The sequence below is a fragment of the Taudactylus pleione genome, unplaced genomic scaffold (assembly GCF_031769625.1).
Source record: "Taudactylus pleione unplaced genomic scaffold, aTauple2 ptg000199l, whole genome shotgun sequence".
NCBI lineage: Eukaryota > Metazoa > Chordata > Amphibia > Anura > Myobatrachidae > Taudactylus > Taudactylus pleione.
In genome coordinates, this window is record NW_028284601.1 from 11,620,692 (window position 1) to 11,892,351 (window position 271,660).

The 271,660-nt window shown below is 40.4% G+C and overlaps 4 protein-coding genes across 4 annotated transcripts; 1 reads left to right on the forward strand and 3 right to left on the reverse strand.

Annotated features, from left to right (window-relative positions):
* Positions 1–7,567: 7,567 nt before the first annotated feature.
* Positions 7,568–83,120, reverse strand: LOC148518799 (cytochrome P450 2G1-like). Its single transcript, XM_088477127.1, has 9 exons — positions 82,938–83,120; positions 78,998–79,160; positions 49,100–49,252; positions 45,696–45,856; positions 41,432–41,608; positions 26,441–26,582; positions 18,168–18,355; positions 15,176–15,317; positions 7,568–7,749 (listed from the first exon to the last, which is right to left on the reverse strand). The coding sequence occupies exons 1-9, from the start codon at positions 83,118–83,120 to the stop codon at positions 7,568–7,570; spliced, it is 1,491 nt and encodes a 496-aa protein (XP_088333253.1).
* Positions 83,121–101,698: 18,578 nt separating this feature from the next.
* Positions 101,699–156,328, reverse strand: LOC148518800 (cytochrome P450 2G1-like). The gene is made up of 9 exons (XM_088477111.1): positions 156,079–156,328; positions 150,823–150,985; positions 142,856–143,008; positions 132,969–133,129; positions 124,498–124,674; positions 117,391–117,532; positions 108,533–108,720; positions 104,382–104,523; positions 101,699–102,963 (listed from the first exon to the last, which is right to left on the reverse strand). The coding sequence occupies exons 1-9, from the start codon at positions 156,256–156,258 to the stop codon at positions 102,782–102,784; spliced, it is 1,488 nt and encodes a 495-aa protein (XP_088333237.1). The 5' UTR covers positions 156,259–156,328; the 3' UTR covers positions 101,699–102,781.
* A 45,872-nt stretch (positions 156,329–202,200) lies between these two features.
* Positions 202,201–241,430, reverse strand: LOC148518801 (cytochrome P450 2G1-like). The gene is made up of 9 exons (XM_088477131.1): positions 241,251–241,430; positions 233,954–234,116; positions 232,624–232,776; positions 222,553–222,713; positions 219,652–219,828; positions 216,793–216,934; positions 216,013–216,200; positions 204,295–204,436; positions 202,201–202,382 (listed from the first exon to the last, which is right to left on the reverse strand). Exons 1-9 carry the CDS (start codon positions 241,428–241,430, stop codon positions 202,201–202,203), a joined length of 1,488 nt encoding a protein of 495 aa, XP_088333257.1.
* Positions 241,431–255,222: 13,792 nt separating this feature from the next.
* On the forward strand, positions 255,223–263,123 carry LOC148518802 (cytochrome P450 2B1-like). The gene is made up of 7 exons (XM_088477128.1): positions 255,223–255,313; positions 256,617–256,777; positions 258,629–258,805; positions 258,921–259,062; positions 260,421–260,608; positions 260,885–261,026; positions 262,942–263,123. The coding sequence occupies exons 1-7, from the start codon at positions 255,238–255,240 to the stop codon at positions 263,121–263,123; spliced, it is 1,068 nt and encodes a 355-aa protein (XP_088333254.1). The 5' UTR covers positions 255,223–255,237.
* The last annotated feature ends 8,537 nt before the right edge of the window (positions 263,124–271,660 follow it).

The window sequence follows — 271,660 nt, forward strand, 5'->3', positions numbered from 1 at the left end:
TTTCAGAAACCAATAACAATATCTTCTGTAACATCGCAGGGACAGCATATTACCGCAACCACTGTCCCTGCAAAAAATATTGCTGAATAGCAGCAATAACTTTTAACAATTGATAGAAAATCGTGACAATGTTGCCCGATAATATTCTGGGCAACATTGTCATTGTTGCTGAATAGAGCCCATTCTATTAAATGGGCTTGAAAGCCTCATTCTAGGAGTCATCCATTGTCTGCAACTTTCACCAAGACCGCATTGCACCACAAAGCTACATACCTCTCCTTATCCCTGTGCATACTTTTAAAGCCCTACAGCAGCTTGCTACTAAATTTATCTAGTCAGCCTGGAAAACAAGAATCCAGATGTATCCTTAGCATAATTCTGTTCAGGAGAGCGACTTGGTGCTCCTAAGTTTATTAAATATTATAGGGCCCTTCTAATTTTCTAACATGTATTTATTGCATTTGCCACATACACAGTAGGATATAGATGCTAACCAATATTCTCTTTTGTTATTTTTAACAAAAAGTTAGCACACATGCAGGGGCAGGCCCAGGGTATTTTCTAAGTAGCCAGAAACTCCCTTGATCGGACAAGTTTTTTTTTTCAAAGATAGAGACAGCTGTGTCTCTGTGTCCATGCAAATCACAGTCTCAATGGGAGATTGGCCGCCAGTCTCCTCTATGCCTTGGGTGTGTTTAATGTATATTTATGAATGTATGTATGTTTGTATGTGCAGAGCCAGGCACAGGCATTCTAAGCAAATGCCTAGGGTGACTGGAATACCTAGAGGCATCCAGGGCTCTGTTGCTGCCCCCCCTCCATGAAGCTGCCTGTAATGCAGTAGTCAGGAATATTTTCTTTCCCGCTATGCAATGCCTCGTGGAGCCTGGAGGGAACACAGGAGGACTGGAGGCTGGAATGACAGGGGGCTGGAGGGGACACAGGGGGTTGAAGGCTGGAATGATGGGGCTGGAGGGGACAGAGTCTGGAATGATGGGGCTGGAGTCTGGAGTGATGGGCTGGAGGGGAGACAGAGGGCTGGAGGCTGGAATGACAAGGGCTGGAGGCTGGAATAGAAAGGGGCTGGAGGGGACACAGGGGGCTGAAGGCTGGAATGATGGAGAGGAAAGAGGGGGCTGGGATAATGGCTGGAGGCTGAAATGACAAGACTGGAGAGACCACAGAGGGCTGGAGGGGACACAGGTGGCTGAAGGATCGAATGAGGGGGATGGGGCTGCAGAGGGTAAAGGTTGGAATGACAGGGGTCTGGGGGCTGGAGGATATATATATATATATATATACTATATATATATATATATACACATACACTGTATATATAGTTTAACTGCATGTCACCACAGTCTCTCCCCCTCCCCCTCCCCCCTTGCTCTGCTCTACCTCTCTTCTGGCTAATCCCACCTTCTCTCTGCTGTCCTTCTCCTCCACCCCATCCATCACAGCCATGTTCTGACCACCACCCCATCATGGCTCCATCTCAACACCCCCTTTCACCAAACCACTCCTATACTTACCCTGGTGGCCAGTTGTCCTCTCCAAAGGCTGTCCCATCTCTCTCACAGGTGGAGCCATTGGGGCTTGCACATTGAGGAGACATTACACAGTTATTTTGTGTGTATGTATATATATATATATATATATATATATACCAGTAAGAACAAACAGGCGTCACTCCCAGACTGCTGTACAAAACGAGTGTATTTATAGATCGATGTTTCGGGGCCTTTCACCCCTTCATCAGGACAGGGTGAAAGGCCCCGAAACGTCGATCTATTAATACACTCGTTTGTACAGCAGTCTGGGAGTGACGCCTGTTTGTTCTTACTGGAGTATGTATGGATCTCTGCTACCATAGAGCAAGGCACCCCAGCCAGTTATAGTTGGTGTCAGCTGCCAGTAGAGTGCCGGTTCATGTATATGTGCGATATATATATATATATATATATATATATATATATACACACATATATGTATATTTTTATAGATATGTATGTGTGTGTTATAGCTGACTCAGTGTCAGACTGGGACATGCAGGGCCCATCAGGGGAATACAGTGGTAGGGGCCCATGCTTAAAAGGGTGCAGTCATCCACCAGAGGGGGTGTGGCCAGCCACCACAGATGCTTGGCTAACCAATGGGCAAATCTTGGTGTAGTTTCTATAGAAGAGAACCAAGCACCCATGCTGATCAGTGTTCCTGGTAACTGACCATCTAATAGAGTAACAATCTATAATTTGAGGACTGGAACCTGACACCTAGAGGAGGGGTGGGCCCACAGGCAGATTTCCCCTGTGGACCACTCCAACCCTGACCCCACTGCTGTGAAGATTGATGATGAAAATGCTATAACCAAGACTATATTATACTCAATATCCTGCTCATTGTCAGTGACATCGCTCCTCGGACCTGCATGCAGGTCTGATGGGCGACATCGTTAGCAAGGGCTATGCTGCTGAATGCAGTATGGCCACCACCGTAACACCATCACTATGTCACTGCGGGCATTGGCAAGTGTGTATGCACTTGCTGATGCCAGCACCCTATCAGGTCCCGTCGCTAACAAGCTCGGTACACACTTGACATCGTTTAGTGTGTACCGGCCATAAAATTGGTGGTAGGATTATTTGCTCGGGGGCACCAGTCCAAATTTTGCCTAGGGCACCAAATTTGCTAGGGTCGGCTCTGTGTATGTGTGTGCGAGCAAACAATATATATTATTGTTATACTGTACAGTATATACATAAGCTATCTATCATCTATCTATCATAGCACATACAGTGGCACTCATTGGACTTATCACACAGGAAATAAAGTGACTTCAGGTCATTGTTCTTCAGGTTTATTTAGCAATGCAGGCCACTCTTAAACATCTATGAGAAAAAAATTATTGATCAAGTGCCTCCTTTGTGTAGGGGAGGTGATCGGGGCAAATTGTTACTCGCCCCAAAAAGGATCAATGAATCCCTTGGTCTTCGATGCTTTTTATAAGCACATTACATATTCATCTTGCCATTTGTATTGGAGTTTCAATGAATTCTCCTATATGATACATGTATTTTCTATTTGTACCACCAGATGTGTATTAGTCATTTTAAACTATACCCTATGTGTAATAATGCCTAGAATCTAATGTATCTTATTTATTAATTAAATACACATACAGATGTGCCCAGTTACATCTTTGCCGCTTGGGCAGAAAATCGCGGCACACATGGCGCGACCCCAAAGGATTGCATGGTGCAATCACAGTGCACGCCATAGCGTACTATAGTGTATGAAGCCGCGGGTAATTGCATGGCGCGATGCGTGTGCATGTTTGTAGCATGTTCAGCAATTATGTAACAGGGCAAAGCTGTATGATGGTCAATATAATAGGTTCAATGTAAGAGACATAAGTTGGCCTTAACTGTCCAAGTTTAGTATTGATTTTTATTACTGTATGTATTCTTATATTCTACTTGTAATTATACTTTGTAACCATGGTGATGCACGCACTGGGTGTGATGTCATAGAACCACACAAACTGTCTTGATATTCTATGACAGAAAGATATTTCAAGGAACGAATGGTTGCACACAGATTAGCCATTAGGGTATCAATGAACACTGGTGTTAGTGAACAACCTGTAGCTCGCTATTATGCTAGTGCTCTTCATTCTCAGTTAGCATTAAAATATTGTATGATTGACCATATCCTCCCTTCCATTAGAGGTGGCAATAAGTCATTGAAGTTACTGAAATGTGAGTCCAGATGGATACATCATCTATGTACATTGGCCCATAGTGGCCTCATTGAGCAGAATGGTCTACAGGTGTGTCCTCACTTGACTTTGCTACAGTTGCGTCAAACAGCCCCTCTTGGCACGCCTAGCCTCGTGAGACTGATGGCACCAATGCTCCAAGTGCTACCCTCCCCCTGTGTCTGAAAGGGAGAGAGGCAGGGGCAGAGACAGACCCTGGGAGAGGATTGAGCCCAAGGACAGACCAAGATGAGAAGCTGAAGACAAGAACCACCTGCTGTTAGAGTCCACTGTGGTTGTGAGGAGTGCTCAGTGCCCAGCTGTATGTAATCTGCCTGGGAGCAGAGTTCTGACTGCAGCTGCTGAGCAGGCACAAGAAACTGAACCAAGTGGCGTGATCAGGATCAGGTCTGTTAAGTCCTACATGCAGCCCCTACATCTCAGAAAGGCACCCCAACCCTTACATATATACAGTAGCTAATTTCATACTGTAGCTAAGCTTATATGCTAGTGTCATCACTGCAATGGAAGGTGTTACATTTAAAGTGCACCAAACTTTACACTGACAGAGGGTGCTGTTTTAAATTTTCACCTGCAACCCACCTCTACTTTGTAAATAAAGCCCTCTGTATCAATTTGTACTAATATATAATTAAAAAATGCTTTTAAATTGTTTTATCAGTGATACCTTGACTTTAGAAGACTGTATGCCATCTTTCTGGATACATCCTCCTTTGATGGAGATTGTGTGGTTGTAAAGGCACATTCCATTGTGTGGTGGTGGTGTTGTCCCAAACTAATTTTTCTAGGCAAAAATGCACCCTCTGATTGAGACTGTAACCAGGACATGAGTTTTAGACACCCTATGCCCTTGTCAGGATCTGCGGTTAAGCAGATCATGTTGTTTGCAGTTTCCAGCCTGAGGCACTGTATTAATTACTGCCTGTCTGTGTGCAGTGTCAGGTGCATGCTAATTGTTTCTCATATCTGTGCACAGCACAAGTGCATTGTTAAGGAAAGCTGGCTCTGGTTGGGCCCTGTGTCTGTTAAATTCCAGCCAGCCCTTCACTCCATGCCGGTGATAGAGTTTTTCATACATCCGGTTTCCAGTCTCTTGTCAGTCAAGTTTCTGAGCCAGTAAAACTGTGTTTTGTTGGTGCCATTTATTCCATCCAGGTGGCTCCACCTGCATCTCATCCACAGATGCTGCTTATACCATCTAGGCAGCACAGTGCGTTCCTACCTCAGAAGCATCTGTTGCCACCGGCTTGTGTTAACACGGCTGCACCAGTTGCAATTTAGCACTCCAGGTGTGCAATCTAGCACACCACCACCAGTGTCATCCTGGCAGCACTGGTAGCTACTCTGCGTTCCAGGTGCGCAATTTAGTACATTGATGCCAGTGTCATCTTGGCGGCACTGGCAGCAGCCCATGTTCTTGTTGTTGCATACCTCACCTGAGTCTCATCAGCCCAAAAGCTACAATGGCCCTGGGGCCCCAGGTCACTATCAGCCCCCAAGGCTGTTCCAACAGCCCAATGGCTGCTCCACATCATCAGTCCCTTGGCCACGACTATAAAGGCAACCATCAGCCCTCAAGGCTGCTCCTATAGCCCACTGGCTGCATCAAATCCTTAACCCTTGGAAATGACTAGTACTATACATTCCAGCCCTCAAGGCTGTCATCTGTTGGCTCTACATTTATACAGCCCTAATATCCTTATACTCCTAAACAAATACAAAAATGTTTCACACACCTACAAATGACCACTTCTGTAAATGTGACATTGTCTTGTATCAGAAAAATCCAGAGCCTTCCTTGTTTTTATAAACTATCAGTAGAATTTGACAAGATTATAATTTGGAATACATCTTAGTGTTCAAAATAATGATTCTAGTAGACTAAATAAATTGTGGGGCTCGTGGATGGACATTTATACCACTCCTCACCCTCTTCAAGAGTAAACTCTGAGACCCGCTCATACAGATGTGTTCTCATAAACAAAACTTTTTTTCTCAACCTGTCTTTTGCACGTTTAGCTTGAATTATTTTGCAGGTACAATTTAGCATCCTGGAGGATATTTAGGGGATACTCCCCTTTCTGATTTTCTGTTTAGTATGACCCCTTCTTTTCATGCACCTGAAGAGTATTGCCAAATTGATTTCAGCAGCTTCCATTTTATGTTTGCTGTTTTGAGAGGCATGAATGATCCAGCATTTGGAGGGCATGCTGGCTCTTGTAGTGCTAATTGGAGTTCTCAGGGGTGACTCCCAGGTAAGCTGGCTCTCAATTTGGATGTATTTCTGTATGGGCTGATAACACAGGAATATGTGGTCATACATATTCCTTCAGCAATTCACGAATATATGCATATTTATGTTCATTTATTTTCGCTATATTGCAATGCAGAATATATAGAAATGTTTAAGATAAGATTCAGAATTAGTATATTTGTGTGAGATGCAGCTGGGTCACATTTGTCAAATGGTCTCAGGCCTGGAGAGGATTAAGGCCTACCCTCCCCTCTCCAAAGTAAATAGATGGGTCCCAGCTGCATTAGTCATTTTGTTTAATGTTTGATCTAAAGGCATCTTAAATGATGTATTAATAAGTATATAGAAATTAGTGTTTATTTCTATGCAGGTGTGATTAACTGCCGAGATATACGGTATATAAGTTAGAACTGATAAAGCTGCCATCTTGTTTAGTGGTTAGCAATAAGAATTGTAAGCCGTTTTGTTCTAGCAGTAGGAATCATGGGTTTAAAATCTATGTCAGCTTTCAGCATGTGCAGAACAGCAGACAACAAGTTTCAGACTTTATAAATAAAAAGAGGGCTAATCAAGATAGCCTTGGCCTACAAGAAGCTACAGGGGAACAGAACAAGAAGATAACATTATATTATGGTTAGGATGTATAACCAATTAGTGCCTAGCACATATGAATATTAAATAAATTAATATTCACCATTTTGGATGTATTAGAGATATGGACGAGTTATAGTTAAAAAAACTCCCCAGAGAGAGAGGGAGGGGGGGAGCAGTCGGGGAACACTTGGAGGAAGGAGGAGGGGGAACACAACGAGGGTCTGCAGGGTGCCGTTGCCATACGTATGCATGAAATTGGCTGGTATGCTGCACTGGGTGTCACAAAATTATTTTATAAGTATTCCTTACTACTGCTGCTAATATAACCGAAGTGTTTATGTTGTAATTCTGCATTGGCAAAAAGCATGTATAATTATGCTGTCTTTAAATAAAAGCATTGTCATTTATTTTAGAATTTGTATTGGTGTGAATTATTTCAGTTCTTCTTATAACAAGTAAGGTTTATAAATAAATCAGAATACACAGCGTTATCAGTGCCTTTAGCATGAGGCCTTACAACAGACAATTACATGGCCCAGAGTGGGCACTATTATCATCTAGTGTAGGAACTGCCGGTATCAGAGAAGCTGTGAAGTGAGCTGGCAGCTTACCATGTACTTATAAATGCAGGCAACAAATATCTCTGAATTTCTATTACCATATAGTTTTCATGAATTGTTTGAAGGTACAATTTAGTGTGCAGGAGGATATTTAGGGGATACTCCCCTTTCTGTATTTCTGTTTAGTATGATCCCTCCTTTTCATGCACCTGAAGAGTATTGCCAGATTGATTTGAGCAGCTTCAATTTTGTTTGAGTACTACACAAACACACATGCATGTACAGTAAATATACTTTAAGTGTATAATTGATTAGAAGTGCAGCAAAAAAAATACAACTCAAACATAAGTTGGGATAAATGTTCTGAGACCATTCTACTAGTTAACGAGGAATAAAGACAATTTTGTAAGGTTTTGGAAAGTTCCCTAGTCCAGATACATTTGGTGTAGTATCCAGTTCTTCCAGTGGAACAGAGGACTTCAAGTTAAAATTTTGCAGGATGGTGATAAGGAAGAGGAATAGTTCCATTCGTACTAATGACTCTCCGAGGCAAATTCTCTTTCCTAAGAAGTGTGAGGACATGATATTAAATGGTCAGAAAGTGTCTCAATAATACAATAAGAATTTATCATAAATCTGGAAGTGAGAGCTCTAAAGCTGTGTAAACACCGACAGATATAACTGGAGCCCGTCGGCCAGTATGTACTATCAATATGTCTGAACAACGTCATTTACAGACATATCGTGTTGACTATGCCATACAGCCAATGGCAGATATATCAGTCGATCGGGCAGTGAGTATGGTCAGTCTGCTGACCGCCAGTACACATGCAGCAGAAGCTGCGAGGAGGGGGTGGGACAAGCCCCCCAGCCAGTGGGACCCACAGCCAGAAGCAGATGATGGTAGTTCAGTGTGTATTAATGACCATCATCTGCAGATCATTCGATCTGCATATACAGTATATCTGTGTAGTGTGTACCCACCTTAAGCTAACACTAATTGATTTCATAATAAAGCAAAGCGAAAATATCAATAAAATATATCAAATAAAATCACAAATTACAAGTTCCCAGTTATATAAAGTAATATAAATGTGAGAAATTTTGGGGTATATTACCAATTTTGCATTTAAGTGCTATTATTTTCACTGCCTGTGTTTTAAATCAGGTTGTGCTTGAGGAGGCTGTAATGCATCAATCCACTGGATAAGTGCCATCAGGCACAGCATTATCTGGGACTGGTCTTGTTCCTTTTGTCAATTCTGGGGAGGAGATAATAGAGAAGCTCTTTTGGCAATGGTTTACCATAGGGGTGTGCACCGGCCACTTTTCGTGTTTTGTGTTTTGGTTTTGGATCTGGATCTTTCTTCGTGTTTTGGATCTGGATTGGTTTTGCCAAAACCACCCTTCCGTGTTTTGGGTTCTGGGTTTTGTGTTTTGGATCTGTATTTTTTTGAAAAAAAGCATAAAAACAGCTAAAATCACAGAATTTGTAGGTTTTTCTGCTCCTATGCTATTATTAACCTCAATAACCTTAATTTCCACTCATTTCCAGTCTATTCTGAATACCTCACACCTCACAATAGTGTTTTTATGTCCAAAAGGTTGCACCGAGGTAGCTGGATGACTATGCTAAGCGACACGAGTGGGCGGCACAAACACGTGACCCATCTAGGCGTGAAACTGCAGTGGCAGAAAGGATGGCATTGAAAAACTAGGCCCCAAACTGTACATAATGCAAAGAAAAAAAAGAGGTGCAAGATGGAATTGTCCTTGGGCCCTCCCACCCACCCTTATGTTGTATAAACAGGACATGCACACTTTAACAAACCAATCATTTCAGCGCCAGGGTCTGCCACACAACTGTGGCTGAAATGATTGGTTCGTTTGGGCCCCCACAAAACAAGCTGGCAATTAATCTGTCCCTGCACAAACTGGCTCTACGGAGGCAAGAAGTCGTCCTCATCCTCCTCATCCACAGATTCCTCACCCTCTTCAGTGTTATGTACATCCTCATCCTCACAGAGTATTAATTCGTCCCTGCTGGAACCACAGGTCCCTCTGTACGTTCTGGAGGCTGGTCTCCCTGGAAGAGTTGATCATTCATTTTATGAACATCATCTTCTCCACATTTTGTGGAAGCAACCTCCTACGCCTTTCGCTAACAAGGTTCCCGGCTGCACTAAACACTCTTTCGGAGTACACACTGGAGGGGGGGCAACTCAGGTAAAATAGAGCCAGTTTGTACAGGGACCTCCAAATTGCTTCTTTTTCCTGCCAGTACAGGTACGGACTGTCTGACATGCCTACTTGGATGCTGTCACCGATGTAATCCTTTAACAGACAGACGCACGCTTGTCGCTGCTGCTTTGAGGATGCAAGTGTGGCTACATCGCATACAAGTCACAAACACATTAAAAAAAATTTTTTGATTTTTTTGGAGCACTTTGAGAGTTACAACACCCTTTAACAGACAGACGCACGCTTGTCGCTGCTGCTTTGAGGACGCAAGTGCGGCTACAGCCCACACAATTCACAAAGACAGAAAAAAAAAGAACAATATTTTAATTGTTTGTGTAGCACACTTTGAGGGTGTCACCACCCTTTAACAGACAGACGCACGCTTGTCGCTGCTGCTTTAAGGATGCAGGTGCGGCTACAGCCCACACATTTCACAAAGACCGAAAAAAAAAGAACAATATTTTAATTGTTTGTGTAGCACACTGTGAGGGTGTCACCACCCTTTAACAGACAGACGCACGCTTGTCGCTGCTGCTTTAAGGATGCAGGTGCGGCTACAGCCCACACAATTCACAAAGACAGAAAAAAGAATATTTTTATTGTTTGTGTAGCACACTTTGAGGGTGTCACCACCCTTTAACAGACAGACGCACGCTTGTCGCTGCTGCTTTGAGGATGCAAGTGTGGCTACATCGCACACAAGTCACAAACACATTAAAAAAAATTTTTTGATTTTTTGGAGCACTTTGAGAGTTACAACACCCTTTAACAGACAGACGCACGCTTGTCGCTGCTGCTTTGAGGATGCAAGTGCGGCTACAGCCCACACAATTCACAAAGACAGAAAAAAAAAGAACAATATTTTAATTGTTTGTGTAGCACACTATGAGGGTGTCACCACCCTTTAACAGACAGACGCACGCTTGTCGCTGCTGCTTTAAGGATGCAGGTGCGGCTACAGCCCACACATTTCACAAAGACCGAAAAAAAAAGAACAATATTTTAATTGTTTGTGTAGCACACTGTGAGGGTGTCACCACCCTTTAACAGACAGACGCACGCTTGTCGCTGCTGCTTTAAGGATGCAGGTGCGGCTACAGCCCACACAATTCACAAAGACAGAAAAAAGAATATTTTTATTGTTTGTGTAGCACACTTTGAGGGTGTCACCACCCTTTAACAGACAGACGCACGCTTGTCGCTGCTGCTTTGAGGATGCAAGTGTGGCTACATCGCACACAAGTCACAAACACATTAAAAAAATTTTTTTGATTTTTTGGAGCACTTTGAGAGTTACAACACCCTTTAACAGACAGACGCACGCTTGTCGCTGCTGCTTTGAGGATGCAAGTGCGGCTACAGCCCACACAATTCACAAAGACAGAAAAAAAAAGAACAATATTTTAATTGTTTGTGTAGCACACTTTGAGGGTGTCACCACCCTTTAACAGACAGACGCACGCTTGTCGCTGCTGCTTTAAGGATGCAGGTGCGGCTACAGCCCACACATTTCACAAAGACAGAAAAAAAAAGAACAATATTTTAATTGTTTGTGTAGCACACTTTGAGGGTGTCACCACCCTTTAACAGACAGACGCACGCTTGTCGCTGCTGCTTTGAGGATGCAGGTGGAATCTAGACGGGATTTGGAACCGAGGACACACTACCTCCATCAATTGTCTAAATCCCACTGCACTAATGTCGGATACCGGACGCACGTCTAACACCAACATAGCAGTCAAGGCCTCAGTTATACGTTTTGCTTCAGGATGACTGCTGTCGTACTTCATCCTCATCGCTAGGGACTGTTGGAGGGTCAATTGTTTAGTAAAAGTAGTGATGTTCCTACTTCCTCTCTGGGATGATGAACAACTCCCAGCAGCAGCAACAGCACTAGTAGGAAGTGGTTCTTGATCTTTCCCTATTTTATTTTTATCAGAGAAAGTTTGGTCCTCCATTTATGTTATATTGATATATATACGTGCGGCTAAAGCGCACACAAACACAGAAAATATTTTTTTATTTTTGCTGGAGAGTAGTGCACTTTGTGGGTTGCACCACCCTTTAAGAAATGAGCCAGCCGGCTCTTTACTTATGGGACACAGGCGCACGCTTGGCGCTGCTCCTTTGTTGATGCACGTGCAGCCACAGTGCACACAAGTCACAAACACAGAAAATATATATTTTTTTGGTTTGGAGTGTACTTTGGGGGTTACAGAACCCTTTAACGGTCAAGCCAGCCGGCCCTTTACTTATGACACAGGCGCACGCTTGGCACTACTTTGTTGATGCACGTGCGGCTACTGCGCACACAATTCACAAACACAGAAAATAATTTTTTTTTTGGTTTGGACTGGAGTGTACTTTCGGGGGTTACAGCACCCTTTAACGGTCAAGCCAGCCGGCCCTTTACTTATGACACAGGCGCACACTTGGCACTACTTTGTTGATGCACGTGCGGCTACTGCGCACACAATTCACAAACACAGAAAATAATTTTTTTTTTGGTTTGGACTGGAGTGTACTTTCGGGGGTTACAGCACCCTTTAACGGTCAAGCCAGGCGGCCCTTTACTTATGACACAGGCGCACACTTGGCACTACTTTGTTGATGCACGTGCGGCTACTGCGCACACAATTCACAAACACAGAAAATAATTTTTTTTCGGTTTGGACTGGAGTGTACTTTGGGGGTTACAGCACCCTTTAACGGTCAAGCCAGCCGGCCCTTTACTTATGACACAGGCGCACGCTTGGCACTACTTTGTTGATGCACGTGCGGCTACTGCGCACACAATTCACAAACACAGAAAATAATTTTTTTTTTGGTTTGGACTGGAGTGTACTTTCGGGGGTTACAGCACCCTTTAATGGTCAAGCCAGCCGGCCCTTTACTTATGACACAGGCGCACGCTTGGCACTACTTTGTTGATGCACGTGCGGCTACTGCGCACACAATTCACAAACACAGAAAATTAATTTTTTTTTGGTTTGGACTGGAGTGTACTTTGGGGGTTACAGCACCCTTTAACGGTCAAGCCAGCTGGCCCTTTACTTATGACACAGGCGCACGCTTGGCACTACTTTGTTGATGCACATGCGGCTACTGCGCACACAATTCACAAACACAGAAAATAATTTTTTTTTTGGTTTGGACTGGAGTGTACTTTGGGGGTTACAGCACCCTTTAACGGTCAAGCCAGCCGGCCCTTTACTTATGACACAGGCGCACGCTTGGCACTACTTTGTTGATGCACGTGCGGCTACTGCGCACACAATTCACAAACACAGAAAATAATTTTTTTTTTGGTTTGGACTGGAGTGTACTTTTGGGGGTTACAGCACCCTTAATGGTCAAGCCAGCCGGCCCTTTACTTATGACACAGGCGCACGCTTGGCACTACTTTGTTGATGCACGTGCGGCTACTGCGCACACAATTCACAAACACAGAAAATAATTTTTTTTTTGGTTTGGACTGGAGTGTACTTTCGGGGGTTACAGCACCCTTAACGGTCAAGCCAGCCGGCCCTTTACTTATGACACAGGCGCACGCTTGGCACTACTTTGTTGATGCACGTGCGGCTACTGCGCACACAATTCACAAACACAGAAAATAATTTTTTTTTTGGTTTGGACTGGAGTGTACTTTCGGGGGTTACAGCACCCTTAACGGTCAAGCCAGCCGGCCCTTTACTTATGACACAGGCGCACGCTTGGCACTACTTTGTTGATGCACGTGCGGCTACTGCGCACACAATTCACAAACACAGAAAATATTTTTTTTTTGGTTTGGACTGGAGTGTACTTTTGGGGGTTACAGCACCCTTTAATGGTCAAGCCAGCCGGCCCTTTACTTATGACACAGGCGCACGCTTGGCACTACTTTGTTGATGCACGTGTGGCTACTGCGCACACAATTCACAAACACAGAAAATATATTATTTTTTTAGCACTTGGGGGGAGCACCCCTGTTGGACAGAGCACCCCCTGGACAACACTACAGCACCTCTTTAGGACTGGGACACTGCACAGGACTTTGGAGTGGACACAGCCCCTATGGAGAACTGACTGCACAACACAGTCCAGCCAGCCCCTATGGACTTTGAAGTAGTGGACACAGCCCCTATTAACAACAGCAGCACAGCACAACACAGCCAGCCCCTATGGACTTTGAAGTAGTGGACAACAGCAGCACTACACTACACTACACTACACAGCCCTAACTCCCACCCTCCCTCTTCACTGTCCACAGCCGAGTGAGAAAATGGCGCCGACGTGGGTACCTTATATAGGATCCAAAACCCGCGAGACTCGGAAGGCGGGATGATGACGTTTTGCCTCGATTTCAGATCCGAGTCAGGCGGGAAAAGTCGAGCCTGATTCGGATCGGACTCGGATCGGGGGGGCTCGGGGGGGTTCGGATTTCAGAAATCCGAACCCGCTCACCCCTAGTTTACCAGCGGCATCAATGTTTTTATGGCCAGACTATACTGTACTCTCAAGGATAGTCTGGATGCTGACAGGTACTTTTGGAATTGACTAATATCCACAACAAAGGTGCAAAGTCTAACATGCCACAGGTTTTTACCTGGAACTCCCTTAAAAAAATTTGGGTGGTGCTCCTCTGTCTGAGTTCCCTAGTACGAAGCTGGTAGGCACTAGATTGGAGGCTGTACCAGACGCTGGAGACATGCAGGAACATAGTCTTCCTTTATAGTGCGAAGATTGAAATTTCCCATTGAAATGTAACACAGGTCAGTGTGTATGCTTCTATGGGAGCCACAGATCAAAGCTGTAACTAGACTTTTTGGTGCCCTGTACCAGAGAGAGCATTGGTGCCCCCCTTTCATTTTTTAAATAGGGGCATAAGATAGTGCACCTGAAAAAGGGCCATGGCCTCATAGGGAAGGGCCAGGTAAGAGATAGGGGAGGCCAGGAGATGCTGGGGATGAAAGTAGAGGAAGCTACAAGTGAGAATGATAATAAAAGGAAAATTGACAGGCTCTGCGGTGCCCTGTGCCATGGCACTGGTCGCACTACCCTAGTTACGGCCCTGCCACAGATGCCTGCACTACATGGTGGAGGAGACCAGCATGGAGGATTGACTAGCTGCCTCCATGTCACCACAGCTGGTACTGTCAGACACCCAGCAGCAACAGGTACGTGCCAGCCCAAGGAGACCAGCATCAACGGAGCTAGTAGGTGAGATCTTATAATGTGTAGCTAGTTGTAGGGTGCATTTAGGATTGAATTTTGGAAATCCTGCATTAGCATGTGTACAGATAAAACTACAGTTCATTGGACTGCAGCTTCAGCTAGTGTGTCTGACAACCAACCACACACTAGCAAAGGTGCCTGCAGTCACCCTTCCCATCACCTATTCCATCTACAACGCTTTTTCCTACTGGCACCCTAATAGGAGCACTTGATGGCATCCTAATGAAATTTTTTAGCACTGCTGCAGCCCACTGTCCTACACTCTCTTTCTCCACTCTCCTAAGTGAAATAACACCCAATCATGGGGGAGGGACTCTTCTATGCAATCCAAAACACAAATAAATTACATTGTGCCCTGGTCTGAGATCCACACTTTGCAGAATAACCAGAGTATTGACTCTATTCCACTTGTTACCCCCAAGTTCGGGTATGTTCAGTGTTTACGGGAAACAGAACCGCACATCTCTAATTTTTAATACAGGAAATATATCTGAAATTGACATATATTTTATATAAATATAAGGTGTATACCTGCACCTAGAGGCATGAAGGCATTATTCTTCTGAAACTCTCCATTCTCATTGAGAAAATTGGCAGGGTTGAATTCTGTAGGGTACTTAAAACAGGTCGGATCTTTCAGCACAGATGTCAGTATTGGGAAAACATCGGTATCCTGGAAACATGAGAAATTCCATTGTGAGAGTGCAATAACAATACTTTCACATTTCTAACTGATAAGTGTCTTTTTTCACTTGCTCCATTGCCAATCTATTGCTTAAATTAAGTGATTGTATGTTTTGTTATAATGTATTTTTATTACAAGTGCACTACTGGTTACAGCATGCCGTGGATACTGACACATGATAATTTCAATAGTTCTTTAAGTACTGTACCATGATACTGTGAAAGTAATGTATATGCTGGCATTTGTAGTCTATATATTGTTTTCAAAGCAAGACTGTTTTCTATAGACTTGATCCACCATAGACAATATGTTCTATGCGGCTTGATCCCTTGATCCCATTCCTCTGTTCCCTCTTTACTGATGCTTGTTCTGTCCCGCCCATCTCTTCAATTGGTCTTTCACTTCAGGCTCTGTTCCCTCTTTTCTAAAACACACCCTTGCCTCCCTTATCCTTAAGAAACCCTTATTGTAATCTTACTGTCCCTATCTACTGACTTAGCCCTTTCCTCTGCTTTGCCAACTAATGGCATCTGTAACTCTATCCTATTATAGTTCATCTTTTAGCTCAGCAACCACTATTTTTCAGTATGTAGCTCTGACTACACTTCCCCCTTCCTCCTTCTACCTTTAGAGATACCACAAGGGTCCATTCTATGCTCCTTCTCTCCTCCCTCTATGCCTCCTCCCTTGAAAATCTTAGCTCTATTGGCATCCACTACCATATGATGACAAATCTAAAGTACTTCTCCTCTCTCCTACTGCCTCAGTGTCATCCTCAAAACCTGTACTTTTTTCACTCTCCACATACAACACATCTCTTCTCCTCTCACCATCCATCTCTAACTGTTTTTTTGCCATTTAATACTGGATGTCTAAGCATATCCTGAAGTCTTCTGCCGTAGTGTCATCATCAACTCCTCTTTCTACTTCACTCTTCACATTCAGGCCATCTCCCAATTCTTCTGATTTCACCTCACAACCATCTCCAGAACTGTCATCCCTGTTGCCACCAAAACCCCTAACCATGCACTAATCATTTCCTACTTGGACTAATGTAACCTCCTACACTTTGGTATCCCACTTACTCACCTCTACCCATTTCAGTTTATACTAAACTTTCTTGTTCATCTCATTTTCCTCTCCTGTAATTTGACATCTATCTATCCCTCTACAACCTGTTTCACTAGTTCCTGGACTCTCTCAAAATTCAGTTAAAACTTCTCACTCTCACATTGAAAGTCTTAAACCATTCCTGCACTCCTTATATCCATCCTGATCTAATTGCATACTCCCTCCTGTTCTCTCCACTCCTCTTCTGACTGCTACCTTACCATGGTCACTTCCTCTCATACTCAACTACAATATTTTTCTTATTGCGCTTCCTCCTCTAAAACTCACTCTCTTACCTAGGCAGCTTCAATACAAGCCTCCCCAGTATCACATTTGACCTAACATACAGTTACTATGAAAGCTTTTCAGCCCTGTTCATAACTTGCCAGTCATCACCTTTACTTCTCTACCATGTATCCTATTAAAGCTTATATCACTTGTTGTCTACAGTACTTCAGTTTCTCTGCCTCTGTTTACTTACCAATACTGTGTCTTGGGTACATGTTCACAATGAGTATTGGATTTACTCCACACAACTCACCTCTGCATGCTCCTTAAAACTACTGAAGAGTGAGTTCCTCTACTCTTCCCAGTGTTATTTGTCTTACCAAATCTGCAGTGTTATAATAATGTACTTATGCTTTGTACTTTAAGAAACTTGGTCAGTGCTCAAACTTTTTATGTTACAAATAAAAAGCCCCCCCCAAAAATACAATACAGTCACTGTATAGCATTTAGTACTGAACGCACATACTATAGCACCAGCTTCTGTGAATGGCATAATTTATCATCCCTGGAAGGAATGTAGTTATGAGACCGGTGGCCACATGGCCACCGGTCTCCAACCAGACACTTTAATCCCAGCAAGGGATTTAATATAAGCATTGAAATACCAATGCCTATGTTAATCCCAATGTCGGAACTCTGAGAGGACGCCAGACTGATCATCCTCTGCCGGGGGTGAGTATACACTTAGCTGGGGATGGAGGGGGTAAGATTTAGGGACCCCTGGGAGGATATAGGGTTAGGCACCCACCAGGGAAGGTTAGGGTTAGGCTAGGGGAATTGGGGTTAGGTTTAGGCACTAGGCGGGGAGGTTAAGGTTAGGCACCCCCCCAGCAGGATTAGGTTTAGCCACTAACGGGGGGAAGTTAGGGTTAGGCACTAGGGGAGGAGGTTAGGGTTAGGCGCCCCTAAGGAAAGGTTAGTGTTAGGGGGGGAGAGGGGTAGAGATAGTATACTTACCCATGGGGCTGCCGGCATTGGGATTTGAACCACTGAGCTGATGTCCGGTGGTCATTCAAGCTGATTTAAATACCAGCATTTGTAAAAGACAGATATTTTAATTGAATATGCTATAATGACATCAAGAGCGCCTGGCACACTTCAGGGTCTATAAATATCTGGCATCATAATTTTTGAAATTGCTAGATCAATGAGTTTCTTGAATCAGTGTCTAACATTTCTCTATTAGAATTACAATGTAGCGTACTGTACCAGACATTGGCGTTATTCATGACTTCTGCTCTGCTGAGTTACAATACAGTTGCCCATAATTATCAAAGCTTAGAGAGAGATATGAAGTGGAGAGAGGTTAAGTATCAGGTGGCTGAGACCTAGGGGGGTCATGAAAGTTTTGCTATGGCCCCCTAGGTCTAGTCATGCCCCTGTCTCTTGGTGGATAAGATGGACTTATGAATATATATATATATATATATATATATATACCTTTGGTAATGTGTATCCTTTTAGCTTCACATCTTTTATGGTTTTCCTTGGTAAACCCAATGGAATTAGGTCGATGAATCTTTGCATTTCATAGATCATTGCTTCTGAATAAGGCATAATGTTCCGGTCTTGCATGGTTGGGATGCGATGTCGGCCAATTACTTGGTCAATTTCGTCATGCACTTTAGCTTGAGGATAGGAAAAATATAAAAGAAAAAATCAGGATAATATTCAAAATTGTAGCAAAGATGCTGTTGTAAAAGCTGCCTGTTTGTGCCACCGTGTTAGAATGTCACTATAACGTCAAAGAAGCTCTATGAAACCTTAATAAAACCTTAATAAAATACAAAGTTCATTGTTCTGTTGATTTTAAACAATGAAACAATAAATCCTCTCAAAAATGCAAGGGTGCTCTGTAAAATTTGTATTGTACCATGATATGTCTGACATTGCATTTATTTAGAATAAAGAAATATTCTATAAAATGTAGAAACTAGATTCCATAAGATATTTTGTTCAAATAAAAAAACATGTTTTCCCTTTAGTCGAGCTACTATATTAAACATGACTTTTTGTTGTACAGAATCTCATAGCTGACAGCAGCAGAATACAAAATGCTTTTTACATGTTTAGCACATTCTGTATATGGATTGTATCCAGGGGCGTATCTATAATGGGTGCAGGGTGTGCAGGGTACACGGGCCCCTGGGTCCAGAGGGGCCACACACATCACACCCTGCACCCATAGTATTACTTACCTCTCCAGAGTCCCAAGTCGGCGATGGGGTTCGGCACTATAAAATGACAGGAAAACGGCCACGTGTATGTCATTATATATAGCAGCCTCTGCAGCTGCTCAGGAGGTCATCACATGAGCAGTGTCAGGTGCTCAGGCAAGTGACAGTTAGAGACAGGTGGTAGTTACCCAGGGGAGAGCTGAGGTAATTGTCCTGGGGGCAGAGCAGAGCTGTGAAGGGGCGGATTGAGGACAGCTCTTTTGTAGACTTACATGAGGAGAAGGATCTTGGTCTGGACAGCTCTCCTGTCAGGGTGTGTTGCAGTGCTGTTTCGGGGATGGAGTTACAGCAGGACCAGAGGTGTGCCAGGCTTTGGGTAGAGAGACTGGGCCAATACAGAAACCATCCAGAGAGACTGTTCATCAGTGCAGCACAGCATAGTACAGCTGTGAATAGGACAGGCTATTTTTGGCACTGAGAAATGCCCTGTTGGAGCCAGACCAAGAGTGATGAGCCTAGCAGTGGAACAGCAAAAGCCCTAAGGTAACCAAGGTAGCTCCATTAGCCTTCCATAGCTTGCCGGCCCACTCACTTCTGACCTAGCACCAATTGCATAGGTAGTGGTGGGGGGAACAGCCATCCTCTTATATCAGAACCAGCACCAGTCCCAGCTGCTGACCTGCTATTATACAGACATTGAAGTAAAGGAGGGAACTAAAGCTTTATACCTCTATATTATGTATTAGGTAGACAGCCAGCATTACAGCAGCAATACTGAGAACTACAATATGGCTTCTTTAAATATGAGTGACCCCAGATAGAGGAGAGTGAAGTAGCTATATAAATGCTGCATACTGACTTTACACAAAGCTGACTCATTATAGGAGAGAGGTAATCTAGAAACCTATTGCTGCTAGCAGGCCAAGTACTGGGCTTTGCAACTTGGTAGCCAGTAATTATATTGGAACTGGACAGCTGATATACAATAGTATCACGGATTGGGGTCTTAGCACCCCATACAGACTGAAAAATGTATTTCCATGTTCAAAACTTCTCAGAGACAATTCCCTGTAATTGTCTGATGCACCTGTGTGCTCACCTAGTCAGCCAGGCCAATGACAATTCACCACTCCCTATATAATCCAACCCTTGGATTCAACCCATTGCCTAAACAATTTCTGCCTTCCAAGTATAGTACTTGGCTCCAGGTCTCACTCCTTGTGTCCTGTTGTCTTGTCTCCAGTGAATTCTATTGTTACAGTGTGGGCTACTCTGCTATCCAGTGCTGCTCTCTGAGAGCCGTTACCTGCATTCCAACTGCTGGTGTGCATCATCGTCATCTGCCAGCACTGCAGCTTCCACATTGCATACAGATTTACCCTCCTGCTTACCGAGCTGATGTGTGCATCTGAGGATCATCTTGTCTGCTGCTGTGTATCACCACTTGTACCATCTCTGTATATCCTGCTCTATGCTGGTGTTGCTGGATACTACTATTAGGAGAGTACTCTGTTAACTCCATGCTCTGTGGTTCACTTCAGGTTAAATGGCTATTCTATTGTCTGACCTTGTATTGGTTTTCTTGTGCTGTGTGCTATTGGGCTGGTTCTGAGTAGGGTGTAGTTTTGAGGGCTAGAGTTCAGTGTGCAGAATATGGTCTGTACATTGAGGTGTCCTATAAGCTGTATAACCTAATCTGACTCTAAGTACCTGAGTTCCTCATTGGTTTCCAGTTCTTAGCCCAAAGGTCCCCACAAGCCTTTATGTGGCTCTGGGCTAGGGGCTGCCCAGAGGATCTGGACTGTTAACTCTGGTTCTACTTCTGTAGCCGTGCATTTGACCAGTCCATGGTTCCAACATAGTTACTAGTGTGCCTATTCTCCTATGTAGAATCATGAGTCAGTATCATCAAGCTTCCACATTTCCTGTGCACTACAGTCCTACTCAAGGGTCCCAGGCTGGATCTGCAGAATACTAAAACCATAACAAGTAGTACTGTATCTCAAGTAAGATCCCTAGAATGAGTTGCAGTACTTCTATAAAAAAAAGAGACAGTAATTCCTCCATACAACCAAATCTTAGCTTCCTTACTACTGTGACAGTTAGTCAGCTATTATCCATTCAGGATTCACTGCAATAATAATAGAAAAAAAACATGTGCACCAACAAGGTTAACCTAATTCATGGCCTGAGAAACTTCTAATTGCAGCCAGGGTTTTATATTGCAGTACAAATAAGATAAATTGGGTTATTCTTGATTAAGTTTGTATTGTGGTAAAATAATGTAAGTTGTGTTATTTATTCTTGAAATTACATGTTATTGTCTTATTTGGTAAATAACACCTTGCAAGAGCGTTTTTAGGAAATTCTAAGTGAAGTTGTGCAGTTCTGCAAAACTGTTAAATTAAGCAGTGAATTTAAATATGATAGCTAATCATTTACTGTAAAAGGAGTTCCAGAAAAAAAAACCTACTTTGGAAATCCTGCAAAGAGGTGTTCCTGAAAAATAAAGTTATTTACTATTTATGTCATTTGTGTTCAATATATGTGTGAAATGTGCTGACATGTGGAAAGCAGTAGTTTTCTAATGGCAACATTTAAGTTTAGCTTATTTAGATAAGGGGGAATACCTAAGCATTATAAATGCAGATAATAGGGTTTACCATAGATGAGATACACATATAAGGTCATACTCGCCTACATATTTTTACTCCCCTGGAGAAGCCCGGGGAGAAGAAGCAGGTGGGCGGTGATAGGGAGGACAGGGCTGGACTTTTTGCATATTTAAGCCCCGCCAACCCCATGGTAAATTGCTGTGACATATTTACAGCCAGCTGCATAAATATTGGGACATTGACAGAATTTTCATATTTTGGCCTCTATTCACCACCACAATGGCTTTGAAATGAAACAAACAAGATGTGCTTTAACTGCAGACTTTCAGATTTAATTTGAGGGTAATTACATCCAAATCAGGTGAACGGTGTAGGAATTTCAACGGTTTCTATATGTGCCTCCCACTTTTTAAGGGGCCAAAAGTAATGGGACAAACTAAACAATCCTAAATCTAACTTTCACTTTTTAATACTTTGATGCAAATCCTTTGCAGGCAATTACAGCCTGAAGTCTGGAATGCATAGACATCACCAGACGTTGGGTTTCATCCCTGGTGATGCTCTGCCAGGCCTCTACTGCAAATGTCTTCAGTTCCTGCTTGTTCTTGGGGCATTTTCCCTTCAGTTTTGTCTTCATCAAGTGAAATGCATGCTCAATCGGATTTAGGTCAGGGGATTGAATTGGCCATTGCACAACAATCCACTTTTTAGCCTTAAAAAACTCTTTGGTTGCTTTTGCAGTATGCTTCGGGTCATTGTCCATCTGCAATGTGAATCGCTGTCCAATGAGTTCTGAAGCATTTGACTGAATATGAGCATATAATATTGCCCAAAACACTTCAGAATTCATTCTGCTGCTTTTGTCAGCAGTCACATCATCAATAAATACAAGGGAACCAGTTCCATTGGCAGCCATACATGCCCATTTCCATGACACTACCACCACCATGCTTCAATGATGAGGTGATATGTTTTGGATCATGAGCAGTTCCTTTCCTACTCCATACTCTTCTCTTCCCATCACTCTGGAACAAGTTGATCTTTGTCTCATCTATCCATAGGATGTTGTTCCAGAACTGTAATTGCTTTTTTAGATGTTGTTGGGCAAACTCTAATCTGGTCTTCCTGTTTTTGAGGCTCACCAATGGTTTACATCTTGTGGTGAACCCTCTATATTCAATCTTGTGAAGTCTTCTCTTGATTGTTGACTTTGATACATATACAAAGTATAAAGTACAGGTCCGCACAAGTTCATTATAATTTTAAAATAATGATTATCAATATGCAGTATTCAATAGATACATAGAAAAACCACCATTTAGGTCTATCCCAACTGTCAAATTCATTGGATGACTCCAGGTTGGTGGTGCACCCACACAGTTTGTGTAAGACACATAAAAGGGGGTTTAGAGATATTTCTATTTAGAGAGCATAGAAGTATATCCAAAAAAAGACAAAAAAAAAGCCTAGGGTGGGGCACCCTTGAGAAAAACAATATAAGTAATATAAACAATCTGAAAGTGATATGATGAAATAAATTAAAACTTAACATTTATTCTTACCTAAAATAAGACTCTCTCCTAGTAGTAATTACAATGTATTGCAAATAACAAATGACACAATAAACACCCACAAAGGGTGTGTGAGAGAGATGAAAAGAGTAATTGTTAACCAGGATCAAAAAACAATTAATAAAAACCTTATATATGATGCAATCAATGGTTGCAAAGACAATTGATATGTAATATATATATATATATATGTTGTAATCACTGTCAATACACAGGAAGAATTAACTTAATGTGAGTAGATATTCAAGTTAATGAGCAACCATATGCATATAATCTTAATAAGGTAATATGGGCGAATATATAAGAAGGACCTCAAATCTCTAGTTCTCAAATGAAAGTTCACAGAGAAACTAGACAGACCACCTTAAAGATTTAAGTACAATTGTAATGATTCAATACATCTTAATATGGGAACCTAGATAAGTGTAAGTACCCTCAATTGGGTGCAGCCTGGTGAGCTAGTTTTAACAAAATCAAAAATACAGGTAAGATAATGTAGTTGAGAAAACCCGTTCAATAGTTCTTATTCATCATATAGGACAAATGACACATATAACCACCTTTTTAAACAGTGCTAGGGTTCTAAATGTGGTTTTTATGACATATACCACGTCGAGATAATATGGGGTAAATAAAAATTACACCCAAGTTATAGGCACAATAAAGGTGAGTAATTATAAAGTCTCAATAAACATATTGAGTCAGCATACAAATGAAGAGTCTCTGTCACCTGATTAAAGAATAGGGTTAGTGAAATCACATAAGGTCCCAGCAATGACTTTACTAGTTTAGGTGTACTGTATCGTAATTCTGCATTCATTTATATTTGACATAAAAAAAATCACAGTCAAAATTGGTTATTATATGAGGATATCAAATGCCTAAACCAGAGATGGTAATGAAAAAAGTAAGATCTGGAATAAATGGATGCAGCGTCACTTCTGCTATCCCTCTCTGGATCAAATAGGGAATGAGAGAGTGACAGCAGCGTATATGCCAGATGAAACAACAGACAGCGCTTCTGCTGTCTGAGAAAATAGCTGCGTCTCTCCCCTGATACCAATTGGCATTGCAGGGGGAGTCAAGCGCTAGGGACTTAGATGAGAGAGCACTTATAGAGCGATAGAAAGATACCTGTAGGTAAAGTCTTATTCCTGTAGGGCTGCAATGAGGTGCGCATGAGGTCCTTGCTGCTATGAGCACTTGAACGGACGCGCGTTTCGCCGGGAAGGCTTGGTCACCTGATCACCAGGAAATGATACGGCTTACTGCTAGATAAGGAGCTGATGTCCAATCAGCAAGCATAATATGAGCATAGGCTATGAGCTAGCCAATCAATCTCTGCCCATGTACTCAAACACTCGCTCGCATATTATGCTTGCTTTTAAATCCAAGTTCCGAACTAACTGCAGAACCGATCCGGGACTCTGTTTATCTCAGAACCCCTAAATTTGGTGTATATCAGTTATCTGGGAACCAAACCTGCAAATTTCTAGTTAATGGACACCTTTTCTGAGTGAGAAGGAAGAGCAATAGGGGAACATGTGGGTCGAGATCTGAGGAAGAAGATATTAGCGATATAAAGGAGAGAGACCTGTGAGTATCCTGATAGTTCAGTGGTAGCTTGTTGCTACATATGCAGATTCAAGGCTCTTGGGCTATGCCAATGCCTTTGAAATCTTCAGTGTACAGTTTGTGCCACCGTATGAAGATATCAATGAAAGATGGGTATACTAGCAGAAAGTGGGGTGCTGCAGCAGGAAATAAAATACTATACATGGGACTCTATGGCATTAATACACCTCTGGTCTAGGTGTATGGAAATGTTAAGGCATAGTGCAGTCTTGCAGGTGCAACTCCAATTTAAATGTCCAAGCAGGCCGCAGACCGAAAGAGCAGTCAGAATCCTGGTTAAGGCAGGTGGCAGACTGTAAGCAGGTTCAGAATCAGGAAACAAGGCCAAGGCAAGCAGCTGATGTGAGCGTACTTCCTATCATTTGGGAGGAAGGAACCAGAAAGTCATATATGTACCTTTGTGCCACGCTCCCATTTTGTATTAAATCAGGGACATGACTGCACATCACTCCCACAGCAATCACCGAGCTACTTGGCTGCCCCCAGCCTCTCTTGGCACTGAGTAGACGCCGCACACATGTGTGCAGTATCCAATCACCGTTCCTCTGCAAGAAAATCTATATAAAGAATATTTTTATAGGTAAACAAATAAATCATTTATAATGTCAGTTTCTTAAATTTAGAATTTTTATTTCAAATGTTTTAAATGGATATTGAGTTTTCTAACAATTCCACAATTTCTATTAATTAATATTATGCCATTTTATTGCTAGTTTCATGAGGACCCCAGGAGTGACCAAAATTTGCTGAATACCAAACCGGTTCATGCAGGATCAAATCCCAAATCTTGTTAAACACATTTGTCATTGAGAATCCGAAAAAAATGATATATATACAGTATGTATATATATATATATATATATATATATATATATTTTTTTTTTTTTTTAATAGAAATTCTAAGAACCCATTTTAGTATAAATAAATTCCAGTGTTGCTTGCAGCGTTCAGGAGCATTAATTTTAAGTAAAAACACTATAGGATATTATGGAAATGGAAGTATATTTTCACAGAAACAAGGGATTATTATTAGAGATGTGAGAGTTTGTTTTATTCGGTTCTTATCGGTAAAATTTCAGATTAGTTCAGATGTCTTTTATTGGCAATCCAAAACATGTAACAGCCGGATAAGCCAATATGATGCCGTTTTTGAGATCTGAACATATCCGATTAAAACCGAACTGCACATCTCTAATTATTACTGCTTTTTCACATGTATTAAAGGACAGTCCATGCAGAAATCAGGATTTCTCCAGTGGCGCCTTTGGTTTCTCAGTAATGCCAACACCATAGCTGGCTTACTAAGCTGAGCTTTTTGTTGCTTGTCTTAATACACACAGCAAATAAAAATTGCCTAGTGCTTAGTTACAGGTCCTGCTGTCATTCCAGGACATCCTTTTCACATGCACAGAGATCTTCCATTTCTTTGTGAAAGCGCACAATGGCCACACAGGAGCCAATACGTATCACATCAGCATAGTGATATGAGATCACCAGAGACATTACAGTAGGTACAGTAACATGTCTCAGTTGATTCTCTTATTAATACACTGTTGCCCAAAGACATCCTGCATCACTGCACCTGTGTGCTCGAGTCATACAAAGTAAACATAATTGATCTGCAGTAAAATTATTTAACGGTTTTGAAATAAAAGACCTAGTGTTCAATGTGATGATGCTTACCATAAAAGATAAAGGAATTTATTGCCTCTTACCAAGGACATCAGGGTATTTCAGAAGAACTAAGAGCGAATAGGTCAGAGTTGTGCTGACAGTCTCCACCCCAGCAAAGAAGATCTGTAATGTGTTTGCCAGTAAATTCTTCATGTTAAATTCACTGTGTGGGTTAACTTTCTCCTGATGAAGTAAAGAGAATGCACTGATAAATTTCATTGATGCAATGAAAAGACTCTGTTAACGTTATTAATGAAACTGTCCGTGTCCATAAACACTTTAAATATATACTATATGTCCATGGTGTATCCTTGAGAAACAAACAACCCCTCCAATTTACGTCATAGGCATCAACAATAGAACTTCAACACATACATACTATTACTCCATATAATTGCTTCCTGTAATGATTATTATTACTTCTCCTAACCTCATCATTATACATTCTCTTTCTCTGTCTGTGAATAACTTTAAGCTAGAAGACAAATGACCTACCCATGTTTTGCATCTCTCCCAGTGAGACTGGATTTTTGTCTCATATTAACAAATATAGGGCCTGATTCAGTATGCATTGCAACTGTGATTCCGCGCACAGTCTCACTGCGATGATATGATAATCCACTGAGATCACTATGACCTCACAGCACGACATAAGGATGCCCACCTTACCTACGTCCGTAATACTTAGCAAGACTGCGAAACCACCAGTAACATCGAGAACTAATGGAGCCTCATACACACACTTGTACAAGGTCAGACCTTACTCAGAAATTGGTAAGCTTCCTGTATGCAGTGAGAGTTCAGGTTGTGTATGGCATTGCAGTGGATAATTTATGCAACTGCATTCAAACGCACTGGCATGTCTTTGTTTTGCAGACCCCCCCCCTACAGTCGCCATCCACAAATGGTACTTCCTGTCAATCACTCTGCGATGGGTCTATGTAGTCACTGTGATCGCAGTCCCAATCGCAGTGGATGGTTTGCGCATGGGCACTGTGATGCATAAGCATGCACAGGACACCACAATTGGCCAATTGCATTTGTAATCACAGTTGCGATCCTTACTGAATCAGGCTCATAGTTCAGCTGTCTCCCTGAACAGTTTCACAGTGAAACTGAACACTGCCGAGGCTGACTCAGCAGTGCTAGTGCACACAAAGCCCTGGCATCCGGCAGAAAGACACAGACAGGGGTGGAGGGATCCAAAAGGATCCCTCTTTGCAATCTGGAACCTCTTCCCATAGGGAAGGAGCTGGGAGTGCAATGTGTGCAGGAGTGAACACCATCTGAAGATGACGAATGCTCCCACAGTCAAGCTCTGAAAATATTGTGTTTTTGGAGCTTGATGAACTGAGGTCCCCATACCATACTTGCCTACCCTCCCGATTTGGTCGGGAGCCTACCGAAAATCGGGTACCGCTCCCGACCTCCCGGGAAGGCAAGCAATTGTCCCGGCTGCCACCCACCCCTCCTATCTCCCCCGCAATATCCCCTGCAACCCCTGGTGACACGATTCACATAATTTTGGCCCTGCCCCCTGCTTCACAATGCCTATTTCATCGGCATTGTGTAGTGGGGGCAGGGCTAAACTGACGTGATCGTGTGACCCCGCCCCCACCATGCCCACAAGTGCTGTCACCCACCCAGCCACTCCACCTTGTCCCGGCCACGCCCGCCCCCGTCCTGCCAATCTGGCTGCTCCCTCCTGGAAGGAGCAACCAGAAAGTCGGCAGGTATGTCCCATACTAGTGTACAGGGACTAGGGATGTGCGCCGGACCATTTTTCCCAGATTTGGATTTGGTTCTAATTCATCGTCCGGCTTTGGATTTGGATTTGGATTTGCCAAACTGCGGTGACTGGCTTTGGATTTGGAGTTTTTTACAAAAATTTACAAAAAAAGCTATAATCACATAAATTGGTCTTTTTTTTTCTTCCTACAGTATTATTAACCTCAATAACATTAATTTCCAGTAAATTAAGAACACCTCACAGCTTATAATATTGTTTTCAACATTATTTGCCAAAGGTTGCAGTGAGCTGACTGGTTACTAAGCGACATAGCAGCGGCACAATGACACAGACACCACAGAATAAAGCACATCTATGAAACACTGCCACATAGCAGTGGCAGAAATGAAAACTAGTGCACCCACCCAGTGGGGTACGGCCAGCAGAATCAGAGTACTTGTTTTCAAAGTAGGCTATGGCCCAAGGAGTCACAGTGCACAATCTTATTCACATTACACCACACATAGTGCCCCTGATTCACATTACACCATAAAGTAGTGTCTCTTATTTATGTTACGACACACAGTAGTGCCCCTTTTACACAATGCCCACAGTAGTGCTCCTTTTACACAATGCCCACAGTAGTATGCCCCCCAGTAGTATGCCCCCCCAGTAGCAGGCCCTCCCAGTAGTATGGCCCCCCAGTAGTATGGCCCCCCAAGTATTATGGCCCCCCAGTAGTATGGCCCCCCCAGTAGTATGGCCCCCCAAGTAGTATGCCCCCCATTAGAAGGCCCCCCAGTAGCAGGCCCCCAGTATTATGGCCCCAGTATTATGCCCCCCAGTAGTATGCACCCCAAGTAAGTGACCCCCCCCAGTAGCAGGCTCCCCAGTAGTATGACCCCCCCAGTAGCAGCCCCCCTGTAGCAGGCCTCCCCCAGTAGTATGCCCCCCCAGTAGCAGGCCCTCCAGTAGTATGGCCCCCAGTATTATGCCCCCCAGTAGCAGGCCCCCACAGCAGTATGGCCCCCCCAGTAGTGTGCCCCCCCAGTAGTATGCCCCCCCAAGTAGCAGACCCCCCAAGTAGTATGACCCCCTGTAGCTGTGCCCCACAGTAGCGCCCAACGGCCCTTACACACATAAAAAAAATAAAAAACTTACCTGAATTCCCGCTGTATCCACGCGCCGAGGAGGGAGCCGGAAAATGTAGCTCATGAGTGAGCTCAGCCGGCTCCCTCTGTGCAGCAGCCAATGAGAGTCTGTGTGACTCTCATTGGCTGCTGTAACAAACACACAGCTGCCACTGGCGGCTGTGTGTTTGTGTCTGTGTAGGGCAGACCGCTATCACAGCGTTCTGCCCTACACTCGAGGAGCCCTGATGTCGGATTCTCTCGAGAGAATCTGACATCAGACGGCCGCCGTTTGGCCCCAAACGGGGATCCGAGTCAGGCGGGGAACACCCGAACAGAGTTCGTGTGGACTCGGATCCCCTATGTTTGGAGCGGTTCAGATTCCACAGAATCCGAATCACTCACCTCTAATAGGGACAAAGGGCCATATCGTGAGAGAAAGGTAAGCAGGAGATATCTGTGATATCTCATGCATTACCTTTTTACCTTTTTGATGAATGGCCCCAAAACTTAATTTGTACAATAGCAGGTGAAAATGTAAATTTTCCCTTGCTTTTGTATGTTGAAATTAAGTGATATTGAATAGATCTCCAGAACATTATAATTGCTGATCAGCTGATACTGGTCATGTAGGATTTTGGATTGTGTTATAATACAATAACAAGTCTTATTTCTTCATCAGCTTTATGTATATAGTTTGGTGCCTTCATTTAAGCTTTCATCACACACTTTGAAGATTTGCTTAGAATCTGTATTTATTGTTTAAAGTGGAATGACCGTTTTTGAGCTCCTAATTTTCTCTGCAATGTGCATCTTTTTAATGTAAAATTAGTAACTGCTTCACATTAAATAAAACAACTGGGAGTGACAAAACTACATTGCTAGATAATACTGATCGATTTGATGTGCGACATTTGTACATCTGTGTGCGATTATGAGACCTGAGCATGTGCAGGATGTGTACTGCAAATGTGCAGGTCTCCCAAGTGGCAGAAAATGAAAGAAAAGTACAGTATGCTACTAGTCCCAGAAATGCACAGTCACTCCAAATGTCTCTTGTCATTTGGCATAGATGCTAGGTGTATGCGGATACATTTCAAAAATCTTCCTATTACTTCGCACCCTTTATGCCCTAAAACACCTTCCAAGACTCTTAGGGCCAAATGTAATAGGTAGTCTGTTTTAGTAACAGTACAAACTCGCACTTTCTCGCACTTTTAAAAAGTGTGAGTTTGTACTGAAACTCGCAAATTCAATAGCCTGCAAACTTTTCAGCTTGAGGCTACTGCATTTGCGAGTTTAGGCGAGTTTAGGACTATGTAAACTGACACCTTTTAATGCGAGTAGCATTAAAAGGTGCGAGTTTTAGAAAAGCCATCACAGATCAGTAAGATCCGTGAAGGCTTCTGTTTGTGTTTAAAAAAAAACTTGCACCCCCTCCCCAAAATCATAACTATCCCCGGGCTTTATAAAGCCTGTTCTGGTTCTAAAAATACAGGGGCCAAAATGCATAGGGGGGCCCCTGTATATTAAGAACCAGCACAGGACTTTGTTGAGCTGGTCCTGGTTCTTGAAAATCAGGGGATAAAACGAGTAGGGGTCCCCTGAAAGTTACAAAACCAGCACCGAACTCTTTCTAGCGGGGGGATAATGCCGCAGCCAGGGAAAACCTTTCACCGGTTTCCCCGGCTAAAGCATTATCCCTGACCGCTAGTCAGTCCAGGCTGGGGATACCTGGGGAGTTGGGTACCCCCCCAATAAAGGGGTACCCCTCTCCAGGGCACCCCAGGCCTAGACTGAAAGCCTGGGGCTATCCCCAGCACCCTATGCCCATGGGTGCCGGGTTGATAGTGTAAAGTGTAAAAATAAAGTTTCCATATTGTCTTTAGTTGTAGAACCACAAGTACCAGCAAGCCTTCCCTGTATACTGGTATTTGGAGAACCACAAATACCAGCATACGGGGCATTACGGGCCCGCTGGCACTTGTAGTTCCACAACTAAAGAAATACGTAAATAAACAAACATACGCCGTGAAAGTATAATTTTAATAAAACATACATGCACACTCACACATACTCACCTGAAAAAAAACAAAAACAAACTCATCTCTCCTATGCGTAGATCACGTCCACTTCTCCAAGTAGGCAATCCAGGGGTTAAAATAAAAAAATGCAAAAAACACGATCCATGCCGGACATTGTATCATTGATGTAACCACAAGATTAACCTCAATTAATCTTGCAGCTACGATGTAGCGGTTCCCACCATAGACTTCAATGGGGATTTCTCACCATAGAAGTCTATGGGAGACACAGGCTGGCCGCATTCAGCTAATCAGGGAGCTGCTCTGACGGAGATGCTCCATGATTGGCTGGCGGCCCCTTCACTGACGGGGCACACGTGTGCCCCGGTCATTTACACGGAGCAAAGGTATGTGTACACACATACCTTTGCTCAGTCCGGCATGGATCGTGTTTTTTGCGTTTTTTTTATTTTAACCCCTGGATTGCCAGTGGATGTGATCGACGCATAGGAAAGGTGAGTATGGATTTTTTTTTTCAGGTACACCCCTATGGATTACTTCTGATACTAGGTGAGTATGTGTGAGTGTGCATGTATGTTTTGTTAAAATTATACTTTCACGGTGTATGTTTATTTATTTACGTATTTCTTTAGTTGTGGAACTACAAGTGCCAGCGGGCCCGTAATGCCCCGCATGCTGGTATTTGTGGTTCTCCAAATACCAGCATGCAGGGGAGGCTTGCTGCTACTTGTGGTTCTACAACTAAAGTCAATATGGAAACATTATTTTTACACTTTACACTAACACTATCAACCCGGCACCCATGGGCATAGGGTGCCGGGGATAGCCCCGGGCTATCAGTCTAGGCCTGGGGTGCCCTGGAGACTCCCCAGGGATCCCCGGCCTGGACTGACTAGTGGACAGGGATAATGCTTTGGCTGGGGAAACCGGTTAAAGGTTTTCCCTGCCTGTGGCATTATCCCCCCACTAGACAGAGTTCGGTGTTGGTTCTGGAATTTTCAGGGGACCCCTACTTGTTTTGTCCCCTGATTTTCCAGAACCAGGACCAGCTCAACAAAGCCCTGTGCTGGTTCTTAATATACAGGGGCCTCCTACGCATTTTGCCCCCTGTATTTTTAGAACCAGAACAGGCTTTATAAAGCCCGGGGCTGGTTATGCTTTTGGGGAGGGGGTGCACGTAATTTTTTAAAATTTAAAAACATTTTGCATAAGTACACACAGAAACATGTACATATCTCATGGATATGTGCATGTTTCTGTGTTATCTGACCTGCTCAGGATGTACTCGCTAGCCTGAAGCAGGTCTATTATTTGGGGACTTTTGGTAATCTTTTTTTTGCGAGTCTGAAACAGACACTCTATTACACTGGGCGAGTTGATTGTTTTCAATGTGAAAACATCTGGATGCGAGTTTGAGAATGGAGAGTTTTAGTAACTCTGAAATATGCGAGTTTTAGTGAACAGACACCCTATTACATTGGAGAGTTGTGAAAAATTGCGAGTTTAGCACCAAACTCGCAATTTACCAAAACAGACACCCTATTACAATTGGCCCTTAGTAACTGCTCCCCTTACTTGCTTAAACCTCCCATCTCTCTATAATGTCTCAAAAAATATTAATTTAGCCATCTATAAAGACTAATTTTACCATCAATATTATCATTCTTGCATTAATAATTTTATTTTGTTATGATGAGAACCATATAGGGTTAAGATAAGCCCATTAAACATATATATGTTTCTTCTTAGATCCTTACTCTAGGTTACTGTACATTATACAATAGTTGCTGACTAGTTTTTTTTCTATTTACTTTTTTGACATTGCTATTGTTATGAGCATCATTATAGCTGTAGGGACTTAATTTACTCTACAGCATAGAAGTTTTTTTGCATATTTTTTATTAATATTCCCATATTATATTAAACTGATCTACTGTGTAAATATTTCTATTTAATATTAACATTAAAATCAAGGAGGAACTAACTTGTTATAAAATTGAGGAGCACCTTTCTCCACATGTGGTAATGTAGATTGTCTTTCAAAATAGAGCATCTTTGTAAGAATTAATTTAACTGTCCCTAAAAGAGGGACAGATTTGAAAATCCAATTAATTAGTATTACTATTTTTGCAATGGTAACCACTACAGTAATAAACGGTATTAAATGCTTTGTGCCATTAAGGATTGTCAATTACTAAAAATTGCACCTAAAAAGGCTAAAGGATCTAAATGGAGATTAAGTGAAAAAGTGTTAATAAGGAATAAGAGCACCTTATTCTAGAGACGTCTGATCTTATAACAGACCCAAATGTTATGAAAAAATATAGCGGTAGGAGCTCTCCATTTCTAAAATGCCCTGGTTCATCAGGTACTATATGCATACATTGGCCTTGCAAAATATATGCTCTATGACAAGTGTGAAGGTGCACTTCCTGTAGTGATGCTGAGGGAAGATATTTTAATGGAAGGTCCATATTGTACAACTGTTCAACAGCAGGAAACGTGTGGAAAATCTAAATTCCAGTGGGAATGTGTAGTCGACCATAGCGTATCTAAAGCTACAGCTAAAGATCACAACATAAATATTTAGTTTTATAAGAAATAGACTTTACCAAAGTTAATAAAGCCAGTAGTGTGTCATTACCTGAGAATAAAAATACAGGGGGAAATAATGATTGGTTAAAACATTGGATCTGTAGATATATAAAATTATTTGGTGGGAAACTTCTTGGAGCTGTTGGAATGAGAGGAGAGTTCCACCCAGGTCAAAAAACATCCTCCATAGCTACAGTAGAATACCTTTCTCCTTCCAGCAAGAAAAATATACATTAGTCATAGCAGGTGTGCAATAATGATTCCCACAGATTAGGATATATTTTGAGGATGTAGAATCACTGGAGAATATTTTATTAATCTGGGGCTGCGATCAATAGGTATAACCAAATAAGATATTGTACTTAGCTGAGGATACCTCCTAACCCTAACCCTCCTTTAGGGTGCTTAACCCTAACCTCCACCCATGTGCCTAACCCTAATCCCCCCTCTAAGTACCTAAACCTACCCCCCTTCTCTGCCACCTAAACCTAAGTCCCCTGGGGGTGCCTAACCCTAACCTCCCCCTGGGGTGCCTAACCCAAATCCCCCCTTCCCCTAGTCTGACCCTAACCTCCTGGGTGGGTGCCTAACCCTAAGTCCCCACCAGGAGCCCTAAACCTAACCCTCCCCCCCATGGCTGTCCGCGCTTGGCACCCAACATCCCTTCAATCGGGATGCTGGGCGCCGGTCTCCTGGCATCAGTAAAATGACAGGCGTCTAGATTTAGATGCCTGTCATTTAACCCTCGCTTGGATTAAGCAGTCGGGAAGCCGGCGGTTGGCATTGCATCCGCCCGCTTCCTGAACGTATACCATAGAAGAGCTCCTAATGAGTAGGGTAGAACTAAGGCTTCTTCTAGCAGTATGTTTGTTTAGCATGAGTGAGATAACAACCAATCAGATATACTGAATATCTAAAGAATACCGCTTGAGTGAAAGTTTGTATTTCCGGAATTGCAAGGACTCCTTTATTTCATTGAAGGCAGAAGTTTACTATGGAAATATGAGATCTTTTCCCCAAACAAAAAAATGTAGAAAAAAAGCGAGGTACTGGTAACATTTGTATAATATAAGATCATTTTTGGGAAAATAATACTTTTTAGAGCAGTCGCTTGATTCAGTAAAAACAAAGGAAAATGCTGCCAGCAATCTACATTTTTAGCAATTTTAGATAACAAAAGGAGAAAAATTAACCTTATAAATATAAATATCTTCATGATTAGGGGGTATAAGTACTCCTAAATATTTTAAAAGAGAACTCAAAGAATTGTAGAAGATAGAAGGAACAGGGCACAGTTTGAAAAATGAAATCATTAATCCTATATCCTGAGAAGGATTGATTGCAAAATGGCTGGTATAGAGACTGCAGTGTTAGATACAAAAATAAGCATATTATCAGCAAAGAATGCTATTTTATTGTTTCCATCGAGCCCACTGAAATAGCAGAGATATCAGAAAGGGCATGCAGCGCTATTGCAAAGGGCTCAATCGCGATAGCAAATAAAAGAGGGGATAATAGGCATCCTCAACATGTCCTACAAATAGCAAAGGGGTCAGAAAAACACCAGTTACATAAAACTTCAGAATAAGGGTTTATATACAGTGCTTGTAACATTTTTATAAAGTCTGCTGAAAAGCCAAACTGGGAAAGAACCTCATAAAAATGTTCCCGTGTCACAAGGTTGAAAGCCTTTTTGCCATCTAAGCAAATAATAGATTAGAATTAGAGTTATTGCAGCCCCACAGTGATTAAGCCACAGACAGGACTTTTCAACAGGTAGAGTGACAACTCCAAATAAATTCTGTTTGGTCAGTATGTAAAAGATGAGGAAGGACTAGTCTAAGGCAATTTGCTAAAATTTGTGTCAATATCTTGTAGTATATGTTTAACAAGGATATGGGGAGATATGAATCTGGGAGTTCTGGATTTCTACCAGGTTTTTGGAGGAACCTAAGAAGGGCTGAACTGAAATATTGGGGAATAGCACATTTTTCAATAATATGATTAAAAACACCTAGTAGGGAATCTACAATTCTATCAGTGAGAATTTTGTACATATCACCTATAAAGCCATCAGGGCCCAGGGCTTTTGATTTCAAGCTTTAATAGCAAACCAGAGTTCTTCTATTGTTATGGGGGCATAGAGGGGTTCAACCAAAGTAGTATCTAGTTGGCATAGGTAAAAATGTACCAAAAATTAGACTTAGCTATAGCATCGATGAATGGATAAGAGTATACGGATTTATACAAATTACTAAGGACCTCAGTAAGATGTGCACTGGAGGTACAGTAGCAGCAGGCCACTTTGAATTATGTAAATGTGGCATGTATTGCCAGTGAACAAAATACATCCATCAATCTGGAACTTGTGAAGAACATGTATCAGCAAAGCCATTTTTTCCACAGCATCTTCATCTAAATATGCAGCTGCATCTGGAGCATTCATGAAATCTTTTAATGAGTCCTCCTCATATAGTCCTAGTCTTGTCGGGAAAGAAGAGCAAAGTTTAGCTTATCCTTAACAAGACAGGAGCTCCTTGCATATTCTCGTAAACTGGGAAAGATAATCCTGGAATTTGAAGAGCTTAAGCCAATTCACTGGAGATCACATATCTTCTTTTAAGCAGACCACATAGCTTCCTTATGGAGAAAATTTAAACAGCAAGAAATCATAAGAATTAAGAGAGTCACAGGATTTCTGAGGTCCCAACTGATGTACATGCCCTATCATCAGATCTGTGCAAGCATCTCAAATATGTAAAAGCTCAGGCAAGGTGGTAGTAATACAATGGTGTAATTGGGCCCCTTTTACAGATTCTGGGAGTTCCACTAGATTTAGATCTTTCTAGTGGAGTGATTCTCCAGATCATCTAATTTAGACCAGATGTGGTATTGGGACTTCTGGAGCTTGGTTGTATGTGATTTAAGTAAGGACACATTCTGAAACATATCACTCATTCTTTGCTCCACAAACTATACTGTGGTCGAAATTTGGTGTATCTGCCCCTTTAAATCAGTAACTGCCTGAGTAAGGGAAGCTGCCTTTGCAGCAAACATAGGCTCAGTGGTTTCATTGATGAACTTAACCATCTCTCCATATTTCAGAGGAAGTGGAGTTCCTGGTGTGTCTACAGCAAGTGGATATGACAGAGTGTTGGGTGTTGTAGGAGGTGGCAGATCTGCAGCATTGGCTGTGTTTTCTAGAGCCGCGATCATGTTGGAAAGCTGCCGCTGGTGCTCAGCTTTCAGCCTCTGAGCTTTGGAAGGCATGTGATAGATTAAAAATCTCTCTGTGCAGTGGGAGAAGGGCAACAGGCAGCCAGGCAGATAAGTGCAGCAGGTAAACAAGGGCCGGGAAGGACCGTGAAAGTAAATTTAGCCAAGCAGGCAATGGAGCTCAGAGCTCATGTGGCTGTCTCCATGGCCATCAGAAGCGGAAGTCTGGAAGTAGGAGCTTTTTAAATATTTTATACAGTATGTATTACTAATGTTTAACTGCATTTTTATTTCTTCATCATGCTAATCCCTTTCCAGTATAACAACTCTCCTCTCCTTTTTATATTTGGGTTTAATACTATTTTTTTCTTTGCCCATAGTATTTCTAGACCATCTGGCTAAAACTTTCAGCAACATAATAATTAATCCTTGATTTTGTAAGTTTTTGTAAATCAGGTATTTTTATTGGAAAATTTTGAATATACAAGCAAAGACAAACTGACCAAGAGGTTTATAGGCCACCTACCTTACCTTTTGTAATGGGGTGGGACAACCCTCTGCACATAGCAAGTAGAAACAGCAAAGGGGTAAATATTATACTAGTCTAATAAAGCAGTGACAAATGTGCATCCCCACACTCCAGCACAAGCACCAAATCTCTCATCTACACCAACTGTGCAGCCTGATAATAAAATCTAATATCATGTAGTGTCAATCGACCCTATTGCTTATGGCCAGCTTTAATCTGAGCCACCCTAGATATCCAAGTGCCCAGAAGAAATACCTTAAAGGTGTCCCATATCAGTTGGGTTTAGCCACACAAGAATTGCCTGCAAGGAAGCCATCTCAAGCAACCAACAATTTGGAAGCGACTTCCATATTTGTCAGCCAAAAGGGATTAAGTCTCCAGAAGGAAGCTCTGCTTGGGAAGCATATATCAAAGTACTAACAGAAGGGACTGATCTGAAACAACAATACACTTTAGTTTATTATATATATATATGATCCTTATCATTGCCGTTTACTTCTCCTCTTTACCACTGTAGTGTTTTTCAAATATTCTGAAATTTTTCACTCCACAGAGTGTTAATTCTTTCTGCATGTCTTACACATCCCTATGTACATTCTCCCTTCCTTCCTTCCTTCTATAATGTTATTTTGGTATTTGTTGATTTTCAAGAGTGTCTTTGTTCTCATCATTAGGCATGTGATGAGTAATATGGGAAAAATGTATGTGTGTGTTATTTTTGTTTGAAAGGAAGGAGTGGGTAGAAAAAAAAAGGCAGTAAAGTGGTTATAAACAATACGCTCAAGGAGTTTGGTGGCAAAAGGGAGGTGAGAAATGAGGCGGTAGTTGGAGAGAGTATTAGGCATGCTTGAATGCAGAAGATACAGTGCCTGATGAGAGGGAGATATAGAGGAGGTGGCCAAGATGGGAACAGGCAGAAGGAGAGGGAAAGTGGGTGAGGCAGGAGGGAAGAGGGTCAAAGGGGTTGGTGGAAGAGAAGAAAGACTATATGAGGGCCATGACTTCCTCTTCAGATATGGGATAAAGATTCCGAGTTGGAAAGATGGATGTGGGGCTCTGGTCAGGGAAAGGAACGGGTGGATTTCTGAGGTTCTGGTGGGAAGTAATGTTGATCTATGGAGTCAATTTTACATGTAAAGTAGGTGGCAAAGTCAAGGGGAGCGAGTGAGGAGGAAGGTGAGGAGGGGGCGGGCAGAGTAGGGAGTTGAAAGTGGCAGAGAGGTACTGGGGGTTTGAGGACTGGTAGAAGATGAAGTTCTTGAAATATGACTGTTAAAGAGGTAAAGGGCAACACTGTAGAATGAGAGCATAAATTTGAAATGGAGGAAGTCTGCCTTAGAGCATGATTTCCTCCATCATCACTCAGCGGTTTGTGAAAACTTTTGCAGGTATCTGGTGCATTTGAAATGCCAGGGTTGAGGTGTGGATCTGCTAGGGTGAGTTGTGATTGCTGGAACAACAGGGTAGGAGAAAGAGAATAGTAAAGAGGAGTGAGTCAAGTAGGGAGGATAAGGAAACCATATCTACAACATCAATGTTACACTTAGTAAAAATGGCCTTAGGAATCAGAAGTGGAGTAGGAGAGAGGGAAAAGTTAAATGAGAGAAGGTTATGGGCAGAGAGGGAGATGGGAAATTGGAGTAATCAGAAATATCACAATGGTGACTGAAGACCAGATCAAGTGAGTGCCTACTCACATGGGATAGTGAGGAGGTCCATTGGAAGAGACCAAACAAAGATGCGAGGGTAAGGATTTTAGAGACAGAAGGTTATGTGGCGATTGCAGTACTGAAGTCACCTAAAATAATGGAGGGAAGATCTGAGGAAAAGTAAGGGATCCTGGAAGCACAGTTGTCAAGACACTTAGAAGGAGGGCCAAGTGGATGATAAATGACATCTATTCATAGCTGTTTGGAAGATTCACATAGTACATATGCCCCTTAGCATAAATTCAAGTTTAAAACTGAAGAAATTGTATGCCCTTCAAGAAGTCAATCAGTTCACTCGGCCAGAGTTTCAATAAAGGTTGTCCTTTCAGAATCCTCTTTTGTCTCTAATATTTGTACTAGTCATTGGCCATGGTAATTGGACTTCAAGGACATCTTTTTTGGGCCAAAATATATAAAACCTCTTTGCTAATGATGTTCTGCATACCATGACATCTTCTTGCTCATCTATGCATACTGTACCTATTTAACATTTTTTTAGTGACACATGTTGAGGTAGAACATCAATTTTCCCAAAACAGAAATTCTTCTTTTACATTTCCACCTCTCTATACTCAAGCTCCTTAAAAATAAAATACCTTGATGTTTACAGTACTTGCGCTTATGATATTCTTTATAATGAGAATTGTCCTCCTTTTATACAGTATGTTACATTGAACTGAAGTTGATTTATATCTTCTAGACATTTTCTATTCAAGTGCTCAGATTCTCCTTCACTCAATTGCGTAAGTTGTTTCTCAAATTAGTTTGGAAAAACAAGTCCACTAGAACTAGTAATGTATAAACTCAGTGGTCGAAGTGGGGCGGTATACGGCGGTATGACATACCGCCACTTCCCGACCCCACTTCATTTTAGCCGCAGAAAAGAATGCACCAGCGCTGGGATGCAGAATGGCATCCCAGTGCTGGAACAGCGGCGGAAATGTGTAGAGATGTGTCCCGCAGGGGACACATCTCGATCGGCGGCAGCAGACACGCTGGCATGTAGCCGGGACAAAGCATCCAGTCCTGGCTACAGTCAGCACACACTGGCCACCAGCCAATCACAGGGCTCGCGGCAGCCAGCCAATCACAGGGCTCGTGGCCGCCAGCCAATGAGAAGCTGCCAAGTGGCAGCTTCTCTTTAGCTCGCACAACTGCACCAGCAATGTGGGCCCTGGTACTCCTGAGTCCTGGCAGCTCCATTCCAGCAGCGCACTGAGCGCAGGACAGAGGTAAGTAGTGAGGGGGAATAGAGAGAGGGGAGGATATGAGAGGGAATAGAGAGAGGGGCAGACAGAGGGAGGCAGGCAGTTAGTATTATAGGGGGTGACAGAGAGGGAATTAGTGAGAAGGGCAGGGTGTGAGAGAGGGGAGCAGGCAGGGAGAGTGGGGGGGTGAGACGTACAATGGGGTGATATGGAAGCAGGGGCCCAAGGGGAGGGGGGGAGAGATTCATTTGCCATACCCCAACCTCTTAATTCCCACTTTGAGCACTGTCTAAACTTGTGACTTACCATCTTCATTGGAGCTAGAGGCTTCCCAGATATCCATATTTATTACCTAAAATACCATCTAAGCTAGACAGTAGCCTGTTTTGCTAATAAACTTTGTTCTAAGACATTTATTCTAGAACTCTCTTTGGCTGCAGTTGCTGCTTCTCAGACAGAAAAATACATGTATTATACAATCAATAAATATTTTTCCTAGTTTTCTCAGGGTATGAGAGAGCTGTCTAAAGTTTTAGATATGAGAATTTGCACTGGGAGCAACAGCAGCAGTGGTCTGGCTTTGGTTATAAAGGTCATTTAAATATCTACAGATTAGAATTTTGGGATAATAGAAATTGTACACCTGAAGAAACTACCTTTTTATTTACTTTCAGCTGTATAACTGTTCATATGACACCATGCACTGCTTCCAAATATGGTTCTCCTAATACTATACAACATCCTCATAATTCCTCCCAGTATTGCTTGCGATAGTCATAGTATACTTCCTTTCTAAAACTGATCTATTCTCTTTATATAATTCCATAAAATCTATCTTGGAGATGTCCTTATGGACACATTTACACTTTACCTTTTCCATTTTAATGAGGAAAGCGTCAACATAATCTCTCGGGTTTTCAGGATCCAAAGTTTTCAAGTTAATTTGGACTCTGGTTTCTACATACTGATTGAGCTTCTTTAGTAGATGATATATGTTGTGGTGATGCCCAGGAATAATTCTCATCAGCACCGGAAACATATCATACATCTGGAGATGGAAATGAATGATGCAACATAAAAACCATATGTACTGTAGGACATTTATGACAATTTTTTTTGTCAAGGATAAAAATCATTAAGAAAGTTTTGAAACATTGATCAGAATAATGGCTTGATAGAATAAACACAAGTTTAATGAATAAAAATATATTAAAAAAAGGTATATTAATGCCAATTGCGCCATAAGGATGCAACAAAATAAGCTGTGGATGGTGCTCCCTAAAGTCTGTCGAAGCTGGATAAATGGCTGAGACAAGATTAGTATACAATTGAATTGCAGCGACGCCATCTTGAGACTGGCCGCAATACTCCATCTTGGAAATGAGATCGCAAGATGCCATTTTGTGAATGGCCGCCAAAGCGCCATTTTAGGTAAACTCACACATAAGTACATATGGCGATATTACTATTAACACCATGCGATTGCATCTTTCACCATTTCTCATATACACATTAATACGCACAATTGCGCTGTTAACTAGTCACATATTAGCAAATGCATCTGTTTATTAGCTAAATGCGCACGCATCTGTCCCAAGTTAACTAGCGTCTTTATATCAAACCCCGCATACTCATACATTATATACTCACATAAAAGGTTTAATAAGCTTTAAGGTATAAGATTTAAGTTTGTTCATTTAGTGTAAACGCTGTGAAATAAAGATTATTTAGTAATCAGGGTTTTATACATGATAAATAAGCGGTGTTTGGTATTGTACTGATGCGTACTCTTTCAGCAGAATTCCGGTATTATTGGTGTGGAGATCGCATCATGCATTCTCAACTTATGGACCGCAGAGACTTCAAGCAACAAAATGTATATTATATGAGCAACTGTTAGGATGTTGCATGGGGCGGGAAGCCAGAGACCCCCAGTTGTTGGAGGTTGGGTTGTGTTTATTTGAACCAGCGTTTTAAACACTCTGTAACAGATGCATCCATCATGGGAACCAATGGCATCAGCAACAAACGTCTCTATTGTTCTGTCTATTCCTGGGGGGTATAAATATGTGTGCTCCAACGCTGGGATTTTAGTCTTCGTGCTGAATGCTGATTGATGAGGGGTTTCTTGCTGATGCCTAACAACTGGTCCGGAAGCACTGTGTATGTATACTGTACTTGGGTCTGTATAATTCCTTTGTGCTGAATTGTGTCTGGATCAATAGCGTGTAACTCACTGTACTTTTACTTGAATAATACTTTGTGCTTTGGAACCACATGTTCTAAGTCTGGAGTCTCTATTTACTGTATGACTGCGTACGCAAATTAGTGTCATCCTTAGAGGTTTATAGGTAGGATATTAGAAGGTATAGGCAGGGGTATAGTGAGGTTCTAATCCAGTATCGTTAAGTCAGATATTGGATTTCATGAAATTAGAGAAAAGAAGACTCTTTCAGCCTTATTGAAGGATGTAGGCCAACCCAATGGTTAGCGCACATCTCCAATTGTTGGAGGACTGCGCATGCACAGGAGGTGTACTGCGCATGTGCAGCCCTCCATCTGCAAGTATGCTTATAGTGTATCCCAGTCTCAGCCTGACTGACAGGCTGCAGCATTTGGGGAGGGGCAGAGCAGTGGCATTTATGGCCAACGTTTCCAGAAATAGGGGTGTGATGCCCTTGCTTTCTGGGAGGGAAGAGGCCAGGATCTGCAACTGTGGATTAGCTCAAGCTGAGTAAGTCTCAGCTTAAGAAGCCTAGCCAAAGGGGCAACCACGGGTGCAGTGGAATGGTTTTGCCGGCACTTGGAGAGGACATCTCTAACTACCAAAATCCAGAAACCCCCATGCTTTTAAACGGGACACGGGTCGGACAACCTGGATTACCTGTTTACAGCACTGCAGGGTGATACAGGTCATTCCAGTGTTAAACTCATCAAGCTATCTAGGTTGGATTGCCAAGTCACTCGACCCAGGAAAGCTGGGTGTTGGACTTACATATATAATATGAGTGATAGTTTATCATAAGAGTAAATTGGAGCATTACACTACAGAGGAATTAGAATAAATATTATTCCTCCAGAAATATGCATGAATAAGGTCCACCAATAACCAAAAGATATTTTAAACTGAATATTATTATTTCACAAACAAGATTAGAGTATCCAAAGAATTCCTCTCATGTGGAATGTACAGTATTGACCGAAAGTTCCAAGCGTATTGCAAAAGGGGGAAATAATGTAAAAATATTTCAACTAAGTGGATGTTACATTATTTCCCCCTTTTGCAATATGCTTGGAACTTTCGGTCAATACATTCCACATTAGATGATTTCTTTGTATCGTCTATTTGTGTCATTGGAACATTTAATATTATATTTTTTCCTGCATAGGAAGTGTTGTGTTTTTATCAAGATGTTTAACTCTATCTTTATATGAGCATATTGCTTATTTTTAATTAGATTTAAAATAATACTGGGACCTACACATTCATGTTATTGTATATTACAGGTTTAATAAAGTGAACATTTTTTACCTTATTTGTGTGCACACATATTGCGATTGCTATAGCGCAGTTCTTTTCTTTTAGGATGGGGATTACTCAGATAAAAGAAACATCATTCTCGGAAACGTTGATTAATAAAACTCCTGAGGTCTAAACCCTCAGCTTACTTATACCCCTTTCACACTACGGGCAATAACCCGGATTATTGCACATGAACACGTGGCAACTTTGGTTACTGTGCAGTTTTAAAGGGCAGGTTTGGAACATACCGGGTCGAGTGACCCAGTAGTTCAACCCTGGTCACAGGGCCGGCTCCAGTGGTGGGAGCACGTTGTGCTGGCCCTTGAGAAGGCACCCTTACATCACGCACCCAAATTTGGGGGTGTGGCCTAATTACCATAGGCCATGCCCCCTATGTGATGTTATTTGGAGGCGTGTCTGCATGGCACGCCGCCAAATAACATCAGGCTGGGGGTTAAGCCCAGCACTCCGTCACTGGCTGGGCTTCCCCCAGCCCTCTCCCATCAGTGAATGGCTGCCGCGCGCATGCGCGTGGCATCCATTCACACTCTGGGGGTCCGGCACCTGTGCCGCTGTGTGGCAGGGGACCCCAGCCTCCCGATTTGACCACCCGTGGGCCAGAGTGGAACATTACTGTCCCGCTGAACTCAGGATGCTGGGGAGGGGTGCGCCCTCTACGGGTGGCACCCCTGTGCAACCGCACTGGTCAAACACCCTTAGAGCCGGCCCTGCCTGGTCATGAGAAGGGTTAAATTCTTATTCCTGCTCATGATGCAGTGTGAACGTGTACCCTGGGTCGATGCAACCCATGTCCCGTTCTCTGCATAGGAATAGCTGGTGCTTGGAGATGATCTCATCTCCTAGCACTGGCTCACCACATGATGCCCATGACATCATCGATCCAGCATTAGAGCCGAGTCAGGTTGCCAGTCTAACAGGGGTATCAACAAGGTTGCATCCGGGATGGGTGCATGAACATAATCCCGAGTGCGACCCAGCAGTCAGATGTAAAAGTAGTATTAGATTATACTTATAACCCACCCATCATTAACAAAGGCTGGCAAAGCATTAAGTTTGACCTCCTTCAGGCTTAGAAAGTCTTTTGTCAATCTAATAACAGCACTCACCCAAGGTCAGGAAATGGGAAGGATTTGCACCAACTCAACATTCATGGAATTACGTTTTGTTCTTTATTAAAAATAGTGATTTCTTGGCAATATGACCCAACAACATTGTTTTAGTCTTTTATATACAGTATCCATGAAAAAAGAACATAAAGCAGTTCTGAAGCATCATATTGATAACATGGTCTTGGGTTTATTAATTCTTTGAGTACCACTGCTGCACACTAGTTTTATATACATATATAATCCTCAGAGTGAATAGAAGGTGGCACTCAAAGATTCAGTCAGCAAGTTCAAGTATGATCCAAAAGTTTAATAGTTCTTTCAGAATCTTTAAATAGTTCTTTAGAGCAGAATTTTTGGCCAGGAAACTGGAGCAAAATCATTGGGTTCTTAACTTCTTACCCAGATTTTGCTATAGGGTCTGGCAATGCTTTTTGCATTCCTGCTTTAATATATGTACTATGTTAAAATAATGAAATGGTTACCTGTCCCCAGGCCGAGCTCATAGTCACAAATGCTTCATTTATACAAGATAAAACAGTATCTATGTCCTCGTCCTCATATTTATGATGATTTCCAAACATGATGGAGAAAATAATATTACAAACAGCTTTGCTGAAAATGTGTCGAGGATCAACGGATGATTCTGGAAGGTATGAAAGAAATGTTTTAATCTTCCCTTATTAACAGTTACTGTAAAAAAATAATATTAATCCTGCTAATTAGTTTTATGACCAATTGCAGCATTAACACAGTAGACAGCTTTTTTTTTAAACAAACAGTGAAGAACAATAAAGGCACACATCCATTTGCCGATATTACTGAGCGTGCACTTTGTCGTAAACGACCAGCAATGCGCGCTCCCGCTGGTCGTTTCCAACATAAATCATTGGACGAAAATGCTGTACAACCTGAAGGCAACGTCAGGTTACACAGCATAGGGGATTATTGATGTGCCTACAGTGAATGACTGATCGTTCAGTGTAGGCACAGCACAGACTATCAAACGACTGCACGATTTCAATGTCATAATCGTGCAGTCAGATTGAAGTCGGTTAGTGGATGTGTGCCTTGACTGTAAAGAAAATTGTAACCTGTTGATCCATATAAAACTGTACTGAAATCTCCTTGTCAATGTAAATGAAAGAGGAAGCAATTCAAAAGGGGTCTTTGTTATGGGAGATTTGATCTTATCATATATGGTTTTCCTGCTAAAGGTTTGCACAAATGGAGGGATGTGTAGGAAAGACCTTGATTGCTCCTTGCTAAGTGTGTAATGGATTTACAAATAGTGTACCACTGAAGTTCCGACACAAGTATTCATTCTATGGGTAACTTTAAATCGATGTTACCTCTGAAGTCCTATCAAAAAAACTGGATGGTGTACACCAGAATAATTAAATTTATCCAAGTGGGTTTATTTTTAATATAACTTTTTCTTATAGTACACATGTGTTACTTAGGTTCACACACACACACACATATATATATATATATATATATATATATATATATATATGTATATTTTTTTTTTTCCAAACTGCTTGCACTGTAGCTCTTGATGCTGGCGTACTAAGGGCCTAATTCATTACCTCACACAAATGCGTATGCAATAGCGATTATGCACCCAGTGCAACTGCGATAGTATGCTAACACTCTGCTGTTGCTATTCCCTCGCAGCACTACTCAAGGACACTCACTTTACTTAACACACATCCATAATGTTTAGCAAAACCATCGGTACAATAGAATACCATTGCAGCCTCGCGCACACTTACACAAGCCCTGACCTTACACAGAAATTGCTAACAACACGCACACGCTATGAGACCTCAGACTGCGCAGGCCATCGCAGTGGATAATTTATGCATGCCACTGCAACAGTGTTGAAATGCACTGGCAAGCCTGCATTCGCCCAACCAACCCCCCATCACCACCCACAAAGGCACTGTCAATCTGTCTGCCATGGGTCTGCATAGTCACAGTCCCAATCTCAATAGCAAGTTTGCTCACGGTGATGCATACGCAGAACGCAACAATCAGCTGATTAAGTGCGTAATCGCAGTTGCGTACGGTAGTGAATCAGGCCCTAAGTCAGTAAATAGTTTTCGGTAGAGTTTCATATTGTAAGCTTAGGCACATTGGGGACATTTAAGAAACAGTTTTACTTATTATCTATTTATAAAATCAGTAAGATATTATCCAGCATTGTAAATTGATGCAATCTTGATGCAAACAATTACATAAAAGAATGTAAAGATGTAACAATTCCCAAATAAGCTTACAATCTAAGATGTGTAGGATATACTTGATACAAAGTATTGTAAATATAATTGTAGCTGTTGGTGCAAATACATATCCATGGATATAAGCAATGAGCTAGTTGTAGGCTCTGCGGAGTTAGTGATTATTCAGTAAGTACAGTAATAGTTTCTGGCTATGAGCAGATGATTACAGGCACAGTGTTAGGAATTGATCTGTAATTACCACACTCAAGAGCAAAAAACTAGTTCCTGGCTAAGGACAGTTGATAATTACATGTATAGCACTAGTTTCTGGCTGTCTGCAATCAGTTAGAAGCATTGTGCTAGTTCCTGGTTCTGGACAGATGGTTATTACAGGTGATCTCCTGGCACTTTATGGGTAATTGTATAAAAGGGAGGTTTCGCACATCACCCAGATGTTCAAATAATTTTCTTAACAGTACTAGTAAAATAACAAAAATGTTCTAACAATGTTTTACCTATGCTATGATTACTTGTTGTGTTTTGTACTCAAGATTGTAAACTTTGTTTTTTTGAGAATTATTTACAGTGAAAATTTAAGGTGCAATTTTGCACATAGGCAACAATATGGGGAACTGCAGGGAGGATGCTTAAATGATTGGATGGCTTTAAAGATTGGGGGGGTGGTATTAATTTAATCCATGTTAAATAAAGTTGGCTAGTAAGAAATGCAGGCAGCATTTTTCCTGCATACAAAACACAAAAAAGAAAATTGCAATAATGGTTTCATTATGTCCCCTCCCCCTTTTCTTTTGTTCTGGTGGAGAAACCAATAAACTCTTAGGTCTTTAAAATGTTTTAGTTAACTAAAATTATACTCCAAACATTTCTGGTGCATTATAATTTCCCCTTCAGGGAATAAAAGGAAGGGCTTAGAAACTACCATAGAACAGAACTGGGAAAAATAAGCAGGATAGTCATTTAACCACTTAACCGACGATTTTTTTTCCCACAAAAAGCGCTCAAAATTTATCAGGGTTTTTTATGAGTGAAATAGGTGAGAAACGCCCATTTTAACTTATCCAAAATGGTTTCATAAAAATATATATATATATATATATATATATATATATATATATATATATACATATACATATATTTTTTTTTTTTTCTATTTGTTAAAAGAAAAGTCGTTTTTTAAAATAACTGAACATCAGAACCAACATCGGAACATCAGAAACACCGCAAAGTTCAATTTGAGACCAGATACCAGAACCAGGTATGTCAGGGGCTTGAGATGGGAGGTTAACTTACTTTTCCCCAGCAGCTGCTCAGTTGTGCAGGCGCTGGGTAGGGGTCCTGCTTTGTTGACCGACAACACAGCAGACAGAGGGGGAGAGGGTGCTGGCAAGCAGAGGGCCCGGAAGCTCCCTCTGAGAGCATCAGCTGTTGGAAGATTCTCTTGTTTATCTGACTGGATGAAATTTTACGTCCAGTTCGGATAAAGAACTGCCTGGTGTGGTCAGAAAATTACAACCATGCCGGGCAAGTGGTTAAATACAGTACACTACATGCTCTGAAACAAGTTCCACCATATAGCCTAAATAATTTTATCCAAATTTTTTTACACTTCTAACTTCTGATTGTATGTCTTCTGTACTAACCTTGAGTTTTCTTCAGCTCTGCCACCAGGCAATGAGTCTCTTCCTGAATGCGATCTTCAGTACTCCTTTTCCCAAGGCCCAAATCACGCAAAACGGGCATAGAGAACCGACGGAGCTCTCTCCACCTCTTCATGTTGGTGGTAAAAGCCAGACCTGTGAACACCAAAATAGATTCAATGATATCTTCATAGCTGTGAGATCTGTAAATGATAGTTTTAAAATTTAACTTTCTTGCAAACATTTGGGGAATGCAGTCCTTCAGTGGAGTCCTCAGGATAAACTTTAACTCCATCCTTTCCAGATTTTTTATTTTATAGGGAATATTGTAACTTGTATTCCTAAACATTCATCACTGGGGTCATTTACAGTGGAATAGGGAGGCTCGACACAACACAATAGCATTTTTCATTGTACATCTTGCTTTGATGACTTTGTAGCAGTAGTACTGCTTTGGATGACACGTTTATTGGAACACATTGGAATGTCTGATATGCAGGAATATTTAGTTGGACATGCTCAGCAAGAAAACAAACAGTTCTGTCTGTACTGTTATGATATTTCAGTGAAAGGTGTAGAACTCACAATAACATGAAAGTGCTCCTTTCTTTGTGAACATGCTGAGTGACCAGGAGAGTGTTTAGCCTCATTGCCAGTGTTAGTTCTGCACATTGGAGGCTACTTGTTCTTGTCACTTTGGCTTTTACTCTTAACAACATTCAGGGCAGGCAGCACAAAATTGCTGTTAACTTTTATGGATTCCTCTCTCTGTTTCTAACCCATGATTGTAGCTAGTTTTACCTTGATTAACTCCACAGAGCAGGATGTACAATTATTATTGCTATAAACTGATAAGCAGATTGGTTCTACGTGACAACTGGATACCAACAAGATTCTGTTTTCAGATCTGAACATAACCAAACAGCTCATCTCTTCTATAAATTGAGCGAAATAGTATTTATTTTACTGTTACTGAACTTCCTGCTAGAGGACATATTTGGTTACATTCTTAGATATGACTATGTAATGTATTATGTGCATATACGTGGCAATTCTGGTTGCCTTTAGCCATTGGAGTTCCTATGCAAATACCTGCCCAAATTCTTAGCCATATGCATCTATGTGCCAAAACCATATCCAGCCATGAAAGAATTAATCGTCACTAATAATGGCACTTACATCTATAGATGTGTCCTGCTACATCCTTGCTCATAACTTGGCATTCTGGCTTCCCTGCCATGGCATATCAATACACGTTATGACAGATATGCGCGTTGTGACGTGGCATAATGTATGCCGTGAAAGACTACAAGTCATGCAGTACACAGTTTAACCGCTGGGTGGTGCATGCTCAGTGCATGAATACTGCAGTACTGAATACAATACTGTAGCAGTGGATGGTATACACTTATAAGGTTTATTACTGTTGGTATATGGAACCCGCCAGACTGAATAGGATATTCCATTCTACGTCTCCACTTTGTTGGAGAGGTTGTGGAAAGACAGGAACCTTCATTCATATCTGGTGGTCCAACCCAAAGATTATAGTTTTCTGGGATTCAGTGGCAGCCCCAATGAGTAGGTTGATTAACCAAATAATTACCAGAGATTTGTGGTCTTTTCTTCTGGGGCTTCCTATTGCATCTTTAGATAAACTATCAGATAAGCTAGTCTCCCAGATTCTTAATGCAGCTAGATGCCTAACAGCTTCTCATTGGAAGCATCCTGACCCTCCTTCCCTACAAGCCTTTATCAACAAAATATGGCATATAGCTCCCCCCCCTTCCTCCCCCCCTCTATTTGATTTGATATTCTGTATATCTATTGTTTCATAATTTAGCAGAAGATTATTATTACTAATGTATACTGACTGTAACTAAACCGTCTTTTATTGTTATATGTTTGTAACTAAACCGTCTTTTATTGTTATATGTTATTTGTATGTTAATGTGTATTTATTTACTCATCATACTTTTTATTAATCTGAAGTTCTTAGAAAACTCTTAAAAAAAATTTAATTAAAAAAAAAATTAAAGATAAGGTCAAAAACTGCAACTAAATGTGGGCACTTTAGTATTTTTTCAATCATTTTCTCATTTCAGTCACAGTTAAATGCCTACAACTATTATTCTTTAAACAAATGGTAGTTATCTCTAAACTCTCTTATCCTTAACTTTCTTCACTGTTCTCAACCAACAGGTCATGTGGGCTCCAGAGAGACTCTCTCCCCCCAAAAATCTTACCCTCTCTTTTCTTAATCTACTGAACTCATTGTACAAAATTTTATAAAATGAATTACAGGAACTAACATGTCTGTAAGATCACTTTGCTGTAGTTACTGCTCTTTATTGTGATAGGTTTCATACTTATTATTCTGTTCTATAATTATTTTACTGTGAATTGTGTTAGTATGCTTACAATTTACATTGTTATAATATTTTAAAAATATTCTGGTTATTTAAAATCTACAATTCATTGATGGATGACCATTACACAAATGGGAAGAGTAGCCTCAAAAAATAGATCACGAGGATTCCATTTTTAATAAGGAATACATGATAACAAACCCCAGCATTTCTTAACATTATGGTACAAGAAGATAGCACCGGGTACTAATGAAACAATGGCAGAACATACAGTAGAATATAAAATGATAGTTTTATTACAAATATAGCCAACAAAACACATTTCTTAAAATGGCACAAATGAAACAGACTAGCAGTGCAGCAACATAGTTAGCAGTTTAATAAACAGATACAGGTAGGCAAAGGTCAACATTTTTAATATATTTGTAGATAAATATGGCATATGATGCAAATGAAAATGAGTAGCAAAACAGAATGACAGTATACTTAAAGATAGAAATTGGCAAAGTCAGCATTCCTTAATAAGAATTCAAAAAGATGCTGCTGGGCACAAATTAAACAGTCACAGAACAGCGATATGAGAATTTGCAGAACATCTTATGGGGTTCACCTTGACATGGTGGATGGGAAAACATTTGTGGGCAAACATGTACTAAGAACCTCACTTATACTCCATGTTAATTGTAGAATTTTTCAGGATTATTTTGATCATATGGTTCTTATTACAGTACCTAGAGTGTGCGCCTGCATTCTATATCACCTGCATTGTACTACAAGTCTCAGCATGGCAGCACCACTTATGTTTAAAATTAGGGTGTGCAGTCCAAGCCCCCTTCCCTTTCCACTATATATGTGTATATATTGTACAATTGAAGGCTGATACTCCATCTGTTTGGTATTTGCACCCCACCCATCTACCCTTAGGTGTTTTTAATCATCAGCCCAGGTTCTTACATTTCTGTCTACATATTAGAATGGACACTATTATAGGTATATCCTGGATAAATGACAATGTGTTAGTATTAGAGATGTTAGGGACCCATCTTATGGGGTTCACCTTGACATGGAGGATGGGGAAACATTTTTGGCCAAACATGTACTAAGAACCTCACTAATATTCCATTTTAATTGTAGAGTTTCATTGGATTATTTTGATTATTATTGTTCTTAGTACCAAGAGTGTGCACATGCATTCTACATCCCCTGCATTGCACTACAAGTCTCAGCACCTCTTATTAGTTTTCAAATTAGCATGTGCAGTACAAGCTCCATCCCCCTTTCCAATTTTCAGAAAATGCAATACCTTGGCAGGTACTAGCCTTTAAAATGGGCATTCTGTTTTTATCGGTGTCACTACTAGTAAAAAATATTCCCATAATGAGACTTTTCTTGCCATTGAGTGTGGTGCATGTAATCTTGAATATTTGTAAGAATTAATCACAGTGATATTATTATCAGTATGCTTTACTTTGACTAGATCTTAACTAGTAAACTTCTGCCAGCACTAGTAATAAAATGCTCCTGTTTAAATGTATCCACAACAATAGCAATACAGCTGTGTACTTCAGGCACTCAACAATGAGACAATTACAATATTCTCTTTTTTAACTGACACCATACTAGGTGATAGCACATTGAGGTGGAAAAGGTGGAAATGGTTTTACTTTGAAATTCAGCCACCAGCACACATTACTGTATTGTAGTATTATTTGATTTCTTAGAGCAGAAGAAAGGTAACATTCTAATGTATAAGAGCTACAGTAGAAAATGACAGATGTAACTTCCAGCATCAAAATGAGAGCTGCCAATTCCAGAGGGATAACACTTGCTACCAGAAAAAAAAATCCGTCAAACAATCTAAATACTGCACTGTGCTAAATCAGGGGATGGGCATCAGTACAGCGGTACCTTTGAGCTAGAGCCTTGGCCTTGATCTGTGTAAGATAACTGTGAATACTCCTCTCTTCATCTTCTTCACACATTTGAAGCCATTACTATTGGAAATACTACATCAAACTCCATTTTCTACCTACATGTTTTGAAAACTCTCCACCTTATTTTTATATTTAAATCACTGTACTTAGTATTACTTGCAGCTACCTTTTCTTCTCTGACTCGAGTCAAGACACATGTCTATTTCCCAAGTCAGTGTTTTCCATTTCATGTTCTATTATTTGGGTGTATTCCAGTACCTGCTGCTAGGCTGTCTAAGGTGTGGGTCTGTAGATTGAGATGTGATTACTTCCCACATTAGGCTCACTCCCAGGTTCAAGTGGTGACATGCTTACAGTTGAGTCTTTATTACTTTGTAGATTATAATCACCTGATCCCATGCCAATTACAGTTATACTTGTTATTGTGAGGTGATAATTTTGTTGCTAATGTTTATTCTGATCAATTAATTATATTATATTAATACAGAGTGTTTTGCAATTGTAGGGCGGAGAGCCAGACACTCACTTTTACAGTGATCTTGGGACAGCTGCAGATCTGTACAGAGATGTCCAAATCTCTGCCAGGGTTAATATAATATGCATACAATGTTGGGGGAGAGCTGCGCCATTTGACCAGATGTGAATATACTGATAGCTAAAGAGAATAATTGTGTGTGTGTGAGTAAGATTAATGGTTATGAGTGAATCAGAGTCCGAGCTCGGGTCCTTCAGCCAGTTCCAGATCTGGCGTGTGTTTTGGATTACATATAGAGTATTTCCAGGACCATAATGGGCTCAATAGTCTGGTGCTGGTTACATTTTTGGAGTGGAGCCCATGCCATTTAAAAAAATTAATAAACTCAACTATAGCACATAGAAGTCTACACAGATCAGTGTGATCTGTGCAGTGCTTCTGCTGAACAACCAGCTCCCAGGCAGTTCTACACATTTTAGTCCAATAAGATTGAACACGCACTTGGAGACACGATTCCATACACCATAGGAAACCACAATTCAGTCAAATATGATTCTTGGTAAATTTGTGAGTTTGCTTAAGAAAAACTAACTCATGCCCCAGAGATGCCGTACATGTTTATTCATGGTGTCTGTCCATGATTAAACACAGACGGCATTCCTGGGGCATGAGTTAGTTTCCGTCCATGTTTAATCACGGACAGACATGATTCTTAGTATATAGCCCTGCGGAATCAGTAGTAATAAGAGCAGGAATATATAAAAGTGTAAAAATGTTTGATCATGTCTGGAAAGGCAGAAATGGTACAAAACAAACCACCATGGGTCATAAACACAATACTGTAATGAGTGCACAGCAAATGGGTACACAACAAACAGGTATCTGAATGTACTGTAGGATTAGTGAACAGCACTAGGCCTGGCAGATGATTCACACAGTTTAATTCTCTAGTAGACTAACTCATGCTTAGATACTGTGTCTTATAGAGCACACAAGCCTACTCAGTTTATCTGAGGAAGGGAAAGTTATTTCAAAGTGTCTAAAGATGTAACCCCTTCCTCATATATCGAAGACCATGATGCCAAAATAAGCAGATGCAGTTAAAATCGATGGCCGGGATGCTGTCTGTTGAAATCCCTACCCGGGATCTAACATAGGCAACTAAATCCTGATGACAGACCACAGACCAATGCCGGGAACCCGACTGATGGCATCCTCAAAGGTAAGCCGGGGTGCCCTTAGTTGTTAGTCGTGAGAAGGGGTTTAGCTTTAGGCACAACAGGGGGGTTAGAGAAAAGCTTTAGGGGGGTTAGGGTTAGGCACCACTAGGGGAGGTTAGGGACTAAGCAGAGAAGGTTAGGTTCAGGTACTAACAGGGAGGGGGGGAGTTAGGGTGCTCAGTGGGATGGGTTAGGATTAGGGTGCAAGAAGGGAGGGTTAGCGGGAGAAGGTTAACATACTTACCCGACCCCTGTCGGGATTCCCAGCATCGGGATGCCGCTGTTGGCATTTTGACAGCAGGCATCCCGAATTCTGGGATTTCATACCCAACCCCAAAATAAGACATCATCAAGTTCAGCATGGGCAGAATTAGTTTGGTTGTGTCCCCAGAATGAGTGTTTGGGACAGCGCTATGCACTAATTGTATGACACTAATCAAAGCTCCAAATATTATACGTTAAATGAAACATATTATGATACTAGCCTAAATCTAAAATATTACCAAGCCCTGTTTACAATGGTAAATCTGGCACAGAAGTCAGGAGAGTCTTGATCCAGATCTGTAAAATTTTAGCAACAATTTTTATTATAAAGAAATACATTTTCAAGGATTATGAATAGGGTTAAGAATTTAATCTTGTGACAGGTTAGTAACAGTCTCAGATGAGGCTAAAAGAAGGATATAAATACCAGAATCAAATTGATAATTTAGTCAGTGCTTATCGTATATGTCACATATGTCATACAGAGGAGGTCTATAAACATCACCTAGTAGTTAAAATAAGGCATATTTTTCCATTAACAAATATCAAGATCTTTGTTTTATAAAGATAGCCAAGTATTTTTTGCATGCCTGAACAATTGTGAAATGTTTTAATTTATAACTGACGAAAACTGTTATAAGTACTTCAATCATGAATATTGTATAAATGGCACTGGAACACTGGCCAAAACGCACAGTTTATTTACTGTGGATCCCTTATTTTAGTAAGGCCAAATCAATATTGACTTGTTTTCATGACATTTCATTGTTCTTGAAAACATACTTTATGTTCTACAATCTTTTTCATGTAAGAGACAGAAGGTTTGCATCTCTTGCTTATCTTTTAACCAAAACTTTCTTAAATAATAACACATTAGATATCAGCATGTTTTTCATGGCACCCCTTGGGCCAAATGTTTCTTCATTTAATATATTTTGAGAAATTTTCAAAAAGTAAATTGATTACGTGTTGCCCTTAGGTTCGGTCATGTGGTGTTGGACATATTGGTTGGACATATTTTATGATTGGCAGCCACCAGCTCTGGCTTGGTCAATTACACAAACCATAAATAACATAATTTGCTCCTAGATCACAACTGGTGATACCCCTGCAAGTGCCCCGTATCACAACAGGATGGGAGGACAAAAATAGAGCCTGCTCTGCTCAGCCACTGCAGCATGTGGAGGCTTTCTGTCTGCTTGCTGTGCTGACATCTTTCTTGTGCTGGTCTTGATAAAGACCCTTCGGGGCCAAAACATTGACTGATTATGATGATTTCTGCATGAACACAATATCTTCACCTAATTCTGTAATGGTGAGTGCCCTAATTTGGTTGCATAATCAATTACCTGGAGAGATTATATATATATATATATATATATATATATATATATATCCTCCATGCAAGCTCTCGGCACTCTGGCTAAGTAAAAATATAATAAAGTCCTGGGTGTCATCTCAAATAGAATATCCAATATAAAACAAGTGTGATGCAACCGGCACTCTCAGTGTAAAAGTGAAATCAATTAGAGGGTTCCAGTCCTCTGTAGCAGTTCAATGTTTCAAATTTAATACAAATTTTTCATCAGGAACAACATACATAAAACAAATCTTACCTTAAATACCAGTGGTATATCCTCCACCATGACTAATCACTGCTTCCTCGTGTCCGGACTGCAATGCTGACGTCATGCCCTGCGCCGTGCCTCAGCGGGTCTGACAGCCGACGCCGGATCCAAGATTGCCGGGCAACCCTGGCTCTAAGCAGATAACTGTGCCAGAAAATAATTCAAAACACAATGAAACAAATCCATATATAGCCATAAAGACGTTTAAAGAAAACAATTTAATGATAGACTTTCATTCAGACCAAAAGGTCTGACGGTGTTCAAGTCATGTATCCAGCGAGCTTCTCTTTGTAATAACTTTCTGGCACGATCACTTCCTTTTAGATCAGGAGGAATATGGTCAATCATCTTGTATTTCAGTTATGTCCACATTCTCTAAAATGCCTTGCCACAGGTTGTTCGGTAATTCTACTTTCTAATGCCATAAGTATGGTACTCATATGAAGTGCATTTCTTTCCTTGAATTGTCTGATAGTTTTGCCTATATAGTACAATTCACATTAGCAGTTGATGTAATATATGACAAATTGACTGCTGCATGTGAGTCTTTGCTTAATTTGCAGACTTTTTCCAGTATGTGGATGAAGAAAGCTGTCACCCGTCTCCAAATAGGTACAGGTGGTACAACCTAAACACTTAAAATTACCATTTTTTTTACTTAAAAAGTGTGTAGGTTTTTCTTTACCCATTTGAGTCACAGCCATACTCACAACCATGTCAAGCATATTACGACCCGGTTTATGACAAGGCAATAATTTAGAATTCCTTAATAGCGGTTGAGATTCTTCCATATTGATTATGGGCCAAAAACGCTTTGCTGTTCTTTTTACATTGTCGCTCGCTGTGGAGTTCTCATTCATCCAAATCATGGTATTATCTAAACTCTTCAGTGGCATGGTTTTGTTTAACATGCTTTCCCTTGTAATCGTCATAGCTTTATCCCTTGCTTGTTTTAATGACTCTCTTGGGTACCCCCTTGTCAAAAATGTATTATAAATAATGTCCATTTGTTTCTTTTCATTATCCAAGTCAGAACAAATGCGGCGGACTCTGAGAAATTGCGAGTAAGGCAAGCCTTTTTTTAGGGAACCAGGATGACAGCTAGATGCTAATAATAAATTGTTGGCATCCGTTGGGTTTTGATACACCAAAGTCTTGAGTTTGTCCAATGTAATTTACACATCCATAAAATTTATTTATTTTTGATTTATTTCATAAGTGCATTTAATATTTGCATCGCTGGATTTCACATCTGCCATCATCTATTGAAATTCCTCCTTAGTACCGCTCCACAATATAAACACATCATCTGTATAGCGGGCATAAAAAATTATTTTAGTGGCATGTTGTTGTTTCTCAAAAAACAAGCCCTTCTCCACCTTAAACATGAAAGCATTTTCATAAGCGGGGGCCATGCAAGAACCCATTGTGCAGCCCAATGTTTGTATGTAGAATTCTCCATTAAAGAGGAAATAAATCCTAGTCAAAACTTTTTCTAAAAGTTCCAAGAAAAAAGGTAATTTAGTACCCCTATATTCAATATTGTCCTCAAGGAGGTCCCTCATGGCTTCCAAACCCCAATCATGGGGTATATTGGTGTATAGGTTGACTATGTCTGCTGTACATAGCCATATATCTGTGGGAAGAGTATTAAATGACTGCAATTTGTTAAAGAACATTGTGGTATCTCTCAGGTATTTGTTTTCCATTTGTATGACCGGCTGTAGATAATGATCAAGACATTTGGATACATCATAAAAGAGGGAATTTCTGGCCAAGATTATGGGCCATCACGGAAGTTTTTTAGTGTCCTTATGCAGCTTTGGGATCAAGTAGAACACCGGTACAGTAGGAGATTCCATCAATAATCAGGTAGCAACCTGTTTGGTAACTATTTTGCTTTCCACTGCTGACTGTAAAATGTTTTCCAATTCCATTAGAAAACATGAGGTAGGATCTGTGTCTAACTTACTGTAGACATTAATGTCGGCCAGTTGGTTATTCGCTTCAGTGACATAATCTTTAAGATCCAGGATGACGATACCGCCCCCCTTATTGGCTGGGCGGATTACTATATCATATATAGATATTGGAAGAAAAATAGGAATCAACTACAAAGTGAGTGCACTCAAACCCTCTTTTACAATTAAATTATAATAATTTTATTAGACATCATTTAAAAAAAAAAATAAAAAAAAATTATTCAGTATTATAATTTTTATTTTTATTTTATATAGTATTACAACGAGCAATCGGGTATTAGTATATTATTTTAATGCCAATATGTGGCTAATATATTTAATTAAGTAATTAACATCATTATGCCCATAATTAGGGCTTTTGAGCGAAATATTAAAACCACAAAGAAGAAAAATACATAGAGTGAAAGATAGAAATTTATATGTGAAAGATTATATAGACATAATCAATAAATTGATTAAAAACAAGGTCATGTGCTGTCCTTATTTGTAATTATGAGATGTATGGCTGTGTGCGATGTAGTCCTGTGGATAGTATAATTAATTCAAGATATCTATATATTAAGCATGCAGTTCAAACATCAGGAAAGTATCTTCTTAACATGTGTTGGAAGGATTACAATGTTGCATACATTATGTTGTAAGAATAGTTACATTTAGCATAGAAACAAATGTTACTACTCGTGTTCAGTAAGGGAGAAAAGCTGTTTGTATTCTTGCAGGTTACAGCTGCTGTTTATATAGCATGTATTTATCATTAATTAACCCAACAACATTTATAGCTTTACTCATACTCCATGTGAGACTGTATATGTTTGAATGGGTTAATGCTCCTATCTCAGAAACAGCTTGTGTCAAGCTTGCTTTGACAGTGTTGGAGCCGTAAGATCTTTACTACAGACCTTTAATGTAATAGTGTAGATCTAAGCCGTACTAGCCTTAAATCAACTGGTGACAGATTAATATTCACCTAAAACTAATTATGGCCATTCATCAAGTTTCTCCGTATACAGGGCAATGGTATGCCGCTCTGCTTAATCCCCGTTTGTCTTATCCGACAGTCTTACTATAAATTAGGGATGTGCAGGCTCGGATAGGTTCGAGTTTGCACGTGGAGTTCGGATTTTTCCCTCCAAAAAAACGGAACTCAGAACGAGGCAAAACGTCATCTTACATGGACGAACATCATCATTCCTGGACAAAAGACCAGGAATGATGATGTTCGTCCATGTAAGATGACGTTTTGCCTCGTTCTGAGTTCCGTTTTTTTGGAGGGAAAAATCCGAACTCCACGTGCAAACTCGAACCTATCCGAGCCTGCACATCCCTACTATAAATCATGCCCTTTTCTTTCACAATCACTGACACCCTTGTTGTAATTATTTGGTCTCTGCTAATAGATATGCAGCGTGAGTCTAATACTGGGAACAGTATTACTAGACTCCCTACTGCACTGTATAGGGTTTCTCCGTGGGACACATGTACAGCCGCACCATCACTGAGTAGTATTATTCAATAACAAGTACACTCACATAGGTGAATATACACTGTCTAGTAAGACCAAACACATGCGTTTCCTTTCATTCAATTCTCCTTAGTGCAGTGCCGGCATCAGCGTGACTAACACACGGAGTTTGGCTATATCATACACATAAATATTTATATCAGGACAATTTTCTTCAATATATAAACGGATGTCATTTCCAAGTTAAGTCACACAACAGCTAGATTCATATACATAGTATGTTTAACAGGACAGCACACGGCAATCGCCAATGCGCATTTCGCTTTGATAGCTTTCTCAAGGCATATAGAGCCGTCGCCCGCCAGGTTGAATATTTAAATAGCACTTCCAGTCCAATCACAAGGAAGGATAGAAGCCTCCAATAGGTATTAGTGTTACATAGGGTATATTCCTTATTTCTCTTCCTATAGGTCCCTCTTTCTCTTATGAGGATATTCTAATGTTATCCATGTATTCATTCTATTAAAATTAATAATCAATATAGATATATATATATATTATGGTTATAATATTAAAGAAATCACGGGCATAATTCTAATGTTTTAGTTCATTATTATGTCATCTTGTTAATATAAATTATTAGTATATATACACTCTATTTACATTTAACTCTAAATTTTGTTTATACATATAAATCTTGATACCATATATTTCTATATATATATTTTGATTAAAATTAGAGCATATTTAGTTCAAATTAATATTTAGTAACTAAATGGAGTATGAGTAAAGCTATAAATGTTGTTGGGTTAATTAATGATAAATACATACTATATAAACAGCAGCTGTAACCTGCAGGAATACAAACAGCTTTTCTCCCTTACTGAACACGAGTAGTAACATTTGTTTCTATGCTAAATGTAACTATTGTTACAACATAATGAATGCAACATTGTAATCCTTCCAACACATGTTAAGAAGATACTTTCCTGATGTTTGAACTGCATGCTTAATATATAGATATCTTGAATTAATTATACTATCTACAGGACTACATCGCACACAGCCATACATCTCATAATTACAAATAAGGACAGCACATGACCTTGTTTTTAATCAATTTATTGATTATGTCTATATAATCTTTCACATATAAATTTCTATCTTTCACTCTATGTATTTTTCTTCTTTGTGGTTTTAATATTTCGCTCAAAAGCCCTAATTATGGGCATAATGATGTTAATTACTTAATTAAATATATTAGCCACATATTGGCATTAAAATAATATACTAATACCCAATTGCTCGTTGTAATACTATATAAAATAAAAATAAAAATTATAATACTGAATAATTTTTTTTTAAATGATGTCTAATTAAATGATTATAATTTAATTGTAAAAGAGGGTTTGAGTGCACTCAATTTGTAGTTGATTCCTATTTTTCTTCCAATATCTATATATGTCCATTTTTGAATCAATGGGTAGCACCTGATAATTTGGAGCAAGCACATGTTGACATAATTCTGAATGGCATGACCAGCTTAAAATACCACCCCTCATAGATTTATCAATACTTTACCTGGTGCGGGTTCTCTTTGAAAATTTGTTACAATGGATTACTATATCATCATACGTAGAAAATGCTTTCAGAGCTCCGCATTCTTTGGGACTTAAATTGTTTGTGAAGTTTTGTTCAATATCATCATTATTCTCCACACTGTTGTTCAGAATTTTGGTATAAATTTTAATGGCATGATTTGAGGAGATAGGATCAAACAAAGTTTTTGATTTAATGGGGCCTTTTTCAGATGCTGTGAAGTTTGCTAAAACAGACTCCTGGTCCCCAAAGTATTCTTTGAGGCGTAATTGTCTATTAAAACGGCATAAATCAATTTTACTATGTAATTTATTATGCCTATTAGTGGGGACAAAACTTAGTTATTTTTTAAGGACTTGCTCCTCTTCCTCCATCAAAACACTGGATGAGAGGTTGTAAATCAGTTCTTCTTTTTTGCCCTCTGACCTCCTCTGCCTCTGACATTGTCCTCCTCTCCTGTTACATGTTCTTTTGTACAATCTTTTTTTGCCTGTGTTATAACCCCTAAAGGGGGATGTTGAGTTGTTGTTCGTGAGCGCGTACTGACACATTGTATCTCGCTGTTTGAAGAGTGTGCTCTGCTTGAGGTTTTGGTTTCTAACAGGAACCATTTTCCCCTTCTAAAGTGTGGGGCTTATCTATTACTGGTTTGAGTGTTATATACCCTTAAACCTTAATCAAATTGCAGTAATTCATTACTCTTCCCAACAGATATATGTCTATGTATGGCAGACATAGTCAGCCTATATACCAATATACCCCATGATAGAGGTTAGGTAGCCATGAGGGACCTCCTAGATGACAATATTGAATATAGGGGTCCTAAATTACCTTTTTTTCTTGGAACTTTTGGAAAAAGTATTGACTAGGAATTATTTCCTCTTTAATGGAGAATTCTACATACAAACATCGGGCTGTGCAATGGGTTCTTGCGTGGCCCCTCCTTACATGAATTCTTTCATGTGTAAGGTGGAGAAGGGCTTGTTTATTGAGAAACAACAATATGCCACTAAAATAATTTTTTATAGCAAATTATTTTTATTAAATAAAAGTATCAAGTCATTACAGGCAGAATAAAAAAAAGAAAAACAAACCATTTCCGAAATGATAACACAATATAAACCTGCAAAATAAGGTTTCGATCAGATCCAAAAAATTCAAAATTTCCTGATAACAATAAAGAAATCCTTTCTAATCAAAATAAAAATATTACACAGCAAAATATTTGTTAGAAACTATAACATTTTAGGGGAAAGACAAGACAATTATGTAAAAAGGGGAGGGGAAAATATAAAATACAAAGAGAAAAAAATACAAAGAAAGAAAGAAAAAGGAGGAATATAGAAGAGAAGAGAAAAAAGAAAGTTGCTGCATGGTTGGAGTGTAGATCAAAATGAGGCTACTACAACTTTTAAGGTGTATATTGGCTCCCCTAGGTCACATATGGCCTAGGTAGGAGATAGATAAAACTTACACAGGTGTAGGTTGGCTACAGAGAATGGCTCTATAGGACACAGAGTCCTTAAAGTCCATCCAGCGAGATCAGGTAACCCTAAAGGGTTCGTAATTGCCATCAGTGGAGGTCACCAAATCATCCATTTCCATATATAAATCTATTCTCATGAACCAATCAGCAACCATGGGAGGAGAGGAGGAGCACCACCTCACCGGGATAACAGTCTTTGCCGCATTATTCAAGTGACATAATAAAGACTTTTTGTACCTCGAGGGGGTCCCAAATGACAGCTGGAATAACCAAAACTGTGGAAACTGGTTCACCAAGGATTATGTCTGAGAGGCAAATCACTTCTGACTAAAAGGGCCGGAGAAGTGGGCAATGCCACCAGATATGAAAAGGGTTACCCGGGCATTCGAGGAGTGCCAACATATATTGGGCACCCCAATCCCCATTTTAGAGAGAGTATCTGGGCACTTGTACCATCTCGAGATGAGCTTGTACTGAGTCTCCACAACAGAGGTACTCTTGGAGCTAGCGTGTGCTGATACAAATATTTTTCTCCATTGAGTTTCATCTAGACTGGAACCAAGTTCAAGATTCCATTGTTCAGTAAAGCTGGGGAGGGATATGCCAGAATCTGAGGAGAGAGAGCTGTCGAGAAAGGAAATGAGTTGGGCTTGCGCATAGCCGCTCAAAAGGAGTATAAACCCTATTCGGAGTCTGGGGTGTTCCCATGGACTGTAAGAAGTTACGGACCTGAAAATAGTGCCAGTATTCATTTACCTGCAGCTTCCATCAATCACATACCTCTGCAAAAGATAGTACGCTACCATTACAAAACAACTGTCCTACCCTAAAAAGGCCTGCTCTCAACCAAGAATGGAAGGCAATATGATCTATCCCCGGGGGGAAACTATCATTATAGAGGAATGATGTTAGAGGGGAATTAGGAGCAAATAGCAATGGGGATCTTCTCATGTTCCTCCAACAGGAGAGCATAGGACAAATAGTGGGGTGTATATTAGTAAGGAGGACAGGAAGCCATGGAGCTATTGACAGGGGGATCTCAAGTACTTGTTGTTCTATACTTATCCATTGTTTAAGGGAGTCAGATCTAGTCCATTCTAAAATGTGGTGTAGGAGGCATGCTTGATGGTATCTATTAATATTTGGAAGGCAGATGCCACCTCTATCCTTGTGATGGAACATAAGATCTCATTTCAAACGGGGTCTACTTCCCTTCCAGATGAAATCTCTAATTACAGTTTGGACGTCTAGTATCCACTTAGGTGATAGTTTGATCGGGAGAGTTTGTAGGAGGTATAGAATCCTAGGTAAGAAGTTCATCTTTAGCACACCTAGTCTTCCAAACCCCAAAAAAGGTTTGGTTTTCCATATCTGCAAATCCGAATGGAGTTTGGCTAGTAGGGGGACAAAATTAGATTCAAAAAGATGTGTAAGGTTTCTAGTTAGGGTAACACCAAGATATTTTAAGTGGGTTGTATGCCAGGCAAAGGGGAATGATGATTTGAGACCAGCTACCATCTGGGAAGGGGCAGTAATGTTTAAAGCAACAGATTTCGAGTAGTTAATTTTAAAGTTAGAAAGGTCCCCAAAGATCTTAAACTCCTCTAATAAATTTGGAAGTGAAACTATAGGGTTCGTAATTGTGGCCAATAAATCATCAGCAAATAGAGCAAATTTATATTCCTCCCTGCCCACCCTGAAACCCGATATATCTAAATTTGAGCGTATGGATCATGCCAGGGCCTCCATACATAGTACAAAAATCAGGGGAGACAAAGGGAATCACTGTCTGGTTTCATTTGCTATGGGGAATGAGTTTAAGAGGGAACCGTTAATTCTGATTCTCGCAGATGGAGACCTATATAAGGCAAGGATACGTTGCAGGCAAACAGGACCTAATTCCATTTGCCTCAAAACCCCTGACATAAAGTCCCAATCAACATGATCGAACACCTCAGCGTCGGTAGACAACAGAATAGATGGGGTATCCATCGAAGGATGACATGGTGGATAAGCGCTATAAGTTTGGAGGTGTTATCTCTGACCTCGCGACCTGAGACAAACCCCACCTGTTTGCTATGAATGAGAGAAGGTAGGGAATATTTGAATCTATTTTTGAGAAGCTTCACAAATAGTTTGAAGTCAACATTAAGAAGGGAAATTGGTCGATAGCTGGGGCAGAGGGAGGGGTCCTTTCCATCTTTAGGAATTACTGTGATATGGGCTTCATAGATTGTTTAGAAAAAGGCAAATCATCTGAAATATTTTTAAATGCTTTTAGAAGCAGGGGGGCTAGTTTGCCCCGGAAGGCTTTATAGTAATTAATAGTAAAGCCATCAGGGCCAGGGCTCTTACCAGAAGGGGAGGTTTTGATAACTTCCTCTAGTTCCAGTAAAGTGAAGTGTGTCTCTACACTGTCATCTCTGACCAGGATGTCGAGTTTAGGAAAACTGTCTTTAGAAAGATAAGTTTCGATAGCTCGGTGTTTCCCGTTGGCATCGGTGAAGGCTGCGGAGGCTGGTAAGTTATAAAGTGAAGAGTAGTACAAGCAGAAGGCTTCCGTAATTGTGTTGGTATCACGGAGGGTCTGACCTCCTACGTCCTTGACAGAGGAGACAAACAAATGCATTATTTGGGTTCTGAGAGCATGTGCCAACATTTTCCCAGGTTTATTACCCCAGTGGAAATAGCGGCTCCTAAACTTCCTGAAGGAGTATCTAACTTTTTCTAGTAAACGTTTATTTAGGGCAGAGTGAGTTTGAGTTAGTTCTGTAAAAACATCAGGGGACAGGGAGGATTTATGAACAGATTCCAAATTAAGAATTTTTTGCAAAAGGGAGTCTATTTAGCTGAGACATTGTTTCTTTAGAAAAGAGCCTAATTGGATGCATTTTCCCCTCAGAACAGATTTATGCGCCTCCCATATGGTAATATTAGAGGTATCAGGCTTATCATTACAGTCAATATAAACATCTAGTGCTTCTAAAAGCTGTGCTCTACAATAATCATCTGTCAACAATGATTCATTAAAACACCATGATCTAAAGATAGGGCTAGAGGAAGTGAGAGAAAGATCAACACTCATAGGGGCATGATCTGACCATATAGTTACACCAATCGAGGCAGCCTGGACCAGATGGAGGTGGCAATGGCCAATAAGTATATAGTCAATTCTAGAGTAGGAATGGTGACAGCTGGAATAGTGGGAGTAGTCCCTGTCAGAGGGGTGATACAATCTCCAGATATTGGACAGCTGGCGGGCATGCAACAGGCACCTTACCTTTCTCAGCGATCGATATGGGACGCAGAAGGAACCAGTTGAAGTATCTTGAGAGGGGTCAAGGGCCCAGTTGAAATCGCCCCCAACTATCAGAGTTCCCTGCTGAAGCTGGTCCAAACTGTCAAGAACCCTCTCGAGGAAGAAAGGTTGATCATGGTTAGGGGCGTAAATGTTGAAAAAGGTAAAAAGATGGTTGAAGATGGAATATTTGAACAATAAACTCCTCCTCTCCTCCAGGCAGTGTACTTCCGGATTCACAATTGGCAATTGTCTAGCAAACAAAATGGCGACACCTTTAGATTTAGACAAGGAAAAATTTCAATAAAATGCAGTAGGATACCAGTGATTACTGAGCTTCATAGGAGTAGAAGAGTGGCGGAAGTGGGTTTGGGTTTCCTGTACAAGAACCACATCCGTACCTTCAGAATGAAAGGATCGAAGGGCTTGGGCTCGTTTCTCGGGGACATTCAATCCTCTCGCATTAATAGATACTATACGAAATGGAGCAGCCATGAGAGAGGAGAACTAGAACCTAGATTGTGCATCAGAAGGCAGTTAAATTGAAACAGCAGAAACACTAATAGCAGCAAAAAAGAAAAAGTAAAAAAAGAAGAATGAAAGAAAAGAAAAAAAGAGAGAGAAAAAAGGGGGAAACATGACAAAAGGGGGAAATGTAATAGCAAGAATATAAATCAATCACATCATAAACAATAATGTGGTAAGATTTAGCACCGGACAAAAAGAGAACCACCAGGGCTCCCATGTCACGGGAAAAAAATTAGCAGGAGGGGGCACACAGGGGTGTAGTAACCCTAACATCCTAAATGAACAAGAGGGAAAAATATACAATGAAAGAAAACATTATATGAAAATAGAGACATCCATAACATAACATTTTCCAGAAAAAAGGAAAATATAAGGAAGGAAAACCAATTCCAAACAGTGAAACTCGAATACACGGATAGAAGAGAACACCTCAAAAGATAACCATGTAAATACGGTCTCAGACATAAACAGACCTCAACTATGATATTTGTATACATATAAAATTGATTTCAAAATTAGAAATACAATAATGAACAGGTAGAGCTGAATGATATGATTATCTGGCTTCAGGTGGGATCTGTGTCAGTAGTAGATTCATTTCTTTTTGGTTTCTTCTGTTGCTTCTGTATTGTATACCATTGATCTCTCTTAGGCCGACCTTGAGTGGTCGGAGATGGTGACAGAAAGGCTTGCCAATCCGAAAGAGCAACAGGATGTAGGCCAAAAGATGAACAGAAGTCTGGAAAATGTAAAGGTGTTTGGAGAGATACAAGCTTGCCAGCATGAGATACTTGGATAGAAAAAGGAAAACCCCATCTGTATTTGAGATCATGTTTGCGGAGGGATTCTATTAAAGCTTCACTAATCAACGTTGTTGAAGGGTACGCCAGGAAAGGTCTGGAGATATCTGCAGATTTGTTCCATTAAATTCCACTCCTTCCAGTATACTGACTTTGTGAAGTATATCCTCTTTTGTTTAAAATAATGGAGTCTACACATAACATCTCTCGGGTATTCAGATGCCAGGCATCTAGAGCATAATGCTCTAGGTGACCGGTCAAATTTGATGGATTCATTGGGGTCCTGCTCGAGTAACTCTCCAAAAATTTTGTTCAAGGCATTGATCAGGCCAGAGGGTGGGACACCTCTGACCCATATATTGTTTCTGCACCCTCTGTTATCAAGGTCATTGAGTTGCATGGAAGAGGACTGCTGGGAGACCAAGGTGTGAATTTGGGACAGTTGGTCATGTACTGCATCCTTTTCCTCTTCGAGGGTCACTACTCGGGATCCAAGCTGTTTGACGTCTTCATGTACTATGGAAATCTGGGATTGGCATGAGTCCTGAATTCTTGACTCTAGAGCCTGAATGTCCTGTTTGGAGGGAAGCGACCTGACATGGGTCAGGACTTCTGTAATTTTGCCCCGTAGTTGTGACACCTGAACTTGAAAGTCACTGTGTGAGGGGGATTGAGCCATATTAGTCGGAGTTGATGTGGTCGAATCCAAAGCCCATGTAGAAGAGTCGGCAGATTGGGAAATAGAAAGATATGAGCGGAGATTTGTTTGAGATGGTTTAGGGCGTGGTGTCCTGGGATCCTTTTTCTGTGTATCTTTTTTTGGTTTTCCCATTAGGAAGAGACGGAGATGGATATTGCACGTTAGTATATCATCATGAATGAGTGGATGGTAAGGGTCTCATTCCCCTGAGGATATGGTTACATAGCAAGCATGGAGCAGATGCTGAGAGTTAGCAGTTTACATAGTGAAGTTCTTCCTCTTCATCAGCAGGGGAGCCAGATCCACCGAGATGGAAATATAAGCCTTATAATTCAATAACTGTGGATAGGAACAAAAGGCTAATTAGTAATCATTTCTGTACATAGGACCATAAGTTCTTGGGAGAGTGATACTGAAATGACCAGGTATACAAACAGTGTGGAGTGGGACCAAGTGTGGATTGCTGTATCTTGGCCAGTACAGGGTTAAATTTGTGATGCTTGAAGCAGGGTCACCCACTGTGTATCAGGTCACCATGCCTGCTGATAAGAAACAGGCCACCAGGTCACGTGAGGTTCCTCTCACAGGGGACCACAGTCATCTAAAGGGTCCTCTCTCCAGGTATGGGTGTCCTTTGCTGAGTCTCCCCTCCATATGTGCGTGTAGGGCGAGAGGTCAGGGCCACACCACACTACCAGAAGGGAGCGGACCTAAAATAATTTTTTATACCCTCTATATAAACGATGTGTTTATATTGTGGAGTGGTACCAAGGAGGAATTTCAAGAGATGATGGCAGATGTGAATTGGAGTGATGCAAATATTAAATTCACTTATGAAATAAATCAAAAAGAAATACATTTTCTGGATGTGTTAATTACATCGGACAGAGGCAAACTCAAGACTTCAGTGTATCAAAAACCAACAGATGCCAACATCCTGGTTCCCTGAAAAAAGGCTTGCCTTACTCGCAATTTCCCAGAGTCTACCGCATTTATTCTGACTTGGATAATGAAAAGAAACAAATGTACACTATTTATAATACATTTTTGACAAGGGGGTACCCAAGAGAGTCATTAAAACAAGCAAGGGATAAAGCTATGACGATTACAAGGGAAAGCATGTTAAAAAAACATGCCGCAGAAGAGTTTAGATAATACCATGATTTGGATGAATGAGTACTCCACATTGAGTGCCAACCTAAAAAGAACAGCAAAGCATTTTTGGCCCATAACCAATATGGAAGAATCTCTATCGCTATTAAGGAATTCTAAATTGTTGCCTTGTTATAAATGGGGTCGTAATATGCGTGACATGGTTGTTCTCACGGATGTGACTAAAATGGGTAAAGAAAAACCTACACACTTTTAAGTAAAAAAAATGGTTATTTTAAATGTTTAGGCTTTACCACCTGTACCTATTTGGTGACGGGTGACAGTTTTCTTCATCCACATACTTGAAAAAGGTGCGGATTAAACATAGACTCACATGCAGCAGTCAAATTTGTCATATATTACATCAAATGGTTATGTGGCTTGTACTATATAGGCAAACCTATCAGACAATTCAAGGAAAGAATGGCACTTCATAGGCGTGCCATACGTATGGCATTAGAAGGTATAATACCCAACCGCCTGTGGCAAGGCATTTTAGAGAATGTGGACATAACCTGTCATCCCTGAAATACAAGATGATTGACCATATTCTTCCTGATCTAAAAGGAAGTGATTGTGCCAGAAAGTGATTACAAAGAGAAGCTTGCTAGATAAATGACTTGAACACCGTCAGACCTTTTGATCTGAATGAAAGTCTATCATGAAATTGTTTTAATTAAAAGTCTTTATGGCTACAGTATATATGGATTTGTAACTAGCTTTCTGTGGAACACATTTGAACTTGTATTGTTTCATGAGATTGCTCCGTTACTTGTGCTCATTATGCTAGTATACATATGCCTTATTTGTGGATGTCCTAATTGGATATAATATTCTTTTGTGGTTTGTAGGCTCATACTTAGAGTATTTTTTTGTATCACCTGTAGCTGATATTATCTTGTATTGCCCTTGATGTTTTAACAGGACCGGGTGTTTCATTGTGTTTTGTATTATTTTCTTTCACAGTTATCTGCTTAGGGCCAGGGTTGCCTTACAACCTTGGATCTGACATCTGCCATCAGACCCGCTGAGACACAGTGCAGGGCATGACATCAGCATTGCAGTCCAGACACGAGGAAGCAGTGATTAGTCATGGTGGAGAGTTTAGCACTGGTATTTAAGGTAAGATTTGTTTCATGTATGTTGTTCCTGATGAAAAATTTGTATCAAATTTGAAACGCCGAACTGCTACAGAGGACTGGGACCATCTAATTGATTTAACTTTTTCACTGAGAGTGCCGCTCGCATCACATTTATTATGTATATATATATATATATATATACTGTATATACAGGCACAGTAATAGGCACAGTAATTAGACATGCAGGTGTAAGTAAATGACCCAGCACCAAAGTGCTAGTGTTTAGTCTGCTGCGGTAGAGCACAACCACAGTCTGCTATGCTCCTTAGCACGGTTAGTTCATAAAAGTCCCTGGAACTAATGAGACTCCGGCCTACTCACTGGCCACTATTTGGCATCAATGCTCAGAGCACCAGGTGGATGAGGGTTTTAAACTGTCATCCAGTGAGGATTTCAAGCTGGACCTGTGCATCCGAGAAAACCCAGAGTTCCAAATTTCCACTGCCGCTGCAGGCTGCACAAGATTTGCTTCAGTCTTCCAGTATTTAGAATGTGATATATATATATATATATATATATATAAATATATATATGTATATGTATATATATATATATATATATGTATATATACACTGGTGGCCAAAATTTCGGACACACGAGGAATGTGAATGTTTTTCAAATTTGAACGCTTTTGAAAATGGTTTCACTTCACACAGTGCAATGATTAATATATCAAATGAAAGGAAATTTAATGCTGAATTCAACACAATAAACAGAGGTCAAATACTTGCTAGATAAGGAAAGTTATGCTACTTTCAGTCAGACAAAGAAGCACAGATGCGTGAGATTCATGAAGCGGATTGTAGTGACAGCTACTACTAGCCAATTGGAATCGTCATTCTGAGGACCAATCAGCTATCATTTATGAGCAGGTGCAAGGTCATGTTCAGAGGTGGAAAAGGTCAGTTTGGATGTTTCATTTTGCAGAATAAAGTTGGTTACTGAAGTGCAATTATGGTTGGATGTTTGTGTGTATTGTTTAGTGCTATTGACAGTGTAAAAAATAAATACAACAATGTCGTCCAGGCAAAGTGGTGACTGGTCACCAAGGAAGAGGATCCAGGATTGTGGTTTTACGTGAAATGGTCTTTCGTATGCAGCAATTGCGGGAGAAGTTGGTGGGAATGTGATAACATCAGGAGTACGAAAGTTTTGTTTACGCTATCAGGAAAAACAATCTATACAAAACAAAGAAGGAAAAGGCCTGAAAAAGTGCACAACAGCTGTTGATGATACGAGAATAAAATTAATTTGTGTCAGGGACAGATGGATGTCATCTACGGCAATTAGCAGTGAACTGAGTGCACCTGGTGTTTTTGTCAGTGCAAGATGGGTATGGAGAAGACTACCGGAGGTTGGCCTAAAAGGTAGGATTCCCCATAAAAAGCCATTGCTGACTTAAAGCAGTGGCAGAAATGAATACAGTGGGCAAAAGAATACATTGCATGGACAGAAGGTCAGTGGAAACAAGTGATATGGAGTGGCGAAACTAAGATATTGATATTTGGTTGTGATGGGGGAAAATATGTGAGACGTCACATCGGAGAAGAGGTACATCCAGATTGCATTCTAGTGACAACAAAGAATCCTACAAGTGTTATGATCTGGGCATGTATGACAGCAGATGCTGTAGGCCGCCTTTATGTCATATATAGCACACTGAACAGCAGAAAGTACATTGATACCATCCTACAACCAAAGCTTCTACCTTCTATCAGGGATCTTTGTCCAGATAATGCCCCATTTTTTCCCATCAGGATTCAGTTCCCTGCCACACTGCATGGATATGCCAAGAGTGGTTCACGGAGAATGACATACAGGTGCTGGGATGGCCAGGAAACAGACCAGACCTGAACCCCTTATAACATTTGTGGTTCCGTTTGAAAAAACTGGTACATCTGAGGCATCCATCCAATAAAATACAATTAATTGAGGCTATAATTTTCTCAGGGCACCACATAATAAAGTAAGAAGAGCTCCAAACATTGGTTGGCTCAATGCCACGTCGCTGTGCTGCTGTCTTGAAAAATAAAGGATACCCAACGAAATACTAATAGGAGAGTAACATCATAAGTACACAGGGATTTTCACCCTAAGTGTTGTTTTCACTGCATAACTTCCCTTGTACTGTAAATATTTGACCTCTGTCTATTGTGTTGAATTCAGCATAAAATTTCCTTTCATTTGATATATGAATCATTGCACTGTATGAAGTGTAACAGTTTTTATAAGCATTCGAAGTTGAAAAACATTCAAATTTCAAAAAGTGTCCGCAATTTTGGCCACCACTGTGTATATATATATATATATATATATATATATATATAGTATATTACTATATTCTTTCCAGGGGCCCTGGAAAGTTGCTGTACCGGGAGCCCAAAGTTTTCTCTTATTTAGGCTGCCTGTCTTTAGAAGTTTGACATTTCTTTTGCCTGTTCATGAGCCAGCTGTCAGGGTTTTCTCAGGTCATGGCTTCTGCTGAGTAAAAATCTCTCTGGCAATCTCCACCAGTGATTCAGCAGCTGACCTTGCTGAACTCAGATAAAAATGTAATGAAACATTAACCCCTCTCTGCTTAGAAATCTGCCTAATGACAGTGGTGTAATAAGTCTACCAATATAGAATAAGGCTGGGCTTAATTCTTGTACATACCAGATTATGTGGGGTATTTATCAAAGCTTGGAAATAGATACAATTGTGAGAGATAGACTACTAATCAATTGGCTTCTAACTTACTGTTATTTTTTTTCAAACACAACCTGTAAAATGTAAGAAGCTGATTGGTTGGTGCGGTCTCACTCACAATTTTATCTCTCATCAAAGTTTGATAAATTCCCCTCCTATTATATTTCTGCAACTGTTTACACATTGTGTTGATAACATACACAAATAAAACAATAGTGCAGACTGTGGTGTTCTCAGTGGAAATCTACATAAGACTGGTCGCAGCTGCCACAAAGATGAATGTGTATATTTCTTCTAAACAGTATAAAAGTGGCTGTACTTTCAAATCATACACCAAAAAAATAAATAAAAGTATGAATAAATTGTACTTATTAAAAAGACATTTGCATAATCAAAATGACAAACATTAAATATTTCACATATACATAAAAATTATAAAAATATCTGTATAGTGATGATATTCTATATTGCATGATTTAAGTAAAGAAAAAACAAAAATCTTTATCCATATATAACTGATCCACTTTCCTGATGGTAAGCTGGGAGAAGATAAAGTGTATGGGCTGGGCTGCACATCCTAATATTCAACATGATAATAGGTGCTACCATGCTGAGACCTGTAATTCTACAGCAGAAAAGAAGGGGGAGAGAAGAAGGTGCGCACTATAAGCACTAAGAATTCTAATGATCAAAAACAGTGTATAATAAACTGGGACTAGCACTCCTCCTACCTGCCCCAGGTGATTTTAATTGGTATGAGTCCTTGCATTATTATAGATTTTTTGATCACTAGAATTCTTAGTGCTTATAGTGTGCACCTGCTTCTCTCGCCCCTTCTTTTCTTCTATAGAACTACAGGTCTCAGCATGGTAGCACCCTGTCACGACTCTAGGGAAATTGACCTGCTGTGATGGAACAGGCTCTGCTGGCAGGGATATTGGCAGCAGGAACTGAGTAGGTCTAAGATATGTCTTCCTCATAGGATGGCACCAGGCTTAGGTAATCAGAACACAGGATAAGTAGACAAAGGCAGACTGTAGTAATGCAGGAACTAGGAACATGATGATAAAAGTAGAGCAGGGAACTTTGTTTGACCACAATATGATAGAAGATTTTTAGTAATAGGAAGTCTGAACCTCATACACAGGAGCGTAAGCAAAACTAAGAGCTGTATCCGGAAGGATGAGGAAAGGAGTACTAGAGGCTTGGTAATGACTGAAGACTTAGAACAAACTATTGAGTAGGACTCAGTGAAATAGTAACAAAAGTACTTGAGTAGTCTGCTGAGCTGTGGTCAGTAGCATTGGCTTAGGAGCTTGCTTGAGAGTAGAGAGCCAAGCTCAGTGTAACACGATAGCAACAGTTCTCCAGGTTAGGACAAACATAGATCCAACAGGAGCCAAAAAACTGAACTATAGTAGATGTTGCACAGACACTGACTGAGACTCCAGGAAGGGTTTATGTACCCAGTGTCTGCTGCTGGTACCTGAGAGCAAAGAAGGATTGGCCAATGCAGAATCATCTTACCAAGCCAAGATGGCTGTGCCCATGGTCCGGAGAAGCCAGTATGGACAGAATGAAAAAGTGTCATGCCATGAAGAAAACATCAGGTGAATGGAGAGTGGCCAGCGGGTAGCAATTGGGCTGAGCGATACCTTCCTATCAGTGCTAGAAAGTTCTGTGCAGTGGATGGCACTTTCAACTGTGGGAAGGGCGGACACATAGAGCAGTAAACCAGGACTTGGTTAGCCAGAGTGTGACTGTCCGGACCCTCCACTGTGATCCAAGAGCCTGGTTCCTGACACAACTATTATCATGTTTAATATTAGGATGTGCAGCCCAGACCCTCCTTTTTCCTGTGTGTGTATTTTTGGATACATTTTTAAGGCAAAACACCTTCTCTTGGACTGGTACTCCTCCTACCTGCCCCAGGTGATTTATTGTCTTGCATTGCAATATACACATCTAATGGACCCTATGAAAGGTAAGTCCTAGATAAATGAATTAGGGGTCTATTTACTAAGCAGTGTTAGGAGACAGAGTGAATAGTGATAAGAAAGTGATAAGGTTCCAGCCAATCAGCTCCCAACTGTCATCTCACAGGCTGTGTTTGAAAAATTACAGTTGGGAGCTGTTTGGCTGGCACCTTATCACTTTCTTATCACTTTTCACTCTGTCTCCTAACAGTGCTTAGTAAATAGACCCCTTAGTGTGTTAGTATTAGATGTTAGGGACCCACCTTTATAAGATTTGCCGTGACATGGCAGGTGGCCAAACATGTACTAAGAAACCTTGTTAATTGTTGCTGTTTATTATAAATGTTTCAATCATTAGAATTCTTAGTGCTTATAGTGTGCACCTCTCTCCCCCCATTCTTTTCTGCTGCAGAAGATAAAGTGTGACAAATGATTGCAATAGTTACTATCCTCACAAGATGAAATGTCCAGGTTGTACTCTGTGTAAATTCCACACTCTTAGATATATTATAATCATGGAAATGGTTAAGTAAGATGCATATTGAATAGGCTAAATTCAAACTAATGTCCTGTTCTGAAGAATGGTTATGATATGTAATACCTGGAGCGGGTATTCCGATACAGCTGTAAAATTAAATGCTGCAGGTAGTATTGATGTTGTCCTCTCAGCTGTTATATAGTTTCTGGCAACTAGAGTACCTGAATGTAATGATGCTGCCGCTGTTCACCTGGAAGTGATAGGCGGCACTGGAGTTTAGGCAGTGTTTTAGAAGTTCTCCATTGCTGCATGGTGGCTAAATCAAACTCAGCTGTTCCTGTGAAAAGCCAGGAACACCAGTGGGTGGCAGCCAGTAAAATGTAGAGAACAGAACCCAGCAGGGATAGTGAATGTATAATAGATGAATTAAAGTATAGCTAAATGCATTTCCATGCTCAAAGGCACCTTTGTCAGGAGCAGAATGATATTTTTAATATTTATTCTACATGACTGTACTGCATTTATTGTAAATCTCAACATACAGAATGTTGACATTCTGGGGTACATTTACTAAAGTGAGAGTTTCTAGAAGTGGAGATGTTGCCCATAGCAACCAATCAGATTCTAGCTATTATCTTCTAGAAGGTGCTAGTTACATGTTAAGTAGAATCTGATTGGTTGCTATGGGCAACATCTCTACCTCTAAAAATGGGCATAAATGCTAAGCTGACTGTGGACATTCAATGTTGATTTTCTAGCACTGTAGCCAAAATGCCAATATCAACATTGTGAAGGACGATATTTCACATGTCGACATAACATCCATGTCCACATTCAGAATTTTGAATTGTTATACCACGCCCCCCCACCATCATTACCCCTTCCATCCGGTACAAAATGCTTGCCCATGAACCTCCAACCTAATAACTTTTTCAGTTAATTGTGTAAATTAAATGTTTGATAAATAAAACAAACATACGGATAATCAATTATTTTATTCCACACAGGGATCTGCAATAGTTAATAAAATGGGAAGTTTGGTAGCAGATAATTTTGTAATGTGTGAAAGAAGGTCAAGTTGGAGTGTCTTCGTATTCATCTCGCACTACTGTATGTAGCATTAATATTCTTGTATCTGTCTGCATTTCCAATTTAGCAACATATTTACAAGACCAAATTATGAAAATCTGGTTCTTCCAAACTTATGTTCAACAGCCAAATTAAATATAAAGGGTTTTTTTGTCTTACAATGTGCCAGATGTGTTCATCTGGTTATCCCATCTTATTATTATTATGTGTCTGGATGGATTTTAATCTTTCAGGAAAATTGTAGGTCGACGCATTGACTGAAAATAACCAAAAGGACCAAACAGTTCTGTGACCAGACTAACTGTATAGACAACTGTTAACCTCAAGAAAGGTGCACTAATCACACCTGGCCTCGGTGTCCATGTCAGGGTAGCATACACAACTCCAATAGAAAAGACAGGCACTCAGATGCATGATACATGATCCAAAAAATACGTGTATTATTAACTTCAAAGTTTGGAGGCACCAGCCCCTTCGTCTGGACACACTTTAATACAGAAAAAATGCAATGTAAACTTGCCGCAAGTCATATCCAGCCGCGTGCAGCAGACGTCAATGAGAGACACACTTCTGGGTCCAGACTGCCTGCGTTGCCAAGCAACCCCTTAGCTTGCAGTTCAACAGGAAAAGGCTCAGAGTGCCTGTCTTTTCTATTGGTACACATATATATATATATATATATATATATCACCCATACATACATACACACATACATACACTAGGTTTGGGCACTTGGGGGGGTTAGGGTTAGGCACTTGGGGGGAGGTTAGGGTGAAGCAACCCTAAGGGAGGGCTAGGGTGTATAATTAGGTTAGTGAATACTTACCTTTTGACGATCAGGATTTTCACCCCTGACGGGCTGCCGCTGTCAGGATTTGAACCGCCGGCCATGCGGCCGGCAGTAGTACCTACTACACCCCTCATAACAGATAGAAATGGAAAATTCCTTCTTGAACAACTTTTAATATGTTCAAAAGCATTGAAATAATTATTACTTGACATTAAAAATCTTGTACTCACATGCTTCCAATCTACAATCCCATTTAGTATCTGGCAACTCTCCACTCCAACCATAATTCTTGAATTACCTGGCTCCAAGTATAAAACTTCCTGCACTGTGGGTGTTACTTTCACCTTGACTCACTGCACCCCTTTATCCCCCTACCCCCCTACACAATTTTGGCTATTATCTCCAATACCATGACCTCCTCAAACTCTCTTTTCCTCTCTTTTTTTTCTTTTAGATTTCCTTCCCCTAAAATAAGACAATACATTTTTTTGGTTCATACCTCTCTTTATTGTGAATAAAAAATTTTTGTATATGTTTGTTAAAAAATTACAAAATTGAAAACATAGGTCAACAAACTTTGTTGCTAGATATACTCAAGAGGAATCCGCACTACACCATGGACTTTCTCCTCATTTGTTGCCCTGATGGAAAAAGTCTCCAAAAGAACATTCAGATTTATTCTCGTAACTCAACCTATTGATACCCGACAGTCTTTGTGATTATAATCCTTGTAATTATTCTCAATTTATTTTCCCACTTTTATATCTGATACTTCTCGTATATATCCTCAGGATATTTTTCTCAATAAAAAAATATTGGTATAAATAAAATAATAATTACTCACCATAGTTCTTGTAGAAAGGCTGCAAGTATGGCAATTCCCCCCGATTTAGATAATCATCTCCATTGTCTAAATAGATTTCCTTCACAAATTTGTATCCAGTGACCACCACAACTGGACGGGAGCCAAGATAAATGGTAAACACATCCCCATATTTCTCCATAAGCTGAATGAAATAAATAACGCACAAGTAGAATAGTAGGTTATTATATTTAAGATTATCCAAACCATTGAAAAACTGCCTGAAGAACCACCAGAAAAAAATTAGGTTGTAACTAGAGATGTGTGCAGACCCTCGTGTGTTGCGCCTACAGATGTGTACATCTTACCTCCATGTGCTACAACTCGTGTTAAACAAAACATATACTTTTTACCTTCAAATGCATCTTATTTGCAAAGTATTTTATATACTATAGGATGCACAAGGAACTTTTTCTGATCAATCATCCAAAGCATGAGAAGTTGTAACTGGAAATTGACCTGGATTTGGACTTGACTTTGGTCTACCCTATCCTCAGATTAAACTATTTTTTGAGCACTTCATTCCATGCTACTTCTCCAGCCCCCTTCAGCTTCATCTGGTAATTCTTAAATTCATTATTGTTACTATGGGTATTGCAATCTGTCCTCACTCATTTTGCAGTATGACAGCTTTGTTATTAATCTGTTATTACTATTTACTGTAATTCTTTACTGAATATTTTATTTCCAAAAATTACTTTTGGCCACAGTAACCAGATGGTTGCCTTGCCTTTGAAGGGCAAAACAAGACATGGAACTATTTGTTCAGTGGGTATATTGTTAGTCACTTTACATTTCTCCCTTTGTCTTATTTCAAAGTGCTGCTTATTTGGCACCATGTAACCAATGTAATAAGACCAAGAATCAATGACATATCTATAATAGATGCAGGGTGTGCCAGGGGGGTCCCAAACTGCATATCCTGCACATAAATGTAGTTATACAGTCTCCTTATTGCTGCTCTGCAGTCTCGGGTCAGTGCTGCAGGGCAGCAAAAATCACTGGGAATATGGCAACGGCCATTTTCCTGGTGACTTGTGCATGTGCAATAAAGATGACCCAAGGAATAAGGCGTCATTTTCCTGGAGACCCACACATGCTCAGTAGGCATTAAGCCAGAATCTACTGCGCTGCCAGAAAGGAGGGAGCCCACATGGAGGCTGCACACAGGCCCCCTGCTCTTTTAAAACTCCCGTGCCAAGAAGTTTATGTAGTAATCTGTAGCTCTCCATTAAGGGTTATATATACTATAGGTCAGTTTTAATATATATTTTTTGTTTCTGGGGCTTAATCACATTTGCTAAGACAATTTTTGATTTGCTGTTCTAAATGTTAGTAAATGTGTGATTTAGCCCCAGAAACACAACATTGATTTAGATTATTTAAAATTGATTGAACTCAACCTTTAGTAAATATACCCCTAATACCCCCTTCAGACAGATTACCAAATTACTGGATCATACATTTCTGTCCGGTAATTTGCTGTTTAACACAGGTTTCTTTCTGTCTGAAATGATCAATCGGGTCGAAATTCCTGGGACTTCGACCCAGGAATTTACCAGGGTCAAAGACCCGGGAATTTAGACCCTGGTTGACCCTTTCAGACAGAAGAAATATCAGTGTTGGTAGAAATGTATCACCCAGTTAGTTGAACTTCTGTCTGAAGGGGTGTACCAGCAGAACAACCCGGCATGCAAATGCCTGGTAAAAGCCGGGTATTTTGTCATTTTCTGTCTGAAAGTGGTATAAGTGTAATTTTGTTCCGGCATTGCCTATTCTGCCTACTGTAAACTAAGTAGAGCACCAAAAATGAAAACCTTGCTTGGTACCTCTTTTTGGGTAGGATAAATAATCCTTGAACCTGATTACCTAAAATGGCTGCCACAGCTCTATATTCTATTCATGGTTTCTGTATTTTGTGCAAGTCTAACCTCTGTTTTATGTTCAATAATGTTCCTTTAGACCTTTCTGGAGTGAAGTGCTGAATATTGTTATTATAATTATTATTAGGGCAAATTAATAAGGAATTATGAACCGATTGTTAATAGGGCCAATAAAATAAATTTATACTGGGGAAACAACTAATATTTTATGTCACTGTGAATGGTACCACACCTTCATCTACATCACACTAATCTCCCTCCCTTTCCTACAAATGCATCCCACCTCTCTTGCCTATTGATCACTTCCTTCCACTCCTGCCTCCTTGATCTCGCCTGTGCTGCTCCCTTCTTCTGGAACTCTCGCCTTCTCCCTATCAGACTCTCCACCGCTCTACAAATCTTCACACAGGCTCTCAAGACCCACTACTTCAAAGCCTTCCAGCTCTCATTCTAACCTGCTACTAACATGCCTCTTCCTCACTGTCTACCCTGTCTGTTTCACCCCTGTCTGTCTTCCCCCCCTATAGAATGTAAGCTCTCACGAGCAGGGCCCTCTTCCTTTATGTGCTTTTCCTTCCCTCACTCATATGATCATCTACTCAAAACTCTCCACAAGGGCACTTAACACTTGGTTGCTGATGCCCTACTGCTTTTTTGAGTGTTACGATTGCTGCAGCAATGTTTATAAACCATGTTCTTATTCTGTATTGTCTTGTACTGTAAGTCATTGTTTTACGAGTTTGCTCATTTGTTAATGTACTTTGTGAGTTGCTGCGGAACCCCTGTGGGACCGTATAAATAAAGGATAATAATAATAACATGTAAATGCCTTCCCCATCAAAAATACTATATTGGCCACATTAGCAATAATTTAATACTGTCATCTTCATATAAAAATATTGGTCTATTGATCTCATGATTTATTTATTTAACCCCTTAATATTCATTAAATAAGTTTGCCCACATGAGTTTATAAATGCCTCCTCATGTACTGCTTACAGATATATTTTGGCAGTTTGTGGAGGTTTTGCTATGGTTTGTGACTGTTTAGGTAAAACTGCTGGGTATTTGGCTATTTCTAAACAGCACAGATTGGCAACAGTTTGGGAACCACTCTCCAAACTGCTGAATAGTAATTCCACCATCCAAACTGCCATGATGTGAGATGGTTTTAAACCACCACACAAACCGCCTTTTAGTACATTTCCACCTGGGTTTATTTATGGCTAGAAAATATGTTTCTCTTTTGTATGCTTGTATCTCCTAGATTAGTGGTTCTTAAGCTCAGTCCCCAGGACCCCAAACAGGTCACCCAGCAGGTTTGCAGGTGTATTTATTGCTTACAGACACATTTTAAATGAGCCACAGGTTAAGTTAATTATTTCACTTGTGATTCTATGAGGAGACATGGAAAACATGCTCTGTTTGGGGTCGTGAGGACCGAGTCTGAGAACCTATGTCCTAGAGCACTATGCTTATATATGTATGCATATAAGTTGGCCTGAACTTATGATTAGTCTGGGATGGTCACACTTTTGCAAGTCCCATCTGCACACAAAGCATGTGCCCAAGGTTCTGAATTATAAAGCCATGTGCAAACACTAGCTAATTTTATTTAAATCAACTTTATTAAAATATAGTGATTTAATCACTGATGTTACTATCATTTTATAATTATCCATTTTAAATATTTGAATCACACTGCCTTAAAGCATAGTTGTGCATCTGTATGTAAACATCCATAATTTCATCTTGAAAATTCATGTTTTATGCTCCATAAAATGTTCAGATTTTCTAGTTACAGTCTCTGAAACATCTTCATGATCCAAAATGAAAGACACATCTATGCTGTCGTAGGCAGCATTTTCTGCCCTACTAGAAAATCTCATGTTTCTTTACCCTATACTCATATGCATTTTTACAATTCAAGGCTTAAAAATATTTTTAAACAGGAATCTAATATCTATTATTATGTCACTTGTGTAGTTTAGCAACTGACGAACTGCATCCAGTTAAAGAAAAGTTTAAAGAGGACTTACCTTTATCAGAGATTTCACTATGCCTCCTCCTATTCCTATCTCTAGGACGTTCCCCAGCAATGGAAGGGGTGCTGGCCCAGGGGGAAGGTTCTTGTACCTCCAAAATCTCTTCAATTGTAAATAAAAGAAGAGGCAAGAGGCACATAAAATCAGTAGTAGTGTCAAACCTTGTAGTAAATCCATTCCGAGTTAGATCTCATTTGCTAGAGTTCCCTGTGTACTACACAGTTTGTAAAAACACTGAGCACAATCATTCAGCTCTATCTGTGTATGATAGAAGAAGGTTAATGAAGTTGATTTTAGAAATAGGTGGAGCATGATAATCACATTTCCAGAAGGTTTAAAGTCATACTGTAGATTGCTACAATTATGTGAAGGTAGGCAATATTTATTCTTTTCCATGAAGCAGCATTCACTGTTTTTTTTTGTTTGTTTTTTACATACAGCTTGAAACAATAGAACAAACAGATATTTTTTGTAACATAAATGCCAAAACCTCTATAAATGCCTGGTTGGAGGATTTTTTACTAAAATGTGAGAAAATCAAACTTTATAGGAAGGAGCATTTCTGTATATCCTGACATATGGAAGGTGTATCTCTATATTATGATATTTGGAAAGTGTATAAATCTCTCACATTGGGGTCTATTCAGCAATGATTTTTTACATAAAAATTGAGGAAACTATGATTTCCGTATTTTTTAGGTAAATCTATTCAGCAATGGGATAATGGAGAAGATAACGTAATTATCTTCTCCATTAATTCCCATCTATCAGAGTACCGCACTGTAGGGATCAGCCATTGAATAGATTGACATGTGTATACAGGCTTTATATTAGCCTGTATACATTAATATTTATGTGCTATTATATTTAAAATGTACATATACATTTTAAATATAAAAGCACATAAATATACATGTGTAAAGACTAATATAAAGCCTGTATACTGTACACATGTCAATCTATTTGGACAAACTGGAGTTGTACTTACCTGTCCGTGGTCACCGCAAAGCAGGGACAGACACTATTCCGGAGCGCATGCGCAGGAGCAGAAACAGAAGGGATTGTTTACGGAAACCGATAACAATGGCTTCTGTAACATCGCAGGGACAGCGTTTTACCGCAACTTCTCTCCCTGCAAAAAATATTGCTGAATAGTAGCAATAACTTTTAACAATTGATAAAAATTATTACAATATTGCCCGATAATATCCTGGGCAACATCGTCACGGCTTGAAAGTCTCATTCTAACTTGAAGACAGTCTTTGACTCATCCATTGTCTGTAACTTTCACCAAGACCGCATCGCACCACAAGGCTACATACCTCTCCTTATCCCTGAGCATACTTTTAAAGACCCACAGCAACTAGCTACTACATTTATCTAGTCAGCCTGGAAAACTAGAATCCAGATGCATACTTAGCATAATCCTGTTCAGGAGAGCGACTTTCTTGCTCCTAAGTTTGTTAAATATTCTAGGGCTCTTCTCATCTTCTAAAATGTATTTTATTGCATTTATCACATACACAGGAGGATATAGAAGATCTATTTACTAACAAATATTCTCTTTTGTTATTGTTAATGCAAAAGTTAGCACACACAGGAGCAGACAGGGTGTTTTCTGAGTAGCCAGAAACCCCCCTGATGGGACAATGTTTTTTTTTCAAAGATAGAGATAGCTGTGTCTCTGTCTCCGTTCAAACCGCAATCGCGATGGGAGCTGCCTCTCTGCATACAGAATGGCTGGAGGGAAGCTGCTGCTACATGTCCAGCCGTAACAGACTCCTCCATCCTCACATCATCCAGTGGCCACCAGTCTCCTCTCTGCCTTCGGTGCGTGTACTGTATATGTATATATGTATGTGCATGTGTGTGTGCGAGCAAAGAATATATTAGTGATATACTGTACAGTATATACATCAGTGATCTATCTATCTATCTATCTATCTATCTATCTATCTATCTATCTATCTATCTATCTATCTATCTATCTATCTATCATAGCAGACACTGTGGCACATATTGGACATATCACACAGGAAATAAAGTGACTCTCAGCCCATTGTTATTCAGGTTTATTTTGCACAGCGGCAGAGGCACACTTACCTGAATTGCACTCGGTGCAGTGGTCGGTCCGAGATCCATGATCTCGCCGCTGATGGAAGGGGACATGGCTTCATCCCACGAAGCCACACCCACTCATGTTTGACACTCTTGGGGGCGTGATGCATGATGCCCCCCCCATCCACAGCACTCAGGGGAGAGGCTAGAGGCTGCCCAGTAGCTGCTGTACTGCTCCGCTGAGTAAGCCTGGCTCAGCGCAGCAGCAGTTGCTGGACAGCCAATAGCCTCTTCCCTGCCTCTCACTGAGTGTGGCTGCTTGGTGACACCATCCGAGGAGGTGACACCAAAATAGCAGAGCAGGTCTACTATTTTGTTGTCACCCCCTCGGATGGTGTTACCCAGAGTGGCCCGCACCCCCCGCAACTCCCTTGTGATGCCAGTGCACATCGGGCCACTCTTTAACATCTATGAGAAATAAAATTATTGATCAAGTGCCCCTTTTGTGTATGGGAGGTGATTGGGGCAAATTTTTACTCCAGATGAAAGCGAGATGGATTTTTTTGCTTAACACACTAGCCCCGAAAGGATCAATGAATCCCTCAGGTTTCAATGCATTTCAGCACATTACATATTTAACTTGCTATTTGTATTGGAGTTACAATGAATTCTCCTATATAATAAATGTATTTTCTATTTTTACCACCAGATGTGTATTAGCCATTTTAAGCTATACCCTATGTGTAATAATGCTTACAATTTAAAAGTATCTTGATTATTAATTAAATACTCATACAGATGTGCCCAGTTACATTGTGAGTCAAGCACCTGCCAATGGTTACGCACGCTGCATTTGCACCTGCAACTCCATAGGATTGCATGGTGCGATCGAAGTGCACGCCATAGTGTACCATAGCACATGCAGGCAAGGGTAATTGTATGGCATGATGTGTACACACCTTTGTAGCATGATCAGCAATGAAGTGACAGGGCACATCTTTGCTCCATAAGCCAGGTAGCATGCCATGCTCGTCACAACCTGCCATGCAGATGCTTGGAGCTCTAAGAAGGGCATTCAATTAGAGGCGAAAAGTCAGAAAATTTTCGCCTGTCTGACTTTTTGGCTCATTCGCCTGTTTCAGAGGCAAAATCATTCCATGCGCGTCCCTGCTTTTTGCCTAAATTCAGTTGCAAAACAGGTGAGAACGGAAATAGGATTATGCGGAACAGGCGAAAAGTACTGAAAGAATTGGGGAAATCAATCTGTACCCAATAAAAAGATGGACTAACATAGGAAATCAATATAGATGTGTACTAATAGCCCTAATAAAACTATTTTGCATACTTAAGTTGTGTAAATTGCTTGCTATTAGTGTCTTTGTAAAAGTGGTGAAGAATGGCATAAAGCTGTATTTTTTGGTGAAAATAAGTAGTCCAGTCAAATTTGGGGTACTTGAAACTGAGTTCTAGCATATTTTTATATCTCTAAAGTGAACTTTTTAAAAACGTGAAAAATCCACCTGTTGCATGCACCTGCAATCCCAAAAACACCTGACCCATCCTTGCAGCCCCCCAAGAAGCCTATTTTGCTAGTTTTTATGCTTGTCCCCCAACTTTTCACTCCAAAAATGACATGTCTTATTTGGGGTGTTCTTAGGGTTTTTTTTATTATTTTGTTTGCAGATTTGTCTTTTTGGGAGCCGTCCCAAGGGTTCTGAGTCATTTCCCCAAGTTTGCACCCCAAAATAAAGATTTTGCACTTCTTTTTACCTGCTATTGATTGATTGGAGAATTTTTTTTTGGCATATTCAATGCATCGAGTTTCCGCTTAGGTGAAATTGTCCTGGACTTGAATTAGTCAAAACAATTTCCCCCAAAAATAGTTGAAAAAGTATTTTCACCTCTAATTGAATATGGCCCTAAGTCACATCATGTTGCAGTAAGGCACAACATAACCTACTGAAGTGATGGAAAGGCAGAAGCATGTAATACAATTTTCTGTCCCCCAGATGTCACCTTTCTTAATCTGCACAGTGTATGCATCAAATAGCCAGCAAAGCTTTTGATGCACCATCTGCTGAATGGCTGACGGAACTTGTCCTACAATACACTATACAGTAGTAATGAACTGTGTTTATCATGAATAAATAAAGAATTACTGTAAATATTTTGGTGTGTGAGTTACATACTATATCAGCATTGGCTGGAAGACGCATGCCCAGTATTAAATAAAGACAGAGCAATTCAGGTTCAAAATTCTTAAGGAATTTTACCAAATTCAATACATTGGTCCCAACTTCTCACCAACTGTCATTTCTATGCAACAATATGCCACTAAACTGCATTTTTTGCTAAAATGCTATAGACATTATATTGTACACGTTACAGGGCCATCTGTACTGCATAGAAAACTGTCCTTACATGATGTAAAAAGATGCTTGGGAAGTTTCAGGATCAATACCACCCAGCTGCATTACACTCTAAAACCGCTATTGATGTTGACTTGTACTCTTACCTAGTAAAAATTTACACACTTCACATCACATACACAACAGGTGTGACCACTGATATGACTGGCATGTGTGGACAAGTGGGTAAGGTGAGTGCCTGACAGAGTCAGTGCCTCGGGCCCTGAAAGGGAAAATGTCATTTTCTACATCAGTATTTTTTTTTAAAGTGGAAAATGCTCTGCAATACATAAAATTGATCAGAATTCTTTAAGAATACTGAATCTGAAATGATCCCTCTTTATGAAAAACTGCTTGTGCATCTTTAAGCCAGGCGTATTTACACGATGTAGCGACAGTATACAGTACAGATGGCCGGAAAGTAATACAATACAATGTCTATAGCAGTAAAATGCAGCTGGGTGGCATAACATACTATAAAAATGAAAGGTGTTGGCAAGTTCGGAGCAAAGAATATTGAACTTGAATAAATGCTGCGCGTGCGTCTTCACACCAACACACACCAAATGATTTAATCCTTTTTTTAAACCTGTATAGTGAATACAAAATTAATAATGATAAAAAAATCCAAAATACTGATTTACAAGATGATATTGTCCCTTTCCAGGCTTCGAACCTGAGGCACCAGCTATGGAAAGCACTCACCTTACCCACTACACCATGCAAGTCAGCCATAGCAGCATTCACACCTTTTGTGTATGTAATGTTAAGCGTGCATCTTAGTGTGTACAATAAGATATCTATGGGCCAAGAGCATGGCACAAATCACAGTGTGTAACACTTTCATACAGTAGGCAGCTTCCCAGCCCCATCCCCCTTTGATATTTGTGATGAATGACTCATGCTGGATTAGGTTTGGGGGGAAGGGACCCCGACAGCACATCTAGACTGCGTGCATATTTACTCCGAGCAATGTGTACAATACAATACATTATAAATAGCGGTTTATAGTCTAATGAAGCTGGGTGTATTAATATGGTGATGAAGAGATGAGGAAAGTTTGGAGTAATGCATACAGTTAAGCAGTGTACAGTACTTAAAAGTATTGATCCTGAAATTATATCTCTTTATGAAAAACTATGCATCTTTAAGCCAGGCGTCTTTACACCAATGTAGCAACAGTATACAGCATGGCCGCTCTATAATGTAAAATGCAGCTGTGTAGTATAACATAGAATTGAAAGGTGGTGGCAAGTCTGGAGCAATGCATTAAGGGCCTGATTCAGACCCGGTCGCTAAGCTGCGCTCGATCGCTGGGCATGCAAATTCCGCGATCGCACTATATGGCTTAAGGATGCCCTCTATGTCTTAGAGAGCAATGGCAGTAAGTGTATGCAGGTGTATAAAGCCACCCACCTTTTTCTCTTAGCACACATCATCTCCAAGAAATGTATGAATAATCGGTAACATCGAGAGCCATCGGAGCAGCTTGCAGCCCTTGAGGTAGCGCCTATCCCACCGCAAGCACTGCAATCAGTTCAGGCTAAAAAACAACCAAGTGACGTGTTCAATGACGCTACTTTGCTAATTATGCGCAACCTTTAAACTCAGTTTTGACGCTCAGACATGCCTGCGTTCGCACATCACCTCCCCCGTTCACAAGCACCTTCCCCTGTCACCACCCACAAACGGTGCAATCTGTCACTCAAAGTAAAGTAACATCCAGTCTGTGTACTATGAGTGCACAATTCCCGGCCACAGTGACTGCTTCACGCATGCGTACTTTGAAGCATACGCATGTGCAGATGTGTGATAATCGCCCCTAGCGAGCAAGCGCAGCTTAGCGACTGGGTCTGAATCAGGCCTCAAGTTCGTCAGAGTACTTTAATTATATTAAACTTGACTTCCTCTGTTTTTATGAACTGCAGCACGTGCATCTTCCCACCAACACAGATATGTATTTTTATAAAATACAGGACTCACACACCAAATGATTTAATTCTTTATTTAATTTTATAAAAAATACTGACGAAGAAAACAACATTTGCCCGCATCTTCCATGTTCTTTCCAAAGAACATGGAAGAGTGCAGATTACTCACTAGTGGAGGAAGCAGGACCCGAGAAAGAACGACCCGGTGTCTGGCGTCATCTGGAAGCACCAGGGGTCACCCGACTGGGTCCATGCTGCAACATCACCGGTGACTGCTGGAAGAACAGACCCACACAGATCTCAGGTAGGGACAGTTAGAACTAAACCCAGCCCCATCAGGGTGAACAGATCTCTACCCAGCTTATCCACACCGGACCTCCAATCGCTCCATACCACAAAGCAACAATAGGCTATAAGCATTCATTGTTGTTTAACAACTGATTTTAATCTACTTATAAGTATTGTTTGGTACTCTTATTTTATTCTCATTTTTAGTATTCACATTCTTTTTATTATTTTAGACTTATAGTTTTATTCACTATTCTACTATACACTTCACCACTGATTACTTAATTATTAATTATATCAGCACTTAGGCCCTCATTCAGAGGCGGTCGGAGGATGCAAGCGGTCGCTAAGAAACTGGGCGGCCGCTTGCATCCTGACCGGCCGCCTCTGGTTCTGTCGTTAGGCTGTGGGTTTACATCCACAGCTCTAACGACTGCTAGGGTGATGGTCGCGATGGTCTTAGACCATCGCGACCATCGGGGCTTACGACGAGACCCTAGGGTAGGGTCTCACTTGTCGCAAGCCCCGGAGAGCTTCTGGCTCTGTCAGAGCCGGAAGCTCTCCACTGACATCACTAGTGATGTCAGTGGGGTCTCCCCCAAACGGTAGGCGTTCCCATGGGAATGCCTCTGTTTGGGCTGCCACCCCCCCGGCCCACCTTCCAAACGGGGCGAGCTGTCAATCAACATCGACAGCTCGCCCCCTTTGGAAAGAGACCCACTACGACCGGCGATGTCGGTCGTAGCGTGTCTCACGCATGTGTACGAAGGAGCCGGCTCCCTCGTGCGCATGCGCACTGGACAAACATCGAGGCGGCCGTGTGGTGAATGAAGCCCTTAGTCTCTGCCTCAGGCTGTATAAACAATATAACTAAACATACTTGACTGAGCCACTTAGCAATAAACACAACTCAGTACATTAACTCTTTCTTTTCCATATATAATAATCTATTTGCTGGTTTAAATGGTTCACTAGTTCATATTCATAATACAACAAATATTCATTAATGAGACAGAGTAAAGGGCATTTTAAACACACAGCAAGACTACCAATGCGGCGTTTTGCTTATCAGCTTTGTTGAGGCAGTATCAGCAGTCTGTTGAGTATGTGATGTGAAGAGTGCGATTTTACACCAGGTAAAGAGTACAATTTAACGTCAATAGTGGTTTATAGTGTAATGCATCTGGGTGACATACAGCAGAGACTTTTAAGAGTATTGAACCTAAGATTGTCTGTTTTTCTGTTAACTTTTCTGTGCATCTTTTTACATCATGTAAGGGCAATTTATTCTGGGCATGCATCTTCTAGTTAAAGCTGATATGTAATTTCACATCAAATGATTTAATTCCTTATTAATCCTGTAATAAAGATTTTTAAAAAATGACTGATGTAGCATATGACATTGTCCCTTTCTGGGCCTCGAACCCAGGGTGCTGACTCTGTAAGGTGCTCACCTTACCCACTTGCCCACACACACCAGCCATAGTAGATGGGACACCTATTGTGTACAGTATGTCATGTCTAGAGTGTCTCTTTACACCAACATGTGCAATATAATGTCAATAGTGGATTATAGTATAATAAAGTTGTGTGTCATAACAAAAAGATGAAGGGATGTGGAAAGTGTGGAACAATGCATAAAGTTGAACAAAGTATACCTTAAATGACCTCTCATTATGAAAACCTGCATGTGCGTCTCTAGGCCAGACATCTTTACACCATATACAGTAGTGACAGTATACAGTATGGATGGCCTGTAATGAGCATAATGTCCATAGTGGTTTAGTCTGGAAACAAGGTGATCATTTCAAGCACCTGGAGGAGTGACTGTTTACTCTGCCTGAACGTGATTGGCCAGCCTATCATGGATCACTGTCCACTGCTACAGTATTGTATTCAGTTCTGTAGTTTTCATCCTTGGAGCATTCGCCACTTCATAATGCGTATTGACATGCCGCGGCAAGGAATCCAGAATGCCGTTCCATGAGCAAAGATGTAGCAGGACTCATCTGTAAATATACCCCATAGTAATCTAGGTATTTAGGATTAGTTTGTTGGAGCGATTAAGTAGCAAGGTCAATGGCACAATAAATAGGGATATTTTACCTAATTTAAGGATAGATGTAACATATGTCGACACATCTATATACTATAAGTCCTTTTCTGGGTGACCTTATCCTTTATCACTCACCCCTCCCTTTTATTTTCAATTCAGTCACCGTCAAATCTCACTTTCCCATCTGAACCCTCAGGGTATGTTTTTATTTTCTTGTTCTCTGATTTGACTATTTTTATGCATTATAACTCAAACTGATTATTCTCTTTAATTTTACATTTATTTGTATATAGCTGCTACAGCTATGTATACATGTTTGCTTTTAAACCCTAATTGAAACTGTTTTACCTCCCTATTTCCATTCTGTACCTCTTCCATTCCGATCTTTCATTAAATCCTATAAAAAATACAGTATATAAAAGAAAAATAAAACAGATTGGAGCTCATATGAGACAGACTTTTATATGAATGCATTTCTGAAGCTGTTTTAACTGTTGCTATTAGCACGAAACCTTAAATTTGCATACAACTTACAATTTGATGAATTCAGGCTTACATCCAAATCAGTTGAACGGTGTAGGAATTACAACGGTTTCTATATGTGCCTCCCACTTTTTAAGGGGCCAAAAGTAATGGGACTATCAACTCAAAAGCTATTTCATGGACAGGTGTTGGCTATTCCCTCATTATTTCATTATAGCAGGTAAAAGGTCTGGAGTTGATTCTTGGTGTGACATTTGCATTTGGAATCAGTTGCTGTCGACTCTCAATATGAGATCCAAAGAGCTGTCACTATCAGTGAAGCAAGACATCATTAAGCTGAAAAATCAAAACAAACCCATCAGAGAGATAGCAAAAACATTAGGTGTGGCCAAATCAACTGTTTGGAACATTCTTAAAAAGAAACAATGCATCGGAGAGCTCAGCAACACCAAAAGACCCGGAAGACCACTGAAAACAACTGTGGTGGATGACAGAAGAATTATTTCCCTGGTGTAGAAAAACCCCTTCACAACAGTTGGCCAAATCAAGAACACTCTCCAGGAGGTAGGTGTATATGTGTCAAAGTCAACAATCAAGAGAAGACTTCACAAGAGTGAATATAGAGGGTTCACCACAAGATGTAAACCATTGGTGAGCCACAAAAACAGGAAGACCAGATTAGAGTTTGCCAAACAACATCTAAAAAAGCCATTACAGTTCTGGAACAACATCCTATGGACAGATGAGACAAAGAACAAGTTGTAGCAGAGTGATGGGAAGAGAAGAGTATAGAGAAGGAAAGGAACTGCTCATGCAAAACATACCACCTCATCAGTGAAGCATGGTGGTGGTAGTGTCATGGCGTGGGCATGTATGGCTGCCAATGGAACTGGTTCCCTTGTATTTATTGATGATGTGACTGCTGACAAAAGCAGCAGAATGAATTCTGAAGTGTTTTGGGCATTATTATTTGCTCATATACAGTCAAATGCTTCAGAACTCATTGGACGGCATTTCGCAGTGCAGATGGACAATGACCCAAAGCATACTGCAAAAGCAACCAAAGAGTTTATTAAGGCTAAAAAGTGCAATGTTATGCAATGGCCAAGTCAATCCCCAGGCCTGAATCCGATTGAGCATGCATTTCACTTGATGAAGACAAAACTGAAGGGAAAATGCCCCAAGAACAAGCAGGAACTGAAGACATTTGCAGTAGAGGCCTGGCAGAGCATCACCAGGGATGAAACCCAGCATCTGGTGATGTCTATGCGTTCCAGACTTTAGGCTGTAAATGCCTGCAAAGGATTTGCAACAAAGTATTAAAAAGTAAAAGTTAGATTTAGGATTGTTTAGTTTGTCCCATTACTTTTGGCCCCTTAAAAAGTGGGAGGCACATATAGAAACCATTGTAATTCCTACACCGTTCAACTGATTTGGATGTAATTACCCTCAAATTAAATCTGAAAGTCTGCAGCACATCTTGTTTGTTTCATTTCAAAGCCATTGTGGTGGTGAATAGCGGCCAAAATATGAAAATTCTGTCAATGTCCCAATATTTATGCACCTGACTGTTTGTTGTTCTGTGTTTGAGTGGACTTTCCTTTGAGTGCTCCGGTTTCTTCCAACCTACTGAAAGGTTAATTGGCTTCTGACAACACTGACCCCCTTTGCATTTGTTTTTGGGGTTGAAGGAGAATTTTCAGCCTTGATATTTGCTAGTGTAAAAGCATCAGTTTTTCTATCTCATAATTCTGTAAATACAATTCTACACTTCTGTGTCTTTGATCTATTAGTATATTAGTTTGTGTTAGGGTTTAGTACCTTTAGGGTTTAGTACTGTATATACAGTAGATTTAAGCACTATTCTATCATCCTATGATTTGATGTATTTAATTGATCAATAATAATTTTAATTGGCCTATTAGCCATTTTTATTTCCCAGTAAATTGAAATGAATAAAGCATTATTTACCTGGGTATTTAAACTAATACTACACTATCTACCTACCACCATCCTTGAAAAAGTCCTTCTAAGTCATTTTGTATTTGTAGAAAAGGATGTACCATGGTAAAGGGTGTTAACAAGAAAAAGAGATTGCAACAGACTATTCAGTGGATTGGGGGCCTGATTAATTATGGATCGCAACTGTGATTGCGATTATGCAAGCAACCTCACTGCAAAGGTATGCTAATCTCTGCGATCTCTATGCCATCGCAGCACAACATAAGGACTCCCACTTAACTTTACACACATCCGTAATACTGCAAGACTGCAAAACCATCGGTAACATAGAGTACCATCGCAGCACACTTGATCAAGCTCTGAACTTACTCAGGAATTGCTAACCTCGTCACATGCTTTGAGTACACAAGCTGCGTATGGCATCGTAGTGGCTTATTTATGCACGCCCCTGCAACTGCGTTCAAACGCACTGGCATGCCTGCGTTTCGCCAACCACCCCACTTCATCATCCCCAAATGATACTTCCTGTATAACTCTGCAATGGGTTTGTTTAGTAACTGCGATCGCAGTCCCGATGGGAGTGGAGTGTTTGCGTAAGTGCACTGCGATGCATAGGCATGCACATAACGCAACAATCAGCCGATTGCGTGCACAATCACAGTTGCGATCCTTGCTGAATCAGGCCCTGAAAGTAAAGTGAAGTTACAGATGACAATTCAGTTAAACTTGTGCTTCTTTAAGATGTTATTCCTTTGAACATGCCCATGTATCAAACTACGTCCCAAACTTAAATTAAAAGTATTTGTTTGAGGTAGCATCTAACGTACGGGTGTAAGAACTTAATTTTTGAAGGTACTGTTTTTGAATTTGCATATTGTATATACTGTTTATTGCATGCATAAAACAACACAGTAGTCATTCTGTACCGTATTGCATAGTATGTTATAGTTGGTAAGGAAGTCACTTCATTTTTTTTTTTCTCTATGTCCGATATCATGGACTTACCCTTTTCCAGGACAGGAACATATTGGTTCCATATGTGAGAGCCTTCTGTTCATCTGGATACAGATTATTACTTGATAATGACCCCACACAGCTTCTAAATTTATGGAAGAGCAATGTGTCAATTGGCAACACACACCACCAGAGTGAGTCTTGCTATTTTGCACCATGCAGAAAGCGGTACTTACTGTAGTGTCAGTTTTTAAAAACACGATTGTTATAGTACACTGCATTGCTTAATAATTAGAATTGTGCGGGTTCGGATTTATTAGGCTCTTATAGCTAAATTAGCACAAGTTCAGATTAATACAGATTTATTTGATTGGCTGTGCAAAACACATGAGAGCCAGGTAGCCAATATGATGCCGTTTTGAGAACCGAACATATCCGAGTAAATCCGAGTAAAACCTCTCTATTAATAATATGGATAATACTATTATCTATGGTCCTTTGATTCCATTACAAGTCACTGAACATTAATCCATTTGAGATAGTCTGGGCCCAACTGAAAATGTTTGTAAGATCTGTGGTCAAGACAATGAATAAATAAGAACTTGTAGATGGCATACTGAAATTTTGTAAAAATGTGCTAACTCCACAACATTGTAGCAACTACAGTATATTGAGCATTTGGAAAGTAATAGTTGAGATAAAAAGACTAGCAGCAGCTATATAACTCAGCTTCTCAAAAAGTATTCATTTTGTCATTGGTTCCTAAACAAAAGTCTGTATCTATGCACTATACATTTCTTAGAAACATTCTCAATCATAATACAATTACCAGTGGAATGGCTCAATGGCTTTCACACTTCCCTACCTTGACTATCCCTATGCTAGAGCATGCTATAATGTTTTCCAGACTCCCTCCTAGATTGTACTGTACAGTATACCATATTACATATGTATCCCCACTAAGATGATACTGTATGGGCATCTCTTTAACCAACAATTGGCTGAAATGTGATCAACCAGAGGTTGACTAAACCAAAATTCATGGTACAAAATGTAAGTTTTAGATCACTATCCACACATCAGCTGTTAGGTTTTTTTGTTTTATTTTTGAGGATCAACTGACTCCTAACAATCACAGCTCGGCATCTGTTCTTACTCAAAACATTGTCCCTTTTCTGAGCGTGAGCTTTTGTTTCTGCATACTCTGGACAATTGATAATATAGTACATCTTCATTATCTCTTTGTACCTCCATATTTTTTTGTTTATATTTTAAATCTTGTTGTTCTAATTCTTTTGTGCAACAATTTTTACTTATCCAAAAGCTCTGAACTCATGAACAAGACCCTAAAAAGGAAAAAATATCCACCTTTGCATTGCGCACACACTGCTATTGTCTTTCGATTACTCGCAAAGTGAGTGACAGGTAGTCAGCGTTTAGGGGAGGCAACGGGGTGTGGTTAGAAAGACACAGACATGTCAGATCATTTAAACAGTGTTTTCTGGGCATCCATAAACTATCCACTGCATTCTTTCTCACAGCAGAAGAGCCCTCTGTGTGTCTACAGACCCACTGTGCCTATGACATCTTAGACTAACTCAGAAGGCTGGTGGCTGACTGATCTGCATTCGATGTCTCAGATGTTACTGGTCTTGTGCGTGAGATGCTTTCAGTGGGTGCCTCTAAGAAGTGGAAGGCAAGTCAAGGAGTCATTAGTATATTTTTGCAATTGTGATCCATGAGAGATTGCAGTTGCGATTGTATTAGTGTCCACATTTCAATCAGACCCTGTTATTCCTGACCCACTGTGTGTTCTCTACACAACCACAGAACTGGTAGAGGTGTTGATATCAAGCTCAAAGGGAAGCCAAGCCAAATCCAGCTGCATAAGCTTCCTCAGCCTAGGAGTTGTTACTGTACTTCTGTTTAAGTTTTCTCAAAACAAAAACACAATAAAGAAAGTACATACTGTACACACACAAAAATGTTTAATAAATAAAGACTACCCCAGAACCCATTTCTTACCAATTATTACTCATAGATCCATAGAGAAAAGTCTTCTAGGCATCCAATGTACTTGGCAAAAAAAAAAAAACACATATTGGATGACGAGATTGCCTCTTGCAAGGCACCAATGCTAATGGCAGGTCACTCACAGGTGGTGCCTTAGAAATGAATGGGAGCAGCCTACTGTAAATGTATTGGTTTTTTTTTCATTTTAAGATTGTGGGGGCTAAAAAAAATCTAAAAATATATATATTTTTTAAACAAGAACATACAAATCTTAGCTCATGGATAATTCATCTTTAACTGCACAACACGAGGACCACTCATTAGTGTGTGGGGTTAGTACAACAATCTGGTGCATCCTTCTTTGCTCAGGATCTTTTCATCACATTCTTTGAGGATGGAAAATCATGTTCTATCAGCAGGTGTACAGAAGGAGACTGAAAATGTAGCTCATCAATATTTATTCTTTGATTGTCATTGTACAATTGTAGTTAATGCACTTATAGTAGTAGTTAAAAACACAGTTTGAAAATTCCACTCATATTACTGTATATTCACAGGGCCTGATGCAGAATTGAATGCATGCCACATAACTAAATGTATACATTAGCCTGTATGGCACCAAACTTCTCCTCCTTGTAGTTTCATAGTCATCACTATTGTCAGTGCACACCCGCATTTATGCCTGGTGCAAAAAGCTGAAAATGGGTGTAATTATGCATAAGCACAACTTTGCATACCCCACAATTCTGTTAACACTCCCTCTCTAAACCTTGCCTACAAGAGAACACAAAGTTATGGCTCAGTTATGGCCTCAGTCACAAGTGGAGATGCTTTCAGTCTATGTAATACTCTGCATTACATGTAGTTGCATATGTCTAGTATACAATGTATGCACAGGGTGAAGATATGCAAGATACACTCCCCACATGGACTTGTTTGCAATTCTGCATTGGTCCCTCAATTAAAGAAACATGATTAGTATACATTATACAGTATAAATACTCTCCTCAAAAGTGAGCATAAAGACTTTTCTATGAATGATTGAGTATGATTACAAGACTGAGATAAAAAGCAAAATGTATATCATAATTTGTCCAAACAACAACATGATGTTATTTAGTCACTACGGAAAAATTATGATATTGTGATTTGGGTGGCTGATAAGGGTGGTGCGGTGGTTGTTTTGGACTGGGATCAAAATGAGTTGGACATCAGAATGCAGTTGGCTGATAGAGTCACTTACCAGCAGGTGGCTTATAATCCTATGTATGCTATTCAATCTAAAGTGGACAGATTATTGAATGTAGGCTTGACCCATGGATGGATAGAAAAAAATGTGGTCAGGCTATTGACTGTTGACCATCCTGTATGTCCAATTTTCTACAGCTTACCGAAAATGCATAAGTCCTTAACATCACCACCGGGCTGCAATATAGTTTCAGCATGCAATTCAGTATTGCAGCCACTCGCACAGTATGTGGATTTGTTACAACAAGTGGTAGTCCAAAGTGAAAGTTACATCAAAGGATACGCCACATCTTGTACAGAAGTTGAGAAAATTAGTTGAATTACCAAATGATGTTTATCTGGTGACTATGGACATCATGTCTTTATATACTGTTATTCCCCATCAACAAGGGATTCAGGCAGTACGGGATATCTTGGCTACAATGGAATTTGCGGGTCCCCCAGTAGAATATATCTGTAATGTAATAGAGTGTGTTTTGGCTAATAACCACTTTCAATATTGTGACTCATTTTATGTGCAGAATTCTGGGACCATTATGGGTTTGAATTTGGCACCAATGTACACTAGCCTATACTTGATGCAGTATGAAAATAAAATACATCTCTCCCAAGTATGGTCCCAGCATTCTGCATTCTTTCATATATATTGATGATGTCCTGATCCTGTGGTGTGGCACCATTGACTCATTTAAAACAATGGTAGATTAATTAAATTCTCTTGATACCCCTATTAGATTCACTAGTAGGGTGGAGAATGATACTATAGAATTTTAGGATGTGTCAATTTTTAAACATGATCATTCTCTCGGCAACACTAACTTCCATAAGTCAACTGATCGGAATACATTTCTAGGGTGGTAACTAGTCACCACCCCAAGGCTTTAAAAGAGGGGTTGCCTATTTCATAATTTGTATGCGTGATACGCAATAATACACTTGATGATAGGTCTGATATTCAGCTCAGAGAAATGTCAGCATGATTTATCGAGAGGGGCTATTGGAGATGCCTGAAAAAAGGCAGAAGAGCTCCACCTAGAAGAGGAGAGAAGAACGAAAAGCGGTTGATTGTCACCACCCAGTATTACACCAAAGCATCCTTCTTTTCTAGGTTTGTGAAAAAGCTTTGGAAGATAATTGGAAGTGATCCACAAGTGAAAAACCTGAGGAGACCACCTCTTGTAGCCTTCAGAAGAGGGCTGAATTTAAAGCAGTTATTAATGCAACCCACTAAAAATTTCAAAAAAGTGGATGGTTCAACTTGGTTGAAATGTAAAAAGATTGGATGCTTCTGTTGCCTCAGCTGCACCACCTGTGGGGGTATGATAGCTGGCAAAGAATTTGCCCACCCACACACAGGAGTGAAGATTGGCATAAAACACTGGCTCACATGTACGTCATCATTTGTCATTTATGTGCTGATGTGTCCCTGCGGACTCTATTATATTGGCAAAACATTGAGGAGTTTCCGTGTACGGATGGCCAACCATAGTAGCTCAATTAGGCAGGCACTGTAAGAAGGACAGAGTGATAAACAAGTTGCATGTAATTTTTTACAACAAGGGCACCAGGTGGCTATGTTGAAGTTCTTCCTTATTGATCACATTCCTATGCCTCATAGGGGTGGTGACAGGGACAAATTGTTGCTTCAAAGAGAGGCACACTGGATATTTAAATTGGACATGATCGCACCAAGAGGTTTAAATGAGAACATAGACTTTAAGTGTTTTCTTTGATTTATGGCAATTAGAAAGGCAGATTTCTCTTGGTAAGTGGTCCACTATGTTATAATATTTCATTTTTCATTATTTTTATTTGTATGTCTGATAGGATGTTTTATGTAGGTATAGTGTATCATTTAGATTCATATTTATTTGGATTTTTTGAGTGATTTTGGTACAAGTTAGTCTATGTAGATTTATAGATATTGTTTCTATATATATGCGGCACCTTTTTCAGGTTGCTTACCCCATGGGCAGAGTATCTGTGTGCTCTCCATTATGGCAATCTTTTAAATGCTCTAATGTTTGATTTAGGGTATTATTGTCAGCTATTTTGATATGCAGCTAACTTGGAACAGTATATTCATTTGCATATGCTAGGCTGACACATTGAGGTCCGACATGTGTGCACGCGTACATTGCCTGATAGTCAAGGAGACGTTGGCTTCCCTAGTCACACCAGTGTAATGATCTAATAGAGCTCTTGACATCATTTGCAGGCTCCCAGAAGTACTGGATGTACGGCACATATTGGCTGGAACACACGCCGGGTGCTTGTTGAATATACACAGGTGTGTGTTGTTGATTGCCGAATGGAGTGCATATAGGATGTCTTTGGGGTGAGTAACTTGTAGTTTACTTCAGATGCTGATTGTGGAGATGCTGTGCTACTTGTCTTTAACGGCCCAAGACTGAGGCGACTGAGGTCGACAGACTTTATCAGCATCTGAGACTGATTGAATAAGCACTGTGGATAATATATTAATGCATTGGCTCTCTAGTCGAATATATGGTGTTAAACACCACCTTATTTTACTGAATGACTATTAACCTGCATTGATTCTGTCTTACTGGCACAATACCAACATGAGCCAGGAAGTAAACTTATCTCACACTGGGTGGTGATGAAGAAGTCTAGCCTTCACGAACATTAAAAAAGATCGTTTTTTTAACAATTGTTTCAGAAAGTGTGCCCTCTTGTTGTGGACTAATATATATATATATATTTTTTTTTTTTCAGACATGAACAGTTGAGAACAAACACAGTAATAGATCAGGACCAAATATTTACAGATAGGTAAAGAAGAGTATCCTGCAGAGAAGTTTACATTCTACAAGAAACTAGGAGCTATATAGATACATGAGGTAAAGAAACACTCTTAGTGCGTATTATTATTATTCCAGCTGGATTCTAATACAAAAAAGTGTTTAGTGAGAATAAATTATGTTATACAGTCAAATAGAAATTCTGGTATGTGTTCGGTATGAAATACCGCCGGACACCTGTCGGGCTGTTCAAATCCCAACGCTGGAAGTCCGGCAGTAAGTATTTTAAGTTTTCACTAACCTTACTCCCCATAATCCTAACCCTCCCTTAGGGGTGCCTAACTGTAACCTTCCCCCAAGTGCCTAACCCTAACTATCCCTGTAAGTGCCTAAACCTAACCCCCCCTTCCCTATAGCCTAAACCTAAGTCTCCATGGGAGGGTGCCTAACCCTAACCTCCCCCCAGGGGTGCCTAACTCTAACCCCCCTTCCCCTAGCCTAAACCTAACCCTTCCAGGGGGGGTGCCTAACCCTAAGTACCCAGCAGGAACCCATAACCTAACCCCCCTTCCCTGCCACCTAAACCTAAGTCCCCTGGGGGGGTGTCTAACCCTAACCTCCCCCCCAGGTGCCTAACCCTAACCCCCACTTCCCCTAGCCTAAACCTAACCTCCCAGGGGGGTGCCTAACCCTAAGTCCCCCCTGGGAACCCTAAACTTAACCCACCCTGCGGCTGTCCGCGCCCGGCACCCAGCTTACCTTATTTCTGTTTGCTGGGTATCAGGCTCCCAGCGTAGGTAAGACCTTTGCCAGGATTATACAGTTGGGAAGCTGGTGGTCAGCATTTCGCCCGTCGGCTTCCTGACTGCATCCCCTGTGTTCAGAGAGTTTGAGTATAGACAGAAAATATATGTAGCTTTTGTTTGAACTGTGGAGAATGGTTTTAGTTGGGCAGAGTGGCCCATGGAGGTTGAACTGGATTTTTTGGGGAATTTAATGCGCTTGCCTGAAAAGGTGTGTTTTCAAGTGGTCAAATAACATCCTGTATTGGGAATAGGAGCAGGTAATGAGGTTGTAGCAGGACAGAGGGGACTAGTTGGGACATATTTTGAAACAATTGAAGAGATTTAATGTATGTTGGTACATGTTTTATACATTAGTAAAAAATATTTTTTAATGGATTTGCCACGATACAGGCAACCAATGTGGAAAATGTCAGAGTGAGCAACAATAGGAAAATGTGGAAAATTAATATCTCTTCTTATTGTTTTATATGGTTAGGAAGATAATTACATTTATTAAAAGGGTATTTGGGTTAGAACACGGAGCTGAGATGAGAGATTGAAAGAATGTTTTGTTCAGCAGAGTCAAGAGCATTTCAATAGGTGCAACAGAGAGCATTATAATTGGGGAAGTCATTAATAGTGATAAAGTCCATACTATAAATCATATATTAATTATTATTGTCCACAATCATATAGTGTTGTCCCCATAATATAATTATAAAATAGTATTGTCTTACTTAATATACTGCTAAAATAATATTGCCCTCTTAATGTAACATCAATTTGGTCTTCCTAATATATACTGTATATAAAAAATATTTTTAACTTATCAATAAAAAAATTGCACTCATAATTCACACCTGAATGTTCTGAGCCTATTTCAACAGTCAACGTGGAATAAAGGCAATTTCGTATGGTTTGGGAAAGTTTGAAAATCCAGATATATTTGGTGTGATGTCCAGTTCTTCCAGTGGCACAGGGGACTTCAAATTAAAGTTTTGCAGGATTGTGCTAATGAATAGGAATAGTTCCATTCGTACCATTGGCTCTCCGAGGCAGTTTCTCTTTCCTTTAAGAACACATCATTAAATGATAAAAAAGTATCAAACATAATAATGTAATTATTTATCTCACATCTAAAAGTACAGTAAGGGCTTTAAACTACCACTTATTGCATAATAAAAAACACGGGGAAAGTTTAAGTAAAATACAACAAATAATTATTAAATCACAAATTACATAGTTACATGGTTCTAGATGGCTGTTGATATCCCTTGTGGTGGCAAATTTGAATCAGAAAACATATTTAAGTACACCAGGTTATTTGGATTCATATACCTAGTTTCCAGCATTTCTGATCTACAGTATTTGATATTACTTGCAGTGTATGACTCAGCTTGTTCTTGACTTTACTTTTTGCATTAATCCTTGCCATTGTTCTTACTTATACATTTTGAACCTGGCTTGTGACATTACCATTCTACTCTTCAACCTTTTTGGCTTTGTCATTCCTCCTCCATCACCAGACCTCGCTTGCTGACTACTCTTGCTATGAATCTAGAACCCACTTACGGTGTCAAAACTTGCACTCTGAGTGCACAGAAGCCCAAAACTGTCCCTGGTAAACTACCAGTGTGTTAGACTCCATGCCCCTGTTGTTGATATTGCAAATATAAGTTTATAGATTGAATCCTCTAAATCTGACCAAGAATCATGACAGCAATGGCATAAATTGTGTAACCCCTCAACAACCCTTACACCTGGAACTTCCCCTCACTGGATTTCCCGGAATATAATTAGTAAATATAGAAATGTATACACATATTTTAACTGTTAATATTACTTATTTGGATACTGTATATTAATTATGAATTGTTTTTTTGTGTTTTAAAATAAATTGTAATAACCTCCAAATACATAGTGTTTAGATGCATTTTACTAGAGTCAAAATATCCATTCTTGTCAATACTTGCCTACGATTAGTCTGTGGATAAAGTGCTCAGTGCAAAGTTCCCGTGAAATAATCTTACAGCAGTTTACAATTATCCCAGAACATTGTTTGGAAGCTAAGGGATCCCCTGAAGCTATCCTATTAGCCCTGAAGTGCGCCCCGAAGCTGGCACTTATCGAGGGGAGAGGGGTTTGGGACCTTATGCGTCCCAAAAAATAATCCACAAAAAGTGCTGTATTTTCACCCCTGAAATGGTGAAAACACATAGGTCCATGAGCTTATCACGGATCCTATGTGCTTTCGGGAGAAATATCCTATTATTTTGTCCAAAATAAAAGAGTGGTGGGAAAAAACATCAGTGGAAAACGGGGATAATCGGTGACAAATCCCTGTTTTTCGACAATCACGGCTAATTGGATACCCCCTTAGAGTTCTGCTGTCTCTGCAAAGAATTTTGAGAAATTAACATTTTGCTCAATTGATTGTCTATGAGTAGAGCGAGAATCATGGTTGTATAAATTAAATATGTGATTTACCTGCAGCTAGAGGCATAAAGGCATTATTCTTCTGAAATTCTCCCTTCTCATTGAGAAAATTTTCTGGGTTGAATTCTGTTGGGTACTTAAAACAGGACGGATCTTTTAGCACAGATGTCAATATTGGAAATACATCGGTATCCTGGAAGCATGAGAAAATCCACTGTGAGAACACAAAAAGTACCATCCAAGCTCAAGCTGATAGGGGCTTACTGCATTGATCTTCTTGCTTCCTGTTTGTCAGTCCATTGGTTGTAAAGAAAAAGACCCTTATAGAACTAAATGTATTTGCTCTGTTAGGAGCTATGATGAGCATGACAGTGACATGACATACAACTTCTATTTATTACATTGTAACTTTCCCATGGTCTGGTGTTAGAATATGGGTATCATAATACACAGGAATGTTATTGATCTGGTTTGGTCAGCACTGGTTTAGCACTGCTTCCCCAGAGGTGTAGAGACTTATATGATGCAAATCTATGCCAGGGAATTCTGGTAGGAGGTTTGGCTTTTGCAAATTATCTCACAGGTTGCAGCCTGATGTGATGTGTCTGTTGTCTTTGACTTTTCAGACTAGTCTCTCCTACACAATATCCACTCCATTGGCCTCCAGATTTCTGTAGTACCTTGGTACTTCTACTACCTTATCACCCTCTTCTTTGCATGCTACATTTTTGGCACTGTAGCCCCCACAATTCCTTGAACTGTTGACAACCACTAATGATTTTTTCTTGTCTCCCTCTCCTTCTTACTTTACACATCGACACCTCTTCCTTTGGAGCTTCCTCAGCTTTTTTGGCTTCTAATATCTGAAATACTCTATCTATACATTTAAATATTACTCTTCTCCCTTGATATCTCTTTCACCATCCTTTTTCATCTATAACTACCTTTATGCCATCTACTGGATGTCCTATATGTTCTTGAAACTTAACATGGCCAAGCTCATTGATTTCTCCATTCAAAAATCTTGTCACCCCTCTTATGCTCATTGTTGATAATAGCACCCACTCTTCTGAACCCCGAGTTTTTCATCCTTAGTGTCATCCTCGACTCTGCTATCTCCTTCCCTCCACACCTTCAAGCCAACTCTTAGTCTTGCTACTTCATCTCCATAACTTATACAGAATGCAATATTTACTTTCCCCTGAAGCCACCAAAACTCTCATCTACGCACTCATCATTTCCAGTTTGGAATACAGTAACCTCCTCATCATACCTTTTCCTCTCACTGCTCTCTGCGCACTTTAATATTTATTTAATTGGGCTGCTTGTGCTATTTTACTCTAATATCATGTTCCTTCTGACTCCCCTCTGCAACCTATTTCACTGGTTCCCATTCCCATCAAAATTCAATTTGAACTCCTCAAACTCACATTTTAAGCCTTAAAGCACTCCTCCCCCCATACATATCTAACATCTTCCTTGTCACCCAGTTGCTCCTCCTTTGGCTGCCACCTTGCCTCCACCCTGGTCAAATCCTCACATACTCCGCATCAAGATTTTTGCTTGATGTGCGCTTCTTCTCTGGAACTTACTCACTCACCTAGTCAGACTCTCTAGCAGTCTAACCAGCTTTAAATGCACCAGAAAAATGCATATTTTTGTTAGCAAAGCTTACCAGCGCTCTTCATAACTTATCACTTTGAAGAATTGATGCTGTTTTGAAAACAGAGTGGCCACACCAAATATTGATTTGATTTAGATTTATCTTCTGTTCATTCATTTTGCATTTTGTTAATTGATAAAAATAAACTATCAGCACTTCTAATTTTTGAAAGCATTTTTACTTTGCAGCAATTTTTTCACACCTGCCTAAAACTTTTGCACAGTACTGTATATATACAGGCCAGTAATGCTGTGGATGGAGGAGTGATATGAGTGTCTCCTTTGCTAGGCTATAGAGTATATTTGGGTATACTGGAAGATGCAGGTTATATATGAGGGACAGGGATGATGCAGGCTATATAGGGTGGTACAGGGGAGATTGAGGTTGTATATAGTGATTAGTGTGGGGGAAAGCCTGGAGGCAACCCAACATCTCCAGAGGTGCTGGGCATTCCCGCAGAGTTGCAGTGGTGGACTCCATTGATGGGGTCTCTCTTTCTCTTGTGTCTGCAGCTGCTATGCCTATCAGTGTTCTGTACACTGATAAACAGGTGGCGGCTTAGGATATTCAGCCTCCAGTAGTTGTCTCCTGGCTGTGGCTCCATGCGCCTTGAGTCATGGGGAGGGGGGGGGGGGGGAATAGCCAACATGCTTGTGTCTCTGCTTTTCATGGTGGACACATTTTTTAGCAGGCAGCATGGTGTGTACAGCTTTTTACACTATGAGTTGCCTGTAAAGTGATGTAGTGTGGGCTGCCTACATTTTTTTAATTCCAGAAAAATTGAATTTCATGGGAATGATGCAGATATTTTTGGGGTAAGTGGATAGAGCCACTCAATTATGCCACTCAGCTTTTAAGGGCAGAGGGGCAGATTTTAAACTGGAGCAAAATATAAAAAAATTAGTAACTTTACATTTAGGCAAAATCATATTACACTGCATGTGGGACAGATTTAAAATATTCAGATCTATTTAAGTTAGAGAGGGGAATGTCTAAACTCAAATCTAACCTGCATGGTGAAAATAAAGCTGTCCAGCAATTTTTCTATATGCAAAAGCAGCCAGTACTTAAAATACATGTAAAAAAATAGAAGTTGTTGCACCCCATGCATTGCAAAACGGTCTGTCCAAAAATTACTCATATTTTATAATTTATATGTGTTCTTAACTGAAGCAACGTACACACTCATTTGATGTAAAGAACGATGCGACGGCCATCCCAATGTCAATAAATAACAGAACCACATGATATATCGTGTACACGATATATCATTTCAGGGGATTGCATCCAAAAAATCATTCCACCTGTACCCTATGGGCCTCATTCCAAGATTTAAGTGAATGCAATTGCAACTGCTGTCTCTCATGGATCACAATTGCTAAAATATGCTAATGTTTCCAAAGCTTAGCAAAGCATAGAGTTGCCCACTCCTGCCTTCTCATATCCATCCGATGACATGCAACAGCATAAACATCAGTACCATTGATGTACATCGGGCAGTCATGCAGCATGTAGGTCAAGTCTGACCAGCCACAAACACTGCAGCTCTCCTGACATGCAGAGAGCTCTCATACTCTGAAAGCGATCACCTGTGTAGCCGCCGGTTCAAATCCCGACAGCACAAGCTGACTGCGGAGGAAATCACCACAGCGGAGGTAAGTAAATCAAACCCTCCCCTCTCCCCCGCTAACCCTCCTTTAGGGGTGCCTAACTCTAACCTCCCCCCTTCCCTGCACCCTAAACCTAACCCTCCCGTGGGGTCCCTAACCCTAACCTCCCCCCTAGTGCTTAAACCTAACCCCCCCTTTCACTAGCCTAATTCTAACCCTCCCCGGGGGGGGTGCATAACCCTAAGTCCCCCTGGGGGGCCCCTAAACCTAACCCCCTCTTCCCTGGCTACATGGCTACTTACCTCCGGCGCTGGGCAATCGGTCCGTTATCCTGTTGGGGTTCCGGCATCGGGATTAACATAGGCATCAAAATCCCCTGCCGGCATTGTAGTATCGGGATTGAGACGGCGGCCATGCGGCCGCTGGTCTCATAACTACATCCCGTAATCACATTGTAATTGGAGCACATGCGCAGTGCGGCATTCACACATGCAAATTTTCAAACAATCACTTTATTCACCCATGTTCTAGTTTACTGTGTTCAAAAAAGTTAGTGGAATTTTAAATAAATATTGAGCTTTTTCCATAATTGGGGAAATGAAGTAACAATGAAAAATACCTATATCCCTAAAGTTACTCCACTCAGCATCAATTCAAGATCAATATACTGTAGTGTATGCCCAGCATTAGGTTCAAAGATTACTTATTCTAAGAGTATCCCATAAATAATCTGATCCTACATTTGTTGAACATAGTGAAAAAAAATATTTTATTATTTTAATTGTTTGCACATCACGATTAAAACTGGCACCACCAATGCTGGTATTACTACAATGTTACTATTTTTATAATATTTCTCTAATTTAGGTAATAGAATCATCTCATAGTAAATAAAATGTTCGTACAAATAAATGCACATAGAAATATACCTTTGGTAGTGTGTATCCTTTTAGTTTCACCTCTCTAATTGTTCTCCGTGGTACACCCAAGGGAATCAGGTCTGTGAATCTTTGCATTTCATGGATCATTGCTTCTGTGTATGGCAAGTTGCTCCTGTCTTGCATGGTTGGACTGCGATGTTGACCAATGGCATTGTCAATTTCCTCATGTACCTTGGCTTGAGAACAGAGAAAAAGTTAATAAAAATCAATCAATTATAAATATATATATATATATATATATATGTATATATATATATATTTTAATGGACTATGGTGGGTAGGTTCAAGCAAACATGTGCCCTGGGTGCTGTGGCATACCCATTCACATTTCAAAATATAGTCATTGTTGGGAATCAACACCTCATGCTTTGCAGTCAGACAGCTTATAGAAGAGGATTTTACTGTGGAATGGTGCTGGAATGGTGCTAGAGCGGTGCTGAACACTTGTTGGCTGATTTTCCTTCACTCTGTGGTTCAACTGATACCAAACCAGATCAATTGGGTTTAGGTCGGGTGATTGTGGAGGCCAGGTCATCTGACGCAGCACTCCATCACTTTCCTTCTTGGTCAAATAGCCCTTACATAGCCTGGAGGTGTGTTTGGGGTCATTGTCTTGTTGAAAAACAAATGATGGTCCCAGTAAGCGCAAATCAGATGGGATGGCATGGCACTGCAGAATGTTGTGGTAACCATGCTGGTCAAGTGTGCTTTGAATTTTGAATAAATCACCAACAGCATCACTAGCAAAGCATCCCCACACCATCACAACTCATCCTCCATGCTTCACAGTGGGAACCACACATGAAGAAACCATCCGCTGACCTTCTCTGCATCTCACAAATACACAGTGGTTGGAACCAAAAATCTCAAATTTGCACTCATCAGACCAAAGTACAGATTTCCACTAGTCTAATGTCCATTCCTTGTGTTTATTGGCCCAAACAATTCTCTTCTTCTTATTGTTCATCAACAGTAGTAACTTCTTTGAATCAATATGACCATGAAAGCCTTATTCACGCAGTCTCCTCTGAACAGTTGATGTTGAGATTTGTCTGCTACTTGAACTCTGTGAAGACTTTATGTGGTCTCTAATCTGAGGTGCTGTTAAGTAGCGGGTTCTGAGGCTGGTAACTCTAATGAATTTATCCTCTGCAGCAGAGTTAACTCTTGGTCTTCCTTTCCTTGGGCGGTCCTCATGAGAGCCAGTTTCTTTATAGTGTTTGATGGTTTTTGCAACTGCACTTGGAGATACATTCAAAGTTCTTGAAATTTTCAGTATCAACTGACCTTCATGTCTTAAAGTAATGATGGACTGTCATTTCTCTTTACTGAGTTGAGTGGTTGGTGCCATAATATGGATTACAACAGTAGTCAAATAGTGGTGTCCACTGAGTACTAACCCTACCTCTGCACAACACAACTGATGGTCTCAAACACATTAAGAAGGCAAGTAATTCCGCAGATTGACTCTTGACAAGGCACACCTGTTAATTCAAAACCATTCCAGGAGACTTCCCCCTGAAGCTGATTGAGAGAATGCCAAGAGTGTGCAAAGCTGTCATCAAAGCAAATGGGGCTACTTTGAGGAATCTAAAATATAAAACATATTTTGATTTGTTTAACACTAACATAATTCCATGTGTGTTCTTTCATAGTGTTGATGACTTCAGTATTAATCTACTATGTTGAAAATAATTTAAATAAACAAAAACCATTGAATGAGAAGTTGTGTCCAAACTTTTGACTGGTTGTATATATACCACACGGGCTGATAATTTGGTAAACCAGAATGCAGATGACAAAATTTGTCGCCCGGAATTTCGGGTTTTATTAAAAATGGTCAAAAACTGGAATATTTGGAATTGTGGGCCTGATTCAGACCCGCTCGCGAGCGCTGAGCGCTCGCAAGCGGGTCATTGTTGCCCAAGTGCGCGAGACCCGAATAACAACAGCCAAGCCATCATTATGGGTCTCACACCAAAGGGGGGTGCTGTTGATGATGATTGACAGCACGCCCCCTTTGGTGGGTGTGCCGGGGGCGTGGCTGCCCAGACAGAGGCATTCCCATGGGAACGCCTACCATCTGGGCCGGCCCCAATGACATCACTAGTGATGTCAGTGGGAGTGCTTTTGGCTCGGATAGAGCCAAAAGCACTCCAGGGCTTGCGGCATCGAGACCCTACCACAGGGTGTCGTCGCAAGCCTGATGGTCATGATGGTCTTGACCAATGCAACCATCATTTTGGCCGCTCGCTATAGCTGTGGGTGGTCACCCACAGCTATGCGAGCGGCCAGGAGGCCACTCCATAAAGGAGCAGGGACGGCCCTGATTCAGAGCGAGCACTCTGTCAGAGCGTCCAGCTCTGAATCAGGGCCAGTGTTTGTTTCTTTAGTACTTTACAGTTCATGGGACCTACAGTATGCAATATCCTTAAAGTAGATAAAAATATAACATTTTCACCAACTTTTGAGATTCTTAAGTTTTGTGCCCATTCAATAAACAGGTAATGTAGGAGGTTTCACTGAAACATGGTCTCCATACACTAGTATGGGGATCTACTTTTATTCATCAAACTCCAAAAATAAATAATTTTCAGAATTTGTTTGCAAGAACTGACCCCATCTTCAGACGTTCTCAATGCCCCTTGGGTCCCTCCTTTGTTTCTCAGGTTATTTGTGCACATGCATGAATCCAAGCTCACACATAAACACTAACACTGTCGAATCAGACTTGGCAGTACTAGTCTTCACTGCTTCAGAAGTAGTGGCAATAAAGTTTGTGGTGACAGATTATATGCAGAGATGCATATAGTACATTTGCTGTGACACATGTGCAATTTCCTAAAGCTTGCTAGATACAGCCAAACACCCAACAACTTGGCCCCCTCCATCAGGTACAAAATGATGTGCAGATGGACTTCTCTCTTAGTTTAAATTTCATATTGATTCCTTTACTCTAGAACAGTAGTCCCTGGCATCCATTACCTACAAAATGCCATTGTATTCACTATCCACTTAACTACAGATATAGACAGATTTTAGCAGCAGTCAAACATAAGACTACATTTGTGTTAGCAGGGCCAGAGAGAGCATATCCTGCACAGACTTTTCTCTTTTGACGAAATTCTGAATCCCCAAGTTTACTGTGTGGGCAAAGCATGGGATGTGTTTAAAATTGCCCATTATAATTGCTGGCACAATGATGGCTCTAATATCTGACATTAGAAGTATAGAAGAGAGTTTAGTTGGGTGAGCCATTTAAATATAACAATATGAAGATTATGCAACAAGTTTAAACTGGTATGTGTCTTTGTCATACCAACAATACTTAAAGTTGTTTGCCCGTGAAAGAGTTGACTTTGTGTTCTAGCACTACTTTGATAACAGAATGAGGATGATCATGAAGATGTGGCTGCTGCAGGCACTGCTGCTGAGGGCAATACACCTGCCCAGTGGGCTGTTTTGTAGTATTTTGTTTGACCAGTGCTGCTTCTCCACATATTTGTAGTTAGGTGGATAGTAGGTACAATGTTTTTTTGCCTCCCTATATACAGACCTTGTGGGATTGTAGTTTGACATAAATGGAAATGAGTTGGAAATTGATAGCATGGAGACATGACCTCTACTAATCATCTGAAACCTATTGTGTTTATTGCAGATATTGGATGCAGATCATGGCTGCCATGGCTTTGGTGATCCGCTGTGCAACTGCATGATGGGTGTCAACAATTGTTTGACAGACAAATAATGAAAACTAGGCTAACTATGGTTCCTCTTTTTAAATAGTAATCTACCCCCAACAACAGCTGCCTTAGCACCCAGAGATTCTTATTATGGATTTCTTTACGGAGACAGATTGCATTTTATCCAATGATACAGGACTACTTAATACTTTTCCTAAGGAGGCCAATGATGCTGGCAGTACACTGCTTTTTGCACTTGATTTCACTTTTTTCGAGGAACAACTTGCATGTTTTGGCTACAAATTACATCTTAGGGAGGTGGTGCCTAGATGGGTACCTCAATTTATTTTGAAGGCAATAAATGGCTTCACAAACATTGTCTGGGTTAGGGTAAAAATAGTTCCACAGCTGAAAGGTAGGTTTTTTTTGGTATTTTGGCCAGGTATAATAATAAAAATTGTTGCAGATTAACAGAATCTTTATTTAAATCCTCTATTTCTAAATCTTGAGCAACACTACTCATCCTTACATGTTCAGATGATTTAGAAATTGTGAGTGGATGCTGCTAAGAATTTATCACAGTGTGAAATGTAATCTGTCTTACACACATGTCTCTCATGGACACCGCCATGAAATGGGCTTGTTTGTACTGTAAACTCCCTAGTTTTGGGTTTGCTAAAACCACCAACAAATGTTTTTGTTTTGTCAAAACCACCCTCACGTGTTTTGGTTTTGGATTTTTTTTAAAATGGATAAAAACAGCTAAAATCATGTAATTTGGGCCTGTTTTTGTTCCTACAGTATTATTAAATGCAAAACATTAATCTTCAGTTAAGTTTGATCACCTCACATCGCACAATATTGTTTTCACCAATTTTGACTAAAGACTGCAGCAATCTGACTGTCTAAACTGAGACAAGCTGGTGATACATAGAGTAGCCTGCCTGGGAATGAGCTGGCATTGTGTGTTAGACACTGCTGCTGCTGAAAGTGATAAACCCACCCAGTGGGCTTTCACATTCTTGTAATCCTTAGTTTGACTATGACTTGCTTGTCCACTTATCTGTAGTTAACTGTATACTCAGCATGATGGGATTATCTTGGCCAAGAATACATTTTTTTCCCTGTAGAGGTGAGGATATGCTGTTGTGGTAAAATAGAATTGAGATGGAATTTGGTGCAGGGACACAAAACCTCAATTAACTGTCTAAAACCAGATGCACTGACGGATATTGTATGCAGATCTAATGCTATACCTTAGGCATCATGGCTTCAGTGTTCTATTGTGCAACTGGATGGCAGCTTTCATACTTGTTTTATTTTTTTTTTGCAAATTATGTTTTCACAGTCAATTGTTTGAAAATACTATACTAATCATCTTGGTCCCCTTGTGTAATGAAGTTTCAACCCCAGCAGCAGCAGTGAAAGCCGTCCTAGAAGGAAAGAATTCTTCTTTGGAATCCTGGATAAGAAAGGAGTCAGGTAGACTTTGCAAATTGGATACAAGAGGCTTACTGCACCTTTGATCATTAATGAGAGGTTGATGATGAAGGTGTTGTTGGTGGAGATTGTATGTGCTGGAAACTATCCATGCTGCTTCTAGCTGATACTGGACTCTTATTATTTTACAAGATTTTTCCAGATTTTCTAAATAATTTGAATTAACTCACTGCAAATGTAGTAACAGGGAGGAAGTGCCTAAATGGTTAACATCCCAAATCTCTACTTACTATGCCCTTAGAAATAGTACATATGCCTTAACAAATGTTGTCAGGATTTTGCTAAACATATGTGGCTTTTTTATTATATGCCCAGGCATGACAATATCCTTCTTCTATAACTGGAAATAATTACTGTCACTGGTTGCTGACTTACTTTGACACATACAAGATTCTCCTCCTGAGATTTATCAACTTCTTCTTGTACAACACATTTATCATCAACATCCTTATTGGTGTCAAATACAAAAATATCCCCCTCATCTTGTTGCACTTCCACAGTAGCATCCTCCATTTCTATGTCATCACCATTACTATTACTGCTACTAATCTTCACATTTGCAGAGGATGCAACAATGGTGGAAGGAGGCTACTTTATAATTACAGTTTAAGAAAAGTCAAACTCACACATTGCACTCGTGAACACTCTTGGACTCTCCTCAGGGATTTGTGAAGTTTGTGAACACACAGGTTGTTCTTCAGCCTTAATGCTTTGCCCTGATTTGCCTGTTTTAAAGGTGACACCTCTAGACTTAGAGCGAGAAGGTGTTGCATATGAGGTTACTGAAGATGCCTAACTGTGTTTGGCCCCGGCTTCTGCAATAGCATTCTAGTGCATGGAACAGCAGTACCAGGACTACCACTCACATGGAAGGCCATGGCCTGAGTCTTTCCTTGCTATTGTATGTGGTGTTTGGAATTTTGGCAATGTTATGCTTTTTGGCAGTAAATGTTCACTATATTATTAAAGGTAATGTTTTCTTAACATTGGAAAACATTTTTTAGATTTCATGTGCCCTTTAATAAACCTTATTTCCCCTTAACCATCCTTAGCAGATATTGAAGTTCTATGACTGGCAGCGATTTCAGCACTAGTACTGGGTTTTGGGGTGCACTTCGTCACTCACACCACACACGCATTTCATCAGAATGACTTCGTCACATACCCACTGACAAAGTCATTGTGAAGAAATGCATTTGGGGCATAGTTTGGTGATGTCACGAACCTGTGATGTCACCCATTGATCAAGAAGTGAGACCAAGTGCCAGGGACCGGAGTGAGGAGGCAGGTGATTCTAAACAGCACAGACCGCTGCCGGACTTCTCTGTGTTTGCTGCCAACACAATTCTGTGGACATTGCATTCTGCTCTAGCAAACTAATCTAAATCTGACTGATTTTTACTTAGATGTACATGTTTTATGTGTGCTGCTATTAAATATATTTACTGCTTATTCACTATGGTGCATACCCTGTTTCCTTTAACTAAAAATTTTCTTGGTTACTCTTGAAGAGCAGAAACATTATTTCAAGGGAGCAGCAAGTAGCGATTGCCACCTGAATAATATTGACAAGGGACTCACTTCCACTAACAACAAAAAAATATTGGACTAACACTAGCACATGGTGGTGTACATCTTTTGGTTATATATATATATATATATACACTAGTGCCTGCCCAAATTGTGGAAACCTTTTGGAAAATGTGTGTTTTTGGGATTTAATTGAATATAACTGCATTATTTTTAAAGAAAATCATATGATGGTATATATCACTGGAAAGATGATTTTATACACAATATAATGCAAGTTCACTGCAAAGAAAAGAATTATCTTTACTGCGTAAAAAGTTATAGCTAATTAAAGATAGGGAGCACATTTGTTACTACCAGAGTTGATAGTAACACATTATTTATTTGTATATCACTAAGTTGGTCTCTGTTTTCTATGCGTTTTTAATTTCTTGAAGTAAGCTGTGTAACTTATTTAGGATGACAAGCAAAGTAAAAAGACAAGAGTTGACTATTTTACATGAAGAAGGTAACCAAAGGAGGCATTTCAAAACTGTATATCAACAGACTCAGTCGATTCAAAACCAAACTGGTAAAGGTAGGTAAAGATCCACAAAACCACGCCGTGAAAGAAAAATGAAAAAACTGTGCTTGTGTGACAGAAGAAAATAATCTGAGGCAATTGAAAATGATTTACATGAATGTGGTATAAACACCAGTGCCAGGACTGCTCGACGCAGACTTCAATATTTTGGACTAAATACCAAAATTCCAAGGAAAAACACATTTGTCTCTCAAACAAAGACAAAAAAGAATAGAATGGGCTAAAAAGCATAAACATTGGTCAGAAGAACAATGGAACAGTGTCATCTGGAGTGACAAAACCAGAATATCCATATTTGGTAGTGATGGAATTAAATATGTCCATAGAAGAAATGGAGAAGATTTGCTACCTGAGTGCACAACACCTACTGTGAAGCATTCAGTTAGTGTTATGCTGTGGGGATGTATGACAGCAAAAGGTGTGTGATGAATTTGTGTGATCAATGACACTTTAAATAGCTTCAAATACATCAGTGTCCGGCAATAGGGGTGGGGCAATTGGGATGAGCATACACTGGATAAGCAGCGGGGGAGCATATTCTGTGCACATGCGCACATCATCTTTTCACAGTGCAGAGAAAGCCTTGGAACAGCCCAGCATCTCGGAGAGTGCTGGACACCCCCCACAGTAACAGAAATGGGGATGCTGTGAGGCTCCACCCCCTTTCCCCTAGGCTCCACCCATTTTCCTGATGTGGGCTTGCTTAAAGCACGCCAAGAGTCCCGACCCACTGGCCACCAATGTTGGGAGGTATGTAATTGCAGCAAAAGGCTTACAAACAAAAAACTAATGGATATTGTGCAAAACTAAGAAATGTAATTTCCCACAGATTAGTACGTATAACTGTTTTCAAAATGTAAAATGTTGTTATAAAGTTCATTGCATTATGTTGTATTATGTATTACTAGACCTAGGGACCTATATATTTATAAGCGTTGAACTGCTGTGATTATTATTATTATTAAAATATCACAGCTAACGTATGTATTAAAGTACCTTGCAGGGATAGCTGTAGCAATGACCAATGCAAGTTACATCCCCAGCAAATCGGAGAAGTCTTTCACAGGTTTGAAACACTCCTCCTTTGGAATCTGCATGCATACAGTGTCAGTTTCTGCCGGAGGTTTTGGGAGAGGGATCGTATGATCCCTAGGCCTGCATAGGAATAAAGCAGTTTACACCATCTTGGGTGGCATATATCAATGGGGAGTTTGGTTCATGGGGGTCAGACTATAGTCCCTGTCAATAATAATGGGGTTTGTGAACTGCACCAATAGTTTGCCTTTTGCAGGAAATTTCTATGAAATCTCCTGCATTAAGCTGTTAGTACATATAACTATCAGCAATACAAAACATTATGCAGAAACTATACTGTAGATTTTGCATTGTATTATGAAAAACTGTCCTGATAAATAGGTTACTTTTATTAACGTATTCACTATGCACCATGTGTGGCATATATTTATCAATGTGATGATGGTGACCTTAATTAATAATAATAATAATAATAATAATAATAATAATAATAATAATAATAATAAATCACTCACCAACAACATCAGGATATTTCAAGAGAACTAAGAAAGAATAGTTCAGTGTTGTGCTGACAGTCTCCACCCCAGCAAAGAAGATCTGTAAAGTGTTTGCCAGTAAATTCTTCATATTAAATTCACTATCTGGGTCCAGTTTCTCCTGATGAAGTACAGAAAGTGCACTGATAAATATCACTGATCCAATGAAAAGTTTCTATTAACTTTTAAAAACTTTTTCGGTGTCCACACATTTTGCAGTTTATTTGCATGATGTTTCCTTATTTAACAAAAAACCTATGTTCCATTGTATTCAATATTATTATGCAAACACTACTATTACTACATATAATATTCTCCTTATAACTTTTCCTATAACCCCCTCTAAACCTTATGCCATGGATTCTCCACTCTCAAGTACCACTAACAGGTGTTTAATGGATGTCTTTAATCATTCACAGGGGCGTTAATTTATTTTGCTGGGTCAGTAATAATCCCAGCTGCTTCCACAGACTGAAGTCATTGAGAGTTGAGGTTGAGAACCACTGCCTTAAAGGCTCCACGCATCAGGCACCTGTTTCGCCGATTCGACGATTGATCATCAATAATTGCTGACTGTGAAATTCTTCAAGTCAAATTTTGATCATGATCAGCAAATCAGGATAATCCAACATATTAGTTTTCACTGATGCTCTGACCCTGGTGTCTGGGGATCAGGCAATTGGCCCCTGGGAATTATATTTCTCATTGCTTGTCTATACAGCGTGCTAGGCAAGGGTAGGTCATTTGTCTTATAGTTTAATGTTATTCCCAGGCAGTGAAAAGGATAAAGGACCCCATACCTCTGCAATGTATTGGGCCAATTCCCTAATCCCCAGACACCGGGGTCGGAGCATCTGTGAAAACCAATATGTTGAATTACCCTGATTTGCCGATCACGATCAAATTTTGATCAGCAAATCTGGGATCTTTGACTTGAAGAATTTCACAAGTTCCACAATGGATCAGCGATCATTGATGACCGATCATAGAATCGATGAAACGTGTGCCTGATGTGCGGATCCCTTAAGGCAGTGGTTCTCAGCTCAACTCTCAAGGACTTCAGTCTGTGGAAGCAGCTGGGATTATTACTGACTCAGCAAAAAAATTAATGCCCCTGTGAATGATTAAAAACATCCATAAAACACCTGTTGGTGGTACTTGAGAGAGGAGAATCCCTGGCATAAAGTTTATAGATGGGTTATATGAAGTTATAGGAAAAGTTATAGGAAGAATATTATATGTAGTAATAGTAGTGTTTGCATAATAATATTTAATACAATGGAACATAGGTTATTTGTTAAATAAGGAAACACCATGCAAATAAACTGCAAAGTATTTACAGTCTTTTAAAAAAATTTATTTTGCTTTTAATATTAGTACATCTTGATTAAGATCTCAGTATGAATATAAAATATAGGAGTTTAACAAGATATCTGAATCAGTGCTCGAAGTGTGCCGGTAAGCAACGGTATAGCATACCGGCACTTCCAGCACTAAAATGTATTTATTTTTTTCCAACTTGCAGGGACGGGTGGAGAGCCTCTGCCCGCTACTGTCAGTCACTGCTGTCTCAGGAGGACAGCCCATACAGCCAGATGCACAAACATAACTGCGGATGGCTGTAGGGGCTGTGCTCCTGTGACAGCCTGTGAGCAGTCAGTGTGTGTCAGTCACTGTAAATGCCAGGCAGTATGGCGCTGCCCGCCCAGCCATGCCTGTCTCCCCGCTTTTGCATTCCCCTGCCCAGGGTCGTCCCTTATGATCGGCGACGTCCACCCTGCTTGCTGTCGTGGTGATAGCAGCAACTACTCTCCGACCCTGTAATGCGGTGGTGCCGCCGGCCATCATCAAAGGGGGACTGCCGGGCCTGGAGTCCTGCGCCCGTAGATAGTGTGGGGCCCAGGTTTGAGCAGTGCAGATATGCACCAGCAGCCAGTAAAAAACATTGCCGCTATTGGGATATCAAATATTTGGAGCTGACCGCAAGCCAATCAGAAGTGGCCACTCCTGATTGGCTGCCGGTCCGTGAGGCGTTAGCTTGCAGCCGGCACCATATTTGACATGTAGACAGCGCTGTTTCTTACTGACTGCTGGTGCATATCTGCACCGCTCCCACCTGGGTCCCCAACTCCCTCCGGGCCTTCTGACAAAACAAGGAAGTCAGGTACTGCTCTGTGCCCTTCCCTTCACCTAGTGCAAATAGCCTTCCCTGCCCCCGCTTCCATCCAGCCATTCCTGCCTCTGCCTCCCCTCTACTCCAGCCAGCTTTACCTTCCCTGACTCCCCCTCCCCAGTCCAGCCTACCCCTCCCCGCTGCCCCCCTCCAGCCAGCCTTTCCTGCCTCTTCAATACCCCCTCTCAAGCCAGCCTTCCCTGCACTGCCCCCCCCAGTCCAGCCAACTGTCCCTGTTCCCCATTAAGGTCCAGCCTTCCATGTGCCATCACCCCAGTCCACCCTGCCCTGTGTCCTACCAGTCCAGCTTTCCTAGCCTTGTGCCCCCCATGTCCAGCTTTCCCTGCACTGTGTACCCCCATTAAGGTCCTGGAGGGGGCCATGCCTATTTTCTTAGTACCGGGCCCCAGAATATCTGATGGCAGCCCAACTGTAGCTGCGGCCGGTAACAGCCACAAACCCCCGCTGCTGGCCAGCCGCCACCATCCCCAGTCCCCCAAAGCGTGCATTGCGGCTGCTGGCCAATAACCGATGCCACCCCCCATGGGCCATCAGCCCCCACTGCTGCCGCAGCCCCCCCCGTGCTAAGGTCTGCTCGGCTGGGTGATGTGCTGCTCCTCCCTGTCAGTCCTGACTCCTGATAGAAGCAGAGGTAAGGTGGCACTTGCCGCAGCCTAATATTATGTCACAATGAACTTGTAAAAGAACATACTTTACTACATTGCTTTATACTTTTAGAACGTTCAGTGGGCCAGATTCAGCACAGATCACAACTGCAACAGCATACACAGACAGCCGATTGTTGCGTATAGTTCATGCACCGTAGTGCGCAACAGCAGCTTTGTGATAACGCAGACTACAGAAAGCCATAGCAGAGTGAGTGACAGGTAGTCAGTGTTTGGGGGTGGTGACAGGGGAGTGGTCGGATAAACGTGGGCGTGTAGGTCCATATAAACACCTTTGCATGGGTGCATAAATTAGCTACTGTGACACCATACACAGCTTGTGTATTCACTCCGTGCGACGAGGTTAGCAATTTCTGAGTAAGGTCAGACCTTCTGTAATTGTGCTTGAGGGGCTGATGTTCCCGATGTATACGAGGCACAGTATTATGGATGTGAGATGGGGTAGTGGGCGTATCTATACTGGCTGTGTGACAGCTTGGCGATTGCAAATGTTAGCATATTTTTGCAGCAGATCTGCGTGTGCAATTGCAATAGCAATCCGTAGTGAATCAGGCCAAGTGCAGGTGCAAACGGTGAGAGATGAAAGGATGGATGCTTGACGCCCCCATTTTGAGTTGCCAGACCCCTCATGACACATAGCTATGCCCCTCATTATGCATGGCCATGCCCAATTTTTTTTTGCATCCCCATACCTCCACTTCAAATTTTCCACTTCAACCGCTGATCTGAATAGTATTTCTTACATGCTAGTTTTTGTACAGTATATACTCCCAATACCGACCAGACCCATATCTTGCCTAATCAAGACAAAATTCTAACACTACTGGTGAGAAAACATATATGTACCATATTTAAGTTCTTAGCTGCTCCTCATGGTTTGATCTAGAATATACAGTGTTAAAGGAGTGCTGCAAAATGTATGTGTATATGTGTATATTGTTATGAGACTGTAAATTGCTGACACAAAAATAAAAATAAATTTAAAATCAAGCGTATTTCACTTTTATGTTTCTAAGCTCTTTCTTTGATATTTTGAGGGTGCCAGACAGCGTGGTGTCCAGGATAAGATAAATACAGTGAACCCGATGTGCATGATGTTTGAAGAACTAGGTAGTGGCTAGCTAGCTGTCCCTATCCCTACCTTAGTCTTTTGGCTGTGGTCCATTTTCTGTTTCAACTGTGGAACCAGTCCTTCTTATTTTCTATCATAATTTCTAATTCAAGGAAGACTATTTTTTCTCTACTTGTAGTTGTAGTGATTTCAAGGCCAATGTTATTCTGATTCATATATATAAATTTTTATCTGTTTTGCAGACAAAAGAGCCCATTACAAGACTCTATATCTTCTATATCTCACAGCATAACTTTCGTATCAGAAGAGACATTGGCCCTCATTCAGAGGCTGTCGCAAGAAGCGACCACTCGCTCTGAATGAGTCTGGCTGCTTGAATTTTCTTGTGCGGCCTCCTGGTTGCTAGCTAAGCTGTGGGTTACCACCCACATCTTTAGCGACTGACCAGGTTGATGGTCGCGATGGTCAAGACCATCGCCACCACCGGGGCTTGCAATGAGACCCTAAGGTTGGGTCTCGGAATCCGCAAGCCCCAGGGAGCTTCCTGCTCTGATCGAGCAGAAAGCTCCCCACTGACATCACTGCTGATGTCAGTGCAGCCACCCACAAAACGGCAGGCGTTCCTTAAGGAACGCCTCCATTTGTGAAACCACCCCCCCGCCACGCCTACAAAACCGGGCAAGCTGTTGATAAACATTGACAGCCACCCCTTTTGTAGAGAGCTCCAGAGCAAGAAAATTTCTCTCTCGCAACCGGGGCTTGCGCACGCGCAGTGCGGCCGCTGCGTGTGCGCAGGGCCTAAACATCGACCGGGTTGCAAGCGCTCTGCGCTTCCATCCAGGTCTGAATGAGGGCCATAATTTGTCTCAAACCTGCCCTTGCACAGCATATTGACAATGCTTCTTTGTTCTCCACCACATGGTCTAGCCATGGTCCAGCTATGGACGATCTTGTGGACTCTCATTCAGGGAAACATCACTACTTTTGTAATTTCATTGACATGTCAATCACCAATCCCCCCACCCCCTCCCAAATACTTATTGGGAGATTAAAGATTACATTGTGACATATTCCACTTCACTAATTCACCATACACTATTAGATGATGCCAACAAACCAGCAATTTAGCGTAATATAGATAAAGTTGCAGCTATCATCTAAAAAATGGAAATCTTCAAACCAAAACATTCATAATATCTCAAAAATTTAAAATATATAACATTTCTTTGCTATCTCTGCATTATAATAAACTTGTTAAGGCCAAAAAGCATTTGAATGTACTACTTTCCACCCAAGCTTGCTCTCAAGTCCAGATTGTCACTAGTGTTAGGCCAGCAGAGAAATAATATGCAGCATTTTATACTTGCCCTGTTGAGTTGTAAAAAGACCCTCAAGAATGACAATGCATACAAGTATATATTTATGTTAGAGATGAATACTCACAACCTACAGATATGTCCTTGCTCATCGTATGTTGTGTAGTGCAAAAAACTAGTTGCATTTCATATGCCCGCGGCTGGTCGCATGTTTGCATTTCAGTCACAGTATGGCGTATTGAGCCACAGCTTAGTGTACTGAGACACCAGCAAGTGCAATACTAGATTTGCTTTTAGAAAATGTCATTGCACATGCTTAAATCTCCAATGTAGTCAAAAGATGCTTGCCATGCAAGAATTATTTTTTGGGATACTTTTCTTTCCCATCTCCAATGTACAGTATACAGTACTGTATCTTGTACAGCATCTTAGATTATGGTGGATATCATTTTTACATTTGCAAGTCTTAGCATGATTACACATCTTTTTAATAACACTGCCCTGCAGCAGTGATGTGCAGCACTAACACAGTGATGACTTACGTTACAAATGACCACTGACTTGGTGGGGTTGATGGGCATACTATGAAATTACGACTCAACTACAAGTTTCAGCAGAAAAAGGTCTGTTTGGATTAAACACTGCCTGTGCAACTTTTGCAGCTACTGGAGCACCAATATTTGGCTAACTGCAAACACTGGTCGGCTAGCGGTATACACATGAAATACCTGGCCATAGGATGCTTAACATTGCTGGTTTAGGGCATAGTGTTTGACAATCCAATGTGCACACACAAACTGAGTGGCATGTTGGCTTATACCAAATTAACATGTTTGTTGTTGTTACTGTCACATGACAATATAATTTCTATTCCATGTAGTGGGATACTGTCCCCTCATCAGTTCACTGTTGACTTGGGGAATAGTAGAAGGACTTGAAAAATATAAAGTCTTATCTCCCCATTGTGTGAGAAATTACGTACATTTTGTCAAAAGAAATGGTGGCATTCCCTTGTGTCATCACGAGACACATGCAGAAAATACATAGAGAATGAACAGGACAGAGCAATATTTGTATTGTAAAGCCATCTTCTTATTGCTGAAAGTAAGTGTATAACCACAGGCAGGGGCGTTTTAAAAGAGGAGGGGGCCCATGTGAATTTCTCATGCAGGGCCCCCTCCTTTCTCCCCAGCAGCTGGATGATGTGGCTGGCCGGCCACCACAGAAGCAGTAAACTCTGGGCACTAGAGTGTGCCCAGAGTCTACTGTGCATGCGGCCATTTTCCGGTGTTCTGTGTAGCACTGATACCTGACGTGGGACCATGCACAGGTAAATATTATATAATATGGGTGCAGGGTGTGCCCAGGGGCCCAAGTTCTCCGCACCCTGCACCCATTAAAGATACGCCACAGGTGGTAACTAGGTGATGGAACATTATTAATCCAATAGGACACTATTCTTATCATTAGATTCAAAGACACTTGACTTTAAGACTTTTTTTATGTTTTATGTTTGTTGCATGCATTCACCATGGGTGTTATTTAGTATTGAGTATATTACAATTTATATTATATATTTGTATTTTATTTGTATACTGTATGTCATTGATTAAAAAGATTCAATAATTGAAACAGTTTACAATACATTAGAATTCTTTGTTTTGCAGTAGTTTTAAGTGTTTGATATTTTCTATATATCCCCCTTCTAATTTATTTAACAGCTCCACATTATTTGTCTTCCTATATTTCATGTCACATTATAAAACTTCCATTTTCTTAATAATATTACCCCATAAAATCTATATCCAAGTTGTGCTCCAAGACACAGTCACCTCTTACCTTTTCAATTTTAATGAGGAAGGCATCCACATAATCTCTGGGGTTGTTAGGATCCAAAGTCTTCATATTAATTTGCACTCTGGTTTCTACATACTGGCTGAGCTTCTTTAGTAGATGATATATGTTGTGGTGATGCCCAGGAATAAATCTCATCAGCCAAGGAAACATATCATACATCTGGAGATGGAAATAAATGAAATTATATAAAAAGATTGATAGAGAGAGGATAGAACTTTACATCTCCGGTAAGAATATCAAACAATCTTACCCAGTTTGCACTCACAGATAAACAAATGTAATAACTTTTTCTTCACATGCAATAAACTACTTTTACTTCACTTGTGCAATAAACTATCAAGGATAACATTTATTAAAATGTTCATGCAATATTGTGCTATTGTGGGAATAACCGCTTAGTAACAATGATATTACCTCCCTTAGAGTTCATTCACACTGTAGTGTATTGAAGTTTGGGTTATAAACATAGTACAAATGTGCAAATAGAGTAAGAATGGTGGTCAGAATGTGCCAGAACAAGCTGTGTGAGTGGAGTAGATGTCCAGAGGACAAATCTGTAGTGGTGGTGTTGTAGGAAATTTATATTTTAGTCAGCCTTAAAATTAGGGATGTGCGCCGACCCCCGTGTTTTGGTTTTGGATCTGGATCTCCCCTGGTGTTGGATCTGGATTGTGCCAAAACCTCACCTCCGTGTTTTGTTTTCGGGTCTTGGTTTTGGATCTGGATTTTTTCTTAAAAAATAAAAAAATGCTAAATTCACATGAAATGGGCATTTTTTTGTTCCTAAAGTATTATTAACCTCAATAACATTTATTTCCACTCATTTCTAGTCAATTTTGACCATCTCACAGCTTACAATATTGATTTTTTCATCTAGTTAAAGGGCCAAAAGGTTGCATCCAACTTGCTGGCTCAAAACTGATTGATATAATTATTAATAGAGTTGAGGACTATGCAAAGATGATGGTTGGGATACCCTTGAGGATTGAAGAATTGATAGTGGATGCAAGCCCTGGCTGTAAAATTGATAATAAATTAATTAAAAAACAATTAATTGGTGCTGCCCCAGGCTGAATAATGAATAATAAAAATAAATTAATTGGTGCAGCTCCTGGCTGTAAAATTGAGAATAAATTAATTTAAAAAACAATTCATTGGTGCAGCCCCGGGCTGAATAATTAATAATAATTTAATAAAAAAAGTAAAAAACAATTAATTGGGTGCAGCCTCTGGCTGAATAATTAATAAAAAGAAATTCATTGGTGCAGCCTCTGGCTGTAAAATTGATAATAAATTAATTTAAAAACAAATCATTGGTTCCTAAACCAAGCATAACATTAATTTAAATTGTCGGGCAGCAATGCCCCAACCAGCACATAATGGAAAGGAAAAATGTGCAAGATGGATTAGTCCTTAGGCCCTCCCACCCACCCTTATGTTTTATAAGAAACAGGGCATTCACAGTTTAACAAACCAATCATTTCAGTGACAAGGACTGCCAATTGTGGCTGAAATTATTGGTTTGTTTTGACTCCAATAAAACAAGCTGCCAATGTGCATTGGACAAGGAAATTAAAATGATCCCATAAACAAACTAGCTTTACATTACAAGTTGTCATCATCCTCGTCCTTGTCATCCCCATCAGTGTGTACCTCCTGTTCTTCACACAATATTAATTTATCCCTGCTGGAATCCACCATAGGTGCCTCTGTAAATTTTTTATGTAATTGTTGGTGAAGGTCTTCCTCGTGGAATTTGTAATTTATTTTAATGAACATTATCTTTTCCACATTTTGAGGAAGTAACCTCCTACGCCGATCACTGACAAGGTTGCCAGCTGCACTGAAAACTCTTTTGGAGTACACACTGGAGGGTGGGCAACTTAAGTAATGCAAAGCCAGTTTGTGTATGGGATTCCATATTGCCTCTTTTTCCTGCCAGTACTAAAAGGGACTGTCTGACATGCCTATTAGGATGTTATCTCTGAAATAGTCCTCCACCATTCTGTGAATGGAGACCCTATCACACATAGTCACGGTAGAAGACATGTCACTAGTAAGCAGTTCTCTCAGGCCCGACCAGATGTCATTTTTGGTGAACAATCTGCATAACCAGCAGGCATTTTGTAAGGAAAATTTAGTTTTTTCCTGGCAGCTGCAGAAGGAGGAGATGATGGCATTTCAAGTGTGGCTGCAGTTGACAATTTTTTTACCAACAGCTCTTTGCATAGTTTTAGATTTTGGTCTGTTGGAAAAATCTCACAAGGTAGGACTTAAACCTAGGATCCAGAATGGCCACCAAAATATATTTTTCAGTTTTCAATAAATTGACGACTCCTGCATCCTGCTGAAGTGAATTAAGGGCTTGATCCATCAGTCCAACATGCCTTGCGCAATCACTCAGTTTCAGCTCCTCCTTCAGTTTCTCCAGCTGTTTTTGCAAAAGTCTGATGAGGGGAATGACCTGACTCAAGCTGGCAGTGTCTGAACTAACTTCTCGTGTGGCAAGTTCAAAGGGTTTGAGAACCTTGCACAACATGGAAATTATTCTCCACTGCGCTTGAGTAAGGTGCATTCATAGGCCGTTGTATAGCTCAGGATGGCCTTTTGCTGTTCCTCCATCTGTTGCAGCATATAGAGGGTAGAATTCCACAAAGTTACAACCTCTTGCTTCAGCTGATGGCAGGGCAAATTTACCAGTACCTGCTGGTCATGCAATCTTCGACAAGCGGTTGCCGAATGTCTAACATGTCTGGATATTTTGCGGGCCACTGAGAGTATCTCCTGCATGCCCCTGTCATTTCTAAAAAATGTTGCACCACCAAATTTATTGTGTGAGCAAAACATGGGACATGTTGGAATTCGCCCAGATGTAATGCTCTTACAATATTGGTGACATTGTCCAAAATCACAAATCCCGAGGAGAGTCCAAGTGGGGTAAGCCATTTAGCAATGATTTCCATGAGTTTTTCTAAGAGGTTCTCAGTTATACAAAGAGTAGCCTGCCTCTGTATCAGCTCTCTTTTGGTAGATGTTGCTACTGATGTTGCTGTTGTAGGCATTACACCTACCCAGTGGGCTGTAACAGTCATGTAATCCTTATCTTGCCCTGTCCCACTTGCCACATATCAGTGGTCAAGTGGACAATGGGTACAATGCCATTTCTGAGGACATTAATAAGGGTTTTTTTTAAAGTTCTTGTGCAGACTTGGAATTGCTGTTCTAGTGAAGTGGAATCTAGAAGGGATCTGGTAGCGAGGACACAGGACCTCAATTAACTGTTGAAAACCCACTGCAGTAATGATAGATACTGGATACACATCTAATACCAGCATAGCTGTTATGGGGTCAGTAATCCGCTGTGCAACTGGGTGATTGCTGTCATACTTTTTTGACAGTTAATTGTTTTTTGGAGGATACACTACAAGTAGTCTTCCTCCTGGTCCCCTTCTGAAATGAAGATCTACTCACAGCAACAGCAGCAGCAATAGGCATAGTCATCAAGGATCCTTCTGAAGAATCACGGATAGGAGAGGAGTCAATCATGCTTCGAATAACAACATTGGATGCAGCAGGACTACTCCCAATAATGAATGAGGATGTTGATGATGCAGGTGTTGGTGGTGGAGATCGAAGGCACTTGGATCCCACAGAGAGAGAGAGCAGGTAGGTGACACTGGACTTGTTAAGTTTTGAGTTTTGGACTTGGCGATATACACTTTGATATTTGATGAATGCGCTCCAAGTAATGTAACAAGGAGGAGGTTCCTAGGTGGCTTAGGTCCCTCCCTCTACTCACTCTTGCTTGGCAATGGTTACATATGGCTTGCAAACTGTTGTCCGGATAGGGGTGGAAAATAATTCCACACGTGAGAAGTGGATTTCTTTGTCTTTTGCCGGGCATGACAACAATGGGCTTTGGGCCTGAAACAGAGTCGCTCGTAAGCAGCCGCTCGTTCGTTCGGAGCGATGTTTTCACATCTGTGCATGCGTACGGATTTTAATACGCATGCACGAACCAGTCAGTGCGGCCAGAAATAGTTTGTTCGCTATATAGCGAGTGCCTGCTACTTTGAGTGACAGGAGGAGGCATATGTGGGTGGTTACAGGGGAAGGTGCTTGAAAACGGGGAGTGGAATTAAGAACTCAGGCGTGCTTAAAGGTCAAAACGGGCGTTTTAATTTAAACAGCAGTGTCATTGACCACGTCACCTGGTTGTTTTATAGTCAAAACTGCTCGCAATATAGTGGTAGGAAAAACCAACCACAAGAATAGCGAGCAGTTCATACGCTGTTCGATGTACTCGATTAATCTATTAAATAGTGGACATGACGTATGATGTGAGCGGCCAGGGGGCATTTTTAACAAAATAGCGGCCGGTGGTTTTGCTCGCTCGTTCAGACATGGAGGTGTCAACAGACCGCAAAGAGCGAACGGTTCATTTGAATAGCCACCCCCTTTTTCTGAACGAACGACCGCAAATTGCGAACGGCTCTGAATCAGGCCCTTTGTGTTTTTCAATCCATACTGCGGTACTTACCCAAAGGACATCCTCGGCATCAACATCAACATCTTTATCATCAACATCCTCATCATCCTTAGCGCCTTCAACTACCAAAATATCCTCCTCCATGTGCAATTTCACAGAAGCATCCTCACTGACTACATCTGCAAGATCTTGACTGCCCTTCCCCACATTTACAGAGGGCACACAAATGTTGGAACTTGGAGGATCCTCCAGTACACTAGTATTTAGGTCTAGCTTACATATGGCAACTGTGGGCACACTTGCACTCTCCTCTGGGATTTGTGATTTCGATTTCTCTGGGCACACAGTTGGTTTTTCCGGAGCTGTCTTACTCTTCTTAAAAACTTTCAATTTTTAATGGTACCACCACTACTACTACTACAAGCAGAAGGGCTATCAGAACCAGCAGTCATCATAAATAAAGGCCAAGGCCTTTTCTTTTCCTTGCCACCTCATGTAGTGAATGGCATATTGCCAATCTTTTGTTTATCTAATGACAACTTGCCTTTCGATTTTATTTCTTTACTACAGTAAAAGTAGCTTTACCATATCCATGGCATGACTTAAGCCCTGGGGCATGGGCCTTCATAGAGGACAAGGAAGTTGACAGCCTTGCATCATCATGACGACTGCTAGCGGCAGCTACAACATGTGGTTCTTAGCCTTGCTCTCCTGTCATGTGACAGCCCTCCATATTTTCTGTGGTCTTGAAGCAGCGTCACAAGCACCAATAGTGTAGCCAAGGTGTGGTTACAAAAATAACACACGTGCAGTCGTGCGCACACAGAAAAAAAATAGACAAAAGTCACTATTTTTTTTGGGCCCAGAGCACAGTTAGATGACAACTGTAGTCGGGCAGCACTAGGTTGCAACTGGCATTGCTGCTGTATCTTGTATGGCTAAGCCTAACACACACACACAGAAAAAAATAGACAAAATACACTATTTTTCTGGGGGGGGTTTGGGTCCAGAACTTGGGCCCAGAGCACAGACTGATGACGAATGGAGTTGGGAAGCACTAGGTTGCAACTCCCAGCCCTACACTACCTTATATACATAGAGATGAAAGCTCACGAGCCGTGAGATTTCATCTCTATGGTTTTGCCCCAGTTTGATATCCAGGCCGGCAGGGGAACCAAATGCACGTTCGGTTCTCACCCCGGATCTCAAAATTTGGGTGGGTTTGGATGTCTGAGATCTGAACCCACTCATCTCTACTTAAAATTACTTAACCTACTCATAGACTATGTTACTGAACTAATCCTTGATAATAATTATATTGTAATGATCAAACTATAACAAACTGGTTAAACAGATAAATTGTGTTGAGGTTCTACAACCTTTGCACCTGTTGCCTGCCATGAATTTGCACAGTGGAAAGCCTCACCACTATCGCAGTATTGAACTGCCATTCCCTGTCAGACAGATACACTCAATTTTGTCATCCAGTAAGCACCGACTTCACGCTGCCTTCACATAACTGACACCTGTCTAAGTGGATCAGACACAGTGCCTTCCACTCTGGAGCTGGCAGCAGCCTCTGAGTAACTAATGCCACTATTCTCTGTTATAATGCAGGGCCATTACATTAGGACACAGTACCCCACTGACATCACCATACCAGCACTATACTGGCAGCGACCATACCAGCACTATACTGAACTCTTTCCTGCAGAGGAGTCCAGAGTCACATTCACTATCAGAGATACCCTCCAAAAATCAGGTGACCATACATTACATTGTGTGTGCTTCTGTTGATATTCCAAAGGAATTTTATTTCTGCATAAACTGTACCAACTAATCCACAATATATGTTGCTCAGATTTATCCAAATCAATAGAAACTGCCTTTTTTAACTAATATTAGTTTATACTATTGACACATGTTCACTGTGGTATTTATTTTTTCCTTTTTGATCATTCTTTTGTTGCATTGTATTGTTATGCTCTCATAATATATGTCATTTTGATTCCCACTCTTGGGGGTAGTAATTTACATATTTTATTGTGTGAATAAGTATTGAATAATGTTATTTATTTAAAATAGAGTACTGATTACTTTCTATTTTTTATTATACTCTTACTGTATATTTGATTTATATTGTTAATGCTATTCAAACTAAGTGCTACAATGTATCTCTTTTTTTGTGTAACTTTTGGCACATGCCATTTGATGGCATCTGGTCTCATCTATTTTTTTATGTATCAGATATACCTGAGCATTTTATCCACTTTTTATTTAACACAGAGTTAGAAATAAGTGTGAGGTCAAGGGGTGTGTCCTCTATATTGGCCAGATGTGAGATGGAACAGCAATGTCATGCAGCCCCACCCCTCTAAAGGTCACATTACTTTGAGACCTCTGCTCTGCTCTTTTTGTGTCAGTTCATGCAATGCTCAAGAGATGCCAAGCCCAGTGACAGGGGTGACTGTGGGCACAGCTGTGCAAGGCCCCAAAGTTCTACGGGGCTCAGTAGGTCCACAAATAATACTACTGTTGACCTCTTTTTGCACTGATCCAATATCAGCAGGGCACAGGCAGGTACAAGGTCCATGTGGGGGAATCTGTAGCTTTATTGCAACTGTGATGGCCAGTCAATAAAGTTTTTTGTTTATTGTGGTACAACATATGTGATGTCATGTGTTGCCACACCACTCGAAAATAGCAGAGGAACCATGAGATGTATGTTTGGGGGCAGCAAGGGCATTGTGGGAGCTGTCTGTGTGCTGGTGGGACATTGTGGGAGCTGGCTGAAGATACACTATGGGAGCTGGTTCACCACTGGAGGTATAGTGTGGGAGTTCCCTGGAGGGACACTGTGCTGGTTGGAGGGACACTGTGGACACTGGCTGAAGGGACACTGTGGGAGCTGGCTGGAGAGACATTGTGGGGGCTGGCTGGAAAAACACTGTGTGGGATGGCTGGAGGGACACTTTGTGGCCCTGTAGAGACAGATGAGCAATTGTGGGTGCGGAAGGGACACACTGGGGGCTGGAGAGACACAGTTGGCTGGAGACACACTGTGGTGGCTAAAGAAAGACAAAAGTCATCTGGGAATGGAGAAACACTAGGGCCTGGAGATACACTGGGAGCTGGTGCTGGAGTGGCACTGTGAGGTTGGAAAAACACTGTGGGCTGGAGAGACAAATGGGGTCTGAATATGAAGAGACAGAAGGGATGTAGGACTGGATAGCCAAAAGGGAATTGGAGAAACACAAGAGAATGAGGCTGAAGAGACACAGTAGAATGGAGAGACACCGGGGGATGGAGAGACAAACGGGGATTGAGGGACACAAGGGGGATGAGGCTGAAGAGAAAGGGGGGAGTGACTGGAGAGTATCCACAACTGGCAGGATTAGACAAAAAAGGCTTAGGGATAGTTTTTTTAATTCTAAAGAAACATTACTGATACAAATGGTAATTAATTAGCAAATACAGTCTAATAATATAGAACCGTTTGATCAGGGAAGTTCACATTGTGCCCTGCACCAAAACATGTGTTACTATGTGGTTGAACCTCTGCTATATGTCGTTGACATTGGTTATATTCCTTTGCAAACAGTTGTCCTCCGGACCATATTATCTCCTACGTGAATAGTGAATACTAACTGAAGTCACCATCTGCTTAGGGAGGTACAATTTCTTCAGAGGTTCCCCATTTCAGAGAAATCACATATACTCAAGATAGACTCTAAAGCCTCTGCCCAGTACCTGCCCGGGACCCAGGGATGGGTGTACAGGGCCCCATGATTTCTGTTGCCTGGATAAGGCCTGTGTTCTGCCCCCAAGAGCAGAGCTGTGGGCCGGAAAAGCTGGAGCAACATCGCCGGGCCCCTACCCAATTTTTTCTATAGGGTCTGGCTGTCCCTTTCTGCCCCTAGCTTAATACAAGTACTACTGTATGTTAAAATACTTTAATTGTTACCTTTCCCCAGACTGAGCTGATAGTCATAAATGTTTCATTTATACAAGTTAAAACAGTATCTATGTCCTCGTCCTCATATTTATGATGATTTCCAAACATGATGGAGAAAATAATATTGCAAACAGCTTTGCTGAAACAGTGCCGTGGATCAAAGAATGATTCTGTAAGGTAAGCAAGAAATTACAAAGTGTTAGTCTTTAAACCTGAATTCCTTATTAATTATTAATGTAAGGAGAAACGAACATTAATCCTGCAATTTGACTTTATAATAGAGTAAAAACATTAAAAAATGTAGAAATGAAAATGTATCAAAGTAAAAGAGTTGCTTTTTAAAGAAACCCTGAATGATAACTGTGAAGAAAATGTCAACTTGCCAATCTTTTATTATAAATATATAAAACTCTATAAACTTATATAAAGCACTGTATTTAAATCTATTTATCAATGGAAATGTAAAAATCAGGTAATATAAACTTAAAATTAGTAGATATACTGCAGGGGTTTATGTAATGAGCCTTGGAGTAAAAGTGGAGAGAGATACAAAAGTATCAACCAATCAGCTCCTGTCATTTTTCAAACAGCCTGTAAAATAACAGTTAGGAGCTGATTGGTTGGTACTTTATCTCTATCCACTTTTATCTCTCCTCAAGGCTAAGTACATCTACCCTATAATTTTTTACTAAGGTTTGCCGAAGATAAGTGATGTGATCTCATGTCTTTTATTTGGTGGTTTGGAATTATTTATATGAGATAATTACAGGATTGTGGACTTTTTTTCTTATCCATAAAAGGTCTTAAATTCTCACTGCGGCATACTACGTCACAACCCTATACTTAGGGTTATGTATACTAAGTAACTTGTCTGGCCGAGATTGAAATACAGTACACTGGGCATCGCTGGGACAGTTTTTCCCAATCAAACACTCAAATTTACTAGGAATTGTGTTTGACTGAATCGTGTTTTCCGATGGTGTATGCATTCAAGTTTGATCATGTGGGAGTTCAGTAGTATACAGTATGACTAAAATGAATAGACCTGCCTGTGATCAGCGTGTACACACTGAACTGTGCCGTGGTTCTGCTGAACACGCAGCTGAGTAGGTGGTCTATTTAAAAAGTTCTATTTGGGCCCGTGTGTTTGCAAACACTCTTCTTGGCAAATGCCAGTGTTGTATTGCAGTCTATTGAAAGCACTTACGAGTTAGCTCAATAGTGTATTGACCTCTATTTGTGTGTTTTGCATATAGAACTGTGTTTCTCTACACTTGTGTTTGACTTTAGTAAATCTCCGTGTTTGAAAATCAGGGGAAACTTTCACAAGATTGCAATCTTAGCCACACGATTCTTAGTACATACTGTATACTGCTTATTGGACACATTTTGTAAAAATGCTTTTGAAAGTTTAATTTAACAAGAGATTAAATGAATTAATGGTTACAAAGAAATTGACATAACAGCATCAACAAGTACAGTATGATGTACAAGGGGAAGCACGTGGAGAACTCTGTGGGGTAGATTTAGTAAAGCTTCTAAAACAGAAAAGTGGTGATGTTGCCCATTGCACTCAATTAGATTATTTCTGTAATTTTCAAAAATGCAGTAGACAAATGTTAGCTAGAATCTGATTGTTTGCTATGGGCAATACCCCCACTTGTCTGCTTTAGAACCTCTTGTAAATCTACCCTTGTGAGAAGTTAACCCAAAAAATTGGTTTAAGGACTGAAGGCCTGATTCAGAGGTGCTTGCAAAAAGCAAGCGCTCACCCTGAATCAGGGCGGGTGCTGTTTTTTTTAGAAGCGGCCTCCTGGCCGCTCGCATAGCTGTGGGTGACCACCCACAGCTATAGCGAGCGGCCATGATGATGGTCGCGATGGTCAAGACCATTGTGACCATCGGGCTTGTGACGAGACCCTTGTGGTAGGGTCTCATGGCCGCAAGCCCCAGAGAGCTTCTGGCTCAAATAGAGCCGGAAGCTCTCTTACTGACATCACTGGTGATATCAGTGGGGCCACCCACAAAGGGCAGGCATTCGCTTGCAATGCGCTTGCAAGCGGGTCTGAAACAGGCCCTGATTTCTATGATTTTATTTAGCTGCATTAAGTCACTCTAGTCAGGTAAAGTGTTAAGTAGCAGAACCCCAAGTAGAACAGACAGGTAAAGACTATGCTATAATAAAATATTAATGTCACCATTATCTTAAACATCAGGGAAAATGCCATAAAACAAAATCAACCAAAACCAATGTAAAACTGGTTAATTAGAAATGGACTGTACTTAATGATTATAAGTGCCCAATTTCCATCGGCCCAGCACCATGATATCAGGATCTGCAAAACCTGCATCAGCCGACAAAGTGACAACGCCAATCCCAAATGAATGCATACCAAAATCCCCAGACATAAGCCTAATGTAATTGAAATAATGATTTATAGCATCAAAGAGATCATAGCATCCTGAGAAGCATGTGGACTAGGACAGCATGTGATTCCTGCACAGGAGTATTTAGAGATACTCATGAGTCAAAAATTAATGTCAAATTGTAAAAGGGAGAACCAGAATAACTCACTTTATTGAGGGCATGCTTTTAAATGGTGTGTTTGATTAGTTTAAAATATAACTTTTAATGTGTATCGATTTAAAATAAGAGGTCTAACATTGGTATAGATAAATTCAACAATGAACAATTATGAACATGGCAAAATATAGTCAAAAACAAAATAAAGAAAATAAGTGGTAAAGGTCAAAAAAACAACACTTAAAAAACTAAAGTCTGAGTAATCTAATATATACCACAAAGGGAATGGAGAAATAATGTGGAAATCGTTAAACATATCATACACAATGGTGAGCTTATTAATTCCAAAAGGGAAAAAGAAATTGTAAAAGAGTAGTGAGTACTTCTGGTTCTCCCCTATACAATTTGACATCCCCAGAAGAAGTCAGGAAAACACAACAGCCCCTACATACTGTACCTCTACTTAATTGGTCAGTCTTGGACCAACATATTTTACACAACACCAAACTCTAGCCATTGAGAACATTCATTAGGAGCAGAGGGCCTGATTCAGAGCCGGACGCTCTGACCAGAGCACTCGCTCTGAATCAGGGCCCTCCTACCTCATTTGGGAGCGGCCTCATGGACGCTCGCATAGCTGTGGGTTACCACCCACAGCTATAGCGAGCGTCCAAGATGATGGTCGCGATGGTCAAGACCATCGCGACCATCGGGCTTGCGACAAGACCCTGCGGTAGGGTCTCGCTGCTGCAAGCCCTGGAGTGATTTTGGCTCTATCAGAGCCAAAATCACTCCCACTGACATCACTACTGATGTCAGTGGGGCCGGACTCAGACGGTAGGCGTTCCCATGGGAACGCCTCCATCTGGCAGCCACGCCCCCGGCACGCCCACCAAAGGGGGCGTGCTGTCACTCACCATCGACAGCACGCCCCCTTTGGTGCGAGACCCCGAGCGACGGATTACCCATCGCTCGCCGGGTCTCGCGCATGCACACGATGGTGCTCCCTCCATCGTGCGCATGTGCAATTAGGCACCATCGACTCGCTTGCGAGCGTCCAGCGCTCGCGAGCGGGTCAGAATCAGACCCAGAGTTCAACCAGCTGTTAAACATGTAACATGAATTAAAAGGCCATGGCAAAAACTTACTGAACTAAACTACTGTAACTTCAAAACCAGAACCCTCAACATAGGGAACCACAACTAGAAGCTTGAGTACGAGGTGAATATCAATAGAACACATCTTGCTCTCCAGAAGAGGAATCACCCTAGATCAAACCTTCAAAGACTTCATATTTATAAATATCTTAGTTAAATCAGGTTGGACCTTCACTTGTGTAAATAGAAAATTACAGTTGGGGTTTCAGAGACTGATGCTCTATACCTACTCGCATCAAAGAATCCCCACATAAAAGATTGATAGACCTGCAATGCTCCAAGTTTATTAGACTAAATCCTCCATGCTGGCTTGATTACTTGCCAAACATAATAAGGGCAAGGCTCACCAAATTATTTTGCTCCAGATGAAAATGTCTTAAATCTACTCCAATGAAACCTGGAAAAGGCATTAGTAATATTGTTCTCAACCAATGGCACATGAAGGCCCCTAAAAACTACAATACACTGAAGGCAATGCAAAATGCTGTGCAAGCAAGCACACAACTGGAAATGATGTGGGCCTATTTTGAGTGAGAGGATACACCACATCCAGATTGTCACAACAAAATATGAGGCTTTGTTTGCACAATCAATCACCTCAGATCTGAAGGGTCAATGCAATGGGCAATAGTTTACAGAGAAGAAGGTTTCTTGTGAAAACATTAGAGAACCATTCCACAGGCCAATGCGCTGCACACCAGTAACCATCCACGTTACAAGCAAACACAGTGAATGCAGCAGCAAATGTTAATAGCTACAAGTGAGGGATGACGACTAAAAGAGCAATCACCAGAAGAAACCCCATTGAACTTATTTTGAAAAATAAGAAAGATCCATAAATCCCTCTTAAGTTCAGCTAAAAGCTGAATAAAATGGGTCGACTTGGCAAAGTCAGTCTTGATATATATATAGTGGACAGCGCTATCAGTTTTTTTTATAACTGCTCTATTGTAAGCTTTTCCAATGTAAGATATAAAAATCAGAGCGCCTGTGTATAATTATATGATTTCACGGATTGGGTTTTTTGTGAATCCAGACTGGGGTCTTGACGTGACAGGGACTCTATGGATTCTGTGGTAAAAGTTGCTGGGTGGATGTAACTCCTGCTTCATGTGTGGAACTGGGTACTGAAACTAGTACTGAGTGTTGTCAGAGACCCAGACCAGAGGCGCGGAATCTAAACCCACCGGCTGTGTTCACCAGAGACCCCTTAAAGGAGATATGGACTTTGCTGCATCTTACAGGCAGGTTGCGGCCCCCTGGCTAGGTCAATCAGCACTAGCACTGAAACTAAGAAAATGGACAGAAGCTGTGAGTCTGTGGTTATTGGCTGAGGCCGATGGTCTGTGGTTTTCAATAGGGACCGATAGTCTATGGTTATTGGGAGGGACCAATGGACTGTGGTTATCAGCTGAGACTGATGGTCTGTGGTTATTGGCAGGAAACCGATGGTCTGTGATTATTGGCAGAGACCGATAGTCTGTGGTTATCGGGAGGGACCAATGGTCTTTGGTTATCAGTAGGGAGCGATGGTCTGTGATTATAGGTAGGAATTGATGAGTTGTAGCTATGAGTAAGAACCAATTATACATGGTTATATGTAAGGACTGATGAGTTGTAGCTATTGGTGATCGGTAAGGACCAATGAGTGAAGGTTATTGACAAGGATGATGAGCTGTAGTTATTGGTAAGAACCAATGAGCTGTGGATATTGGTATGGACTGAAGAGCTTTGGTTAAAGACAAGGGTCGATGAGCTGTAGTTATTGGTAAGAACTGATGAGCTGTGGTTTTTGGTATGAACCGATGAGCTTTGGTTTTTGGTATAAACCGATGAGCTGTGGTTATCGGTATGGTCCGATGAGCTGCAGTTATTGGTAAGATCCGATGAGCTGTGGTTTTCAGTATGAACCGATAAGCTGTGATTATCGGTGAGGGCTGATGAGCTATGAGTTATTGGTAAGACCGATGGACTGTGGGCATCAGCTTGAACCCATGGAGCCAGAGGTGCAAGGTGAGAATAGCACAGGAATCACTCAGAGGAATAACACAGGAATCAGTCTGAGGAATAACACAGGAATGCTGTCTTCTCGCTCAGATAGGCTGTGAATACAGCTGCACTGGCAACTTAAGACTTCCTGACTGCTCCTTTCATTTGGAGGTCAGTTATGGATTGGCAGTGATCCGAGAAGCTGAACCTGGGGAAGATGGCGGCACCCTGTCTCCTGCACACATGAAGAATGTAGGACACCGGCCTTTTAGAGAAGGTCTTGCTTCCTCTGGCAATGCTGCACACTGACCTCCATGCTGAACCTTGGGCCTGGGAGAGGACTCAGGTCTGTTAAAAAGGCAGAGGCGAAGTGCAGAAAGTGGTGAGTAGCAGAGTCCCCATTTCATTTGAGCGTGGTTTGTGACATTAGGGAGTGTATTGGTGTAATATGCAATACCTTAAAAAATACATTTACTGAATGTTTATAGTCTTTAAGGACTAACTGCGGGGGCCAGACACTTAGCCAGAGTACCTGTACAATGCAGGGTTCTCCCAGGCACATATACTATGATGCCGGTATTGGGTGACATTGGGTGGGCACTAGAACTTTCTTTCCCTATCACTACCTATCTGGTCCTAGGCATTCTTTGTTATACTCCCTTCATCTAATTCTCTTCTGAGGTGAGCATGTGTCTGCCCACGGGTGTTTGCAGATGATGTCACCTCCATGTTTCTGGCTCCACTTATGTCGCTATCCAACAGGTTTCATGCCATAGAGCACTGTGTCAAGGACAGATTTCCTTTAAGAAGGTCTATTATTTATACTTGAAAAAAACTTTATCAAAAAGAGAAGTCATTTCCCAGAAGTTGCTTAAAAGAGCAGTAAGCTCATGGTGAATATAAAGAATTCCTTTGTTTTTTGTATAAAAAATGAATTTATTAATTTTGGTTAATTTTTTGGGTATTGCACACTTGATTTAAAAATGTTCTTTGTGTTAGTATAAAATCTACTGCATGTATCTATTTCCATGCCAATATACAAAAGCCTGTGAGTCAGATGGCAACTCCAAAAATATGAAGCCTCAAGAAAAATAAAAACTTAACACAATGTGGAAAATCAGTAAAATCAGTAAACAATCCTGTGACAGGTAAAATTGAATGTACCTAAAAGAATCCAGAAGCAAGGGAAGTATAGATATGCCCAGCTACATTCTTACCTGTAGCGCAGCGAATCGTGACATGCGTGGTGCGATTTGGACTCCCACAATTGGAGACATGCATTCTCATCTCCATAGGATTGGATGGAGACTCACTTCCATTATCGAGGATGCACCATAGCATATCATGGCACATTTGTGCCACGATCAGCCACAATGAACTTGAGCGCATCTGTAGATGAAAGGCCAGCTCAATATCCAACCTACTCACAAGGGCTCCAACACCCTGGGCCTTTTCCAAATCAAAATAAAAATTCAGCATCCACTCTCTGGGGATACCAGGACAACCATTTGGACATAGCATCCATATTAATGGGGGATAGTGCTTTGCTTAGTAGTAGTGCCCGCATGGTCCTTGCAGCCTGATGCATGCTAAGGGGCTGAAAACAATTAGAGGCTAGATGATCACCTCTTCAATTCAGACATTAGGGTACTGAGCATGGAATGAAAAAATCTGTCTTTTAAGACAGCAAAAGTTGTAAAGCGAACAGGGTCACCAGACCTATGCATCCCCAGCTGACTTGGAAATAAAGCCGACAGCTGTATGTTGTCCAGCCACACCTACATACAAAATCAATGATCACTAATCCATTCTGTTACTGTGAAATTCTTCATCATAAGCAAAGACAAGTATCAAATAACAGTAATACACTAATCAGAAAGCTTGTTGAAAAAGCATGAGACAAAAACATAAATGCCACTAAACCAATAGAATATAATCTATAGATCTCTAAAATAATCCCCTTATCCACTTGGCCACTTTCATCTCCTTACTCACCTTTTCTATGAAAGTGAAAACATCATAAAACCTGCCTTTACTGATTTTTCATATGCACTCAGGGATACAAACTGCTCATTCACCCCTGTGTTATCACAGTGAACAACACCCAAAGCAGTACTGATACCAGCCAAAGCACTCCTATTATTACCACTGTGTGACAAATGAGCATGACTGTCCTACCACTGAAACCTTCTCTGGGGTGCTGGAATTTGTGGCCAAAGCATCACCAACCAACGTTTCATTGTCTAACTCTGAAAAACACAGGAACATAGAGACTTGGATTTACACAGAACCTAACCTGACAGATGAAAGAGGGTCTGGAAACACCACAGGCCCAAATGACACCACAGGCACCAGAACTACAACAGCAGCAACACTTAATGATGTGGTAGCACTTGTGTCAAGGGCTGAGGTTGAGAAACCCCAGTGAGACCTGAAGTCTGCAACAACTGGCCAGTCAATGGTGGCAATTGAGCCTGATGCTGCAGCAAGGATGCAGCAGGGAAGAAAATGCTGGAATAGTAGATTAAGCAGCAACTGAATTCACAGCATCTGATAATAAAGTCAATGAAAAAGGAGCCACCAAACCTGCCAGTGAGGCCAGAATAACTGTAACTGCTGATGCATCAATAACTCATAGTGCAATAACAGCGCTATGTGATAACAAAAGAGTCCCAGCCCACAACAGTTTAGATACTGTAGCTTCCACCAAAATAACACAACACACTTGTTGATATACTGTCTTGTGCAAAGCAGCACACCATAAGCAAAGAAATTGGCGCCAAGTCACCTAAATCTCCACGCTGACCAACCTCAGAAGCACAGTATGGGCCAGAGATGCCAGCCCCATTCAACAACTGATTCAACAGCTGCATGCATTATCAACCCAGCACCAAGAATTGCAGTGTGACTAAGAGCTGCCTCCTGGCCTAAGCAGTCCTACAGTACATGCACCTGACTATAACTCTTTCTCTGTAAGATATGAAAGTAGGGTTACCAAGGAAACCCTAAGAATATGGGGTTCAACAGATATCAAGGAAAAGGCACCTTTCAATGGATGCCAAAGCCCTGCCCACGCATTAATCTGTAAACAACTGTGGCCTGATGGCAGACAATGCAGCAAAGTAAGCTGCCCCATTCCTAACATTGTGATCCATGCCATGCAAAGCATAGCCTGGGAGGACCTCCTGCAAGAATCTTTCCTGGCTTAGAAAGCAGAGGGTCCATGAACACTATGTGAAGAGCAGCCATCCACTTGCGACCAACCCAGACAGGCCTAGTCCAGTTGCCTGACAAGGATCTCAGCTGAGACCACTCTGGAGCCATAGCCAAAACATCTACAGGATCATATAGGTGGTCCTTGCAAGTTACTGCAGACATTATAGCTGATTGGTTGGGCCAGCTGCAATATCAATGAAGCAAGCTGTAGGAGAGATCCTGAGGTGAGAATGGGTTATGATGCAAGCAGGGATGTAAAAGAAACAGAATAGCAAATCAGAAAGAAGAGATAGAAGCTTATTGACAAAAGCTCAGAGAAATGAAAACGTTAATGGAAAATGGAGAATAAATATATAAAGTGAGGAAATTAATTGCAATCAAGAGCAATGAAGCAATTAAGAACAAAGTCAATAAGGACAAGATGGCAAGCATTTCCCTGAAATTCTTCAGATGAAAGAAGCCTAAGCCTTAAAGAGGCAGACTTATAAACTAACCCTTATTCCAAGTATACCATAAGCTAAAGAAAACAGATGACAGAACAAACAGTTAAGCTCCCAGCTTTGTGGTATAAAAATATCAAGCTTATAGCAGCCTTCTGTTTATCATTTATTATCACTTAATATATAATTACTAGTTTATTGGAACCGGCATACGCTGGGTCATCTCAGTCTCAGCCACCTTCCTGCCTCCTCCTGCTCTGCAATATATCCTCTATTCTGCTTTGATCCCTCTGTCCCATCCCCCCCTGCTCCCATACTTACCTTATTCTTCCTCTTCAAGGTCTTTCTCATCTCCCTTCCATGTGCATTGAAGAGATTGGACAGACCGTCTGCTAATATTATATAGGTTGTCTCAGCACCATTCTCACTCATTTTGTTTGTATCTATATAAATATGCTTTTATATTTGAAATGCCTACTAAATACTTCCAGCCAACCATACTGCCTACAAAATTTCACTAAACATTTTATTTACCAATTTTTCTCCTAATTGTGTGCTTTTTGTACTAACCTTGAGTCTTCTTCAGATCTGCAACCAGACAACATATCTCCTTTTGAATACAATCTTCAATGATCCTTTTCCCAAAGCCAAAATCACGCAAAACAGACAGAGAAAACCGACGGAGCTTCCTCCATCTCTTCATGTTGTTGGTAAAAATCAAGCCTGTAAATAGCAAAATAAGTCTGATTATTTACACTGTATTGTCTAAGCTGGGAGATCTTTACATGGTAGGGTTTAAATTTAACTTCCTAGTAAACTCCAACAGACTGTGCATTCAGAACTTCACAGTGCTGTCTCCAGACAAAATGTTTAAATATGGCCCATATTAATCAACAAATGATATTCTTGTTATCACTTATTACTAATCTTAAATGGTGCTCCAACCATACAGCTCCTAACTGTCATTTTTCAAGCACATAACAGTTAGGAGATGATTGGTTGTAGCACAATTTAAGAGTAGTAATGAGTGATAACAAGAATATCACTTGTTGATAAATCTGAGTCAAGACCTCACATTAGAGAAAACATTGATCATATCAATTGTGTTCCTTAAAAGTCATCATCAGAGTTATTTACAATGGGGCAGAAAGGCTGAAGATTATATCATGGTTTTGTTGTACAGTACATCTAGCATTGAGATCTCTGTAGAACCACATAGTATTCTTTTGGATGACATGCTGATTTGGGCAGGTTGGGATATGCCATATACAAGAATCTTAAGCTCTGTTACTGCTGTGTTTGGCTAGATTGCAGCCTTATGGAATAAAATAAGGCACCTACTCATTGGTGGTCTGCACATAGAGAAATGTATAGCAAGTATCATCTCACTGAGAATTTTATTTTATTTATTCATATTTTATATTGTGTAAGATGTTTTGAATTTTAAACTTTATACTTTGGTAGGCTTCAAAACTCATTTTATTCTCTGACATACAAGTGAGACTTTACTTCACATTATTCCCCATAAACTAGTGCACTGAAAATACCAGGGTTCGCAAACTAGTGGTACTGCAAGTTTAAAAGTTCACCTAGAACAGGGGTACATTTTCCAGTGCCAGAGAACAAAATTCTAATCCCTATTAACATTTTGGACTAATTTGGGAAGTTTCTCAATTCCCCAGGCTGCAGGATAAAATCACTCCACATTTATGTACTGTACTATATGGTTTCCACTCTAAGGGCACCAGTCATTCGTTTTCTCTACAAGAGCTGTGTTGGGGCAACCACAGTGGAGTAGTGTTTTATAAATTTATGGTAGCATTTGCAAAGACCCAGAAAGTGTTGAATGTACTGTACTCTAAAAAGGGCTTCTTGGGTGGCTGATATGTGCACAAATCTAGTTTGCAATGCAAATGATTCAACCATGTCAAAACCTCAAAAATTTGCTCCTCTGATGGGTCTTCAAATCCTTGTGTCATCCAGACACCTGACTACACATTTTTACAAATAGTTTTGAAAAAGTAATTCACAATTTTTTAAAACACTGTTGGGACATTTGGCCAATGGGCATTACTAAATATTCATAATGGCCTGGGTGTTGCATGTGGTCTTCCATTTTTCTCTTGGTCTGATTGATTCTAAATACAGTAAGTCTAATTTTGTAAATATTTTAATCTTGTCAAAAAGTTGTGAAATCAATGGCAGAGGGTAGCGATCTTTAATAGTGATTGAGCATTTCAGCTTCAATAACCAATGCTGGCCTAAGCCTACAGTTTTTAATGAATAAAAAACCCCATCACTCCTGGAGAATGTGTACCTCAAATAAATCCTCATTTCAGGTTTTGTTATGGTTCGAATCTCATGTACCCTCTTGGAGAAACTTTCCTGGCCTAAGGTCAGAAGGACAATCCTACTCTCAGATAGTGGGGAGTTTAATCTGCAGCTTGTTAACTAAAGACATCAGAAAATTATATGAAGAGGGAATAGGTGACTCATGAACAGGTGGAGACAACTGGTTGGTCCTACACATGGAAACTACTGGTTGTAAACACCTCATATGATACTGATCACACCCAAGAAATAATTTGATGCTTACAGTATGCCAGTCCAAAATGGGAGAATGTAACCATTGTAGACCAAGGATGAGTGGATTAATAGAGTTGGGTACGACCAAGAAGGTAATTGCCTCCATATGAAGAATTCCTACTTGCAGAATTAATGGCATAGTCTGGTTTGAAAAAGTCCACCAGTGTCGATGAAACATGTTGCTGTCCCTGTCTATACTTCTGACCTACCACTAATAGTACCAGCAACACTCCAGCATTTTTATAACGATTTCTTGTTTTGGAAGAGATGCTGAACTAGGTGGTGCAGCAAGCATAACACATGTGCACCTTGTGCCTGCTTGTATCTACTTCCTGATGATAAAGAGCACTGTGGGTCAGCAAGCTAGCACCTGCAGTGAACTTCCCTGCATTTGGCAGCAGTTGACTCATGGCTGGCATATACCACTGATGGTGTGCTTAAGCTGCCCACCCTCCAGTGTATACACAGAAAGAGTGTTTAATACAGCCAGGAGCCTTGATGATTACCATTTTTATCTTTAAGTTGATTGGTAACTTGGTTTAACCAAACCACCAAAATGTTTTATTTTGTGGGAGCCCAAACAAGCCAAGCACTTCAGCCGCAAAAGTGGCAGTCCCTGTCACTGAAGTGCTTGGTTTGTTAAACTGTGCATGTTCTTTGTAATATAAAACATAAGGATGGGTGGGTACAAGAACAATTCCATCATGCAATTCCATTCATTGTGGCTTTTGATCACCATGCTGTATAGGTATAGATCTGCCCTTTCTCATCTAGCCTTAATATGCAATACCATGCAATATGCTTTGTGTGAGTGAGCCACCAGGTCCTGTGCAACTCTGTGTTGCCTGTCTTTGTTTTGCTGAAAATTCATCTACTGTAAGTTGCAGTGTGATGTGACTAGGACACTGTGCTGATTAATTAGATATGTGACACTTGTTTATCTGTGTGCGACTGATACAGAGTATGATAATTGGTATGGAAAAAAGCTGCTGCTTTTGAATCATTGCAGTTCGTATGCTGATTGAGAGACTTAGTCATACACAGATATTCAAGTGTTGCATATCAAAGTAATCAGCACAATCTCCAGGTGCATCCTAGTCACATTGCAATTTAAATGCATTTTTTGGCAAGAAAAGATGCATAAAAGACACCCAGTGCTAGCAGAGTCTCATGAGACCAGGCATGCCAAGATGGGCTGTTTGGCATGACTGCTGCAAATATGAATGATGACCCATCTGTATAAAGAATACTAGCTTCTTACTCCATCTCCATTCACCTTGTACTTGCCTCAGGCTCAGTATTGAGCTTGGTAGCCATTTTGGAACTGGGCATAACACCTCCCTTGTGGGACAGGAAGACTGGAGTATGTGCTCTTTCAACAGGATTTGCAGGTGAAACTAAAAAAGGAGATGTGTCATGTTCCATTTGAGCTGACAACTTGCTTGCATGTAGTTCTTTGCATCTCTTAAAATCTATTGAAATATAGACATTATATTGTACTTAAACCTAGGATCAAGCAGAGTTGCCAAAATGTAGTGATTCAAATGCAAACCTGGCAAAGCAAATAAAGAACATAATCTGCAGCCAGCATCTCCTGCATGGACCTGTCATTTTTCAAGAAATTCTGAAAAACCAAGTTTATTGTGTACACAAAACATGGTATGTGTTAAAATTCTCCCAGCTGTAATGCTCGTACAATGTTAGTTCTGTTATCGAAAATGACAAATCCTAAGGAGACACAAAGAAAAAAAAGAGGAAAAGGATTGTCTCTTTATTTGACACACTATAGGATTTGTTAAGTAACATATAACCTTTATTTCATTCATTAAAATTTGTACTGTACCAGTGATATGTTAAAATCAATAATTCATATTAAAGACAGCATGAAATAATAAAATTAGCCAAATTGTGAAATAAACAGATTTTAATTAATGGTCTCATCTCACACTCAATTTTATATGCTAGGATATTGTAGGTATAAATTGCCTTATATGGAATGAAGGTGTTTCTTCTTGTTGATGAATGCACTTTCAAACCATTAAAGGGGATGCATCAATTAATTGATAATTGTGGCAATTAATTCTGTGTTGTCTTTAATATGAATATATATATATATATATATATATATATATATATATATATATATTAGGGGTGTGCACCGGCCACTTTTCGTGTTTTGTGTTTTGGTTTTGGATCTGGATCTTTCTTCGTGTTTTGGATCTGGATTGGTTTTGCCAAAACCACCCTTCCGTGTTTTGGGTTCTGGGTTTTGTGTTTTGGATCTGTATTTTTTTTAAAAAAAGCATAAAAACAGCTAAAATCACAGAATTTGTAGGTTTTTCTGCTCCTATGCTATTATTAACCTCAATAACCTTAATTTCCACTCATTTCCAGTCTATTCTGAATACCTCACACCTCACAATAGTGTTTTTATGTCCAAAAGGTTGCACCGAGGTAGCTGGATGACTATGCTAAGCGACACGAGTGGGCGGCACAAACACGTGACCCATCTAGGCGTGAAACTGCAGTGGCAGACAGGATGGCATTGAAAAACTAGGCCCCAAACTGTACATAATGCAAAGAAAAAAAAGAAGTGCAAGATGGAATTGTCCTTGGGCCCTCCTACCCACCCTTATGTTGTATAAACAGGACATGCACACTTTAACAAACCAATCATTTCAGCGCCAGGGTCTGCCACACAACTGTGGCTGAAATGATTGGTTCGTTTGGGCCCCCACAAAACAAGCTGGCAATTTATCTGTCCCTGCACAAACTGGCTCTACGGAGGCAAGATGTCATCCTCATCCTCCTCATCCACCGATTCCTCACCCTCTTCAGTGTTGTGTACATCCTCATCCTCACAGAGTATTAATTCGTCCCTGCTGGAACCACAGGTCCCTCTGTACGTTCTGGAGGCTGGTCTCCCTGGAGGAGTTGATAATTCATTTTATGAACATCATCTTCTTCACATTTTGTGGAAGCAACCTCCTACGCCTTTCGCTGACAAGGTTCCCGGCTGCACTAAACACTCTTTCGGAGTACACACTGGAGGGGGGGCAACTCAGGTAAAATAGTGCCAGTTTGTACAGGGACCTCCAAATTGCTTCTTTTTCCTGCCAGTACAGGTACGGACTGTCTGACATGCCTACTTGGATGCTGTCACCGATGTAATCCTTTAACAGACAGACGCACGCTTGTCGCTGCTGCTTTGAGGATTCAAGTGCGGCTACAGCCCACACAATTCACAAAGACAGAAAAAAAAAAAGAATATTTTTATTGTTTGTGGAGCACACTTTGAGGGTTACACCACCCTTTAACAGACAGACGCACGCTTGTCGCTGCTGCTTTGAGGATGCAAGTGCGGCTACATCGCACACAAGTCACAAACACATTAAAAAAATAGTTTTTTATTTTTTGGAGCACTTTGAGAGTTACACCACCCTTTAACAGACAGACGCACGCTTGTCGCTGCTGCTTTAAGGATGCAGGTGCGGCTACAGCCCACACATTTCACAAAGACCGAAAAAAAAAGAACAATATTTTAATTGTTTGTGTAGAACACTTTGAGGGTGTCACCACCCTTTAACAGACAGACGCACGCTTGTCGCTGCTGCTTTAAGGATGCAGGTGCGGCTACAGCCCACACAATTCACATAGACAGAAAAAAGAAGAAGAATATTTTTATTGTTTGTGTAGCACACTTTGAGGGTGTCACCACCCTTTAACAGACAGACGCACGCTTGTCGCTGCTGCTTTGAGGATGCAGGTGGAATCTAGACGGGATTTGGAACCGAGGACACACTACCTCCATCAATTGTCTAAATCCCACTGCACTAATGTCGGATACCGGACGCACGTCTAACACCAACATAGCAGTCAAGGCCTCAGTTATACGTTTTGCTTCAGGATGACTGCTGTCGTACTTCATCCTCATCGCTAGGGACTGTTGGAGGGTCAATTGTTTAGTAAAAGTAGTGATGTTCCTACTTCCTCTCTGGGATGATGAACAACTCCCAGCAGCAGCAACAGCACTAGGAGGAAGTGGTTCTTGATCTTTCCCTATTTTATTTTTATCGGAGAAAGTTTGGTCCTCCATTTATGTTAAATTGATATATATACGTGCGGCTAAAGCGCACACAAACACAGAAAATATTTTTTTATTTTTGCTGGAGAGTAGTGCACTTTGTGGGTTACACCACCCTTTAAGAAATGAGCCAGCCGGCTCTTTACTTATGGGACACAGGCGCACGCTTGGCGCTGCTTCTTTGTTGATGCACGTGCAGCCACAATGCACACAAGTCACAAACACAGAAAATATATATTTTTTTGGTTTGGAGTGTACTTTGGGGGTTACAGAACCCTTTAACGGTCAAGCCAGCCGGCCCTTTACTTATGACACAGGCGCACGCTTGGCACTACTTTGTTGATGCACGTGCGGCTACTGCGCACACAATTCACAAACACAGAAAATAATTTTTTTTTTAGTTTGGACTGGAGTGTACTTTCAGGGGTTACAGCACCCATTAACGGTCTAGCCAGCCGGCCCTTTACTTATGACACAGGCGCACGCTTGGCACTACTTTGTTGATGCACGTGCGGCTACTGCGCACACAATTCACAAACACAGAAAATAATTTTTTTTTTGGTTTGGACTGGAGTGTACTTTGGGGGTTACAGCACCCTTTAACGGTCAAGCCAGCCGGCCCTTTACTTATGACACAGGCGCACGCTTGGCACTACTTTGTTGATGCACGTGCGGCTACTGCGCACACAATTCACAAACACAGAAAATAATTTTTTTTTTGGTTTGGACTGGAGTGTACTTTCGGGGGTTACAGCACCCTTAACGGTCAAGCCAGCCGGCCCTTTACTTATGACACAGGCGCACGCTTGGCACTACTTTGTTGAAGCACGTGCGGCTACTGCGCACACAATTCACAAACACAGAAAATAATTTTTTTTTTGGTTTGGACTGGAGTGTACTTTGGGGGTTACAGCACCCTTTAACGGTCAAGCCAGCCGGCCCTTTACTTATGACACAGGCGCACGCTTGGCACTACTTTGTTGATGCACGTGCGGCTACTGCGCACACAATTCACAAACACAGAAAATAATTTTTTTTTTGGTTTGGACTGGAGTGTACTTTCGGGGGTTACAGCACCCTTAACGGTCAAGCCAGCCGGCCCTTTACTTATGACACAGGCGCACGCTTGGCACTACTTTGTTGAAGCACGTGCGGCTACTGCGCACACAATTCACAAACACAGAAAATATATTATTTTTTTAGCACTTGGGGGGAGCACCCCTGATGGACAGAGCACCCCCTGGACAACACTACAGCACCCCTTTAGGACTGGGACACTGCACAGGACTTTGGAGTGGACACAGCCCCTATGGAGAACTGACTGCACAACACAGTCCAGCCAGCCCCTATGGACTTTGAAGTAGTGGACACAGCCCCTATTAACAACAGCAGCACAGCACAACACAGCCAGCCCCTATGGACTTTGAAGTAGTGGACAACAGCAGCACTACACTACACTACACTACACAGCCCTAACTCCCACCCTCCCTCTTCACTGTCCACAGCCGAGTGAGAAAATGGCGCCGACGCGGGTACCTTATATAGGATCCAAAACCCGCGAGACTCGGAAGGCGGGATGATGACGTTTTGCCTCGATTTCAGATCCGAGTCAGGCGGGAAAAGTCGAGCCTGATTCGGATCGGACTCGGATCGGGGGGGCTCGGGGGGGTTCGGATTTCAGAAATCCGAACCCGCTCACCCCTAATATATATATATATATATATATATATATATATATATAGTATAGTTCATGAACTTACAAAACTAAGTAACTAAATCACAGTCTTAGTAAATGGAAGTGGAATATTCCTTCATGAAAGTAGTTGGACCATGGTAAAAGGTATTCAGATGATGAAAGATTAATTACCTTCATTTTTGTAGAAAAGGTTCCAGACCGGCATGTCCCCTCGATTTAAGTAATCATCTCCATTGTCTAAATAGATTTCTTTTACTAACTTGTATCCGGCGACCATCACGACCGGGCGGGACCCCATATAGATGGTAAATATGTCACCATATTTCTCACTGAGCTGAATGAGAAAATTAATGAACAGGCAGTTATTATATATACCTATTATTTGATATTGCTACTAAATGTAATTTAGTAGCAATCAAACACTGTCAAATAGTCTACAGGACTTACATGGATTCCATATTAAAGAAGGACCCCAACATCAAAGAAAATCCTCCTTCCTCCATCTAGTAAAAGTCACGTCTCTGCATTCGTCACATGTAGAGATATTCATATTGCTGTGTATTTTTGCTTTATTCTCCAGGCATCACAGCTTGTAAAATATTTATAGTGACTGCAAATGAGCCAGGGTGTTAAGCTACTACAAGTTTTTTAATCAGCAGCGTTATAAGTTATGGCGGCCCGTGGAACATGTCGCCCATAGCTACTTACGGCTCTGCTAATCAGGCTTTTTAAAGGGGAATATATTGTTAGAATACTACTACTCATGTGAACAGAAAAGCCATGCACATCCCTGCATTAATTATAGTGATGCCTGCACAAATTATGGGTAGATTGCTTATGAGACATTTTCTTTGAAACACAACGAGGCCAAAGTAGAGATGCACATGTCCGTTTTACAGATAGATTTTTTTCTTATTTAGCACTGTGCTTCCTCTAAAGATGAATGCATGCACCTAAAGCTGGGCAAACACTATACAATATATTTGCCAATCTTGCGATCCGTAAAGCATCGCAATTACCATTGTCAGAGCTGGCCCTAGCCCATTTGGTGCCCCAGGCAAAAATTTTACTGGTGCCCCCTAACAACTTCCCAAAACAGGTGGCCCTCCTTATGGCCACGGGCCTAGTGCCCGCCTGCTTTATTCAATAGTGACCTGGGCCTAGTTCCCAGGTCACATACACCTTATAGGGCAATAACTCCCTCTAGGGCCTAATGCCCCCAATTTAGCCCAGGCTTTGTGCCTGCCTATATGCCCATGTGCCTAGTACCTGACAACCCCGGTGGTCTAGGGAGGGGGTATATGGTAGGCCTCATGGGGGGCCTACCTGTTCCATTGGAAGAGGCTGTGGGGGGGATCTTCGTTAGATCTTTTACTTTCCACCCCCGCAGTCCTCTCCGGTCCTCAGCCGCATTTTTCGGCCGCTGGCCTGTCCTGGCCAGCGGCGCCGCCTCTTCTTGCTTCTTCCAGCCGGCGCCATCTGTCATCCTTCTTGATCATGGCGTCTTCTGGCCTCTTCCGCGGCCACCGGAACTCTTGCCGCGATGTCGCTCTCTTCGGGAGGTCTTCACTCCTCCCTCTCCGCTGCTGTACTGCCTTTTCCCACTCAGCAGTGTCTATCAGACACCGCGAGTGGGTGGGGCTATGATGCAGCAATTGGCTCGTCGCATCTGCCTCCTATTGGCTGCTGGCCCGCGACCTGGGTTTGGCTTGTGTCCACAGCCAAACACTCGCTGTTGCCGACACTGTACCAAGGCTACCGGGTGGCGAGCTACAGTAAGCCCACACCCAGAGCCAAGTCCTGGCCGCCGCGCCCAACGATTGACCGATGCTGGGAACACATACTCCATCCCAGCGCCGGCTACCCACCGCCTATGCTTCCCCAGGGCTGGGAGCAGAAAGATCATCCCAGCACCGGACGCTGATGTGTCCCACAGGGGAAACATCTCCTCCTGCTGTGCCGATGCTGGGATCAGCCACTTGATCCCAGCACGGCTTTCCACATGGCAGCAGCAGGGCAGGGGGAGGGGCATGCAGCGCCAGTGGGGGGGGGGACTGAGGCAGAGCCCTGGAATGCCCCTAGGCATTCCAGTCGCCCCTAGGCATTTGCTTATTATGCCTATGCCTAAGGCCGGCTCTGACCATTGTATAGTGTGTACCCCCAATTCACACCATTTCATTGTTTGATGAACTGTGTGTTAGCATCTTCCCACTAATGTGCTACACATCAGATGGGATGATGCAATGTAGGATGCAGTTTGCTATCATTATCACTTTAATGATATATTGTTCAGTCATACAGCAGATCATGCAGTGTGTACAATATATTGTTACATTGTATCAGCCCGTTGCAAGATCGCTGAATCGTTCAGGTATGTACCCAGCTAAAGGGTGATTATGAGTTGTAAACATCTCAGTCACATCTCTACTTGTGGCTAAATGGGTGCATCTGAATTGCAACAGGGTGTCTGCATATAGAATAAGATAACTGACTGTCAAGATCATGTAGATGGAAATGTGGACTGTGCAGTGTTGTAAGTATGGAGAGATTAGTCTGATTTAAGATGCATCTCTTGCACCAAGGGTGAAGCTGATAATTATAAATCCAAGGATATGGGTAGGGGCAATGTGGCTGTAAACATGTGCACTTCTCAACATACAGTGGAATAACCACATTCTGTTCTGTGCACGCAATAATTGTTACCGATTTGGGTGCAACTGTGCATCACCCCCAACATATTCAAACAGTAAAATACACTCATTCTAACGGGATGTAGTTACCAACCCAGCGGTCAGGATGCCACGCTTGTACCAGTGCCGGAATATCGACTGCAGTTGGAATCCCGGCTCCATAATCCTGACCGCCGGAATCCTGACTTTAAGGGGTAAATTTACTAAAGTGAGAGTTTTTAGAAGTGAGTTTTAAAAGTGATGTTGCCCATAGCAACCAATCAGATTCTAGCTATTATCTTCTAGAAGGTGCTAGTTAAATGTTATGTAGAATCTGATTGGTTGCTATGGGCAACATCACTTTTAAAACTCTCTTCTAAAAACTCTCACTTTAATAAATTTACCCCTAAGTATTAGGGTTAGGGGAGGGTTAGCTTTAGGTTAGGATTTAGTGTTAGGCACTTGAGGGAGGGTTAGGGTTAGGCTGCGAGGGGGAGGGTTAGGGATCCCGTACCCAACCCATTCTAACAAGCCCTAAAGATCCTCCAGAATCTGAGGTAAACACCTGAGAGTTTCAGAGTTACAGTAACTGCAGAGTTCATTACATCACTGTAATGGAGAACATTACAATAATAATGATTATGCTGCAACAAACCATGCCCCTGGCCCCCACCTCCAATGCGTTGTGTAAATAAAATGAACTCAGTACTCCTTGTCTCTGGACAATCAAAAGGATTCGATGTTAATTTTTTGAGGACAGAAGTTTCCACATGTGTTCAAATCAGGATCAATCTACTAGTTATGACTGGGAGGGGGCAGAAGATCTCCTTTAGGTGAATTTTAAATAGATTTAATTATTTAACATCTGTGCAATATCTTCTCCTCGTTGCAATAGATTGACACTAACATTAGAAGGGCAATGTTAACATAAGCATTTATTGAAAAAATACTATGATATATTTTGCATCCATTTATTCACTATTAAATAAGAAAATATAATAATATGCTCTCCGTTCAAGTTTTAAACACTGGGGAGTAAATATAATTGTTGCGAGATGCAGGCATCGGTGAGTTCCCAGCAAGTTTGCCAGATGTTTTAAAGGGGCAATCAATTAAAATGTAAAAACAGGTATTTATGCATTGTAAATGATTGCCTCTGCAAGACTTCAAGCAGACTCTCTGGGAATTCGCCGATGCCAACATCTCACATGCAGTTATGTTTATCCCTGGGTTTATTTATGGAATGCAAAAATGCTTCATATTTTTTATACACTTGTATCTCCTAATGCACTGTGGGCCTGATTCAGAGCCGGACGCTATTTGCGGACGGTCGTTCTGAAAAAGGGGCCAGATATTTAAATTGAGCGTTCGCTCTTTGCAGTCTGTGGATGCCTCTATGTCTGAACGAGCGTCCGAAAAATGCGCTCACTATTTTGTAAAGACGCCTTTTTGCCGTTCGCATCATACGTCATCTCCTGTATTTATTAGATTAATCGGGAACATCGAAAGGCATCTGAACTGCTCGCAGTGCTTGTGGTAGGATTTACTTCCCGCAATCACTGCGAGCAGTTCAGGCTAAAAGACAACCAAGTGACGTGGTAGATGACGCTGCTTTGTTAATTATGCACACCCATTAAACGCCGTTTTGACCGTTTGGCATGCCTGCGTTCGGATCTCCACTCCCCCATTTTCAAGCACTTTCCCCTGTTACCACACACAAATGGTACACTCTGTCAATCAAATTAGCAGCCCCTCGCTGTTTTACGAGCGCATGATTTCCGACCGCAATGACTGGTTTGCGCATGCGCATTACGACCCATACGCATGCGCAGTTGTGCGAACATCGCTCAGAGCGAACGAGCGTCCACTTACGAGCGGCTCTGAATCAGGCTCTGTATACATACATATGAATGTACATAAAATTACCTTATCCTACTGCCAGTCTAGGAAGTTCTACTGTACCTTTGCATTAGCATGTGCTTAAGATTAAGAATTGGAAAGTCACGTGCTAGAGCTGTGTACCCCAAATTAAATCAATCAACTTTATCAAGGTATAGTTTTTTAATCAATTATGTCACTTTCATTAATTACCTAATTCTAATATTTTAATTAGGTTGATTTCCAGTATTATTGTTCACGTGTCCTTATCCAAATCATTTTAGTAATCTAAGTTTACTGTCTTCTCAAATGAGCAGAAATACAACCTATTTGGTCACTGAAAAAGCTCCAAGAGCCAAAATGAAGAACACATCTACTTTGACCAAATAATGACAGTTATATTTATTTTAATATCTGGTTTGATTATCTCCACAGTTTGATTTTGCTCCAAGTAAACATTTACACATACATGGTAATTCCTACAGCCTATCATAATGTACCGAACATTCCTTTCCCAATATTGTACCTTCCCAAATGTACTTACATCTTCACATATACTGTACTAGTAGATACAGTCGCAAGACCCTGCCCTTAACTACAAACACACAAAGTGGGGACATCATATTTGGAACAGGGAATTTCTAGTATTTTCCTGCATATCATAGGTAACCTCAGATATGTCTTATATATCTTTATACATGGAAGTCTATCAAATTAATAACATAGGCCACATTGTCTGTTCCACCAGCAGCATTGCTGATGTCTCCTTACAACATACTCTTCCCATATGAACTGTTACAGTTTCAACATACTCTGCTATTAAATATATTTTTTAAAAGCTTCAGGTAGTTAAAAAAAAAAACACTTTGAATGGACTTACTTTCATTATAGATTTCATGGTATCTCCTATTCCTATGTCTAGGAAGTTCCCCAGCAGGGGAAGAGGTGTTGGTCCAGGGGGAAGGTTCTCACAGCTCCAAAATCTCTTCAAACATAAATAGAAGATGAGGAAAAAAATATATAACATCATTACTAGTGTGACATCTTGTAGTAAATCCATTCTGTTCTAGTTCCCACTGTCTTGAGTTCACTGTGGATCTGATGGTCTGCCAATACACTGAGAACATTTAGTCAGCTTAATCTGTGTATGATAGAGGATGATTCATGAAGACTTAGAAACACTGTAGGAGGAGCATAACAAAACATTCTACAATGATTAAGTCACAGAGTACTGCAATCATGTGATGGCTGGGTATTATTTTTTTTTTCTTTAGAGCAGGATTCATGTATTTACATAGTGTGCTACAGTGGTACAAAGAGATTTATTTTTTGCAAGAAATAGAAAATAAAATTGTACTATTCAGAAACTAACAAGTCCTCTCTTGCATATCTAATCTACAGACAATATAAACCCCAGCTTTACTAAGCAGTGGCTTTGGATCCCACTACAATCCCACCCAATTAATTGACCTGTCTATGATGGGTGTGCATGCAGCCATTACATAGATCCCTGCACATATCCTCATATTGCATGTCCCTCTTCTTTAGTGTTTGTGAAAAATCAGGGGGACCCCATGCTGCCCCATCCTGATTTTTTCACCACCAGCCTAGGCTTAGAGTCCCAAAACAGTTTATTAATTTGCAATGTGCAAGTGGGTGGTCCCCTAGGGGTGGGAACATGAGGCTTGAAGGCCAGGGTACACTAGATGTTTTCAGTTCATGTTATGTGGGTTTGTTCTCAAGAATGTACATTATTAGATATGTATGATATACTGTATGTACTTAGCCACAAGTCAGAGGATTAGATTGGGTTCTTTTGTCAAATTAGCTGGGTGGATTCCTCATGGCTTTACTAGGTGCACCATGTCCATTTTGTGCAATGGGGTTGTCGATGGGTCGGGAATATGAAGCTCAATGACCATAGTACACTGGGCTTTATCCGGTTCATATGTTTTGTGGTTTTTTCCATAGATTGTACTACAGTATATATGTATTTAGACATAATTTAGAAGTTTAGTTGGGGTACTTAAGCTACATACATACTGAGGTTTGATATTTTTTACTATCTGCTATGGTAAGCCTCAAATCTTACTGTAGATAAACTTAGCAACTTATACAGTACATATGTAAGTGGGCCCAAATATATATGTACGTATATACGTTATACTGTGCGTGTACTGTATATTATATATAATTGTACCTGCATCCACTTACTGTATACATTACTATATACAGTATGCCTTACTGTATCTCACTTTATGATGTGTTAACAGTAGTTATAGTATAAAGTAAGTGGTGTGTACTGTATGCACCTTTTACAATAAATCTCAAATGTGATTTTTAATATTGAGCTTGAAATTTCTCTTTATTTTTTTATATTTCAAACTTAATTATACAGTGAGAAGATGAAGGTGAATACTGTAGGATTCTATGGTGCAGCCAGTTCCAAAACACCCATTTGCCAAGAGACTTGCCTCAGCAAAACCAAATACTTCAAAGAAGAACCTTGGAAAATAAATTTTGGTAAAGTAACGAAACAATGCTACGGCAAAGAACATGGTGCTGTCCAGAAGTTTGAAGAGACAAACACCACAAGCAGAGCCTTCTGTAGTTGGCACAGATGGGGAGACAACAGTACATACTGCGGAGATTCCTGCAGTCCTTCATGAAATCAACAACACTCATAGATGTGACAGAAAAATGGAAAAACAAGTCTTCACACTAGAGCTTCTGGATACTAACATTTTGTTATAAATAATATTTAAAAAATATACAGATTTTTTCAAATCTAGAATTTATTGATGGATGACCATTGCACAAATATAGCCTCAATATATAGATAACAAGGATTCCATGTTTAATAAAGAATACATGATAACAAACCCCAGCATTTCTTAACATTATGGTACAAGAAGATAGCACCAGGTGCTAATGAAACATAGTGGCAGAACATACTGTAGCTTATAGAATGGCAGTTTAATTACAAATATAGCCAACAAAACACATTTCTTAAGATGGCACAAATTAAACAGACTATCAGTGCAGCAACATAGTTAGCAGTTTACTAAATAGATAAAGGTAGGCAAAGGCCAATATTTTTAATATAATTGTAGATAAATATGGCATTGGATGCAAATTAAACTTAGTAGCAAAGCAGAATGACAGTATAATTAAAGATAAAAATGGGCAAAACCAGCATTTCTCAATAAGAATTCAAAAATATGCTTCTGGGCACAAATTAAAACAGTCACAGAACAGCTATATGAGAATTTGCAAAAAGTCTTATAGAGTTCACCTTGACGTGGTGAATGGGCAAACATTTTTGGCCAAACATGTACTAAGAACCTCATTTCTACTCCATGTTAATTGTATAGTTTATCAGGATTATTTTGATTATCATTGTTCTTAGTACAGTACCTAGAGTGTGCACCTGCATTCAATGTACCCTGCATTGTACTACAAGTCTCAACATAGCAGCACCTCTTATTATGTTTAACATTAGGGTGTGCAGTCCAAGCAAGTCCCCTCCTCTTTTCACTATATCTGTATATATATAGTACGCTTGAGGGATGAGACTGCTTTTGTTTGGTATTTGCACCCCACCAATCTACCCTTAGGTGTTTTTAATCATCAACCCAGGTTATTACATTTCTGTCTACTTATTAGAATGAGCAATATTAGTTAAGTCCTGGATAAATTGACTTAATGTGTAGTATTAGAGATGTTAGGGACCCATCTTAGGGGAAACACCTTGACATGGGTGAATGGCCAAACATTTTTGGTCAAACATGTACCAAGAACCTCACATACTCCATATTAATTGTAGAGTTTATCAGGATTATTTTGATTATCATTTTTCTTGGATATTTGTAAGAATTCATCACATTGATATTATTATCAGTATGCTTTACTTTGACTAGATCTTAACTAGTAAACTTCTGCCAGCACTAGTAATGAAATTCTCCTGATTAAATGTATCCACAACAATAGCAGTACAGCTGTGTACTTCAGACACTAAACAATTATTACAATTACAATATCCTCCTTTTTAACAGACACCATAATAGGTAAGGAACGGAGGAAATGGTTTCACTTTAAATTCAGCCACCACCACACAATACTGTATTGTATTGTTTTTTTTCCTGATAAACAGAATAAATGTGACAGTCTAATAAAGAAGAGTAACAGTACAAAGTGACAGATGTAACTTCCAGCATCAAAATGAGAGCTGCCAATTCCAGAGGGATAACACTTGCTACCAGAAAAAAACCTGTAAAACAATCTAAATTCTGCACTGTGCTAAATCAGGGGCTGACATCAGTACAGCGGTATCTTTGAGATAGAGCTCTGGCCTTGATCTGTGTAACATAACTAGGAATACTCCTCTCTTCATCTTCTTCACACATTTGAAGCCATTACTGTTGGGACGGAAATACTACATTAAACTCCATTTTCTACCTAAATATTTTGAAAACTCCCCATTATTTTTTATTTTAAGAGAGATACAGTATATTGCCATTAGTGTTTAAAATCACTGTACTAAGTATTACTTGCTGATACCTTTTCTTGTCTGACACAGAGTCAAGACACAGGTCAATTTTCGAAGACAGGGCTTTCCATTTAATGTTAGATTCTTTGGGTGGATTACAGTACCTACTGCCTGGCTGTCTAGGGTTTGCACCTGTAGATCGAGATGTGAATATTTCCCACATTAGGTTCACTCCCAGGTTCAAGTGGTGACATGCTAAGAGTTGAGTCTTTAATACTGTGTGGATTATAATCACCTGATCCCATGCTAATTATGGTTATACTTGTTATTGTGAGATGATAAGTTTGTTCCTAATGTTTTTTCTGATCAACGAATTATACAGTATTAATACAGTGTGTTATACAATTGTAGGGGGGGGGGCATGCGCTCTCCTTTATGGTGATCTATGGTCAGCTGCAGATCTGTACAGAGATGTCCTATGAGTAAATCAGAGTCCCAGCTTGAGTCCTCCAGCCAGTTTCAGATTCCTAAACGTCATCTTCTCTGCATGTGTTTTGGATTGCATATAAAAGTTTTTCTTGGACCAGTACGGGCTCAAAAGTCTGGTGTAGGTTACACTTTTGGGGTAAACTCTCAACTATAGCACATAAAAGCCTGCACAGGGGATCTGTGCAGTGCTTCTGATGATTTCAGTCCAATAAGACTGAACTCACACACTTGCAGACACAGGGCCTAATTCAAGAAAGAAAAATTAGGTTGCGCTGCTCTTGCAGTGTAATAGGTATACTTAATTGATCCACATGACAAACATCTCTGAATCACAAAACATTTATTACACACATAGTAAAATTTACATATTAACATATATAGTATCTCTATATGAAGAATAAAATTCAACAAAAATTGGTGCAATTTCTGTGACAGCTCTTTAAAACTGGAGTATATGTATCTATAATTAGGTACAATAGAGTTCAGTTGCTCACCGCTCGATGTATCAAATATGTTTAGTATCCAATAAATTCATCTAAGCATCAGTGTTTTGTGCTGCTACTTGCAATACACCGGAGCTCCTCTTGTTTAAATAGAAAACTTGATGAATTATGCCGCTATAAATCCACCTAGACGACCCTTCCCACGGTGAGATAGTAAGCAGTAACAGTCTCCCTTCAATTGGGTATTAAATAGATAAATACGTGGGTCTGTGTCTGGCTGGGATCTATGGTGCACCAGAGTTTTTGGTTTAGATTGATATGTAGTGCTAGGTGTAGTGAGCAGAATCACCGGGATTTCATCCACACAGTGACAACCTGCTAGAAAAAGTCACATCTTGGTAGTATGGCGGGATGGCGGCTGTGAGCGGGGCACGTACCTGGACGGCACCACATTCTGGCAGCGGTCTCGTGTCCCCGCTGATGATGCAAGTTGCACCGCTCTCTTCCACGTCCTGAATGTCAGCTGGTTATGCTCTTTCAGTAGTAAGGCGGGGAAGCGGCTGCAGGCGAGGCACGCACCTGACCGATGGTGCGATCTGGCAGCGGTCTCGTGTCCCCGCTAGTAGTACAATTGCTGCCGCTCTCTCCCACGTCTTGATTACCAGCTGGTTTTGCTCTGGGTGAGCCGACACCTCTCTGCACATAGCTTGGAAATTGGTGGTGGGTAGCAATAAATAATAAAAAAGTAAACTCCAGATTATAGCAGCACTGGTTGCAGTATATAGGCCCTATAGGGCCTAATTCAGCAGTGCACACTAGTGTGTATATGCAGAATGGGTCTGCGCATATGCAGAATGCATCAGAACAGGTCTGCGAGGCCACGTGTAAACTGGCAGCAGACTGTCAGTGATTGACAGTCTGCTGCCGTTTGTGGGCGGGGAGGTGGCGGCGATACTCTCCGTTTCCTGAAACTGAGACGTGTGGCTGCCGTTGCAGAGGAGGGAGGAAGCCAGGATTTCGGTCAGCTGATGAAGATTTCCTGGTCTCTACCTCTCAACTGCGGCGGATGGCTGCGGGACCTCATGGGTCACCGCAGCCGGCTGATGGTACACAGTTTATCCAATGCAGCGTTAGACAATGCAGCTCAGATAAGTAATGCACGGGGGGCGTGATGCCTCCTGCTGCATTACCATATCTGCAAGGGTCGCAATTGTCAATCTGCCTGCGAGTATACATCATATATCTATAGCCTGCATGCAGCTTTGCAATTGCGATTGTTGTTAAATCAGGCCCAAAATTCCATACAGCATCAGAATATACAATTCAGTCAAAAGATTCTAAGTACATTTGTGAGTTTGCTTAAGAAAAACTCATTCATGCCCCAAAGATGCCGTCCATGTTTAATCACGGACAGACACGATTCTTAGTAAATATACCCCTGTGGGGTCAGTAGTAATAAGAGCAGGAACGTATAAAAGTGCAACATTTTTTGTTCATGTCAGGAGTGCAGAAATGGTACAAAACAATTGGACCATAGGGGTCATAAATACAACACTGTAATGAGTGCACAGCAAATAGGTAAAAACAAACAGGTATTGGATGTACTGCAGGATTAGTTAACAGCACTAGACCTGGTAGAGGATTCACAGAGCCTCTAGTAGACCAACTCATGCTAAGTTACTGTGTCTTGTAGAGAACACACGCCTACTCAGTTATCTATGGAAGGGACAGTTATTTCAAAGTGTCTTAAGATGTAACCCCTTCCTAACATGTCGAAGACCATGCTGCCAAAGCAAGACATCATCAAGTTCAATGTGGGAAGAATTTGTTTTGATGTGTCCCCAGAATGAGTGTTTGGGACAGTTCTATGCACTAATTACATGACACTAATCAAAGCTTCAAATATTATACATTAAATGCAACATATATGTTAAATGCAACATATTAAATTAGCCTAAATCTAATATATTATTATTATTATTATTATTATTACCAGTTATTTATATAGCACACACATATTCCGCAGCGCTTTACAGAGAATATTTGGCCATTCATATCAGTCCCTGCCCCAGTGGAGCTTACAATCTATATTCGCTACCACATGCTAACACACATACACACTAGGGTTAATTTTTGTTGGGAGCCAATTAACCTACCAGTATATTTTTGGAGTGTGGGAGGAAACCGGAGTACTCGGAGGAAACCCAAGCAAGCACAGGGAGAATATACAAACTCCACACAGTTAAGGCCATAGTGGGTATCGAACCCCTGACCTCAGTGCTGTGAGGCAGTAATGCTAACCATTACACCGTCTGTGCTGCCCAGTTACTGAGCCCAGTTTATAATGGTAAATTTGGCACAGGAGTCAGGAGCATCTCGATCCAGGTCTGTAAAATTTTAGCAAAAATTTTTATTATAAAGGAATATACAGTATTTTCAAGGATTATCAATGTGGTTAAGAGTATGATCTTGTGACAGGGTAATAGCAGCCTCAGATGAGGCTAAAGGAATGATGGAAATACCAGAGTCAAATCTATAATATAGTCAGTGTTTCTCATATATACATATCTCATCTGAGGAGTGCAGGTCAGTTAACATCACATAGCGGTTAAAATAAGGCATATCTTTTCCTTAACAAATATCATGACCTTTGTGTTATAAAGCTAGCCAAGTATTTTTTGCATGTCTGAACAATTGTGAAATGTATTAATTTATAACTGACGAAAACTGTTCTAAGTACTTCAACCATGAATATTAAATAGCCAGCACTGGAAATGTCCCAGGAACATTGGCCAAAACTGTTACAGGATCCACAGTTCATTTACTGTGGATCCCTTATTTTAGTAAGGCCAAATCAATATTGACTTGTTTCCATGACATTTCAGTGTTTTTGAAAATGTACTTTATGTTCTGCAGTTTTTTTCATGTAAGAGACTCAGAATGTTTTCATCTTTTGTTTGTCTTTTAACCCAAACTTTCTCAGATCATAACACACTAGGGGGTAAATTTACTAAAGAGAGAGTTTTTAGAAGTGAGTTTTAAAAGTGATGTTGCCCATAGCAACCAATCACTAGCTCCCGCTAGTGGGAGCCGCAGGAGCTGAGGGACATGGTTGGTTGTTCAAAACACTAACTAACATGTTCTGCAGGAAGTCTGGTGGCTGCTGGGAGAAGAGGCGAGTCTGAGTGATTCAAAAGCAGGCTGTGGGAAGTAGCAAGTGCCGGAGGCTGGCCTGGAGAAGGGAGGAGTGGACTGGAGAGTACAGTGATTTCCTGCTGAATGCCTCCCATTGTGTGAGAACAGCTGCCAGAGAGGTCTGTAGTAAAACACAAGAAGCCACCCTACATTATAGTGATGCTACTTTACTACCAGGACACAAATGAACACTTAGCCAAATAAGGGACAGAGATTGTGCTTGAGAATTCCAGTGTAACAGACTCCATTAAAAATTAAACCAGGCAGTAATCGCACAGAGTACAATACAGGGGCTGTGACAGCGATCCTCCTTTCTTCAACCTGTCAGTTGTTAGAGTCAGTGCTCAGCATCCCATTTTTCAGAGGTACAGCATCGAAGTAAAGGCGGTTCCAGTATAATAAAATACCCACTTGGTTATGTGTAATTCTTTATGTGGAATTGTTATTAAATGTATTGCATGTAGTGCATATTTACAAATTGTCTTGTTGATCCAGTTGACTTTGTTGCTAGTGTACTAGTGTGAATAAAACACTAAAGTACCAACTAACTTGATCTATTGGGTGTTAAACAAAGTACTCTCCCTGGCAACTTCAGGAAGGTAGCAGAAGAGAGGGTACGGAATGTAAGATCACCTCACAAATAAATCTAATTTTTCACTTATACTGAACCCAATTTGTGTTCTCACATATAGACAACTGTTAACCTCTGGATAGGTGCCTGTGTTTTTGCAGAATATATAGAATCAGTGCTGTTAATGGGAATAAATAAATGTGTTTATAATATATACTGTAGTGAATATATATCACACTATACATTGTATTGTAGCTCATGAAATATTAAGACTAAGGGCAAAATTGACTAAGCGGCGGTTTGACGCGGGTTTTATTCTATTCTAAACCCCGGCGATTTAGTGGCGGGTTCTATTCTGTTCTAAACCCCGGGGGTTTGGTGGCGGTTTTGCAGTGGTTTCTAAATGACAGCCCTGTTCTATTCTATTCTAAAATGTGTTTTGATGGCAGTTTTACAGCGGTTTTGGCCTTAGTAAATCTGCAGATAGCAAAACCGCCGCCAAACCACAGTCAAAACACAGTTTGATTAAATTAAAACCTGGGATGATATAATAATCAAACAATCCGATAAGGGTGGAAACACGGTCTTGTGGCCAAAAGACATGTATATTCGAGAATCCTATAAACAGCTATCTGACACGTCTTGTCACCAACACCTTATCTTTAATCCCATGGAAAATTATAAAGAAATGTATTCTTCTATCATTGATCAAGCAAGACAACATGGGACTATTACAAAACAAGAACATGATTTTCTCAAAGTGGATAATCCAAAAATACCCACATTTTACCTTCTCCCCAAACTCCACAAAAATCTAACCAACCCCCCAGGGAGACCAATTGTCTCGGGGATTGGTGGTCTAACGGAGAAGGCTAGTATCTTTGTGGACACGCATCTCAGATCATTTGTGACAGAATTACCATCATGTGTCAGAGACACAACAGATGTCCTGAAAAAGATCCATGATGTCAGATTGGAGGAAAATCAGTTGTTGGTAAGCATGGATGTTGAGGCATTGTACACCTTTATCCATCATGAATCAGGATTGAAGGCGGTTGAATATTTTCTTCAGATGGAAGGATTGGGGGACTTTCAGTTTTTTCTCTTAAAATTACTCAAATTTGTCCTCACTAAAAATCATTTTGTTTTTGATGATCGCCACTATCTCCAGGTAAGGGGGACAGCTATGGGGGCAGCTTGTGACCCCACATATGCTAACCTCTTCCTGGGGTGGTGGGAGTGCGAGATGGTTTTTACAGATGCTAATGAGATACATACCAGACATGTTGTCAGTTGGTTACGTTACATAGATGATCTTCTCATAATATGGGAAGGTACTAGAACCCAACTTATTGAGTTTATAACCAGTCTCAACAATAATACATTAAATCTGAAACTCACATATGAATACAGTGACACCAGTATTTCCTTTTTGGACGTGAGGATCTATAAGGACGGTAACAATATGTTGGCAACTGAATTATTCCGCAAAAAGACGGCAACAAACAGTGTTTTACATGAGTCCAGCTCTCATTTCCCTCCCACTATAACCAACATTCCAAAAGGGGAATTCCTAAGGTTGAAACGAAACTGTTCTGATGAGGTGATATTCAAAGAAAAAAGTACCGAACTCACGAAACGTTTGAGGGAACGTGGCTACAGCCACAGATCAATCAAACAAGCTAAAACAGCGATTAACTCCATCAATAGGGACACGATTATCTTTCAAATGAAAGAAAAGAAGAAGGACTCCAACGAAATTCGGTTTGTGGGAGATTATTGTAAAGAATGGAGAGAAATTAAGAGAGCTATACAAAAACACTGGCCCATTCTGTTATCTGATCCTGTTCTTGCTGATAGATTACAACCAAATGTCACCATGAGTTGGAGAAGATCACCTAATCTTCGTGACCATCTGGTTAATAGTCACTTCATTAAAACTAAATATAAACCATCGTCTATTACAGGCAGTTATGCCTGTGGAACGTGCAAAGCTTGCAAATATATCTGCAACAAACAGGAAGTCAAGGATACTTTTGGTACCACCATTAAGATAAAGGATTACTTCAACTGTAAAACTTCAAACATGGTTTACTGTATTTCCTGTCCTTGCAATAAAATGTATATTGGAATAACTACGAGGATGCTAAAACAGCGCATCCTTGAACATGCAGGGAATATACGGAATGCATCAAGGGATTTAATCAACATGAAACAAATCACTACGGTGGCCAGACACTTTTATTCTCTCCGACACGACAACACACATCAAATGAGGGTCTTTGGTTTAGAACGTATAAGGATGGGTATCAGAGGTGGTGATACCATGAGAGAACTCCTCATGAGAGAGAGCGAATGGACCTTTAAAATGGGTACATTGGCCCCTAGAGGTTTAAATGAATTTATCAATTACTCAGTCTTTCTGAAGAAATATTAAAATATATTTTTGCATCCAACTTTTTTTCATAGATAGTGCATCTAATCATATATAATTTAACACACATTCTTTTTGAATAAAGGATAAGCCTACACTCGACATTAGCTCTAAAGGGATACCATCGATATGTGCTCTGTATGCACAGTTTCACACATACATACCAGACACAGATTGATATATATATATATATATATATATATATATATTTGTCTTTTTTTAAACAGCATTATCACATGATTATGTGGAAATAAGTGTATGAAGGGTATACATGCAAACATGCATGTGGGTTATGCACGTATGTTTACACACATCTAATAGGCAAATATCCCTATTATATAAATCCTTATAGGGATCACCATTTCCTTTCACATGTCACTTTAATGTTTATCACACACTCACTTTCATATTTTTTTCTTCACATACTTGGCACACACTTTTTATTCTTATTTGGACACCAGTCACCATAGTTTTCATATTTTGTAACCCGTACTGTTATGTGTTTTAACAATAGATACCGTCTTGCATGGTGCAAGATACGTGGCTATTTTATTACACAACATAATGCCTTTATGATAAACGCAGCATCACATTATACGTGGTACGCTGATATATTTCTAGATAGTATTATTACAATGCCACATTTTTTCAAAAAAACTTTATTCGTGTGTGTGTAGGTTTGGGTGCATGCAGGGTGCTCATGCATATATATACGTGTGAGCTATGCACGCATGCTTATGCACAAATATGTAATATTCATGCTAATTATATAATTATAATATCATATAAACTATTTTATAGGGATCACTGTTCTTTTTCACATGACACTTAATTATCATTTCACTATTAAATATTTATCTATATAAAATAAAAAATCTTTTTTCACTCATTTTGCACACTATTTTCATTTTTTATTTTATTATGGGCACAATGTCACTACATCCTTATATCTATTAACATAGGCACATATTTTATTTAATTAACTTTTGCTAATCATCTCACACATTGATAGCTCATTAATCACAGCTGCGCACAACGGTTTTTCCGTTTTCTTCTTTTCTCACACTATTAATCATTCATTCTCAATTTTCTTACTATTACAATTTGCCCTAATATATTTTTTACTTCTATTTTTATATTATTTTTACATTTTTTGAGCTCAAGTGAATGCAGGCTTAGATTCTGTAATTGATACTAATTATGGAGGATTTATAATTAGGTCCGCATTGGTTAGAATACCTGTCTATCAAATGTTCTGACTTCTGATTGGCTATACGCGTCTATGTAACAGCGTGACTCAGACATCAGGTTAGGTTGTAGGTGAACAAGCTGAGGCGAAACGCGCGTACTACTACTACGAGCTCCGGCTCATTACCACGAGCTCCTTACTACTACGAGCTCCGGCTCATTACCACAAGCTCCGGCTCATCACACAGGGGCACCTTCCCCTGTGAAAAGGATTTCCGTCCAACAATTACGATACCTACTACTACGAGCTCCGGCTCATTACCACGAGCTCCGGCTCATCACACAGGGGCACCTTCCCCTGTGAAAAGGATCTCCATCCAATCATTATGATACAGGTACCTTCCTTCTATAGATGTGATACTCCTGCGGCGCATTTGGCCTCTGCAATGCTTATGGCAACAGACACCATCTAACACCCTGCACGGGACCCTTCACATCTATCTCCATCTTTTTTTCTATCGGCATCACCGGAGTGCCTCTCTCATCTGGTGTCGTCCTTGCAATGACATCAGATAGCAGAAGGGACGGAGAGTGTATACGTGCCGTACTATCTATACTAGCTTAACACACACAAGAAATATAATCTCTTTTTCTATGTATACCAATTGTTGATGCTTTTTCTTGTGCTTAATGTTTTTTTACACCATATTAATGCTGCCACAGGTATTGACTCAATAATTGTATATACCTTATGATATAATTCATATATACAATTGCTCCACTATTTGTCCTTGTACACTATCACAACTCATTTGGACTTATAGGGTTTTCCACCCTCATTGTGTCTAGCACTCTTGGTGCCTATGATTTGATTGCATGGTGTCAATCAGGTGGAGAAATACCATTGTGTAGAGATTTGTATTTTTACAGGAGCTCCTGTATCATTACACAGGGGCACCATCCTTTACCATCAGTGGGTATCTCTGTTCAGTTACCACGATTTAGACATATCTTTTTTCTATTGGTGTTACACTCCCGCGGCGAATTTGGTCTCTGCTATGCCTCCGGTAACAGGGACCATCTAACACCCTGCACGGGTTTTTCACACCTCTCTTATCTTTTTTTCTATCGGCATCACCGGAGTCCCTCTCTCATCTGGTGTCCTCCTAGTAATGACACTAGACAGCAGAGGGGACGGAGGTTGCATAGTGCTGTACTATTTCTAAATAGTCAATAACATATAATTTTGTTTCATTTATGCCTTTTGAATATTCTATACGGAGCAATATTCACAGCAGCCTCCATTTGATATTGATGCATATCCTTCATCTCAGTGTTTTTTAAACACATGTATATATTCATGTAATCATTCATTATATGTTGTATTTTATACATCTAATTATACGAATGGCTGTTCCTATATACCAGTAAAAAACACGCTGAGAATATTTAGGTATTATACCCTCATTGTGTCATAGTGCTCTCAGTGTTATTGATTTGTTGTACGGAGTTTCCTTGAGCAGTGCAATACCATTGCGTTTAATTCATGTAATCATTCATTATATGTTGTATTTCATACATTTAATTATACGAATGGCTGTTCCTGTATACCAGTAAAAACACACTGAGAATATTTAGGTATTATACCCTCATTGTGTCATAGTACTCTCAGTGTTATTGATTTGTTGTACGGAGTTTCCTTGAGCAGTGCAATACCATTGTGTTTAAGAATTTTCATACTTGAATTTCGCCGTCCTACTCATCATTTCTGATTTATCGATTTGATATTTGTTTTATGTTTTATATTCCATATGTATGTTTTTCTCATTGAGGGGCAGACCAGCCCATCACTGTAAACTGGTCTGGTTTTCACAACCCCATTTTTTTAAACATAATCATTAAAGGTTATATTTTAATATTTATAAATCTTTCATCAAGATATACTTATCTAAACGAGTGCCAAAAAAAAGGAAATTTTCTGCTTAGCATTCTTGCTAAAAAAAAAAAAAAAATTTTGCTAAATCTGCAGATAGCAAAACCGCCGCCAAACCACAGTCAAAACACAGTTTAGAATAGAATAGAACAGGGCTGTCATTTAGAAACTGCTGCAAAACCGCCACCAAACCCCCGGGGTTTAGAACAGAATAGAACCGCCACCAAACCGCCGGGGTTCAGAATAGAATAGAACCCGCCGTCAAACCGCCGCTTAGTAAATTTTGCCCTAAGTGACATACAGTAACTGGTTGCTCATAATAGATATAAATGGAAAATTCCTTCTTGAAAAACATTTAGTTTGTTGAAAAGCATTCAGATAATTATTGCTCACCATAATTCTTGTAGAAAGGCTGCAAGTATGGCAATTCCCCCAGATTTAAGTAATCATCTCCATTGTCTAAATAGCGTTCCTTCACAAATTTGTATCCAGTGACCACCACAACTGGACGGGACCCAAGATAAATGGTAAACACATCCCCATATTTCTCCATAAGCTGCATGAAATAAATCATGCACTTGAAGAATAATAGGTTATTATATTTAATATATATTGTAATTACAACATAACTATTTTTTAATAAATGGCAACTGTGATATATTATGTTGCTGTTTTACACACTGTTTAATCAGAAAATATAATAAAGATGTCTACACTCAGTTTTAAACGCCGGGTGGGGGGATTTATTAAATGTCACTTTGTTAAAATGACCATTCTTTCTGGCAGTCTTGAAACTGCCAGAAATACATTTTTCAAAAGCCACACTGCAGTACGCATCAGAAGTAATAAATAAAAACAATGATATTTATCAAGCAAACATTTTCCAAACCATTGAATAACTGCCAGAAAAGCCACCAGAAAAAATTATGTTGTAACTTGAGATGCCCCTATATAATTTCCCTGTTATATGCGTGCATGTAAAGATCTCTTTATGTCTTCTCTGGTCTGGTAATAATACACTTCTACATGGGTATACACATTGACCAATATAACCCCTCTTAGTCAAAAGCTCACCTGGGAACAGGTATCAACATTCTCCCAAAGGTTTCTTTACATAAGGTCAGGAACCCTCCTCCTCCCTCCTAAAAAAATAAAATGATGAGTATCCAAAAAAACCACTTGATCCAGGAAAGTGGATATTTATTCCAAATATATAATAAAAAATCACAGCATCAATAGGATAAAAATAGTCTCCATAAAATAAAAATTAGTCGTACCCACGGAGAACCTCTTGCAGATAGAAATTGGGGACAAACACCAATTTATCTCAACCGGTTAAAGAGGAGCAGGGATGTCCAAGGTAGATGAAATTACTAGATTCCACAACTGCATCAGGATCCCCCTATACACTAACACGTTTCAGACACAAGTCCTTCCTCAGGGTGTACTTGGGGTATGTCAGGTAGGGCCTTATATACCCATCCTGTTACCTAAAAGGTTGGGTTTACATAATCACAATTCCAGGTAATGAGTAAAATCCGGTTAAAAACTCCGACATTGCCCCTTATCCCATAAATGGTAAGAGCAGTTTCTCATCTAAACTACCTCATATAGGTAGCCTTATAGCCATATAAGAAACTCCCATATAAAACAATATTCAATATAAATAATAAAAAATACATGCATGTACTCCAGTCCTCATTTGGCATGAATCCCTATTTTTCTGAGTGTCCATTTGGCACCCATTCTCCTAACAGGAACTGGATGTGCTTCAGTCAATTAGTTTCCCGAAATCTCTGTTCTGTCTTCAACTTCCGGAAGTAGATGGTGACAACTTCCGGTGCATGGAACGCAAGCCGGAACTGCATCCATCCACGGGAATTGTCAAGAGCTTTCACAGGGTTGTATTATACAGCTAAAGTGGACCCATACGAGCATTTAAGAACTCTGGACCTCATTCAGACCCGGTCGCAAGCGCTGAGCACTTGCAACCGGGTCGATGTTAAGGCCAAGCGCACGTGCAGCGGCTGCACTGTGCGTGCGCAAGCCCCGGAGCGAGAGAGAAACTCTCTCCCTCCGGAGCTCACTACAAAAGGGCCGGCTGCCGATGTTGATCGACAGCTCGGCCCGTTTTGTAGGCTGGGCGGGGGTTGGCTACACAAACGGAGGCGTTCGCCTGCCGTTTTGTAGGTGGCCACGCTGACATCAGCAGTGATGTCAGTGGGGAGCTTCCTGCTCCATCAGAGCAGGATGCTCCCTGGGGCTTGCGGTTGCCGAGACCCAACCTTAGGGTCTCGTCGCAAGCCCCGATAGTTGCGATGGTCTTGACCATTGCGACCATCAACCTGGTCGGTCGCTAAGCTGTGGGTGGTAACCCACAGCTTAGCTAGCGACCAGGAGGCCGCACTAAAAAAAGAAGCAGCCGCCCTCATTCAGAGAGAGCGATCACTTCTTGCAACCGCCTCTGAATGAGGGCCTCTATCTTTTCTCATATCGCTTGTGAGTCCACAATCCTCATTCCATGTTCCAAGAAATAAAAATAATTAGTATAAATATCCAGATAACATCTCCATTAGCCCCTTATATTAAACTAGATAAAACATATAAAAATATGCCTAGAATGTCCCATTATAGCAAATCACACATATCACATATCGCAGTCCTGCTGCAAAATTATGCAAATGTCTGTGATCGCAATGCCACCGCAGCACAATATATAGACGTCCACTTCCCCTTATTCACATCCGTAATACCTTGCAAGTCTTTAAAAAACATCAGTAACATCGAGTAACATTGGAGCCTCACAAAACAGTTACACAAACAGATACACAAGGTAATACCTTTCTCAGAAATTGCTAAACTTCCTGTACACAGCTAGAGCTCAGTCTGCATATGCCATCGCTGTGGCTAATTTATGCATGCCCCTGTAATGACATTCAAATGCACTGGCACGCCTGCATTTCTCTGACAACCCCCGTCCCACCCCCAAATGGTACTTCCTGTCAATCACTCTGCGATGGGTCTGCGTATTCACTGCGATCGCTTTTTCAAACACAGTGGAGACTCCGTGCATGTGCACTGCGATGCGTACGCATGCACAGATCGCAAAAATCATCCATCTGTGTGCATATCAGCACTTGCAATCCGTGCTTAATCAGGCCCTCATTTGGTATAGTACACTGGGCTTCATCCGGTTCATGTGTTTTGTGGTTTGCTCCATAGAATGTACTATATATATATTTAGACGCAACTTAGAGGTTTAGTTGGGGTACTAAGCTACTTAATGACTAATTGAGATTTTTTGCTGTCTGCTATTGTAAGCCTCAAATCTTGCTGTAGATAAACTTAGCAACTTATACAGTACTTATTGTAAGTGGTGTCAAGTATATATGTATACATGGTATGTTGTATGTATCTATTCTGCACAGTATATACACTGTGTGTGTGTACTGTATATTATATATAATTTTACCTGCATCCACTTACTGTATACTTTACTATATACAGTATGCCTTACTGTATCTCACTTTATAAGGTGTTTACAGTAGTTACAGTGTTAAGTATGTAGTGTGTAATGTATGATTTTTTTACAATACATCTCAAATGTAATTGTGTAAAATTGTGCTTGAAATTTATCTTTATTATTTAAAATTTCAAACTGAATTGTACAGTGAGAAGCTGAAGGTGAATACTGTAGGATTCTATGGTGTAACCAGTACCAAAACACCCATTTGCCAACAGACTTGCCTCAGCAAAACTTCAAAGAACCTTGGAAAATAAATTTTGGTAAAGTAATGAAACAATGCTAAGGCAAAGAACATGGTGCTGTCCAGAAGTTTGAAGGGCCAAAGACCACAAGCAGAGCCTTCTGTAGCTGGCACAGATTGGGAGACAACAGTACATATTGTGGAGACCCCAGCAGTCCTTCATGAATCAGCAACACTAATAGATGTGACAGATAAATGGATCAACAAGTCTTCACACTGGAGCGTCTGGATACTACACCTTTACATGACCCACACTTTCACTTCATAGGAAACTCAACTCCACAGGGGTCACCGACTGTACATGTAGCAGTGCTGGGATGGTGAGAGAGCTTGTTGGTGAGATGAGTCATCTCAGGGCAGAAGTGGCTGGTCTCAGGTAAGGTTTGAAGGATTCTGTTAGATAAGCTGTAAAGCAAGCTGTTTGGTAGACCAACATAGAATGGAACAATGCTATTGGGTAGCACAACAGAAATGCACATGTCTAAAGTACAGACAACTTGGTGTTGAAACATTCATCAATGAATTACCTGATGTCAGTGATCTTTGACTTGGACACTTCACCATTACAATCAGACCAGTTGACAGCTGAAGTCAATACATTGGATAACAACACACTGCTACCCATACTGTATGTGGAAAACCTCTGCCTAACATCCCCCTAACTGTCATCTTCACTGATATGGCAATCTGCTTGCTCAACACATGTCAGCACAAAATGTATAAATATGCATAAGCAATATTCCAAGAACATGTGGCACACTAATTGTACAATTAATGGGAGCAATAAGCAAATGGCTATACCCTACAATCTGAAAGAGGATATTCTGACAACATGATGGGAAAGGTTCAGAACAGGAAATGCTGAAAAGTAATAACAGCTACATTGAATGGCCTGATACAGATAAAAGGGGTACACCCATTGGAGACTGTTGTCATATAAAAGAACAGCAAACTTAGAAAGGATGATATGTCAAAGAGGGGGGCCAATGATGGAAAAATAAACCATAGAGATGAAAGCCTGATCTAGGCCTAATGGAATTTGAAGTAGAGGAGAGCTGTTAAGGATGACACCTAAGGCAATAAAAAATTATTAAAACAGAACATCTTGCAATCCAGAGGCCCCAAGTGACAAAATAATTCCATCAGGAACCCAAATGGAAGAGAAGAAGGACAGAGAGGAGCAGAGACATTGACCAATCTGTTTCTGGCTAGCATTTATCATGTACTGTACATGTTATAACATAAGTTGATTGGTTGCTATAGGCAACTTGTCTCTTTACACTGTTTGATACATCTGCCCCATTCTGTAAAAATTAGTGGGAGGTAAATGTAACAAAAAAAGGTAGGAGGAGTGAGGTTTGTGAAAGGGAAGGACAAGAGTAAGTAGGCAGCATAGTGTCACTTAAGAACAAATTAATGTAAGTGGCATAAAGACCCAAATACACAAAGCAACATGCAGGATTCCAAAGACCCATAAATGAATATACAGGAACATTTGCAAACATAATTAGTAGAGATTGATAAAAGGGCTACAGCTATTACACTCAACATATCCCAGCACAGCTAGAAAACTATGGACTAGGTATTGCCATTGGAGGGGTGTTCATCAGTGGTTACCATCTATGGGTCCATCGGTGAATACCATTGATGGCACAAAAACATCTATGGTGAACCATCAATGGTTTTCACCCCTCGATGGCCACCGCTGCTGGGGTATCGGCGGATCATGGGCCAATCAAAACCGGGGTGTGGCTTCGAGATTGCTGGGGGGGTAGGACTAAACTCCATCCCATACAGAAAAAAAAATCGTCTCACACCTGTCCATTGATGGTAAAAGCATTTGACATTGACCATAAACCATCAATGAATTTGAGTTGTTGATGGTCGATGGCCATCCCTACTATGGACACAACTCTAGGATGTAAGAAGCTTTATTTAAGGTAGCAGAGAGGGGGAGATAAGCCCAGGCAAAAAAAAAAAATAGAAAAATAAACAGAAATAATACATACAATATTTGGAAGAACATGCATATTTTATTTTAACACATGTCAAATAGTAAAGCCAACACAGTTACAACAGCACAGTGTCGATGAGGAGAAAATTAAGGTGTAAACGTAAAAGCCTGCAACTTGTAGTCATTGGTGAGTTCCTGGTAAGTCTGCAGGGGCAATCATTTTAAAAGACAAAACAGCCTGGTTTTGCCTTTTAAATGATTGTATTTGATAATTCTATGAAGGTGCACAATTGTGACCAAAAACAAAGAGACAGAAAAAGAAACTGCACTGCTTTCACTAAATAAATTAGTTGGTGTTATATATAAAATAAAAAAACAAGTTCATTATGACATTGCAAAACATATATCACAACACATAAAAAAGACAGTTATGTGTCAATTATAGCATAAAAGATAAATACAACTAAGAAGAATAATGGGTAATTTACTAAAGTGAGAGTTTTTAGAAGTGAGTTTTAAAAGTGATATTGCCCATAGCAACCAATCAGATTCTACTTAACATTTAACTAGCACCTTCTAGAAGATAATAGGTAGAATCTGATTGGTTGCTATGGGCAACATCACTTTTAAAACTCACTTCTAAAAACTCTCACTCTAGTAAATTTACCCCTAAGTCTTTTTCAGACAGTACTGTACTTGAATATATATAGTTTTCAATGTTTCAGTTATGAGATTTTAGTGATTAATCTATCTAAATTTAGCAAATTATTACAATCACTTAGAAGTTACTGTTATATTGCAAGTTCATTCCACAAGTAAAAAACTTTGTTTCAATAAAAGCTCCTAGTATCCTTAAATAGCTGGCTTGCTTATGTATAAACAAATGATGCAGATACACAATAACTGTTTGTGATCCGGAGTAAAGACATGAAATAAAGCTGCTGTTAAGATGTATTATGGTATCGTCCTAAGATCCATTGGCTATGGAAAGAAGTAAAGGTTCTTATTTCTTCAGTCTGGCAAATTGTACGCTGTCACCAGACACTGCGCTGTTGCATCATTTTCCCTCGAACATCCCTAAACATCTCACATACTGTATGTTGGGTCATATACTTATGGCTACTAGTGCAGCATTAGATCAAATAGAAATCTGATGTAATTCCCTTTATAGTTACATTCACCTAAAATAGGTAAGAATTGTGCATTGAAAGGTTTCTTTGTCCTTATTTACAGGAAGTAGAAAACAACAGTACTTTATGCAGAATACTCCACAGGTGTTGGGTACTTGTATTCCTTTTTCTCTCAAAATAAAGGAAACAAAGAAACTATAGTGTAATACCATCAACACTTTCATATATGGTATTTCCCACAGTTTGAATCACATTCACCTGAAAACAGGTAAAAAAAAGGAATCTAATAGTTTCTTTAATCCTTACTGGGGTACCCCACATCGCTTTTAGGTGGTTTAATGCTCCATCATATGTTCCAAAGGCACATGCGATGTGAAACATAGTGTAATAACTCCATTTAGTGAATACAATAAATGATAACCAAACTCATCTATCTATAAAGGTGAACAAGTGTATATTATTTTATTGTACTTATATGACAATATCCGAAATCCTTCTATTGCATATTAACATGGAAGTAGTGTATAGCATATCTACTATACACTATTGTTCATTTTAAGTCTACACATTTTTACACTTGATGTATGTCTGATAAATAAATACTACTATGTTTGATTTTTATAGATGTTGAGATACATGCAACTCAGTGTACACACATAAGACAGAATTATGTGTTATAGAAGGTTTACACATTATTTCACCAGTTATATCCACTAAAAGCAGCCAAATACATCAATATAAGGAAATTAGCAGATGGGCTACATTTAGAGTTCACCATCAGTGTCTGTACTCTGTAAATGTACAGTATATGTAAAAATGCATCTGTGTTTTAATATCTGTAATATGATTTACATATTAATATACAGGGTATTTCCAAAAGTATCCATATATAGGGAAAATTCCAAACACTGGTAAAATTAACAATTTTTAACAATATGTAACTTAATTCACAAAATATTATCTGGAACAGTTGCATTTTACTGTACATGGATGCCATTTGTGCTTTTCACAATGTGCCCATAATACTTGTTTTAATAACACTCAACTCTCCAGGCAAACGTCATGTGCTTTTTTGGGAACTTGCAAATGTACCCAGAACCACAGCCGATGCATGTGAATGACCATTTGGCCAGTCTGTAATGTTTCCAGTTTTCTTGAACCTCTCAATAAGTTTGGCAACAGTGCTGTGTGTGATGTTCTTGCCATGTTTCTTATTAAAGTCCACAGAAACCCTGCAACAGCCTCCAGATCCATTCACCAGAATACTTTCTATATGTTTTTCTTTTGACAAAGACATTTTTAAAGGGTATCTGGATTTTGTGAAGTTATTTCAACTATTCTGGATTAGAAACCATGGGGCAAGCCCAAAAAGCTGGTGATTGGGCTGATGTTCAATGCAGTACAAGTTGTTTAATAAATAGGAAACACAGATACGTATTAATCAGTATTTGGTCCCATTCTATTCTTTTTATAAATGTTTGGTTTTAGTTTCCCTGGGTTTTTGGAGAGAAAGTTGAAAGTTATGAATGTTTCTTCATATATTGTGTATCTTAATAACAATTAAAACTTTCTGGCAAAAACATAATCACTCCTTGTACCTGAGGCCCTTACTGTAGACCAGTGGTCTCCAACCTTAATTGGGGTGGGAGCTACTTCAGAAAAATGAGACGTCTTGAAGAGCCACATTTTATTTTTTAAAAGTAAAATCAGGCTAATAACCACATTTTTCATAGAAAAACAACAATGCAAGTATTAATACAGTGATAAATATCACTGTATTCATAAATGCATTGTTGTTTTTCTATGAAAAATGTGGTTATTAGCCAGATTTTTGTTTTAAAAAATAAAATGCGGGAGAGCTGTCAGCGGGGAGTAGGGGGCTTAGAGGGAAGGGGGGAAATTGTGATGGGGTTTGTGCAGGATGAACAGGCCCCAAACCCCCTTTCAAAGTGTCCAACCACCCTCCCCCAGCCACAATCCCCCCCTTCCCCCACAGTCTGACGGAGCAGGGAGAGCAATAATGCAAGAAAAATAACTTACCTACTTTTGTTCTGGCTGCTCCTATATCCAGGGTTGTTGCTAACTTCAGTCCAGTCCGCACATGTCGCGGCTCCTCTTTCAGCGGCGTGGCGTTACTTCATGATGTCATGCAAGCTGGCTCACAAAAAGTGAAAACTTTTTCGCACGGGCCGGCCAAAGCAGCTCAGGTAGGAGGTGGAGCAGGAGGGCAGGCCCTTGCCTGTCACTTCTATTGTGCAGCCATGGGGAGTACGAGCAGGCCCCTGGGCCTGTCCCAACAAGTATATAGTAATAGCAGGAATCAAGCCACTGTCTTGACGGCAGCGTGCTACCGGTGGCTTGCGAGTGACGGGTTGGCGACCGCTGCTCTAAACTTCAGGTACAATAACATTTGAACATACAGATGTGTATTTTCTTAGTGTTGCTTCAGTTTCACCCAAATACAGAAGCCCATTTTGGCACACTAGGTCCCTTGTGACTCAGCGACGATAAGTATCTTTTCCACTCTAAATGTGCATCTTATTTGCATGATTAAAATAAAGAAAACTGAGAAAACGACATTGCCAGCTTGCACTGATTAATTTAGTGTGTGACATTTGTACAACTGAATCTGTGTAAAAGTGGTCTAACGACAGCGGACGTGGCTTTTCCTCACACAGAGTTCCATTTTGTACCATCTATAACTTTATCCATGTGTAAAATCAATTCCTGTGCCATTAAAATCATAGCAAAATAGCTTTGCTTGATCTTTGATGCGACTAAGACTACTCCTCTTGGAGTGTCTCAGCTCCATTGGGCGACTCGTGCCATATGGCTTATGGACAATCAATAAGTACAGTAAGGACACATGAGAAGATAAACAAACTTGATAGAGTAGGTTATAATATTGCTGAAGACCTAGGATGGGGGGGAGGAAACACTGGAGTTCAGAGGGAAATGTGGTGGCTGCCATGACCTGCATTGTCTTTTGAGAGAAAGGAGATGCTCCCTATAAGCAAGGGGCACTTTGTGTGATGCCCCCATAAAAATAAAGGTATGAATTGCTGCAGAGTGCAGCAAAACTAGCAAAGAGAAGTAGCAACAATTGAATTCACATGCAGAGACCAAGGGCTCTATTTACTACAATCCACATATTGAATGCAGATTGTAGTGTGATATTATCGACTGAATTTGCATTGCGAATTCAGGCAATATCACAGGGATTTACTACAAATCCTTTGCAGGGACAGAGCTTGCGATAAAACTCTGTCCCTGCGAATCCCCTCCGCACACTAGTCAAGGTATTTTCGCAAAAAATACCGTGACAAAGTGCCTGCGCGTGTGCCGACCGCACGCTGCTGCTACCCCCGGCACTAAGCTCCGCCCCCAGTGCTAAGCCCCACCCCCACAATTGCGGACCCCTCACGACCCCCCTTCCCTCCCGCGACCAACCCTCTCCCTTAATTACACTTACCTGCATGATCCGGGCCTCCAGTGATGTCCTCCATACTTCCGATCAGGTGATCTTCCATACTGCACTGGGACCCAATCACCTGATGACCGGGCCGCAGTGCACTATGGGAGACCAGCTGACAGGAGGGGAGACATCACTGGAGGCCCGATCACCAGTCCCTGGAGTCAGGTAAGTAAAAAAAATTTTGGACATTTTTTATTTTCTTTTTTTTACAGTAATCAGCTTGCGGTCGGTTTAGACCACACAGCTGATTACTGGGACCGACTCCCGGCTCTGCCCTCCCCGTTAGAGCAGTGCAGGAGTCCGGCAACCAGGGGAGACCCTGGATAACGCCACCTCCAGATGGCGTTATTATCACAGGGCTTTCCCCGGTATTTTTTTACAATTTATTTTTAGTAACTTTGGCCGGATAACATTTCCCTTTACAATTATGGGAAATGCGATCTGATTACTAAAAATAAGTGATATGTAGGGGTTGGTGTAGAATTTTATGAATTCTACTCCAATTGCCCTTTAGTAACTGTAGGTGATACACCCTTTTTCACTTTATTTTAGAAAAAATATGTTACTAAATAGAGCCCCAAGTGAGAGATCTATCAAAGCTTGTACAGCCATGGCCAAAGGTTTTGAGAATGACATAAGTATTGGTTTTCACAAAGTTTGCTGCTTCACTGTTTTTAGACCTATTTTTCAGATGTTACTATGGTATACTGAAGTAAAATTACAAGCATTTCATAAGTGTAAAAGGCTTTTATTGACAATTACATTCATTTTATGCAAAGAGTCAATATTTGCTGTGTTGATCCTTCTTTTTCAAGCTTTATAATGTGTATTTATGGATGTGTGTGCAATATAAGCAATAGAGTATCACTACACAATGATTCTTATATAAGAACTAATATAACTTATGGAATGCACACCAGGTGTGTGACAATGCAATGGTTTAAGACCACATTTCAGAGAGGGAATGCAGAATAAGTGTGCAAAACCGATTACAGAACAGAAAACAGCTGACCGGACTACTTGGTGACAGTCCGATACTAACAGTGTGCACTCCAGCTAGAAGAATTAAATGTAGGACGTAGCGGCATGCATTCCAGTGTGTAGAATGCTCAGCCGACATATGCAGAGAGGCAAACTCACTTCCGGCAGAAGAGGCGTGTGTTCCAGTGGGTGGAATGCATGGCCATGAATTAAACTAACTAAAGGTATGTCCCTTATGGCTACAATGTTGGAATCACTTGCGATTGCCCATACTCTGAAAGGGCTACCCCCGAAGGAGTAAGATATAAATCTAAGGAATGATGAAACATACATTTACATTGCACCACACACAAAATACAGGGAGTGGGTGGGATTATTAGAATACCCCTATATATACCGAACACTGAGGAACACAGGTATACCTTGACAAAGGCTTTTCAGCTGAAACGTGTTGGTTATCTGTGGGAGCTACCACAATCTGGAACCTTTGAAGGGACATGTCATCTAACAGGAAAAGTGAACTGCTTTTGGGGCAGCAATATCACTCCTAATGCTTAACACTGTGCCTTTCTTAATTGATTAATCCTGATACGCTGCCGTCTTGTTTGTGATATTTTTATGATATGCACTTTTTATGCTGAATGCAAAATAAATAACGATGGGAGATTTTGAGAAGCTGTTTGACACTGAAGGGGTATGCACTAGTGTGTTGAAAAAGGATAATCGTGTATTCTTTTGGAAGAAATATACCAAGGAAATATTCCGTCAATGGAAACCACAAATACTATGATGAACTGTGGATTGTATTTTTAAGTGACTAATTTATCATCCTCAGAGGAGGAGTGCTCAATTTTGTACAGTATTTTGTTTTGATGATTGTCTGGTGTAGGTCACATATTTTTGAGCTGCACTTCTTATTGGAGCGCTGGTGTTATATATACTTATCCTGTTTTTTTAAAAAAACAAACTTAACTAGTGGATTCCAAAATGCCATTGTAACCACTGTCCACTTAACCACAGATACTATGGCCCTCATTCAGAGGCAGTCGCAAGAAGCGAGCGCTCGCTCTGAATGAGGGTGGCCGCTTGAATTTTCTATTGCGGCCTCCTGGTCGCTAGCTAAGCTGTGGGTTACCACCCACAGCTTTAGCGACTGACCAGGTTGATGGTCGCGATGGTCAAGACAATCGTGACCATCGGGGTTGTGACGAGACCTTAAGGTTGGGTCTCAGCAACCGCAAGCCCCAGGGAGCTTCCTGCTCTGATCGAGCATGAAGCTCCCCACTGACATCACTGCTGATGTCAGTGCGGCCGCCCACAAAACGACAGGCGCTCCTTAAGGAACGCCTCCGTTTGTGAAACCACCCCCCACCACACCTACAAAACGGGGCGAGCTGTCGATCAACATTGACAGCCGCCCCTTTTGTAGAGAGCTCCGGAGCGAGAGAATTTGTCTCTCGCTCCGGGGCTTGCGCACGCGCAGTGCGGCCACTGTGCGTGTGGAGGGCCTAAACATTGACCCTTGCGAATGCTCAGTGCTTGCGACCGGGTCTGAATGAGGGCCTGTATGTGGATAAGCGTAACACAGCAAACTAAAGACTGTGGGCCTGATTCAGAGCCGGACGCTATTTGCGGTCGTTCGTTCTGAAAAAAGGGGTGGCTATTCAAATGAACCGTTCACTCTTTGTGGTCTGTTCACGCCTCTAGGTCTGAACGAGCGAACAAAACTTGCGGTCGTTTTTTTGGAAACTATGCCCCCTGGCCGCTCGCATCCTATGTCGTGTCCGCTATTTATTAGATTAATCGAGTACATCGACCAGCGTATGAACTGCTCGCTATTCTTGTTGTTGGTTTTTCCTACCGCAATCATGCAAGCAGTTCTGACTATAAAATACCCCAGGGACGTGGTCAATGACGCTGCTGTATTAATTATGCACACCCATAAAACGCCCATTTTGACCTTTAAGCACGCCTGCGTTCGGACCTCCACTCCCCGTTTTCAAGCACCTTCCCCTGTTACCACCCACATACGCCTCCTCCTGTCACTCAAAATAGCAGGCATTCGCTATTTAGCGAACAAACGATTTTAGGCCGCACTAACTGGTTCGCGCATGCGTATTAGGATCCGTACGCATGCGCAGTTGGGCAAACATCGCTCGGAACGAACGAGCGGCCGCTTACGAGTGGCTCTGAATCAGGCCCAGTGAGAGTCCACTGGGTGGGTGTATTGCCTCCAGTAGCATGAACAGCAGCAGCATCGAACAAACACCAGCTCATTCAGAGGCAGGCTACTCTCTGTATTACTGGATTCACTAAGAGGCATACCAGTGTTAAACACTTAGAAACACTTAAGCTGCATACACACACAACAATTTTTTTAATGAACGATTTTAGTAAACGATTTTTTCCCTTAAAAATATTTACTAAAATCGTTTACTAAAGTTGTTCATTTACTAAATGTCATGAACAATTTTTATGAACTACAAACGATTTTTGCATATTCCCTTAATGAAAATCGTTGAGTTGACAAGTCTGACTGAACTACAAACTACAAACGACAAACTACAAACATGAACGCGCATGAACGATAATCGTTCATCATTTGACTCAGAAAGGGAACGATTTTTGCAAACAATTATCGTTATACGATATCGTTTAGCGATAATCATTAAAAAAATCATTGTGTGTGTATGCAGCTTAAGAGATGTTTTGCTTACTTGGACTCTTCTTGGGATTTCTAATTTCTGACAACGCTACAAATATTGTGAGAGCTTTGCAGCTGGGTTATTTTGAACATGTTTTACTCACACAATCAATCTGGTGGTGGTGATTTTTTTAAAAATGACAGGGGTGTGCAGGAGATGCAGCCCGAGTAATGTCTGGACATTTTCGGCATTCACCAGCTGCATGTAGGAGAATGCAGCACCTGCAAGAAAACTTTAATTTGCCCTGCCACCAGCTAAAGCAAGAGTTAGTAACAAGGTGGAATTCCACCCTTTATATGCTGCAGCAGATGGAGGAACAGCAAACAGCTAGCCAAGGCTACACAACAAGCCATGATATAGGGAGAATATATCTTATTCAAGTGCAGTGGAGAAAACTTTCCGTGTTGTTCAAGGTGCTGTAACCCTTCAAAGTTTTCACCTGTGAAGTGAATTCAGACACAGGGTCTGATTCAGCAGTGCACTGCTTATTGCAGATTCCCGATTATAGAGAATCTGTGTGTGCGCAGGACCCATTCTGTGAGTGTGCAGAATAGGTCCTGCATAGTTGCACACAAACCCTTGAATGCCTCTGCCTGACTGACAAGTAGAGGCATTTAAGGGGCCATGTGGGGGCAGGGTGGGTCAGGGTTCCTGGAAACGGGGCAGTGTTTACCCCATTTTCTGGGAGTGGCCAGCCCAGGAACTGTGTTGGTCAGTGCAGTGTCCTAGGCTTGCAAGCCGGCCAGTCTAAGTAGGCAGAGGCTTACTCAGCTGGCCAGAGCCCTGGTGCTGTCCACCATCGCAAGCATCGACCACTGATGCTCTTGATGGTGATCCCAGCCTATAACCTCTACCGCAGTGCTAGGATTGCAAATGCAGCAGGGGGTGTTATACACCTCCTGCTGCATTTGCATAATAACAAGGATCGCAATTGTAAAGCTGCCTGAGATCCTTGCTGAATCAGGCCTACAGACATCTTAAGACAGGTAATTCCCTTAAATAGACTTTTGGAATAGTAGTTCGATAAACTGAAGGAGGAGCTGAAATTAAGTGATGCCGCTAAGTGTGTTGGACTTTTAGATCAAGTCCTTTATTCACTTTGTGATGATCCAGGGTTGACACAGATCTGAAGAGATGCTGTGCGCTGTTGGCAAGCAAGTTGTTCTGCTCAAGTGGAACGTGACACAGCAATGTCTTCTCCTTTAGTTTTTCCTGCAACTGCAGCTGCCACGAAAAAACTAAGCTTTCCTAAGAGACCCACTCATGATGCAGATGAGTCAACCCAACATTTTGACATCTGATCGGGTCTAAAGAATTGCCAAAAATTAGTGATAACTCTGCTGTGACTCAATTTGATATGATCATCATTCAAAGAATGGTTGAGGATTATTTTAAATGATAGCATCCAATTAGGCATGTCAGACAATCCCTTTGACTTCTGGGAGAAAAACAAGGCAATTTGGAGGTCCTTTCACAAACTGGCTTTCCTTTACTTAAACTGCCCAACCTCCAGTGTGTACTCAGAAATAACTTTCAGCACAGTCGGGAACCTTGTCAGTGATCGGCGTATAAGGCTATATCCTCAAAATGTGAAAAAGATGATATTCATCAAAATGAACTACAAATTCCATGAGGAAGGCATTTACCGGCAATTACATCAAAGTCCAGAGGCACCTGTAATGGTGGATTATAGTGGGGATGAATTAATATTGTGTAAAGATGATGTACACACTAATGAAGGTGAAGATGAAACTGATGGTGACATCTTGCCTCTCAGTTTGTACATAGAAATCATTGCCAGCAATATCAGCTGTCCATTGGTAGCTTGTTTTGTGGGGGCCCAAACAAAACAATCACTTTAGCCACAAGTCTCTGTCGTTGAAGTGATTGGTTTGTTATACAACATAAAGGTGTGTGGGAGGGCTCAAGGACAATTCCATTTTGCACCTCTTTTCTTTGCATTATGCGCTAATTGGGGCATTGCTGACTGACATTTTTATAGTTTATTAATCTGCCGCCCTGTCTGCCAATGCTGTATGGCAATGTTTCATAGATGTCCTATATTCTTTTAAACTGTGTGCATTTGTGCCTCTGCTCTGTCTCTTACATTAGCCAGCCAGCTAGCTGCAGCCTTGGCCTATATTAGTGAAAAGTAGAGATGTGCGCCGACCCCAGTGTTTTGGTTTTGGATCTGGATATCCCCTGGTTTTGGATCTGAATCTGGTTTTTGATTTTTTTCCTCCGTGTTTTGTTTTCGTGTTTTGGTTTTGGTTTTGGATCTGGATTTTTTCTTAAAAAATCATAAAAACAGCTAAAACCACATAATTTGGGCCTGTTTTTGTTCCTGTAATATTATTAACCCTAATAACAATGATTTTCAGGCACTTCTAGGCATTTTTAACCACCCCACAGCTCACAACATTGATTTCACTATTTTTCACATATATAGGCCAAAGGCTGCAGCGAGCTGGCTGGCTAAAGTAAGCAACAGAGCAGCGGCACAAACACACGGCAGTTTAAACATTGCCACACAGCAGTGGCAGACAGGATGGCAGTTTAATAAACTATAATAATGTCCGTCGGCAATGCCCCAAATTGTGCCAAATGTAAAGGAAAGAGGTGCAAGATGGAATTGCCCCTCCCACTCACTTTTATGTGGGCTATTAAAAAGGACATGCACAGTTTAACAAACCAAGCACTTTAGCCACTAGGACTGACACTTTCGTGGATGAACTCCTTGGTTTGTTTGGTCCCCACAAAACATTTTTTGGAAGGACTTCATTCAATTATTAAGGAGGAGGTTGATGATGAGGGTGTTGGTGGTGGAGATTGCATGTTATGGTCCAAACTGCTGGTACAGTAGCTGATACTGGACTACTTGTTATTAATTTACAAATTATAATTTTGTTAAACAACTTGCATGAACTCGCTGCAAATGACATAACAGGGTGATGGTTAATGTCCCTTCCTCTGCTAACTTTTGCTTTACAAAAGAAACAGATGCCTTCACAACTGTTGTCAGAATTTAGATTAAAATAATTCCACACCCAAGACGTTGCTTTTCTGGCTTTCTTTTTATCATTAGCACGAACTGCTGCCACTGGTGGCTGATTTAAACAAAGCACAGATCCTTATCATCAATATCCACATTAGCATCAGATAAGACACAAATTTCCCCCTTATCCTCCTTTTGCACTTCCACCACACTATCATCCTCATTTTTTATTATTTCATCATCTAATACTAGCACAGCTGTCATGGCGTCAGTGATCCTCTGTGAAACTGGGTGACAGCTGTTATACTAACTTCCTCTATCAAAGGACTGTTTAATAGTCAATTGTTTTTTTTAATTACTTCCAATCATGAATGAGGATGTAGGTGATGATGCAGGTGTTGGTGTTGGAGATCGAAGGTGCTTGGATCCCACAGAGAGGGAGCAGTTAGGTGACAATGAACTTGTTACGTTTTGAGTTGTGGAACTTGGCGACATACACTTTGATATTTGATGAATGTGCTCCAATTGATGCAACAAGGAGGAGGTTCCTATGTGGCTTAGGTCCCTCCCTCTACTCACTCTTGCATGGCAATGGGCACATATGGCTTGACAACTGTTGTCCGGATCAGGATGGAAATAAATCCACACGTGAGAAGTAGATTTTTTTGTCTTTTGTCCCGGCATGACAACAATGGGCTTTGGCTTTTTAAAACCATGGGCAACAGCTGTTGCCTTACTTACACAAAGGACATACTTGGCATCAACATCCTCATCACCAACACCAACATCTTCATCATCAATATCTTCATCATCCTTAGCGCCTTCATCCACCAAAATATCCTCCTCCTCCATGTGCAATTCCACAGAAGCATCCTCAATGACTACGTGTGCAAGATGTTGACTGGCCCTTCCCCACATTTACAGAAGGCACACAAATGTTAGAACTTGGAGGATCCTCCAGTACACTAGTATTTAAGTCGGGCTCACACATGGCAACCGTGGACACACTTACACTCTCCTCGGGGATTTGTGATTTCGATTTCTCAGGGCACACAGTTGTTTTTTCCGGAGGTGTCCTAACAACTTTCACATTTTTTTTTGGACCACCACCACTACTACTACAAGCAGAAGGGCTATCAGAATCAGCAGTCTTCTTTATAAAGTAAGAAGGCCAAGGCCTTATCCTTTCCTTGCCACTTTGTGTAGTGAATGGCATATTGCCAGTTTTTTGTTTATCTAAAGGCAAATATCCTTTAAAAATTTTTTTCTTAATTTCAGTAAACCTGCTTTACCATATCGATGGTGTGACTTAAGCCCTGGGGCATGGGCCTTCCTAGAGTTCGAGGAAGTTGACGGCCTTGCACTGCTGGTGGCAGCTAAAACATGTGGTTCTTTGCCTTGCTCTCCTGTCATGTGACAGCCCTCCATATTTTTTCTGCAGTCTACAAGCAGTGTCACAATCACCAATAGTGTAGCCAAGGTGTGGTTACAAAATTCACACACGTGCAGTTGTGCGCACACACAAAATTATTAGAAAAAAATGACAAATGATTATTTATAATTTTTGTCAGCTCCAGAAGAACTTGGCCACAGAGTAATGATTGATCACGACTGTAGTTGGGCAGCACAAGGTTGCAACTTGCGTTGCTGGCTGGCTCTTATGCACTACTGCGGTTAAGGCAAAAACCCACCCAAACAAACAAGAAAAAAATATAACACTTTTATTATTTATTTATTTTTTTAGAACGACTGAAGTCAGGCAGCACAAAGTTGCAACGTGCGTTACTGGCTGGATCTTGTGCACTACTGCGGTTATGGCGAAAACCCACCCACACAAACAAGAAAAAAATATGACACTATTATTTTTTTTTTTTTATGAATGCCTGTAGTCGGGGAGCACAAGGTTGCAACGTACATTGCTGGCTGGCTCTTGTGCGCTACTCTGGTTAAGCCTGTTAATGGCGCATGCACACACAGGAAAATATAAAAACTTTAAAGACACTTTGATTTATTTTTTTTGAGTCCAGAACTTGGGCCCAGAGCAGGACACAGCACAAGCCCAGGACACAGCAGACAGCCCAGGTGGATCTCTAGACAGCACAGTGACAGCACCGTGACCAGTGACCAGATTGGATCAGCACAGGCAGCACAGTGATAGTGACAGCACCGTGACCATAGACCAGAATGGATCAGCAGACAGCACAGTGACAGTGACAGCACTGTGACTAGAGACCAGAATGGATCAGCAGACAGCACAGTGACAGTGACAGCACCATGACCAGAGACCAGAATGGATCAGCAGTCACCAGCCCAGGACACAGCAGATAGCACCAGCACCTCTCCCAACCCTACACTACCCACCCTCCCTGTTCACTTTACACAGCCGAGTGGAAATGGCATCCGTCGCGTGGTCCTTTATATACTACATTGATCATAGAGATGAAAACTCGCAAACCGGGAGATTTCCGTCTCTATGGTTTTGCCTCGGTTTCGAGAACCGAGTAAGGCGGGAACCTCCGAGCCTGCTTGGATCCGACTCGGATATGCTAAATTCGGGTGGGTTCGGTTCTCTGGGAACCGAACCCGCTCATCTCTAGTGAAAAGTAGGGAAAATAATATTGTGAGCTGTGAGGTGCTCAAAATTGACTGGAAAGTACTGGAAATGAACATTATTGAGGTTGATAATACCGTAGGAACAAAAGTAGGCCCAAATTATGTGATTTTAGATGTTTCACCAAGTTTTGAAAAACCAACAGATCCAAAACCTAAACACACGAAGGCAGTTTTGGCCAAACCAAAACCCGTTGATGGATTAGAACCAAAATCAAAACACGGGGACCGGTGCACATCACTAATAAAGGGGAAATCTGAAGTTGTACCACTTGTCTGCACTGTAGGGCACAGTGTTAAAACAACAATCTAATTGGTTGCTAATTCTAGAAGGCTTGTACTTGTAGAGTGGATGTTAACTCTTAGGATTATATTTAATAAGAATCTTTTCTGGCCGAGATTGCGTTCTTGTGTGAGTTTCCCTTGATTTTGCAACTTGGAGATTTACTTAAAGCAAACACGAGTGCAAAAACACAATTCCGCACAAAAAATATGTCAAAACACGCAAATTGAAGTTAATAGACCATCGAACCAACATGTGAGTACTTTCCGTAGAGAGAAATACAACTCACGGATTTACAAAGAATCGTGTTTAAAAACAGAATAGAAGAAATGAATATAAGTGCATGTGAGCTGCGTGTTCTGCCGAAGCACTGCACATATCAGTGTGATCTGTGCAGTGCTTCTGTGTTTAAAAGGTTAAAAATCAGTAAAAAAAGAAGGGGACCAACCTCCTCCAGGGAGAAGGTAAGTATGTATTGTGGGTGTGCATGAATGTGTGATAAAAGCATAAATTATTCGGTGTGTGTGTACTGTGTTTTCTTTACAGTGAGGGTATAGGTGGTTCTACAAATGCCACAGGACAGGCTTGCTGAGACCTGTAGTACCACTGTAAAGAACAATATTATTTCTTTCTTTTACAAAATTTACCCCCACACCAACCGCTACCGGGGCTGGTTGATCCTCGGAAGGATGGACCCCATTTTATTTTTGAGGTCACCACTTTCCGAGGACTAACAGCTCTGGGCTGACCAGTTTGAGACTGGTCAAAGTTTTTGCAGAGGGACCACATGCTGTGTGTCTCCATGCTATGGCATTACCACTATGGCTGGTTCAGCCTAGTGCAGGGTATAGGAAACTAGGGGGAACCCCACACTGGTTTTCCTCACCCTCTTTTTTCTGTACTAGAACAGGATGAAAGGTCCAGGGCTGGTTATACTTTTGGGGGGACCCCATGCCATTTTTTTTTCTGTTTTTTAACCCTTTCTTTACACTACACACAAAGGCACTGCATAGATCACACTGATCTGTGCAGCGCTCAGTGGAGTATATTTAGAAGAGGCAAATACACTGAACTCGCAAATGATATAACACGATCATTATCACCATTGAATCGAAATAGACAGGCAAACACAATTCTTAGTAAAGTAAACCTGTTTGTTTGAACCTGAAAAATATAGTCAAGTCTGAGCGATGCCCATAGTGTTTTTTAATGACCAAGCACAAATCTTAGTAAATATACCCCTTAGTCTCTCACTTGGATGCTGATCCAGTGGCAGTTGTAGTTCTCACTGTGACACTGGTGATGGTTGTCTCTACTGTCGCTGCAGGCTCCTCTAAAGGTGCATATACATGTAAGGATTTTTTTAACGATTTAACTATAACGACGTCGTTATCGTTCAATCGTTCCAAAAAATGTTCAGTTCCTGAATTATAACAATGAACAAAAATCGTTCAAGCACGCTTTTGTAGTTTGTAGTTTGTAGCTCATTTCATACTGACCAACATAATGATTTTCATTAAGGGAAGGAACATTTTTCATTCTTTGTTGTAATAATCGTTCATTACACTTCAAAAAATCATTCACTTTTCAAGGAAAAATCTGACAGAAAATCTGACAGACAATCTAACAGATAAAAGTTGTTTACAAAATCGTGTATGCACCTTTACTCTGATGTTTTTAGTATTTATTTTTAGTTCTGTCTAGAGAATTCTAATTCTTACATAGGGAGGACATTAAATTAGCCACAATAATCCATTTTCACACTTTAAAGTGCATTAAAGAGAATTTCGGGAGAATTTTTTTTATTTGCACTATTCAATTAGCTCAGAATTAATGCACGATAATTCTTCATAGGATTTCACACAAAGTTCTTTTCACCACCTCCAGAACAGGTGAAAAGTTGGGAAAAATCCCTATTTTAAGGTAAAAATGTCGGGACTTGGTTCAGAATCACTGGGCCACCCTCCTTAATGAGTAATTAGGCAAAATATTTTTTGATTAGCTTAGGGGTGTATTTACTAAGCCTTGGATGGAGAGAAAGTGAACGGAGATAAAGAACCAACCAACCAGCTCCTAACTGTCATTTTCAATCACAGCCTGTGACATGTCAGTTAGGAGCTGATTGACTGGTACTTTATCTCCATTCACTTTATCTCCATCCATGGCTTAGAAAATAGACCCCTGTGCAAAGTGCAGTAAAATGGGTTAATTGATGTGGGACAGGTATATGAAGGTGCTGTATGAATGGGACAGGTGTTTTTAAGATTGCAGGTGGGTGTTAGAAGTGTATTTTGATTTTTTTTTAAAAGTGGCTAAAATTACACAAATATTTTTATGCACCCCTAATTTAAGTAGAACCTTTATTTTGCAAAAAAGACAATTTTTTCAATAATTTTTCACTATTTTATAAAAATGCTTATTACAGCCATTTGACATAATTTAAGAACCCCAAAAACTTTTATTATGGCTACTAATAGACGTCTATACTGTTATCTTATATGTTTGCCTTTTTTGGAGTACAGACAGATTTCCCCATTTTCACCTATACTTTTTGTAAAACCTCCAAGAATTATTGCGTGAATTTTGAAAGACAACTTTTGAAATTGAATTGGGTGAAAAACAAGAGTGCGCATACAGGCGAAAAGTGAAATCGTGGCGCGACAAGGTTAACACACTATACATTTATGTTTTATTGCGGCTATTTAAATTCCCCACATAATCTACCTATCTCTATTATCTACCCATATGATTGACAATAGTCCTATCTATGAATAGACCCCATAGTCAGAGGTGTTTGGGGCTTTTTATGGGATTTTATTTTCTGTTTTGGAACATAGTACATCTCTCTACCTGCCTCTACAGGTAACTGCATAGGTGTGTATTGCATTGACCTAATGGATTCTATAAGCCCTGAAAACCAGCTTACCACCTTTCCATTGCAATCTTAAGAGTTCATTGCCAATTATACTTGTTCTTCTTACAATGCAGTAGCATACCGTGCAATATAATGCTAGTCTCAGGGGTGTTTCTAGAGAGGAGCGGGCCCATGTGCAGTCTCCTCTCCACCCGGCGGCCGGCAACGCACTGAGCTGTGCATGGCCAGCGCCGGAGTTATAGACTCTGGGCACTAGAGTGTGCCCAGAGTCTATAATGAATGTACAGGTCACCGGTAAAATGGCCGCGGTGGCCATTTTCCCTGTACTGCGCATGGGCAAACTATGTGAAAATGGCCGCCGTGGCCATTTTCCCATCATTTTACAGCGCCGGACCCCCGCGCCGACGTGGGACTCCGGAGAGGTAAGTGATATTATGGGTGCAGGGTGTGCGGTGCGGGGCCCCCCTGGACCCAGGGGCCCGTATTCCCCGCACACCCTGCACCCATTATAGAAACGCACCTGGCTAGTCTGCCAGTAGTGCACAGTTAAATAATCTGAGACAGTGACTGGCACTTTGAGAACCATGTTTTAAAATCTTAAACTGTGTGGTAAATCCCTGCATTCAAATTGGTTCTTGTTATTTTTTTTTTATTACTGCTCATAATTGCAAAATTATTTACAAGCTCCAAAACATAGAAATTGAATTTTAAATCTTTATACATGGATTTGCTTATATGTAGTCAGATCCCTACCCAAAGTTAATGAACTAGAATTTTTTTTTTAACAAGTTCTACAACATGGTCAAATTAAACTTCAGGACAGTTCCAGTTTTATAAACAAAAATGTATCACACTTTGTCCTGTTCTTGCTGTTATTGAAGTTTTAGAGAGAGGATGAACTTCAAATAAAAGTTCATCTGCAAAATGTTTGTGCGTGTAATCTTGCCAAAACAAATGTGTTTTGCCTTTTGTAGTTAAACAAATAGGATAACACATGTGGTAGGCCCCTGAATTCTTGACATTAGATTATGAACACTAAAGACTCAGGGGGAAATGTTGAATATACCGACAGACGGGATCCAGGGCGTCGATATACTGATGCCGGATTCCCAACGCCCGGCATAATGCCTACGATGATATCCTGAAAGAGAATCAGGATGCCGATGTTGCCATTCTGAACCCCACCATCCCAAAGGTAAGAAGACAGGTAAGTATGCTACTTATCCCGGGGATGCGGGGTTAGGTTTAGGCACCCCTGGGGGAGATTAAGGTTAGGCACTCCCCCAGGAAGGGTTAGAGTTAAGCTACGATGAGTGGGGGTTAGGGGTAGGCACCATTGGGGGGAGGTTAGGGTTAGGCACCCACCAAGAAGGGTTAGGTTTAGGGTGCGGAAAGGGAGGGTTAGGCTAAGGCAACCCCCCTGGGGGGTTAGGGTAAACATCACCAAGGGAGGGTTAGGGTTAAGGGGGGAGAGGGGGAGGGTTAGGCTACTTACTGCCCCTGTCGGGATTTCACTCCATAGGGCTTCTGGCATCGGGATTTCAACCAGCATATTATACCCAACCTGACTCGAGGCCAGATTCATAATGATCGCAACAGCGATTACACACGCAATCAGCCAATTGTGCAGTTCTGCACAAGAGTATACATCGCAGTGTGCGTGCGTCTCACTGCGATCACACTGCGAATGAGGTCACTGCACAGACCCATTGCAGTGTGATTGAGAGGAAGTGAGCATTTGGGGGTGGTGACAGGAGGGGGGTCAGCGAAATGCAGGCATGCCCATGCATTTGAAGACTATTTAAAAGGGGCATGCATAAATTACCCACTGCAATAGCATACGCAGCTTGAGCTACCACAGCGTACAATCATGTTAGCAATTTCTGAGTAAGGTCTGACCTTGTGCAAGTGTGCGTGAGGCTCCGATGTTACTCAGTGTTTCTGATGGTTTCACTGTTTTGCTAAGTATTAAGGATGTGAGTAAAGGGAAGTGGGTGTCCTTATGTTGTACTGAGATTGCCTTATGATTGCAATGATTAACATATATTCCCAGTGGCTCTGCGAGCGATTACGGAGCTGCGATCGCAGTTGCCATCCATACTGAATCAGGCTCAGACAACTTATTTAAGTCACATAGTAAAGTCACAAAAAGGTACATGATAAAACTTTCATAAATTCTAATATTATTGATCCAGAGAAGGTTAAAACAAACAATGCCTCCATCATGAGATGAAATTACCATTCCTGACCGAATAATTTAGAGATGTGCGCCGACCCCCATGTTTTAATTTTGGTTCTAATTCATCATGGTTTTGGTTTTGGTCCCAATATAAGCCAAAGGCTGTGGCGAGCTAGCTGGCTAAACTAAGAGACAGTTTAACACATGACAGTTTAACACATGGCAGTTTAATATAGTATAGGACATCTATGAAACATTATCACACAGCAGTGGCAGACAGGATGGCAGTTTAATAAACTATACAAATGTTTTTCAACTATGCAAAAAGACAGTTAGCTATACCCCAAACAGCATGTAATACAAAGAAAAGAGGTGCAAGATGGAATTGTTCTTGGGACCTCCCACCCACCCTTATGTTGTATATTAAACAGGACATGCACAGATTAACAAACCAGTTACTTCAGCGACAGGAACTTTTGGTTGAAGTATTTGGTTTGTTTGGGCCCCCACAGAGCAAGTTACCAAAAGGGCAGCTGACATTGCTGGCAATGATCTCTACTTACAAACTGGCTCTAGAAAGGCAAGATTTTATCACCTCACCCTCATCAGTGTTTAGATATGTGTTCTCAAGTCACACCATACAGGCTTTTAAGTCGCAGCATGAAAATAGCTTAGTGAGGTGCAGTGATACTTGTCAGTATCTATGGCATGCATTACACTGCTTCCCCACTGGATGGCCACTGCTCCACTGATTAAAACTAAAGTGCTAAATAATACAGCAGTGGATGGACATGGCACTACAGAATACAATAGTACCGTAAGCCCTGACAGGTAGGCCAATCACGTGCAGTACTGCACAGTTTAAACAGTGTCTTTAATACAGTACACAGTACTGTAGTAATACAGCACGGTGGGCTATTTTATGAAAGACTGCCCATGCAATTTCTTGTGCTGTGCAAATTGTTCTGCAATTGCCTAGTGGCAATTTTGGCAGTGATGTGCTGCACAGTGATGGAATGCCTTAGAAATGAACAGCAAGGTTTGAAGGGTGCTGTATGAAATCATCACTAAACTACAAGGCTCAGCCCAGAAAGAGGTCTATTTGGATTACACACTGTGGGAGATTCAATTGTTCTGCCGGCAGCTTTTTTTTTAGACACCCGCCAGAGCAATTCAATTGTTGCTCTGTCGGGCGCGATAGCCGCCAGCGCTGGCATTTGAATCGCCCCCACTGACTGTGCATCTTCTACAGCAAACTTGCGGCAATTTCGGCAGTGCTGTGTGGCACTTACACAGTGATGACATGCCTTACAAAAGAATGGTGGTGTTGAGGGATGCTCTTTGACATCACTACTCAACTACACGTGTCAGCACAGTAAAAGGTCTGTTTAGATTAAACACTGCTTGTGCAGCTTGTGCTGCAGCAGTGTGAATACAGTATATAGGATGCGTCTACAGCATGTATCAATGTTCAGTACACATCATCTTCACACAATATTAATTTGTCCTGCCTGAATCCACCATTACAGGTGCCTCTGGACTTTGTCGTAAATGCTGGTAAAAGTCTTCCTCAGGGAATTTGTAGTTAATTTTGATAAACATCATCTTTTCCACATTTTGAGGAACCAGCCTCCTACACTGATTGCTAACAAAGTTCCTGACTGTGCTGCAAACTACACACTGGAGGGCGGGCAGCTTAAGTAATGCAAAGGCAGTTTGTGCAAGGGCCTCCAAAATTTTATTTTTTTCCTGCCTTAATCAAAAGGACTGTCTGACATGTCTGTTTGGATGCTATAATTAAAATAATCCTCAATAATTCTTTGAATGGTGGCCATATCAGATAGAGGTGTCACATTTTAGGCAATTCCTCTAGATCCTACCAGATGTCAAAATGTTGTGTTGACTCATCTGCATCACCAGTGGGTCTCGTAGGAAAGATGAGTTTTATAGCAGCCGCAGGAGAAAGTGAAGGAGGAGATATTGCCATGTCACATGACATTTGAGCTGACAACTTGCTCACAAAGAGCTCTTTGCATCTCTTGAGATATATGTCTATTGGAAAGAAAGTCACGCCTTGTGACTTAAATCTAGGATCAAGCATGGTTGCCAAAATGTATTGATCCAATCTTAAGATGCTGACAACCCTTGGATCCTGGTGAAGTGAATAAAAGACATACTTAGCAGAATTGATTCATTTTAATTCCTCCTTCAGTTTCTTGAGCTGCTTTTCCAAAAGTCTGATTGGGGGATTCGCCTGATTTAAGCTGGCAGTGTCTGAACACACATCACATGTGACTACTTTGAAAGGTTTAAACACCTTGCATAACACAGAAAGTTTTCTTCAGTGCGCAGGAGTAAAGTATATTTTCCCTATGTCATGGCTCATTGTGTAGCTTTGGGTGGCTTTTTCCTGTCCCTCCATCAACTAAAGAATATAAAGGGTGGAATTCCATCTTGTTACTACCTCTTGATTCAGCTGGTGACAGGGCAAATTAAATTGTTCTTGCAGGTGCTGTAATCTTTTACATGCAGCTGCTGATTGCCAAAAATGAACCAACATTTTTTGGGCAACAGACAGCATCTCCTGCAAGGTCCTGTCATTTTTTATAAAATTCTGTACCACCAAATTGATTCTGTGAGCTAAACATGGGATGTGTTTAAAATCACACAGCTATAATGCTCTCACAATATTTGTGGTCTTGTTAGAAATCACAAATCCCAAGGAGAGTCAAAGAGGGGTAAGCCATTTTGCAATGACATCCCTAAGAGGTTGACACTGGTATGCATCTTAGTGAAGCCAGTGATACAGAGAGTAGCCTGTCTAGGAATGAGCTGGCATGTGTTTGATGCAGCTGCTGTTCGTGCTGCTAAAGACAATACACCCACCCAGAGGGCTGTCACAGTAATGTAATTTTTGTTTGCCCTGTTCCACTTGTACACATATCTTTGGTTAAGTGGACAGTGGGTACAATGGCATTTTGGAGGCTACTAAGGTTTTTTTAATGTCCATGTACAGGTGGTTATCCTGGATTTATAATACAAAAGCACTTCGATGGTCCTGCCTTAGGGTCAGAAGCCACTGGGCATATGAGCTGTCCAGATTCATACTATATAAATATATCAAACAAAGGGGTTATGTGTCCAGCCCCCGCCTATATGTTGTGTGCCTGTTATCCTTAGAATATATATATATATATATATATATATTTATATAATCAATGAAATAAGAATCAAATGTTCTAAAACCATGTTTATTTTGATAAATAGCACTATTCTTGGAAACACAATGCTCCAGCCCAACCACTAATAGTATCAATATAGATAATGTCCTGAATCGTAGTTTGGGTTGGTTTCAGGTGAAGTCAGATGGCTCCTTCAGGGTGCCTCTTTCCATATAGCACAGTGTGCCCAGGTCTCCCTAAAACCCAACAGTTCTGTATAAAAGTCAATGTCCTCCTTACACCTTGCAGTTGCAGGTTACATCAGTAGTCTTTTTTAGGGTGCCTCTTGCCGTATAGCACTTAGTGCCTACATCTCCTTTTTAACACTGGTAAGTGACAACCTTGCTGGTGTGTCTATGAGTTGTAACTCCTTGTAGTCCCTACTATTGCTGGTAATATGAGCTGCCAGGGAAATGGGTGGACACAATTATCATTCACCCTCCGCTACAGTCCTGTGATGTTGGTTGTTCTCACAGTAGCATGCTCTGATCTTAATCCAGAACAGGGTGTTGGTCTGCCCTTGCTAAGTGGTGACCTACCATATGTGTAGCTATGAGATATGTCCCCCTCTCTGATCCTGTGTGAGTCAGTGGTGTAAGTGGGTGATAGGAGTGTGTGGTATGCAGTGGTGGCATCCAACACTGCTGCTCTTACTGGTCTGAGTATTCTGACTTTCTGAGTCACTGATTATCTGGCCTCCCATCTCCAACTGTGGCCAAAATCTTCTCCCCTATGGTCCGGGGGTGTCTCCTGCTGAGATGAGGGTGTCGGTCCATGAGATGGAAGTCTTAAGTGGGAGAAGGTTTGTTGTATGCTGTTGCATAGGTTCCTGCAGACGGCGGCAAAGTTAGAGAGAGTGCATCTGTTTTAAGTATTTATGTTATTTTTTTTGCATGTTTATACCATTTTGTTCACTCCATTATTGAATTATTGAATATATCAACTTTATATATATATGATTTGATGTGTTATGAAGGCAACATTCCTTACGTCTCCTCCCCCTGGATCATGTGATACTTTTGTAATTGATGCTTTGAGGATAAAAGGGAGGACTGGTTCAGTAACTGTCTCACTGTCCTGAGGAAAAGACCTGCGTCTCGAAATGTGTTGACAACAGTGTGACAGACATCATCATTTTTACCTTGGTGCAGATATCCAGTTGATCCAGAGGAAGTGGTCTCACTTTAAGGTATCCAGAAACCTCCAACGTTATTTCTAAATACCCATTATTTCTGGATTTCTGGTAAACCTCCACCTTGTATTATTTTATGTATTCATAAGTGTGGATTTACCCATCGATTTGGGTGTTTTATTATGTGTTTGTAAAAACAATAAATTTTTTGTCTTTTATTCTTTTATTCTTTTTTTCTCTACATATATTCTGAATACCACCTTACATTCTTCTGTGATTTGGGAGAACACCCACCCTACTGGGGCTAACACCATAAGGAGAGTATACCTGCTTTTTCTATCTATGAATATTTATGACACAGCATATTTGGCCATAAGCTTTAAGAAAAACAATGCCTTTTATATATAGCAGTTTTTACCAATTCAGTTGTTTATTATGATATATTTTAAAAAGTTATTTTAATTTTATAATTAGCTCATTTTTAATGGCTTAATAAAGACATCATCTTTCTGTGCATCTAGTTACATCTAGACCACAAGCACTTAAGAATCCAACTGACACATCGAAAGAAACACTAGACCATTAAGTGGAAGAAGGCTAGTCTCAAAGTGCAGAGGTGGTAACATTTGAGGCTAAAGCATGAATGGGGAAGGTCCTCGGTTGAGCTTGCAAAAGGAAGGGTGTAAGATGAATATAGTGGAATACAAACAGCTGAAAATTCTGGGAAACTATTAAATATAACAAACCACTTTGAGTGAGTTATCTGCATCATAAGGATGATGAATGCAGTTGGAGCTAACTGGAGGATAATGATTCTGCCAATCTAAGAGAGTTAGTAAGTTTGGTGTAAAACAATAATCATGACAACATTACATATACAAAAAATGAGCACAAGCGGAACAATATGAATACTTCCCTTTAAATGCAGGTACTTAGATTTGTGTCACAGATACAACAAAGTATAGGACAGCAGTTGTCTCTAGGCCTCTCAGCAGAGTCAAAATGATAAAGTGCGTTCATAAAGGGGAAGACAATGAGAATAAGGAAATCAAACAAACTCACAGATGGAATGAGTGAGATTGCAGAGCAGAATGTGGTTCAGTCAGTAGAAGACATAAGGCCTTCGAAAAGAACATAATAGGAAGATATAGCAAATTGTATCATATAATATTTCAAGTAGTATTTAAACATGGTGTAAGTCTGAAATCTTTAGACTTCTGTTTATTTGGGGGTGTTTTGGGGGGAGGGAAGTTTTATCATCTGCTTACCCTCCTATCTCAGTAGGCTCAACAGCAAATCTGGCTGTAGTGTTTAATCTTACCAATTCGGGATTGCAGTCTAATCAATCAAGGCCAAGGGCCAGGCAGAAGTCATCCAGATCAGAAGGTGACTGTAGGGCAACAAACTTCCCATTGTATGTGTCCTGGAGACTGAGAGGAATCTCCCAGACCCTAAGTGTGGAAATCAATCCGGCGCACATGGATACAGCACCCACAAGTGTCTGAGTTACAGACGTAGCCATGATCATCTATGCCTCGATGCATTGCGGCTTGGATAGCGCGACTACCATGCCCGTGGCTACAGCGTGTGTACACACACCATAGACTTCAAAGGGGTAATTGCCAGCTGCGAGTACTCACAGCCTGGCAATTGCTGTGCTATGCCACGATGCATGCACACGCATCACGGCAATGATGTAGATGGCTATGTCTGTACATTGCTCATGATTACAGCTGGGAACTGCAGAGCACACTTCAATGCAGAGAGAGGCAATTTTGGTGGGCATTTCTGGATGACAACAGGGGGACGGCTAGCAAGATGCAGGAGTGTTATGGACTTGTAGCACTGACATATGTGTCCATGTTCAGAGAGAGACTCTGCACATCCATATGGCAGGCACAATCTCCGATGGTGTGACTGATACGCAGCAGGTGGACTGGTCTCTGTTCTAAGTAGAGATGTGTAGGCTCGGATTGGTTCTGATTTTCCTGACAAGTTCTGATTTTTCCCGCCAAATTTAGGGTCTCAGAAAGAGGCAAAATGTAATCTTTCATGGACAAACATCATCTTTCATGGAAAAAAGTCTGTGAAAGATGATGTTTGTCCATGAAAGATAACAAGTTCTAATACCATTGGCTGCGACATTAACAGATAAACGCAGTTGCCCTGTGGCAAAATACGGAGTCATGGCTACAATTCCATGGACCTCTGGATCAGGCCCAGTGTGTGATTTAAACAACTGATTTCATTAAAAACAGCCACAAGTTTTTATTTTAAAATAGCAGGTTCAAAGGTATATTATTCAGAACAAAAATCTTTGAACAAACAAATTAAATGTTTTGTTTAGAGTACTGTAGCATTTTCACTATGACATTTTCAATAATAACAGAATAGCATGTACAGTATATTTCAAGGTTCTTTTCCATAATGATAACTCTTCAGAACTACTGTAAGTTAATCTTATATTTACAGAAATTTTAGAATGTTTAACAATAAGAGGTTTAATTATTTAAATAGTGCTTATCGATAAACTTTTATATGTTAGAACAGCTCTGGATAACAAAATGCTTCTATCAACTAACATACAGGTAGTTCTATGAAAATCTTTCATCAGTAGTCACAGTCTGTCTATTAATAAAAGTCAGTGACTACTGCTTATGGTGGATTCCAATTACAGTTATTTTACATGCTTCCATTTTTTTGGAGTTTAGTTGAATTTTTCCATTCTAAAATTACCCTCTATTTCCCTAAATACTTTGTTAGAGCATTACACCAACAAAATATAAAATGGAATGTGAGTAGTATATTAGAGTAAACTTTTAAAGCAACCAATGGAGAGTCTTACATGTACCATTGATCAAGGTGAAATATTATTGATAGGAGGTGGATTAGAAAGTCAATAGTGTGTTGTGAACTTGTTCAATGTACAGAACTCATAAATAAATCTAAATAGTTAACGAGGAATGAAAGAGATCTTGTAAGCTTTTGGATAATTTCCCAGTCCAGATATATCTGGTGTGATGTCCAATTTCTCTGGAGGAACAGGAGACTTCAAGTTAAAATTTTGCAAAACAGTAATTAAAAAAAGAAAGAGCTCCATTCGAACAAGGGCCTCTCCCAAGCAGATTCTTTTCCCTGGTGAAAAACAAAAATATACTGTATCACTAAATGGTACCAGTCACAATTTAAAGGACAACTTAACCCATTTACTATTTTCTTTATTGACATTGTTTATTTCTAATCTCTCAAAAGCTGTTTAGTTATTGGCTGTAAACAGTGGGATGTGTTTTTCCTATGAGGGAGGAATTACCAACTATTAGTTGTATATTTGCAATTTTTTTCTGTTCCATACTCAACTCAAGCTTTATATCTGTTTCTCCTAATATTTGAATTTGTTACAGTTGCAACTCTCATCCCAAGATCATAAAGGGTGGTGAGTCAATTGCTTTATCCCACCCGATCTCCCTTCAAAAGTGACAGGAGATTGGTGTCCTATAATAAAATGTTTTTGGGTGCCCATGCATTAGACAGGGTTTAGCCACATAATGTGGCAAAAACCATATAAAGTCCTGGTAAGGGCTCCCAAACTACCGTTTGGATGCCCAAATCACAAACTTATTACACATTTCTGATCGCCACCTCAGGAGACTGAGAACACAAATGTCGGCTCCGATGGCTATTGCGCCCGAATGGAGCAACAATTGAATTGCTCCATCGGGCACCCATCACTGACAGCCTCCGCGTGAGCAATTGAATTCACCCCTTAGTGTCTGCAGCAGGGGAGTTTTATTTCTAGTATGATATAGTCACATTATAATCCTAAAATATGTATCAATTTGTAGGATCATTTAATCAGTCTGGTTATTATCGGTACTGTTTATTGATTTTCATTCTACATTATTAAATCCATATGTATATTCTTGTTTTTAAATATAGTGTGTCCTGTTACTATTTAATCTGCCATATCAGATGTGGTGTTTTCATTTTAAAAAGCGCAGTTCCTCATCAGGTGTTACCCAACAGATTATGGATTAGAGTACTTGCAGTGGTTCTTGCATAATATTTTCTACTCCCCCTACTGCTGGAAAATATACAAGTAGGGCTGCATTAAGACAACTAATTCATATATATTGATATCTAGTAGAGATGTGCAAGTTTGGTTTCCTGCGTATGAACTAGAGATGAGCAGGTCTGGTTCGTAGAGAACCGACAACAACCAAATTTAAGGGTTCCAAGTTGAACCAAGTCCGAGTTTGGAATCACTTTGGAGTTCCGAGTTGAAACAGGTCCCGACTTCATTTTGCAGTCAGCTTGAACTAAGTTTTATAAACCGTACTCGGATTTTGGATTGCATATAAACAGGTCAAAATTAAATGATTTTACCTGTTTTTTTATAATTTTTAAAAAAAATCAGATCTAAAACCAAAACACTTGAGGGTGGTTTTGCAAAACCAAAACCAAAACATGAAGATTAATTCAGATCCAAAACCAAAACCAAAGCACATCTCTAATAGGAACACACCTGAATTTAGGGGTTCTAAGTCAAATCGAGTCCTGGCTCAGATCACTTTTGGGGTTCTGAATAGAATTGAGTCCCGACTCGGGTCTGTTGTAAGTTCTGAACTTGAAATCTCAGTTTTGGATTGCATGTAAATGGGTCCAAATTACATGATTTTAGCTGTTTCTTTCTATCAATTTTTAGCAATTTTAAAGAAATACAAAAACAAATCTGAACCAAAACACTGAGGGTGGTTTTGCCCAAACCAAAACCATAACATCTAAGATTGGTTTTGCCAAAACAAAAAAATCAGGAGTCCAGATACTTTTTTAATATAAACTGTATATATTGACTCTGGCACCTCCTATGTATACATATATAAATAGTAGAAATGAAGGCACTTTCTGCTGTGAGTGTAGTAATTTTTGTATAAATGTTTGAGAAATTTTGGATGGTGAAACTTACATTTTATTTTCTCATCTCCACAATGACCAGCAATTACTTCACATACTATTAGAAATAATTATTTATGTTTCTTAGTGTGTATACCTGCTGATAGAGGTATAAAGGCATCATTCGTTTTAAATGCACCATTTTCATCAAGAAAATTCTTGGGATTGAATTCATTTGGGTATGGGAAGCAGCTGGGGTCTTTCAGCACTGTGGTCAACATTGGAAACACATTGGTCTGCTGAAAAACATACAAGAATGAAGGTTAACCCTTTATGTGTATCCCTTGGATACATGCATCTTAATAAACTTTTGCTTAGTGTCCGTTTTTATTAGGGTTAACCTATTTATTTTCTACTGTACCACAATGTCATATACTATATTAATTTTTGGACTTTCTCTGGTAACATAATAGAATAAATATAATATAATAATATTTAAATTAGTAATTATCAAAAAATAAACCATAATGCCTCTTGACGAACTTCAACTATTGTGTCATACATTCTATTGGCTCCATAGTCAAGTTTGAGGGTGGGTAGAGCAATTATTTATTTTTCTAGTGTTTTACTCAATTAAGGAAAAGGGACATGATGTATAAAGAAAACATCCAACATGTTACATACAAGTAGAGGGAAGAAAATTATTACAATTACAGATAAGGTCATAGCAATATAATATATGGAAGACACTTCCAGTGTTATTTAGAGTGAAGTAACCAGTGCCCACACCCCTGCAGTAAACCATAAGACCTTAAACATAGACTAATGTAAAGGATACAATACAAGACAGAGACAAAAGCAAGGACACAAATGGGAACATACAACAAAATCTAAAATTGATTGTGAGTAGTAAGTTAGATTAAAATATTAATGCAACCAAAAGAGAGACTTACATGTAATGTTGTTCAAGGTTAAACTATAATTGATATGTGGTGGATTGTAAAGTCAATATAGTACATTTCAATGTATAGAACTAGTTAATGAGGAATGAAAGAGATCTTGTAAGCTATTTGATAAATCCCCAGTTCAGATATATTTTAGTGTGTAACACTACAATAAGCTCTGGAGGATTCCACCCACTGTGCTGATCATTTTTTTAATATTACCACTAAATGACAATAAAAAAAATAAATCCTCTCTGGTTCATATAGATGATAAAAGTTAGTAATAGTTTGATCCGCTCTGCCAAGTTTTTCATCAGTAACTTTTAATTGACATTTAAGTGAGAGATGGGCCTGTAGGAATTAGTTAGTCTGGGTCTCTGTATGGCATGGGGAGAATTTTGAGGATGGCATAATTAAAATATTTTGGAAATGTAGTATCAGTTCAGATAATGTTAAATACATTAGTAAGAGTATCATAGATTCTAGGCAATATATTCTTGTAAAACTCCCCTGTAAACCCATCGGGACTAGGAGTTTTAGCCAGTTTCAACTTTTGAATAACCAACCGCACCTCAGTAGAGGTGATTGGAGCACATAGCTGGTCTATAATGTCCTACTCTAACTGAGGTAAGTGAATTCCCCACCAGAAAGCAGCTTTAGCCTGTTTTTCTATAGGCGGCTGGGCATATATGGATTTGTAGAATGATCAAAGTACCTCAATTCTGTACTATTGTTTGTATAAGAATGATCATGTCTATGCAGATTGTTGATCAAGGAGGCAAGTTGTGATCTCCTCAGAAGGTTAAAGAGTAGACCTACTGATTTGTTACCAAATTAAAAAAAACTTGTGGTTTATATGGAAGGAGAAAAAGTCCCCCATTTTAGACAATATCTCATCAAATTGGGTTTTAGCTGTAGTGTAATCTGGTTCACTACTTAGTGAGGGTTGATGTTTTGAATAATTGTTATGCCCACATTAAAGAGGTTTGAACATGTTTATATAGCTCAAAAAACTCTTTACGACACTGGGAAGAAAGCACAATTATACAATGAACTGCCTTAGATGACTACAAAAAACAAGAGGGTCTTCCTGTTCGTGCTGAATAGTATTAAGTCCGAACTGCTCCCAATAAGCATCAACTTTGCTCCTACATCTCAAAAGTGAAGAAAGGTAAGTCGGAAACCTCCATAGCCTAAAGGTGCCTCTATCTGTTGTGGTGGTAAGAGCTATCCAGAATAGTGCATGATGTGAAGAACACATTGGTTTAATTTCTATAGCTACAGCCTTGGTTATTAATGCATCAGCCACTAAGATATATTCTAGGGCCTGATATAGAGATGGATGCTATTGCAATTGTATGCCATAACAAATGCATCCTTTGAACAATGTTACATGGGCATGCATAAATTAGCCACTGCGAGTGCATATGCAACTCTGCATGTCAGGAGAGCTCCCAAGGCTGGGGCTGGTCAGACCTTCCACATGGGCAAAATGGTGCCTTTGTGTGGCGATGTTACAAATATTTACATAGGTATGCATCGTCGCATGCAGGGAAGAAGGCAGCAGTGGGCATCTCTGTGCTTGAGTCATCTTTGCAGACAGTATATTTTTGCAGTTGTGTTCCTTGAAAAATCGCAGCTGCGATCTCATTAGCATCCATCTTTGATTCAGGCCCAGAATACCATGGGTGGTAGAGAGGATTGTGATCTCTTTATCTAGAGAATGTCTAGTTCTCCATACATTTGTCATGGCAAGAAATGAAACTCCTAACTTAGGAAGATGACCGCTTGGATCTTTATATCTAGGAGAGAATATTAAAGTCAACCCTTACATTTAGTGATGGTGGCATAAACTGAAACAGTTGGGTTAAAAGGGATTAAAAAACATTTTGGGAAAATGAATTTGGAGCATAAACTGTGCATAAAACATAATGGATATGTGCAACATTAGCTCAATCTGCAACTGATTTTTCACTAGAATCAGCACAGTTTTTGTGGTAGTAAATGGGCCTCCTGTAGAAAGACCAAATTAAAATGGAGCTTATTCAGTTATAGTAATATTTTATTTCATTTCATTGGTGAATTGATACTTCCCACACTCCGAGATCCTAATTTAATCAAATACATTTCCAATAATGATGGGCAGGCAAAACAATATAGAGTGAAGAAAACATAGTTGTGCTGTAATAAAGTTCTTCTGTAGCAACATATCAGAAGGACTATAGTGGAAAACACAACAGGGAATACACAACAGAGAGGGTGGACAAACAATTAGACAAAAACAACCAAAAGAAATGCTTAAAAATTAAACATGCTCCAGTAGACCTAATAGACCTCAGAGCAAAAAGGAAAACAATTGACTTCACAGTAAATCTTAAGATAAACATTCTCAGCAATCTGGAGTAAAGAAGTTTCAAGACCAACTTATCTATATTAAAACCTTATACAAATCAGCAGCATATGTAGCCAGAGAAAAAACGGGTAAATAAAGTTAAGTGAGAAAGTAGGATAGAAAAGAGAGAATTACAGGTTATTGGAATTACAAGAACAATCATAACATAAATAACACCTTTAAACATCATAATAAAACAAAACATATGCAGATGGAATAAGTAAGTGAGGCCCCATGGTAATAGACAGCAAGTCAGTTAGTATGTATGTCCAGGGCTGACAATAGGAGAAACTTGAATTGCAACAACATAGAAACTAAAGTCATCTATAGAATCAAAGAGCAGTTGCTGTTAGAAGCAAACCCAAACAGAGGAGAAAGGGTATAGACTACATGCCACAATTAAATCTTTCCAACATCATCTCACATCACAGGATTCAATAGCATCTCCCGTGAGTTATTATTATTATTAACCTTTCTTTATATCAGTGGTTTTCAACCGCAGTGCCGCAGCACACTAGTGTGCTGTGAGCGTTTTTCAGTTGTGCCGCTGGAGAAGAGGTATAGATCCCGGGCCCAGTGTAAAACCCCATAATTAATGGTCCGGGTAGCGCTGGCTTTTCTGGCTGGCTCAGCCGCTGTATGGGACGTGACCAATGGAGATGCGGTGGCGGTATGACATCATAGGTCACGACCACCGCTATGCCATCCCACCCACACAGTGCTCACTGCTGCGCAGTGAGAGGTCCTCCACCATGACAGGCTTCCACTGCACCTGCTTCCACGGCTGACGGGCAGGGAGCACCTTTATCTGACACACACAGACAGGTACGGCCCATATCAAATATTTTCGTTTCTGTAGAGACAAGTGTGGTTATGTTTTTTTTGGTATGTGGGAATAATGTATTGTTTTGCTTTCTTTGGGGACAATGGAGTGTGGGGGAAATGTGACTTTTTATGTGGGGACAATGTATTATTTTTCCTTTTGTGGGGACAATGTGTAATATGATGCTTTCTGTGGGGGCTAATGTATGTATGTTGCGTTCTGTGGAGACCAGAGTGATTTTTTTTTAAGTGGAGGCCAATGTGTTTTATGTTTGTTTTCTTTGGGGCCAATATGTTTATTTGGTTTTCAATGGATGCCAATGTGTTTTATTTTGATTTCTGTGGGGACCAATGTGATTGTTTTCTTCTGCGGGGGCCAGTGTATATGTCATCCCGTCCTGTCGCATCATGGGTCCCAATGTCCATGTTTTTCTCTGGGGGACCGATGGTGTGCCTTGGAATTATTAAAATAGAGTTCGGTGTGCCGCGCGTTGAAAAAGGTTGGAAATCACTGATTTATATAGTGTCAATAGGGTTCTGCAGCATCTTACAATGTACAAAAGCTGAGGAGAAAATGGCACAGTCATTGGGTAAAGGGGGCAAAACTTTTTTAAGTATATAAGCGAAAGGAGAAAAACAAAAGGTGGAAAAAAAGACTAAAGACAGAAAGAGGGAGTCTTATTGAAGGAGACAATGTGATAGCTGTCCATCTTAATAATTATTTTTGTTCAGTATTCACTACTGAGAGAGAGGGCAAGGGGCCACAGTTAAGTTGCAGGTGTAATCAGAAAAATGAGGTAGGAACAAGCACATTTACAGAGAAGATCCTAACAGAACTCTCAAAACTGAAAATGGATAAATCAATGGGGCCAGATGGGATACATCCAAGGATTCTAAAGAGCTTAAAGGGGTGCTGGTAACAGCTTTAACAGAATTTTTCAACCAGTCACTAGATACTGGAGTAGTTCCAGAGGACTGGAAAAAAGCAAACGTTGTCCCACTACACAAAAGTGGAAGCAAGGAAGAGGCAAACAACTACAGACCAGTGAGCCTTACATCAGTAGTAGGGAAATTGATGGAAAAACTCTTAAAAGAAAAAGTCGTAGATTATCTGAACTCCAACAATTTGCAGGATCGCAAACAGCATGGATTTACTTGGGGGAGATAATTTCAAACAAATCTTATTGACTTTTTTGACTGGGTGACTAAGGAAATAGATAAAGGGGGGGCATAGATATAGCTTATCTAGACTTTAGCAAGGCTTTTGACAATGTTTCACATCGCAGACTGTTAAATGAACTGGAAAGCATGGGATTGGATACAAAGATAGTTGAATGGATAAGATCATGGCTGCAGGATAGGAAACAGAGAGTTGTAGTAAACGGAGTGCAAACTCAAGAGGGAAATGTTACCAGTGGAGTACCTCAGGGATCTGTACTTGGACCAGTGCTTTTTAATATCTTTATTTGTGACATTGCAAATGGTACTGAAGGGAAACTTTGCCTTTTTGCAGATGACACAAAGGTATGCAACAGGATAGATACACCAGGAGGGGTAAAACAAATGATTGATGATCTAGGTAGACTAGAGGAATTGTCAGGAACGTGGCAACTACAGTTTAATGCCAAAAAATGCAAGATAATACACTTGGGTCTCAAAAATCCAAAGGCTAAATATAGTATTAATGGCACTATACTGGAAACTACTGAAGAGGAATGGAATCTAGGAGTCACTACTTCAGGTGACTTAAAAGCAAGCAAACATTGTAGCAAAGCAATGAGGAAGGCAAGTCAGATGCTTGGTTGCATAGGGAGAGGAATCAGTAGCAGAAAGAAAGAAGTGATAATACCACTGTATAGGTCATTGGTACGTCCTCATCTCAAATATTGTGTTCAGTTCTGGAAGCCATATCTCCAGAAGGATATTATTACATTAGAGACTGTACAAAGAAGGGCAACTAAAATGGTGCAAGATCTACACCACAAAACATACCAGGAAAGACTAAAAGATCTTGAAGATCTTAATATGTATAGTTTGGAGCAGAGAAGGGATAGTGTGGACATGATAGAAACTTTCAAATATACTGTGTAAAGGGTTTTAACAAGGTGGTAGAGGCTAAGACAGTAGAGCAATTTAAACATACATGGGATAGACATAAGGATATCCTTCAGAAGAAGTAAGGATCAATAAGGGTGGAGGTAATAATATGTTTAAAAATGGGGCAAACTAGATGGGCCAAGTGGTTCTTATCTGCCATCAAATTCTATGTTTCTATAAATATAAACAGTATGAACACAATAAAAAAACCATGACTTGCAGTATAGAACATTGCAGTACAGTCCAAGCTTTATAAACTTTGCTGCATCAGCAGTCATAAGACTCAAATCAGTAGCAGGATCTTCAATACTGAGCATTTCTGGTATCATAGATCACAAAAGTTAGTAAGGCACGGATCCATTCAAAGTTTCAGATAAATCCACAATTCTTAAATTATTACGGTGAGATCTATTTTCCAGATCATGCAATTTAGCACAGATCTGATAATAACAATTTCTGTAATATGGAAGCCTGGGATTTTAAAACAGTAACATCTTCTTGGAAAGTCTCTCCTAGTCTGTCTTCCACTATGGAGATCCTTAGTGCAAGTTGCTGGATCTGCCCCTTTATATCTGCTACCACCTATTGTAGCACTCAGGCCTGTCCTGTAGCCTGCTTTTTCAGCAAGGTACTAACAGTCTCTTTAATAGTGTGTACAATATCTTCTTAGGAGAGGGAGGTCACAGTACCGGTGCCTGGGGACAAAGGTGCCATGACTGGCAGGTCTGGTGGCTGCAAGTCTGGAGCTCTGAGGTCTCTGGAAACTGTGGCCATATTGGAGGTGGTGCAGCTATTCTCAGAGCGGGAAATATGTTGTTTAGCGGGCATCAGAGAGGCTAAATACTTCTCCATGCACTGCAATGTGGATGCCAATAGTCTGCTGAGGGAAGCTGGTAAGAGAAGTGGGGAGCTGAGCGGGCAATGGAGCTGAATGTAGATGTAGCTCACTCCATCAACACCAGAATCGGAAGATCCACTCCAATGGTCAATTGAGACAGGGCTAAACATATCTGCATTGTATCAGATGTAACAGCAGTTTATGTCTTTGTTATTGTAGATTTGAACTATACAGTAGTTAGCCAATCATCTTTCAACATTTTTGGTTATCTGGCAACACTATCTTCCCTTTTTCATTTTTCAAGTGTAAAAAATTCTATAGGAACATAGGAACTTTCCCATGCTTCATCTTGTCCATTCCAGAACATGCTAATTTTCTTATATTTTATTTTTCTGATTTAATAGAAAACTTTTATCTTCATCTTGCTTAATTTGAGTGATATTTCTTATATTTTTATCTCAGTAATTTGGTGTAATGTTTGAGTAACTCAAATGCTCTTGTTCATAACATACTTGCACATCAGTCACCAAAATCAAGGCATGAAGCCATGCATTGTTTTCAAGCTTACTGTATAGATAATGATTTTGTCCCTCCATGCAAGAGTTTTTCGTCTAATTCTAGGGTCTGGTTGCTTGAGGCCATAAAATCCTTTCTGAAGATTGGCCACTAAGTGCCTAATTTACAATTAGATACCAATCATTACCATGGCTTCCTGTCTCCTATAGAATCAAGTTCAAACTCTTAATCCTGACCTACAAATCCACTGCTCTTCACGCTAGATCTCCAACATAATTTCAACCTACACTCATTCCCACCCCACACCGACAATGACCACTTTATTGCTTCCACACTGATGACATCAACATACTCCTGTGCCCATATGCACCATACACTGTGCCCCCATTATAAATATGCCTATGAAGACTTCTGCATATTGTATTGTTAAATTGTTAAAAATAAATCAATAATATAAGAAAAACGTGTGTGCACCCCCCAAAAAATAAATAAATCTATAACCATCACCAAATCTATAATTTCTGGTTCCCACTAAAACAGGGAGACATTGGGGAAGCCAACATCAGGCTGTAAAGTATGGACTGGTCCCTAACATGTGTACTCCTGACATATTGGGAACCAAGCCCAGTCTCATCACCATGGTTCACAATCTTCCATGGGGAGGGGACCTGCAAACAAATTAGTGGACCCATTCCCCAAAAACTATAATCCTAATGCTGAACACAACTGGAACCATTCTTGTCATCATTGGGCTGTGACTGCTGAGGCAGTGATAAGATTCCCTGGAACCCCCACTTTTACAACTTTTAGAAAAGATCTTTTGGAAATAATTATGTAACTGCTGATTAGGAACATCCATCACTAAGGAAAGTGTCTCAATTGAAACCCAATACAATAGATTGACTAGAATTGAGGTTTCTGGGTCTGAAGTAGAATTGCTAAATCATGGTAGTTTCTCTACCAGCCATAAAAATGACTGTTCCAATACTGATAAAAATGGTTGTTTACCAGCTTTCACTAAGACATGCAGGCCCACCATAAAACTTCCTGGTAAAGGAAAGGCATTGTAAGATGATAAGGAAAAGTAACAAAGTAAATTTGGCTTGTGGTAATAGCAAATACTGTACAAAAAAACTCCTAGGGATAAATTTACTGAGAATCGAGTTTGGGCGGGTTTTGTTTTTCTTTACTCACTTTGACTCACTGAAACTCGGGTGAGTTTCCCATTTTTCAACTCACAAATTTACGAAGAAGTGACTTCAGCTGAAAGTGAGTTTTCCGATGGTGAAGTAGAATTAGTTTTTTCCCCCCAAATTGCGAGTTTAGATGAGATTACTTACCTGAGATTGCAGTGTTTTCTCTCTCCAAAACTAACCCAGGCAAGTAGCCTGCACACATCAGTGTATATATCAAGGCTGCTTGGGTTGTCTACATATAAAAAATAGGTTAAATGTTTTTTAAAAAGACTGATGTAGGGTCCCCCCCAAAAGCCTAACTAGCCCCAGACTTGCCAGTCAGTCCTGGTTCCTAAAATTACGGGAAACAAAATGAGTAGGGTTACACTGTAATTTAGGAACCAGCACCTGGCTGCAGAGCCAGTCTTGGTTTGAATTATAGGAGCCAAAAAATTGCATAGGGGTCCCCCTATAATTAAAACCAGATTCTTTTTTGCAGGGCCAGGCACACAGATCCTACTTGAGAAGGGGACATACACATCTGCAGCAGGCAAGTATGTGTGAATGGGTAGGTGTATGAAATAAAGTTTTACTAGGCACGGTGCGTGTGTTTTGTCTTATTTAACTATTTATTTTACAGTGGGGGTACGGGTGCCAGCCGTCTGCTGTAATTTTTGGTTCCACAAGTGCCAAAGGGCAGGCATGCGTGTACCTATAGTCCCATTTTAAAATACAATTGTTTCCTTATATTTCTCACTTTATTATCCACATACCCAATGCTCCTGGGGTGCAGGGAAGAGCCCCGGGCTTCAGATCAAGCCTGGGATTTCAGGGGGGGATCCGCATCTCCCCTGAGATCTCCGGCTTGGCCTGACTAGCTTGGGCTGATAATGCTGTGGCATTACAGCCCGGCTGTTTTGGGTCCGGTGCTGGTTTTAATTATAGGGGGACCCCTACACAATTTTTTTTGCCCCCTATAATTAAAACCAGGACTGCCCCTGCAGCCGGGTGCTGGTTCCTAAATTACTGTGGAACCCTACTCATTTTGTTTCCCGTAATTTTACGAACCAGGACTGGCTGGCAAGTCCTGGGCTGATTAGGCTTTTGGGGGGGCCCTACATATTTTTTTTTTATAAAAAAAAACCCACTTTATATTAGGTATTCAGGCAGAAACATACACCAATCACACAGATCTGTGTATGCTTCTGCCAAACTCGCAGCTCAGGAGGTGGTCTATTTGAAACATCAATTTATCAGTGAGTTTGCTACAAACTCACCCCAGATTGTAAACTCGATTCTTTGTAAATTTGCGAGTTTCGACTTTTTCATGTAAAGTACAGTACTTCCTAGTTTGGCCGATGGTGAGTTTAGTCAAGTTTGCAAACTTACATGAGTTTTAACAGTGAGAAGAGAAAACTCACTTCCAAACTCACACCTATTTGGTCTTAGTAAATTTGCGAGTTTGAAAAACAGGCTAAACTCACATGATTTTGCAAAATCACCCAAACTCGCCCAAACTTGATTCTCAGTAAATTTACCCCTTAGTTACAGTACAAGTCACAAGGGTGAAAAAACATGAATACATCTGCAAAACACGGGTGAAAAGACAAATAGAAGTCAGTACATCATAGGCCAAACTCACAATTACTTTCCATAGACAGGAATAGAACACCAGCATTTACCAAAACTTTTGTGTGTAAACACTATTGTAAATAGAGCAAGCTCAGCAAAATATAGAAGTTAAAAATAGACCCCTTCCTGAGTAGCATGTTGTGCAGAAGCATGCACAGACCAGTGTGATCTGTGCAGGCATCTGAGTGATATAAAGGCATTAAAGTGTTAAAAATTTTAAAATAAAGGATGTGGGGTCCCGTACTGATAGAGGAGAATCCAAAGTGGAGTTCCCCCTATTTTCTTCTAACCAGCAATAGGCTGAATGGCACAGAAGCAAACTGGTTAGCCCAGGGCTGTAAATCCTTGCAAAGTGCCCCCCCGCCCCAAAATGTATTTCCCTTCCCAAACATTAACAAGTCCTGGGCTCTTCCCTGCACCCCTGGCTGCTGGGTACAGAGGAATGGTATAAATAAATATTAGTATTGTTTTTCACAGTAGAACTACAGGTACCAACAAGCCTGTCCTGCGGCACTTTTACAACTAAAATTGCCAGAAGGCCACTTGCACGGGTACCCCCACTGTGGAAAAATGTAAATACTGACAGTACACACACAACTATTGTTTTATTATTTTATTACACATGCACTCACTCACATACGCTCACACTCACATTCACCCCCATACACACTACATACTTACCTACTCCCTGGCGCAGGTCTGTCCCCTGCACTCAAGCATGATTCTTAGTAAATTTGTGAGTTTGTTCATGTCCAAGTGAGTTCAATACGAGGCCAGACACGATTCTTAGCAAATTTACCCCTAATATGGAAACTCATATAAACAGTAATAGCTTTAGAAAGAGACCATGATAGCTGTAACTGTAGGTAGTGTAAATTAAAAATCATTGGTGCTGATTCAGAAGTGTATGCTGTTAGTATCGTTGCTTCTTTCTTAATGCTCTAGGAAGCATCAGGTGTAAATAGACACTTCCTGACAGCTTCGCAGATCTGAGTGCTGCATCCTAAGATGCAGCATCAGATCACCATTGCGACCATTGGTTGCCATGGTTGCACAAAGTTGTCAACTGAGTAAGCCTCAGTTTACTCAGAATGACTGGCGGAACTGCTCAGCTGGGGCCAGGAAGTCTCATCGGAAGACCTTGGCCTGACAATGCCTACAAAATGGTTGCAACATGCCCCCATTTTGTAGAATGGTCCTGGTCATTGGCCCCGCTCTGCCACCCAAATGCTACAGCAGGTCAATCATGCTTATCATTGGGGAACTATGAGCAATCTCACAGAGAGAGACCTGCACAGGAGCAGCACAGATCCTGTTCATGCACAGGTCTCTCACAATCAGTGAATCAACCCATTGTCTTTTAGTAAGATACCAAGGTTATATAATATCAATCATTCTGCAACTGCCTATATATTTTTACCAACAATAATGCTTCATCATTTCAGATTAGGACATCTACCTTTGGTATAGAGTACCCTCTATATGTGATGTCTCTTGTGGTTTTCCTTGGCACACCCATTGGGAGCAGGTCTATATATCGTTGTATTTCATGGATCACTGCATCTGTGAATGGCATCTGGTTTCTGTCTCCCACCTTGGGGCTCCGGTCTGGACCAATGACCTCATCAATCTCCTTGTGGACTTTGGCTATTTATCAAAAATTATAAAATAATATTTCATAATTTACCACAGCAACAAAGTTGAGCAATTATCGGTGGACTGTGCATGCATCACAGCTGCATTGTGTACAAATAGCAAATTAATTGTGAACGAGCTTGCTGTGAGCATTCACTCGCAATTGATTGACAAGAAGACACCATTTGTGGGTGGTTACGGGAAGTTTTGACCAAAACGTGGACATGTCGGGGCCATTTCCTTTGCATGTACTTGACAGCGTCTACGATTGCGCATGCAGTGAACAATGCTCCAGCGTCTCAGTTACTGTGGACATTCTGAATGACCATAGACTGACTCGAGGAGTCAATGTTTTCCGGATCTGCATCCAATGCTGACTTTGTGTACTCAGTTGTGAGCAGCTGCGTAGGCTCTGGTGGGCATCTCAATACAAATTCTGCCGACTGATGCATTAGCATGTTTTAGCAAATGCTAAGCGGCAAAATTAGTAAAAACATTTGCATTAGAGTACTACTCTGAATCAGAACCATAGCCTTTAAAAATCAGTATTCATTATGTCATATTCAGAAAAGACCAGATGCATTGATTATCTATCATTACATACCAAGGATATCTGGATATTTCAAAAGAATTAGGAGAGAATAAGTCAGAGTTGTGCTGATAGTTTCTACCCCAGCAAAGAAAATCTGTAAAGTGCTGTTCACCAAGTTGGTAAGGTGATATTCACTTCTGGGATTCATCTTTTCCTGGAGACACAGAAGACAAATAAACATTACCTATGTTTAGTGTTGTGGTCTCAGCAATGCTATACACTGTATTAAATTTTATAGAGCATTATTTGTAGTATTGTACTTTAAAATTATATCCTCGCTGATTACACAAATTCCCCATTACCCCTCTCTGACCATCACCTTCTCTCTTTTCACTTATCCCTCTATCCTTCTCCACCTCTACCTCCTAAGGCTGCTATCACTAAACTGAAAATTGAGGCTATCAACAGCACTTCCTGATCCTCTCTGCTTGACTCACTTCTGTCCCTTATCGTCTCTCTCTCCTGCCCTGAACAAGCAATCTCGCTATTCAATGCCTCCCTTGCTTCTGCTTTTGACGCTGTTGCTCTGGCAATCACTACTCACCCCAGGCATTCTAAATGCACCAGATACCCTCAAAAGTTTTCACGAACCATTGAAGGACAGTGGAGGAAATCACGCTCTAAGGCAGACTTCCTCCTCTTCAAATGTATGATCTCAACCTACAGTGCTGCCCTTTCCCTCTCTAAACAGTCATATTTCAAAAACCTCATCTCCTCCAAGTCCTCAAACCCCTGGCATCTTTTCACCACTCTCAACTTCCTCCTCTGCTCCCCCCTCCATTCCCTACCCTCATCACTCTCTGCCCTTGACTTTGACACCTACTTTACATCTAAAAGTGACTCCATGGGGTATATTTTCTAAAGTGAGAGTTTTTAAAAGTGGAGATGTTGCCCACAGCAACCAATCAGATTCTACTTAACATTTAACTAACACCTTCTAAGAAGATAATAGCTAGAATCTGATTTTGCTATGGGCAACATCTCCACTTCTAAAACATCTCATTTTAGTAAATATACCCCCATATGTCAGAACATCATATCCCACCAGACCCTCCACAACCCACACCCTCCTTTGCCAGCCTATCACTCCACATTCATCTCACCAGCTCTGACTTTTTCCCCTATATCCGGAGATGAAGTTATAGCCCTCATCTGATCTTCACCCCCTCCACCTCCCCCCTATATTCCCTACCACATGTACACGCAGATACTTACACACTAAAGTTAATATTTGTTGGGAGCCAATTAACCTACCAGTATATTTTTGGAGTGTGGGAGGAAACCGGAGAACCCAGAGGAATCCCACTCAAGCACAGGGAGAATATACAAAATCCACACAGTTAGGGCCATGGTGGGAATTGAACCCACAACTTTACTGCTATGAGGCAGTACTACTAACCATTACACCATATGTGTATATATATATATATATATATATATATATAGTGATAACTTGAGGTAATTTAGCTTGATAGATGGGACAGTAATGCAGTGCCTTGGTGTTTAATAAGTGTCCACATGCAGCTTTTCAGGTTAAATGAAAATAAGTGGAGTTTTTCTGTCAGCATTCAGTAAAAAAAACAAAAAAACAAATTCCAAGCGCCCATCCAGGTCACTTATTCACTTCTTGAACCAGACTATTATGGGCAGCTAGACTGCAAATGTAACACAGTTTTAAAAATCTCAATCCTGTAACAGGTATAGACATGGCCTCCTGGCCTTCATACAAAGTCTCTCTTGTGGTCCTCCCTGCCTCCTGCAGGTGTGGACACTGGCCTTCTGGCCTTCTGTTTGGCTGTTACAGCATCACACAAACAGTCTTAGAGTTTGTGGTCCTCCCTGCCTGACTGCAGGTCTGGACACTGGCTTCCTGGTCCCCTCTGCCCTTCAGGCACACTGGGCTTTGTAGCTGCCATAGTCTTACTTGGACCCTCTTCTGGCAGCCTGACTGGTCTAACAATACTGGATAAGGTTACAAAAAATCCTCTTCAGTTCCAAATTACACCTTCAGATCATGCTGATAATTACAGAAGTCATAAGTCAAAAAAAAGAGGTAATATTTTGATCCATATGAAAAATGTATGCAATTCAATTCATTTCTATGATTCCAAAATGTGATAACTCATATACTACATCTGCAAAAAAAATCTAAATACTATAAATTAACAAAAATGTAATTTTATTGCAAATAAAATGTTGCTACATGTGTCCCTTTATCTGCTATCAGAGTCAGAGTAGTTTGGTTGTTTTTTACACTGGATGGAGGGTAATTGCAGCATACAATCTGCTATGTGTTAAAGCCATTGATAGCTAACAAGGCCAAGATCTGAAAAGTGAACCTTTTGGAGCTTGGTAAATGAGTCAGTTTCCATAGAAGACCTCATAAAGACAGGGACTGCAGAAGACATCACTGATGTCTGCTTCATTATCCCCTTTGGTAAATAACCTTGATGGTCAATAATAAGGCATGCCTCCAAAAACAACCATTTTCAGAGGCTTTACTGTATTTTTGGTCTTAATAAATAGACCCCTTAGTGAACGCCATGTTATAGCTAACATCTTTTATCTAAAAACACTCTTTAAAACCATCAGACATATCATAAAGAAATTAGTTATTGATCATTAAAACTTAGTTAATGCTTCATTAATACTTTGCTTACATTGGTAATGTCAATGTTAACAGTAGCAGGTTTTGGTAACATCACTTTTGATAAATAATATAACTATTTCTTTATCATTTTTATTATTGTGAACGCACATACTTACACACTAAAGTTAATATTTGTTGGGAGCCAATTAACCTACCAGTATATTTTTGGAGTGTGACTTGACCACTGACAATATATACACACTATAAATGACCGTGTTTACCTTCTCCATTTTAATGAGGAAAGCATCAACATAATTCCTCGGATTATTGGGGTCCAAATTCTTCTGGTTCATGTCAACCCTATTTTCCACATAGAGCAAAAGCTTTCTCATGTAAGTAAAAATCTTCTGGTGCCGCCCGGGGATGTACTTCATGATTTGGGGGAACATCTCATACAGCTAAAGGAAAAGTATTGGCCATTAAGTTAAACACTCCAAATACAAACAAAGATCAATGCACACAGTGGTCATGGTGCTGAGTTGAATGTATGTCTGCCTGCAGAATATAAACTATGCAATCAGTGTAATAAACATTTTAATCATATTTCTACTTTCTACTAAAAAGGTGAAAATACTGTAGGCTGTATGTTTTCATGAAGGCAAACTTCAATGAGTTTGCATTATTGCATCTGCAGGCAATTGCAGAGTTAGATTTATGCATAAATTCTGTTGTTTCCAATCGTAACATTTGCACCAAGTATTTGATGGTGCAGAATGTGGTCATAATCACGACATGCGGGATGCTGGCACTTAGAATATCAGCGTTTATAATGTATTGAAGGGTTGGGGAGAGGTTAGAGGTTAGGGTTAGGCACTAGGGGGAGGGTTAGGCACTAAGGGGGGAGGGTTAGGTTTAGGGTATGGGGCAGAGGTTAGGTTTAGGTACTAGGGGGAGGATATGTTTAGGCAGTGGGGAGAGAGGGTTAGGGTAAAAAGGTAGGGTTAGGATACTGATGACAGGTATCAGTATCCTAACCCTGTCAGGATACTGGCATTGGGTTTCTGACCGCTGGCATCCTGTACCCTACCTGGTGGTGAAAGAGCACACTGATGAAGATGACAAACAACAAACCAAGCATACAGATAGAGGGCAGGTACACAGCTATATACTACACTGCAGACAAGCAAATATAAGGAGTAATACATATGTCTGATTTTCATCTAATCATGCATCAGCCCCAATATGTGTGTAAAATATGTATGGCCTGGCATTTGTTTGGAGTAGAATCTGAAGGTCACATTGAAAGTCACGAAGGACAATTCTCTGTTTTAAAATGTTTAATGTATAATTAAGTTTCCAAAAATAAACTAAGCACATGACATCAACAGGGTCTATCAGTATATAATGGATAGTCATGTAGGGTGAAACAACCCAAATAATGCTGAAGCTACAGTAAATAAAGAGAGACAAACAGGAACCAAGATGAGAGGTTGAAGAGTCAAAGGGTAACCAGGTAAGTTGGGAGAAAGATGGAGGGAAGGCAGAGTGGGGGAGAGTTTGGGACTTTACATTTAAATAGGAGCAGTATATAAAGGCTGGTTCAGCATTCCATGCTAGTGCAATGCAGAACACAGATTCCCAATTATAAGGAATCTGCATGTGCAGAATGGGTCCTGTGTGATCACATTGATTGACAGGCAGAGGCAAATTCGGGGTGGTGTGGTCGCAGGGTTGGCTGGAAAAGGAGGTAAGGCCAGGACCTGCATCCATGGACATAGTTTCCTGGCCTTGCAAGCTGGCCAACCTGCGCAAGTAAGGCTTACTGAACTGACCGGCGCCATCCACCATCACAACCGATGGTCGCAATGGTTATCCCAGCCTGCAACCTTGGTCGCAGTGCTGGCTTCGCAAATTCAGCAGGGAGTGCATATTTGCAAGGATGGTATGGCAAAGCTGATTACTGTATGTGCGGGTTTGCCATACCGTCCTGTGCTGAATCATCCCATAGAGTTAAGTGGGAGGAGTCATATAGGCTACAATGAAGATTCTAAAACTAAAAAAAGAAAAAAAGAAAATGTGAATGAGGCCCATAGGGGCAGCAATGAGGCATTCCATGAAGGATGCAAAATAGAAAGATCAAATCTAAAAATAATGGTGTCCATATTCACGTAAAATGCCAATGTGGAAGCTTATATAGTGAGCACTTTGATCTCTACTTTTGCAGTACTTCAAGTACATAATGAGTAGAGATGTGCACTGGCCCTGACAGCATCATGCCCACATCAGGCTAGCCACCCCCTGTTACCGCCCAGAAACTCCTGGTAAAATTGCCTGTCTCTGCATCCATATTCATTCTGTGGCTTTCAGCGGTAACCATTAGGATGCGTGTACACTGCAAAACAGAAGCATGAGCAGACTGAAAACATCACCCGTTGGCGTGCCTCATTGACATAGCGTGCACCTCTGTATCAGGCCCACAGTATGCACCAAACAATTTTGGGTTCAAAATGCTTTCCTGTATATAGTGAATCAAAGAAAGTAATCTAAAAAGAAAAATCAAGGATCTACAAGAAATTGTATTTTACTCCCCAACAACCATGTGAAAATTTAACCAAACAACATTAAACCTCCTTTCCAATGTCATTGTCCCACTATAGGTGCACTTCAAGCAATCTAATGAAAGCCTTAAAACAACTAACGCCATGACGCCCTGATTCACCCATATGCCGTTTAGATTAAAACCAAAAGCAGTATATTTGGAGCAAAACAAAAAAGCTAAAATTAGTGAAGTTGGTGGTGATACTAAGGGGTATATTTACTAAAGTGTGGGTTTTTAGAAGTGGAGATGTTACCTACAGCAACCAATCAGATTCTACTTAACATTTTTCTAGCACCTTCTGGAATATATTAGCTAGACTCTGATTGGTTGCTATGGGTAACATCTCCACTTCTAAAAACCCACACTTTAGTAAATATTCCCCTAGTAGTCTGAACTATAGAGTGATATGTTTGTACTTTCCACCAATAGAACCATATGCAGATTTTTTTTTCTGATGTATTTTCAAGAGCCTGAAATATATGTTCAGCTGGAAATTAGGGGCTGCCATACAGGAATTATTTTTGCAGTTTGTAAATAAACTAGATTGATTTAATTGAGTCTTGATTCATTCTTTGAATTTTACCTGACCCCAGAATGAACTGACAATGACAAAGGTTTCATTTATGCAGGATATCACATCTAGTAGCTCTTCATCCTCATAATCATGGCGATGTCCAAACATGATGGTGAAAATAACATTGCAGGGGGCTTTGTTTAGGCATTGTCGAGGTTCAAAAAATAATTCTAGAACAAGCAGAGAAAAAAAGAAAATTTACATTATAGTTGTTAATTGAAAAACACAATGGCCTCTTTTAGAGCATATACTCAAACTCTACTGTTTTGGCAGACCTGTCCCAAGTTGAGGTAACTATGCCATCATACTGTGGGTCAGCCCATTTGTCACTACTCACAAGAAGTTGGGAGTCAGGGTCTCATTCAGACCCGCTCGCGAGCGCTGTATGCTCACAAGCGGGTCGATGGTGCCAAAATGCGCATGCGCATGCCGGAGGCTGCTCCGTCGTGCACATGCGCGTGACCCGGCGAGCGACGGGGAAGCCATCGCTCGGGGTCTCGCAGCAAAGGGGGCGTGCTGTTGATGGTGAGTGACAGCACGCCCCTTTTGGGGCTGCCCAGACGGAGGCGTTCCCATGGGAACGCCTACCATCTGGGTCCGCCCCCACTGACATCACTAGTGATGTCAGTGAGAGTGATTTTGGCTCTGATAGAGCCAAAATCACTCAAGGGCTTGCGGCCACGAGACCCTACCGCAAGGGTCTTGTCGCAAGCCCGTTGGTCGCGATGGTCTTGACCATTGCGACCATCATCATGGACGCTCGCATAAGCTGTGGGTGGTAACCCACAGCTATGCGAGCAACCAAAAGGCCACTCCAATATTAGGTAGGAGGGCCCTGATTCAGAGCGAGCGCTCTGGTCACAGTGTCTGGCTCTGAATCAGGCCCTTATTTCCCAGTAGTTCATTTATGGTAAGCTTGTAACCTGCTCAACAGTCATTACTTTAAAAGGAAAAGGTTGAGATATATGTAGGGGCAGCACAGACGGTGTAATGGTTAGCATTACTGCCACACAGAAATAAGGTCATGGGTTCAATTCCCACCATGGCCCTGTGTGGAGTTTGTATATTCTCCCTGTGCTTGCGTGGGTTTCCTCCGGGTACTCTGGTTTCCTCCCACATTCCAAAAATATACTGGTAGGTTAAATTGGCTCCCAACAAAATTAACCCAAGTGTGTATGTGTGTGTGGGCATGTGATAGTGAACATAGGCCCTCATTCAGAGCCGCTCGCTAGCGGCAGTACGCTCGTTACGAGCGATGTTCGCACATCTGCGCATGCGTACGGTTTTTAGTACGCATGCGCGAACCAGTCAGTGCGGCCGAAAATCTTTTGTACACTATATAGCGAGTGCCTGCTTTTTTGAGTGACAGAATGAGGCGTATGTGGGTGGTAACAGGGGAAGGTGCTTGAAAACGGGGAGTGGAGATCCGAACGCAGGCGTGCTTAAAGGTCAAAACGGGCGTTTTAAGGGACTGCATAATTAATACATCAGCGTCATTGACCACGTCCCTTGGTTTTTTTTAACTCAGAACTGCTCGCAAAATAGCAGTTGAAAACACCAACCACAAGAATAGCGAGCAGTTCATACGCTGTACGATGTACTCGATTAATCTAATAAATAGCGGACATGACGTATGGTGCGTGCGGCCAGGGGGCGTTTTTATCAAATAAACGAGCGTATGTTTTGCTCGCTCTTTCAGACTTAGAGGTGTGAACAGACTGCAATTTGCGAATGGATCATTTGAATAGCCACCCCTTGTTTTTGAACGAAGGACCGCAAATAGCGAACGGCTCTGAATCAGGCCCATAGATTATAAGCTCCACTGGGGTAGAGACTGATGTGAATGGCCAAATATTCACTCTGGAAAGCGGAATATGTGTGCGCTATATAAATTACTGGTAATAAATAAAATAAATAAATGTAGGGGAGCACACTTACTTATATCCCAGCATTTTCCTTTTTGTTGTGAAGTAGTTAACTTGGGATTGTGGGTTACATGGATACAATTAAATCCGTAATACATTACTACAAGTAGGCAATATAGCAACACAAATACAGGCACTAATTTGGTGCTTAGGAGTAGACAAAAAGCAAAACAGTAAAGATAATAAGAGTCAGGTTACCACTCAATGCTTCAAACATAAAGGAATGCCCTTTTCACTTTGACGGAGGGTATAAAAAGGCCACAAATTTGCACCCACTGCCCAACTGGATGATTTAGAAAATTTCATCAACATCCAAAAATTCACAATAAAAATGTACAACCTTTTTTATTTTGCCATGAAATATAATCAAAATACCAATTTAAGAGAAGATCTGGATTCTAAATTTAGAAAACAAGTCTAACTTCTGACACATGATAAGAAGGAAGGTTTTATATGTTTGCAAATAACTTTTATTAAGTACTGAAAAAAACACCATAAAAGGTGTCGGAAATTACTGTAGGTACATTTTAACATTTTTGGCTAGTAAAACCCAATATAAAACAACCAGCACTGTAGTGAAAAAGAAAGCAAAGATCATAAATCAAAAGTAAAAATGGAATGAATACATAAATTAAGGGGGTACAACAGGAGCAGAAGAGGGAAAGGGAGGGGAGAGGGAGGGATGCCTATGTGTTGGTGATCAATAAAGGATATTCTGGAGAATCCTTAAATTTCACTCTGTAAAAGCATATGAAAATAAATTCAGAATATTAATCAAAGGCTGAGAGGGTAATATCCTCCATAACCATATACAGATCAATATGGCAGAACCACTCTCGAATGGATAAGGCAAGAGGGGATTTCAAATGCATTGACATTACCACATTAACAGCATTATTTAGATGTTTGAGCAATGATTTTTTATATTTGCAAGGAAGGATGGACGTAGAAGTGAACTGCCAAAATCAGTAGTCCATAGGTATATCTGAACAACAAAGACTTCTGGAGATGAAGAAAATCCCCTGCCAAAATGCAGTGATCCCAGGGCACGTCCACCAGATATGGAATGGTGTACCAGAGTTAGCCCCACAGTGCAAGCAGAAATTAGGAACAGATGGGAACATACAGTAGCGTGCAACACAATAGGACTGTGGTATCACCTAGAGATAAATTTGTAGTGGGTTCCAATAACTCATGAGCTTTCAAAGCTAACATGAGTGAATTGGAAAAGTTTCTCACACTGGAAATGATCCATAAGGGGCTGACAATCTCAAATCAGGTAGATTTGGTTGTAGAGCAAAATATAGTAATTGGTATACTCGGGAGAGCAAAAGGGCCAAGCGCAACCCGGACCATCAGCTAACCAACCCACTGTGGACCAGGGAGCAAAGGAACCCTCTTATATGACTGGGCTAAACTGCAAATTATGCATCAGACAGGTAAGAGGAGAGATAGATGAGAGAATTTTGCAGGCAGAACCCTGCAATAAGTCTCTGCCAGCAGGCCAAGGTTGACCGCACTGTTAGGTGGGTGGAATGTGGGAAGACTGGATTCCAGAGCAAAATGTCTGCAGGGATATGAATCAAAGCACCCTCAATTTGGACCCACTGCTTGGTAGTGGACATGGTTGACCATGTAGCAATTCAGATTAAATGAGTTGCATAATAATATTGTTAAAAATCAGGCAGCTGGAGCCCACCATGAGACTTACGTCTGCATAGAACCTCCAATTTCAAATTTAGAGCCCATTGTTAAAAGCTGCGGTGGCCAACCCACGGTGTTTCACTACCTACTCAGGTCCTGCTGTTTGCTAGGAGGTTGGAAAGCCAGCGTCAGTAACGACTTTGCATGCCGGTCCCAGTCATTGCTAGGAGACCAGGACCCCAGTGTATGTGATCAGAGGATGCACAGACATGTATGCAGCTGGTGTTTAATTGCTGGGATAGTCATTAGTTGCTCTCCTATGTACAGCATCCCACCTGTAACATGCAGGGGGTTGGTCCTAATTGATATTTGGTGATTGGTCTGTGTGTGTTAAAAAGCAGCCAGGTTATCAACTCTTTGTCACTTTTAGCTTCATGCCTTGGTGTAAACTTGCTGATCTGAATGCCTGGTTAATACTCTGTACTGCTGGTATCCTGAATAATTTGACTGCTAATCCAGTTTGATCTATGGTGTCCTGCTCCCTGCATCACATATTGTTAAGTATCACCTTACTTATTATTTGAAAGTGTCATTTGTTTGCAGTTACCATTATCAAGCTACCAGATGTTATATAGCTCCTGCTGTTATTTAAAAAAAAACACAAGTTTAATTATAGAGTCTCATTGTACTCGCACATTGTAATCTACTAATCCAGCATTATGATCACCTGATTATTGTATAAACCTCTGCTATCCTGAGTTAAATACCTGGCGGAATCTCAGTATCAGTGTTAGCGTCTCTCTCGATGGGAAATGGGCAGTAGTTATAGGCAGAAGACCTCTGCAGTGTGGTTCTAGATGTTTTATTGTTCAGGTGTATCATAACACCCATCAGGTTCCTTAAATAACTTTGGAGGGCTTTAGATCAGGATTGTTGAAGAAGATATAGCACTTTCGGCAGGGTGTTCATTATTTTGATCTGTCTAAACCAGGGCACCTGCAAAGCCTTCCACTCCCAAAGATCACATCTAACATCTGAAGAATAGGAAGAAGGTTTAGTTTGAAATAGAGATGTGTGCAGACCCCTCTCTTTTGGTTATGATTCTAATTTATCATTATGTTTTAGCCAAGACCACCCTCAAGTGTTTTGGTTCAGATTAAGTTTTGGTTCAGTTTTGGATTCCTTTAAAATAAATATATAAAAAAATCAGTAAAACCAGCTAAAATCATGTAATTTTGACCTGCTTACATGCAATCCAAAATCCAAGTTTGGTTTTTAAATCTGATTTCTGAATTGACAGCAGATCCAAGCAGGGATTCAGTTCCACTTGGAACAAGAAAGCGATTCTGAACAGGGACTCAATTTGACTCGGAACCTTTAAGTTCTGGTGTGTTCCTATTTCAGGAAAACCAGACAACACATCTCTAGTGGGGAGTTCAAAGATTTAAGACAGTCAGTTTGGTGAAATTTATCTTAAAGTTTGAGAGGGTATTACTTTTGTGGAATTCACTGGTAAGATTATGGAGGGAAACCAATGGGTTTGAAACTATTGCTAACAAGTCATCAGCAAATAGTGCCAAATTATATTCCGAGTTCCCAATAAAAAAGTCTAAAACATCAGGGTTGGCCCTAATCACCCTTGCTAAGACTTCCATGGAAAGGATAAAATTAATGGGAGAGAGCGGGCAATCCTGTATAGTTCCATTGGAGATATTGAAGCAGTCAGAATGAATCACATTCATCTTGACCCTAGCCCAGTGGTTCCCAAACTGGGTGCCGTGGCACCCTGAGGTGTCTCAGCACTCTTACAGGGGTGCCTCGGGTTGGTGGTCCAGTTCCAACTAAAATTATATTTACAGTCGTCAGTGTGATAGGTAAAACCAGTGCTTTTGGCTGCCAATCAAAAAATGTGTGGACAGAAATAAACACAGCCCTGTCATCCTCCACATAACAGATCCTAAGGGTGACATAAAAGCATAATTGACTTCATGTATTTGTTGCTGAATTTCTCAATTAGAAACTTTTGGCCCAGGGGTGCTGTGATTCGAAAAACTTTGGGAGCCACTGCCCTAGCCAAAGGGTGAGTATAAAGCACCAACAATGCAGGCACAAAACAAATCTCCCAAACCCAAATGCTCCAGTAGCCCTGTGAGAAAGCTCCAACCTAGTCAGTCAAATGCAATTTCAATGTCAGTTGACAGCAAAACCATGTGGGACTTTAGCCTTTTGCAAAGGACTTGATTACCTCAGCAACCTAGCTTTCCTTAAAGGTACTCTCCTGTGAAGTGATAGCTTCCTCTGGAAACATTAGGAAATTAATATACTCTAGATAGGACTGAATTTGAATGGAAAGACAGGACCTGTCAGGTGATTTGGAGAGAAGGGTAAAGTTGTAAAGCTTGTTATAGTACTTATGGAACAATGAGGCAATCTGCTCGGGGCAGTGTGCAATTGCTCTCTGTTCTGTCTTCATATTAGAGAGAAAGAGAGCAGAGCATTGTTTCCTCAGAGCTTGTGCCAGAAACTTACTGGGTTTGTTCCTCAAACAAAAGCACTTGTACGTATCTTAGTCTCCTAAAGACCATTAAAATATGAGAGGCCTTTTGTTTCTTAATTTTAGATCCCAAATAGATGAGTTTGTTTCTCAACACACATTTATGAGCTTCCCAAATAGAAGTCTTTGAGACATCTGAGGTATCTATGAAAGGGTCCATTGATCAGTTTAAATTTCCATCCTGAATCAAAATACCCAATTGCAAAATAGTTATATTTTCTTACAGCTGGGTGAAAAAGAGGTTTACCTGCATTTGGGGGCATAAGGGGAAACCAAAGTAAAATCTTGAGAGAATATTTGACAATTAACCAAAAGACATCTCCCTATGTTGAGTTGAGATGTGTAACCCTATAAAAGGGGATGTCTGTGAGGATAGCAACTCCTTTTGACTTAGCCTCACCTCACTAATGTTGCTATACAAAATGGTAACATAGTAATAGTTGGAATTGTTAGGGGCAGAATCTAAAATACATGTGTCTCTTCAACAAAAACTATATCTGTTCATTCAGAATAAAGAAAAAAACAGTGACTTAGAGCACTCATCAGGACTAAAGACTAACAGAGAGGCATCAAGAGAAAAGTGAAGAAGGGGGAGGAAAGGGAGAATAAACCAACAAAAAATAAGAGCTAACATTATATGCAATGATATGCTGATCAAACACAATTAAACTATTAAACAGACATACTGGGCAACTGGATCAGGCATATGAGAGAGCAAGGTCCTACATAACACTAGCAGCAACATAACCCCACTAGGGGGTCACCACACAGCCCAAATTTAAACCCACTCACAGCCACCAAAAATAAATAATACAGCCATCACAACATACAGCAATAGCATAAACATTAAAAGGATAAAGATGAATCTTGTCATGCAAAATACATTTCTAAATGTAAAAGGAGAGTTTACACTCTATACACAGAATGAACATTAAGGTTTGCTGAAGTAAGGTACCTTGGAAATTATCAGCAGATCCAAAATAATAAAAAATGCACTATGTAACATGCTAGAAATATAAAAGTTAGCACAGAAATACTGAAAAATTCACCCTGGGTCAGTTGAGCCCAAGTGGCTGATCAAGGTGTGACATGATTCTCATGATGTTGCTGTCTGGAAATAATGCAAAATAGGGGCATCTAGATGGGAGTAAATTACTGACCAGTCCAGGAGATGTACTGTCTGGACATTATGGACAGAACAAAGTCCTTTAGCTCAGATGATGATTTCAACAAATGGAGCGTTCCATCCTTTTGCACATTGATGCTGAATGGAAAACCTCATCTATACTTGATATTCTTTTTCAGGAGTTTAGACAAAGTGGGTTTAAGGAAACATCTCTGCTGCTAAGTGTGCCAGCAAACATCTTGAAATATTTGAATCCTGCTACCTTCAATCCAGCTGATGCACTTTTTAAGTATCTCTTCTATCAGGGTATAATATTGAAGCTGGCAGATTGCGCCCCAAGGTCTTCAGAAACCTTGGCTCCATGCTTTGAAGTGCTGGTTATCCTCCATCAGCAAGGTAAATGGTAAAGTAGAGAAGACTCACCCAAGCTCTAGATCTATTAGGACAGTCACTGCATCAGTCTTGGAGGCTGTCAGGCTGTCAGTCGGTTGGGCTAAATGAATTGTTAAATGCTTGGCATCCCCATGGGTGGCTTTAGAGGATTTGGGGATCACTGATGTAATGTTGGGCAGCATGTACTTGTGGACTGGCAGCTGTGAGAGAGAAGCTGTGATAGAGGATATTTTCCAAAACCAGGTGGTGTGGCTCCATGGAATGTTGCCATGCTTAGAATATCCAGGTGTGACTTTAGTGGCTTCAAGTGTTCCCATGAGATGTAGCAGGAGACCACTCCATACAGCCCCACATGGAGCGCTATTCCCAGAAAATGAATGATCCAGAACTGGATGAATAAGCTTGGAGGGCAGCCACCACACTCAGGGACCCACATGCAACAACAGCCATTCTCCCTGGGTTGCAGACATGCCACACTGGCTGAAATCCATCACAGGAAGTCTTATTGACAGTTTTAAAAAATCTGTAGTTAAGGGTTTGGAAATAATTAGTGAATAGAAACTCCATCAAATTAAATTTATATACAAAAGAAAGACATGCCATTAAAGATTTTATCCAAGATGACAACATAGTCATAAAGCCATGTGATAAAGAAGGAGCAGTTGTAATCATGAATAAATAAAACTATAAAAAATAAATCTATTGACAACTATCAGATATTACCTACCAAAAACAAGGAGAGTGTTTCCTCCAAATAATGGGGACAGTCATGTGAACTAAATTTGCCATAAGCTATGCCAATATATTTATAGCCTTTTGGGAAACCACAACATATGGATCAACGTAGCTTGGTGCTCAGAACTAAGGCCCTGATTCAGAGCTGGACGCTCTGAAAATGCGCTCGCTCTGAATCAGGGCATTTTTTTTTAATTTTTGGAGCGGTCTCCTGGCCGTTTGCATAGCTGTGGGTGACCACCCACAGCTATAGCGAGCGGCCATGATGATGGTCGCGATGGTCATCAGGCTTGCGACGAGACCCTTGTGGTTCATTAAAGAAGGTCATATTTTCAAAATATACATTCTCATTTCTGTCTCTAAACTCATGCAGTTGAACAATTATTAAAATCAATACAGACTAGACTCTAAGTAGTCTTAATTTATGAATAGCAGTTTCACTACTGGCAAGAGGCTAGGTATTCCTAATGACTAAACTGAACATACAACACAAAGGCACCAGATGATGAGAGCAGCATGTAATACTTAATATAGCCAGAGGGCACAGTCCAGCAGTAAAATACAACATTGACAGAGCCAATTCAGAGTTAAACCAAATGAGATGTGATAAATGAACAAGGTGAGTAGTGGCAATAAATAATTCAATGACTAAAGTAAAGTTGCAGTTATAAGCAGTGGTCAGTCTAGGTGGCATACAATTAAATGAGTTTAGGTTGCAGGAACTAATCAGTCAAGATGTCATTCAGAAAGTAGAGACCATTCCAGGCAGCATTTAAATACCAGAGTTGGAATACACAGATAACAGTAATTCCACGTAACAAACAATTAGTGCATACTGTACAATTGTCACAGACAGTGGTCAGGATCAAAGTCACAAGAGAAGAAACAAAGAGGGTGAGAATGCTAATGTGAAATGCTACAAATTGCAAGGAACTCCCACTGAAGCTATTACTTAAAACAGCTAGTACCAATCAACACAAAGTATGAGACCATTCTCCAGATGAGCAGAGAGCATATAAAGGCATGTAAATGCAAACAACCAGAATACTCAGCTATACAATAATAAATACTGCAGCTGGTCATGAGCAACGATAGACAGCCTAATATGCCCCAAGAACAATCCAAGAAATGATGTTCCTAAATATTTATGTAATTTTTTTTCCATGTTCCTTTTATTTAGTTAATTTTTTATGGCAGGTGCTTAAATATATAAATCAAATTCATCACATAATATCTGCAGGCATGTGTGTGTAGATATACATAAAGTTTGGAAAGAGCTCTTGCACCAGGGCTAGGGCTACCATAAATGTGAATTGATAGTAATGATGGTTGCTTTCAAAAGTGGATATAAAGGAGTGGCACAGCCATATAAATGTGACCAATTGTAATTTTGGATGAAGATCCACATTTACAGTATTTCAATGCAAGCAATACTGCTTGTATGCAACTCTGAATCAGGAATATATATATATATATATATATATATATATATATATATTCATTCCACACACTTTTTGATTTTTTTAGTCACAAAATAGGCAATGTGCATATTGAGGTTATAAATCATTTACATGTGTCTTCTCTGTATTGCACAATTTTTGAAATATGTAATTTTTTTTCAAAAATGTTTGATGTTGGGTCATGAATTTTTATTGTGTATATGAGGATTATTTGATTAATAACACATGATTTTCTATACCAACCTTGTGTATTCTTTAATTCTGCCACCAGACACTGAGCTTCCTCCTGAATATGTTCTTCCGTATTCTTCTTTCCCATGCCAAAATCCCGCATTGTGGAAAGGGAAAAATTGCGAAGTTCCCGCCATCTCTCCATGTTGCTTGTAAATGCAATTCCTGAATTGTGAAATACAAATGCAGTATGAATTGTATCTAACTTATTTTCATTATTATAGTTGTGTGCAGTAAACACTGCTATGGGTTGGCCACTGTTGACCTTGGTGGAAGTGCAGCTGCAATGAATTTTGTGTTAAAGATGGAGACTGCCCTATGTTGTAGTTTTTTTTTATCCAGAGATCATGTTGCAGCCCTGTTTCTCATTACTTTTAATCTATAAATGCTAACAGAAATTTGACATAAAACATTAATTAATTCATTTATTTGTTCATTCCTTCTTTTCATGCTTCCCAAAACTCAGGGCATCTGTCAGCAAAGGCAAGTTCAGTTTTAGACTTTTAGACAGGAGGTACAGTAGAAGGATGTTGCAACAAACAGAAATGAGTACTATAATATAAATACATATAATGTATATCAAATATTGATCATGGTGGATCATGAATCATTGTGAATTAGCGAATTGGAGATCTGGCTTTAAGGATCTAGAAAGTGTTACAGGAATGGTCTCTATTTTTATACAAAGTATGCATAAATTTGACACAACTGTTTTATTTAAGTGTGAATTGGTTATACTGTTCATGTTATACTATGAGCGGTCTCACCCTATTATTTGTAGAAAGTGTGCAGTACTGATCTGTAGCAAATAGATTGGAGGAAGAGCGGATGCAAGAAATCTTTGTTTTGAAATATTTTAAATAAGCAATCACTGTGAGCACTGAAATCTGGAGAAAACATATATACAGTATATACAGTATATGTGCAGAAAGGAATGGCACACTAGATACAGTGTGAAAGCTAATCTACTCTACTTGCATTTATTTTGTGCAAGAAACAGCAACATTTCTGGTCTACTCAGGACTCTTTATCAAGCGATAGGGGCGGCACTTTGGTGTGTGTAATTTTTATATAATAAATAATAATTACATCTCTACTTATATTTCCTTTCAATATATTATTGTTCATTATAAATGTAAATGCTGTTTTTACCTAATTAGGTTTATTTCTGTTTTTGATGTCTTTAGGATAAATGGGTTTGATTACCATAATAATTATAATTTATACTTTAGTTTAATATTATATTTATATATCTTGCTGGTTTTGAGAAATTTCTGGCTACATAGTATTCATTATCTTTAAATTGCATTTATTACATTTTATATAAAGACAGATTACTCACCATAATTCTTGTAGCAATAATCAAAAGAAAGCATGTCTCCTCGAGCTAGGAAATCATCACCTCTATCCACAAAGACTTCTTTCACAGATTTATATCCAGTGACCACTATGACCAGACGGGACCCAAGATAAACCGTAAACACCTCACCGTATTTCTCACTTAACTGAATTCAAATTGTGAATATTGTCAGGTCAATGTGTATGGTTTATCCCATTAAAACATTTGCTTCATTTAAAAGTACATGGAAACATGACTTCTTTATATAACCATGTTTATTTTACAATACGTAACACATTTTGATAATGCATTTAATCTCAATGAATTAGATTCCTTTGGAGATTCATATTACAGTATGGTCAAACTGATTCAAACATTTCAGCAAGTGTTTACACCTTCTATCATATTACTTAATTATGCTGCAATGAATTAGTCATTGATATATGACTGTGCCATATATATTGTACTGGGTAATAATTACTATGAAGCCATACTATACTCTCTCTCATACAAAGAAGTACATCAAGATGCTAGATTCTTGTATGTAACTATAATACATCATGGTTACAACTGCATCCAGAAAGAGAAGAGGCAAGTCCTCCAAAATATATACAAACAAAAAGAGATGAGTGATGCAATAAAAAACCAAGATGTATTGCTGTGATAATAGTAAAATAAAAACCAAATAAATCTACATTGGTATTTATAAAACATATGTAATTAACATTAAAATACAATATACAGGTCCACCATCTTCAATACAGCTAATATAGTCCACTTGCATTTGATAAACAGTGTAGGATCATAATACTAAGTAACCAGAGTATGCTTTCATTATTAATATATATTCCTCTGATGAAACCAGGTCTCAACTCAGAAAGGAATACATTTTTTAACAGAGCCACTTGGTTACTTTCGTCCGTCAAGAATTTTTTCTTTTTATCTGCTTCTACTCTTTATCTGAAATTAGATTTATTTTTTAAGTGGATGCCTTTCATGAAAATACTGGTGCTGTTTTGTCTCAATCACTGATTCCAAATTGTACCCTTGTACATTTCTTTAAAATATTCTCTTCTCCCTCAGCTATTATGTGGGTTACCAGGAGTTACTTGCTATAATGAGGGCATTTGAAGAATGGAGACATTGACTAGAGACAGCTGAACATTCAATTAGTGTATATACTTATTACTAGAACCTTTAATATACTATATAGAGGAAGTAAAATACTAAACCTCAGAGAGGCACCCTGAATCTTATTCTTCTGTTATTTAGTTATCAAATATAATGCCTTATCCAGAAGCTTTCTGCAAAAATACCCTGATACTTTCTTCAATACTTCCATCTTTTCTTTAAAAACCATGACTGTCATTGTCTGTCATCAGTGAAGGCCTGTGGGCTGCAGTGCAACTGTGACTATGTGATTAAAGGATGTGGGCAACTGTTTGTCACACTCAGTGTCATCATCATTTGTGAAGGGCTGTGGTCTGCACCACTGTGACTGTGTCAGTGTTAGGCAAACCATCATATTTAAAAAAAATAAAATGTGTGTTCAGTACAGGTTCAGGCACTGTACTTAAAAATAAGATTCAGTAGGTGCCACTGTTACTAATAGTGCTATGAATCACAGTGTTTAAAAAATGTGTGTGTGTTCTTTAGGCACTGTGCTTAAAAAATAACATTCAGTAGGTGCCACCAGTATACTAATAGCATTGTGAATTGCAGTGTGTAAAAAACATAAAAGTGTGTATTGTTCAAGCACTGTACTTAAAAATAACATTCAGTAGGTGCCATCATTACTAGTAGAGCTAAGAATCTCAGTGTTTAAAAAAATTAAAGTGTGTGTTGTTCAGGCACTGTAAAAAAATAATGATCAGTAGGTGCCACTGTTAGTATTAGAACTGTGAATTGCAGTGTGAAGTTGTCATTTGTTAAAAATAGAAAACACTGTTGTTTTCTAAAATGTGTGTGTGTTCAGGGGCAAGGAAGTGGCACTGTGTTAAACAATAGTGTTTAGTAGGTGCAGTGCCATAGTTACTGGAAGCGTTGTGAGTCGATATGGATCACGATCAGTCGATAGAAAAGTAGGAGCAGCAACTAGTACTAATGCTGCAGCTGCTGCCACTCATGACAATACTAGTACTTCAACATCTACTAAAGCCAGTGCTCAAGGGCATAGAGGGTTTAAGACAGAGCACCTGAAATCAAAACAATATTTCACATTGTTAAAGAAAAAAATATCACCTCTAATAATAAAGGGAAAGTTTCCAGCCAAAAAACATAAAATTGCCAACTGGCCATACACCACATGCAGTGACAAGGAAAGGCTGAGGCCTTGGCCTTGGCCTTTATTTTACTCGTGGTACTAGAACTGATATCAGTCAGGCATCTTCTTCTGCCTCACATGACCTTCTTACTTTGAATCTTGAAGAGGTGTCAAAAAATATAATTCAGTAAAATCAAGGCAGTAGAACAAACTGTGTTTTCAGAATTGTTACAAATCCCTGAGGAGAGTCTAAGGGTATCCACAAGTGCTATGTGTGAGCCTGACCTTTCTGATACAGGACTTGTAGAGAAGCCTCCATCCACCAATTCTGTACCATCTGCAAATGTTGGGATTAGCAGTACTAGTAAAAATGTTGACATAGAAATTGTGGATGCTAAAAAGGAAGTACAACAGGACGAGGGGGATATTTATGTAGCTGGTGCCGTTAATGAGGATGTTGATGTTGAGGATGTTATTTGTGTAAAAATAAGTCTGCCACCAGTGGCAGCAGTTCTTGCAAGTGATAAGAAACCATTGTCATGTCTGAGTATAAGACCAAAAAATCCACATTTTATATGTGGAATTATATTTACCCAAATTCTGATAATGTTTTTGAAGCCATCTGTAGTGTTTGTAAAGCTCTAGGAACCTCCTCCCTGTTAAGTCATTTGCATTGAGATGATGCAAAGTATTTGAGAAAATCTGGTCAAATAATAACAAGCAGTCCAGCATCAGCTAGCTTCTATCTCTCAGCTAAATTCCAGCTCAGGCAATCTCCACCACCAACACCTTCATCATCCATCTCCTCATTAGTGATCAGAGGAAGTTCTTTTGCATTAAATTTGCAAATGCTAATTGATCGTCCCCTATCCAGGATTCATCAGAAAATTCTGTCCATGATAGGGCTGCTGCTGGGGGTGAATCTTCATCCCAGAAGGGGACCAAGAATACTAGTAGTACTAGTTTCAAACAACAACTGACTTCAAAACAATCCTTTGCCAGAGGAAACAAGTATGAAAGCTGCCATCCAGTTGCACAGCGGATCATTTAAGCCATGACAGCTAAACTAATATTAGATCTTCGTCCAATATCCACCATTAATGCATCTGGTTTTAGACAGTTAATTGAGGCCTGAGTCCCCACTACCAAATTCCATCTTGATTCCATTTTACCAGTAAAGCAATTCCTCATCTGTACTAGGACATTAAAAAAAACTATTCAGTGGTCTACAAAATGCCTTTGTACCAAATATCCACTTAATCATAGATATGTGGACAGTGGTACTGGTCAAACTAAAGATTACATGACTGTGAAAGCCCACTGGGTGGCTGTACTACCTTCAACAGCAGCAGTATCTAACACACAACACCAGCTCATTCACAAGCAGGTTACTCTCTGTATCACCGGATTCATTAAGAGTCATACCAGTTTTTACCTGTGTGAAAAACAAAGGGATGTCATAGCAAAATGGCTTATCCTGCTTGGGTTTTCTTTAGGATTTGTCATTTCCCCTAACACAACTAATATTGTAAGATAACTACAACTGGTTGAAATTGAACACATCCCATGTTCTGTGCACACAATCAACTTGGTGTTTCAGAATTGTATTTTAAAAAATGACAGGGGCATGAAAGAGATGCTGTGTGTGGCCCAAAAAAATTCTGGACATTTTTGGCATTCAGCAACTGAATGAAGAATATTGCAGTGGCTGCAAGTACAGTACATTCACACCTGCACACCAACCAATGACACAGTGGGGAATACTTTCCATTTTATGCAAGCTATTGAAACAATTTGAAATAGTAACCTATGAAGTGAAGTAAAGCAGTCCCAGTCTGGGTCAGGTAATTCTTTTAGTTAAACTACTGGAAAAGCAGCTTGAGAAACTGAAGGAGGAGATGAAATTAAGCAATTCCACTAAGTTTGTTGGCCTTGTAGATGAAATTCTTAATCCACATTATCAGGATCAAAGGGTCAACAATAACTTTAAATTGTATCAATACGTAATGTATTTCTTTCCAAATGACACAGATCAGATATGCAAAGAGCTCCTTGTGAGCAAGTTGTCAGCTCAAATGGCAGATGACTCTCAATGTCTCCTGCTTCAGTTTCTCCTGCAACTGCTGCTGGGAAAAAAACCCTAAGCATTCTTAAGAGATGCACTGGCGATGAGGATGAGTCAACTCAGAGTACAGAGTGAATCTGGTCAGGCCTAACAGAATTGCCAAAAATTAATTACACCTCTACTGTGACTCAATCTAATACAGTAATCATCCATAGAATGGTAGAGGATTATTTAAATGACAGTGTTACAAATAAGAATGTCAGACAGTCCCATTGAATACTGGGAGGAAAATAAAACAAATTGAAGACACTTATAGAAAGTTGCTTTACTTTAATTAAGCTGCCACTGTGCAGCGTGTACTGAGAAAGATTGTTCAGCATAGGTGAGTGTTCAGCATGTGAGCAATCAGTGTTGGAGGCTACATCCTCAAATTGTAGAAAAGATGATGATAAAAATTAACCACAAATTCCATGAGGAAGACCTTTGCCACCAATTTTGTCAAACTACAGAGACTTCTTTTATGGTTGATTCCAGCAGAGATTAGTTAATATTGTGTGGTGGTGATGATGATGATGATGATGTAAACACTGATGAGGGTGAAGAGTAGGATGATAATGACATAATCTTGCTATTGTAGAGATTACCAACATTGTTAGCTGCCTTAAGCCCATTCATAGCTTGTTTTGAGGGGTCCAAACAAACCAAGCACTTCAGACACAAAAGTGGCAGTACCTGAAGTGCTTGGTTTGTTAAAATATGCATGTCCTTTCTAATATACAATATCATCCCAAAGACAATTCCATTTTACACCACATTTTTCATTATGGCTGTATTTTGGGGGGGCATTGGGATGGTATTTTTGCAAAGACAAACATTTTTATTGGTTATTGTTATAATAAATTACTAATTTGCAACACATTTTAACCAGAATAGAATACAATGTTAATAGCCAAGGATTCCTGACAAGGGTTGCAAAGCTAAGAAAATTAATAGTTTATCTGCAGAGCTGCAAAATCAAAATTAATCAACATATCTTATTTTTTTCAATCAATCAATCAAATTAATCAATCCATTACCTGCTTTTCACTACATACATAATTCACTTCCAATTCCTTGTACTGCCCTTGGGTCTCTGATCTATTTCTTGATTAATGAAAATATTCTTGGTTTCTAACATTCTATTGGTTCATATAGTTTATTAAACTGCCATCCTATCTGCCACTGCTGTGTGGCAATGTTTCATAGATGTGCTATAATCTTTTAAACTGCTGTATGTTTGTGCCACTGCTCGGTAGCTTTGTATAGTCAGCCAGCTCACTGTAACCTTTGGCTAATATTTGTGAACAATATTGTGAACAGTGAGGTGGTCAAAATTGACTAGAAATGACTGGAAATTAATGTAATTGAATTTAATAACACTGTAGGAACATAAAACAGGTCCACATTACATGGTTTAAGTGTTTTTAACAATTATAAAAAATATATTGATCCAAAATCAAAACCAAAACACGTGAGGGTGGTTTTGCAAAATCAAAACACAAAGAATAATCCAGATCCAAAGCCAAAAGATGGGGGTATTATGGTTACTGTATATGCCAGACTCACAGTACCTCCAGCCTTGTGGATTTTTGTTTGCATATACAGTATATATGATTATGCATATATAAAATTTGTGCATAATTATACAACATTCAATTTACCCTGGAGCAAGCAGCTGTAGTCTTATGCAAGGACTTGACTGACCTGATTTCTGTTTACATTTTCTTAATTCCACTGTGATCAATTAAATACTGTGGGTGAACTAATGTTGTCACTGATATTTTGGTATAGGACATGTGATTAGAGAAGTCATACATACTAAATGGATTCAGAATGGGACACCTTGTCTAAGGTGCTCAGAACTCATCATATGTAAAGAGAATTGATCCAAAAAATTATCTTCTGTACTTGGTTTTATATAGTTAACATCACCAAATTCCCATTTGTTGCATAATGGGAGTTTAAGAAGATCGTGAACTGATAGAGCTGCCTAAAATTGTTGGGGGTTATCTATCAAAGCTGGGAGAGAGATGAAATTGTAAAAAATTGACCAACCAATTAGCTTCTAACTATCATTTTATAACCACAGGCTGCAAAATGTAAATTTGAAGCTGATTTGTAAGAACTTTATCTCTCACAATTTTATGTCTCTCCCAGCTTTGATAAATACCCCTCTTAGACTTAAAACAGTGGTTCTCAACCTCAACCCTCAAGTTTTGCCAACAAGCCATGTTTTGAGGACTTCTGTCTGTGGAAGCAGGTGGGATAATTACTGACCAAGCAAAATACATGTAGATTTACTCATCTGTGCATGATTAAATAAATCCCAAAAAACTTTTGGTGGTACTTGGGGACTGAAGCTGAGAACTACTGACGTAAATTATAACTTTTTAATTCTGTAAGTATGTTTAATTGGGGTTCAATTCCCATTAAAGAAATAGGTATTGAAGAATTTTTTGTGAATTTGATTTGTTATCAATATTATACAATATTAATTATTTTATTTTGCTTGTTCCTGCAAAAAAGTCCCACAAACATAGATTAGGAGGAAATTGCATTCATTCAATAAATAAATCTAAAATATTTATCAAAGTATTTCCCAAAGTCAAGCAGGAAATATTTCACAGATTTGGCAGTTACAAGAAATGAAAACATTCATAGATAACTTTATCACTCTCAGCATCTAGATTGTAAGCACTTGTGCCCGGAAGTCTCATCTTCTATTGTATTAAAGTTTTGCAGTTGCTTTGAGCTCTTGTATGTGTTCTCTATTTTGTACAGCACTGCGGAAAGGCATAGTAATACAATAACTATGTTTATAATAAAATGGCAAGCTACTAAAATTTAGAATCAGTAAGATGACAAGTCTATGAATATGTTGCTCCCAATCAGCAATATACCCAATACAATGTAGTACCCCAATGTACACTTACTTTCAGCAGAGATTTTACAATGTCACCTTTGTTTAGCTGTAGAAAATTACCCAATATAGGCAGAGGGGTAGGTCCTGGTGGTAGATTCCGTCTTCTCCAGATTAGTTTACAACTCATAACTAGGATAAGAAAAGATATGGAGAAAGTAAGGAGGAGAGTGACATCTTCTGAGAGATTCATTCTTGTTCAAAGAATTGTCAGGTGAATCTAGATGTTGTTTATGCCTTAATGCAGTGCTTTTTCAATACAGGAAGGAAAATAAATGTGTGGGTGTGGTTTAATTGTGCAATAAAGAAAAAAATCCATTAGATCTCTATTATATACATACCTATCTACTATGATTGTGCATGTTTATGACATATGTTTTGAATATAAGCGAGACAATTTATGTTAAATTTTGGGAATGGAAGAATTTTTAATAAATACTTATAGTTTATACTCAGTATGTAACTCATCGAAAGGAATTCTCAGTGAATATTAGGATATATAGTATTTTTCATATTTATGTCACCTAACAAGTATGCATCTATAAGGCTGCAAAATATAGAACACAATGACAGAATAAAACAAAAGAAGGAGTTAAATTAAAGAGCCCAGTGCGATGTTTCAAGTGGACAATTATTACAGCATAATAGGCAATTATTTACAGTGAGTTGTTTAGAGCCTGATGGGGCACTCTGCCCAGCAAACCCTGTACTGCACTGTATAGCTCCTGTTGGTGAGATCACTGCATTACTACTGTTTAACCCCTTCATCAGATAGGTGGTGTGGCGGGTTACTCCAACTGCTCCTGAGGGGGCAACCTTCAGCGATTTAGGGACGCCAAAATGATATCTTGGCCTAAAATCTAAAATCTTTCTGCCACCCCTGATTTTACTATACAATGTAAGGATACCAGAAGGCTGATTTTAAGCCTGAGAAGATTGGAGCAAATTTGTTAAAATAAATGGCAGTTTATTTATAGGTAGGGGCTCACCTAGAGCAGTGTAGACCACTAAACAGATTGTGCACTTCTGAAAGACATTTTTCAGGGCAGAAATTCCCGCTTTATTGTTACCCAGGGATCTGAGATAAGCCTGTCCATTTCGGATATTCCGTATGGGCTTTAAAATCATAAAACTTTTTGCAGTAATACACTATGATGTGCGTTTATATTAGGGTACATGCATCTCCATGAAGGTCTGTGATGATAGTGCCCCTGTAATTTGATTGGTAGGAATATATAGGGAAACTACTTGCAAGTGTTTCATTATCTTGTTTTATGTGTTAAAGTATGCAGTTATAAATCTATCTAATATACTGTCATTGCTAGGATATGTTACATTATTTTATCCTTTTTGAAGGTTTATTCACTTAGGTTAAAGATCATCAACAAGATCATGAACATCCACATTAATCATAATGTTCTTGTATGTGCATACAGTGTCAGGGCCATAGGGAGGGGTGTGCGAGCAGGCCCATCACCCAGGGTGCAGGGCCATGGAGGTGACATCGTCGCTGCTCCACAGCTCCTACATCTGACTAGCTGGATGCCTTTGGCCAGTAGTGTAACTTAAATGCTGCTCGGAGTGTCCAAAGGATGCACCCGGCATGCATCTGCAGTGTGTAGAGCCACCTGGAGGAACCAGTCAGCTCTCCACACTTCTGCTGGCGGCCCCACCCATGATGTCATGGATTTTTGAGGTGGGACTGGTACAGGGTATATAGGAGCTTTGCTCCAGAGCTGTAAAAAATATATATCTCCCAAAGTTTTCTTTTAGATTATGTGTAATGCACTACTGTAAGTTTGCACTGGCGTCACTAGGGGGGTGCGGGCCACACTGGGTGACACCATCCGAGGGGGTGACACCAAAATAGCAGAGATGCTCTGCTATTTTGGTGTCACCCGTGGGATGGTGTCACCATGACACGGAGAGAGGCAGGGAGAGGTGTGGGTTGCCCCAGCAGCTACAGGAGCACTGGTGAAACCCACTGTGTGCTGAGAATGGGAGGTGGTAACGCCCCCAAGATCGGTACACATAAGGGGGCATGGCTTTGTGAAACGAGGCCACAGCCATTTCTAAGAAGCCATGCCCCCTTTCGGGCACACGCGCCAGCGGCGCACAATACAGCTACTCCTGCCACACCGGGTGCCATGGAGGTAAGTGACACCTCTGTAAGTTTATCACCCCCTGTTTTCATTTATAAATTTCCAGATTGTAATCTGCATACTGTACTTGTATATTAAAAAAATGGGTTCTAGTGAACCCATCTACTGTTTCTATCAGTTTCCAGAATATATGGTAAAGATTCACAGACTTTACAGCATATTTAACAAAAAAAATGAGTGAAATACTTGGCAGCTAAACAATTTATTAAACATTAAATAGTACAAATAATTCAAAGTAAATCAAGGCTTATCTGAAAAAGTACAAATCTCTGTTGATCACCCAAATCCGGACTTGAAATTACATATAACTAGAGATATGTACTAACCCCCGTGTTTTGGATCTGCATTAACTTTCATGTTTTGGTGTTGGTTCTGGTTTTGCAAAACTACCCTCACATGTTTTGGTTTTATTTTTTTGTTTTTTTCTTAACAAATTATAAAATAGCTAAAATTATGTAATTTGAGCCTGGGTTTATTCCTATAGTATTACTGACCCCACTAACATTGATTTCCATTCATTTCCAGTCAATATTTACCACCTCACAGCTTATAATATTGTTCACCAATGATGGCCAATAGCCAGCTAGCTAAACTAAGCAACAAAGCAGAGGCACAAACACGCGGCAGTTTAAAAGAAAATTGCACATCTATGAACCATTGCCACATAGCACTGGCAGTAAAGAGAAGTGGTGTACTATGGAATTGTCATTGGACCCTTCCACCCACCCTTATGTTGCATATTAAAAAGGACATGCACAGTTTAACAAACAAAGCACTTCAGTGACAGAGATTCTACAACACATGCAAGGATGGTAGTTCTATAGGACTGACCCATTTTCCCCACCATGACTGTTTCACAAACTCGTAAGCTGCAAATGATGCATACAAGTCACATGAAAATATTCTCAACACCCTTTAAGTAGAGATGTGCGCCGACCCTCGTGTTTTGGTTTTGGACCTGGATCTCCCCTTGTTTTGGATCTGGATTGGTTTTGCCAAAACCTAACCTCCTTTTTTTTTTTGTTGTTTTTGGTTTTGGATCTAGATTTTTTCTTAAAAAATCATAAAAATAGCTAAAATCACATAAAATGGGCCTGTTTTGTTCCTACAGTATTAATAACCTCAATAACATTTATTTCCACTCGTTTCCAGTCAATTTTGACCACCTCATAACTCATAATATTGTTTTCATCCAGTTTAGGCCCAACATTTGCACCAAGCTAGCTGGCTGACTAAGCTAAGCGGCAGCAGTGGGCAACACAAACACATGGCAGTTCAACTTCCAACATGGCACATCAGGAAACAAATGTTTTTATTATTCAAGAGAGGCCTGAGGGAGTTGGAGTATGTATGTAGTTGAATGCAGGGACAGGAAGGGTTTGGTAGTAAATTTAATTTAATTTTTTTATTCCAAAGTAAATTTATGAGGGAGAAGGGGAGGGGAGGAGGCATTTACAAAAAAAATATTTTACTCATACACATCAATCCTTGCCCCAGAAGAATCCTTGAGCACCATGCCTGCTGCTGCTGGGAGTCGATTTTCTCATCCCAGAAGGGGACCAGGAAGACTTTTAGTAGTGCTTTCCATATGAAAAAGCATTTCCCAACCTGTACAGGGACATTAAAAAAAACATAGTTAGTGGCCTCAAAGTGCCACTTAACCAGCACAGATATGTGGACAAGTGTAAGATCTATGATTTCAGGCAGGAGAAGCCAAACCTGGTCCTCGAGAGTTACCAACAGTGCATGCTTTCCAGGTCTCCTCACAAAATATAGTGAGAAATAATTAAATGTTTTGGTGAGTAATGAATACACCTGTGCACCAGCTAGGTGGTCTGTTAGTAGCTCTCAAGGACTGAGGTTGGCTACCCCTGATTTAAGGCCTTACATTGTGTCTTTCTTGAAAATCCTGTACCTGCTTCTGTCACTTTAAGTGGATTTTCATCCCAGAAGGGGACCAGGAAGGGTGCTTTCCAAAAACAATTGACTTAAATAATCCTTTGCAAATCTTCTGTAAAGGCATTTCCCAACCTGTATAGGGACATAAAAGTTAGTTAGTGGCCTTCAAACTGCCATTGTTCCCACTGTCCAATTAACCATATCAGATATGTGAACAAGCAGAACAGAGCATTAAATCCAACATATCAGATTTAAGATTTAAGTCTTACATTATGTATTTCTTGGGAATTCTTGAGCGCCATGCCTGCTTGCTGGGAGTGAATTTTCATCCCATGTAAACATTGTGTTTTCTTCCCAACGGACACAGGTCTGAAGAGAAAGAGATACATGTAACTAACTGCTGGCAGGAAAAAGAGGGAATTTGTTGCTATGGGCAACATGAACACTTTTCATATTTAGAAACTTTATTAAATAAATATACCCCTTGAAGGCCCTAACACAAAAAAAATTCCTTTGCTTTACTTGAAATGCCAACCTTCCAGTGAGTACTTAGAGAGAGTTTTCAGCACAGCTGGGAACCTTGTCAGTAATCGGCCTGAGACTACTTCCCCGAAATGTTGAAAAGACAATGGGTCTCATTCAGACCCGGTCGCAAGTGCTGAGCGCTCGCAACCGGGTCGATGTTTCCACCCTGTGCACGCACAGCGGCTGCACTGCACATGCGCAAGCCCCGGAGTGAGAGAGATAATCTCTCGCTCTGGAGCTCACAACAAAAGGGGCGGCTGTCGATGTTGATTGACAGCTCACCCCGTTTTGTAGGCGGGGCAGGGGGTTGGCTACACAAATGGAGGCATTCCTTATGGAACGCTTGCCATTTTGTGGGCAGCTGCACTGACATCACCATTGATGTCAGTGGGGAGCTTCCTGCTCGATCAGAGCAGGAAGCTCCCTACGGCTTGCGGTTACCGAGACCCAACCTTAGGGTCTCATCGCAAGCCCCAATGGTCGCGATGGTCTTGACCATTGCGACCATCACCCTGGTCGGTCGCTAAAGCTGTTGGTGGTAACCCACAGCTTAGCTAGTGACCAGGAGGCCGCACTTCAAAAGGGAAGTGGCCGCCCTCATTCAGAGCGAGCGGTTGCTTCTTGCGACCGCCTCTGAATGAGGGCCAATGTCCATAAAAATGAAATACAAATTGCAAAAATTACAGAGTCACCTGTAATGGTGGATTCCAGCATGGACAAATTAATATTATGTGAAGAAGATGATGTATACATCACCCCAGATTATACCATCACCCAAGCCTACATTGTCATCCCATCTTGTGTTGTGTATAAATTACAGCTGTGCTCCCTGTTAGACTGGGGATTCATTGTCCACTTTAGTGGATGTGAGCTCTATTTTAGTCCATATCATCACCATACCCCCTACACATCTTCTAACCTGGGCTCCAGGACATGCAGCTGCACTCAGGAATTTGGTTGCATGGAGTTGCCCCTCTGACTCACTGAAAGTTAGGTAGAGGGGCCATGGGTAGGGAGTAGGGACATACTATAATCAGAGAACACAGTTTTGGCTGCTTTATTCCAATTTTTTAACCATATCCTCTATTTTCACCTTTGAAAATGTTTATGCAAATCTCAGCAGAGGCATTTGTGATGCCATGGCTAACGCGCACACACACAGAAAAAAAAAACACATTGATTGATTGAATACATTTTTTTTGGCACTCGGGAGGGAGAGCACCCGAACAAGGAGCCACCTCTTCATAAACGACACAGGCAACACCCCTGATACACACACAAAAAAAGATTTATTGATTGATTTCATTAATTTTTGGGGGGCACTTGGGTGAGCTTCCAAATGAGGCAGCTGCCTCTTGATAAATGGCACAGGCAGCACAGCACCCCTGCGCACCTACGTTGCTGACAAGTGTGGCTAACACGCACACAGAATTTTTTTTCTTCACACTGGGGGTGAATAGCATCCCTAAAAGAGGCAGAATTCATTTGACAGACAGAAGCACAGCACCCCTGCGCACCTATGTTGATGACAGGTGTGGTTAACATGCACCCAGAAATTATTTTTTTTTCCACACTGGGGGTGAAGAGCACCCCTGAAAGAGGCAGCAGCCCTTTGACAGAAAGCAGCACAGCACCCCTGCACACCTACGTTGCTGACAAGTGTGGCTAACACGCACACAGAAATGTTTTATATTTTTCAAACTGGGGATGAAGAGCACCCCTTATAGGCAGAGCACCCCCTGGACAACACAGTAGAACAGCCAGCCCCTCTGGACAACAGCCAGGCCCTATGGACAGGACAACAGCCAGCCAACCCCTATATATGGACAACAGACAGCCAGCCCCTGTGGATGGACAGGACAAACTCAGCCACTACAACAGTCTGCCAGCCCCTATATGGATAACAGTCAGCCCCTATAGACATTAAGCAACACAACTGTAGCCAGCCCCTATGTACAGCAGCACAGCACAGCTCCCATCTCCCTCCTTCTTCACTTCCCACAGCCGAAATGAAAAATGGCAGCGATCGTGGGACCTTTATAGAATCCAAAACCCGCGAGAATCTGACAGCGGGATGATGATGTTTGCCTTGTTTTCAGTTCCAAGTTAGGCAACTCGGTTCTGACTTGGATCCCCTAAGTTTGGGTGGGTTCGGTTCTCAGGGAACCGAACCCGCTTATCTCTACCTATAAGTAAAACATTGATCATTATTGCCAAGATTCTTCGCTAAATCTTCACCTGATAGCAGTATATGCCAGTGTTTTTGGAAAAATATTTGATAAGCCTTCATTCTTGGTCAAAGTTTACTACGGATATCATTTCTTCTTTTTCATTTTTCCCATTAGCAATGATTCCCTTTTTATCTTAAACATTGTTGATTTAGATTTTTTAATTTACAGTAGTTTCCAGTCCACTGTATACCGTTTCCTTCACCTGTCTGCAAGTTCATTGCTTTTTTGTCTGAAGATTTTATCATCTGAGCAGTTTTGGTGTAGTCTGAGGAATTCTCCTTTGGGGATGTTTTCTATAGTTGGGGGGAAATGGGAACTCATCTATAATGCAGTATGCTATTCCTAGCAGTGTTTTTCCTGTATATTTCAGTAGCCAGTATTCCATTGTCATCTTTATAAACATTGAGATCAAGGAAAGAGATCTCTCTTTAACTAATTTTGTGGGTGATCCTTACATTAACGTTGTTGTCATTGAGTGATTTTATAAATTCAGTCTTTTGGCTCTTCTCTCCATCCCAGATGATAAGGATATCATCAATATAGCAATACCAGGTTGGTGAATATTGCCATCTTGGAAAGTCTATTTCTGCTTCCAAGACTGAACAGATTAGTGTAGGACAGGGCATATGCTGCTCCCATAGTTGTGCCCCTTACCTGCAGATAAAATTGTCTTAAAATTTAAGTAGATTTTACTGAAGGCAAAAGGTAAAAGTTCAAGCAAAAGATCTTGTAACTCACTATGTTTTTCCATACTAAGAAAGTATTTAACAGCAGATAATGCCTTCATTTTTTCCCTTGTTGATCAGTCTCTTATACAGGGATTTAAACTTGTCATTACACAAAATATGTTGATAACAGTTAGGATTTTGTAGCTGTTTGCTTCACAAATGTATTACAAATGTATTACTAATTTGGCACATTTCCCTTTGTGTCAGAGGGTTTGTTAACCCCATCCTGCTAGCCCCTGTAGTTTAAGAGAGCATCTCTCTCTACTCTACTCAGGTTACCAGTAGTTTTGTGATGGTGTTTGTTAATGGGAAGTGTATCCAGGTCTTTAGATATCCAATTTATAAACAATCTTACCTCTGGACAAATAGTTTCTGGGAGAAGAAAATTGATTTATTTTTGCATGCTGGTCCTTTTTTATGTGTGGCCATTGTTTCCTCTGATACTTGTTGTAAATCCACTAACACAGAACAAGCTATTTTTCTTCTATAATTTCCAGTTGGGAGGTTGGATCAGAATTTTCTTTTTTTTAGAGGAAAAATATTTTGTCAAGAGTAGTGTATGGTTAAAAAGCCTCAAGTCTTTCTCCCGCTGGAATCATTTGACTTTGGTAGTGGGGGAGAGTGAGAGTCTTCTAAGCATATAAATTTCATGTTCTATTAATAAGTGGTAAGAGTAAGTTGGCAATCCTCAGTTTATCTGTTATTGTCCCCCCTGGTATGTGATGTGGATGGAGATTCCCATCTTGCTTGGCCTCTTCTTAATGGCCCTCCTTGTTGTCATCTTATGTTTTGTTGAACACTTCTGGTGCCTCTCAGATTCCTTAAAAAAGGGGCTGAGATTTTGTATCTTCTCAGGTTGTTAAATGTGTTCATATCAGTATTATTATCACTCCAAGACCTGCTACTAAAGATGTGTTTATATCGTTGTACTTCCTGGTACAGTATATTCCCTTTCACTAATCTTATTCAATTTTAAAGTTTTTCACCATATAATTATTTTTCTTACATCCCATAATCACCTTTTCATAGTTCTCAAAAACTTTCTTTTTTGTACAAAACATCTTTGAAAATGGGGATCTGGTTCCCATTATTTTAAACTCTTTCATAGAGAATCGATTTTTTCACATTCTTCTATGAGGTGGTTATGTTTTAGCAGGAATACTCATAATTTCCATAGGTAAGGGAAGTGCAGTTCTATTTTTAATAGATCCCATCCTACTTGTAATTGTGTTTCCAATGTATATTTTAGTTTTTGAGAGTAATACTTTCAGTTGGAGTTAATTTCTCTATGTGTGACTTGGGAAAATTTGATCTAAATATTCATTTGTCTTGTTTATCTTGTACAGTATTTTGGGGATGAGGACACCCCAACGTGTGAACACTAGCTGCACCCCATTTACACATAAAACACCTTGTGTTCATTTTTCTTTTCTATGGTCAATAATGAACATGTCAACATAATAAATGTTGATATTGTGCATGCCTAACAAATATACTAAACGCCTTCGGTTGGTTATCAATTTGCAGAGATCCACAATACCATTTTTTTGCATGTCTTTAGCACACAAAAGAAAGCCCACACAGATCACAGGGATCTGTCCAGTGCTTTCTAATAGTAATTTGTTTGGGTGGGTTTGTCTCCATATTTTTATTTATTTTTTGTTTCCAAAGCCATCACTTAGCAAATATGGGGTTTCTATTCTTCTAATGAGATAAACATTGATGGTTATTCGAAATTCTATTCTAAAGCATGGTTCCTAAACAGCTTTTTGTAAATCTGTGGGCTGCAGTACTGCCGGTAAACCTCTGCAAAACTGCTTAGTAAGTTTAGCCATTAGACTCTAAATACTTCCTGGATCATTTATATTATCTGGAAGTTTATATAAAAATCAGTGCACTTAACTTCATTGCTGTAAAATGCCTTAAATGGATAGATTTGAAACCTTATCTTTGCGGTAATAAACTCACCATATATAGTAATATATTCTGTATCTTCTTATATCACCTTTCATAACCCAGTGTAAATAAAGATCAGCCAATCACACTGTGATGTCATTCTGTCTCATACAAGCTCTTGTACATTGTACTCACAAGAACACAAATAATAGGTTGGAGATAGCATTTCATATCACTGTAGCTGTTACTGTGTATATATAAAGAGTCCTGTGTTCAGCATGTTAGTCTGAGTGCTTCCTGTATTCAGGCTGTTATTCTAGAGTCACTGGAGATGGAGATAGGTCTAACAGGGACTCTAATCCTGACAGTGTGTGTAAGCCTCATCCTGTACTTCTTCAAATGGAGGAGTAAGCTGAGAAGTAAATATTTGCCCCCTGGACCACCCACATTGCCAGTGTTAGGTACTGTCCTTCATGTGAGCACTACTGAAATGCCCCAGTCTTTGGTGAAGGTAAGTACTGGTCAGCTTACTCAGACAATAATAAGTTATAAAGTCAGTGCTATATTTTTTCTCACTAACTCACAGCAACATAAAGAGCTGGCCCTCCATAATGACATATTATTGTAATGTATTAAAACTGTTTATTGATGCCACACTGTACAAAATTACAATAAACATAGGTATATTATGTAAACAATTATATATCTACTTTATGAATTGTGTATTTTGCAAACCACTACAACTATCAAAATCTTACACTTAATGAATTATAATTGCAAGGGAGTTAGTGAAATGAGTGAGTAAATCTTGCAAATACAACAGACATGTATCCTTTGTGTATATACCTGGAAAGTGTTGAGTAGGAAAAATATACCTTTGAGATTTCCTGTTGCAGCATTGGATATTTACAAAAGTTTCAATGGGTGGAGACTTGGAGGTTGAACTGTAGTGAGATTTAATACAGCCAGGTGTTAGCTGGCTACACACTATATAAAACTCACTAAAGATATAATGTAATAAACTATTTTTCCTCACAGGGAAACATCCAATATTGTGCATACACACTATACAATTGTTCCATGCAATTGTTAGAATGTATCTGTCCTTATGATTGGAAGAAATAGAAATTTACATCCACAGCTATTGGAAGATCTATCAGCAAGTCGATCTTCAGACCATACACACTGTAAATCTGAGTATTTTTTCATGTTTTTTTTGTGTACAGTAGAAACTGTAGTTTCTACATAATTTTCTGAATTGGTGCAATGTTCCAATAGCACAATGCAGAAGATTTCACATACCCCTTTCACATCGTAATGCCGGGTGGCACCCGGAATTTTGTTCATGGGTCCAACCGGGGTGCGACCCGGCTCAGACCCCTTTCAGACTGGCATCCCGAGCAGGCTTATTGCCGGGTAATGACACTACCCCCATCGTGTGCTGAGCTGGGGTAATACCGATTGGTGCATTCTAATACTCCACCATCGGTTGCACTATCAAAACTTGCACTAGCACTATGGCAGGTGCAGTGTTTTTGTCTGTCCATGGCCTCATATGCTTGTTGCTGTGTGTTTGTGAATACAGATGTTTGCATTGACACGCCCACAACACTGCAGTTGACACACTGGCACCAGGATTCTGACAGGTGTCTGGATTCCAGTGCCGGCATTCTAAGCGCCAGCATCCCTAACTGTCGGGATTTTTACCGGATCTGTTTTGCACCTTTTTCTGACTGCTAATGCAATAAAAACACAAAGTACAAGTACACTGTGCACCACTAGTGGATTTGCATGCTATAGTAGTGCGACATGGATGCTAACATGAGTAAAAAGAATGTGGGCCAATATGACTGAGCTTTGTCATGTGTCCAGCCATGCAATATCATGCAAATTTACATTGCCACAATTGTGAGAAAAATGCTAATTCTGTTTCTAGACTGCACCTAGGTAACAATACTTTTTCTGTCATTCCAGCTTAGTAAGCAGTATGGACCAGTGTTTACTATTTACATAGGTAATGCCCCGATGGTGGTCTTAATGATTATGAATGTGTGAGGGAAGCCTTAGTGGACCACAGTGATGTTTTCACTGCAAGAGGAAACACTTTTTTTATCCAAGCAGTTTTCAAAGATTATGGTAAGTTTTACTGTGTACATATACTGTATGGGGTAGATGTGTGAAGCCTCCTAAAGAGTGAACAGTATGCAGTCGAGAAGCCGGCGGACCTAATCCCGACAACCGGCTTCCCAACTGCTTAATCCTGGCGAGGGTTAAATGACAGGCGTCTAAATCTAGACACCTGTCATTTTATCGACGCCGGGAGACCGGCACCCGGCTTCCTGATCGAAGGGATGCCAGGCGCCGAGTGTGGATAGCTGCGGGGGGAGGGTTAAGTTTAGGGTTCCTGCCGGGGACTTAGGGTTACGCACCCCCCCTGGTGAGGTTAGGGTTAGGCTAGGGGAAGGGTTGGTTAGGGTTAGGCACCCCCGGCAGGGACTTAGGTTTAGGTGGTGGGGAAAGGGGGGTTAGGTTTAGGCACTTCGAGGGGGGATTAGGGTTAGGCACTGGGGGGGAAGGTTAGGGTTAGGCATCCCTAAGGGAGTGGTAGGGGGTAGAATTAGGTTAGACAATACTTACCTTGGATGATTGGGATTTCCTCCTCTGCTGGGATGCCGCTGTCAGGATTCCAACCACTGGGCATGGGTCCGGCGGTTAATCATACAGATTCCAGAGTGAACAAGTGGAGAAGTTGGCCAATGCAACCGATCAACTTCTACCTATCATTTAATAGAAAAGACGGTTAGGCAAAGTGTGGCACTCCAGCTGCTGTGAAACTACACATTCCAACAAGCCTGCAACAGTTTACTGTTAGGTCCTGCTAAAAGTGTGCAAGGCATGCTGGGATGTGTACTGTAGTTCCTCAGCAGCTGGAGTGTAGGGTTTTCCTACCTCTGTAATCAGGGGCAGTTTAAGAGAGGAGGGGGCCTGTGTGCAGCCTCCGTTCAGCCCTCCTCCTCTCTGTCAGTCCACTGAGGGCTTTATTTAGACACGGTCGTTAAGCTGCGCTCCCTCGCTAGGGGCGATAATCGCACATCTGCACATGCATATGATTCGCAGTGTGCATGCGCAAGCCAGTCACAGCGATCAGGAAGTGGGAGCTCATTGTACACAGACTGAGCGCTACTTTGAGTGACAGATAGCGCCAATTGGGGGTGTGAACGGGGGAGTGGTGGTGCGAATGCAGGTGTGTCTGAGCTTCTAAATGGAGTTTAATGGGAGTGCATAATTAGCAAAGTAGCATCATTTATCACGACACTTGGTTGTTTTATTCCCTGAATCGATCACAGTGCTTGCGGTGGGGTAGGGTGTACCTCAAAGGATGCAAGCTGCTCAGATGGCTCTCGATGTTACCGATGATTCATACACTTCCTGGAGATGACGTGGGTTAAGAATGAAAAGTGGGCGTCTTTAAACACCAGCGTACGGTCACTGCCGTCACTGTCTAAGACATAGAGGGCGTCCTTAAGCCAGACAATGCAATCACGGGATTTGCATACCCAGCCCCTTTTGGCAGTTATTGAGTGCAGCTAGCAACTGGGTATGAATCGCCCTGAGTGCGGTAGATTCTGGCTTCATGCCTATTTTCCCGGGGACATCTTTTCTGCACATGCGCAGGTCACCAGGAAAATGGCCAACGCCATTTTCCCAGTGATTTTTTTTACCTGCTCTTTAGCACCGGTTCGGCGCTGCAGAGCAGCAATTCGGAATCTGCGGAGAGGAAAGTATTTATTGACTATGGGTGCAGGGTGTGCGGTGTGGGCCCCCCTGGTCTCAGGGACCCGTGTGCCCCGCATATCTTGCACCCATTATAAAGACGCCTATGCCTGTAATAGAATGTTCTATATAAATGCTAGCTAGAAGCTGTTTTGTTGCTTTGGGTAACCTCTCCACTTGTCCACTCACTTCTCCCCTCTTTGTTAGATGTGATACATTTTATCCATTGCTAGTTTTATTAATAGAAGTAATTTATTTTTAGCAACAATGATGCTTGATGCTGGGAGGTGGTTTTCCTATGCTCCATCTTTCAAATGCTACCACTACAGTTTTCATCTACCAAAAATTAACTTACTATGTATTAGATACGAGTGGTTCAGTTACATTTGGATATGAAAAATGGCATCTTATTGGTTATCCGGCTCTCTTGTGTTTTGGATAGCCAATAAGATAAATCTGAATTTGTGCTAATTTGGCAAAAAGAACTGAGTAGAACCAAACTGTTCATCTCTAAAGTATATCTGTGTTATTCTTTTTTATATATATATATATATATATATATATATATATATATATGTAATGCATGAAAAGATTATCATGCAAACTCTCACTGACAAATATTCAATTTTATATTTAATTACATTTATACTCTAACAATTGTACTTTTGCTTGTATCTCACTTATAAACTTATTTTTGCATACAATTGAAAGGAATTGTACTGAGCAATGGGGAGCACTGGAAACAATTACGTCGCTTCTCTATCACCACCCTAAGAAATTTTGGGATGGGGAAGAAAGACATTGGTGAGAGAATCCAGGAAGAGGCCCATTTTCTAGTGGAACAATTCAGGAGACATGGAGGTGAGTGTGATCATTCTTTCCATTGTGCTCTTTTCTAATAAGTGAGACCTACAGTACTGTACCAGTGACATTTACATAGCTTTAATATGTGACTACATACAGTAATAGTAGAACTAGAATGTACGGTCACAGAAACATACTGTACTGTTCATTTGTCAAAGTCTTAAAAAAATCTAGTTGTACAGATGACATTTACAATATATGACTAATGGGACCTACATGCCCAAGACCGCAGTATAAGGTAGTGTACAGGCACAAAGCAAAAGCAATGCAATATAATAACAAAAGCAAAATAATATTGAATTAGATCATTATAGCGCAATGTTGGAAAATGCAATGTTAAAGTGACCATTGTTGGCCTAAGTGTGCAGTCATCTTCTGACCACACAACAGGTCTCATACTCTGAACTGCGTGATCTCCTCTAATCTGACCCCACCACACGTGTGCCACAATTGTACCATGATCTGTTTGATCAGGACTTAACCCCAACATCAGGGTCAGTCCATACGTGCCAGCTTTAAAGTGAAAACTATTTTGGTCTGTACTTCTAAAGACTTATGCTCATTATTTGGTTTCAATCCACTGGATGGTTGCTTATGGTACATTCTAAATTTAAAGTCATCATTATGGTTTTGAGTTCCCAGTCATGGAGCTTGCTATTCACCTTGCAACAGACTCCTTCAGCTGGGGATGCGGTCATTTTACCGATGGCCGGGATGCTGTTGCCCGGAATCCCGATCAGCTGGAGATGCTGATGCTGGAATACTGGCAGCTGGCATCCCCAATGTAAGTACAACAGGGCCAGGAAACTGTTAGTCATGGGGGGGTTAGGTTTAGGCACCCCATGGGGATTTAGGGTTAGGCTGCAGGAGGGGGGAGGTTAGGGTTAGGCTACAGACAGTGGGGTTAGGGTTAGGCACCACCAGGGGGGAGATTAGGGTTAGGCACCCCAAGGGAGGGTTAAGGTTGGAGGGGGTGAGGGGAAGGGTTAGGGTACTTACCAGATGTAGTCAGGATTGTGATCAGCATGCTTCTGATGTCGGGATTCTAACCAGCAGCTTTTCAGCCACCAGCATATAATACCCAATCCCTTCAGCTATTAGTATTTGATCAGTAAAGTTGTTACTATGTTACATCAAGTTTCTGCCATAAATTCTCAGTACTTAATTGAAACTTCCAGACTCCCATATGGTTTTTATAAGGAAAAAAATACTTATATTTAATTGCATTTATGAACAAGTTGTAACTGTATGATGTGCCCTTTATTCCCTGTGCTGATGTATTCTGTCATTCTCTTCCTAGACAAACTATTTGATCCAACTGATTTTCTGCGGTTAGCGGTTTCCAATGTCATCTGCTCCATTGTGTTTGGAGAACGTTTTGACTATGAAGATGAAAAGTTCATGACTCTGCTCTCCTTACTAAAGGAGCTCTATTCTATACTGACCTCTGCATGGGGGATTGTAAGTTGTTGATATATCCTATTGGTGTAGAACAGGGGTTCTCAAACTCGGTCTTCAGGACCCCACACAGGTCACATTTTCCAGGTCACCTGGCAGGGGCACAGGTGTAGTCATTACTCACTGACACATTTTAAAAGATCCACAGGTGGAGCTAATTATTTCACTTTTGATTCTGGGAAACAAGCACTATTTGGAGGCCTGAGGACCGAGTTTAAGAACCTGTGGTGTAGAACAAAAGCTACCAGCAGAATGTGAAAAGGAGGTTAGTCCAGACAGTTTATCCTTTAATCAGATTTGGAGGTTTATTCAGGATAAAAGCAGTTGTCAGTGGTAAGTAGTTATGCTATTAAAGACAACGGCAGCGGTCATTAGCTATAACTCTATGTGCCCAGAGGAACACATGTGCCTGGTTTATAAATCTTGAGCAATAACACCAGCGCACTAAGGTGCTGATCGGGTGAGCTACAAATCGCAGAGGTTTGTCCCCCTCTGTATATATATTCAAACAAGGAAAGAAATACTAATGGTATTCCCAATAGATTGAGCTCAACCCTTCTATCGTGACTATTAACTGTTGTTATAACACATAAACCCGAAGCTGTGCATGGTTATGTTCAAGATATTTTACTACCCAAGTATAACAAAATGCATAAAATAATAATAAATGATACAATTAGTGTTGTCAATGTAGACAAGGTATGCAAAAAGTAATTGAAATATGAAATAGTATACAATAATGGAAATGACAGACACAATAACTGCATCAACCTGTGGGAGGTGAGCTGATTCACTCACAATTCTGTTGTATGTAGATCCAGAAAAACATACATGTGCTGATTACTAGTATGGGCGTAGATAAAATTAGTAAACAAGTGGCATCTAGTTCTTGGTGGTACTATAAAGTTAAATGTTCCAATCGTCTGTAAACTATTGTATCATTTATTATTATTTTATGCATTTTGTTATACTTGGATAGAAAAAAATCTTGAACATAACCACGCACAGCTTCAGGTTTATGTGTTATAACAACAGTTAACAGTCACCATAGAAGGGTTGAGCTCAATCTATTGGGAATACCATTAGTATTTCTTTCCTTGTTTGAATGTGTCTGGTTTATGACAAGATATCTTTATTAGCATGTATTTGCACCTACCCTGTACTACTTCCGAACTGGCATGTATGCATGTCTCTGCAGGTATGCATAAGCTACATTTATGTATTCAGGGCTTTGCTGAAAGCAAAGCCGTCCCGTCCCTTGTTCCACCACCCCAGGTGCAGGCAGGCATAAGTGAGTGGCAGAATATGCATGTACTGGGCATTTGCTAAGTGATTCCACACAAAGTTGCAAACATCCCAGTATAGGGGCATGCACCACATTGTAGGATTAACAGTGCCACCAATATTCACAGCATGTCATGGCTGTGCCCTCTACTACAAGGCCAACAATAGCACATGGTGGTCATGCCACTCTGCACTAGGCACATAATGTTTAATTTTAGAACACCTGACAATGTAAAGGGATTTATAGCAGTCTAGAAGTTTAGACTATTTCTCTAATCCCTTACAGTATATAGGTGTTTAATTACTAAGCATCGGGCTCTAAAAGATGGCACTTCCGATCGTGATTATCCCCAAAATTTAAAAGGGCAAAGTTTTTACAAGCTTTGTTTCAGTAGTAAAATCATTGGCCTTTTAAATTTCAGGCACAAACCCAATCAGAAGCACCAGATTTTAGAAGCTGACTCCTATTAATTAAACCCCATAGACTAATTTTCATCTACTCATTCATTCATTTAGAAAGCTTTGATAAATCTTGTCCTCCAGGCAAAACTAATGTCTCTATATTTACAGCTACTCCATTCATTTCCAAGAACATCCTACTACATCCCAGGACCTCATCAGAAGGTCTTTCAAAACATTGACAAACTGAAACATTTTTTTCTGGAGTCTGTAGAAAACCACAAGAAGACAATTGATGTGAACTGCCCACGGGACTTCATTGACAGCTTCCTGATAAAGATGGAAGAGGTAATATCTGATAATCAATATTGTCCCAGCACTTCATATTTCAGATCTTTACATGGATGTAAGTAACAATTGATCTTTTGCAACAACTTAACATATGAACTTCCCATGACTGCAGGAGAAGAACAACCCAAAAACTGAATTCCATTTTGAGAACTTGTTTGGAACACTAATGGATCTCTTCTCTGCTGGAATTGAAACCACCAGCACAACCCTAAAAAGTGCCCTCCTCATCCTGTTGAAATACCCAGATGTGGCAGGTAAGCAAGACTATGAGAACATTATTTTGTATATATAAGGTTTCACTGAATGTTTCTTCAAAGAACTATAGTGTATTACAACAAGTTTATGTAGATTAACATGTGGGCTTAGTTTAGTTTCAAAGGGGGAGATGTAAGAAGACCTGAAATGGTATCAGTGCACGTTATGTGCGCTGGTACCGCTTCTCCCTGATGTATGATCGGGAGGTTGGGTGGTAAATGACAGAGGCGCTATGCACCCCTGTCATTATTGGCACTGCTATCTACAAGATCACAGCACCGTTAGCCTGGGCCATGTATGAACGGTCAGAACGCCTGACCTTTCGGCCCACTGTATCTGTCGCTATCAGCAGCTACAGCCTGGCGCTGCACTGTCTCCACAGCAGGGACAGCGCTGTCTCTGCTGGGGCAGCTGCCGGCTCCAGGCTGCATGCGGGGATCTCGTGATACTTGCGAGATCCCGCGTATGCTCAGTGGAGCGGAACTGACACACAGTGCATTAGCATTAGGCTTATGCACTGTGGTCACTAGCGGTTAGCGCTGGAGGGGGGAGTTAATGCTCCCCCTCTCTGGCCGATGAGATGTTCATACATCTCATCGGAAGTGCTCCTGCTTCGCCTCGGTAAAGAGGCGGAGCAGGAAGCATTATAGCAGCACGTTACGTGCCGCTATAATACATCTACCCCAAAGTACTGTACACCCACTTGTTTCACAGGCAGTGAGAGTGGGCACTCATCATGTGACCTGAGTGTGTGTTTAAATCAACATTCTATGTGCCAATTCTGGATTTGTTTCTGAACTTGTTTGATGGGTTCCTGCCTTTAGCCTTGCTTTGAACCTGACCATTTTTCATGGTTTTGAACTTGCGTCTAGACTTTTGTGTACTATGACTGTTTGACTAGAAGTTATTTGTTGCCATTTTTTTGTTTGTTTTTATCTAATGAATTAGTGATCAGCCCTCAACATGTGAAATGTTACCGTATATGAAAAACGGTAATTAATGAACTGCAAAATTATTGTTTACAGTATGAGTGTGAGCACATTTTGATGTCCACATTCACTTCACAGTCTTTGGAAAGACTCCCATAAAATTATTTTGTAACTAGCCTTCTTGGTTGGTGCACATTTAATAAATAATGCCTTTAACCCTCTAACAATCAATTAGATGTTTGCTTCCATTATTTTATCCATATGGATATATACAGTATTAATAGACTATTGTTTCCTAGAAATTTAGTGCAAATGTGGGTCTTTAAGCAATGTTGGTAAATAATTCCCAATGAGTTGTCTGTTCTCCAGTGAAGCATATTGCAATAAAACATCCATTTAAAATAGGCTCAATGTCAATTTCCTTTCAGGGAAGATCCAGGAAGAGATTGATAATGTGATTGGACAGAGTCGATATCCCTCATTGGAGGATCAAAATAAGATGCCATATACAGATGCTGTGATTCATGAGATCCAGAGGTTTGCTGACATAGTGCCCATGGGCATTCCACATGCAGCTAGCGAAGATACAGTATTCAGAGGATACAATATCCCCAAGGTCAGATGCTTGAAGACTTTATACTATGAGAATTTATTCTACTGTATTTGTTTGTCAAATTCTGCATGTTTTCCAATGGCATGTACAATGAAGTAAAATCTGTGAAGGGAGCATGCATGGTCTACTTGCAACAATGTTTCCTAGTTTGTACTGAAGCTACCAACAGTGGGTAACCGGCATCTAGATTGTCCTATAAGCAAAACGCTCCAAATATTATAATACCATTGGTTAATAGTTCACTTGATGACAAATGTCTGTGTTCTATTTATGTTTTAGAATACAATCGTTTCTCCACTGCTGACTTCTGTCCTAAAGGATCCAAAATATTTTGAGCACCCAGAAAGTTTTGATCCTGGACACTTTCTAGATGAAAATGGATGTCTCAAAAATATCGAGGGCTTTCTCCCTTTCTCTATTGGTAATATCAAAACAATAATTAATATATGTATTTCTGTTATTATTACAGTATGGTGATCATTATTTATATTGTTTAATGTAAAATGAGCTTTTATTTGTTTAAAACATTAGAAAATGTTCCATTAATTTTAACAATGGATAATGGAACTATATGCAATGTCAGGGTATAAAAAAAGAGGCTGCACATCATTGTGTTGCCAGACTCTCACCATGTTGCCATTGTGCTAATCATATGTGTTAGGGAGAGATTAAGTTAAAACGAACCAGGTAAAGCAAAATACCGTAACTGACTGGCCTCTCTCACCCACCATAACATAGTGAACATGCAAATCAAACAACAGGGGAAAATAGATCAGTTAAATGTCTAATTTCTGTTATAAAGTTATGTATGCTATCTCTGTCTTCCCATCCCTGAACAAATCCCTCCTGTTCGGGATGGACCAATTTAATGGTTAATGGTTGTAAATGGTTGGCTAGTAATTTGGTATTGGTTTAAGGTTGATATTCAGCAGGGAATTCTGCTCACGTTGAGTTTACAACAATAAGAGTTGACAGAGAATGTGGTTTGAATGGGGGATAATGTTCTGACCAAGGAGATTGTCAAGATCTGGCCTTTTTTTCATTAAGAAACAGATATAATTAACTATACAATAGTTCTTGTTCAGCACAGAGTACATATAACTTATTTGCTAGTTCACAAAACAGTTTCTGAATACCTCATTTCTGGGGATATGCTCTGTCATGAGATATTGTGGGTAAGGAAGATTAAATATCAAAAGTATAGTAATTTTTGCGCACTGTGGAGCACATGGGAAACTGTACTTTGCTTTTGATAGAAGCTGCACTTATCATGGACCAGCCTGATCAATAATTATAAATATCGAAAAAGAGTGCTGCGCTTATCTTGTGTACTATAATGCAAGATATGCATTAATTGATGGCAAACCGGGCAGTTTAAATAAGATGAGTTATTTACAGTACCTGATAACTGATACAGAGTCAACAAGGATAATACAATTTATTATCATTCTTGACTCTGTATTGATAAGTGCAGCACTCTTTTTTGATATTTATAAGGAAGATTAAATAATTTGTACTGAAAATTATATTTTGCTACATTCTGGGCTGAATGTTATACTGAACACCACCATAAACATTTCTGGCAAAATAAGTAATAAGGTCACTGTTTTGGTGCATTAGCAAATTTTAACTTTACTTACTGTATGTCACATAACATAATTCTAATTGTTTCTTAAATCTAATTAAGTCAATATATCCTCTGCCATTTTTTCCATTAATACAATCCACCTTCAGTTTATATTTTATATTAGACATGTTAGTTTGAGTCTATAGAATTTAATGCACAGGTTCCCAAACGCAGTGCTCAAGGCTCCCCAACAGTTCAGGTTTTAGAGATATCCATGGTTGAGCACAGGTGACTTGATTAGTATCTCAGTCAATTTGATTTAACCACCTGTGCTCAACCATGAATATCTGTAAAATCTACACTGTTGGGGAGCCTTGAGGACCACATTTGGGAACCTCTGATTTAATGTTCTATCTTAACAAATGGTGTCTCCTGACATCAGACTGCATAAAGGGACTTCTTACCTCCCTTTGCTGTTAAATTCTCATGTGACTTATTTAAGTCGCCCCCAATTTATGGCTCATGTCTGGGACTAGATGGGAAGCATAGATTTAGAAAAAATCTGGGAGTCACATAATTCCACGACCTTACTGCATTCAAGTGATGCAAGTCTGTCCCGTCCTCTGTTGTTCTGGCTCTGCATACACAGTACTAAAAAAGCACATTTTGCACTTCCCTGTAGTAGTTGGTTGCTTAATCTGTAGTTTGTTTTATTTTTATAACCCTTATACCTAGCTAGAGTGGCCAATAACCAATTTATTATCCACAGGGAAGAGGAGCTGCATGGGAGAAGGTCTGGCACGCATGGAGCTGTTCCTTATTCTGACCATCGTATTGCAAACATTTAAACTGAAATCAAATAAAGTTCCAGAGGATCTTGAAATAACACCGGAGCCAGGAAAAAATGGTGTTGTTACCAGGACATATCAAATGTATGTGGAACCACGTTGACAATAAAAGAAGTACAATAAAAAATTTAATAATTAAATTCCTAATAACTACATTTATATAAATTTAGGATGAGAGCTAAAATATGAGTGGCACCTGTAAAAATAAGAATAAACAATGTTTATAGTAGAGATGTGCGATGAACCCCGTTTTTGGGGTTTGGATCTGGGTTCATCTTCCTGTTTTGGTTTTGCAAAACTACCTTCAAGTGTTTTGGTTTTGGATCTGGATTTTTTTTAAAAATTATAAAAAGTTTTAAAAAACATCTAAAATCATGTAATTTTTGCTATCCGAAACCCAAAATTTAGACTTAAAATCCAAATTCGGAACCGATGCGAGACCAGAACCGCAACTTGGGTTTATCTGGATCTCCTCAGGAGATTAGAACTGCTTCTCAGATATGTCTGGATTCACAAAATTTGTGTGGTTTCGTATTTCTGGAGAACTGAACCGCACATCACTAGTTTATAGGCTCTTTTTAGAATGAATTTAGTGATATCTGGTTAGGGATAATGGGGTAGATGTATGAAGCAGTGAAAAGCATGAAGATGTGTCACAGTGGAGAAATTGCCCATGGCACCCAATCAGCTCCTACCTATCATGTTATACAATATACTTAATAAATGAAACATCAAAGCATTCTTCACCACTCTTTTCACTGCTTCATACATCTACCCCAATGTCCATTAGGTTCCAGTAGGGTGGTTCCAGTAAACAAGGCTTAGTCTGTCCCTAAGGCTATCCAGCGGGTGATGCTTGATATTCATCCTCTGTTCTTATCTTCCCCAGCCAGAGCCAGAGTGGGTGAGTCTCAAGTGTATACTGTATCACAGGACCAGGAATCAAACCAGTTATAGTAGTTCTTAAGAAGTTATCTGATCACCATAATTTCAGAAAAAGTTTCTACCACCATGAGTCACGTGACTGACCGCATCTTCTTTTCTCATCAAAACAAGAAATAATGAACCAGCGCTGCAAAAACCCTTCTTTATTCCTAGGGTAATCCTGAATAGATGGTGCAGTCCTCTCACCCTTTGTCACAGACTGAAACGACCACACTTACATAGTAATCCTGTCATATGTGCATCTCAAGGTCTCTTTATAAGACAGGGAAACTCAGGATAGGTAAATGCGGAAATGGGACTTACATATGGGGGAGTAGTCACAATGTCACAGTGCAAGTATATGTGTGATAAAAAAACCTGCGCTGCATAGGGAAGTAGCTGTTAAACTAAAGAGTGGACACACCCAAAAGCTCACAAAACAATGGTCACAAAACAAGAAATGGTGAACCAGCGCTGCAGAAACCCTTCTTTACTCCTAGGGTAATCCTGAATAGATGGTGCAGTCCTCTCACACTTAATCACAGACTGAAACGACCAGACTTACATAGTAATCCTCTCACTTGTGCAGTGTATTAAAATCATCCATAAAAAAGTGTAACTGGTTGATACAATGAACATGAATATACAGAAAAACACTCCAAAGTAATGAATATATAAAACATATACAACAAATGTATATATGGTATAAAATATATAAAATCACAAATGTCCACAGAATCTAATATGATTGGGGAAAAAGCTCAAAAGGATCGGAGGAAATGAAGGGAAAGAGAAAACAAAAAGCAATAGATTAGTACAAAATAATGATAGAACCAATTATAAAAACAATCATAGAAACCATTTGGTTTCAAAATCCATATTTAAATCTAATGGTGCTAACGTATGTAAGTCATAAACAGTCCTCATTTCCAACTTGGCTAATTGTGACTCTTGATTTTTTGTACGCCAGCTACCTTTGCTAATTTTTATGCCACAAAAACTTTTTAATTTGTTTATTTTACACTCGTGTTTATCCTTAAAATGCTGTGACACGCTGTGTAGGTTATAACCTTTTTTTATATTGCGAACATGTTCTGACAGATGTTCCTTCCGCATTCTGCCGGTTCTGCCAACATATTGTACTCCACAACGACACTCTAAAAGATACACCACATTTTTAGTCCCACAAGTGATGAAATCTCTAATGGGATATATTTTTTAGTATGATTTGATGCATATTCAGTAATTTGTTGTGGTGTATGATAATTTGTACACATCATGCAAGAGCCACATCTATAAAACCTTTAGAGATTATTATCGTATTATTTTTTTCTATAGGTAGGGCACTAGTAACCAAAACATATTTTAGATTATCTGCTCTTCTATAGATAAATTATGGTTTCTCTTTGATGAACTCCTTAAGTCCGGGATCTTTTTATAAAATTTTCCAATGTTTCTTCACTATATATTCCAATTGTTTATACTGGGAAGAATACTTGGTGATGAAACATACACCCATATTTTTAGGATCATCATCTTCCATGGTCTCATTGCTTGTTAATATTGTCTCTCTCTGTATTTCTTTAATTTTATTCTTGGTTTCCCTAACATTAGTAATGTCATATCCTTTGTTAGCAAATTGCTGTTCCATCCATTTTGCATGTTCTTCATGAGTATCTATGGTACTGCAATTTCTCCTAAGCCGTAGGAACTGGCTTTTGGGGATGCTGTGTATCCAGTTACTATGATGATTACTGTTTTGGTCTATATAGGAGTTGCAGTCCCTAGGTTTGGAAAAGTTCTTAGTGTAAAGTTTTGGTTCATTGGTGTAAATGGTGAAGTCAAGGAAAGTCACTTCTATTTTACTCCAATTAAAGGAAAGTTCAATATTTTGTTCATTTTGGTTTAAAATGTGCAAAAATCATCAAGACTTTTATCATCTCCACTCCATATAAACAGCACGTCATCTATATATCTAATCCGTAGCACTAGGCTGGCACTCCACTGGTGATTTCCAATAACATCTACCCATCCTGCCCACTTCACTAGGAAGTGGGCGGGATACGGGTGAAATGCCTACTCTTCCTCGGGTGTGGGGCGTTACCCAAAAAATCGGGTGACTCCCACAATTTTCAAGAGAGTAGGCGTGTATGCAGTCTTTTAAAAAATAAATTGTTTAAAAGACAATACGATGATGGGGGTTACATTTACTTCCTATACACTGAACATTTTTAAATGCACAAGGATTGCCAACTGTCATGAAAAACAATTGCTGCTTCTCAGTTTTCCCTGTCTGCAGCTTGTATAGACCAGAGTTTGTGACCCCCTAATATTCTGTTTGACACATGCAGTGCCAACGCTAGGGTTCCCTGCGCCCAGCGCCGTCCGTACTGCACTGCCACACCCCTTCCCTCTACCTGAGGGTTTACCAATAATGCCAGTGGGAGGGTGGGGTTTTCCTGTGATAGTGAGTTCAGGAAAGGCTGAGCTCCGGGTGACAGCCCTGCTAGCCCGTGCCTAGAATTGCCACTGGTTACATACTATTATTATTGATTACACCTGACTTTCTGCTTTATATGTTCAGTTACCATTTGACAACTGGTATTCACTCTGTGAGATTCAGGGCTCAAGTCTTCAGCACGTCCTTTGTATGCACTAGCTTAGTGCTTAGTATTGCAAACATATAATATTGCAGAAAACCTGGGGGCAACTGTTTATCAATGAACATATAAAGGTCTATGAAAAATGGAGACCTCTATAGGTGTAGACTGAGCCTTCAGCTCTATAGGTTTATTAAATAAGAGATGGCATACATTAGACAATGTTGCTCAAAATCAAGCATCTTCTGCCCCTTATGGTGACCCACGTACAGGAGCGAGCACTGTAACTGACATTGTTAAACCTGCGCTACTTCCTATAATCAACTATTGTAGGGCTTCTCATTAGAGTGCTGGGTGATGAGAACTTTGATTTTGCTGCCTCCAGATTGTTGCCATATGAGACTGAACAGCCATGCACAAGCTATTGCCAGGCTAACCTAAGATCAGTTGGTACCATATATAGTATATGCTCCTCCTCCCAGATGACAACACAAACAGCAACAGCAGATGATATCAAAATAATAAGGAAATATAGGTCAGCAAATAATACATCCTTCTGTCTAGAGATGTGCACTAACCCCCGTGTTTTGGTTTTGGATCTGGCTCTCCCCTGGTTTTGGATCTGGATTGGTTTTGCCAAAACCTCACCTCTGTGTTTTGCTTTTCGGTTTTGGTTTTGGATCTAGATTTTTTCTTAAAAAATCATAAAAAATGCTAAAATCACATAAAATTGGCCCTTTTTTGTTCCTACCGTATTATTAACCTCAATAACATTTATTTCCACTCGATTCCAGTCAATTTTGGCCACCTCACAGCTCACTATATTGTTTTTATCCAGTTTAGGCCCCAAATTTGCACTAAGCTAGCTGGCTGACTAAGCTGAGTGGCAGCAGTGGGCGGCACAAACACATGGCAGTTCAACTTCAAACATTGAACATCAGGAAACACTTTTATTTTCAAGAGAGTTCTGAAGGAGTTGGAGTATGTATGTAGTTGAAGGCAGGGTAGGGACAGGAAGGGTTGATTGGTAGTAAATTTAATTTCATTTTTTGATTCAGAAGAAAATTTATGAGGGAGAAGGAGAGGAGGCATTTACAATAATATTTTTATATATTCAACTCAGTCTTTGCCACAGAATAATCCTTGAGTATGGCTGCTGCTGGGAGTGGATTTTCTTATCCCAGAAGGGGACCAGGAAGACTTCTAGTAGTGCTTTCAACATGAAAAATCATTTCCCAACCTGTACAGGGACATTAAAAGAAACAGAGTTAGTTAGTGGCCTCAAGCATAAGATCTATGATTTAAGGCAGGGGTAGCCAACCCTGAGAGCCACCAATAGTGCATGTTTTCCAGGTCTCCTCAAAGAATAATAACTTTATTAACTCCACCTGTATTGATGGGTAATGAATACACCTGTGCACCAGCTACGTGGTCCGGAAAACATGAACTGTTAGTAGCTCTCGAGGACCGAGGTTGGCTACCCCTGATTTAGCCCTTATGTTGTGTCTATCTTGAGAATCCTGTGCCTGCTTCTGTGGCTAGGAGTGGATTTTCATCCCTGAAGGGGACCAGGAAGAGTGCTTCCAAAAAAATTGATTTGGATTAGCAGAAGTAAAGGCATTTCCCAACCTGTACAGGGACATAAAAAAACCAGAGTAATGCTGCATACACACAGGACAATTTTCCTGAACGATATGAACAATAATGATATAGTTGAATGATATATCATTCATATCAATAATTTTTAGGTAGTGAATGATCGACCAATGACCAACGATGCGCGTTCCTACATGGACAATAAAGATATATTTCATGGTCCATGCATGCAGGCCAACTTGGATGATATCATCAATTTTCCCTGTTCAGAGATGTGGCAGGATGACTCACTGAAAGATATCTTTGAAAGATATCTTTAAAGTTGTTGGTGGTACAGATCGTACCGTGTGTATGCACCAGTTAGTGGCTTTCAAACTGCCATTGTTCCCACTATCCACTTAACCAGATCAGATATGTGAACAAGGGGAATAGAGCATTACATGCAATATTTCAGATTTAAGGTTTAAGTCTTATGTTGTGTCTTTCTTGGGAATTCTTGAGCACAGTGCCTGCTTGCTGGGAGTGGATTGTCATCCCAGAAAGGATTAAGACATTCTTTTTTTCTTCCCAACTGACACAGACCTGAAGAGAAAGAGATGAATGTAAATAACTACTGCAAGAAAAAAGAGGCAATGTGGGGTTATATATAAGTTTCTAAAAATGAAAAGTGTTTATGTTGCCACTTGCTATGGGCAACATGAACATTAACTGTATTTTCTTTACCTGAGCTGCCCACTAGTGTGTACTCACTGAGAAATAATTTTCAGCACAGCCACGAACCTTGTCAGTGATCAGCCTGAGACTACTTCCCCAAAATGTGGAAAAGATGATGTCCATCAAAATATGAGAAAGACTTTTACTGTCAATTACATGCAAAAATTACAGGGGCACCTGCAATGATGGTTCCAGCATGGACAAATTAATACTGTGTGAAGAAGATGATGTATACATTACCCCAGATTATACCATCAACCAAGCCTATATCGTTATTCCATCATGTGTTGTGTATAAATTACAGCTGCAATTCCAGTTAGATTGGGCATTCATTGTCCACTTTAGTGGATGTGAGCTCCAGTTTTGACCATATCATCACCACACCCCTTACACATCTTCTGACCTGGGCTACAGGAGGAGAAGCTGCACTCTGGAATACAGTTGCATGGAGTTGCCCCTCTAACTCACTGAAATTCAGGTAGAGAGGCCATAGGTAGGTAGTAGGGACAATTTAATCATATAATGCAGTTTTAGCTGCTTTATTACATTTTTTAAACCATATCCTCTATTTTCACCTTTGAAAATGTTCATGTAAATCTCAGCTGAGGCGTTTGTGATGCCATGGCTAATGCACACACAAACACAGACAAAAACACATTGATTGATTGATTAATTAATTATTTTTTAGTGGGCACTTGGGAGGGAGAGCACCCAAAAGAGGCAGCAGCCTCTTGATAAATGACACAGGCAGCATAGCGCCCCTGCGCACCTATGTTGCTGATAAATGTGGTTAACTAGCACACACAAAAAAATTGTTCTTTTTTTTCACACTGGGGGTAAAGAGTACCCCTGAAAGAGGCAGCAGCCCTTTGACATACAGGAGCACAGCACCCATGTGCATCTACGCCAATGACAGGTGTGGCTAACACACACACAAAAAGAAATGTTTACTTTTTGGCCAGCAGTCCCTTGTCAGACAGGAGCAGCACAGCACCCCTGAGCAGCTACACTGGTGGCCAAAATTGCGGACACATTTTGAAATGTGAATGTTTATCAACTTCGAATGCTTATAAAACTGTTTCACTTCACACAGTGCAATGATTCATATATCAAATGAAAGGAAATTTAATTCTGAATTCAACACAATAAACAGAGGTCAAATATTTGCATTACAAGGGAAGTTATGCCGTGAAAACAACACAAGGTGAAAATCCCTGTGTACTTACGATGTTACTGTTCTATCAGTATTTCGTTGGGTATCCTTTATTTTTCAAGACCGCAGCACAGCAACGTGATCAAGGATTGTGGTGTTAAGTGAAAATGGTCTTTCGTATGCAGAAATTGCGAGAGAAATTGGTGGGAATGTGATAACATCAGGAGTACTAAAGTTTTGTTTACACTATCAGGAAACACAATCTATACAAAACAAAGAAGGAAAAGGCCAGAAAAAGTGCACAACAGCTGTAGATGATAGGAGAATAAAACAAATTTGCGTCAGGGACAGATGGATGTCATCTGCGGCCATTAGCAGTAAACTGAGTGCAACTGGTGTTTCTGTCAGTGCAAGAACGGAACGGAGAAGACTAACGGAGGTTGGCCTAAAAGGTAGGATTCCCCAAAAAAAGCCATTGCTCAATAAAAAGCAGCAGCAGCAGAAATGAATACAGTGGGCAAAAGAACACATTGCATGGACAGAAGGTCAGTGGAAACAAGTGATATGGAGTGACGAAACTAAGATATCGATATTTTGTAGTGATGGGAGAAAATGTGTGAGACGTCACATCGGGGAAAAGGTACATCCAGATTTTATTCAAGCGACAACAAAGCATCCTACAAGTGTTATGATCTGGGCATGTATGACAGCAGATGCTGTAGGCTGCCTTTATGTCATAGATGGCTGAACAGCAGAAAGTACATTGACACCATCCTACAACCAAAACTTCTACCTTCTATCAGGGATATTTTTCCAGAAAATGCCCCATATTTTTTTCCAGCAGGATTCAGCTCCCTATCACACTGCACGGACATACAAAAAGGGATTCATGGAGAATGACATACAGGTGCTGGGATGGCCAGGAAACAGCCCAGACCTGAACCCCAAAGAACATTTGTGGTTCTGTTTGAAAAAACTGGTACATCTGAGGCATCCATTCAATAAAAGACAATTAATTGAGGCTATAATTGTCTCATGGCACCACATAAAAAAGAAGGAAGAGCTCCAAACATTGGTTGGCTCAATGACACATCGCTGTGCTGCAGTCTTGAAAAATAAAGGATACCCAACAAAATACTGATAGGACAGTAACATCAGTGTCCGCCACTGTATGTCGATGACAGGTGTGGCTAACACGCACACAAAAAAAATGCTTAATTATTTATTGGGCAAGAGCCCCTTGACAGACAGGAGCACAACACCCCTGTGCAGCTACACAGATGACAGGTGTGGCTTACAGCCAGCCCTTACGGACAGGACAACAGCCATCCCCTATATGGACAACAGTAGCCAGCCAGCCCCTATATGGACAACAGTAGCCAGCCCCTATGGTCAGCCTCAGTGTCAGCAACAGCAGAGCCATAGCTAGACTTTTTGGTGCCCTGTGCCAGAAAGAGCATTGGCGCCCCCCTCATTTTTCAAAGGGACATAATGCACCCAAAAAAGGGGAATGGCCTCATGGGGAAGGGCCAGGGAAGTGATAGGTGGTGCCAGGAGATGCTGGGGATGAAATTAGAGGAATCTACAAGTGAGAATGATAATAAACAGACATTTTACAGGCCTGAACAGCGCCCCCTGACCTGTGGTGCCCTG

Coding starts and splice junctions, on each gene's coding strand:
- LOC148518799 (XM_088477127.1), bottom strand. CDS start 83,120: ATGGATTTACTACAAGGTTTGACACTACTACTGATTTTATGTGCCTCT. Junction 45,857..49,099: donor AGAGCTGAAGAAAACTCAAG/GTTAGTACAGAA, acceptor CATACCTTCCAG/AATCATCCGTTGATCCTCGA. Junction 7,750..15,175: donor CTTCATGCCTCTAGGTGCAG/GTATACACCTTA, acceptor CACACTTCTTAG/GAAAGAGAATTTGCCTCGGA.
- LOC148518802 (XM_088477128.1), top strand. CDS start 255,238: ATGGGGAAGAAAGACATTGGTGAGAGAATCCAGGAAGAGGCCCATTTT. Junction 256,778..258,628: donor TGACCTCTGCATGGGGGATT/GTAAGTTGTTGA, acceptor CTATATTTACAG/CTACTCCATTCATTTCCAAG. Junction 259,063..260,420: donor GAAATACCCAGATGTGGCAG/GTAAGCAAGACT, acceptor ATTTCCTTTCAG/GGAAGATCCAGGAAGAGATT.
- LOC148518800 (XM_088477111.1), bottom strand. CDS start 156,258: ATGGATTTACTACAAGATGTCACACTAGTAATGATGTTATATATTTTT. Junction 133,130..142,855: donor AGATCTGAAGAAGACTCAAG/GTTAGTACAAAA, acceptor CTTACCTTACAG/AATCATTCTTTGATCCACGG. Junction 108,721..117,390: donor GAAATATCCTGATGTTGTTG/GTGAGTGATTTA, acceptor TCTGTTCTCAAG/CCAAGGTACATGAGGAAATT.
- LOC148518801 (XM_088477131.1), bottom strand. CDS start 241,430: ATGAATCTCTCAGAAGATGTCACTCTCCTCCTTACTTTCTCCATATCT. Junction 234,117..241,250: donor TTGTAAAATCTCTGCTGAAA/GTAAGTGTACAT, acceptor ATTTGAATTCAG/TTAAGTGAGAAATACGGTGA. Junction 219,829..222,552: donor TCAGTTCATTCTGGGGTCAG/GTAAAATTCAAA, acceptor CTTTTCCTTTAG/CTGTATGAGATGTTCCCCCA.